Here is a 279,057-nt window from a genome sequence, read left to right as displayed (position 1 = left end):
CACATCGGTTCGAATTGACTTCATCTCCTTTTTTATTTTTTACTTTTTTTTAATTTAATATATTGATTTATTAATAATTATTAACCAGTGATTGTAAAAAGATTTTTACAACAAATAATTATTCAATAATAATAAAAAATATGAAAAAAAAATCATAAGTTATTAGCGAAATAAAATGTTATTTGCCTTTAAAAAAGTGTATATGTAATTTAATAGGCATTATTACATATGTGTATATGTAACAGAGTTGGTGAAACATCTGATTATTTAATATTAATTGAAAATTATAATTTAGAATCGTATTATTTTTGGAAAGAAAGATTAACGATTGTAAATGAAAAAGAAAGTGTAACTTAAGTGGTACAAGAGTTATTTGGTCTGCATGTGACGATCTTCACGGCAGTGACCACAGGCCAATTTCTGTAGTTTTTGGTGTTGACCGCAAAGTAAATAAAAGGCCACGGAGATGGATTGTTGAAAAGGCAGATTGGAAAAGTTACCATAAAGCCTTTCCATCACAGTATGAAGATAGTGCAGACGCTCTTGACGAACTTACCTCTTTTACGTCCCTCATACTTGACAATGCTAATAGTTGTATCTCACAAGCATCGGGAAACCCAAGACGTCTTTCTGTTCCTTGGTGGAGTGCTGATGGCCAAAATGCTATTAGCAATCGACGACAAGCACTGCGCAAATTTAACCGCAGGTCTACAAATGAACATCTAGATTTGTACGTAGGGCTAGAGAGGTATGCCGTCGGGTATTCTTAGACGCTAGGAAGAAGTCATGGAGCAAATATGTGGACACCATTTCACGCACTACTCTCACGTCTACTGTGTGGAAAAAGATCCGTACATTCTGCGGATCACCAAAACAATCCATTCTCGGACTCATTCATGAAGGAGAACTTATATCACCTTCTACAGTGGCAAGTATTTTGGCCGATTGTTTCCGTTCGGTGTCGCACCTCATCATACATTAATGAATTTCAGACGTACAAACTGCAGATGGTGATTCGGTCGGTGAATTAAACGCTCCATCTTCATTCAATGAGTTGTCACACGCACTTAAAAACTCACGTGACACTTCCTTGCACCTGACAAAATTCGTCTCAGTATGCTCTCACACCTTCCTAATTCGGCGCTACAGCACCTATTGTGTATTTACAATAGTCTATTCTCTTTACAAGTTTTCCCTTCAGTCTTTCGGTCTGGTCAGAAGCCTTTGTCGTACCAGTACTTAAACCTGTTAAAGACAAAACAACCCTTCAAACTGCCGACCTATTTCTTTGACAAGCATTTCATGTAAAGTGATGGAAAGAATGGTGAACCGCAGACTCATATGGTACTTAAAGAGACATGACCTTCTATGTCTAGAACAATGCGCTTCCGCCAAGGACGTTCTTCCATTGACCATTTAGTGTCACTAGAAACAGCTATTCAAAACGCTCTCCTATTCCGCCAACGTCTCATCGCTCCCTTCTTTGATATCAAGAAGGCTTACAACACGGCCTGGCGACGTAATATTCTTAACACCCTTAAAGAATGGGGAGCAAGTGCTGTATGATTGCATTTATCAGGGGTTTCTTAATGACCGAACTTTCCGTGTTCGTGTTGAAGATTCCTTATCGGGTAGCGTCACCTTGGAGAAGGGATTGCCTCAAGGAAGTGTATTAAGTGTCACCTTGTATTATTGTTTTCTTTCCACCTTATTGTTTTCTATAGCCATCAACAGTATTACTGAATGTGTGCAACCACCTGTTTCATGTTCATTATGTGTTGATGATTTTGCCATATATATTACGACCCGTTCAACAGCCACAGCAGAGACTACTACAGAACACAATATCCACCTTGAAGCTTGGTCCAAGGTTACCAGCTTCACATTTTCACATGACAAAACAAAATGTGTAGTTTTTCTCGCTTGCGGGACCCTTTTATACCGCAAATATTTCTGAATGAAAAGCAAATTGCTATCTCCCGTAATATTAAGTTTTTAGGTTTGTTTTTTGACAGCCGTCTTACGTGGGTTAATCATATCAAATAATTAAAAACGAAATGTTCCCAATTGCTAGGATGCTGCGAGTTGTTAGCAACACTAATTGGGAAGCCAATAGATCATGTATGTTGCGTTTTTATTATTCCTTAGTTCCTTCTCGCTTAGATTATGATTGTATCGCCTACTGTTCAGCGCGTAATACTTCGCTGAAGATGTTAAATGCTGTACATCATGCTTTTCTCCGTCTTCCTACAGGTGCTTTTACATCAAGCCCTGTCATAAGCATACTTGAATGCGGTGAACCATCACTTTGGGATAGACGTGACCAACTTCTAGCATCTTACTTTGCCGTTTTAAAGGGCAACCGAATCACCCGGCTTTTACCGCAGTTCTTGCGAATCCTAATTTACAAAGATATGAAGACCATCCATGTTTCACTGCACCTATGGGTGTACGTAACCGGCGGTTACTAACTTTTAAATAGCTTTTAAACGTAGACATACCTCCTATTTTTCCAACGTATCCCTTTTCATATCCTCCGCGGAGAATCGAATTTATAAAATTTATTTTTGATCTTACAATATACAAGAAACAATCAACACCACCTATCGTCTTTCAGCAAAGTTTTCAATATATTCTCTGAAATAAACCCAGACGCAATAGTACACACAGATGGATCTAAACAGAATGATACCGTTGGATGCGCATTTATTCTTAATAGCATCTCTATGTTTAGTCTATCTAATATTACAAGTATATTACTGCAGAAACTGTACGCCATCAACAATGCTTTGAGTATCAATAACTACAAATACCGACATATCCTTATTTGTAGCGAATCGTGTAGTGCACTCCAAGCTTTAGCAGATTTTTACCCTAGACATCCTTTGGTCACTGAAATCTATAACGCAATCGCTGAGTTGAACCATCGTAACACAAATGAGTTTCTGCTGAATCGCTAGCCACCTAGGAATTGTAGGCAATGAACGCGCAGATTCCGTTGCCAAAGACGCAAATAGTCAACCTTCTTTCACCAGTCATGTTACTACTTGCGATTTTATGAAATTGTGTAAAACACGCTCTTCGAGCAAAGTGGCAAGGTGACTGGACTACCACAGTAGATAATAAACTCCGATACATTAAAAACACTGTGTTGCCATGGGACTCGTCTTTCAGAAAATTCCATCAATCAATAGGAAGTAGTCCTTTGTCGATTGCGGTTATGCCATACCAGTTACACACGGATATCTAATGTCCAAAGTAAATGCACCAATTTGTGTACGAGTACAGTCAAACGGCAATTGCCGTTTGACTGTGCGTCACATCCTTGTGGATTGCATTTGTTACGCGGCCTTGCGTCGTAAATTTGAATTTCCCGGAAACATTCGTCAAATCCTGGGCAATGATAAAACACTTTGTTTTTATTTTTTAGAACTATTATATTTTACATCCTTTTAATAGTGTTATGTGTCTCTTTTTACTGTTATGTGTTCATTTAACATTTTTATTTTCTTCTGTAATTCGAGAAGGAGCCTTTTATACTCCTCTCGGAGTTCGTTCAATTTATTCTATTTTTATTTTAGTTTTATATATATATATTGTTTGATATTTTATTTGTGTTATTATTAGTTGTTAAGTTTTAGCTTTTTAATAATTTTGTTTTTAACCTAGGTTTAATTTTTTATGTTAATTTTTTAGTCTTCCCGTTATCCGGCGGTCTTACCGGCGAAGTTCTAACGAAAACTTCTTGAAATAGCACACAGAGAAGTAATGTCAAATAAACCATTTTAAATCTCTGTATCGCTTTTCTAAACTGGAAAATACAATAAAATTTCGCTTTTTTATTGGCAAAAATACTTATTGAAAATTATATTGCAATTCTGAAAATACAAAAAAGCTTTAAAAAATGTTTTATACCGTTTTAAGGACGTTGTTTATTAAAAAATTGTACATTTATGTAAAACAGCAGAATGAGATTATACACAAGAATATTTACTATAAGGCTGTGCTCGATTTAACTAATATTTAGTATTACATCTGTTACCATTTGACCAGTGTTTAGACAAATATCCATTTTTCTACAGAACAATGTTTTTACGGAAACGATTCATTTTGTATATTTCAATAGAACTGTGCTCCATGAATTATTCTTACTTTTTGTTGAGAAGACCATATTTAAATATTTATTTGTTATATTCTCTCAGTTTGTTTATGTGTGTTAGTGTGATAGTATTTATATAAGTTCATCTGCACAATAATTATATAAAGCATCTGAGCACAAAAAGGCCTTAAAAACCCATTACATGTGTATGTTTTATTTTCATTTTAGCCGTGTGTTCCAAAAAAAAATAAATTAAATCAAAATAAATAATGCAAAATATTTTGCATTTATGCAAAAACACATGGATGACATAACCTGCTTTAATGAAACTTTATGATTGAAGTTAAACTGTACGATTCATACAGCTTAAGAAATCAAAATCATAGCTACGTCTGTTATTAGGTTAGGATCCTTAAGACAAAAAGTAGAATTTTTACATGTACTTACTAAGGAAACATTTTATTGAATAAAAAGTAATAGAGCACAGGGCATAAGAAGTGTTTTTCGATAAAATTTAGAAAGCTCAGTTGAAAGCACAAAGTTGGGATGGATTGATGACCGGCGACTGGCTTCTTGGTACCTACGGCGTCCTGTTGGAGTATACTACTTCTCCACTATTATTAGCAATGCCAACACTACTTCAAACATCCCTGGTAGAACTACTGCGCATCTGTGTATTTACGCTTTCTAAACTTTGACGAGTAACAATAGAGCAATTACTCGCGCAGGATACATTATACGAAAAATTAAACCCTTCCTCTTTTTGTAAAACTTCTTTTAATTTATTTGTTTAGGATGCATTATAATAAAACATTTAAGCTATAAAATTAAAAGCAAATATGACTACACAACTTTTATAACAAATTTTTTGAAGTGTTTAACTATGTTCATTCCTCTTTTTACCTTCTCTCTCACTATTTCTCATGGAAATGAGAATCAAATTTATCCCATAAACATTACAGAATCATTATATTTAATTTTCCTCTGTAATAAAAAGAGGCCTTGACCCTTGTACTACCTCTGTATACGTCCATCGTTATGTTATTTCATAACACGTTTTTATAAGTAAACTGATAATAAACAACACCGATTAAATTACGAGTAGTTCATAAGGAATGATCAAACGCTGTCTTGGTAGCCTAGCAACCGTTTGTTTGCTAGGCTGGTTTGTAGCAACCTGTTTGTCTGACTAGTGGAAATATTAATGTAACTGGTTACGGGAGTGTTGTTACGCGTATTATTTGTTAATTCTCAGTATAGCTTATCTGTTTTTCTTTTTTTATTATTTTATGATTTTGCCGAAAAGAAATAAAATATATCAGTTGTTAATCTATAGATTAATTAAATTTTGAAAATGAGAAACAAATTACTACTTCAATTGCTGTTCGTTTTCATTACGAATGTAATTTAAATGGCCGAAATTCACATTATTGGTCAAATAATTGGTGCCAGCAAATTTAACAACAAAAGCCTATTTTGCAAGTGGGGGATTCATGCAGGTTAGTTGGTTTTATATTTTTACATTCTAAAATTTAATTACTCTTTCTGTTGTCTATTCATATTGCAGTCTTCTGAAAAAATAATATAATGCTTAAATGCATATTTTTAAATTTTATATACAAAGTACATCTTGGGTTGTTTGATATAACGATTGATTAAAATTGTCATGTATTTTTGACTGATTTATATGAATTATTATCTATGAAAGGTATGATATTACATACATATGGAATTGGAGTTTATTAAGAATTATTTATTTAAAAACTTTTTTATCATCAGTTAACTTTCCATTCACTATTGCATCTTTTCATTCTTTATTATTTTGCTTTACTCATATAAGAATCAGCCTACATACTACACCCTCTATCTTCTAACAAAGGCTAAGAAAATATTTAATAAACAGAAACTGTTATTGCGTTGTAAGATGAGATTAAATCTGAAAAAGTGTCTTATGAATAAAATATGTTTAGAGTGTAGTTTTATATGAATCTGAAATTTGGACACTAATAAAAAAAGAAAAGAAGTCTGGAGGCATTTAAAATGTGAGCATAGATAGGATTGGAGAAAATTAAATGGATAGAGTGAAAAATGGAATAATGAGGATTGTGAGCAAGAGTACAAGATTGTTTAGAAGAATTCAGGGTAGGAAAGTTAACTGGCTTGGACATATCATGAGCAGAAAAGAATTGATTAAAACAATGATAGAAGGAATAGTATAAGGTATGAAAGATACAGACCAGAGAAAAATAAAACTTAAAGTAAAAACCAAATAATCTAAAAAGAAATGGGAGCTATCAGGATCTTAAAATGAGACAAATCCTAGCTCTAAAATCTTAAAACTAATCAAGTGAGATAAGGTTAAAGGGAATGTTAAAGTATTTTCTTTTAAAAATTACTTGCCTCTTTTTTTACGTAGATGTTTAAATTTTGTTAAAAATTAGCCTTCCAAAAAGGGTAAAGAAACCATTAATCATTACTTCACAAATATATATATATATATATATATATATATATATATATACTCAGTAGGGTGCAAATTAATTCAAACAGATATTTAATAAAAAGTAACCTTACTAAAAAAAATCATATCTGTACAATTTATGAATATCTAGTAATTAATATGTCCTTCTTTATTCATAATCACTTCACATAGATGATTTGGCATTGATTCAAGTGAACTATACATTTTTTTGATTTTTTTATCATGAAACCATACCAATATTATTGCTTTAATGAGGTCAATTTCAGTGGTACAATTCCAATTCGTTTTTGACAGTCGTTTTTTGCCTATTACCCAAAAATTTTCAATTGGGTTTAAGTTTGGATAGTTGCCTGGAGTATTTTAATATTTTGTTCTTCAAAAGACTTTTCCACTCTTTTGGCAGTATGGGATGGTGCCAACCTTGTTGGAACACTCTGTTGCCTTGTGGGAATTTGTTTTGAAGTTTTGTAACTACCATTTCTTTCAGAATCTTGATATATCAATCACTTTTCAACATACTATTCTCTGGAAGTAACCTTTTCTCATTTTTTAATGATCAAGCTCCTCCATTTTATAATCCTTGACAATTTTTTTACGGAAATGTAAACATTACCTCTTTGTTTTATTTAGGTGGTGGATGGAAACTAGTTGCAGGTTTGAAGGAAGGTCAGACACAAGTTGATGATCCAGTTTATAATGATATAACATATTGGAGTCATCCGATTGATGTGCACTTTTCAACAAAGTGTGTACAAGGCAAGTGTACAAGCAAAATATTGGCTTAAAAGTAGTATGTTCTTCAAATACTTATGAACAATAATCAATGAGTAAAAAGTTTTATTAAATTTCTAGGTTCTACCATTGGTAAATATTTATTTAAGTGACTAGTGTTTATAAATATAAGCAAAATCTCAGAGAAAATAGTTCACAAACAAACAAATTACTGTGAATACACTGTGATTTTCAGAAAAATAAAACTATGTACTACACCAAGAACACAATCACCAAAGAAGAGCAATCTCCCTTTAATATATAAACTGAACAATTGTGTCTGTACAGTGTTATACAATGGCCTAATTGGATTAGCTTCAAGCAGAGAGGTAATGAACAATTAAAAGCTTTCCATAGCAACATAGAATAATATTTGCTACCACTTCACAGATACAAATCACAAATCCACAAACACTGACAAAAACTTCAATCTTCTTCACCTGCCCAAAAAAGTACCATTTGTTAATGTACTCGAACATTATGAAGTATGTATGCACACAAAGACATAGAATATGCTAAATGAACTGACTTAATTCAACTCTAGCAAATCTTTCAATTACAAAAAAAAAAAAAAAAAAAACAGTAACTGAGCTGTGCCTTTCACAATTTTCAGAGTGTCCTCTCAAGTCTCAAGTTATGACTTTCAAAATGGAATTTTCAGTTAAGGGAATAACCAGAAATTAGAGCTGTATCACTAAATATTTGGAATCTCATAAGTCACTTAAAAGTCTTTAAAAATAAATAATTAGTTGCTATTTAATAGATAGAACTCTTTCTTACAAGAACCTTTTAGCAACATCTTTTTCAGTGGAGAACAGGACTACCATCAACTCAATTGCTTTGAGAGTCTTTTTGAAGGAAGAGCTCCATTAATTTGAAGGTAAATCATTTATAACTAATATGTATTATCCCATTTCTACATGTTGTTCAATGAACTGGGAAGTCACAATTTCAGTTAAAGAAGTCTTTACTAATCTGAGAAATACAAGTAAGAAGTAATGTTATTATGATGAAGTTTTCAGTTGTACAGTTTCTACAAGTTTGGTCTTCTGCAGCCTTCTAAATAATATTTATTGACTGTTAAATTTAAGACAATATGTAAATCTTGGTGAAGTAAACCTCCACATTAATCAAGATGTCTGTACTCAAAACATACAAATATAAATATGTATTACTAAAAATTTTTTTCTGAATTTATTGTTTCTTTGAAACTATACCTGTATGTCCTGTGTAAAATTTTGTGTAATCGTGTCGGTTTAGTTCATCCATCTTTATGAAGTTCTTTTTTTTATTGATATTATTCTGTACAAGAACCTTTTTTCTTGCTGTATTATATCAAAATTTTTTAAAGATGAGCTACTATTTTTTTTAACATAGTTTATCTGTGTTATAAAAATATTTTTTTTGGCTTTATTTTGATTTATTTAATTTTTGTAGAAGTGAGTTAATTAGTGTACTTTTAGTTTACTAGTGAGTATGAGTATGAGTTTGTGTGTACTAAGTATCTTGTAGCAATGAGTTTTTAGGTTTACATTCATACATATCATCCTCATTTATCCTCTGAAGTAATACCTTATGGTGGTTCTGTTCCTTATGGTGGTACTGTAGGCTAAACAGAAAACAGCGAGTTTTTAGGTGACTTGGATATATTTTGTAGTCTTATGAATCAATGTTATATGATATGTAGTGATTGTAGACATTCTAATTTGGTGAAAAGTGATGGTGTAATCAATATGTCTGAGCAACTACAACAGTATATTTTGTGGTATATTTTTGTTTAAATTATGTCTATCAAGTAATTAAGTTGGAGAAGAGACTTTAGGCTGAGAGTAACAGTTTACAGAAAACCTTGGATAATGAAAAGTGTACTGAAAATTAAAATTTTGGATAAGAATCTAAACAATAGAGAATAGAGAAAATCCATTGACATATAGGCAATAGAGAATCCAGAAAAACAAAGAACCATCTTTTGAGTTGTGAGGTTACAGGAGAAAACTGGGAGGTTTGATGGAGTAAATAAGACAGCTTTACAATGAGTTGTTGATGAGAGAAGTTTGTCAGAATCTTATTAAAAGAAAAACAAGGCTGGTGGGCCATACATTAAGTCTTCAAGGTTAGTGTTTGTGGTTGTAGAAAAGAATAAAGGAAGCCAAAGATTAGAATATATAAAATAAATAATTGTTCATGGATGTAGGATGTAAGTGATATACTGACTATTCCTGAGACTGTGCTATCAAATGAATTACAAACTTGTATTTGTAACTACTTAATGGATTGCTTAATTAATCTAGTGATGTAATTGATGTTGTAAAGCTTTCAGATTATAGCTATGGCATTAGTGTAGACATTTTTGTAAATTCTATCTACATGATCTAAACAGAGATGAATGCATTATTTTACTAAAAAAAATTACTAATTATTATTATTTATTTCAGGGTGGCCAAAACTGCATGTGCAGGTTTATCATTATGATAAGTATGGAAGAAGTGAATTGTATGGATATGGATTTTGTTACATTCCTACGACTCCTGGTACTCATGTAATCGAATGCTGTACTTGGCGACCAATTGGTAACTAACTTAGTACTTTTTTATTTTAACCTCGGATTTTTTACCTAAATTTTTCATGCTTAGAAATTGATATTTAATATTAGATTAATCATTTATAAAAAAAAAAATGTTTCTAAAGTTCAGACATTAGTGGTAAGTTCATTATGGTGGATTGTTAGTGCATCTGCTTTTCATCATGAAGTATTGGTTTTATATCCCTGTCAGCCTTTCAAATATATCTTTTGGATTGTTATTATAAAACAGTATGTCATACAACTGCATTTTCAAATATATGTTGCATGCTTTCACAATATATAAAAAATTATGATTTCATATTTGCTTGATGCTGGAATGAAAAGTAAAGAAGGAAAATTCAAATTTAGATATCCAGCCTTTCATTTCCCTAGGTTGATTTCTTGATATTTATATCGTATACTTTACTAAAGTACATAGATTTTTTCTTTTAATTCTGATTTTTCTGTTGATTTTTATTCTATCCCAACATTGCTGATAAATTTTTTTTTGGGTTGTAACAGTCCTGGCAGATTGTTTTGACACACTGGTATCCATATAGTGTCAAGTGGTTGATTTTTTTATGATTAGTGAAACATTTTTTCCTTTGCTTTGAAAAATACAGATTTATATTCAAATCATGTACTAATTTTGTATATCTTATCACACGATGAACAAAATATAGTTCCAGGCTTATTTAAAATTTTAATAAAAAGAAAATTCACATCCAGGTATCTATTCTATTAAATTTAAAACATGATTATCTGGTTAGTGTAATCTCATCTGACATTTCTACTATGAAAAGTAATTTCTTTAAATTCTATTCTGCAGTTTTTTATTAAGATTTTTGATTTTTTGAAAATATATTTGTTTAGGTTTTGTCTGCTTGGATAGTCATAAGATCAAATTTTGTGTATCATGTAACTATTTTATTAGTTATCATGTTTTGCGTTTGTTGAAAACATGTTTCACTTCCTGTAAACAAATAAATATTCTCATAATATTTTAATGTATTTTATAATGAATATTTTTATGTAAAAAAGAGTTAAGTAATGAACTATAAATTTAAGTACTATCCATGTTTAAATTCTTGTTTCCTGAAATCTTTTATTAAAATTTCTTTCCAGAGAAAAGATTTATTTTATAGTAATTAATTTCCCACCACTTATTGAAGTTATAACCTACAGCAGGCTGATCCTACATCTGCTTTATTTTATAGTTTAGTTGTGTAAATTTATAGAAATAAAACTTTTGAGTGAAAGCAAAGTGACAGTATACAATTTGATAGACCATAATGTCATAGACCTGGACACTGGCAGTACCTATGTGAATGACTTAAATTCCTCTAAAACTTAATTCTGTACTTAAAATAAAAATAACAATATGTCAGATATTTAATCATTTTTATTTATTTTCAGGTCGTTGGAGAGATGAGTTTTTTCAGTATTTCATGGGTGGTGGACCTCAGTTAAAAATACCTGATTTAATATATTCTGGAAGTGATCGTTACAGGTTACAAACTATAGCAATGGGTGTTGTTCATATTGAAGTTGGTATCATATTGCGTAACTTTAAAAAATATGGAATTGAGATTTAAAAAGTCTAATTTTTAATTGCTTGATATTATTTATTATCTGGTTTAATTGAACTGTATAATAAATAGTGGGTGTATATATTATATTGTGCCTTTTAAAAGTGACACATTAAAGCACATTTTTATTTTCAAGTATGCAAAGTGAAATATTTTTTGTTGGCTTAAGTAATAATATGTTTAGTATCAGTACTTTTCTAGTTCTATTCTTATCACACTTTTTTGTTTCAAGTATTGAAGCTGATGTATTTACTGAAGTGACCACTCCAACTGTATACACAAATAATGCGACTTCAGTTGATACTGTTCCATTCAATGTGACAAGTAGTATTGATAGTAATCATTTTACTGATGATTGTGATAATCGTGATGGTGTCTGTGACAGCAGTAGACCGATTGATGCCACTGGCAATAATGGTGTCAATGGCACTTCATCTAAAGCTGTAACATCAACTAGTAATGATTCTTCCCCTTCTTCTATTATTGAAAGGACTACTAGTGCAGTAACTAACAAATTAAAAACTACAAATGCTCCGGATGTCATAAATGCTACTGGCACAATATTTACTAACACCACAACTAAAACCACCACCACTACTACTGAATTAGAAACTAAATATACTGCTCATGTTGAATATTGTGAATGTGATATTATGGTAAGTAAAAATGTAATTGATTAGTGTTACTATTTTTTTGATTTCAGATTTTAAATATTTTTGATAAACTAATTTTTTCATAAGTTGTTTATTTTTCTTTGTTGAGTCTTTCCTTTGCCATTTTTTACAAGACACAAAATAATAGTTATTTTTTTTAAGAGCAGTTGTTAAAGAGTAGCACGTATGTGTAAAACAAAGTTGAATGAGTTAGAGGGCGGCTATGTCACAGAAACATTATTTTGAGATACTGAATGTTTTATTAAATTTGATAAAAAGCTTTGAAAAAATTGATTTACTTATGTAAATTCTTTGCTCCACTTCACCACCTTGTTATTAATTACTTCTTTTTATGAAGTAAAGGAAGTATTGTGATCACGAAAAGTTTCGGTTTTCAGATTTCAACAGAAATATCCATTTTTACTATTTCTGAATCCATTTTTATTAGTTTCAACACGACATCTGTATGACAAACATATGTATCTCGCATAACTCAAAAACAATTAGCTGTAGGATGTTGAAATTTTGGATTTAGGACTGTTGTAACATCTAGTTGTGCACCTCCCCTTTTGATTGCAATGGCCTGGACCAAAAGTGTTCAGAAAAGTCCAAAATCCAAACAAATTTGGATTTTTTACTTTTTCTTAACTGCAGTAATAAGCTCTCATTGAGAGCTTTTCAATGATATAAAGTGGTACTTATTTTTATTGGTTCCAGAGTTATAGCCAATTTAAATTTTAATTAATGAAAAAATACTTGGATCTTATAAGGAGAACCATTGGTTCGAACCTAACTTCATCTTTTTTTTTTAACTTTTTATTTAATTTATTTTTTCTAACTTTTTTTTAATTTTTTAATTTGAATATATTAATTTATTGATAATTATTAACCTGTGATTGTAAAAGAATTTTTGCAATAAATAATTCAATACAATAAAAAAAAAGAAAAAATCAAAATCAAAGTTATTAGGGAATTAAAATTTTATGTACTTTTAAAAATGTGTATATGTAATTTAATAGGCATTGTTGTTATATATGTGTATATATAGTAGATTTGGTGAGACATCTGATTGTTTAATATTAATCAAAAATTATAATTTAGAATCATATTATTTTTGGATTTTTTAGTTTAATTTTATTTAATTATTCTGAAATTCTGTTTAATTTTATCTACATTAAAGTTAACTACAGAGTGACTGAAAAATAGACCCTCACAAGAAGAACATATACAGTGAGGCACACATGCCCAATTTTTAATAAATTACAAAAAATTCTTATCTTTTAGTTCATTACTTACGTGATATTGTCAGACAATATTCTCATTAATACGGAGTTGATCATCATTTCATTTATTTGTTTTTTGTTGTCAATCATTTAATCACTCTTTGGTTTGATATAATTCTTCTGTTCTTAATTTGTGTTCACGTTCTCTAGCTTTCAAATTTTCTCTCTCTTTATATTCATCATCCTCTCTTAATCTTTTTATTCTTTCTTTGGTTTTAACATTTTCTTTCTCTTTATATTTATCATCTTCTCTTAATTTTTTTATTCTTCCCTTGTTCTTAACATTTTCTTTCTCTTCATATTCATCTTCTTTTTTTTTGAGATATATTTCTTTGTTATCTTTCTTTTTCATTTTTGATTATTCACCAAGTAATCCAATAATAAACACTGAATATTTTATATCATAAGGTCAAAATTAACATTTCTGACCAGTATACAGGAGTTCACTAAATGGAGTAGTTAAATTATTATTAACTTTTATTTATATGACACACCAAAAATCTGAAACTCTTGTTAATGAGCAACTCACGAAGATACAAATAATACTGATCTAGTAATACTAGTAATAAAGGTACTTTTACTCTTTCCTAATACATGTAAGAATATTGGATTAATAATTGTATAAATATTTTATGTTAATAAAAACTGATTAAAAAATGTTAATGGTCCCATTTCAAAATTTTCAAAGGTAAATTTATCAAAATTATCAAACTTATTTATTCTATAGAAGATGTTGTTGGACACATATACACCAAATTTTATTAAATATTTCAATCCATTCTTAAGATATACATTTTTATTGAAAAAAAATAAAATGGCGGACATAGGGAAAATCCTATGACAGAGCTTTTTTCCACATTTAATTTTTTTATTTAATTTGACGTCCTGAATTAGTCCCTTATGTTTGACCAATACCTTCTGAGACACTCTCTCTGCGTGTGTGTGTGTTTGTGCGCACGCATATGCATGTATGTATGTATATATGTGTATATAGATACAGAAAGAGGATAATGGAATTCAATAGAATTCCATTATTCTTTAGAAACTGTTTTTTTCCTGCTTAGATTTTGCTGCCTTTATTCTACATCTGGACTAATTTTTTATAGAATGTTTATTTCCTCTTGACTGTTCTGTCAGTTGCTACATTATTTTACAACTTTGACACTTTTATACTTAAATGTTCCACTGCGTTTTTTTTTTGTTCAGTAAAATTATCTTATAATTGACCAATTATTTTTGTATTGTTTTTCAGAAAGATGAGTGTGATATAAATTGTTGTTGTGATGAGGATTGTTCTTCACAAGATAAGCAGATGTTCTCTTACTGTTCTTCAGCTTTGTTGGCAGATTCTTTGGCATTATCGATTGATTTTAGGCATTGTTATACATCCCATTTTTTATATGATAATAATACTAAGCTGTTAAAAGTTGTTAAACAGAATTCACACAATCTGTTTTGCATTGCAATTGATAATCTTGAACCTGGATTAGTTTATAAAACTCTTCCGGTGAGTTACTAATAATTTAAGTTACTGATCTGTCTGAATGAATATATTTTTGAAGTTATAATTAGTTTCTTGTTGTGATAGGATAACTTTATGCATGTGTTGACTAATGTACTATAAATTAAATTCTTAATTTGGAAATTAAGAAGCAGTGGTGGCGGTAGTATGTCTGATCTAACTATGGAATGATGTAGGTATAGAAATGGAGCAAATGCTTACAGGTAAGATAGAAAATAATTATTGTAAATTAACTCATTATAAAACAGTTGTAACTGACTAGCCTGATATTTTTTTAAAGTATCTTTAGCATTCCAGAATTTGAGAATAATTGCCTAAAGAATGTCTTTGCTGTAAACCAATATATATTACATAAATATACTTGTATTACAAGGGTAATACTGAAAGTATTTGTTGTGGAATATGAAAGTTTAACGACTTTTTATTTTATTTGTACATATTTTTGGACATGTCCTACACTTCAGTCTAAACCTAGTTAGAAAATACTCATTATAACTATCCACAGCCAGTTTATTAAAAAATGTAGTTACTGTTTCTTTCATCTCTTCATTACTCATCCTAAGGAGGTATTCAATTTAGTTGAAATTGGAATAAGAAGAGGTCAAATCCAGACTATGGGGTGGTTAACTGAAAATTTCCCATTTAAAACATTCATTAAGTCATGTTTGTTTGTTTTGTTGATTGGTAAGCATATGTGGAATCCATTTTGCACAAAATTTACTTACTTAAGATAAACATTTCGGGTGAAAATTTCATGGATTATTTTGTGAGAAATATGTCAAAATTTTTCATGGATATCATCTAGTGTCCGATGCCAATTTGCCTGAAAATTCAATAACATACAGAGTAAATCTTCCATGACAACTGGATGCCCAGTTTATTTATTACCATGGACATTTTAACTTTCTCAGTGAGTTTTTGACCCCCATTATCACAACGCTGATTCATTCATAACATTGCATAAATCTCCTTAACGATTGATAAATTTCATATGGTTGTTTTTTTTAAGAAATTGAATAATAAATTTCTTTCCACAACTGTGGAATTTTTAATTTTTGTTTTTAATTTAAAAGTGCTATAGAAACCACAAAAAGGCTTCTAAATTTATGAAACTTGCATGGAGTGTGCAAAACAAATTTCTGAGGCTAGTTTATCTGGAATTGGTTAGGATCATAAACCTGGACATCTCGATTCCCCCCTGAGGGGAGAAGATCCCGCCTTGTAGCACGTCTGGTCGCTATACCACCCCCTCTGTTCCTAGCCAAGTGTGGCTTAATTGGATGTCATCTTCTTGCCTTCAAACTGATCATAACCCACAGTGCTCAGTCCGGCCTCGTGAGATGCCGCTGATGCAGATGCCCCGAGGGACATCTACATCAGTAATTCCTCCCTAGTAAATTTTGTCTTCAAAGAAGACATCAGACACCTGACACCTAATACTACCACATAGCCCTCAGAAACTAAGCTAAAAGCCTGCACACGGAAGATTGATGACCCCGCACCTGTCACCACTTTAAACTATAAGTACCCAGTACATACAATGCAACAAGTATGCCACGACAGCATATCAAAACCACCAGCAAATTCAGTCTAAATCACTGCAACGACATATTGTTAATTAAGTGATTGGAGTGCAGCCAGCATAAACTAAGTCCCAGAGGACCACAGGTCTGGTCCGTTCGGGAGCTGAGTATAACTTCTAGTCTCCCACTTCAGCTCCATCTTTGAGGACTGCTCGGATTAGCACTAGGTTGATTGCAAACAACATTTAAACTTATTACCCACTTAATAACATAAACCTGGACAGTAGTTATGCAGAAAAAGGTGTACTGGACTGCTTTTCATTCAAAAATCCTAATGTTTTGGAATTAAATAGGATTACCAAGCTCAACAGCTAATTCAGTGCCTCCTTTTATCAAAACAAATCATTTAATTTAAATGAGATATAAATACAACAAATTATTTCTAAATGTTTATGTAATGTGGGAACTTCGTAACCATTTTTAATAAGCTTGTTTAAAGAAGATTTTCTTAACTATTTGGTTAAATAGAACTTCTGGTTCTAAACCAAAAAATCATTTTTGGATTTAAAAATCTAAAAATATTATTCTGTTTCATTTCTTTTGAATTTAATTAAAAGTTTTGTTTGTAAAACAGCAATAAAAGCTGTTTGTTTTGCAAACAATCTCATCTGAGAAATAGTTTGTTGTTCTGGGAAAATTCACTGTCCTAAAGCCCTAAAAACAGTTTTATAATTCAAAGGCAAATTATACTGGACAAGAGTTTTCTCCACACTACCAAATGCTTTTTGGAGAGAAACTAAAACTATCCTACTGGACTCTTCCACCCTTATATGTTCAACGTAGTGGTGTGTATCTATGGAAATTAGGAGAGATATCAGAGATATGATACTGCCTTCTCATAGTTACAGTACATAATAAATGAGAAACAAGTGTTAAATCCTAAACACACCTTCTTGAGAAAGGCCTTAAGTACATCGGCTCTATGCTACATATTCAATTTGTTATTTGTAGTGAGAAAATGTTAGATGTCATTCAAATATTAAAGTTAAATTAAAATCTGTTATATATTATAATAACTACTTTACTATAAAAAAATTATTATTCTGTGAAAGAATGTTATAGTGAGTAATTCGTTCTTTTCTTTTGCTTTTGCTTTTGTAGTTTTATATATATGTGGATTTTACGCTAACTTGTAAATAAATCTATATTTGTAATAGAAATATGATTTAGTGAATATTTATGTAATTTTGATTTGATAATCTTCCAATATAGAATATCTGTAATAAATAGCAATAAAATTTTGTAATATAAGGTAAGGAATTTTAGGAATAAAAATATTTTCCTTTAGTTACTGTTATTAAAATTTTAATTGTTTGTGGGTGACAAAGCATGAATTATGGCTAAACTCTCTCATTAGCTTATAATCAAATGTACTGTTATGATTTATTTAAGATTGTAAATTAAGTAATTTATTAAATTAATTATTAGTGTTAAATTATTATTAATTATTAAATTAGTGGAATTCAGGTCCAAGGTAATAAGTGACCCAGGTAGGAGAGAAACTAATAAAAGAATTAATTAACAAATAACAAAAATAAAGAAAAAAAATTAATTAAAAATTCTGGTATAATTTTGTTGCCAATAGTTTTATTCATTATCATAATAGAAATGTGATGTGCTTTTGAAAAGCAAATGATTTTTCTTTTGTTATAATGTGCTTTTGGATTGGTCTGACTGGTTTTAGTTTTGTAACTAATGATTTATGTGTACAATGTGGTGAAAAATAAAAAAAATTATAAACAATGATTGGAAATTATGTTAAAAATTTTTATGTTAATTTGTTAATAAAATGATTGATGACTTCTGCATGAGAGTGGTAGTGTCTGTTTTCATCTGCAAGGCTCTAGGTTCTAATTATGATCAGGCTTGGCTTTTTAATTTTCAAAGCTTTAAAAGATGCAGTTTTTTTAATAGTTATAAAAAAGGAATACCTAAACTTAGCTTCAGCCTATATTAAGAGTATAAATTAAGAAAAAAAATTGTAGTTCATTCAAGTTACAAAAAAAAAATTTAATTTTTTTTACAAAAATAGGTAAATATTGAATTTATTTTTTCTATCATTTCAGTTGGTGAAGTCGGTCAAAGATTTTAATAAAATGTTGAAAAGGTTTAGAAAGGGAGTGTTCAGTTGGCCGGAATCACAACACATTGCTGAGAATGCAAAAATATCTACTTCACAAATAGCATTTAATTTAACTGAGTATAAAGCTGATGATTATATATGGATGTTTATGGAGAACACAACTTTCATTAAACCACTGTGTATGTATAGTAAAATATTTTATTCATTGTAATGTTAAATTAATTTGTGATCAACAAATTTCAAGAATATGCCTATAAAAATACATTGCTTATTTTCATCTACCATTTACAGTGGCCCCTTAATGTAGCGATAACTGCTCCTTGCTTGTCTCCCACTGATGAAATTTTTACAGGATGGAGTTTTTACAGTGCCAAAATGTCATACCCTTCAGTTTGCTTCATCTTAGCGAGAAGAAAGAAGTCACAGGACATTAAATTTGACAGTTTCAGGGGCATGGAAATGACAGTCACATTGTTCCAGTGAAAATGTGTTTTGTAAGCTGTGTCCTGTTACTTAATTGTACTCCCACAGTTTAGGTTGTTCATAACAAATTAAATAGAACTCTGTTTGGTAGCCTAATCCTGGAAGATTATGGGCTCTTCATTATGAAGAGTGGTCTCTAATCTCTGGATTGTAACTGTTGATCCAACACTGGTTGCTACTTTTGAATTTCAGTGTGAACTTTGGATTATCCTGTGCTTGTTTTCTAGTTCACTTTCTGACAGGTTTTGACATTGTGCTGTTTAAAGCAAACATGAAGATTGCATGTGCTGTTCAAAATGATACATTGGCTGGCTGGATCATTCTAAAGGTCTCTGTTATGGATTTCCAGAGTTTGGTGCAGAATTCAAAACTCTCTGCTGATCTTATAATCTATAATGAAATTTTTGTTGTATCTCTACTTATAATCAGAAAAATAAGCATTAATACAGATCCCAACATATACATGGAACTCTGCATGAAGCTCATTGCTCACCTCAGCTGTATACTAAGCCGTGCTGAGTATATTTTTTTTAAAGGACTAATTTCAGAATTATTACATAATCATTATATTTAATCAATAGGACTAAGTATGTTCATGTTCAGGGAACATTTTAAACTTTCTGTAGTCACATCCTTTAGTTGTTTTCCACATGCTCAACTTCAGGTGTAGGTTCTTCCTTCATGTTGATAATTCTTCCAAAAATGAGAAATTATTTGTTTATATGGAACAAAAATAAAATTTTTCTAACGTTACTACATTCATACTAGGAAAATAAACTATCAGTCCTTTTGTACTTTAACCATAACCCAAAAAGATTCCCTTTGTACTTTTAAGATCAAGCTTCTTTCTTTTCTCTTTTGGTATATGCATCCACACTTCTGCACCAAACAGTGGTTTTATTATTTTTTTTTTATCAAAACTGCTTATTATTTCAGAATTCATAAGGTGTTTTACCTTTTACTGTTCTTTTTCCAATTCTGTTAACCAGATACACAGCTGTATTTAAACAATTTACATTTTGTTTATTTGCCTCTGATAATTTCTTTTGATGAAACCAACAGTCTTTAAATATATGGCCCTTCTTATGACAGAATGACACACAATATTTTTATTTTTGATAGAACTTGAATAATTCTTGCACTGATTCTTTTTATGTCCAACCTTTCCACAAGAAAAATATTTGAGACTAAATTTATTTACATATTTAGAAGTTAACACCACAGCATCTTCACTAAATTTCAAACACTGTTCTTCAATCAATAATCTGCAGTTAAATTGCTTAGAGTTTGTTGATTTTCATCCACCAATTCCCAAGTAAACACAAATGTTTATACTAATGTGGCAACATAATTATTTTTGTAATAATCATGTTTTCAGATATTTCTTCCTTTTACCGCTTAATAGCAGCAGTTAAATTTTGAATTTTTAGTTGAAAGTCCATAAAACTGTTTTCAAACTTCAAATTAAAAATTTGTTGCTATAATAAATGAATACTTGAATACTCACTCTTATTGATGCTCATATATTGTTTTCAGTTTGGTTCGCATTTCATTTGCAGTCTTGCACATTAAAACATGTGACAAAGGCCCAAATTCCATGTATGTTACTAACACGTCCTGTAAGCTTGCATCATAAATTTCATACTCTTTTAATTTCGCAGATTTTGAAGCATCTGGTTTCTGTATGTCTATTGGTAATGTCGAAGAGATCTTTATCTATCACTACTACTTTCATCTGGAATTTCCAAACGTTCCAGTTATTTTCACTTAACTTCATAAACTGTTGTGATTCCATATTTATACATGTGGTTGCAAATCGACAAAATTTTCATGACCACCATACCTCCGTTCAGTTATTTTTCTGGGTTCATAACCTTTACAGAGTACTTTAAATAAATTCACACATTGAAGACAGCAGTTTACTTCTTAAATGTAATTTTAATCACTGAAACAAGAACTTATAGCTCTAACAAGAATTATTATTTACTGCATATATTTTTTTCATTAATTTTTTTTTAATTGTTACTATCAATATTCGCTCACTGTCAATCGACAAAAAACATCTCAATTGTATTACATTTTTATCAGTGAAATGTAATATTGTTGAAGATTAAGATTTACCAAATAAAATTTTAATTAATGAAAACAGTTGTTATAAACATAGGGATTACTGAAAATTTCTTTTAACTGAATACATATAAATTATGATTATTTTTTTGGTAGACTGTCTGTTAAATGAAGAACAATAAACTCTTTAAAATATCACATTCTGTGATTGAGAAATGATTTTACTAACAAAAAAAGCAGACTGACTGGAAAAGAAAAGTGTTTTCAGTTGTATATTTAATAAAAATGACATTTTAAGTTGTCCAAATAAGTAACAAGTCCTCTTTTGAAAAATTTCTCTCATAAAAATCACCAAACAATTACAGTGATTACACTAATCAAGATTTTTATTAAAACATTATTTGCTCCATTATTTTCCTTTATCAAATTATATTAAATGTAACTTTAATTTTAGATTTGTTAGAAAATGTATTTTAATTTTACTCATTTTTGATTCTTTTATTAAAACTTAGAATAATCAAAATTGTTTCTGTATGTATTTATACATTTAAGAAATAGTTATTATGTTGTGTTGTGAAACCCTTAGAAAACTGGAATTTCCTTATGAAAAAATCTTTTGTCAGTAACTTGCTGCCCTGATGGGGAGTCTTACTCTTTTAAGACCTTGGCATCCCTAGCCTATAAAACTTTCTTCCCATTACACACGAAGCTGCAGAACCCTTACACCATACACATACACCACAAACAGTACATAAATTACAATATATATTCTTACACAACAACACAATATCTTATACAGTTTCTTCTTACACTTACACTCAGTAGTCTTGCAACACCTTACATAATACTACCATAACCCAAGTGGAAACTATCATGCCAATGGGTGGATGACTGTACGTAGTGAGTCTCAAACGGTGCCCTTTGAGCACCAGGATAAACTCAGTTGTATGCAGCCCTAGCTCCAGTACGTGCACACTCTGCTAGAGTGGTCCATTAAATCGCTGTTACTCATGGGACCAAATGTCAATCCCAAATAGCAATTTTTTGCTGGTTGTTGGTCCACTTGAAAAATTCAACAAACCAGGGAGTTTGAAAAGGCTTCAATCGATGTTGTCAGCCAAAGATGTGTCAGGAGATAAAGGTAATATAACAGGGGGGGGTTCTAAAATTTCCAGAGTATGGTTTCTTATAGTGAAGTATAAAGAGGAAGGTAAATGCTTCTCTAAGGTTTCTCCATTGCTAATAAACAAGAGTTGCAGCTCTCCAAAGTCTATTAAAAAGATTAAGAGTGGTGCCCTGCTGATTGAGGTTGTTGATGATGAACAGAGTCGGAAGCTCCTAGTCCTAAGGTACATAGGGAAGGACAAAGTAATAATGGAGCCACTTTGTACCCTAAATTTCAATTTCAGTAAGGGAGTGATTTTTTGCCATGACTTGGCAAGTTTAAAAAATCAGAAATATTAGAACTAACACTGCAATCAATCACTTCTGCATATAGGATAATGAGGAAGGAGAATAGTGTAGTTGTACCAACATCCTCACTTATTCTAACCTTTTCTACACTGTCTGTTTCTGAACGAATAAAGATTGGCTATCTCTCTGTCTACGTGCGACCATATGTGCCAAACCCAAGAAACTGTTTTCAGTGTCAGGGGTTTGGTCACAACAAATTTGATTGCACAAAGGAAAAAATGTGTGCACATTGCAGCCGTACAGGATGTAATGATAACACATGCCTTGAGATTAAAAATGTATTAATTATAAAGGTCTACACTTGGAAAAGTCTCAGGAATGTCCTGTTTATAAGGAGGAAAAGGCCTATGCCGAAGATTTGTGCTGAGCAGAACGTGTCTTTTCTTGTGGGTCGTTGGGAATACAGAAAATCCTTCCACTTAAGGAATCCTGTACAGTCCAGTGTTATTTTGTCCAGGCTCTTTCTAACAATATGCAAAAAGAGAGAGAGTGTGCATTATGCAAAAAATTGACCAGATTGATGCAGATTTTGCCATACCAGGTAAAAGACCTCACTTCTACTATTGCAGCATTGGTACAGGCAAGAAGAAGAATATTTTTGGTGGAAAGACTAACAGTGGTTTACTGGAAACCAATCCTGAAGGAAATCATATTAGCCACGTGTACTTCACTAGCGAAAAACATCCCTGCAATCTCACTGAAGATATTAGTGCCATTTAAAATGAATATCTGCAACTTATACCTTCCCCCAAATTCCGATAACAGTGAGGATGATCTGTCCAATCTGTTTTCATAGATTTCTTTGCCCTGCCTAATAATTGGCAATTTCAAAGCCTATCACTTTTTGTGGGACTCATCATCATGTTCTTCCAGAGGCAGTGTAGTTGATCACAATGGTGTATAGTTGACAGCTGAGAACTTGGAACTCTGCATTTTGAATGATGGGTTGTATATGTTTATATTGTCTTCAGGTACATCTTTGTGCATAGATCTGTCCTATGTTCAACATCCCTACTCCCATGTCTTAACTGGTGCATTTCCAAAAACCTCTTTGGAAGCAATCACAGTCTGGTTGTTATCTCAATCTGTAATAGTGATTTGCCTCAGAGTCAGCCATGCAAATGGATGGTTGGGAATGCATACTGGATCTGAGACAAAGATTCCTTTAGCCAGTACGACAAGAATGGTAGTGTGATTTACTAACTTTACAAGTTTGCACACTTGATACTCAATAATTCAAATAAAGGCTCTTGGCGGCCTTCCCTAGTGAATTATTGCTTTAGTCTTGGTCAATATAAAAAAAATGACATGAATCCGGTTATCTTACTAGAAAAATTTTTTTAATATTGTAAATAGCATGAATGCTGATGCTGTAGTTTATATTGAACATGATAATTCTGTTGATTATGCTTTTGTGGTTGGCAATCGAACATATGTGTTTGTCCTTCCCAGCATTGCCAGTGTTTTCGTCGCGGAGCTGTATGCTGTTAAAAAGGCCTTAAATATACTTATCTGTTCAGATTCCATGATTGTCTTGCAGGTGATTAATGAAATGTGTAACCCAGGCACCCTGTTGTCTGTGATATACAGTCTGTTATTTCTGATATGAACAGCATAACAAATGTGAGCTTTCAGGCAATTTTGCCATTGCCATTAATTGTACGGCAAAAAAGCTTGCTTGCAGTCTCCTTTCACTAATACCATCTTGTCTGTCTTCTGAAGAGGGTGGGTGGTTCTTGATGAGTGGCAGAGTGAATGGAATGTTACCATCAAAAATAAATTTTGTCCAGTTAAGGACACTGTGTCACCACGGAGCTCTTCATGCAGGAATAACCATTGAAAGGAGGTTATCATCCTTGTGAACTGTGTCTGTTATGTAGCATTGTGTCAGAAGTTTAAACTAGGGGTAAACATCCAAAATACCTAAGGCAACAATGTATCGATGTTATCAAATGTCTTACGATTTCTTAAGGCCTTGCATCTTGATTCTAACATTTAATGATAATTTTGCTCTTTTTAAGTTACATTTTTAATGTTATATTTCATTGTAGTTTTACATCACTTTTAGGATATGTCTTAGGTGTTTTCCATCTATGCTGTGTTTTTATATTACTATTTTTTTAGTTTTTAAGTTAACTTTTAATACTTGTTTATTATATAAATATCATATTTGGGTGCTGAAGATAATAGTTTATTGTGTGCCAGGAAAAAAGAAGGAAAAAAAGAAAAATAACTTTTCCCCCAGTCTCCATAGGAATTTGAGCAGGACGTAGTTACAATCTACAAAGTGCCATAAAGTATTTCTTTGGGTGGAGTTATTTATCTTGTTTCATTGCCTGTCTTCAGGTAAATCATCTCTTTCTCAGCGATATGTTTTTCCGTAACCCTTGATATAATATTATATTACATTAATTAGTCTGTTAATTCTTGTTTAACGCACTTTCCTTCTTGGTAGTGTTCTGTGAGTTTTAGCCAGTGATATTGTATGGAACGTATACTAAGTATACTACTGACGTATTGCTATTATGAAGGCTAGTCACCTGGGCCAGTTCAAGGTGACTGACCTTTTGACAAGCTATTCTGTACTCTGAATGAGTGTCATCACATTAGTAGCCTTTTTTGTTGTTTCTTTGCTTCCTTAAAATTAACAAGAAAATTGAAAATCCCACAGCATGGAAAAATGAGATCTTATTAGAATATTGTTGGTTTGTTTTTTTATTATGTGAAATTAAGTTTCAAAGCAATTTCTGATGATATTATGAATGAACAACGCAGTGCAACGATGATGTCTGAAATTTAATCTGAGAAGGAAGAACATCGTGATCCGTGATGATGAAAAAATGAAAGCAATTAAATATTTCTGCACGTTTCTTACTAAATAATCAATGAAATTGTTACTGTTCATAGTCCACTGTGAACAGACATAGTCTTTCTCCATGACAAAAAAAAATTATTCTTTGGATATTTTAGATTGGAAAATTTGACTGGCCACCCCATTGCTCAGATTTAATCCGCTAGTGATTTCTACCTTTGAAGATGAAGTGGAAAGTTAAGTTTAAATTGGTTTCTGCAAAGTATGCTTTGCGAGTGATGAAGAGCTGCAGGAAGAATTAGTTTTCTACATTTACAAAGTGTATATTAATGAAAATATTTTATTTTTTATTTTTATTGAATGCTTATTTAGAAATGAATATATTTTATTTTAATTTCAGTTTTACCTGCATCATCATCTTCTATTTTATTTGTTTGTAATGAAGAACGTCCTGTATTATATTTAAAAAACTCTGCTCACAGTTGTTTAAGAAGAATACCTAAGAGTAAAACTGAATGTGAGAAAACATTAAAATATCTTGATATGTATCATTTTTATAAGGATTACAAGGTATTATCTGCTCCACAGTCATTAAATTCATCATTTCCTGATGTAAGATTCTTATTCTGATTACTTATCTTGATTTTTTTAATATTTTATTTTGTTATTTTAATGTAATAAAGTTTATAAAATTAAAATGGTTAGTTTAATTGACCATAGTTATAGTAGCATTAGAATCTAAAGGAAATTTTACATCCTGTTGATAATATATATATATATATATATATATATATATATATATATTTATATTAATCCGATCAACTCAAAAACAGAATAATAATTATTACATAAGTTATTATTCTGTACTTGGGTTCATTAGATTAATATAATTTGTATAGTCCAGAGGAATATCATTCTCGAAAGGATTGATTTAAAAAAAATAATATACATATATATTATAAACCAAATTCATCCACCCAAGTACAGAAATATACATTAAATAAGATAACACTTACTTATTTCATATTTTTCAAAAATGTTTTTGTGGAAACCCACATCTTCAGTTGTACTTATTATTAAAATCGTACTTTAAACTTTTTGTATCAAATTACATTCCACATTTAATACACTAAATTCAACTGAAGATGTGGGTTTCCATGAAAACATTTTTCTAAATTATGAAATAAGGTAAGTGTCATCTTATTTAATGTATATTTCTGTACTTGGGTGGATCATTTTGGTTTATAATTTGTATATTAGTACAGAGGAATATGGGTACTGACTTTCGAAAAAAAAAAATAAATATATTTATATATTTTTTCTAAAATCAATCCTTTCAAGACCAATATCACCTCTGTACTAATAATTGTATAATGTAAATCAACTTGATCCACCCAGGTACAGAATCAAGAAATATCTTACACTATTTTGTTATTACTCAACAAAAGTACTTTCATGGGGTCCGCATCATCAATATAAAAACTTTTTGTATAATTACATATTAAACATAAAAATATTATAAGATTAAAATTAAAAATTTAAAAGTTAAAAAATAAAAGATTAAAATACAAAACATATGCACAAGGCATATGGAATCAGATGGGTATCTCTTAAATAAATATAAATAAAACAATAAATTTTCTAGATGTCAGTATTGAAATTAACAAAAGTAATCAAATTATAGCTTTGGTGTACGGAAAACCTACAGCCAATAAAATAAAAATTCATAGAAAATCAAATCATCCCTGGTCTCAAAGAATATATACAAATATGATTAATAGGGCCACCCTTTACACACAAAATAATAAAGAAAAGTTATACACAGAAAAAAAAACTATAAAACAAATTGCAATTATAAATGGTGTTGTTAATTGATAACATATATAAAAAAAAAGTATCGAACCCTAATAGTACAATAACTTTAAAACCAATACATAATACACAAAAGGTTGATAACATTTACTTAAAATATTCATATACCAGTAGTATTGTTGAAAATATAACCAAAGTTTATGACAAGGATAAATTTAAACCTGCATACAAAATTAACAACCACATAATAAAATATTTAAAAAACAATAATAATATTTATTTATACAATTTATGTGATGTTTATTAGATAAAATGTAATGATTGTGAGGATATCTTTGTAGCTAAAACCGATAGATAATTTAAAGCCAGATTTTATGAACATTTTAGGCATTATAAAAACAAAAAATTGGGCTTTTCTAATGTTGCAGATCGTCTTATAACAATAAACATTCTATCTCTGATGTTAATACCAATTTAGAAATTAGAAAAGGCAATATATATAAAAATTAATATATTTTAGAAAAATATTATATATATAAATATAAGCAAAGATTTAACTTGATCAACCTACAGACGGATTTTGAGGTAGATCTGCTTATAAAAGCTGCAATAGATAGCAACACTTTCATAGATATTATATAGAATTTTCATTTACTTAAATAGTATCAGTATTGTATTTGCTGGTCAATGTTACCCAATTGACTCCATATACCTTGCATATGTCTTCGTATTTTAATCTTTTATTCTTTAACTTTTTAATCTTTTAATTTTTTTAATTTCAATCTTTTAATATTTTTATGTTTAATATGTAATTATACAAAAGTTTTTATACACAACTAATGATGTGGGATCCTGCGATAGTTCTTGTAGAAAAACAACAAAATAAGGTAACATTATTTCTTAATTTTGTACTTGGGTGAATCAAGTTGATTTACATTCTGTATATATATATATATATATATATATATGCACATGTGCACACACACATACACACCACTAAATAAATAAATAAAACATTAATTTAATGTTACAGATTTTATTTACAATCTAAAATATATTAAATAAATCAATAAATAATTAAAGAAGTTTTTTTACAACAGAGTAGTATTTATAACAAGTCTACAATGGTTGTGTTTTTTTTTTTAGTTTTTGATAATTGATTCTTATGTATTTTTTAGTGATGAATCTGAAAATAACCTGCATTTTTTCCCTCACATCAGAATTTTTTGCAAATTTCAAAATTTGTAAAAAGTTGAAAAATTGTGAACAATAAAATAGATATAAAACTTTTTTTATAGTAAATTAATATAATCACTTTTTTTTTTACTTAAACTATGCATTTGTATAGCTAAATGGTAGAGTGATCTGAAGAGAATGACAGAGGAGTCATTGACCCCTTAATTTCTAAGGAAAATTGCCACAAAATAAGCCTAATTTCTATTATACTGTATTTTAAAATTAATTTATTTTTATTAATTAAATTAATTTTTATGAGGAATGTCATACCTTTGAAAACTACTCTCCTTCTTCACAAAGTATGTAAAATACTTAAAATTTTATTCCATGTGTTGAAGTTTCTACCTCCTTTCCATTTCTTTTCTGTCCTGATGAAATCTCTCAACCATCTGTTCGCTAACGGGACCTGATTTTCAGAAAAATAGTCCATGTGTGAATTTAGGAAATGAACCTTCAAGCTCATGGAACAGCCTAAATTTTTGTACTTCTGCAGCATGTTCTCAACAATTGATTTGAAATTCGGATCCTTCTTATTGCCCAGAAACTTAATTACTATATCTTTAAAAGCTTCCAGGTTTCTTTTTCTGCAGCTTCCATTTGTTTCTCTAATGTCAGTAAAGACAACATCCTCTTTTAGTTTGGTGGTTGATAATACTGGAAATTTGTCACAGATATATTTAAAACATTTAGCTTCCAGGTTTCTTTTTCTGCAGCTTCCATTTGTTTCTCTAATGTCAGTAAAGACAACATCCTCTTTTAGTTTGGTGGTTGATAATACTGGAAATTTGTCACAGATATATTTAAAATATTTACCTTCTTTTGGTAAGGTTTTGACAAATTGCTTCATCAAGCCTAACTTGATATGCAGAGATGGAAGGAGAACTTTATTCAGATCTACGAAAGCTTTATGGAGCACATTTTTGGTTCCAGATTCTAATGAAGCTTTTTTGGCTAATCTTTCCTTATCCAGCGATTTTCTCTGTTTCTGCTATTCCATTCACACAAAAAACAAGGAAACTTTGTGTATCCTCCGTGCTGCCCAACAGGATTAAGAGTGGCGGGGGTGGTATGGCAACAAGAACATCACCAGGCGGGTGTCTTCCCCTAAGGGATTGGGATGTATCCTCCTTGTTGTCCTAGGAGCATATCCCGTTAAAAGCCCAACAGGGCTAAGAACGAGGGTGGTTGTGGCAACCTTACAAGGTGGGTGTCTTCGCCTATGGGGTTAGGATATCCTAGGAGCATCGATATTATTTTGAGATTGCTGCACATAACCCACTTACAATTGTCATATTTAATTTTATCAAGAATGAATTCCAGATTATTGTAACGTTCTTTTAAATGGACAGAATGTCCAACGGGTATGTATTGGATACATATTCCCATTGTGAAGAAGGATAACTTTGAGGCTTCTTTTGGACAAATTTATGAACACTTTTCGAACAGTACTTTTATATGGAATTTAAACCAAGTTAAAAGTCCATGTATATCAGTGCAGAAGACTAATTCTCCTTCCAAAAAATATGAAGAAAATCCCTTTTCTCTGTACCTGAACCAGGAAAATGAGGTATCAGCAGCTAGCAAGTTCTTCTTTTTAAGCCTCGAACCAAGCAATTCTGAATTTTCTTAGGTCTTGAACCAAGTCTTTTAGTTCGACTGTGAATAAAGCTCTGATGCACAGCTATCTGCGAGTTCATACTTCTCGAAGTTATCTTCATTTCAATCACGTGTGGAGCAATCTATTTCAGGTGAATTTTCTGGTGGAATTGGCATTGGTACATCTGGACCATGAGGAACTGGGCGTAAAGTGACATATTTGGAAGGACGATCCTTTTTTTATTCTTCAAACTGAAACTATGAACACCAGCCTAACAAAAGTAAATAATTATTGGTGTGATTTTGTGGCTCTTGACACTATTGAAATCTAAATCTGAATGCTTCTTGTTCACCCTTTGACCAGTATCTAAGACCTTCAACACATGTGTAGCAAATGTGGTGGAGTGCTCAAGTTTTGTCTTGATCTCCTATTTTCACTCAATACGTGAGGTACAGTTTTTGTTAAAACTTGTTATATTTCTTTTTTGCCTTTCCACCATTAACTCACTACAGATGTAATAAAAAGAATCTGCAGAATTTTTGCAGCCTTTTTGAAAACAGAAAGTTTGTGTTATGGCCTGAAAATATATTTTCCACTGACAAAAAAGGTTTGATCATGAAGGATGGAAAAAACTAAATTTATGCATGCTGATGGTTGAAACAGCACTGATAGTAGTTGCACTGTGCATGAGTGGTAAGTATAGCTGCCAATAAACATGTTACATCTGGTTAAGTCTTGTAAAAAACCTGTTGGCCAAGCTCTCCCACTGTCCCATCATCTTCAATATCCCCCCCTTTCCATCCTCTTCAGTCCACTCAATTTTTAAGCTATAAGAATGCATAGTATAACCCAAAAAAGTTAATACGTTATACAAATTTATCATTAAAAAAAATTCTATCTATTTGATTGTATCACATTTTTGCAAATATGTTATATATTATATATTCAACTTTTTACAAATTTTAAAATTTACGGTTTGTGAGAAATTCTGATGTGATGGGAAAAATGAAAGTTATTTTTGGATTCAGCACCATACAGGGATGAATTATCAAAAATTAAAAAATATTCCACAACCCAAATTTTACAAGCTTGTGTAATTGATGAAAATTTCCACCATCTGCTGCTAGATAAGCTTTTACACTCTTTAATTAGATTTGTAGATATCTTTTGTAATGTAGCTCCTACAATTTTTACAGTTTCATTCTTCATGATTAATCTTCAGTGGTATGAGAAGGTAATATATATTTATATATATTAATTAATATATACAGTACAAACTTGCCATAGAAAAATATCTGATGATTAAAATATGGATACTTGAGGAGGAGACTACTGCTTTTCAAAATGAATTTTTTCAGAAATATTAGGTTTCAGCTGCTGTATGTGCTGCAATAGTTTCTTGTAGGTAGCAATATTTTATACCCTAAAAGGGTAGTAAATTAAATTATATCTTGTTAAAAATGATAAATTAAATATATAATTCTTCTGTGAAATAGTATGTATAACCAATTTTTGTCTGCATAAAGAGGTATTTGTTAAAACATAATATACATGTTGATTGACTGCTCTAAATTAAGCTTCACTATTCTTTAATTTAGTAACACAGTTGGAACCATGCATCCTTATTGAAATTAAAATTATACAAAAATATATTTGTACATTTTACATTTTTATTAACAGTTGAAACTGGTTGCAATAACTGTTTGAAACCATAGTAGTAAAGTCATTTAGATTTATTTTATTAAATTCTTTAAAAATACTAATTTTGTAAGATCATAATGCTAAGCATAATTTTATAATATTTTAGCATAATTGTGCAGCTCTTAATGTGATACGAGGAGTTCAAACCTGAAAAAAGTGACTTCAGCAATTTGCTTTAAATACAATCAACAGCTTGATGAACTGAATGTACACTACTTCCTAATCATTTGCTCAAGTGATTGAGAAACACTTTAAATTTTATTTATTCAGCTCATAAATTTCAAGAAATATATTGAAAGAAATTATTTTATCTGTATAAGAATTCATTTGCAGATAATGTTCCAAAGTAAAAACTTGTTCTTGTCTGTATAGAAAACCCATTTTACATTTCTATATTCCTAACAATTTTAGAAACAAGTATGGCTGATTAACTAAAGGAACACATGAAAAGTGAAGAAAAATTCATTTTTCTTATATATTCCCCCTGCAAAGAGATACATCTTCAAAATCTAGGTTGTATGACTTTTGATCTGTGTTTATATCTATCTGGTCAGGTTATGTGTATGTTCACACTTGTATGATGTGTTTGTTGTGTATGAGTGTGCAATGTGCATTGCAATACTAGCATTCTATTGATTGATATTTGCAGTCTGCTACAGATATCTATGAATAAATAAAAAAATTAATTTATCAACAAGCAGTTCTTTCAAAATGTGCATAATTGATTTAAATAATATTAAATTTTGTTCATGAAATGTAATAACATTTGTTCATAAACAATACGAAATATGACCCAACCATGATCAGTGATTCTAATACTGTCAAAATGAAATTGATAAATATTAAACAGTCACAACACTTAAAGTTTTGATTCCTCTTAACGTTTTGAGAAACTAAAACGTAAATCTTCCAAAGAATCTAATGCTGAATTGTTCAGACTAATCATAAAACACCAATTTATACTAATCAAAATACCATGTTTATTTTATACATACTTGACCAAAAACAATGGCTCTATTTGACTTATTGTAAAACAACATATTTATCCCAATCGCAGCACTAATTGTGTTTATTACAACAAGATAAATTTCAGCCAACCACAATTTCCCAATTTTTAACAAATCAGAAGAGTGACCAACTAGGATGCCCTAAATTTAAACCAAATGCAAGACATAATTCTTCAAATAAATATTAACAGTATATTCACACCAATAACTATTTAATAGTTTAGACAACAGCAAATTATTTGATAAAGTTATCAAGATTTTAGTATGCTCATAGTTCAACATTGTAAAACCTTTCACAATTTCAGTTATTTTGTGAGATCTAATTTAATATATGAAATGCTGTAACTACGAATTTAGTATTTATAAATTACAAACAATAAAATAATATAGATGAGGTTATAAGTTAATGTTTCAGCAGAGCTTGATTTCTGTTTATGAAGAAAAACAGTTTCTTTTAATTATTAATATTTTTTTATTGGGATGATGCTTTAAGTTGAAGTAATTACGCACTGGATCACGCACTGGTAAATGTTCTACTGTAATTGACTTTGAAGGGGAATAGTTAATTAATTATAAAATTGTTTGATATCACTTCAAAAAAAAAGGTTCTTCTGAATGTATACTTTTTTTAATGTTCTAGCTGTTTTTTTACAGCTACGTGTATACAATTCTTCGATGTAATATGTAATTTCTCAAAAAAAACTTTTTTATTAATTTTAATATTCTATTATAGTGCAATGTTGTGCATTTATTAAGTTATACAGTTTCTTCAGTTACAGGAAGGTATGTTCTAAAACAATTTCTTTTTAGTGGCATAAGGAATTTTTCATATCAACAAAGTTTGAGAAAGATTTCACTAAAAGAAATTAATTTTGAAATATTATGAATGAAAACTTAATAAGAGACCGATGTTCTACCTATATTAATCTGCATACATTTCATTAGTACAGATGTTTTAAATAGGATGCAAACCTAAATTTAATAATATCCCTTAAATATTTTTTTCACGCTGTAAGATGTGAAAGTTATAAAAATATTCAGATCCCATATATTACTTTCTTAATAGATGTTCAAAGCTATTTCCTCTAACCTATGCAGGTTTTTACCTGCTTTATGATATTTATAGCCACTTTTCAAAATGTTTGTTCACTAATGTCTGTAATCTGATTTTTAATATTAGCTTCATTATACATATGAGGATTATTCTGAAAATTTACATTTTCTAAATACCCACAGATAATGTGATTTATGGAGATCTTGATGACTTTTGGGATCAAGCAATCATTTCATTAGGAGTATGACAGGTAACACTAAGGGACCAAATTACACGTTTTTTTGACAGAAGGAACAAAATATGTGAACAAATAGAATTTATCATGCTGAATTCAAATATGTAAATAGATTTTCTCCATTACCCACCATTTTTCTGTGATTCCTAGGTAAACATTTAAGAGAAATGTAAAACTTTGCATGCGTGCAGGCCACTATTCATCTTACCTAAAATGTGATTCTTGTATTTCATTGATGCTGGTACCTGTTTTCCATAACCAGTATTTGCTGGTGGAAGTGTTTCCTGTGCTTGTCACTGATTATGCCGAGATTATCCAGAAAGAAATCCAGATGTGAATCCAAGAAATAAATTTTTAGAGACAGATTACACCCCATATGTTTGTATGATTGTAACAATTCTCCCGCAATGTCTCTGTAGTTGAGGGAATTTATGATTTCGCATAAAATGTTTTTCACAACAGTTTTAAATGACCTCCATGCTAACTTTTCAACATGGCTTAACAGTTCTTCAAAATGTCATTAATCAGAGTTCTTATTTGGGTACCAACAAAAATTGTTTCTTGATTTTAATGTAACTAACACGAGAAAATGTTTCTTACAAACAATGAAATCCAGCACCGTTTTTATCCATCAATATAACATAGTTTTAAAAAAGCCCTAATTTTATATGGAGTTGAGGTAGAAGAATTACTTCTAAAGTAACTAGTGGGGGATGCGCAAAATCTTTCTGTCCAGGCATAACTGCTTCATACTTTTGCCATTCCTTCCTGGCATAATGATTTGTCTTGTCCCTGCTGTCCCATTCACACAAAAAAAAAAGCAATAAAATATAGTGTAACTTGAGTTGTAAACATATCAATAAGACAGTAACTTTTAAATCACAACATATATACTACTTGTTGAAATGTATTTTTCTAAAAGGATTTTTATATTGTCATATCTTTCTTTCATGTTGGCATTTGTTGTCATTGTGCAAAAGGATAGCCTTTAAATTAGTTTTCAAAGAATCAATGAACAGTGTCATTCTGTAGAAGAAGTGAACCAATGATAATGCATATATCATTTAAAGCATTATTCCATATACATAAGTTATCCCTTAAAAAATACATACATTTCTGCAAAAGCAATACTTCAAAAATGTTATCTCAACTGTGGGTAATGGAGAATTTTGATTGCATTTTTGAATTCATCATAAAAAGTTACATTAGGATTGTATGTGTTATGTGGCATTGTGTTGCAAATTAAAACTAGGGGCTGACAAGTGAAATATGTTAGGGAACAATGCAATGATGTTGTCGACTATCTTGTGATTTATAAAGGTCGAGCATTGTGATTCAAGATTTTAAATTCTGGTGTTAATTGCCAGTAATTTTTACAACCAATAAAAAATTTTTGCATTTACTAATGTGGTTGAATGTCTGTTTCTTTTTTATTAGGATTGTCTGGATGAATCATGTTTGACATTAATTTCATCAGTTTGTCTGGATGATGACTTTCAAGTTTGTTACGAAAATGTTATTTTAAGACCTTTATTCACTACTGATGTAAATATTTGTATGAATGTTGTCAATAGAGTTCAGTATGTATTTACTCACAATGGAACTCAAGGGATTATGCAAGTTAACATTAACTTTCAGTTAACAAATGTAACATTCTTTCATAACCAGAAATTTTATAGACAGCATTCTGAAGTGAAATTTTATCGATCTGCATATAATGGTAGTAGACAGCCTGCACCGTTCATTAGAAGCGGGAGACCTGGTTATGTTCCTGGTAGGCCAATAATATCTGGTAAAAAAGTGATTGGCAATGATGTTGATTTAGATCAACATATTTTACTGAGTGATGAACAGAAACTTTGGCTGACAATACCTATAGCAGGATTGCATTCTGGGGGTCATTGTGATGAAAATAAACGTCTTAATGTATTCTTTCTTCAAAACATGAAATCTGAATGCTTTTTACAGGTTTCATCGAGTTGTGAATCTGCTGAAAACAAGGTTAGTGAAAGATTGATTATAAAATGTTTTTCTATTGTTTTTAATTATTACTATGATTACTGCTTCTGAATGCAAAGGAATTTGGTCTTTGCACTTCCAACAGTTATTTGTATTTTTGTTCTGCTCTCATCTTAATAATTGGTCCACTAACTTTATATCAATTTAGTAAGGTTACATAACAATTAATAACTAAAGTTAGAGTACAGTAATTGAAATATAACCTGTTTGAGAATTAGCTGTTTCTTAACTGTAAATTAATTGTGTAATTTATTTTACTATTGTTTTTTTTTTAAAAAAATGAATTTAATTTATTTAAAATTACTTCATGTTCGTTAATTATAACTGGTTCATGTATAACCAAAATATCATCCATGCATCTGACTCATAATAAAATTTTATGTACGTAATTTATGCCATAGACTATTCTACTTTCAAATTCCTATAGATAAATTTCTGACAGCAGAAAGGGAAAACTTTTTTCCATGGGATTTCCCTATCTACTGTAGTGCTAGAAATAATCTATTCTGTAAGTAGAATAATCTATGGCATAAACCACATATATAAAATTTTATTATGGGTCCGATATATGGATAATAATTTGATTATATATGAACCAGTTATGTATAAAAAACATGAAGTAATTTTAAATAAATTAAATTCATTTTATTAAACGTAAATATTGAAATAAATGAAATCATTATAAATAAGAATTCTAATCATCCTTGGTCCCAAAAAATTAATATTTTTACATGATAAATAGAGCAATAAAATAAAATAAATAGTATAAATATATAATAGTATAAAAAATAATAGTATAAAAAAAATAGTATAATAGTTATAATAGTATAAATGAAATAAATAGTATAAAAAATATAGCTTTAAAAGATGGATACCATACGTCATTGATTGATAATATATATAAAAATTATAATTCAGAATTTTTGATTAACACAAACTTCAATACTCATAAATAAAAATAAAAATAGTGAACATATTTATATAAAATACTATTATACAAATAAAATTATAGACAACTTAATTGACTCATATAATGATAAAAAATATAAACCTGATAATAATATAATAAAACATTTAAAATATTATAATAAAAAGATAAAAAATAAATATGATTCTTCCAGTATTTATAAAATAAAATGCAACAATTGCGAAAAGATATATATTGGAAAAACAAATACGTCCTTTAAAAATAGATTTAATGAACATTTTAGATCATTTAAAAATAGAAAAATAGTTTTCTCAAATGTAGCTGACCATTTTATAAATAATCTAAAAAATAAATATTGAACATGAAAATAGTAATAAAAATCAGAAATTTTAAACATAAATTCAGCCTTATAAATCTGTAAACAGATTGGGTACATTTATTACAATTATTTAAGTTGACATTCAATGATAAGATATTGATAAATTAATAGTTATTGCAATACTTTTTCATTCTCTCGACTGAACAAATAATTGTAAATTTTTAAAATGTTTTTAAATTTTATTAGGAAAATTTCTACAAGATAAAATGTAAAAAGCTAAAATTAAAGTGTAAATATAAACAAATCAATAATTTATAAAAAAAAATATCACTGAAGATAGGCTTAGGCCCGATAATGTTTTGATGAACATAAAAAAGTAAAGGTAAGAGTTTTTTCTAATTCTGTGTTTTGCAGAAGCTGAAAAAATATTATATATAGTTATTTAATGTATAAAGGAAAAAGAAAAAATGGACCATAAAAAATTTAATTTAAATAAATTAATAACTGACTATATCTATATGATAAAATTATCTAAAAAACATATGGTTTACATATTTCGGCCTTTTTCTCCTCTTTAGTCTTATTCTTCCTTGTATAATTAAATTAATTAATTCTAGTTGCTACAATATGGAACCTACTAAATTAATTGTTCTAGTAAGGGTTTATCAGGTTTCCTGTTTACAACAACGATTTTCTTTTCACGCTCTATCAGTGCAGTTAGTATGCTGCATTCTTAAGACTTAAGAAAAAAAAAAAAACAATGAAAGAGTCAAAAAATGAATCTCCCCTTTAAGTTAACAGAAATCTCTATCATATAACACTAAACTAAAACATTAAGCCCTATATGCAGCCGATTGCCTGTAAACATTTTCAGATAAAGAAATTTTCACAGTGGAAAAAAGTTGTAAGAAACATTTATGGTTCAAACTTTAAAAATGGAATCCACAAACTCAAAAGCGAAAATGAAATTTAGAGAAACATAGATAAAATCTACAAGATAGTAAGAAAAAGGTTACAGTTTTATGGCCACTTGTACAGAATGGATCCACAAAGATTTACAAAAAAAATCATTGATAAATTTAATGCAGTGAAAACTAAACTTGCGTGATTCTCAGAAGTTGATAAGACAATAAAAAATTAAACATAAACAAAAACACAGTACAAGATCGAGATCAATTTAGGAAACTTATAAAAAACTGTAGACTCTCAGCGAAAGCCAAAAGACCAGGCATAAAATGACTGAAGAAGAAAACTTTGTTCTCACAAAGCAGAATGAGAGAATACTGGAAGAAAAAAAAGAGTAATTCTGTTTGACTGTGTGTGTGGTCCCTAGAGGCCTACTTGAAAAAAATAAATAAAAGGCACAAGTGTTATATTTAAATATATATATTTATATTCTTTTTTTTTTGTTTAAATAATAAAAAATATTGCAACTTAGGGTGTTTTTAACTAAATTTTATGAACCTTTAGGTAGAGAATCTAAATGCAAGGTTGAATTTATAATTTTTTTTAACAATTAAAATTCATTGCAGAACAGCTTTAAAAGTATTTAACTTTTTGAAATAAAAGTATGTGATAAATACATAAATAAGAAGGTAAAATGCTAATAATAATAATACTGTTCAACTTTAAATTTACCTAGTAACGGTTCAATTTTAAGCTCTATGCAAATGGTAGGAAAGTTCAACAACAATGTTGTAAGTTTGTAGGTTATTCTTAAATCGGAAAGTATTTAGTGATTATTAGTAATATCTAGTATATCTAACCTATTAGTTATCTCTTTATAAGCATAATAGGAAATTAATTAAATTTTTTTTACTAGTCTCAAATATGAATATTATTATCATTTTTAGTTTCTGTGATTTTTAATTATTTGACTTTTTATATTTTTTTCAGACTCGTGAAATTTTGTTGGGAGAGAATGCTGTAAATGTTACAGACATGCAACAAACGAATATTTATGTGTCTGCTTACGGTGACCCAAACACAACAGATATTAGCAACTGGGTTCCAGTGCTGGCAGAAACAAGTACTGACCACACACGTCATTCAAGGACTGATAAATGTAAAAATGTATATACAGATATGAACATCAAAATACTTTATACGTATTCTGGACCTATAAACAGACCACAAGCTAAAATTATTGGTGTATTTATGAATTTTAGTTTTAGTGATAACAGTATTCACACTGAAGTACTTTTCAGAACATTAAAAATAACAAGCGCCGTTTCCTTTATTGATGTTACAAGACCTGATGATGCAATAATTAGATTTGCTGATCCTCCAGTGTATGAGATAAAGCTTCCTGCTGATTTTTTTTACCCATTTTTATCACGGTCTGTGAATAATTTGCCACCTTCATTAATAATGATCATATTTATTTTTTTCATTTCTGCTCCTTTACAATTATATTTTTAGTGGTGTCCTGTTGCATAATTTCCCTGAATAATTGCCTCTATAATTCTGCTTATTTGAATGTTGGTTAATTAGACTGATGGTAAAAAGAATGTAAATAAAAAAGTTGTGTTAATTAAACTACAATTCATTTTTTGTGTCAACTGTAAAACGATTTCTCTTTTTGGTTCATCAGTCACTTGACTGATTTGATGCAGTTCTCTATTAGTTAAATCCTGAGCTAATGTTTCAATTGTATCTGACTTATCCTTCCTAATACATACCATTGATGAACTAATGTATACAAAAAGAAAACAATTAATTAATTGTGTTTTGGTCATCACCAAACATTTGACTGATTTTATGCAGTTCACTATTAACTGAATTCTGAGCAAATGTTTTAATTGTATCTGGTTTGTACTGTCCTTCCTAATAAATACCATCGATAAACTAATGTTTACAAAAAGTAAAGAATTGTTGTTTTGTTAGGTTTTTTGTTTATTTGAATTACACTTTAAAAATTAGATTCTTAACCAATATTTTAAATATTACATTATTATTATTATTATTATACAGTAGTACCCTACAGCGATCTGTATTATTTATATAGATTTTATCATTATAATATTTTATTTTAGCAATAAGATATGTGTTATAATTCCTCTCCCAACATAACTACTTTGTTTAAAAGTATGTGTATGTTCAGTTATTTAATTATTTATTAATTTCTTATTTGAATAAAATATTTCCTTTAATTTTTTTTTTTACTTTAATTTGTTTTAACATTTTTCATATGCCCAAAACTTCTTGTAACATTATTATTTAAGATTTAAAATTACTACTAATTTTTACACTATTTAACATCTACCTAAATAATTACCTTTTAACATCATTATTGTATGGATATTTTTTCTAATGAACTTTTAGTACACACATAAGCTTCACTTTTATTGACTGCAGAAATTTTAACATTAAGGATTAAAGATTTTTCTATGTGATGCAATATAAATAAAATACGACTGCTTATATCTGACTTCTTTAGATACCATCAAATATATATATAAAATTATACCAAATTTATTTATATTGCACCAATAAATTTATATCCATTTTATCTATATTGCATGACAGAAAAAAAAATGTTTAGACGACATTGTTTTTTTGACAGCTATCAAAAATTAGTTACAATAAATTCTGAATGGCATGAATTTAATGCTAGGATAGATAGAAATTGCTAGAAGTTTAAAGAAAGATAAGAGGAAAACAAAGAATGATGTGTGATAAATTTTCTCATTTAGGTTGTAAAATTACAGAGGTTGGAGGAAGTAATGTAGATTATCAAAAGGAGCCTGACAAAAGCAAAGAGAGCAAGACGTCTGCTAGTAATCTAATCATTAAAAAGAAAGAAATTCTTGAATGTGTTTGTGTAGATCGTAGGGTTTTATAATATTGAAAAGTTGGAAAAATAGAAAGAAGAAGAATAGTCATGTTTCAAATGCATGTTGAAGGAATGTGTTGAAAATTAGGTGGATCGATCAAATTTTAAATGATGAGGTCTTAAAGTGAAGAAAAAAGTTTTATACCAGGATATTCTAGACATGAAAGTGGGTTAGTGGAACATTATTAAGACAACCACATTTATTAATTTGGTATTGGAGGGACTTATAGGAGGCAATAACTGTAGGCCCTGTAAAAACTAAAATTTATAAAACATAAAATTTAGGACCATAAATTATCATTAGGTTCCAAATTATCCCCATTTAGGCCCTTGTAAATAAATACAGAACCTTGTTAATTTACATGTAGGGCCTTCTCCTTTCCTTTCTATCTTCACTAACTCTCTGCCATGTTACTCCTCTATAGTACTTTCTCATTTCATTATCACTGCTATCTGGTCTTTCTCTTCTATGGATATCTTCTCTAGGCATTTGTTATCTTTGGAATGTACATTGTGTTCCACTCGTATCCACTTTCTTTCCAGAATTACATCTCCTGTATCTTCAAACTTGTACTCGTTCTTATTCTTTTCTCAACGTTCTTCTCTCCATTCCCCTTATTCTTTTAATTCACCTATCACTGTTTTTCTTAAGTATGCTTAGGTAAGCATTACACAAACATTCAGTTCTGATTTAAAGAGTTTTTGTATCTGCTATATGTTTCACAGCTTTGCCTATCTTTCAGCTGATTTTCTTAACATCCCATCTTCTTTAATAATTAATTGCCCAAAATACACAGTTCTTTACTCCCTCTATTCTCTCATTTCTTGCTACCATCATTTATTTTCATTAATTCTGTGTTACTTGAATCAACTTCTAAATCTAGATTTCCTGTCTCTCTTACTAGATTACTCAACATAGATCTAACTTTCTCTAATATAGTATGGGATTAGTGACTGTAGGAAGATACTATCAGATACCTGGACAAGAAATTTCATTTTATACCTAGCTACCTTTAGGATATATGAGGCAAGGTTCAAGTAAGAACTGATTGGTAACAAACCGAGAACAGTAGAAAAAATGAAAAATTTATCAGTGGTTTCAAATACATACATATTTACTTTATTTTTCTACTTAATCACTATTTTATTCCAAACACTTTTGATATTGTGAAACAAACTTCATCAAACCCACTGCATAAAATTATTCCACCACCTGGGATTTTAGACTTTTGCACAAAAATTTTCAACTCTTAACTTTCCTCAAAGAGTTTGAGACGCAAGACAGTTGTCGGAGGTAGTTTTTTGCAAGGTCAGGACTGTAAGGTGGATGATAAAAAATCTCTCATCTGAATTTTTGAATTGTTACTGTTGTACATGCGGCTGTGTGCATATGTCCCTTATCATGAAGAAGAAGAATTTCTGGTCTCAGCATTCCCCATTATTGGTTTTGAATGTGATGATGCAGATTAGAAAGCGTTTCACAATAGACTTGTGATGTGATGGATGTTCCAGGTTCCATGAAATCAATCAACAGCACATCCTTTTGGTCCCAGAATAGAGTTGCTATGATTTTCCTTCGAGACTGGCCTTGTTTTAATTTTTTCAGTTTAGTGGCAGAATGGCGCCACTGCATTTATTGTTGTTTCGCCAGAGCATTTACATTTTGTCATCAGTGATGATATGAGAAAAAAAATGTGTCTCTTCGTGGTAAAGCGGTTGAGAAAAGCACATGCAATTATCATTCTGTGATATATGTGAGCACTTGCCAACATTTTCAGCACCCATCAACCACATAGTTTACAACCTAGAGTTTCAGTCATCAACAATATTTACATTGAAACTTTTGGAAATTCTAGAGAAAGATTGCCAACTGTAAAGCAATGACTTTCTCTCACTCTTGCATTCACATGTTCAGTGAGATAGTCAGTCCGACACTAGGCCTACCATTTTTTTTCATTGTGAACATTTGAACGGCCTTCCTTAAACTCGCAACACCATTGCCTCACTTTTCTTTCACTCATTGAGGTAGGCACATATGTTTCACATGATTAATGGCAAATCTCAGCAATATTATATATATCCTCTTGTGTTCAAAATATATCACTGATTGAATTTCAAAACTGGTGGGATTTGTTATTACCACATTCATTTAACATACTATTTTGCAAAGGCTAACAACAATGAACTGACAGCATTGTGGTGGTTACATGCCAAACAGACCACTTAAAGCTACTGTGCATGTGTGAACCAATCAGTGATTGCTACATCTTTGGGGGGGGGGCAGAACTCAGGCCACGCTGGAACTTAGAGGTCAAGGGGAAAACTGGCCACTCACAAGCGGCGAGTAAGTGTGGCGAGAGCTGCATTGTCGGACCGTGTTGGAGTTCCTTGATGCGGTTGCTTCGTTCAACCGACATCAGTAGTTTACCTAAGGGAAAAGACTCCTACCACGCTGCTGTAGGAAGCTAACAGAGATATCTGTTAGACTCCAAGTGTTTTAATGGTGGACAGGTACTTGCTGGCATTCAGCGGATAACCATGATGAAGCGGACTGTGGGCCGACTAAAGAGATAGGTCATCTTCTAAGGAGAAGTCCTGAGTCCACCATCTAGCTACTCTCTCTCGACCTGTGCCTCTGGGAATCAACTGATCAGCGGCTTCAACTACTACAGAAGAAACATTCTCTGCCAGGTCATCTAACGGGAGTTCCTCCAGTCTTCGAGCAAAAACTCGAAGCCTGGCCGCACGACAACATTTTGAAGCATCTCTGTACGTCAAGGTACTCCTTGACGCGGCAGGATGCGAAGTCTAGAAAGACTCTACCCTCAGACAAAACTTCTGGGAGAGACCAGTGCCTAACTTAAAAACTCCATGATACCATGGGGTATCACCCTTCCCTGTCATGAAGACAAGCCTACATTCCTTCTTGAACGCAGCCTCGTCCAAGTCTGTGTTCTGTTCCCTAACCAGGAAACAGTTCCCTAACCATTCACCTGATCTGGCTTCCAGTGACTATCATTTCTTTCTTAACTTAAAAAAAGGCTTGGAGGGAAGATTTTTGACCAATAATGAAGTTATTGCTGCCATAGGTGGTTATTTTAAGGAGTTGGATAAATCAACATACCAAACTGGCATAAGCACTCTTGTTGAACACTGAGCTAAGTGTAAGACCTTAATGGTGACTATGTTGCAAAATAAATCGAAATATACCCAGAAAAATATTGTTTTTTTAGCCAGGCTCACAACAATTCACCCACCCTCATATGTATCAACATCAATGAATGTGTTCATATATTTCAGTGTTTCATATACACTATATATATATATATATTATATATATATTTCAGTGTTTACATTTAACTCTAAAATCATTATAACCATTTCAGGGGTTATCAGGGAAAAAAATTTTAACCTGAGTTTATCTCAAAAATTATGAACGCCATTTTTTTTTTATATGTGTTTATGTTTGCATTATTTATTTAAAAAATAATAGAAATGTATGTTGTTCTGAAGAATGCCATATCACTGAAAGTCACAGAGAAATAAATAAAATAAAAATGATGAGAAACTGCACTTCTGAATAGGGTTTAAAATAAAATTATACTTATAAATACATTTTCGTGGCAAAAGATAAAATTTACAACATTATGGAAATGCAAATGCACATACTTCACTTCAGTTATTTAATTTTTAAGTTCCATGGTGTTTTTTCTTCATTGTACTGTGCATATCAGTAAATAGTAGATTTTTAAAAATCTAGTATTGTAATCACATATTGTAAAAATAAAGTATTGTAATCACGAAAAAATTTGGTTTTCAGATTTCAATGGAAATATTCATTTTGACCATCTCTGAATCCATTTTTACTAGTTTCAGCATGACATCTGTGTGCACGTACATACATATTTATTTTGCATAACTCAAAAACGATTAGGCGTAAATTTTGAAAATTTGGATTTAGGACTGTTGTAACATCTAGTTGTGCACCTCCCCTTTTGATTGCAATTGACAGTACCAAAGTGTCCGAAAAAGCCCAAAATGCAAAAAATTTGAATTTTGGACTTTTTCTTAACTACAGTAATAAGCCTTCCTAGAGAGCTTTTCAACTATATATCAAAGTGGTACTTATTTTCATTGGTTCTAGAGTTATAGCCTAATAAAATTTTAATTAACAAAATATTAACAAAATATTCTCACATTGGTGAGAATCTGACTTCATTTCCTTTTTTTTTTTAATTTAAATAAATTGATTTATTAATTACTAACCTGTGATTATAAAAAAATGTGGTGAGAATCTGACTTCATATACTTTTTTTTTAATTAAAATAAATTGATTTATTAATAATTACTAACCTGTGATTGTAAAAAAATGACAATCAATAAATAATAATTTAATAATAAAAAAAAAAAAAATGAAATAAAAATATATGTAATTTAATAGGCATACAAGTTAATGTGGTGTCCACATCAGAATTTTTATTTCCCTGATACAATATTAATTTAAACACAGGTCAGGTCAGCAATAATGAAGAGCTAGTGATCAATAATGAAGAGCTAGTGATACAAGAATTATAAAACTTCTGTTAACAATAGTGTGTATCTCCAAAATTATTTTGATAAAGAGAATGAAAATGTGATAACTTAGATTTTATATTAAATTTCACTTTTTTTTATAAATTATTTTTTCAGGGAATTAAACTTTTTTTTTTTTACTAGTACTCATGAAAAAAATGAAAGATAATGTAAATTGCAACAAAAAATAAAACAAATAGTAATAAAATCAATTTATTATAAATTAAAAATTAGTTTTCGAATTTGTAAAATGCTTCTCCTTTATAAAATTAGTCTTCTGACATTCATAATTTTTGCAGTGCTTTTCAAATATATGTGTAATTGCCTACAAGCCATATTACAAGATGATGATGTTTTTCAAAATTACTCACATAGCTGAGGATTGTAAATGTGTTGAAGTTAAAACTAATGGTTAAACTTGTCATCGCAAAATCAGCTGATTTTCGACAGTTCTAAGGTTTGAGTGCTTGGAAAGGCAGTTGGGTGGGGTGGGTTTTCACTTAACCACACATTTCAGGAGTGGTTGGCCTAAGTTTGTTCAAGACTACACATTTATTGGTATATTTACAATTACAAGACTGTGCACAAATGCCTTGGCATCTCTGCAGAGTACTGTTGACATCATAAATAAATAAATAAATAAATAAATAAATAAATAAATAAATAAATAAATAAATAAATAAAAGATTAGAATGATTAGAATTGTACAGAAAGCTCTTCAACCTTAGCAAATACTTAAATTTGGTTACTTATTATCAGAAATACCACTGATTATTTACCTTCATTATCAGAAATACTACCTTCAATGTCCTTTTAGAAGGTCATTTTAAAAACTTTTGTTTAATTAAACCTTCCATGTATGATCTTTGAAAATAGATTTAATTTGAATATAGACTTTTTTAAACAATGCTGACAATAAAAAATAATTTACATATATTTTATAAAATATAGTCAAATATGACAGCTTAAAATATAACAAACCAGATGATTTGTGTTAAACATAAATTAAGTGTATATAATGATGTAATCCCATGATAAAAGTGTCTAAACAGGTTTTAGTGATTACTTGCTGTTAAAAAATAGAAAAAAAATGTTACAAAACTCTTACTAGCCTGATTTCATTGTTTATTGTATATCTATTGTCTATTACATATATTTAACATGTATTTTTTTTTAACAAAATTCTAAATTAATAACAGATTCTGATAATCGTAGTGTCTAACCTTTTTTGATACAATTATCATTTTGTTTTTATTTTATATATATTTCAGTTTTATTTGTATTAACAGAAATTTTTATTTTTTGAGCAGAAAAATTGTGATATCTGTGAGACTCTTATCATATGGTTTACAATTTCATTGTAATTTTTTTTAATATAAAAAAAGTTTAAATTGATTAATCTTCAGACAGAGTTTGACAATGATTTTCTTATCAAAACTGCTGTGGAAGCAAATTTTAAGTAGATTTCTTAAAATATTAGTATAGTACTGTATGTGGTGGCTAACCAAAGCATATTTATGGATTTAAAAATTATATATATTATTATATTTAAAAAGTATATATTATTAAGAATGTTTAATTTTTATTTTAATTGTTGAATACATATATTATACTACATATGGAATAATTTTAATTTCTTGATGGATTGAGGTTTGATTAATTTGAGGTTTTTTAATTTGAGGGTAACCTTCAAAAGTCTTTTGATTACAAATAAGTATTGAAATCAGATAAGAAACATTATTGGATTCTGTACTGTAGTGGATAGTTGAATTTTACTTTTATTTAATATAATTAGTACAGAGAGAGATATGGCAGCAATAAAGAAAACACACACACACATGCACACACATTTTTACATTAACAAAATGTTGCCACAGATATAGAAGAGGACTTTTGTTCACTTACCCTTTAGTCATTTAAATCTATAATAGCCAATGAGAGCAAGCCTCTTTAGTTACATTTTCTTTTAGTTCAGGTAGTCTTTAATTTATTTCCTGCTAGCAATTCTTTGAATAGACTAATGAGTATAATTATATTTATTGACCTATAATTATATTTATTGACCTATTTTTTCAATTTTTTAATAATTTATTAAGCTGTTACAACTACATCTTTAATCACACTTAGTCAACCGTTAATTAATATAATTAAAATATAATTAAAACAAAGTGCAAGAGACATTGTTCAACCATCATCAAATCGCCGTAATTGAGTTAGCACCATCTGAAAAAAGTGTATAAAACATACATTAACTAACAGTAGATTACATTTAAACACAAAAATATTATTAAAATACACAGTTAATAAGGCTTAATACACGGTTAATAAGTGCTACGGATATATTAAGGAAATGCAAGTAAAAAAAAATAACATATCAGATAAATAAATTCAGAGAAATAGTACACAACACAGAAATTCTTGTGGTAGAAGAGAATTGCCCACAAATTGCCCACACAGTGAAATAAGTTGCAAACCATATTTACAGCATAAATAGTTGGAAGCTTGAACCACCATGAAAGATATATTAAAAAAATGACTAGTTTTAGAAATTTAAAGCATTTTACTAAAATAAAAAGGATGAAATAAAATTTACATATAAAATTTACATAAATAGATTTTATGTAAATAGATTTTTATTTTACAACTCATTAAGTGCTTTTAACAATGCATATTAAAAAATTATTTCCTTTTTACACCTTTATCTCTGTAATGTAGCTGACATAAGAAAGGTTGTGTTACAAAAAAAAGTTGGCAATATCTCAAGAAATTGTGAGAGGTTGGCATTAAATTGTGAAATCATGTCTTCAACTTATCAGTACTTGTAATTTGAAAATATTGTTTTCTTGTTGTGCATTTTCCAAAGCTGCAATACCATATTACTGTGTCAGTAATGTAGAGAAATATGTAACTTATAGATAAGTGAATACAATTATGTAATTTTTAAACATGCATTACGTACTTGCTACACATAAATATTTATTTACATATACTCTATACAAACTGGATATGCAAAAATCAAGATTTTTTTAGAATAAACTATTTTATCTCTAATAAATCATTGATATTATATAGAGATGGGAAAAAGTGATTAGAGATTGTACAGTTATTGTGAAATGTAACTGTATCATACCTGAGTTATTGATGGAGGAGTTAGCCGTGTCATTATGAGTCTGTTGATCAGGAGATTCATTTATATTTTTGGTGTTTGAGTTCAGTCGAGTGGGCACTTCATCCAGATGCTGTTCTCTATCTTGTTCAACAGCCCAATTATCAGCCTGAGAAAATTTAACTCATAATTAACATCTACCAGCACATCATCAATCATGATTTATTACAATGTAACATTTTATTTTATTATAGACAATTATTAAATTAGTTTTAGATGCTTAATTTTTGATTGAGGAATATTATTTTCATTGCTTTTTATTTTAAGATAATAAATGTCAATTATTTAGAATATGGTAAGGTAATTCTGTCTAACGTAATTACCAATTACTAAAACAAATTATTGTGTATTTGTGAAAGTGATTCAGACTAAATAATAGTGTTTATATTATTTTTTGCCTTAAGTGGTTACTAAAACAAATTATTGTGTATTTGTGAAAGTGATTCAGACTAAATAATAGTGTTTATATTATTTTTTGCCTTAAGTGGTTGAGTTTGGTTTTAGTAAATCACAAGAATAATCTGAACAGTATGTGCACCTTAGTTTTCTATATTATTATTTTTAGTAATATTATACACTGTGAAAGTTAGAAAAAAGCTGGCACAAAAATATTTATCAAGTTTAAACAGAATTTACACTTCCAAGATTAAATTGATATAAATACACAATTCTTCCAATTAATTTTTCTGTAATTTAAAAAAAACTCTACTGTAAAAAAAAAAATATTAGGTAAAAAAATTACAACATAAGTAAATTCAATTTTAGTTATTAGATGTTTACATGATTATAAATGGCACACAAACATAAACACACAGCACAGTGGTTTAGAAAAATTAGCTGATTTATAGGTAAAAAATAAATATTTTACAAGGGTGGATAAAATAAAAGTGAGAATTTCCATTTTGAACAAAACGAGCTGTTACTTCAAGATGTGTCAGGTGGGATGTCAGGAGTGGGCATAGTGGCCAGCCATCCTTGTAAGATCCTGTCAATAGATCGTAATCGTAAGTAATGTCTGAGAAAGTGAACTTCTTTCTGTTACATATTCCATTATCAGATTTCTCATTCATAAGGGCATAAAACACTTCATAATATTCTGTGGAAACACTTTCAAGGCCATGTAATTTAGCATGGCATAAGAAATTCATGCAGGGCAATGAAGCTTACAAATGAAAAGAATAAGAATATTTGTCACTCCATTGACATTCCATGGTTTTTGAAATTATTATTTCAATAGTTAATATTTATAAATTATTATTTCCATGGTAATAACGCCAATTTATATAAGAAGTGGTCCTTTTCTATGAAAAAATAAGGCCTCATACAGCAGCTGTCACAAGCAAAATTGAAGGAAATGAGATGAACACAATTCAATGTCCTCCATATTAATCTGTCCTCCAGATTAATCACCATCCAATTTTCATCTCTTTGGACCAATCAAAGAAGTTCTGGGAGACCAACAATGGGGTGGTACATCAAAAAGGAAAAATCTACTGGGAAAAAGCATTTCAAATGAAGAAACGATATAGAAAAATGATGTAAACTTGTTTTCGCTTTTAGTGCAAATAAAGAATTTTTAAATGAAAAGTCGTGTTTATATATTTGATCCACCCTTATACTGAAAATGGGTTTTATTTTTTGAGAGTAACAAATGGTGAACAACATTATGTATTATTTACGTATGCAATTTTTTAAGAGCCCAGTATGATGATTTCTTGACTTATTACTAAACTTTCCTTTATGTATATGTAGCCAGGAAAGTAAAAATGTTACAGAAAACATTTTTTTCTTAAAAAAATGAAAAAATAAAAAAGATTATACATAACTTCAGAAATAATCAATAAAAAGTAAATAATATAAATACGTTTTTCTTTATGGAATTATTTAAGAATTAGACTTAGAATAAATATTTTTATTTCTGCCTTTCATTTTCTTTTGAAATGTTTCTATATTCAAAATACTTTAATTTACTTTAAATAAAATGGGTTTAAATAAAATGTGTACATTTGTGTCTTGAAATTAATAAAATGTAGTCATTTCATGAAAGACAATAATTAGCACATAAAATAATCATGGTACATAGGTGCACAATTGACTTTAGTGCAGGGAAAGAAGAAAGTAAGATTAAACATTCAGTAATTAATACAAATATAAAAGAGTAATATTCTGGAAAATGAAGATGTGGAAATGAGAGTCCATTATCAGAGGCTGAACCACAATTTATAATTCCTGTAAATTAACAAAGCTGAGTAACTGAATGTAATTTCATTAAATGATGTTGGCATTCAATGGGTAAAAATCACAGCAGATAATTTTACTTAAGTAAATGAAAATCAATTGTGGAATGTGATAAATAAAATACACATACATCACATATTGCATCAAAGGTGGCTGTTGAAGCAGTATTGTTGCCAATATTATTTTTCTTATGTAAGTGATTATCAATGCTGTTGCCACAAATGACATCAAAAGCTGCTCCAGTCATCAAAACATTTTCTTCACTACCACAACAAACACCAGCATTTTCCACATGATTAAGTTCCTGAAAAAAATTTATAAATTAATTTATGTGAGAAAGGGATCTGTGAAGATCTAAATAACTTACATGAAGATTTTTAATAATCAATAAATAACAAATGCCAGATGAAAAAATGTCTAGCCTGTAATACAATGATATTAACACAGAATACTCAATGCAAGAAGTATGACAATTTTGATTCTGGAATGAACTTTTAAATATAGTGTATTTTGAACTGGGCTTTAGTAGCTATTGTTGTCCTAAAAACACTCTTTTGTAAATTATACTGCTTAAATGATGCTCTCATTTATAGAAGCAGATGTGGAACTTTTTTTCTGGAAGTCTTGCGTTCTTTTATTATTATGGTGGATATTAGCAATTTTTCAATAAATAATGGTTAAAACATAATTTCAATAAATAATGACAAAATGAAAGCACAGTCTTTCATTTTGGAACAGTGAGAAATTCCTACGGCTATTCACTAAAAAAATTTCTTAGTGAGAAATCATAACTATTCACTAACTCGGGTGAATAGCCATTATGACTTGTTACAGTAAAATATTTCTTGGCTGAGATTACCTCATGATGAGTGTACTATGGCTAGGAGCATAATCATTATAGTCTACTTGTCTAGTCTTTTCCTCTGAACAGAATATCACTTATTTCATCAACCACATTTATTTATCTGTCAGACCATAAATTTCACACCCTATTCACATTTGCATCTATCATTTTGGGTTTGGTCGTCCACTTCTGAGTCGTCACTCATATCTCATCTATCTTTGAATTTTTTATGCCACCAAATGGTTATGGCTTTTTTAAAGTAACCACATATGCTATTTGGAAAATGATGATTTTCATGAAAAACGTTTTGTTTATACTCTACCCTAAATGTCAATCACTCACATTTTCATAGTCATAGTTCAAATGCGCTTATTATTGTTTTTGCAACAGAACACTAACAAATGGTTCTGCCAACTTGATATTTATGCAAGTATTTGGTAAAAATGGAAAAATACAATGGCTCATGTGATTCCAACCAAATCATTAGATGGGTTATTCTACATGTTCATTTGAGTAATAAAATTATTACAATCATATCAGGTGATATCAAGTTGTTCAAATAAACTGACTTCTGTTAATGACTGATGAATTCTTCATGACAAGAGGTATTAACATCCTTGCCTTTTGTTCTGGGATCAAATTCCAGTCAGGTTTCACTTGCTACAAAATTTTCATCCCCACCAAAAAAATGACATTAATTGCAATTTGACAATTAAAGAAAAATAAAAATAAGCTGAAAACGAAGTGAGATTTTTAGTTTTTCCACATTAAGGTTAATAATCCACAGCCGCAAGCAGCTACGATTTTATCCGCTGCAGTTTACAGTATGTAAGCCACAACAACACTCATGAGCAATAAACTTAGCATACATGACAGCAATAATTAAATTTGGATTCTAAATTATTTTTGTCTAATAAAATTTTTCTGATGATTAAACATGTCCTTTCTCCAACCTACCAGCTATAAAGCTCTCAAAAAGAAAAAAAAATTAATACAATTTTAATAAAATTTAAAATCTTAAATTATTTCACACCTAACTGTTCATACAATATGTGTTTAAAAACTGAGTTTCTTATAATGGTAATGAATAAACTCAGAACTCTTTATATATAGTGAAAGGAAACAGTAGTTTATTTAAGTTATATATTAAGCTATATATTTATAAATAATATATTTATTATGGAAGAGTGGTAGTGTTCTCTACCTTTCATATGTTTAAATAACAATTAAGTCTTGGCATTTTTGAACGGTACAGAATTCATTTCATAAACAAAAAGAAAAAAGCAATGTCTGAATTGATGCATAAGCCTGTTGACACCATTTGAGTAAATAAATAATGCTCATATAACCTCAGATGTGCATTTACAAACATAATTTAATTTGGAATTCGAGATAAAAGAATTATTAATATTTTTCTGCCTAATAAAGTATATATTTTACTGATCTGATTAAGCCATATCCATAAAGTTTTATTAAAAGAAAAAAAATCTTTTGTATTTATATATATATATATAAAAATGGTCACAATCATTACATTTTATTTTATAAATTCCACATGAATTATATATATAATTATATATATATATATATGAGTGTGATCGTTACTTTTTAAATATCTTATTATAAGACTGTTTGTCTTATAAGAGTTGTGGTATTATTAATTTTTGAAATTTGTTTTTTGTATATTATCAATTAAAGAATCATTATAACCATTATGTTTACCAATTTGTTTTATAACATCTATTTCTATTGTGTGTAATTAATTGCTCTATTAACCATATGTACTAATTTTGTGTGACCACGGATGATTTAAATTTCTATGTAATGTGGTTTTATTGGTTGTGGGTTTCCTACATACTGATATTAAAAATTGTTTATTTTTGTTAATTTTGACACACATCTAGAAAATTTATTTCTCTATTTATGTCAATTTCAAAAGTAAATTTCAAACTATTATAAGAATTAATTTTATTCAAAATTATTAAATATTCATTGTGCATCAGAATGTATATAAATAATTTCAAATCCACTCAGTAATATAACACTGACTGACCAGGTTACAAGGTATTTTTAAATTTAATTTTAATTTAATTCTTAATTGACGTCACATTTATACATATGTACTTATTTTGTTTAATTGACTTCATATTTTGTATATATGATAGTAATTTTAATCTTTTAATTTTTATTTTAAAAAAAATTTGTTATATTTGATATGTAATTTTCTATAATTTATATACAACCGATGATGTGGGATCCTGCAAAAGTGCTAATGAAATAAAGAAAAAAAAAGGTAAGTGTCATTTCATTTACTTGGGTTGTTCAAATTGGTTTTTGATTATAAAAAAATACAATATATAAATATATATGTAGGCATAAATGCTTCAATGCATTATATACAGTTCATGAATAAAGCTTTTTCTAAATGGTGAACAACCAAAGCGAAGAGTGTTATTTATCACTTGTGAAACACAGCAATAGAATGATGAACTGTTTTGAGATATGAGAAACATAAATAAAATTTCAATGAAAGACTGTAAAGAAAGAAAAAAAACAAAACAGATTTTAAAAATGTAGTACTCAAAACAATACTGGTCTGCACAATACAATAGCTGGTCTGCTAGTAATAATATACATATTGTAAAGCGTCACCTTTATAGTAAACTGACATCAAAACCCATCTCATAGAAAATGACTGGTCATCAGGCAAAATTAGAAAAAAAATGTTTAGTTAAGAAAAAAGATTACATATGTAATAATATATAGTAGGTACTAGGTACAAAAAATAGCCCTGTACACTAGTACAGGGCTATTTTTTGTAAAAATGCAAAGTAACAGAAAATAAATTGAAACTGGTTAAAGTTTAATGATCTCAATAATTTGAAAAGTTTCCAATTTCATCATCCAATACAAGATGAATCAAATTTAAACAGTAATTTTACCATTTTATGCAGCAAGCAGTTCCGAACTGTATGGTGGTGTGGGGGGGGGTTAATGTTCAATCTGATAGAGAGGGGGAACCAGCTTGGTTAGTTCCACCATTCTGTTCTGTCGTCAGTACAGCCATGAATGAGCAAGAGGTTCTGTCGCCTGTTGCACAACTTATAATCAAAGTTTTTAACTAATGAACGCGTTAAACATGTGGAAATTTTAACATGTTTAAAAGTATAATTTGGGGACGCGCTACACTGTTCCAGAACTGAGTGTACGTGGGCCAGATAATTTAAGGGTGGGTGAGAAGAAAGTGTAGAAAATGAAAGTTATGATTGATGCCTAAGGTCAAGTCGCACAGCTGACAACATCTGTGCCTTTGAAAGCTTATCAAAGGTGACTGCCAATTCACTGTTGAAGAAATTGCATCAGAAGTTGGTATCAGCTACAGGAGTGCTCAATCTATTATCACTGATCATCTTGGCTTTAGAAAACTTAAGTGCTCAATGGGTTCTGAGGTTGTTAACTGAAAATCAAAAACAGGTCAGGTTGGAGAACTGTGAGAGACTTCTATATAGATTTTGGCAAGAAGGAGATAATTTTTTGAGGCATATCATAATATGTGATGAGACATGGGTTTATCATTGCACTCTGGAATCAAAAATGGCAAGTAAGGAGTGGCGAAGGAAGGATGAGGGCTGCCCAGTGAAGGCCAAAACCCGTCTGTCAGTCAGAAAAACTTTGCAAAATTTTTTTTTGACTAAAGGGGAACTTTAATCATCAATTTTCTCCACAATCCATGAATGGTAAATGCGGCTTACTAAGCTGCCAGCTGCTACAGTCAACAAAAGCCGCCTACCAAAACAGAAGATGGAGTATGCTCATTAGAGATATCATCCTTCTCCATGACAATGCCAGGCCGCACACCACAATTTGACAAGAGAGAGATTGGAAAAAATGCATTGGGAAACCATTGACCACCCTCCCTACAACCCAGATTTGTCCCTCTGTGATTATTTTTTGTTTGTGCCCTTGAAATGCTTGGAACAGAACAATTAAAAAAAAATAAAGCTGTTGAGTAGCATGCGTGAAAATGGTTGACAACTTATTCTCAAACTTTTTATGAAATATTCAAGCTTCCAAATCATTGGCAAAAGTGTGTAGATTGTGCAGGAGACTATAGATAAATGATGAAGGTATGAATTGTGTATGTAATTAATCAATAAATTTATTAAAAAAAAATTACTGTTTATATTTGATTTACCCTCGTACAATGCCAATTCTATATCCTAATTTAAACTGACGATACCATGCCACATAACATAATTCTAATTAAAATAAATAAACTAATAAATAAATATCAATGAAATCTAATATTTATTACTTAAAATTAATAAAATTATATTCCATACCTGATTTATATGTTGGCTACTGAAATTAATTTCAAAAATGGAATGTAATCTTTTTTGTAATATGTAGGTTTACTTTTTAAAACAATTCACTGAACACAGTTAAAATCACTGCAAAATACTCCAGTTCCAGTTACAATCTATTTCAGACAGCTATAAAAATGTATACCATACAGTATCTATAAAAGCAAAATATTGTAAATCAATGAGGATATAGTGGTCTACCGAATAAATCATAACCACTACAAATTAGTTAAATGTACTCTATTCTGAAGAATTGAGTTCCCCTATTGCAAACTAATGTTAACTGGATAGGCTGTTTCAGGTTTTCCATTTGAATGTCAATAAAATAAGCATTACATTTGGAAGACCTGTTAGATACATATAATATTTTAATTCTCATTTCAAATATGTATTTTTAAAATTATTTTTATAAGGCCTTACATAGAAGTTGCATCCTAATGTAACAAAAATTATGCTGGATGTGGCTAACAATTTGAGCCAAGATTATTTAGTTATAATATTTATAGTTATTAATAATAATAAGTTTCTCTAACCATAGTTCTATTAGGAGTGGCAATTACTCAAATATAAATCATATTTTTTTATTCAAATGACACCAAAAAATAATATTTGCCTGCTCCAAAAAAGTGCTGCTCCCCCCAAAATGTGCCCCAGGAAAAAGCCAAGTGGGTACTCAAATTGTGCGAAATTGAGCCCAGAACCAGAATTCAAGACCCTCTTTGGGATAAAATATACCTGACAGCCAGGGATGGACAAAAACCCTTTTAAGGGTTTTTGAAAACCTTGTTTTCAACAGGGAAATTCATGTAATATAAATAACAAAAATGTATTACTGATATAACTCTGCTAATTACGAGAACATCTTTTTTTTTCATTTAAAATCTTTACCACTTGGAGCATTAATCAATTTAACAACTAATTAGATTAATGAATCTTGTTAATATTAATATCATAACTGTAATGGTTAAAGATTATCTAACACAGGATTACATTTACCAAAAAAAAAAATAAAAATATTCTTAATAACTCACAAGCACTCAAAGAAAAATAACAAAAGATAGTATACCCTGTTTATATCATCTGCAGCAGATCTGGTAGTCGATTGCTCATTCTCAGTAATGTTATTGGTGCTATTAGTCATCATTGGCAGACTGACTATGCAACTGGTAGTTACTACAGTAGCAGTAACGGTGGCAGAATGTCTACTTGATTGATCGGCTTCAGCTAATTCAGCATCAGACACTACTGCAGTATCACTCTGTCAAAAGCACGCACAGATTATTATTTTAATATACCCAATAAATTATTTACTCCATCAAATACCAAAGGGCATGCATCAAAACAAGAATAAACAAATTTTTATTTGTAATATTGAATAATAAAAGGGAGAATATTATATTAGAAAATGTATTCATTATGGATGTAAGGAATTTGTACAATATTAATACTTTGTTCAATAATCAGTAAAACTATAAAAAGTATTGTGATAATGCAACACACTAGTAAAAATGATTATTGTATTATTTATCTGGTGCAAAAGATATTTTTTAAAACATGTTAAAATCTTACTTAATTTTAATATTTGTAAATGTAATAATAAATTAGATTACTTTTTAATAAAAAGCTAATTAAATATTTGTTAGTCTCATTAACATCATAATCCTTACCTTCATCCATCTACTAGACTGAGTTGCTAAACCTTTTTTTATGAAAAATCATCTACTAGACTGAGATCATAAACCTTTTTTTTCCCCTACACCCCTGGGTTGGACATACAATTAAGTAAAGCTCAGTCCAGGGGAGCATCCTTTAACTGTAAGGGGGGCCTTCCCACCTACCAGCAATAAGTCCGGCATGGTAGATCTATGCCGTGGCATATTCTGCCATAGCATTCCTGCTACAATACGTACAGCAGGGAGAATCGCGCCTGCCCACTCTATGTAAATAATATTCAAAGGCACCATGGCCTGTAAACATATGGGATAATTGCAAATTCACCTCACTATGGCCATGTTTGATCCACGCCTCTAGATCTGATATGAGACATTTATTCCACAACGATCTGTCACCTGTTGCCCATCTTTCACCCCAAATATTGAGCGTCCTACATTTCGCATCTGATGTATCCATGCCTCCATACCTATTACTCCTTTCCTCAATCTGTAAATCTATCAGGGTAAATCTATCACGCATGCTGACTCGTAAGAGACAGTTATGCAACCTGCAATTATGCTCAACAGCGTGCATCTGCATGTATTTTATTTAGATTGCGTTTCACTCTCACAGCAGGGCCCAAAACTGGGGAGGCATACAGCATTGCAGACATTACTATCAACATTATTAGTCTTTGTTTAGAAGCGCAAGGAGCTGTAAGTGACGTCATCAGTATTTTAAGAGCTTAGTGGTCTTCTCTGCCTTGTCACAGCATTCAACCACATGCTGGCTAAATTTGCATGCTCTATCAATCTTTACCCCTAGCTACTTTACACTTGCTTTGTTCTGGAGTGGCTGGTCTCCCACTCTTAGATCGATGTGACCTATCTTTCTTCTGCCGGTTAATGTTGTAAACTCAAATTTTTTTGATGATCTAGTCCATGTTCATTCAGCCACATACTTATACTAACAAAAGCTGCATTGCCATGCATCTCCAAGTCGCCCTCCATCTTACTGCTGACCAAGACGGTCAAATCATCAGCATAGGTCACTGTTTCAGCTTCGTCTGGTAGATGGAGGCTAAGCACTCCATCACATACTAAGAGCCAAAGAAGCAGGCCCAAGACTGATGCTTGTGGTACCCCCCAAATATCTGGAATTGCAGGCTCTTGTTTTGTACGTCTGCAGTTATCCAATGATCCTTCAAGTATTCCCCAATCTGCCTACATAGAGCTATCATAAGGGCCATTTTATTGAATTCCAGGTTAAGGATCTGAACGCGTTCTTGACACCCAAAAATATAAACATTGGCATAGAGCTCGTTCTCCATGTACTTCTGCCCAGTTTACCACTATGGCAATGGCTTGAACTGCTGACCATCTGCACCAAAGTTTGAATTGATTTGCATGGATGCTGACGTCCACTTTGAACTCCTCCAGTAAGAGGAGACGTGTGTCTTTCCAGAACCTTGGAAAGACCTTGTTCTCTGGACCGTAATTTGCAATATCAATCATTTCCCAAGGCACCAGTTTGACCAATTCCTTTAGCAAAGATGCAGGGATACCATCTGGTCCTTTCGATCCTTTAGATTAAGAATCACCATGACCTCATTTGCAGAGAAGCGTTTCCTCTCGCATTCAACTACTAAATCATCTCCCACATGTTCTCTTGGGAAGAGCCTGGCAATATGCTCCATCGCCTGGTTACCTGTGAGGATGGGTAAAAGTCTCTCAAACCATTTTGTTGCAATCTGATAGGCTCGTTCCCACAAATCCTCATCCAACTCTCCACACAAATCTTGCCACTTACTTTCCTTGGCTCGTTTTATTTTGTAATTTAATGTTCTTCTGTTTGTAATATACTCATGAGCTGCAGCATCATAGGCATCACCGCCTATTCTTCTGAGTCGTTTACTGAAATTCTCAAGTTCTTGCCTCATGTGCTTGATTGTGTCCAACCATCAATATGCAGGCTGAAACCTCCTGTCACCAATTGGTATTTGCGCTATTTCTTGCGAGGTCTTGCAGGACTTCAGGTGTCAGCTGTCTCCCGTCCCGTAACCTTGACATGTTTGTCACTACAGTCAAAAACTGCCACTGCGTCAGTCTTTGAGGTTTAAATTGATCGATTGACCGAAAGGAGCGATTGATTATCTGGAGGAGCATGGCACGGTGATTGCTGGCTGTCTCACCTTCCAGGACCATCCAGTTACAGTGATTATAGTCAGTTTCAGTGATTTTAGTTCCATCTGTTGTCCAATATTGTCAGGTCTAATATGGATGAATGGCCCGGCCCCTTGCTTCAAAGGTCAGCGTTGAGTCGTTCAAGCAGTACAGCCCAGCTGTCTGCATCAGGTCCGCAACTATCTCACGTCACCGATTTGTAGATGAGTTGCTTGCTACAACTGTCTTGCAGTTTAGATCACCTGTAAGTATGATCTTTTTTCATGTTCTATTGATTTCATCTTGCAAACGTCCTATGTATCTCTCATAAACATACACATCACAGTTTGGACTAATATACGCCCTTATTACAATAGCTTCTGCCAACTCCACAGCTATTATCTCTGTCCTTGATGGGGCAGTTGCCACCCAAATCTGCCGCTAACATTGTGTATGGCAACATCCCCTGACTCGTCTGCACACTAGTCATTACTTGCCGCTATATATATATTTGGCTCAGTTGTTATTAATATATTTGCACTGATATTTCTCGCCAGCTCTCCCACTAAGTTGTGAGAGAGGGAACTATGATTGATGTTTGAGAGCATAACCTTAATTGCTTTTATTTTGTTTGCACGTCGAACCTCCGGTGCGATGGTATGTGCTTCTACAGTTCCAGCATTTCATATGGTTCCTGCATTCTTGTACCTTATGTCCGGGTTCTCTGCAATTATAACTTAATTCAGTCCTGTTGGGCCCCTGACACTCAACACTTCTATGGCGAGCCCCAACATTTATAACATCTGCTTGTTTCTTCTCTAATGTAGGCCTGACAATGGACCCACCCAACTCTGATGCGTTCATTAACCAGTCTGAGTGCCACCTGATGTGAAGTAATAACTGTAACATTACATGTATCGCTATATGCCGACCTAACTGACAATATTCTGAATTCTTCGTTCTTGCCTATAACATCAACTATCGCATCACACACCTCCTTTTCTGTAGTATCAACAGCAATGTCTTTTATATGGACTACAGCCTGCCTATCACCTCATGTTCTCTTGCCGACTTGTAAACTCGCTGCTCGATCCCTTTAAGTGTAGCAGTAAATTGTTCCGTACTTTATTTGCCCTTAATTTTAACTTGTAATTCATCTCCTCTGCTCTGCCTTATAGAGAGCACTTCACCTGCCTCTTCTCCTTGACCAACGTCTTCATCGTACGCAGCAAGTCTGAGTTTATCTTACCCTGGGCGTGCATTACTACAGTGCGGCTGTCTTCGAATGGAGGGGTCGACATCTTAGCTGAAGCTGACCACGATTTGGAGCGTTCAGGTTCTGGGAGAACCACTGATACCGTCTTGGCATTTTTTCTGAAAAGGTAAGTCAGAATCTTTTTGACCACTGCTCCAAGCAGGCCTTCTAGGAGGATAAATATCAGAGATGTCGACTTCCCCAGTACTCGCCTCACTGCCTTCAATATGATTGCTGCAGTTTCTCAATTACCACTTGTTGAATCGTAATATATGCTATATCTGCTTCTCTGTTCAGATTCAGCTTCTTCCCCCAGAGAGAGATTCCTCTAAAGACATCACCAGGTTTATAACTCGTGACAGCCAGCTACTCTGTTCCTGATCTTCAGGTGTGAAAAATGTCTATAAAATTACATGTCCCCATTTTCAACAGACAGCGTTTTCACCTCTCTAACTCTATTTATGAACTTCGGCGGCCATCTTCGCAGGAGCTGGTCCAGTAGGTCAGTAACTGATAAGTCACTCCTAAGAAACTCGTCATTTTCCGATATCTTCTGTGGGTCTGTCTGCCTTGATTGAGTGACTGGCATAAGGTTCTTCTGTATATGCCCCTGTGGAGGCATTTGTTCACACAAAATCATCAAATCTGTGCCGGCAAAGCAACTTCCTTATTCAGGAGTTTTATTTCACGCTTAGTACTCCTTTCTATGTAACTACTTAAATCACTGGAAAGCTCTAGTTTAGTAACAAGGGTGAGCAAATTGATAGCTCCTTCTTCTTTGTCTGACGATGCAACTTGGGCACGTTCAGCCACTTGCATGGTCCTTCAAGAGGTCGATGGTGCAGCAATTGCACCTGGGTTTTCAGCTTCCATCCGCAACGATGATGTTGAGCCATGAACTGATGAACTACTCCTATCTGGTGACCTCTCTAGCCTACTGGACGCCTTAAAAGGGTTTCTGTCCATCCCTGGCTGTCAGGTATATTCTATCCCAAAGAGGGTCTTGAATTCTGGTTCTGGGCTCAATTTCGCACAATTTGAGTACCCACTCTGCTTTTTCCTGGGGCACTTTATGGGAGGAGCAGCACTTTTTTGGAGCAGGTAAAATGTATTACACCAAATCTGAGGTCGATTTCTGGAAGGTGAAGGTTGGTCAGAAAGGTACAGAATGGTGTGAAATATGAAGAAAAGTGATTTTTTTGAATTTTTTCAGGGTGGGTATTTTTGGTGTTGGGGGTTTTTGGAGTCAGAGAGTGTAGGGCTATATGATCGGTGAAGATCCGAAAGGGTTCAGGTGGATTAGGTATGGTTCAGGAGTTATTTACGGATAAATAAAGATTCCCCCTTATAATGAGCCTCAGGATAGAAAAATTATCACTGGTATAGAAAGTATTACAAGTCCTTGTTTACTTAAGTATAGTCACAGCCTTGCTAAGTTGTGTTTAAAGACTTAGAAAATACTCACTCAACTGGTCTACATGTTAAGCATTGTCTTATATGGAGAAATAACACTGTCACTAAAAACAGTACAATCCGTCAACCAAAAAACTCGAAACTTTAAAGACTTATCTGGTAACCTAATGTCAACAATTCCTCACTATGTATCAGTTAAAAAATTCACCATAAAACCAATCCAAAAAGCTATTAAATGCAGAGCTAGATACAATACGACCTCTCAGTATGAGCATTCACACTCTACTAGATCATAAACCTACTCTTAACTCTTCCTCACCACCTATTCCTCTCAAAAACTTTATTTTAATCTGTTCTTTATTTCAGGTATTTTTTTTTTACAAAATCTATCCAAATATCTTTCCTGGTCTTCCTCTAGATTTTAACATTTAAACAAAAAATTTCTTCAGCAAATATCACTTGGCATTCTCTGTAAGTCCCCAAACCAACTTTATCTACATTTCAATTCTGTCCTATAGTGCACAATCTAATAGGTCTTTTCTTATTGTAGAATTTTTTACTTGAAATCTTAATCTTTCCTACCATGTCTCTTAAAAACTTCATTTTCTTTTTCTGTCAACCAAGATTCTAAACCATTTTTTAGAACACACATGGAAACTCATGAAAGTTGTCTGTTTATATTTCATTTGTACTTATACCACACTAAATTTTAACAATGATAAAATCCTCCTGCCATCTGAATGCAATTATTCATTTTCTCACTTGTATATCTCAGATAATTTACAATATAAATATAGATAGCTTTTAATAATTTCTAAAGCTTCTGCTTGCATTTGTAGACTGCCTCTTCTATTTCAATAATTTCTTGTCACCATTAATATTTTACTTTTCTCTGTGGTTATTTCTATTTTTTATACTCAAACAGTAAAGCAATTTTTAACTGTTTCCTCCTCTTTTCCTAATATAATATTCTAATCTTACCTGGTGAATAACATCAATAACAATTGAATAATAACAATTTTATTCTTTGTGGATAACAATGGTGTTGTTTCTTGGCTTTCTATTTTTCTCTTCATCTTCTTACTAGTCTTTATTCACAGGAGTGACAAATAATCATAAGTTACAACCATTGTCCAGTTTACACTACATTATTATTTCCATTTTAATACTCATTTATTTTTGATGTTAAAAAATATAACATTTAGAACTAATAAAAACCACATAAAGCTGTTTTAACAAATTCATGATAAGTCATTATTGTACAAGACTATATTATATACAAGTACAATACAAAACAGAAGATAATAAAAAATAACATAATATATATAAATTAAAAGATTAAGTCATACCGTGCATACCCCAGAATGTACATTGAATTTATACTGCAAAGGTCATTCAATAATTAAACAAGACTAATCACTGTCGGAAAATATTATTTATTCAATGACAATAAAACTAATGCTACTTTTCAACATAAATCTCTAGTTACATTAAGGCACTTGTCCTACCTTTCTGTGGACATTTTTATTCCAATAGTAAAGTTACACAAAACACTGCTCACCTTAGTGTCTGGGCTATTCTTGTACTATATTCTTGACCTGGTCATTGTTGCTAAAATTATTGCAATATAAAAATTCTTTGAAAGGACCAAACAAAATAAATCTGATGGTGTGAGATTGTGAATTTAAAATGTTATCAAGCCTGCATCAGCATACTCTTATAGAAAATTATACCTGAATTTAATTCTTTAGGAAATGTAATCTAAAATGTACCATTTGGGACAATATTCTACCTGGCAAATGACCCAAGCAGTTGACAATAATCAGGAAAGAAACAAGAGTAAGTATAAAAATAAGAAATAATTTTTATTTTTCAACCATTTCATTGGTCCTATTAGTGACAGTGTACCTATAATGGAATGTACTTTTTAGAATCAGTAGTCTTAAGCAAAAACTTACATTTAAATTTTATGTAAAATAAACAACACATTAGAGATAAAGTTCCAAAAGCAATATGCACTTGGCAATAATAAACTTTACATATTTAGGTGACGGCTTTTAAATATTTTCATATTTACACAAAATAAACCAGGCATTCTGCATAGTTAAATACTTAATTAAAAAAATTATGTATAACACTAATGTTAATTTGATAATATACAAATAATTCCTCATTATATTTAGACTAGATAAAAATAAAAATAGCCTATTATCTACCGTAGAAAAGAGATGCAAATATTATTATTAATTGATGCATGCATAAATTTTTTCTAGATATATTCAGTAGATTTATTTACTTACTTTTCCACAAACTTCATTAATTAAAAAAATATATATATATAATTACATTAAACATGCAAAACTACACCTCAAAACATATCAAAATGAACTTGAATAAAGTAAATAAACAAAAAAGGCATGCTGAGATGGTTGATAATTACAAACACTGATTATATAGTGATTTTCAGACATAAGAAATGATTTCTTTTAAACAAAACTACTGTATGAGTGTAAAAAGGAAATTAGAGAATATTGTACACAATATGGAAATAAGCACTGGGCAGAAAAAACAGATTTTAAAAACTAAATAAGCCATTGACAAATCTTGTAACTAAATATGGCAAGTGTTAGGTTACTGCTATGGTTAAGAGTATTAATGTTACAACTGTGACTTTTACAATCAGTACTGTTAAAAACTTGTTATTAATAAAAACATAGCTTTTGTCTATGTTTACCAATAATTAGACAATATAAATACCTTTGGACACCTAACAATTTGATTAGTGACCAAATGCTGTTCAGCTGCATTCTTTGAAGTTTGATGGTCATGCAATCGATCAATTCCTCCTACTGCCCCCTCCTCTTCAGCAGTTTCAGTCTCCACTTCATCTTCATTCTCTACTCCCTCACCCTTTAAACAAAACCAAATTTAGAATTGCTCATTGTTGCTGAACTTGGTGCCACATAAAATCTCTTTGAAAGGAACAAATAAAATAAATATGAGACTGAGAATTTAAAATGTTATTAAGCCTGCACACATTAATGTTAAAATGTTATCAAGCCAGCAATTAGCACATCCTGAGTCCATCAGGAAAGACATCCAGCTTGTGACGATACCAGTCACTACACCACTCCCTAGCCCTGACAGACTTTACTGGAGGTCATTTTTTAGACCCTCTAAACATAACACAGCACAGTCATCAGTTTGGCTTCTGTCAGGATTCCACTGATGTAAATTCCTTGGCAGACATTTCAATCAGTGTATTTACACAACTTACTATCACCATTGAATGGCCTCCAACCATGACAACCTATCATAACTAAAACCCTCAACTATCAAATTAGATTCATGGAAGCATGATCATCTCTGCTTCTTCCTCTAACATCAAGGTTTCACACAAAAACTCTTCCTATACCTAACTTCAATTAGACTGTGCACTCAGATTATTGACTGAGTCTTTAAACACCAAAAATACTATCCCCATACCAACAAAACAAGTGTTGATCGCAACAATGACAATTTTGTACTATAATTCAATTAACTCACGTCCTCATGATTTACTTAAAAATCAAGAAAAAAATTCACAAATTTAATAAGCCTCTAATGAAAACATATCCTATCTCTGCTCTGGTTCACTTTTGGAAGCAAGGTCAGTGCCTACACCCTCCCATACCACCGCACCATCAAAGAGTTCTCCACACATCCATTTCTCATCCTAACAGTGAATATCTCAGCTAACTGGGGCTTGATGCCAAAACGCATATCTTGGTGAAGTAAGCATCCAGGCAGGCCCCTAGCCACACTTTAACCCACCGGGTTGGTCTAGTGGTTAACGCGTCTTCACAAATCAGCTGATTTGGAAGTCGAGAGTTACAGCATTCAAATCCTAGTAAAGCCAGTTATTTTTACACGGATTTGAATACTAGATCGTGGATACCGGTGTTCTTTGGTGGTTGGGTTTCAATTAACCACACATCTCAGGAATGGTCGAACTGAGCATGTACAAGACTACACTTCATTTACACTCATACATATCCTCTGAAGAATTATCTAAACGGTAGTTACCGGAGGCTAAACAGGAAAAAGAAGGCCCCTAGCCACACGGGTTACTATTCTATTTACACATCTATAACAGCATCAGACCTTCTCAGCAATCCTCTGTAAGACTAAGAATCTAAGGAAGCCAGCAACATGTTACATTCACTTTTGTTTTTCCAGTTAACTTGCAGATCAAAACCAGAATTGATCCTTGCAATCTCTCTAACAACTTTGGTATGTTCAGTTTTGTAGTTGGGACAGACATATAAGACATGGCACACATCATCAATGACCCTACACTTCAGATATAAGCCTGAATTAATCAAATCAAATCAAATCTGACCAAATCTCGAAAGCACCATGTCCAGAAAGAAACTGTAATATGCTGATTGGGGGAAATCCAACTAACTACCTAAATACTTCTCACATCCAAAAGTGCAATGTGTGTGTCAGATGATTCATCCACCTGACCTATCATAAATGGAAACCTTGCTTGTCTATTTTTTTATGTGCTCAAAGACAAGTTGACCACCTTCTTGGCATCATAATGTAATTGACATTCATTTGCAAGGATATCTATCAATGGATTTAATAACAGAAATAACAAGGGCTGCCTTTCACAGGCTAAAGACAACAATCACTGACAACAGTAGGAGACACTGGGCTCTTAACAAACTATTCCTATAACAATTATACTTCATTCAATGAGCCCAGATATGTGCAAAAAAGAGCATTATAGCTTCACACACACCCTAATATAAACACATTCTGAAATTAAGTCTGCAATTGGGGTAAACTGCTCTCTGAACACCGAAGAAAGCAGAACAAGTCTTTTTTGCCAGCATATTGAAAGTGCTCCTTGAATTGAGATTCTCATCAAGGACAACACCTAGATACTTCTGCAGCAGGACATACCTAATTCGATGACCTGCCACTGATACACAAGGTTGTCACGTAACAGCTAGTCTGTCCTTCAGCAACATCTCATTACTACCACTGGGCTAAACACAATCTTATGTTGCAAATCCCACAACTGTAGTATCTTGCAAGCCTGGGCTGCCCTGAATTCAATCTCATTCCTTGAATCTCCTTTAACCAACAAAAGCCCATCATCCATATACGTGATGATGGGAGATCGATTGGATAACTTCAACCACATCAAAGAATTGAATTCAGCAAATTGGTCCTAAAACACTACGCTGCGTAAACATTTAGACAGCATTTTTCCTACTTCTGAGACTCTGTCTTGATTGCTGAAATAACTATATAAAACATTTAGCTCATTCTGTTTATGATCATGCTTCTGCAGCTGAAACAGGGCAGAGGAACACCACAAATTATTAAAAGCTCTGATATGTCCAAAAAGATAGCTAAGACATACTCAGACTTACTAAAAGAAACAATATTCATAACCTTAAGAAAGCATCTACTGGCCCTGCCTGGGCAAAACCCGTACAGATCATCTATCAAGAACTTCCTAGAATACAATCTATCAGTATTACGAAGTGCCTTTTTCTTTCTTCTAGCAAACGAGGAAGTAGCCAGCAAAGAGCACCCTATTAAAAATTCTAATCAAAGTACCAACACATTTTCCAACAGAATGGACAAGGAGCTCCATCGAAACCCGGGGCTTTATTTCTACCAAAACTCCAAATTACCTGACATATCTCTGCTTCTGCAATTTCTACAGATAAACATCAGAGTGAAAAGCAGAAAGCTTCCTCTCAGACTCACAGATGATATGAGGTTTCACTACGCACATCATCTGCCAATAAATCATCCAATAGAAAATTTAAAATCTCAGTTTTATAAGAAACCTTACCCCCTTACAATTATTTGTATTGTTTATCCTTATTATGTTCTACAGTATAAAGTGAAAGTTATTAACATAAAAAATCAGTTTATAACAGAACAATGAGTGTTAAACAAGGTATTACAAAAGAGCTTCATAAACAAGCTCTTAGAAATTTTCTGACCAGATCTGTCACGCTAAAAGGTATAGATGATCTACATCAAGCCAACCTGGTAGAGATGATACAATTTTCTAGGGTAAATAGATGATATAAATATATTCTTACACTTACAAATTGTTTTTTTCTAAATATGCTTTCACTTTCCCATTAAGGAGCAAAAAACAGGTAACATAAAGTCCTTGAACCTATATTTAAAAAATACATGAAAAATTTTCAAACAAATGATAGTAGTGAGTGGTTTAATTCAAAAATGAAAGCTTTACTTTTAAAGTATGATATCAATCATTATTCGACATATTACAATAAAAGGCTTCAATAGTCGAGCTTTTCAACAGAACTCTCAAGTCTAAAATGTGGTGTAAATTTACAGAATAGGGTAATTATCAATGGGTGTATTAGATGAAATTATAATATAATCTTGAATGTGCTGGAGTTTCTCTCCAGTGCGTTCAAGGGAGTGGATGCGATGTATCAGAGACCAAATGCCGATATGATGATATTTGAAGATCAAAAGTTATATATGTTTAACCTTTATATGCAACAGATAGCTGGAGGGTATCCTAGGAATGTATGTTCGAACTTCAACTTCGCTCAACCTTGTAAGATCAACAGGTCTGTAAATATATTATATATTAGAAAAACATATCTCTTCTACAATGAAGATTACTGACTGTAAAACAAGATAACAAATCAGAGATTGCATTGATAGAATGTGCAGGAAAATGTGAAAATGACGGTATGAATTATGGTGAAAATTTGGCACCTATTTAGAGTAGTCGAATGACTTTGCCGTTAAGAAAACTTTCAAATTAGTAAAAAAATTCACATCCGTCCAACACGTGCGCAAAAAGGTGACCTTGATTTTTTGCAGGAAATTCCCCTGATGACATCATAGGTCAGAGTCATGTCCCATGTTGTCATGGGATGAAAGGTCAAAGTTTGCCCGGCTTGCCCATTTTTATACTACTTACAGAATGACGTTGTAATGCTTTTCTCAAACCTTTAACCATGAGGGAGACAAATTCTTTTTCCCATATCACTGGTGAAAACATGAATTTCAAACATCAATGCTGAGGTGAAACAACAATCTATGCACTGGTGTCATTCTGGTTCATCTGAACCAAAAACAATCAAACAAGCTGTCTCAAAAGAAAATCATAGGAAATGAATTCTGGGACCTAAAGGGTGTGATTTGGATTGATTTCATAAAACCTGGAACATCCATCACAAGTCTATTGTGAAACACTTTCTAAATTGTGCTATTCAAAACCAGCGATGAGGAATGCTGAGAGCAGAAATTGTTCTTCTTCACAATAATGCATGACTATACACAGCTGAATGTACAGCAGGTACAATTCAAAAATTCAGATGGCAAATTTTTTATCATCCTCCTGAAAGTCCTGATCTCATACCCAGTGACTACCATCTCTTCCTACACCCCAAAAACTGGCTTGCATCTCATCCCCTATTCAAAGAAAGTGAAGAGTTGAAAATCTCAGTGAAAAAGTGGTTACAATCCCCAGAGACAGAATTCTATGCAGTAGGTTTGAAGAAGCTTGCTTCATGATATCATAAGTGTTTAGAATGAAATGATGATTAAGTAGAAAAAAAAGTAGATATTAAGTATTTAAAATTATTAATAAATTTTTAATTTTTTAACTGTTCTCATTTTGTTACTGATCAGCCCTTACTTTAGAATTGTGCCTCATAATAACCATAATAAATTAATATATGAACAAATGTTATCTAAAAATTCAACATGAATAGTATATAAAAGATTTATTTTTTCTATATAAATACCCTATGTTTATTATAATTTTTTGTTAATTTTTGGAATTCCCACACCAAAAATTCAGCTCATCTTTGCAAATGATCTCATAAACTCCTAATATATCAAAATTTAACCAATTAATTCTTCTTTTTAAACTATCCAACCTACCAGTCTTGTTTAAATTTCCATATTACAGATAATAAATGTTACACAATCTTGTATGAGTTCTCATCTGGTGAACTGGTTGAAAGTCTCCAAAATATTTTGTGTCAAGAAGAAAAATAAAACCATTTTCTTTTAAATTACAGATGTATTTTGCATTTCTCTGAGTTTGCAGTACTCAAAACCTAGCACAAGCAGTAGTAAATTCACTTATGTTCCTGTTTTTTCAGTCATATGAACCATTAACCATTTAGAAAAAAAATCATTTTAATCAATAACCAATGAAAGGCTTGCTGCTCCCTTTCAAAATCCATCCTTCAATTTGAACTCCACATACATCTACCCATTATGGAAGCACCTACAGTATATCTATCTGCTTTTCAGAGGCATGCACGCATCCTCACCTACAACAAAGCTTTATGATTCCTTAGGAAAGAAAAATTCAGTAAGCTGAGTAATAGTCACAACAGCTATCATAATAGAGGATCAGTCTCTTGTTTTATTAATTCCATCAGAAGAACCTTTTGATGATTAATATTAATAATATTTAGAATCTATGTACTAAGCGAATCAATTATGGATATCAATAACTATTCAATAAGTAATACTTACAGGTGGTGCACCATTAACAGATGTTGTAAGCCTTAGAAATGTAAGTTCACTAATTAAGACATCAGCTACAACAGTAACAAGCTCGTCGCACACATCACGCATTCTTAAAAAAAGCAAACAACATAAAATAAAATAATCAACATTTAAAAAAAAATAAATGAATAATAGAAGATTGTACTTTCACTGCCTACTACTACAATCATGTGTTTTAATGTGTAATTTGTATAGCATTGTAGAGTAAATTTGTTTATTCTATATTTTATATTCATCATAACTTACAATGATGTACTAATAATATTACATCTGATAATAACAACTAATTCCCAAAAACTTCATATAATACAAATAAACAATAACTGGTAAAGGTAGATTTTAATTAAAATAATTATAAAAGTTCTGAATCTACAACAGTATATAGGTCAATGATATAAGGAATGGGAAATTTCGGAATGCTCACACCTCACTTTCTTCAATAAACCTGTTTACTAGATGTTTACTATTCTTGAAAATGGGTACATCAATATTAGAAATGATTCATGACTCTTGTCAGATTGCCTGGAACTTGTGATAATATAGTACCTAACAGAGAAAAACTAAATTAAATAATATTAAAAGGAGAAAATATTTTGAGTAATACGAGGGTTATTTTTTTCAAGGTCTGATCGGTCGCGAAATACAAACCCGCGCAAAAATCGGATGAACCTTTGCACATATGTGTTGCGCAGCGTCTCTAGTATGGCCTTCAATCACATCGTGTCACTTTATTTAGTTCTGAACACGCAAACACATGTCTACAACAATAGCATCTCCCGCCAAGTGTGAAGTGTGTGCGGTAATTCGATTTCTTCAGGCTGAGGGGTGTAATGCAGCTGAAATTCATCGACGAATAAGTAATGTGGACGGTGAAACTTCAATGAGAGACAGCAAAGTGCGACAATGGTGCAGGAACTTTAAAGCAGGATATACTGATGTTCATGATGCAGGCGGTCAGGGAAGGAAGTGAGTGTCAACCGATGATCTCGTTGAGCGAGTGGATGAGGCAATTCGAGAAAACAGTCTGCTCACAATTTCTGTATTGAGTGATTCGTTTCCTGAAATTTCAGGGTCAGCTCTCTACACCACTGTGAGTGAGAGACTTCAGTACCGCAAACTGTGTGTGAGATGGGTGCTTCCCTAACGTTTCTCCAGTGCTACCACAATGAAGAAGATTTTTTGAACAAAATTGTCGAGACATGGGTCCATTTCGGAACTGAAGAAACAAAAGAACAATCCAAACAGTGGATGCATTCTCATTCTCCCAGTAAACCAAAAAAGTTCAAGCGAACCTTCTCAGAAAGTGTATGGCTACTGTGTTCTGGGACCGGAATGGAGTTCTCTTGGTGGAATTCATGGAACTTGGCACGACCATCACTGCAGCCTCATACTGCATGACTCTTCAACGTCTACAAAGGACAATTCAGAATAAGCAGAAAAGAATGTTGTCATCAGGCATTGTCTTTCTCCATGACAATGCTCGGCCACACACTGCAGTTGTAACAAAGAAGCTCCTGCAGTGTTTTCGTTGGGAAGTGTTTGATCACCCACCATACAGCCCGGACTTGGCTCCATCCGATTTTCACCTCTTTGCTCACATGAAATGCTGGCTAGGAGGACCATTTTGGCACAGACATCGAGCTGCAGACCAGCGTAGAAACATGGCTGAAAACACAGGCGGCTCTGTTCTATGACAAGGATATTGGTACCACGCTACGACAAATTTCTAAATTGGAATGGCGACTATGTAGAGAAATAGCGTAACTATGTAAGTACTTGTTACAAATAAAAAATTCTTTGCTCATAATTAACATATTTTTTATCTAGTTATAAAATAAACAAATATAAATATTTAAATATGATAGGGGCGACAAAAGTTATTTGAATTTGCTAAAATTTTTTTCAAAAAAAAAATATTTTAATAAAAGTTGTTGCTATACTGAATATGATTCAGTTTTATCATTGCAGAAGGCAGGAACAGTTATTCATTAATAACCATACAAATGTTGTCATTGCAGATAGTGTGCAAATTAAAGTCTGTGCAGTGAATAGTTTTCTGTGGGCAAGGAGGTGTAACTCTACAAAAGTTCAACACCAGAGTGCGAGATATTTTTATGGCAGGCATACACAAAATGGTGAGAGTTGTTAAAAATTGGATACATCAATATCAAAGACAATTAATAGCAAGAAATGTAAAATATAAGATCTTATATAAAGCAGAAGAAGTTTCTTCTACTTAAATATTTGAAAGTTAGGAATTCACAAAAACTTTTTCTGAGATCCAGCTGAACTGGTTTGTATATCAATGTTATTTTCAGATTAAAAGAATGATTAAATTATGAAACTACCATAATTATAAATGAATACCTGAAATGTATTTTTATTCTATCAGATAAATCTTTTTTCCTAACTTAAAAGCATATTTTAACATTTTTTTCAGTTCAATCTATATTCATGATTCAGCTGATATTACTTGAGAATATTGGAAAAACTAAGATACATTAAGGATATAATTAATTTTTGTTTAATTTTTATTTACAAAAACACAATTTGAAAAATACACAGTCATTATTATAAAAATTGAAGAATTTAAAGAAAAATGAAATTAAAGATTTAATTATTTTTAATACAGTTTTAAAAAATTAAATACATGTGTTGCACTATTTGGTAAAATAATATATATATAAAATTAATTAACCAACAATTCTTTAAGGGTAAGCCCTTTTAGGAAAATTTTCATAAATTTATTGAAAATAAAACTAATGTAAAATTTATTATACACTGTTTTATTATCTTCCCTAAAAAATGATACTATAAAAAAAAAATATATATATAATTCTAGTTCTAAAAGACAGATAAAAAACAAATAAAAATTAATTTTAATTTTCATAATTCTTATTATTTTATTATCAAAATCAATGTTTTCAATCTGTGACCATAATTATTTTGATTATCAGGCCCACCTTTCAAATTTACAATTATTTCTTTAAAAAATTTGGTGTTATAAACAGGCAAAAAATTGCCAACTTTTTGCCTAGAATAGACAAATTTAATTTGTATACAATAGTAAAATATATTAGTTAATTAATTATTGTGGTAGATACTGAAGGCTTGAACTGCAAAACAAAATTTGTTTAATAGTTTGATAACTATTGCATTTTCTGGTATGGTGGTCAAACTGAGATCTAATTCCATTTGTTGGATCATTTTATAATAAAGCACTTGATTTTGGGTAAAAATTGTAAACCTCTCTACGTGGAAATCTAAATAAATAATCTTATATTTTTACAAATTTGAATATGAATATTGCCTTGTAGAAAGTTTTACTATTGTAAGCATTCTCGGTTCATCTTCTCCAAAAGTTATTTCATTGTGAAATGAGTTTTTAAGGAATTTGTAAATTGTGAATTCAATGAAAGAAGAATTAATTTTATGAGTCAAAATAGATCCATGTGTTGTGTACACTACTTTTATATAATTCTTTTATTAATTTTAACACACCATCTTTGTTTATTAAATAAAAAAATTATTCAAGACCAGATTTTATTTTTGAGAATGGAGCCTGCATACTTAACTATAAATCACTGAGAACTGTGATGATCTTTAAAAGATCTTCATAATCTTGGGGACTTTTTTTTTACCACATATCTCAGAGTTCCAACTGTATTGACTGTGCCCTTGAACTGGGAGTAAATATGTTATTTTGATTCTTTTGTGATTTTTAACCAACTGCAGAATGAAGACATTAATAAATTCAAATTTTTCCATCATCTGCACCACTCAAAAATAAACTATATTTTTAAACTAGAATAAAACAATTTTTCTTTAAAAAAAAATATCAACTAACACTGAATATATAGCATTGTTCTTCTTTTAATTTATATTCAACAGCAAAACAAATTACTTAAATAGTTATAGTGGTAAATACTAAAGGCTTGGAATTACAAAATTAAATTTTTTTCACTACCTGTTATATTTTCTGTTATTATGGTCAAACTGAGATTTGAATCTATTAGTTGAATCATTTTTTAATAAAACATTTGACCTTGGGCAAAGATTATAAACATCTGAATGTGGAAATCTGAATGAATAATCTTATTTCTTTTACAAATTTGAAATATGAATATTGTTTCATTCTTAGTTTACTTCTGTGTTAATACTCAGTAAAAGGTTTGAATAATTTAACGCAATTAACTCCACCAAATAATTAAAGAACTGATTTATTTAACAATGTAGCTGTATACGGTATAGTTCATAGGTGATTTTTTTCTTAATTCCACAATATGATCTATTTTATGTGGATGGTTTCTCACCTTTCAGCAAATCCGTACTTTTAGTAATTTTTATAAATTATTTGAAATCTTTTACCAATTTTACATAAATCACTCAGGAAATTTCCACTTCAATTACAATACTTTACATCCATGCACTTTTAACACGTATAATCGCTACAAGCTTCAAAATGCAACATATCTTTCATTATCAAACATTTAGACAACTATTTTTTTTTCTAATTCCACAAAATAGATTAAAACCTTCATTTTTATTTCCTATCCATTACAATGAACTCCAAATAATTAAAGAACTGATTTATTTAACAATGTAGCTGTATACGGTATAGTTCATAGGTGATTTTTTTCTTAATTCCACAATATGATCTATTTTATGTGGATGGTTTCCATTCACAATCTAGTTTACAACACTTTTTTTATTATTAATTTCAGCCAAGAATACATATACCTCATCATTTACAACAAACATACAACTGTCATAACCTCTTACAGTGTCACTGCATCTTGATGGGTTGAATAAAAATTTTAATTATGAAAGAATCTTTAATACTTTAGTCTCCTTTTATTATCTAATTCCTCAATTACTAAGCAACATGTTCAAGAAGTAAATCTTTTTTCAAGTTGGATGACAAAAACTTTTACTTGTTTTTTGTGAATAATCAACAGAAATCAGTTAAGGTGAAAAAGGAAAATTATATTGATTGCTTAAAAAAAAAAAAATCATAAAAATAAAATAAGACTAATTGTTAAAACCTGTTATGACTCCCAACTATTAAATAAGTCTTTATTGATGTAGAAATTACTGCTGATGATATCTAGGAAATTGAATAAATCTTGTATCCATGCATATGTATTAAAAATATAATTATGTAGCTTAGCATATTGCATCCTAGCAGCAAAATATAATTATTTTAAAATTAATTTTCTCATTTGCTGTTTTATTCATTAGCTACATTATTCAACACTTTTGCAAAGATTTTGGTTTCTTCAGAACATGTTTTTAATAAAAGAAAAAATATAATTAAAAGATTAAACTATAGAAATATTTGTTCAATAATACTGAGTTAATTAATTCATTTTTTTAATAAATGTGCATATTACCTTTGTACATAATATCATTATGATACAAAATATTATTTATTACCTGTTCTTAATTTATTATTTATTTAATATTTTAATTGAACATTAATTTATAATTACAACAGAGGCAGCATAAAATGTAATAATGTTCCCTCATTTCAAAGAGGTCTGCCTTATAAGTTCTGATTAATATCAACGAAAATGAAAGCGTAAATTTGTAGTAAGGTTTATGAGAACCAATAATAATTAATCATGCTATACAAACAGAAAAAATAAGATTCCAAACTTAACTTAAGAACAAAAACATATAAAAATAGCACTGAAGCTTAAATCCTTACATTTGTAGTACAGAAAACAAAAATTATAATGTTCAATTAGTACAAAAAGTACATCCCAACCCTGTACGGGAAGACACCCACCTTGTGATGCTTCTGGTTGCCACCCCCAACCACATTCTAGCCCTGATGGCCTTTAACGGGAAAGTGAAACAGTAAATATGAATTTCAGTCTTCATAATATATCATATAAAAATATCAAGTAAATTTTGTTTATCCAGATTTGATGGCTGATAAAAAAATAAATATCTACAGAAACCATCACATTGCTGGATTATAGTCTGCCTCACTTGCTTCTTGTAGTTATAGATTGTCTCCAGAGGTCAAAATAAACAAACTACAGAAAAGAAAAAAAAATACTCTAAAAAGACTTTTGTATGTGTTAATTATTTATTACACACAAAAAATGATTAATTAAAATATTAACACAGACAACTATTGTACAAGAATAAGTTCATACATAAACTGTCTGTACAATGTACATAAAAAATTTTTCTACTCATTTGGAACAAAATCATTGCTTTAAATAACAAAGCATAAACAGGTATTATTACTTTTTGGATGATATTAACACATGTTAGTCATTCTAAGTAACAGTAAAGAAAGGCTACAAAATAAAACTTAAGAGAAGATGACATACCTGTATCCTTGGAATTTAAAAAGGGCATCTTCAAGAAGTCCATCTAACTGACCAGTATTATGTGGTGATGGAACAAGCTGCAGAACAAGATTTCGGACTGATTCCAATAAACTGGGTGAACAAATTTCAGTCAGATGTAATTTTAAGAAAGGTAACATGTCCACAAGAATACTTCGTACCTCCCAGTCCAATTTTCGACAATTCTGTAACAAATTCACTCTAATCATATAGAAAGAAAATTTAGCAACAAATCTGAAAGTATATATATATATATATATATATATATATATAATTTTTTTTTTGTTTTCTGATAGAATGTCATTAGATTTCTGGTCTTCCAATACAATTTTCCATCAGACATGTTTCTATAATCAATCAGTTCTTTACATTCTCTGAAATGTCTCCAATTTATAACAGAATTACTTCTACAGATAACACACATAGAAGATGCAAGGATTTTTATCCTGAAAAGATATATAATATACATATGTATACATGAGGTCTATTTAAAAGAAAACCAAACTTTTTCTAAAAAGGATTTTACTGAATATTTGGAGCATTTTCAATTTTTCTCCTTCCTATAGTCCATACTTTTCATTGTGTTTTCTTTTACATAGAAACAGTTCTGGAAAGCACTTTTCAAAATATTTTCTGAATATTCAGCAAATTTTCTTTTATGGATTCTATTTTCTCAACTGTTATCATTTTAATGGCAATTTTAATAATAAAAAAGTTAGCAGGGGCTAGCTTGGGGAGGGAGTACCTGAGTAAATTTTATATAAAACTTTCTATTCTCAGCAAAACAAACTAAAATTTACTTAATTACAAATATTACACTCAAGATCAGACAGTTAAACTAGGCAGGATTAAATCAGCTCCCAAAAAAAGTTCATAAAAGAGATAGATAGGTCTTCCAGGACATAAAAAAAGTCATGAGCGTTCAATGTTGCCACACAATCATTAAACAGAACACAAAATTTAAAAATTGAAAAAGCAAAGGATAAAAAAAGATTTCAAATTCTAATGAAAGAGCAGAATGATGAAAATGAAGAGATAGATAAGAATACGATTTTTAAAACTATGAAAAATCACATAAAAGAACTTAATAATTATGTTGAAAAATGTACTAATGGCCCACAAGTACTGAACTACTTGGATGGTTTTCAATTTACAGAAAAAAGGCTGATGTAAATTAAGCAGTAACAAGAGGTGACCTCTTGTGATGCGTTATATTTTAAAAGATGTTATAATCCCATTTATAGAAAAATATTTTATTTAAATGAACTACTGAATTACTTATAAAGGCAATGGAGAAAGTAATGATGAATATTATATACAACAGTGTTGTATATAATCAATGTTTCAATTTAAATGCCAAAATGAAAAATTCATAAAAAGACTTTACTAACAGAATATTAATGATTAACAGAAATAAAATACGTAGTAATATAAGCATTCTTAATTTATAAAATGAAGAAATATATCACTAATAAAACAAAACATTTCTTATTATAACTGCAATAATCTGAGTATTTTTATTAATCTAAGAGTCCACATTAATTAAGATTAACAAGACTATAATGTTATTTGAATATATTTTGTTATAAAACAATAAATTTGGAAGATGTATGCTAATGGTAAAAGCAGGATTTTAACAGTTAAAAATAGGTCATCATGAGGCTCTTATTTATGCTTTATTTATTATTCACAGTATTATTTTCTTACAATGCAAATTCTGACATAAACGATTCTAAAATAATAATTCTGCCATAATCAAAAAATATAGAGTGAGCAACTTAAAACCAAACTGAGACAGCTTGAGTTATTTATGTGTCAACTTCAATGCTACTACTGTCACTGCTACTACTAGTGTCACTATTGATTGTGTATATTACTACTCCAGTCTATTGTTGTCAGTTGTAAACTGTTCATGCTTTTGTGCAGTATAATTTTGTTCTTTCCAGCTTTGTTTTTCTAAAATGCCTTATTTGTTAAAGGAAAGGGTTGCCTGCTATAGTGAAAGGTTATGTGTGTTCTGGAGCCTTTCAAGAAATGTGTCAAATATTCATGGAAAAATTCCAAATTCCAGTTTTCCAGCTAAGAGTAGAATACATGAGTTGGTTAAAAAATGGCGTACAACAGTCGGTTTCAAACACAAAACAAAAATATATGATCTTCTTTTAGGACTCCAAAAGCCATAGCCAAAATTAAAAAAAGAATTTCCACTGGTAAAAAAAAATTATATGTACATTGTCATAAGGAATTGGTGTAAAATACACAATTTGCCATAAGATTCTTCACGATTTAAACTTTCAACCATATTGACTAAGAACTTAAGAAAACAGATAAACAAAAAGTCTTGATTACTGTAACTGGCTTCTCAAAAACATTGCTGATGGGTAGGTAGACTCAATGGAGAATTTCATTTCACCTAAATGGGTGGTATGTATCGGATGACTGAAAATCCTCACCAGATGTTTGAGTAACCACTTCACAATGAGTAAATTGGGTGTTTGGTGCACTGTTTATGGTAATCGTATAGTTGGGCCAATATTCTTTGACTCATCAATACAGAAGTGTGTACAATTTTAAAAGAGTTCTACGTTCAGTTAACAAATCAAGAAAAGGAATAGTGAAGTAATCTGCTTTTTCAAATGAGATGAAGTAACATATCACACATCAAATGATTCACTAGCATACATTCGTGCTACTTTTACACAGAATAATCTGTCAATAGAGAACAGTGGCCTCTGCGTTCTCCAGATTTGTCTAGTTGCTATTTTTCTCTTGGGGACTACTTGAAGCATAGAGTTTATAAATCAAATCTCCACACTATCAAAGAGATGCAGGTGAACATTCAACAAAAAATCAATAGCACTGACAAAAACATTTTGTATCAAGAAATTCTCAATATGATCCATTAGCAAAAAAAAAATCAACAAAAATGCATCAATGTACAGGGCACTTATTTTGAAGATCATTTGTAAAAATATGATAAATAAGTAAACTTTTCCTAAACTAAATACAAATTTTTATTTAATTTCATTTTCATTTCATTTATAAAATGTTACACATCGCAACTGTGTTAAGTTTGTAGTGGTCCAATTTTAAGTTGCTTGCCCAGTATAACTCCAAAGTGAAATGAAAATATGCACTACGATTTGTGTCTTAAAACAATTTTTCTTTGATATTCTTTGAGATTTTTAAGTATAATATTAAAGTCATTATACAGCTGGTATTCAAGTGTTATCTGTATAATTAACTCAAGTTAATAATTAATTATATATAATTGATTTTTTATTTATCAGTTAATTAATTAAATTAAATTGTTTGATTTAAATGAATGTAAGCTGGAGAAGTTTATTAGATCAAACATTTTCTTAATCTAACAATTAATTTTCTTAATTTATTAACAGGTTTAAATTTAAAAATAAGAGGGTCAGTCGAATATAAACTGGAGTTTGTCTTCACAGCTTGCATACAACATGAGTGGGTTGGCGCGGCAGAGTGATATTGATGATAAAGATGTGGGAATGGTGATGATACTTCAGCTGGCTCAGCATTTGTGTCTATGGTCAGTAGTGTCATAAAAGAACAAGAGGTTTTATCATCAATTGTACAATAAATTATCGTGATGTTTCTCACAAATGAGGGCACCATTAAAAGGTCTATGTGAGGTGGGTTCCAAGAATTTTGACAAAGCAGAAACAGGCCCAATAAGCAAATTTCCAATAGGAAATTTGCCAAAGTCTCCAGAACCAATTTTGACAAGAAGCAAATAAGTTTTTGTGTTGAACAGTAATGTGTGATGAGGCATAGATACATCACTACATTCTTGAGTTGGAATTGGTGAGTAAAGAGTGGCATAAGAATGGAGAGTCTCACCCTGTAAAAGTAAAAATGCCTTCATCAGCTGGAAAAATCTTCGCAACCTGGCTGAAAAGGCATACTGTTGGTCTATCTTTCCATGAACATCACACTGAGAATGCTGTGTACCATTTCAGCTCTTGGACAAAGTGAAAGCTGCCTATAGAAACAAAAGGCACTGTCAGCTAATCAGAGATGTAATTTTTCTCCATGACAATATAAGGTATCACACAGCTGTTAGCACTCTGGATAAAATTTACTGGAAAACCTTAAACCTCATAAAGTCTAGATTTATCCCCTTCAATTTCGTTTTTTGGGCCACTGAAGAAGCCCAAAAAACACGCACATCAATTGCAGACTGACACTGAACTCCTAGGGATTGACACATGCTCAAACATTTTATGAAAAAGATATCCACAAGCTCCCCACACATTCAGAAAAATATGTAGAACTTCAGGAAGACTACATTAGAAAAGCAATACATATGTTTTGTATTTTTATTATGAATTAATAAATGTTTAAAGTTCTGTGCTTGTAAAATTTCTGTTTCATCAGAAGCTCTGTATTTTTTAAGTCTTGTTTTAAATTCAATTGCATAGGCATATTAAAGAAAAATGAATTAAGTAATTTGATAACCTGCTTTGGATTGGTAACAATAATGTTTTAATGTTTAACTGAAAGTATGTGTCCGTCTTATTAGAAACAGAACCGAGATTTAACAACTTTCTAAGCAGTTTTTGTTTTATTACTGGATTTTGGAATCAGTTCAATTTTTATAAAGAATATTCAGTTTTCGCACTTATTTTTGCAAATTTTATTTTAAAAAAGAGGGTCATAAGAAAATATACTCAAAAGGGATTTAATTGCTTTCACAGGACAATACTCCTGTAGCACATTATCTGTGTGTTATAACTAAATAAATCTCCTAATCTTTGTGAAATCACAAAGATTAATGTAAAAGTCATAAAGATTAATCACAAAGATAAGTAATGTTCATTTACATTTCATATATATATATTTTTTAAATGTAAATGTTTATAAAATTTTCTCTTACATAAAGTAAAAAAAATACAAGGAGGTAGGAGATGTATTTATTGACATCTTTATGATATTGGAGGATTACAATATTAAGATAATAGCTTAAGGAAATTTTAATATAGATAAAAATACAATCATATTTACAGAATTTCTTAATATTCTAAGTATGTTCATCGTTAAATTAAATTAAAATTTCTTTCAGATGAAATATAATTGGAAATTATGTTAAGACAGAGTGCAGAGAGTGTGAAGAACTCACGTTATTGAATAAAAACATTCTGTTTGTCTAATTTTTAACACAGAATTCAAAATGATAGTTCTTTTTCTAGATATTAAAACAAATGATCCAAAATTTACTCAAAACTGAGAAGTAGTTTTTTAATTATTCTGTGAAGAAAACTGGAGACTTATTTATCTGTTTTGCATAGGTAATACAATACAATAAATTAAAATAAAACACAAACAATTAAATCCATATAGAAATTATAATTTTTTTTTAAACTAGCAGAATAACATACCACAGGTAAAACAGTGGATGGAGTGGTGTCTTTAGTGCATCGCCAAGTTATGTTACGAGGTTGTTGCCTGTAGTATCTTCCATCATCGATATCATTTTCATACTCTGTATAATTATCCCTACTTCCACCAACTGTAGAAAGTGACTTTGGTAAACCATTTTCCATTTGTTGCTCTTCCTGTGTGTTTTTTTAAATAAAGAAACAAATAATCAATATGGTGAACAATTGGGCAATTAATAAAAAACAAATCAGCATTCTGAATTGAAACTTCATTAATATATCAGCAATCATGAAATATTATAATTAATACAAATACAAAAGTTTAAATGTAGTTGTATATAACATTTTAAAATTTTAAAATCCTTATCCTCCATGAGCACATTCTGAAATTATCTATTACACTAAATCAGTTCTGCCAAATTAAACATCTTTCTGAAATTCCGTTCATTGATTAATTACCTGAAACTTATTTTTATATTTATGTACATATTTTTTCAATAGGCTATTTCTTTAGCACTATTATTGATTTCAATTATTTTAATATTATCATATTTTCTACATATGCAATACATATTTCATAATTTGTTATTTACAATTAGATGTTCCACTACAATTGAAACATGTTATTGCCTATCTTGTAGCAACCTTAGTGCTCAAAAAAATTATTTTTAAATAATGAAGTAGGCGAAACTATATAAAGCCTGCTTTATTATATTTATCAGAATTAGATCTGTTGTTATAAATTATTATGTTAAATATCTTGTCAGTTTAAAAGCAATCTTATTATTCGTTAAAATGGTTTTTTTTTTTTTTAATGTATAAGTTAAAGAAATATAAAAACAATTTTTTTATTTTATTTAATGTTGCAAATTTATTATATTATGTCATGTTTAAATCTACTTTTATATATTTATTTATGGCCCTTAAATTATAATCAATTTTTTCCTCTGTATTTTTAAAAACAGAATTCTTCATTTAATTCAGCATTATCATCTTAATAGCTTAGAGTTCGAAATTGATTTATCAATGTTAAATCATACAGTTAGGACTGTATACCTCATGTTTGTGTTAATTTGGGTTAAATTGTAATGCAGGCCGACAGGCACTGTTGATTGGATGATGAATTAAATTGTGTAATAATCATAGAATTGGTGATTTTGGAATTATATTATGTATTCATGGTTTGTAATGAAACAATCTATTTCAGATTTTATTTATTGTTTATTTATTTAATATATGTGATGTGGTCTATGAAACCATGCCATAAGTTAGCATGTGTTATTTTGCAGTAGAGCAAAAATTGACAAGCAATGTCAAAAAAACTGATTTTTTGGTTTTTTTGGTCATCTGTTGAATGAATTCAATAACTAAACTTTCAACTAAATTCAAATGTTGCCAACAGCTTTTAAAATACCTAAAACGGATCTTGAAATACACACTGTGAATTTTAGAAACCATGCCAAAAGTCAGTAATATTAACACTCCATTGCGAATTATGGCTAGGTTTCTTCTGAGCTTGTTGCAATGAAAGTATTGTAATATTTTTTATGTTAATCCATTTTTATGAGACTTATGAAATTATTTTTAAATAAAAAATACTAATCACAAGTTTCAGTCAATTAATTTGCACAAATTTTACTACTATTTTCGTAAAGTTGGTAATGACAGCCAGATGTCTCCATTTCTTGTTTACATTGTGAATAGTAATGTTCATGATTTTCTAAACAATCTTTTATAATAACTTGTGTGGTTTTGTTATCCATTTTGTTTCACTTCATTCATAACAGTTCTTTTTTACTTTGTATTATTGGTAATTTATTATTTATTTCTTTGGGTTCAGTAAATGAACTGCCAATGAAATTGGAATTTCTAGAAAGTTCTGGAATTCTTGATGTAAGAATAATGTAATTTCTTCAGTACTTCCTATGATTCTTGTTTATTTAAAAATGTTAAAATGATTCTGTTTATTTTTTTTAGAATGTATAACACAATTCTACAAAAAATTCTGAAAATTTTAGTATAATATTCTCATGGAAACATTCTTTCCTTCCTCGGCTATAGTATTTTACTTCTCAAAAACTTTGAATGCATTTTCCTGAAAAACAACATTTCACAAAAAAAGGTTTGAAAAATCAATTAAAAATTCAATATTTATGATAGAAGATTGATTTTAGTGTCAAAATTTTCAGAATTTTGTGTTCTATTAGAAACGGTGAAAACAAAAAAAAAAGACTTTTCCTACTTATGGCCAGGTTTCATAGATACATATTTTGTTTAAGTTTGTTGTGAGTCTACTGGGAAACCAGTGGGACACTCGATAGTGTTGGCTTTATCCCACCATATCATGGGCTTGTTGTGTGGGGCATAAAAACACGTGATCTTGGTTTGAGATGACAAGCCTCCAATCTGATCTCCATTACAGTGGGGTGAATTCAGAATGCCCTCTGTTGAGTACAGTGAGCATGCTGGCGTAGAAGTGGGCCTCATGCGGTGGGCAAATGCATGGTGTTAACATTACAACAGATGGAAGCTGCTGGTCGCTGCACGCGACCAGCAGTACTGTATGGACAGTGGTGTTGTGATGAGAGCCATCCTATACAAATGGTGTTGGCAGGTAAAGGCTTATGCCAGGTGTGGTGGTTTGCAGCCAGCAATGTTGTGTTGTCCTTCTCTCCCCAGCTGCAGTTCACATTTGTAACCTGGTCGGAGCAGGCACTGCTGCGTTTGTGTTTGTAGTAATGAGCGGGGTAGTGCCCAACAGATGGCAAGCCCGGCACACGGCAGGGGCAGCAGCACTATTTTGGGTGTGAGCCCAATAGCAGAAGTGTGCATATGATGTACCTTTCTGGATAAAATTGAGTTAGTCACCCCATCTCTCACAGGCAGATGGGGTGGTCTCCTTCAGTTTTGTGACCTGTGAACTACAGTATGCTAGTGGGTCTGTGATGTCGGGGGCCTGCCGATTCACAATAGCTTTTTGTGGTGGTTGGTTATGGCCCTGTGCATATTTTGAAAAATGGTATTTCTGCAAAGGCCAGTGTTACTGGCAGTCATGGTTGTTTAATTGTTTATAATTGATTTGTTTGTGTAAGCAAAGATTTATTTGAATTTAATTGTTAATTAATAATATTTTGTGTTTGGACAAGAGCCAATGATGAGTAGTAGGGAGGGAAACAGTGACGCTCCAAAGAAATGGTAGTTATGTAAAGAGACTGTTTCTCAGAAAGATATGCAGTTAAGAGCAGCAATTGAGGCCTTGCAATAGCAACAATGTTTTTGATGAGGATATTGTTAGCGTGACTATTGAAGAAAGTTGTAACCAAGGAAAAATTAACCAGTGTGAAAGAAAGGGAGATGTCTCCTTCAAAGGCAATCTCCTTTGAAGGAGACATCACAAGATCTAATCGGTCCTTGAACAAGTCTTGGGAAACAACCAATTCAGTTAAAAAAGTCTGTGATGGGTGCTGGTGTGGTTAGCGCAAGTAAACAGTTAAAAAAATCATCTCATGAACGGGAGTTGGTTAAAAAGAAGTTGTCTCCATCAAAAGAATCAGGTGCACCTGAAGTAAATGTCTCGATTCAGATTCTCTTATGAACGATGCAAGTGTCAGTTCTTAGGAATTTGGCAAAGGATTTGTCTTTTTCTAATTTAGTTCCAGTTTTGACAATGAGGAATTTGAGGAATTCATATGTAATAAGAAGAACGTTATGGAGAAAAGTGCTGGATTTATACAGCCCTGCTTGTGGAAGCTAATGTATTTACATGTGCTCACAGTTAAGAAGACGGATAGATTACAGGGTTTTGTAGAGAGGTTAATGGTCAGAATGGGCGAGCAGAATACTCAGTCTGTATTGCAGCCACCGGGTAAAAGACTAGTTTCTGAAATAGTGAAGCGGTCTGATTTGAATAAGAATGGTTCTAAGCTGAAGATTGTTTTAACAGATAAAACTGAGGAAATTATACCATCAGTGTTTAAAATGGTCCATTGAGCTCAATGCTCAATGCACCAGCTCAATGGTAAGAACAAGGGCTTAAAAATCATGAGTACTGAAGAAAACTCCAAAGGAATTCGTATCTTAGCTATTGATAGTGAAACAGAACTTAAGGTTAAGATATTGATGGACTCAAAAAGTTTACAGTTAAATGGTTGTTCCATGAAGTTAAAACTGAATATATATCTGAGTATGTATGATATACTTGGAGAACTGCATGCAAAAGAGTTTATTGATGCATTGATGTCTCAGAATACTTTGTATTCTGTGGAAGAATTCAAGGAATTATTCAAGGTTATATTTAAAGCAGGTAAAAGGGACAGCTGTTTTTTACAAATGTGACAGATGGGCTGGGAGGTGTAGGCTAACAGGCCTTGATTGGTTAACACTAGATAATATGGTTGAACACATGCTGAGAGGCAGGGAGCAATGAACAGAGATGTCTACATTGGTCTCAGGCATCCTACGGATCAAGTAGCTGGAGGCTGCGAAATGGTGCTCGGACTGACTGCCCTTCTTGAAGGAATTGGCGCCATCCCATCCCCCAGATTGGATTCAGGGTGTGCTAGATTTAGGATATAAGTTATTTTCACTTCACGCTGGATTGCTTTGTTTCATATATGTTACCTTTATATTATTTTATACTATGTCTTATATTATGTTTATTTTGCTATTTGTCTTCATATGGATCTTCCTCATGAGTGTTGTATGGAGCTGATTTTTGCTACTGGTTTGAATATGACTACTGCTCTAGTGACATTAAACCAAAATGTGACACTAAACCTTATTGAAAAGGCTTACGCTAGGCATGATATCCTAGCAATCTGTAGGGGGTGACCTTTTTCTGTTTATTTCGCCCAATGTCATTAGTTTTTATCACTGTTCATGTATTTTAGTTGTAAGAAGATACCTGTTTCCTTTTCTCTTTTTTGCTACCGTTATATTTGATTATTGTGTTTAGCCATGTGCTATAGATGAAGATTAACCTTTAATTATATAGATTTCTGTCAGGTACACCTTTGTCTCGTATTGAGACTTTACTCTGTCCTATGATGTATACTCTACTCTGACTCCTTTGTTGTTTATTTATTGTCTTGGTTTTATATGTTTATCCTTATTATAATTGTGTTTTTTAATCACAAGTTTTGCTTTCCTGATATTTTTCATCTAAAGGTGCAACCTATAAGCACTTTTCATAAGAGTCTTTAGGGGGGCTACTGTATGCCTCATAGGCGAGGCTGGTGCTGGTGCTTTTTATTGTGATAAATAAAAAGAAAAAAATTGGGAGCTGGCTAAAATAATGTAGTCAGTCACGTCAAAGCGCAGAACCATGCAGGGCCAGGGAGATAGACTTTTTGCTGAAGACAACTTGGCTCAGTCACACGCAACTAGCTCGGGACGCTCTGATGATACATTAAGGACCCTTGAGGTTTGAGGGGTGGGCGCATGAGGGTCAGGGGGTACGCATGGGAGCATACTTGGACCCCGACTAGGAGTAGTGATGGGGAGGGTAGCCCTCCTGGGAAGAGGCATCACAGCAGAAGGGGAGGTAGTGTTGCTTCAATGAAACAAAGGGACCCTATTGAGAAGGTCCAATGGGTGGACAATGCTAAAGGGTGGTGGCTGGACATCGCCGCATCACATAAGATCAACTGAGGCAACATCTTCTAGGCAGTTACCGGTTGGCCTCAGGTGGATAAAAAAAAGGGGGCGGCTGTAATGTTCACTTCGTACTCGAGTGAGACAAACGATTGAGAGCTGCTTTTATAGAAAAAGTTGAAGAAGAGCCATTATTTCAGATGTTGAGGTATTAGAAATGTGACGAAGAACTGCAAACAGCAGGAACTTTGTTCATATTGTGGTAAAGAGTAACATTATACGAAAGTCTATCCCATTAATGAATCTTTGGAATAGAGCTAAACACTATTCCAAAGATTTGAGTTCCAGAAGTGTTTTGAGAACTGGAAAAAGCACTGGCATAATTCTAATGGAGACTATTTTGAAGGGGATAAGATAAATGCAGACCAATAAATAAAATACTTTCCAAAAAACAAAAATTCTCATTATTTTTTGAACACACCTCGTATTTATTTAAGTATAATAAAGTTTGTATGTGAGGCGTACGGTTGCAGTTACATTTTAGATATTGCATGACAGGATGAATGAAAGGCCAATGAGATGATGAGTAAAGCTGAAAAAGACAACTGCATTGGTATCTGTGTACCAATTCAAGACAACACCTGAAGAAGCTGGAGGCTATGCCAAGGATGGCTGAGGGAGGACATCTAGTCTGGCATTGCTGTAACACAAAAAAGTCAAAGGGGATTTTGAGGACTGCAGGTAAAGGCTTGGACCTAGGAACTGTAGGAGGAGTGAACTACAGGAATAGCCCAAGGTGGGTTAATTTTAACAAAAATAAAAATTAAGTTCTATTAACCATACTATCCCAAGTTGTTGCTACACTTTGATGTATAGGTGATGTAGGAGCAGCATTAATTACTATTATAGCTATGAGAGCCATTCAGAAAGTTTTTGGCCTGACAAAGAAAACAAAATTTGTCAGAAATTTTCTTTTCACTTTCAATGTAATCACCTTGCAATTTGATAAATTTAGACCAATTACTTTAGAATGTTTTAGTACCATCAGTATAATACAATTTATCAAACTCTGCAAAATCATTGTCTAAGTTTTGACCTCATTATTTAAGGTGAATCTTCATCCTGTGATCCTTTTTTTCAGGTTTAGAAAGGGAAAGTAATTGCTGGAAGCCAAATTTGATGAATACTGAGCATGTGGAAGCACTTCAAAGTGCACGTCATGGAGTTTTGCAGCAATAACCTGAGATGTGTGTGCTGGCACATATCATCGTGAACGAGCACCTTTTTTTTGTCCAGATATATATGCTTAGCCTGAATAGCACCCTTCAAACAGTCCAGTAATGAAGCAAAATAATTCTTCATAAGTCCTGCCTTTTACCAGGTTGTCTACAAGTACCACACAACGAGAATCCAGAAAACCATAATTATGGCTTTTCCTGAACATGGAATTGTTTTCACTTTTTCTGGTGCATTTCCATCTGTTACAAACCCATTGTCTGTACTGCGTTCAGTCTCTGGTAATGGTGAATCCATGTTACTCAGCGGAATTGCATTTAAATAAATCTAAATATTCTTGAGGTGCGTTTAGTTGAATGTAGTTTTGGTAGACTGTTAACAAATCCAGCACCTATCAAGTGGAAAGCTTTTTCATATACTAAACAATAAATAAAATGTAGTGCACTTGGTTTATTGAGATGTTTGGGACAATAGTAAACTTGCATACTTTCCAGTTTATGATCATTTAATATAACATGGTGAATTTTTGTAACTTCATAGGTTGCAGTTTTTGGACATCCTAAGCAGTCATAATCTTTAATGAACATATGATTATGTTTAAATTCAGCAGCCCACATTTTTAGCATCACAAACAAAGGGATGAATTATTTAAAGTGGAAAATTTTGTATGTCAATGAGGTTGAACCTTTTAAAACAAAGTACTTTATAATAGCTTGATTTTCAATTTTATCCACTTTTCACAAAATGGCATTAACTTGTTTGCTTTACTTGATTGCCAAAAACAAGTAAGTAAATGTCACAGTCAATTGGTCACACTTTGGAGGTTTATTTTTCAGCTTTATTATTATTTTTTTACTGAGCATTAGATTTTTAATAAATAATGTCTGATACTGTCTAAAGATAAACTTCTAATTACTTATATCCGTTAATTTACAGGAGGTTCTATGGAATGCAGTAATCATATTTCTCAGGATGCTCAATAAATGTTTTTTACAACTGCCCAAAAAGGAGTCTAATGTATTTAGGGTATATGCATGTATGTTTGTTCCACCATAGCAGCTCAACAGCTGAAGCGATTTAGATGTATGACCCCCCCCCCCCATGTTGGAATCCTTACGTTACCGGGAATGTCATAAGCTACATAACTATGTTTAAATATATATATATATATATATATATTGATACATATGTTTAAACAGATTAAAAAAAAATTATATATAAAATTTTCACCCATACACTCTTTAAGTATCCTGTATTAAAGAGTGATGTTTCTATTTTTGGCAGTCATGTTTTTTAATTTTTAATATTTCTCTTGTTTATTGATTTTTTTTAAAAGGAAAATGTACTTGGTTGATTGTTTAACAGGTAACAAAGTGGTATTTTTAATAAAATGTATAAATTATATGTACACATATACGTGCAAAATCCTCTTTTAAAGCAGTTTCATTTGGTACTCCACTTAATAATTTTCAATCAATTTTGATTGATAAATGTTTTTCTGGATTTTCACCAGGAAAATCTTTTTCATACACATATATATTAACTTGTACAACTGAAATGGATTATCCAATTTCAAGGAAATGAGTTTTGGAATTAACCAAAACATTTTACACATATATACATGAAGAGATGAACATCAATCAAAATTCCCAAACATATCATTGGGATATGGCTATGGAAGGCTAGCTGTTTAAGAACATTTAATGTCTTTTTTCTCTCTATTAATCTTAACATGAATTCATACATGAATAGCAACACCACATTTTCATTAAATCTATGGAAAGAGGTTACTACTAAGACCTTAACGCTAAGCTTCATCTATTTCATAAAATAAGTACGTTCTTAGTTATGGGATCTGAACAAGGCTGGATAATAAATAAGACTGGTAATAAATATAGATCATATTTAAAATACAGTTACACTATAATTATTTTCTTATAAAATAAACTCACATTATGGCAGGGCAAAGGCAATGATGAAGAAGTTGAAATCGGCGTAGCATTAGCAGTTGATTTAGAAGCAAGATTATGGATGGTGAGTAGGGCTGCTTGTCTGTCAGGGTCAGAGTTAATCTGCTTTAGATCTTTAAATAACTGAAGTAAATAACTAGGACGCTGTTCGTTGACAGATATCAACGCAGCAACTTCTGAATACATAGATTCTTCCAGTGATTCTAGAAGGTCACTATAACAGAATTATGAAGAGAAAAATTATACAGAATAAATAAAATGTAACAAAAATTAAAAAAAAAAAAATTATTACTTTCATGTGGTAAATATGGCAAGCATACTCCCCAGCTAAAAGCTGTACAACCATATATTATAATCATTACCACAATAATGGAAAACTTTACACATATTTTTTATTCTCTTTAAGAGCACTGACATCTTCAGAAATGGAGCGGGATAATTTCAGAATAAAAATTATATCATTGCAGTAATCACTAACTCATCAAAAATGAATTCATTTTTAAAAAATTTTTTAGCATCATTGAAGAATAGAAAACATTTTTTTTTTGTCTTCAGTCATTTGACTGGTTTGATGCAGCTCTCCAAGATTCCCTATCTAGTGCTAGTCGTTTCATTTCAGTATACCCTCTACATCCTACATCCCTAACAATTTGTTTTACATATTCCAAACGTGGCCTGCCTACACAATTTTTTCCTTCTACCTGTCCTTCCAATATTAAAGCGACTATTCCAGGATGCCTTAGTATGTGGCCCATAAGTCTGTCTCTTCTTTTAACTATATTTTTCCAAATGCTTCTTTCTTCATCTATTTGTCGCAATACCTCTTCATTTGTCACTTTATCCACCCATCTGATTTTTAACATTCTCCTGTAGCACCACATTTCAAAATCTTCTAATCTTTTCTTCTCAGATACTCTGATTGTCCAAGTTTCACTTCCATATAAAGCGACACTCCAAACATACACTTTCAAAAATCTTTTCCTGACATTTAAATTAATTTTTGATGTAAACAAACTATATTCTTACTGAAGGCTCGTTTAGCTTGTGCTATTCGGCATTTTATATCGCTCCTGCTTCGTCCATCTTTAGTAATTCTACTTCCCAAATAACAAAATTCTTCTACCTCCATAATCTTTTCTCCTCCTATTTTCACATTCAATGGTCCATCTTTGTTATTTCTACTACATTTCATTACTTTTGTTTTGTTCTTGTTTATTTTATGCGATAGTTCTTGCATAGGACTTCATCTATGCCGTTCATTGTTTCTTCTAAATCCTTTTTACTCTCGGCTAGAATACATAGTAAATAGTAATTTATTAGTTAAGAATCAATAAGAATCTTGGAGCGTTTATTGCCTCTGCCTTTAGTACTTCTTATTATCTGGCATTCACTTATATAATAGATAATTTATGCATTTTATATAATAGCAAACATGCTAAGCAACTATAACTAGTATTGTTGTACAAAGAAACATTTAGCAGAATGATCAAGCAAGTTAAAAATTGTTGGAACAATATAAAGCAGCACAAGGGACTCATTTTTAAATTGCATTCTAATACATGATGAAGCCAGGTTTTTATTCCTTACATCATACACAAACAGAAGTCCATTTTGACTATGTAGTTAAGAGTGTGTTTCCTGTCTTGAACAATGGACATGTCTGATTCTGTATCACTTAAAAATTGATAAAACACTAAATAATGATTAAACTGTACTCTTCTAGTAAAATAAAATAGCTCATGGTAGAAGTTTACAAACTGATTTCACAAGAGATGGCCTTATGATTTTCTTTCATCAGTAATTTAAGAAGGTAACTTGAATACAATAAGGTATACATATTATTTTACTCTATCAGCTTGCCAAAATTAATCCATTTTTGATGCAGAATGTAAAGCAAAAAGTAGACTTTATTGTACTTATATTCACTATCCACTATTTTTTTTTAGATATAACCTAAATTTAATTATTTTTTCCTTTACATTATTTGTTATTATATTTTCTTAAACCGCATCCCAGAAACAAGTGTGATTATACATTGTAGTGAAAAATAGGTACTCTTATAATTTTAAAATATCATAAAGCTAAAACTACTTGGTACCAAAAGTGATAATAGAACCATATTTCAATTGTAATACATGTTTTATCATATATATTATAAATATATTCCTTAATAGACTTTATTTGTTTCTAATATCAAGTTCATAAGTAAATTTTAGAAGACTAATCATATTTGGTGAAATATAAACAACTAAAATTTTCTGCTTTCATGAAAATTGTAAATAATGTATCAAGAGTAAAATGGGCACAATTAATTTTAAGATCTTATACATATCATTTATTAACACAGTAAATCAATAGTTAACTTGTTCTCTATTGTTTTTAATTATTTTTTATAATAAAACTCATTCTAAAGAAGCATTGATCTCTGAAAAAGTGCTAGATACACTGAAAAAAAGAAAGGTGGAAGTGGTTATAATAAATTAATTAAAAATTAATAAATAGAGAGAATATTTTTAGTATAGGCCGTATGCTCTTTCCATTCTAACCCTTCTCACCCCAAAGAATAGCTTTATTTTTTCAAGACCTATTTTTAGTTACCTATACATGAAAAACCAATATTATGTATATGGTAAATGTAGTAAGTATATCACCACAAATTCTAAGGGACGTATTCCATGATCTTCATGAACTTTGGGCTTAAATTCAAATTGTGTTGAGCACTGTATATTATTGTCTTCCAAGTACCCAACAATCCAAGTACAAATTGCTTTTGATTACCAAAATGTTACAGAAAATAAAAAAAATATCAATTTGAAAATAATCTGACAAGTATTAGGACAATTTTTTTTATCAGTACAGTTCCCCCAAATTTTTTGGGGAAAGTAAAGACATAAATGATAAATTATTTTATATAATGGAACACTGAAATAGATATCAAATCAATTTTCCAACCAGAACAAGAATATTTAGGCATTGGCATTATTTAAGTATGTTGAACATTTTTAATTTTAATTTTACAACAAAGATCTGAAAATATTAATGGAAACAAAATCAAATCACAGATAATAACCTTTAAGTGTATAAATAAAATAAAGCAGTGGTTGAAGCCATCTGTAACTTAGCTGGGAAGAAAGGGAACTCCAGCAGTTCCCTTTAGGAAGATTAATGAAATTGTCAAGTTAGCTCAATCTTTTTACCACATTTCATACTGACTTTAAATCATTCCTGGAATTTTTGGTTAATTTTTCATTGGCTAACTTTTTTTACCAGTTTAATCATTCTTTTTATGTATTTTATTGCATTCATTTTAATACTCTAAGCAGGGATCTATAGTATACTTATTCTATAACACTTTTTTTTAATTATATATTCAATAAAAGCAGGGTAAAAGGCCATTCAATTAATAAAAACTGTATTAGAAACTAACAAAAATGTTTAACTAGAAACTATATGTGTAATTTTTGTTTTATGTTTATGAAGTTAATTCTCAAAGAACAAAAAACAGAACTACTGTTAAGACTAAAAATCAATTTTACTGATATCAAAAAGAGATTTTAAGTTAATGATTTTGTTTTGCCACATACATATTGAAGATGAGGCTATAATACGAGGGTGGGGTGAAAAGTTCTGGGCCTGGATAAAATACAACATTTTTCAACATTTTGATTTATTTTTCAACAACGTAACCATTAAGATCTATGCAATTAGCCCAGTGTTTCACAAGAGCACTTATGCCAGTTCAGAAGTCAATTTATCCAACTCCTTAAAATAACTATCTATAGCAGCAATAACTTAATCTCTTTCCTGAGAGCCATTTTTTTGGGTTAGGCAAAAAATTCCTCTGGAATGCACTGAAAGAACTAGATACAATCACTTGAAATATTTTTTTGGCACTGTTTTTGGTCACGCGTAAACAAATGCAGCACTCATTTAGCGCATAGCTTATACAAATGTTCGTGCAAAATATTGCATTACACGTTCTACTGACATGCATACATACTCTTACTCTGCTAACTTATTCATTGTCGCTAGTCGATCTGCCAAAACAATTTTATGCACTTCTATCATTTCTGACATAGTTACTTCAGAAGGGCATCCAATGTGTGGTTCATCGCTAGTGCATGTTAGACCCATTTTAAACTCTGCAACCTAGCATTTAACTGTTGTATTTGAAGGAGAAGACTCTCCCAGTGACACATCAAACTCTTCTTTAATTTCCTTTGCACTTAAGCATTCAGAGAAAACAATTTAACTACTGCACAAATTTCAATTTTTCAAAAAACACCTAATTCTTCACTCTCAAGAACTGTAAATACTGAACTCAGTGATGCAGTGATTTGAGACTCTTATAGTAAACTAATGAAGAATGGAATCACGCAACACCAATGAGAAATTAAGTGCACTAACACCATCTCTATATGAGGCTCAGAACTTTCCATCCCACCCTCATAGAGATTAAGTCATTAAAATTAAATTGGAAGCTTAAAGAGGTTAAATAATTTTTCTGTAGCAAAACATGTTTATATATTAATTCATCTACAAGTGTGTAAAACTGAATAATAATTAAAAAATAGATTCCACCTCGTATTTATACAGAGATAACTGAACAAAGAAATAATTTCCATATAATGGATTTTCAAAAACAACAGTTTACAATGAATCTTTTGAGATCCTACCTTAACTTAAATTCAAAACTTGTTTCTAAAAGATGAATAATACACCTTGATTAGAAACAATCAAGTTTTTGGCTAAAAAATTCTGCTGAAGGAATCTGCTAGAACACAGTTGTTAAAAAAAGAAATACAGAGATTAAACCAATGTTTAATAATTAGTAAAACAACTAACTATATATATACACAGAGTAATTCAGGAGGATAGGGCAATACTTTGACAACTCATTCTAGAGGCTAAAAATAAGAAAAAAGTTCATATAAACATACGTCTGAAAACGCTTCGTTAGCGAGTTATACAGGGTGAAAGATATTGCCCGAGTTTCAGTTCCTCCGGGTAAATTAAGGCTTTCTGAAATTCTGGGAAGGTCAATTAAGGAGCAAATTTAATTGTTTCTTATGGTTTTTGAGCTGGGAAATCGAAAAAAAATAGGTCCCAGAACTGTATCTCTCTTATTTTCTAAGATATCCCATGTAAAACGCCAAAAAACACATTTTTTAAGTTTGACGTACAATAAGATTGTTAAATTGGCAATAAATCATACATTTTTTAAACATAAATTGTAGAGAATTTAATTATAAGAAGATTGATGTACATAATGTCAACAGAAAACAAATAAAATTTTAAACATGTTGACTTTTATTACCAACAAAAGAGATTAATTTTTAACAGATTGAAAAAACTTTTTCGTTATGTACAGTAAAAAATAACTGGAGAAAGAAAGAATACTTACTGTTTATTTATGATAATGATAAAATGCTGATTACAAGTAGTATTTCATGCGGTTTGATAACTTTCAAAAAGCCACCGTTGTGTTCAATGCACTTTTCAATGCGTTGTACTAGATTTTGTGTTGCCAGTCTAATGGTATCTTTGCGTTCCTTGATTATAGCTGCAGCGTTGAGAATGCGAGCAATCAGTTCATCGCGTGTATCTACTTTTTGCTTGTTAACCTCATTTTTCAACCATCCCCACAAACAGTAATCCAATGGAGTGAGGTCTGGGGATCTCGGTGGCCAATTAACCGGCCCTCCACCTCCTATCCATTTACCAACAAGCTTTTCATCAAGACATTGGCTTACTTCATTGGTGAAATGAGTAGGAGCTCCATCAAGTTGGTAATACATTTCAATTCATTTTGCTAAGGGGATATTTTCCAGCAAAATAATAAATTCATTACGTAAAAATTCCAGATAATTTCTCCCTGTGACACGATGTTGTAGTATGAAAGGATCAATTAATTGGTCATCTATGATACCACACGAAACATTCACTGAAAATCGTAGCTGGAAATTTTTTTCCACTGTAGTATGTAGGTTTTCTTCAGACCACCGATGCGCATTCTGTGTGTTGTTTATTCCGTTATGAGTGAAAGTAGCTTCATCCAAAAATAGTATAAATGGAATTAAATGTTGAATCCTATTAACCCATTGACAAATTTGCAGCTGGCTGACGTAGTTACCAGGCTGGAGATGTTGCACTTTCTGAATATGAAAAGGATGCAATCCATTATTATTTAATGTCCTCCATACTCTACTTTGTGAAATATTGGGCCGTGTTGCAATTAATCATGTACTCATTTCCAGACTACATTGAACGATCTGCAGAATGTTTCTCCTTCATCAGCATGATTTGTTTGTCGTTCAGATGAAATATGAGCACTGGGAAGTGTACCATTCTCACGAAGATTATTAAAAATTCTAATAAATACTTTACGATTTGGTAGAACACGACCAGGATACCTATGTCGATATTCCATAACCATAATATTATATATTCCATAATATAATATCCGTAGATGAAAATCATGTCAGCATATTCGGCATTAGTGAAGACACGCAGCATTTTTCAAAACAAAACTAAACAGAATTTCACTCTTTTAACAGACTTGATATTTATGCACTGCAAAATGAATACAAAATATACTTCTTAACAGTTTTCTGAAATTTTTACAATAAGAATACGACATAATACTGCAAACACGATTGATCAGCGAAAGGTTTATTTAACACATTACCACAATTAACTGACAGCAAGTAGTAGTATTTAAACAAATTGCGATTAAAAAAATCAGTGTTGCCAACTTGTTTTCCGTAAGTCTAAAATTATTGTACCTACTAGACACATCTGTTTTCTTCTTTGTAACATTTTCTTCTAAGTTTTTGTCGGTTTTGTTGTTAATAAGTCGACATGTTTAAAATTTTATTTGTTTTCTGCTGACATTATTTACATTAATCTTCTTATAATTAAATTCTCTACAATTTATGTCTGAAAAATGTATGATTTATTGCCAATTTAACAACGTTATTGTACGTCAAACTTAAAAAAATGTGTTTTTTGACCTTATTTTTGGCGTTTTACATGGAATATCTTAGAAACTATGAGAGATACAGTTCTGGGACCAATTTTTTTCGATTTTCCAGCTCAAAAACCATAAGAAATAATTAAATTTGCCTCTTCCCAGAATTTCAGAAAGCCTTAGTTTACCCGGAGGTAAAGCCTTTCACCCTGTATAACTCGTTAACTAAGCGTTTTCAGACCTGTGTTTATATGAACTTTTTTCTTATTTTTAGCCTCTGGAATGAGTTGTCAAAGTATTTCCCCATCCTCCTGAATCACTCTGTATATATATATATATATATATAAGATCTAACATTTCCTACTCGGCAGAGGTACAAAGAATAGAAAGAAGAATTCTAAGAACGTGCATAAATAAAAGACGACTTGCTGATGGGGGAGAATTGAGACTCATACCAAACCAAAATGTAGAACCAGCTCTAGACTGCTTTAGAAAGAAGTTGTTTTATATATATATAGAGTTGATAAAATTTCCTGCAGCCTCAAAATTATAGTTGAACCCTTCAAAATATTTAAATACATCATGCAACAGCAAAGCCTACTAGGAAAACTCTATTACAATCAAGTTGTATGACTTAGGATGCATCTACGTTACATTAACATCAGATTTAAACACCAAAGTGGTAGAGTACTTAAAATATAAAATGAAGAAAAGGGCTGAGGTGTTTCATATGTTTTCTGTCAATCTTATTCTGCAGCTAAATCTTTTGATTGCTATAAATAATCTTACCAAGATAACCAAGACATAAATAAAAATATATTCTTCTTAATGAAAAGTGTGAATCTGTACCAAAATATTAATTTTCATTATAAAATTAGTAATGATAAACTTATCTTGATAAAAGTTTTAATAAAACTGTTTATATTGTTGATATCTTTCGTCAAAAATTGCCCAGTTATTTACACCCAACTTATCATTACCACATAGGGTTAATTGTAATTAATCTAATGTAAGAAGTGGAGAGTGTAAAATTGCAATGGAATATTGCAATACAGGAGGCGGATAAGTGAAGATGAGGAAATGTAGTAAACATATTAGGATTAAACAATTTGTATTAGATAAATAGAAATGTAGTATCACATCAAACTAACATAATTAATGAGGAAGAAAAATAATACATAGTAAAAAGGTTAACTACAAAAGAGAAAAACGAGATATTTTTAAAATAAAAAAAAACCTAAACAAACATCAATTACAAGTATATTAACTTATCTTACTTTGATTCAGTTTTGATGGATGGAGAACTGCATTTATTGTTGTTGCCAGTAGCTGTTGTTCCACCAGCATTCATTAGCAGTCTTCTCTTGCAATTTGAGTTTCTAGGCAAATGTTCTTCATTAAAAACTGTTCCAGCCATAGTTAATTGTTGCTGCTGCCTATTGTTGATTGTATTTTGTTCAATTAAACCACTCCCATTGTAATTCCAAGATCTACTGTTGTTATTATTATTATTTTGACTACTGTTATTATTATTATTGTTATTATTATTATTAATGCTGCTGATAGCAGTAGTATTGATCGCATTATTACTCTGCTCATGTAAGCGTACGCTTCCACCACACTGCTGCTGCTGCTGCTGTTGCTGCTGTGGTTCTTTCAATCTACAGGATTTTTTATATGCACCTTGTACAAACAGGAAAAATATATCAATTATTCTTTATAAGTTATAGTAGCTTAAAATAAATTTATGATCACACTAACACCAAAAAACCTTTTAAGCAAATGCATGGGATAACATAACACAATTAATAAATATTCATAATTTTTCAAACGATTGAAGATAGGATTGTATTCCAATTCTTCTAGATCACAGATCCTTTTGAAATTTGAGAGCAGGAGGAGTCTACTGTGAGCATTACTTGTTAGCATCATTCTTGCGACACAATTCCTTTTCTCTGAAAAGACTGGTCCTAGCATTTTAAAGCTAACATTCAGAATGGTCAAGCAGGAGGCATATGATAGCATTTCTTGTTTAGGTTGTTTATATGCTCTCTGCATGGCAAGATATACAGGGTTTGCTGATGTCAGACAGCTGCATATCAATCATTCATGCAAGCTTTGTTCGGGTTGTTAAGGAAGAGCAGGAATCTGATCTTTAAAAGTTCTATTTCTTGCTTCAACTTATCAATGCATGAGATATGCAACTTTTTTGTTTCTTCTTTGCTAGTTTTCTTTTTCTCGTTTGATATTGTCATCTAATTCACAAAGAGTTTAAACTATAAAAGCTTTCTAACAAATTTCAAAATTTCTCATACATATATGAGATGTGCTTGTATGTTAATATATTATTAGATCTGTAAGATGTATTAGTAAGAAATATTAATTTCTTTGAAAGATTGTTTATAGATTATAATTCTTCAACTTTTTAAATTACTCTGGCAAAAATTTTTTAATTTTTAAAATGTTATCCATTTTTTACCCCAGAATATAATTCACTAACTAATTCTTAGGTGGATAAAGAAGCTTTTAAAAGGGTTTAATTTTAACTAATGTTTGTAGTATCCTTTAATTTATTCACAAAGTTTATTACTCCCAAGGAATCTATGAATTACCTTTATAATAAGCAGCAAGGATTATTGTCTTATTGAAGAGAGGTATAAACATTTTAAAGTAAGAAACTTATGTAATAAATAAGAAATTCATGTAAACAATATCATATACTTGCTTTGGAAACCAGTTTACTTTTAAATAAAAAAAAATGCATATATATATATATATATATATATATATATATATATATATAAGAAAATAATATATTTTTTGTAATCAAAACATTCAATTATTATATGCAACTGTTTCTTCTCTGGTAAGTTTATTAAATAATTTATAACTTCCACAAATAAAAAATTATCTTTCAAAACAATTACATACCACTAAAATCTGATTTATCTATAGTCTGATATATGTAAAAATAAATATGAATAATTAAATATTTATTTTCACAGTACAATATTTTAAATATTGACTTTTTTTTATGGAAAATATTTTTTTTGAGAAGAAAATTTTTAACAAAAAATACAGTAATGTTCTTAATAAACCTCTATTTTATTTCTAATGCTTGTATAATTTGCTATCCTTATATAATTACTTAATTACAGATTTTAATTCTAAAATCAGCTTCATTGTTCCTTTGCCAGTCCTTCACAAAACACTATACATCACAACCAAAAACAATTAATTCATATTCATTATGCTAATATGTAAAAAGGTTTTGATCATTCATTGTTTATTAATCAAACATTGAGAATTTAGTGACAACATACTATAAAAAGAAAAAAGTAATTTCACTTATTGGTATTATTTAAAATGACTGGTATGTTATAATCCTAACCTTCAGTTAACACTCACAATCCCACAAGATAAATTTTTAGTAGGGGGGGGGGGTCAATTCTATCCCCCAGTTATGCTTTTAAAAATGTATTTAAATATAAATAAAACATATCTTAAATAATCACGTAGATCCAAAATAAAATTTAAATCAATTAAATTAACTTTTTTTTCACTTCGAGCACTTTTTCAATAAGTGCTCATGATATAAACCTTAAAAAAAATCCACAACTTTTGATTTTGTAATAAATTTAAAAACAAAGTTCTTTGAACCCTGAGAAAATGTCATGTTTAACTTTTACAAAATCTCTCCCAAAAATCTAGAGAAGGGAATCACTCTAAAATAATGACCTAAGTGAACAGAGTTTAGGGTCTATACTCTTTGTATAGTTGCATAAAATTAATAGCTTTTAGGAAACAATATCATTTGCTCCTTTATTAAATAAAAATAAAAACTCTTGGTTTTTACTTTTATGTTTACACTTTTTCTTTCTACATTTAATGTTTAAGGTATTAGAAACATCATTTTTATGCTTATTATCTTCACTAGACGCAGTCAAGCTATTTGGCAAAAAAAAATCCTATTTGTCTATTTGGCAATCTAAGGGATTAAATCTCCTCTATGTGTAATAAAATGTACTCAAATAAACTTTTAAGTCTTCATTTACAACTTTCAATTTCTATAATTTTCTACAAATGATTCTTCTATACTTCCTTCAAGATTCTACAAGTTACCTTTAAACTCATTAGCAACTGAAAATGAGATTTTATAAAAAAATATATATTCATAATAGGGATCAATCCATTATAGGTATAACTAGTCTTTTTTAATTTTTTTTTGCACTCAAATATGCACATTTCTAATGATGACTCCATGCCCCACTAATATTTTTACAAAATACATTCAGAGAGAAATTTCCAAGATTGATCACGCATATTCTATACATACACTTAATTGACTTAAAAATAAAAATAGACTTAAAATAAAAATTAATGAAGGAATTACATTAATTTTAATTTTTAATATGTTCAATAGCAAACTAAACTTTTTTTTTTTTTGTAAAACCTAGGAACAAGTTTTGGTAATATTTTAGTTTTAATTTAAAACTACAATATTGTGTACATAAATATTCCTTTCTCTTAACCTTGCCAGCAATATTTCCATTTTACTAGTCAAATTTGGACTAAGATGCATTTTTGTTATGATAAGATTTATCTATCATCAAAATTGAATTTCCATCAAAATTTTTGATCAACTTTCCTTTTAATCCACTGTTCATGATTTTCTGGATTCATTTCATTGTGATAGTCCCCCGTTTTCTTTCTGATTTAAAACCAAAAGGATATTTTCACATCTTCCTCACTACCAATGTGGAGTATTATTATTATTAGCCTTGATCCTTTAAAAATGTTCTTCTTGTAACCACTGACACATTTAAAAGTCCACCTAGTACTTTTCAAATATATAAATGAATATAGGACTCATCACAAAAAATATTGTAGCCCTTTCTTCCTCTATCTTGAATTCTGTCCAAATATGTGATTTGTTTAAAAGAATGTATCATTCTTTTTGATCAATATTTTCTTATTACCTTGGTTTTCCTACATTTGAATCCTATGCTCCTTAAAATTTTGGGCAGTATATTATGGTTCAAATGAAGTTATAATTTTGGATGGTCTAGCTTCAAAACTCTTAATACACTTCTCAAAGTAGGCTGTCTGTGATGTGTTAATGAAAACTAATATAATTTTTTTTAATGCAGAATTTTGAAATTATCAATGTTTACTTTTTTGTTTATTCTTTGATGAATTTTGCCTAGCACATTTAATTTTCTTGCAATTGTTTCTTCTTCCTCCTTCAATAATTTCCTTAATGTGTGAACAGATACACCACAATAATTTACCATTCAATCTTGCATTTCCAAATGTAACTTTCAAGATTTTCATTCGTTATGTTTTTAAGTACATTCAAAATGATGCAATTAATTTAATTGGCTTCTAAACACCACTCCTTGCCTAACAAGGGTATCTATTTCAGTTGAGGCATTTGAATTAGTATTAAAAAAAAAACTTTGTTGTATACTGAAAAAAAAAGTTCAATAAAAGTGCAATAGACACAACATAGTCTAACGATGCAAAGTGATTGAAAATTGAATGCTCTTCCACCCCGTAAAAGTTCATTCCCCCAGCCATCCTACATATTCCCTTCTAAAATCGCTAACCAACACCAAAACATACCCAGAGACAAGCAAAAACAAATGTTAATAAACTACTAGTGATCTAGTGATAAATGATAAGTCTAATGATAAAACTAGTTCTAATGAACTACAGTGCATCAATCAACTAAGCTTACGAAACTACTGTTTTTATCATTATCGTACATACAATATAATTTTTTTTATTTTTGAAATTACTATTAGTGATTTGGAAGAATAACATGGAAAAATCAATTTAAATTCCCATATGAAGAATATACAAGAATATACATTTATCTAAGAATACTACAATGATAATGGCAAAGAAGCTGTTCAAGAATACTGTTGGAAACTTCCAAACTGAACTATTCAAAACAAAACAGATTTTTATAAATACTCATAGATAACTGAGAGAAAGAAGGTCATTATAGAAAATTTAAAACAGGAAAAAATAGTAGTCATGAAGAGATGTACATCCAAGTCCTTGATTAAGTGTATAATGACTGATTAACTAATATGATGATGATATATGATGATTAAGTATATGATGATAACTTGATGAATATGAGCATGTGGAGAACATTACTTTGATAATGTTCTCATCTTCACCGTTTACAATATCTGTAAGAATATGGGTGAATCATAGAATCAATTACTCCCAATGGAGTAGCATTAGCCATGCAAATACTCTTCACTGACAAACTAACACAACACTTACATGTAATGGTATTAATAATTCAAGAAACAATCATATATGAAATGATGGCAATCCTCATACAACTTTTGAATCAAATAGATTTAAATTTTGAATTTATTTACATGGAAAAACAGAAAATATTAGTGTATTTACACAAATACAACAATGATGAAAACTTTGATTAAGAATCATGTTTGCTGTCCAAGAAATTAAACAGCCTAATTATGCTGGAGAAGGCAGTTGCATTCATAAATTGTCACCATGAAATGTACATGACACTGGAGGTGAATATCTGGACAGTGATAAAATTACATAATTTTATCTCTGTGTAAATTGAATTAATAATTCAATAATAATAATTTTATTATTAATAAAATTAAATAATGATATAATTCTGTTATAAAATTAATAAGAGAGTAGGCCTAATATTTTCAATTTATCACCTGTAAGGAAAGATTTTCAGAATTTTATTGTTCTTAGTTTTTCAATAAAAATGATTTTAATTAATTTTATTAACTTTAATTATATCGATTTTCTCAGAGTTAAATTCTCTAACATTCTGACTCATTTGATTACTGGCAAATTAACAATGTAAATTTAGAGCAAACCTAAAACTGTATATTTTTTGACTCCAATTCTTTTTTTGCATATTTAAACAATTTTTTTGTAACTGCTGGAAATACAGTTACACTCATTTTTTTATTTTTTCATATAAGACTACATACAAAACAACAAATTTTTGTTCAATAATTTGGGTTGTGTTATAGAGTTTTAGCAGTATTTGCCTTAACAGCAGAAATCTGGGTGAAATTTTTATGCTAGTTATAACAAAACAAAGCGTTTTTCTTTTCAGATCTATGAGGGTTATTTTTTTTCAAGGTCCGATCGGTCACAAAATTAAAACTACAGTGAAAATAACAAATTATTTACTTTTAACAAGTAAATAGTTACGCTATTTCTCTACATAGTCGCCACTCTGATTTAGACATTTGTCATAGAGTGGTACCAACTTTCCAATACCCTCGTCATAGAGCAGAGCCGCCTGTGTTTCAGCCATGTTTCTACACTGGTCTGCAGCTCAATGTCTGTGCCAAAATGTTGTCCTCCTAGCCAGTGTTTCATGTGAACAAAGAGGTGAAAATCGGATGGAACCAAGTACAGGCTGAATGGTGGGTGATCAAACACTTCCCAACGAAAACGCTGTAGGAGTTTCTTTGTTACAGCTGCAGTGTGCAGCCGAACATTGTTATGGAGAAAGACAATGCCTGATGACAACATTCCTCTCCGCTTATTCTGAATTGCTCTTCGTAGACGTTGAAGAGTCACGCAGTATGTATGAGGCTGCAGTGATGGTTGTGCCACATTCCTTGAATTCCACCAAGAGAACTCCACTCCGGTCCCAGAACACAGTAGCCATACACTTTCTGTTGAAGAAGGTTCGCTTGAACTTCTTTGGTTTACTGGAAGAATGAGAATGCATCCACTGTTTGGATTGTTCTTTTGTTTCTTCAGTTTCTAAATGGACCCATGTCTCGTCCCCTGTGACAATTTTATTCAAAAAATCTTCTCCTTCATTGTGGTAGCACTGGAGAAACGTTAGGGAAGCGTCCATTCTCATTGTTTTGTGATGGTCGGACAGCATCTTGGGAACCCATCTTGCACACAGTTTGCGGTACTGAAGTCTCTCACTCACAATGGTGTAAAGAGCTGACCTTGAAATTTCTGGAAACGAATCACTCAAAACAGAAATTGTGAACCGACGATTTTCTCAAATTGCCTCATCCACTCGCTCAACAAGATCATCGGTTGACACTCGCTTCCTTCCCTGACCGCCTGCATCATGAACATCTGTATATCCTGCTTTAAAGTTCCTGCACCATTGTCGCACTTTGCTGTCTCTCATTGAAGTTTCACCATCCACATTACTTATTCGTCGATGAATTTCAGCTGCATTACACCCCTCAGCCTGAAGAAATTGAATTACCACACACACTTCACATTTGGCAGGAGATGCTATTGTTGTAGACATGTTTACGTGCTAGCTACGTGTTCAGAACAAAACGAAGTGACGCAGCGTGATTGAAGGCTGTACTAGAGACACTGCGCAAAGGTTCATCCAATTTTTGCGTGGGTTTTTATTTTGCAACCCTTGAAAAAAAATAACCCTCATATATATAGAAACTCTTTTCATTATTCTGATAACAGGAAACACCAATAAAGTATGGAAGAGTGTTCAGAAACTTCCTGACACATTCTGTGTGCATGGCCACACTCACACAAGTGAGTGAGTGAGTGAGTGTGTGTGTGTGTGTGTGTGTGTGTGTGTGTGTGTGTGTGTAAAAATATACATATATAGCAGATGGTTGAAATAATAATTACCTTTGGATGAATCAGATTTAACAGAAGAAGAACAGTTATCATGACTCAATTTACGACTAACTGCAGCCAATTGCCGGGGTCTTTGCTGATCGGTTAATGGTGGCAATGTTGAAGAGGACAGCAGCCGGTTATTGTTCAATGAAGTCGAGGATAAAAATGATTGCGGATGATCCTGGTAGGTGTTCAATTTTTCCTTATGATTTGCCCTAAGTAAAGAAAGAAATTAATTTATGAAATCTTAATAATAGCATATTTAAAAAACACTGATTCTCTTTTAATATATTCTACAACACAGCAGTCAGCATGCTTCACACTCATGGATTCAATTTCTTGAATGAGTTTGGCATTTTATAATTTTATTTATCTATCATCAATAAAAATATATTTAAATACACTTATAACCTAAATACATTATTTACCAATACCAATCAATTTCAATGACAAAAGGAATTCATCAATTCAATATTTTTTTTCAATAAATTACAAAATATATTTTAATTCTTTCTATCTTTTACATTATTTAAATAGTTTTGTATTAATCTAGAAACTCCTCCCCATCAAATATTATGAGGGAATTGTGAAAATAATTAAATCATAATCACAATAACATTGAAGTAATCACCTTATAGGATAAAAAGGGTGTTATTAACACCTCCTGCTTGCATAAATAGAATAAAGAAGCTATTTACACAATTCCTTATGTTTTTACCCTTATTCTTTTATCTTTATTTAATGCTCAAAATTTTACATGCATAAAAGTTTTATAACTCCTCCTATTGAGTATATGTATATAATAAGAATACAAAATGAATATCAGAAAGGGATGCATAATTTATTGCTCTATATTATTACTTCCAGCTTCCCTTTCTTAGGGTTATGACATATGTAAAGTAACAAGGGTTTAAAAATGGATGCAACCCAAAGATTAAGATGGTAGAAGACACATATAGGTAAATTTTATTTCTCTCAACATGTCAGTAGGTAACATTGTACTCTAGGTTAACAGCTTGGAACAATTGAAATGTCCTTCTTATTCACTAGTGCTATACCAGTATAAATCCATCTCTATTGTTTTAACTATGTCGTTTTCCAAGGAAGAACATGTGTTTATTATTGATACTTATTGTGCATATTAATCTTATAAACAAGTGAAAGATGATTTTTGGATAAAATTTCCCAATTCTTCAGTTCTTAATAAGTCAACAATATCACGTTTGATTAATAAAGTTCGTGAGACTATCAGTACATGATTGGAAAAGCACAGGTCGACCATCATTAACAGTAGAAGTTCTGGAGGATGTGAAAGAACTTTGACTCTCTCACCCAGCTCAAAAAATTATCTTCACAGGCAGGGCTTTCATTAACTACAGCTTTCAGGACTACTAAAAAATTACAATTGCATGCTTATTACATCAGTATCATTCAAGAACTGAAAGAAATACACCACGGAAAATGTTTACAGTAATGTTTGTCATTGGTTTCGTATTTTTATTGATAATGGTATTGAAATTTTGGATGTTTATTTCAGCAACAAGGCGTGGTTTCACTTGGATGGCTACATTAACAGCCAAAGCTGCTGAGTATGGAGTGCTGAAAATCCTCATGTGTTTCATGAACAACCATTACAAGCACGTAAAATTGATGTTTGGTGTACGATTTCCCAGCATAATGTAATAGAGCATTTATTTTTGACAAATCTGTAGATACTGTGATTTATCGCAACATAATCGAACAGTTTATTGCCATGTTAGACTTACATGAATTAGAATGTTGGTTCCAACAGGATAATGCAACGTGTCATACTGCTAATGAAACGTGGATATGTAACGAGAATGTTTTGGCCATTGTTTGATATCAAAAGGGTTGTGGCCTCCAAGATCCCCATATCTTACACCAGCGGCAGACTTTTACTTTGGGAGTATTTAAAAAGTGTAGTTTTTAAAAACAACCCTCATATACTTGATGAATTGAAGGCTAACACTGAAAATGAGATTTCAAACATTACTGAGCAAACATTACGAAAAGTGGCTGCAAATGTTATGAAACGTGTACAAACCTGCATCAAGATCACAGGAAATCATTTTGATAATCTATAATAAAGTTATTAAAGGTAATTTGACTACTGTTGTATACGTATTTTATTAACATTAATATTTTTATAATAAATTCATGTCATCAAACAGCAGGATTGCGTCCTTTTTTAAATACCCAATGCTTGAAGAATAAATCACAATTGCTTTCTTTGGGATGTTCAATAAACGTCCACTCCATGCGGTGAACATATTTTAAAGCATACATAAGGGGAAAAAGAAAAAAAGTATTAAACATTCAGGTTAATTTTTTATTTCTTTAAAATTTAAATTCATGAGCTACTCTTCAACATAATCTCTAACTTTAGGCATTTTCCACTGTTATTTTCTATTACAACTGGCCTATTAATGAAAGTTTCTGTGATAAAAGAAATTTTATCTACATATACACACATACAAATGTTATCCTGAATTAAACTATTTTCAAATCAATTGATTTAATGAAAAAATAAAACCAAATTTAAGCCCCAATAAACAACTGCCCTGCCAAGTACCAGAAAGTGCCAAACATCATGGTGCCACAAATGCAATCAATGCAACTGATTCAAACTAATATGACACTTCCGAAGGAAAAAGATGAGAGAAAGTGGATGATCAATCTACCACAAGAGTACTGCCTGTGATCAGAGCAGTTTAAATCTTACTCAGGACCTAACCTTCTTAAGGTTAAAAAGAAGTTCTGACCTTAACTATTATTAAAGTTCAGGGTTAACTGAAAAACAAAAAACTACTCTTTTTCTGTTAACGAGGTTCACACTAACAAAAGTGACTTAAATACACCTCATATTAAATAGGGTTAATTATTTTTACAATATTCAAAAACAACATTTAAAAACTTATTAAATAAAGTACAAATAGGTTGCATAAATGTTACATATATAAATACATTTATATCAAAACTATACACTATATATGTCAGATATAATGGTAATGGTATAATGGTAAGCAAGGTAATCCACTGAAAACAAAAAAGAATTGTTCCAGCATTTGCCTACGATTTCGAGAAAATCTTAGCAAAACTTGGTCAGAGTAATATTATAAAGTACAAAATTAATGAATAAAAAAATAGAAGTGGTTTACTGTATATTAAAGTATTACCATGTGCATATAATACTATGAAATAATAGTGATGCAAGTATATGAAGGAAAAATATTTTCAGTGCAGAACATAATTTTAGTCATTAATTAATTGATAAATATCTGAGAACATGTTTTAATACACATTAAACAAGTTCACAGAAAGTTCAGATTTACCTAATTTAAAGTAATACTTTATTAAAAATTCAACACAGCAATGCTTTTTCAGACAAAAAATTAACTTAAATTAATCTATCAGATGTTTACATCATTAGATAATTTATTAAAAACAGAAACTGAACATAATAAGATCCCTTCTCATAGGCTGAAGTATAACAATTTGTAATACAAAAATGATAGTGTAGTAAATAAAAAAATATGTAAATAAATAATCTTAATTTCAACATTGAATGATTTCAATGATTGTACATTGTGATAATTTTTTCCAGTACTGTTATATTTTAACATTAAAAACACTATTTTAAAAATAATTCAATGTTATAAACTTTAATATGACTATTAAAAAACAATTATTTAATGTAAACCCAACTTTCAGTATTACAATTTTAATGGGAGTACTGTAGTGTAATAAATATTATATTGAGACAATATGGTTTGATATTTTTGCAAGAACAATAATTTGGTCAGTTACATAAAATTATTTCAAATTACTCCCAAATAATTTAAGCCATAAACAACAAAAATATCAATATTATTATTCATAGAATTAGTATTAGTAAGATGTGTCCATATGAGAGGGAAAGTGGAAAATCTTTTATCTATATTTAGTTACATCGTTACAACCTATCTGATGAATAAATTTGTGAACTGCTGACACTCAATTTCCAATCATATTCATAATTCTTATATCATGTAAGTAAATTATCTTCTGATGTAAATGCACTGGTATCTGTAAAAAGGGTAACAATGAATGGTTCTGAATGTGTAAGTATTGAGAAAAGCAAGAGGCCAAATATATTTCCTTGGATGGTCCACTATCACATTCTGAAGTAAGGGCATACTGTATATTTTCTACTGGTTCTATTGTCAAAAGGTGATATTTCAATTGGCTGATTACAGTTGGTTAGGTATAACTTTACCCAGCTTAAGCTGCGCCTCTGACTTCACAATTACTAAGTTTTATCATCAGCAAGAAACTAGTCCAAACACAAAGAGCTGCAAAAGGATAGTAACAGATTGTTATCTAATGATATAACTTTAATCAATACTCACAAGTTATGCATCATCATATCATCGAGAGTCATATTAGACTGACTCTGTTGCTGAGATTGCTGTTGCTGTGAGTGCTGAAGCGTGCTACTGCTACAAGTGACACCAGCAGTACTGGTTGCATTTCCTCCCCCAGTCCGCACTTGTGTTTCTCTGGCAAGTCTGCTGCTGTTACTACCTCCACTAGCTCCTCTGTAACGGTCTATACCTGTTGATATACTAGTGTCACCAGTAAAAGTTCCTGAACTATCTCTTCCTTCATTGCACTTGCTGCGTGCTGATAACAAATTCTGTCTCGAGTAACTGTAAAAATTATATTAAAAAAATAATAGAATTAAACAGTAGATCAGCCCTAAAAATGAGTTGAATTTGTATTATATTTTACAAAAACTATACATTTCTAAATTTTATAAAAATATTCAGGCTCAAATAAGACTAATGTTCAATATATATATTACATTTAATTGGTTTAATGCACATCTCCATTATTTCATTTTGACTTCAAATCAGTGTGTAATTATACAAGCCTGCGACGGTTGTGCTTTTTAGTTTTTGATAATTGATTCTTATGTATTTTTTAGCCCTGAATCTGAAAATAACCTTTATTTTTTCCATCATGTCAGGTTTGCAAATTTTAAATTTCAAAATTCACAAATATGTTGAAAAATTGTGAAACAATAAAATGTTTTTTTTTTTTTGTAATAAATTAATATAATATATTTACTTTTTTGGCTAATACTATGCATTCTTATAGCTAAACAGTTGAGTGGTCTGAAGAGGTGGGTGGGGGGGTCATTGATCCCCTAATTTCTAATGAAAATTGTCACAAAATAAGCTTAATTTCTATTATAATGCATTTTTAAATTAACTTACTTTTATTATCTAATTAATTTTTATGAGATATGTCATGTCTTTGGAAACCACTCCCCCTCTTCACCCACCATTAATGACGAAGTAAGTAAAATACTTACAATTTTATTCCATGTGTTGAAGTTTCTTTGAATAGCTTATATTCTGCTTCGTGCTTTTCCTTCTATGTTCTCTATAGAGTTCATCTCTGTGTAACATCCAGCAACAGACTGCCATGATTGTAGAAGTCCATTTTACACAGACTACTCAATGATCTTTTGCGTGATGATAGCGAAGCTGGAGAGACTGCATACCATCTGCGACTTCAGCATGAGGTTGTTCTGTGGAGACTGCTGAGGCCACAGTGCATTGTGCTATCTGTAGTCTTGGTAGAGATAAGATGCCTGGCTTTGATGGACTGACAGCTGAGTTCCTTGTTCACTCAGTTGGCGTTAACGTGAGAATTATCACACATGTATTTAATAAATTATTGATTGGTAGGTCATCAGGTCGACCCCTGATGTTGCTACCAGTTTTCAGCAAGGTCTTTGAGAAGGGGTTGTATCTTTATACAAATGAGAGGTTGGTCTCGTGTAGGTTGCTGATGGAAAACCAGTATGGGTTTCACCTCGAAAAAGGCACTGAGGATGCCATACTTCATGTGATGAGTGTGGCGTCGGCTAGTGAAGCGAAGTATGTCTTGGGGATCTTCCTAGACATTTCCAATCTGTGGTTCATTTAACAATCTGTGGTGGCCCTCTGCCATTTCCTAATTACAGAGGTGAGGATAAACTGAAAATGAACTGCAGGTATGAAAAGTTATTTTAGTCTTTGAGATGTGTTGCTCTGTGAGGGCAGCCATGAAGAAGGGAAGACACTAAGGGTTGTCCCCAAGGCAGTGTGTGTGGGTCCTCTTTAGTGGGTGGTGGATTTTGACTCTGCGACTGAGGCTGCCCAGTGGGTGTCTTGTTGTGGCCTACGTGGATGACGGGTTCCTGCTGGTCAAAAGATGCTCATGGAGGGAGGTTGAGCTCAGGGACAGTTGTGCATGCAAGGTGCTTGATCTGTGGGCTCATCAACACAAGATGACTTTTAACCTGGAGAAGACCACGATGATGCTCCTCAGAGGCCATTTGGCAAAGAGTCAGCAAGTTCGAGTATTTATGTCAGGCCATAGAATGAAGTACACTCATGTTCAGAAGTACCTCGGCATGTATTTTGATAAGAAATTTCAATTCAAGGGGCACCTTTAATATGTTGCAGAAAAGGCCTGTAGGCCTGTAGTGCTTTTTAGGATCCGACATGTGTCAATCCAGATGGGGGTCTCAATTTTATGACCCTAAGCATCCTGTTCAAGGGTGTGTCTTCACCAATGTGAGAGTTAAATAGTGTCCATGTTCATGCCCACTATTTTAAATACTGTAATCCATAAAATTACTTGTAAATAGAACACTCTGGTTCACTTGTTCAATTGGTTATTTAATATTACTTTGTTTATTTTACACATTTAGTTATATTATATTTTATTCTTTTTACATTGTGTCATATTATATTATTAATGATATGAGATGAATATGTATGTCTGTAGTTATGAATGTGATTTCTGAATGTGAAATGAACAATACAATATGTTAAAATTAATATAAATCTTTGACAGCAGCTGTATTAAGCTACCTAGATATATATTTATCAATAAGAAAACGAAGCAGAACAAAATACATCATAAGAAATGTAATAAATAACATATGGGACCAAACAGTGTGTGTGAAGCAATTATGTTTTATGCTGCACCAGTTTGGGCAGATAGGATGAAATTCTATAGTTACAGAGATATATTATTGATGGCCCAACAACTATTACTTTTGATGGTATCGGGTAGTTATCAGATGGTTTCATAGGAAGTGGTCTTGGTGATTGCAAGAGTGAAATCGGTTGATATTCCAGCTCTTGAGAGACAGGGACGGTATGTTGCTAGGAAGTTGGACAAGTTGATTTCCGGAAAGATGCAGCATGGTTATATATGGCAGGCTAGATAGGATGAGACTACTGATGAGCGATATACTCATGACCTCTTCCAGACATTAGAAGCTTGTGGGCACCTCATGGGTTTCCCCTAACAAGTACGTAACTCAATTTCTTACAGGTCATATGTCCTTTAGGGGTAGACTGGCTGGGTTCAACCTGGTAGATTCGGGTCTGTGCCCGTAGTGTAGGGTGCAGGATGTTGCCTTCCATGTTTGTATTAGTGCGCCAAATATGATCTGGAGTGTACCGCAGTACTTTGTCGACTGGATGTCACTGGAGCAACACTTGACATTAGTCAAAACTAGAAGGATCGGGCTGAATGGTCAGTTGTTAGAGAATTTCTGCACTATCTGGCTAGGAAACAGATTGCAGAGGGAATCTAGGGTGCTGCTTAGTCTTGCTCCTGCGTCCTTTTTTTTGTTATGGATATATATATTATGAATATAATTTTCTTGTTTAAGTGTTTTTGTTTTGTTGGTGTTATATCATTTTGGTTGTTTTGCTGTTAGTTTTATTTTTTTCTGGTTTGTCTCACATGTGAACTCATTTCACCTTTCGGGTGAGTGGGTGATTCAGTTCCTTTGATGACTATAGTTTAATATAGTTTTCAGTCTTGCTTGAGACTAGAGATATGTTTTGTTATTTTTAGTAATAGTTATACCAATGGGAATGTTGCTTGTGGCATTCGCATTGGTGGCATCCCGCGTCCTGGCAACTGAGAGGTATATGCCAAGAATTAAAAGATGATCTCTGGTAAGGCCCATCAGGGCTAGGAATGGAGTGGGTATTGGAGGGTGTCTTCCCCTAGAGAATCAAGAGTAGTCCATTTTCCTTGATACCTTCTTTCTATTTCTTTCATGTCCTGATGAAATCTCTCACCCATCTCTTTGATTATGGCATCCAGATTTTCAGGAAAATAGTCCACATGTGAATTTAAAAAGTGAACCTTCAAGCTCATGGAACAGACTAAATTTTTGTACCTCTGCAGCATGTTCTCAATGACTGATTTGAAGTTCAGATCCTTCTTATTACCCAGAAACTTGATTTCTACGTCTTTAAAGGCTCTAAGGTTTATTTTTCTGCAATTTCCATTTATTTATCAAAATTACCATCTTTGAGAAGTTTTCTTATGTCAGGACCAGTAAAGACACCCTCTTTTGGTTTGGCTTGTCACAGATGGATTTAAAACATTTACCTTCTTTTGATAAGACTTTGATAAGATTGCTTCATCATGCCTAACTTGATCTGCAGAGGTGGCAGGAGAACTTTATTTGGATCTATAAGAGCTTTTCAGAGCACATTTTTGTTTCCATTATAATGAAGTTTTGGCCAATCTTTCCTTATCCAATGATTTTTTCTGTCTCTGCTAACCCATTCACACAAAAAACAAGGAAACTTTGTGTATCCTTCCTGCTGTCCTAGGAGCACTGATATTATTTTGAGACTACTGCACATAATCCACTTATGATTGTCATATTTAATTTTATAGAATTCCAAATTATTATAACCCTCTTTTAAATGGACAGAATGTCCGAGGGGTATTGATGGATATGTATTCACATTGTGAAGGACAACTTTGAGGATTCTTTTGGATGAATCTACAATCTCCAATTGGTATTCATACACAATGTTAAATTTAATCAAAAGTCCACATATATCAGTGCAGAAGACTAATTCTCCTTCTTCTGAAAAATATGGAAGAAAATCCTTTTCTCCATTTCCTCCATACCTTAACCAGGAAAATCAGCTGCTAGCAGGTTCTTCTCTTTAAGCCTCGAAATAAGTAATTCTGAATTTTCTTTGGTCTCAAAGTTTGGATTTAAGTCTCAAACCAAATCGATTAGTTCAGACTGAGAATAATGCTTTGGTACACAGCTATCTCCAGGTTCATACTCCTTGATGTTATCTTCATTTAAATCACTTGTGGAATCATCTGTTTCAGGTACATTTTCTGGTGGAATTGGCAGCAACACATCTGGACCATGAGGAATCTGGTGTAAAGCGGATGGCATATTTGGATAGATGATTCTTTTTTATTTTTCAAACTGAAACTGTGAACACTAGTTGAACAAAAGTAACAATCATTGGTGTGATTTCATGGCTCTCACCACACCATAAAAATATGAATGCTTCTTGATCACTTATTTTCACTTTGAAATACAAGAGGTACATTTGTTGAATGAAACTTGTTATATTTCTTTTTTGCCTTTCCACCATTAATTCACCACAATGTAAGAAAAAGAAAATCTGCAGAATTTTTACAGCCTCTTGAAAGCCATTTTGAGAACAGAAAGTTTGCTTTATGGCCTGAAAATATATATTCCACCAATAAAAAATGCATTTGATCACAGAAGACAGAAAAAACTGGATTTAAGCTTGCTGATGGTTGAAACAGCACTGATAGTAGTTGCAGGTGCATGAGTGGCACGGATAACTGCCAATAAACATCTTACATCTTGTTAAGTCTTGTCACAACCTGTCAGCCAAGCTGTCAAGACTCCATGCATTTACTGACCAATGAGAGCCAACTCTCCCACTGTCTCATCATCTTCAACCCAACCTCTGCCCTCCTACTGCTCAAATGTTCAGCTATAAGAATGCATAGTATAAGCCAAAAAAGTGAATATACTATATATTAATTTATTACACAAAAATAATTTTATGTCTATTTTATAGTATCACATAATCACAATTTTTCAACTTTACAAATTTTTAAATTTGTGATTTGCAAAAAATCCTGATGTGATGGAAAAAATGAATTTTATTTTCAGATTCAATACTAAAAAATACTTAGGAATCAATTAACACAAGTTAAAAAAACATTCCACAACCCAAATTTTACAGGCTTGTGTAATTGATGAAAAATATCTTTTTTAAAGCAGGTGTAGTTTCATGCATGATTTTGAAATTGCTAAAGGCTACTAATAACAGTCATTTAAGAAAACAAGCAAATATATGATACTAGTCAAGAAACATAAGAAACCAGAAAAAAATTAACAAAAAATACTAATATATCTGTTTTGATAATGGGATTATTAAATATAATTGACTGAGCAAAGCAAGAACCTACTTTAACTTGGCATTTCATGCCAATTGACCAAGTTAATTGAAATGCTCCTGGTTTGTGTGTTATGTTACAGTTATGAACTAACATGTTTTTCAGTTTTTCAAGGGAAAATCTCCATTGCCAAGCCCCCAATAGTTATATTTCCAGTCTGCTCTTGAAATTTACAAATCATTTCCAGTTCATCTTCAACAGCTACATATTGCATATTTACTATCTACATTTTACTCTATCTTTAAGCTTAAAGTCTGTCTCTATGATCATTCTACTATGGTGAGTATCATCCCTATCTCAGTATTAAGTATTTACTTAACCTTAAGTTTGTGTTTTGTTTCAAAACAAAAAAATATATATTCCACTTGCATTTTTTTTTCTTTAATGTAACCAAAAATATTGGGATATAATGAAAATACAGTTTATTTGAAAAGTTGCTGGGCACTTGAATTATGGAAGTGTAATGATGAAACTTTCTTAATTATTACTTTTTATTTTTATTCCATTGTTCTACAGGAAACAGATGTTACAATAACCAGAATAGTATATAAAAGGTGTTAAACATTTCAATTTGTTTTCAAACACTTTAACCAGCTGATGCACTGGAATTCTCATATATATGCTGTTATTGCAGTTTTTCGTTCATCAATCATCTGTGATTTGTTGTGATACACTGTGTGTCGAGGATACCTATGCAATTTTGGTCTAATAAAACGTTTAAACCATTGACCATAATTTAGTCTTTTGGCATGATCTGTAGGTTTCAGTTCTTGAACACAAATTACTTTGCAGGGGAAAAATTTCAGCTCTTATATGTGGTAGCAAGTCAATATCTTGCTGCTGTGCTAACTTACACACTGACTTTTATGGACTTTCAGTCACAGCATCTGAAATATAAAGCAGCTTCTGTTCATTTTGTTTAGGGGGTCTTCAATAAAGTCTGTTGCCTAAACTTTCTTGATAAAGAGTTTGAACTGCACTGCGATGAGGAACAGGAGTTTTTCAAAACTTTTCAGAAAACTTGTGCTAAATTTAATCTCAGTATACTGGTCACCTTCACTAAAGGACATGTTCAGCAATAAAATAGTATTCCTTTACCGAAAAAACCATTATGTTTCTCACAACTATTGATGCCTATAAATGAAATGAAGCACATTCAATCACAACTCAACAACTGACATCTTGGTTTATTACTGAACATGCCTGACGAACCCGTAGGAAAACCTACCTAATGCCAAAAGAAATGAATGCACCACATAATTCTAAAGCATACTGCACAGCTATTTTCTGAATGCAGTATACTTCTTCCACAGTCTTCAGTAAGTGATGTCCAATATTCCCGGAAACATTGGTTATGATCGTGTTAATATAGCAAGACAAATTTTTCACAGGATAATCTTCTACAATCAATTGTAACTGACAATTCTATTTTGTACTTTTAATTCTCACTTTAATTCAAATTGTAGAGCTCAATTTGTTACATTCTTTTCAAATGGAGTCTACTGTTCACAAAACTACCAGAGTATGTTTCAGAGGATTTTGGTTACAAACTTTCTATTTTCTACATCAAAAGTGTGGCGTGAAGTTTTGACCCTAAGTTTTAACACATTTATAAAGGTTATTCCACAAAAATATAAGTAAAAAGTAGATAATATCTATATGTACCTGTAGAAAAATTTTACCTATTTCAAATTAAAATACAGTAACTTTAGTGTTGTCGTGTTTTTCTTCAATGATAAATACTATCATTCAAATCCTACTATAAGTGGAAGTGAGTCTTATTATAGTCTGGAAGTCTTTATGGTAACTGTAGGTATGCAAATTTTATATAGTTAAGACCAAATTCTATATAGTTAAGAAAAATGCATCCCACATCATTAAGAAAGATATAGAGGTTTTATATTATAACTAAGGATGCATTACTAAAAGTCATTAATAACTGCATTAAAGATCATTAAAGATGCAAAAATTAATTGTAATTGATGGGTGGCAGACACAATAAAACTTGATAACATTTAAACTATAGTAACATGACTAGGGCTTTTAAAAGCAGTAGAAAAGAGGTGCAATAAAGATTTTTTCTCTTATTAATAATATACTTCTTATTCCATTAAAAGATTTTATATTAAAGAAGGTTTAAGAAAATAATTATCACCTGCGAAAATTATCCCAATAATTGTTAGCACGATTTCCAGGTGGTACTTGATTGTTAAGTGTGCCAGTGGGGGAAGGTACAAATGATCCAATAGGACTAGAATGCTGAAAAGGCTGGAATTCAAGGTTTAAATTGTTACTGTACAGTGGATAAAAATAATGAGGTGGCGGTGGAGGGGGAGGAGGAGGAGGAGGAGGAAGCAATGAAATCAAAGCAGGCTGTGTTGCTGTTGGTGGTGATGTACTAATCAATCGGTTTCTGTGTTGAGAAGCATATCGACCAAGGTTTGAGTGAGAATTATTATGATGATCTCCTGCTGCAGCTGTGTCATTGTTATCTATTGAATTTGCTCCACCTCCAGAATGACGTGACTGAGTCTGACTCTGCTGCTGCTGCTGCTGCTGCAACTAATCAAAGAGACCAAATATATATATATGTATAAAAAACACAGAAAATTACAGTAGTTTAATAAAAAGAAGGTTCATGGACTTTTTATCATCTTATAAAATAACTTTTTGTTCAAATTATTTTTTTATAATGTTGTATACAGACTGAAGCCTGCATGAAATTCATTTTTTTAAATTTTTTTTGGTTACTGGAAACAATACAGTTTTTATTTACTGGTCTAAAAGACTGAACCTGTGTTTTTTGTTAAATTTTGAATAACCATAACATCACATGATCACATAATAATTAAGAAGAAGCGACTTAAAACTATTCCAACTCATTTTGAATCTTTTGCATATTTACACACTAGGTCAGAAGTTTTTGCCATGTAAAAGGTGGGGTCTATTTCCACTACACATATTGGGTTACATGAGCCATACTAGTTCTCACTGTGTGTTACATATTAATTATAATAATATAATATACATTTGAAATGTACACTAGTCAATTTAATTATATAAATTGTGTTAATTTTAACACATTACATTTTAAGTACAATTTAAGTCTTCTATAGACTTAAATTTGATACTTCCTTTATTTACAAACATATGTAAAATGTGCAGTGCTTTCATACTAAATTATCTCATTTACTGAATGCATTGTCACATACCTTCAATTTCTTCTACCATTGTGAAAGTTATTAGAACCACAGATCACCTTTCTCTGTGTAGTTAACTACTTTAAAGGGTTAAAAGGATTTATTCAAAAATTGATTTTGTTAGTTACTTTTAACTATAAACATTTTTAACTAAATGAGTTATCAGATGTACCGAAATGAAATGGTATTTAATAACATACTTCCATCATGCTTGTAGAATAATGTATGTTATATAAAAGAAGAGTGAATTTTTCATAAACTTTCAAATGCGTAAATATTTTCTTAAAGAATAATACAAATTCTTAAAAAGTAGTTTCAAATAAAATTATTTGTTTCCAATATAGTAAGAAAATTAACAATACATATTTTACTAAGCATGGGAAAATAATACCAAAAAAAACAAACTTTGTGTCACTTCTTCTGAAGCAAACTAACCCTTCTAATAGTTTGAAAATACAAATGTATTATAAAAATATGTTTATGAAATTACAGTTAATTTTCCTATTGATGACAATCGCATAGGAAAAAAACATAACAATGATTTGCAAAAAATTATATTTAGGTAAGGTTGACAACAGCTTAATGAAAATAATTCTACCAGTCCAAGGGAAATCCATAAAGATAACTTTATGGATTGGCTCTAAATTTGCCTCTTACATTACAATAACCACTCACTTCAAAGTTGTTAAATATTGGTCATTAGAATGCATGAAAAGTATGTACATCCGTAAAGATAATGTTACTCTTATGACAAGGCTGTTCAAGGGGTAGAGTTACAAAATCAATAAAAAACTGGAATATAGGCTCATTGGATTAAATAACAGATGTATTGAATTAGTGGAAATAATAATAAATGCAGTCAGTATGGAGTAAATACTGTCTGATTCATGAATTACTGGTTGTCTGATATACTGACTGTCATAAGAATATTATTAGAAAGAATCATCAAACAGGGTAAATAATTTTAATTTTAAATATGCTCCAAAATGTGAATTAGATTCCATGATTCTCTCTGACCAAGACTTGTTACTTTCAGGAAAATGCTAGGGAAGTTGATTTCATTATCTGAATATCTAATGAACACAAAAACATTTTTAGGACTCAAAGCATCCTTTTACTAATAATAACTAAGAGCTTTAACACCCATTTTTCAACAGTTGGAAACACTGTTTGTTTTTTATGTTCACCATCAGAGTAACTCACACTAGATGGTTCAAACCCCATGCAAACAAAAAATAAATAAATAAATCAACAAACAAGAATAAATTCAAATAAATAAAGAATAAAATTTTGTAACTGAAAACCTGAACACACAGGCAAAAAAATATTACTTTTTACATATAAGTTTGTCACAATTACTGTAGGTTTTCTTCAAACAAACTGAGGTTATTTCTAAATGACTCTGGGCCCAGAAATTCCTTAACAACCTAAATTCATCCAAGTAAGATAATTGGTTAAAGATGAAGTAAAGGATATATGTTTTATATTTTATCTTATCTTATGAAATAGGTTTTTAATATTAATTTGTCAAGATAAATTTTATCACTGTTCAAAAGTATGTGAACTGGCAACTATGTTTGAATTTGTCTTCAAATAAAACATCCAAAAATTCCTTTATGGCCAACAGAATTACTATTGTTTATCCACATTTAAAGCTAGATAGTTACAATCCAATCAGTGAATAATCTTTTTACTGCTAATAAAGAATTTTTAAGTCTCTTTAAATAAATGCATGTGTTAATGAATATGTCAAACTTACAGCATGGAGAGTCTCTCTGAGAGATGTCAGTTCACACTGTTGATTCCATATCAACTGAAAGCATTGGTTTAATGATCCAAACATTAGCTGATGTTGCTGAGTACCTAGGAAATTATTTAAACCGGTTGCTGGATTACCTGAAATACAAAAAAAAAATGTTACTAAAATTTTAAAGAAATAAATACTGAAACTGCCAGAAACACACATACATGGAAATTTACAATGAACCCAAGAAGCTAATATGCAATGATATCCAAAGATTACCTTGAAACTGAACAATCAAGCAATATTTCATTTCTAACAATTTCTTTTTGTAAGTGAATTAAAGAGTTATTTCTAGTTTTCAGTGTATGGATAACGTTATTAAAAGTGTTCATTGTTAAGTTTTGGAGGCAGGGTGGAACTGAAGGTCATTAAAATTAGAAGATTGTATTTGAAATGCATGTAAATGCATAAAATTGTATGATTTTCATTTAAGTTGCCCAAAAAAATTCAAGTGGGAAGTGTTTTTACTAGATTATAATGCATACTAATAATTATATTGTATCTAATTTTCTATCATTCTGGTGTTAATATAAGCTATATTTTCAATGCAAAAATTGACTATTAAAAAATAAAATTAATTATTTTTTAAAAAAGAAAAAATATACTGCATATGATCATGCAGCTTAGATACACAATTGTATTAAAAAAAAACAAAAAAAACTAACGCATACCAGGAAAAAAGAGAATCAGAATAAAATCTTACATATCAAGCTAAAAGTTGTTTGTTTCTATGCTTCTCGCATCATGTGAGAACCAATCGACCAATTACTTTCAAATTTGCAGGATACATTCATGTTATCCAACGGAAGGTTTTAAGTCATAACCCCCTTGGGGGTAAAGTTGTCAATTACAGATATTCATTAAAGAAGAAAAGGATTAATAATTAAAAATTAAATTAATTTCTATCAACATGGCAACAGAAATAAGTTCTGAAGTTTTCCTCGTCAAAGGTCAGTGTACTTTAGTTACTACTATTCTGTCTTTTGTAATTTAGTTTCTTTTTCAAGTTTCTATAAAGCTTGAATACTTTAACTTTTATTTATCAGGATTATTTTTACAACCATGAGAGTAATGAACACTGAGGAGGGTCCTAGTTAGATGATCAGGCGAGCAAAGTGATCCCCAACCGGCCAGTAAATACTAAATTAAATGAAAACTATAAATAAAAGTTATTATTAAAGATTTTCTTGGCATCTGCAGTGTTTTAACGGCTTTCAAAAAGACTGAACCCACTGTACATTGAAAAATTTGAATTGATCTATCCACCTAACAATATTGACACTTTTCAACAGAATGCTACGTTTCTTTAGAATATATATATATATATATATATATATTATATACGTACAATTACCTACCTTTTATATTTACCTACCTATTATATACATAAAAGTGATAATCACAGTGTTCAACGTCTATAATATACAGGTCAAGATTTGTTGCTAGTGGACTACAAATATCTTTTGTTAGAGTATGAGTTAAAACCAGTTCAAAAACTAAATAAATCAGAAGTTCTGCAAACAGCACTCTTGTTTGTTCACTTTGTACTGAATTCAAAAACTGATCTATATAACAATTTTAAATTAATAAGGTGAAAATTAATAAAATAAGAAAAATAATTTTTATCATAATTGATTGTGGAAATTGTGGTCAAGTGCCAAAAATAATCTTACTGCAATAATATCATAAGCATTGTTTTCAGAGGTTCTACATACAAATCTGCAGTATTTAAATACAATTTTTTTCAAATAATTTTTCTGTTTTGTACACTATTAATTCTGATATTCAAACTCTGCTAAGAAATCTATGGTTAAATAATACATATATTTCTTGTAAATTCTTAACTGATTGGTATTTTCGTGCATCATACAAAACATAAATAAAGATAACCCTTCAATTTTTCTTAAATCAATTGAAACATTAATTTATTAACAAAATATATTTCAGACATTACATAGTAACTAACAATAAATAATTATTTATTTATTTTTTTTTTAAATATTTTCTTTACTTTTTTCTATTTATGGAATATTGGTCCTGCAAAGTAAAAAACATGCTGGAAAGAGGGAGAATAATGCATTAAGAAAATTGCAAAAATTTGGTTAGATTTTAAAAAAATAAAGTGGAAAAAAGATTTGGCTGTAAGGAAGAAACAGAAAGAATTTATGGCAGAAAAAGATAACCTAGGATTTCAAAACTAACAAATGCACACTTAACACAAATTATGCATATACTGAACTACCCACATTTCATTGAGACTGTGCTTAAACCAAATTATATTAAAATATATTAAAAAAAAAAAAAATAATCAGACTTGTAATGTAATCAGTTGATGCCATATTTATTTTCCTATTACAGATTTAAATGTTTTAAGAAAAAAACGTATCCAATATGAAAACATAAATAAAACAACCCATTCAATTAGATAATCAATTATATTTAACTCTAAATAATTTTAAAAACATGAAAAAACTCTAGTCTACATGGGAAATATCAATCTCTATAATAAAATTAAAAGAAAAAAAAATGTACATAAAAACAATAGATAAAAACCACTAAGTGTACTGCAATAAAAAATGGATCTGAATGTTACATTGTAACAACAAAAGCATTCATAATAACTTGCTCTACATCTACAGAATTGATTGAAAAAAGTATCAAAGATCATAGATGTGCAGTAATAATAAATAGTAGTAAGGTTTCATCCTGGTCATAGATCTGCAGATATATCACAAAATGTCTTGTTAAAAGTGAGAGGGGAATCAGATACATAAATAATAAAAAGTCAATAGGCTGGGATGAAGTAAAACAATAATAACAGTCTGTAAAAAAATAAGTAGCTGTCTACTAATCCAATAATTATGGATAATCATAAATCATTATTTGAAGAAGGCTATTTTCCTGTTACATAAAAATATGCTAAAGCCAGAAGTTATTTAAATAGGGGTCTAGGGAGGGCATGAAAACTACTGATCCATATCAATACTAAAATAATTTAAATATTAACTTCAAAAATACTTAGAAAAACATAAAATCATTCTTGAAAATTAGTAACATTTTATGTGCTTAATAAGTAATGTTTCCGAATGTAAATACATAATTTCAAAAATCCTTTGAAAATATCTTTTCTCTAAAATTCCTTCTTATCTAAAAGATCAGCATTCATTATTTTGGTTAAATATAATTCTATCATACATTAAATCTCAATAAAAAATACCTACCCATGAGTGGAGCCTGTAAAGGTGGCATCCACAAGTGTGGATGTGGTGCTGCTGCAACCATAAGACCTGGATTACATTTATCGCTCATAGACTGACACATCTGATTTAGCTGTGCCTGCAACTGTTAAAATAAAATTTAAATAATATAAAAAATTAATCTGGTCACCCCACAGATTCAAATATAAATAAATAAGACTGTACCTGAAGCCACATAAAACCGTTAATTATACCAATCCCTCAATTTAGTTCTACTGTGGACTGATTATCCCCTCCATTTAATTTCCCCTTTTTTAATCCTTGATAATTTATCAGGATGCAGAACTTAACGATTATGTTATCACACATGTATTCCTAAATTTCTGTATTTATTCCTATATTACTGTATTCCTAAACGGTTAAAAAAACTCACTGGCCTGTAGTCTGGCTTATGAAAGAAGGCAATTGAACTTTAATATAATTTAACGTAAAAACTTTATGTGCCAATTTGAATAATTCATCAATTATGGCATATATTCTCAACCATGTGGTCTCATTCATTGGGCCCTTTTGTTTTTATTTTATATTAAGAATTCATTCCCAAAAAAAATTTTTGGTAGAAAATAAATTTGCTTATTTGCAGATTATACTAATGTAAGAATATCTGTGTAATAGTAGAATGAATTAAAAAATCTTACTTTATTCTACTTGCTCCTATTACCTAATTTTTACACGACCGCAGTTTTATAACAGAAAATCATCATTATCTTCTGAGAAATTCCATCTGATATTGGCATTAGTAACAATAATGTATACATATTTTTAACAGATAATCTGGGCCACACAAATTTTGTGGCCACAAAATTTGTGCCAATGCTGCTTTAGCTTGGACAGAAAGAGATTAGTTTTGACTTTACACAGAGCATGACACAATAGTGATCCTAATTTCCTTAAGACCGGCGATTAGTCTTGGGTGTACAGGAATAAACCAGAAACCAAAATTCAGTTACTGCAGTGGAATACACTATCAACCCCAAGGTCAAAGAAAGGATGACACATGAGAAGCAAGTGAAAGGGAAGGGATGCTTTTTTTTTACTACCATGGAGTTATGCATCATATACAATATACATCAAAAGGCCTGTCAACAAACTATCTGGATGTTTAGTGTTATCTCTGGGATGCAGTATGGTTAAAGAGACCAGACAAATGAGAATCATAAAAGTGGCAGTAGCAACTCAATAATGCATTCTTCATTTGTCACATCCAATCCAGGATTTCTTGGTCAAGCACAGAATTCCTCAAGTCCTTAGGCTCCTTAATCACCAGACATAGCACCTTGTGAATTATAATTGTTCCCAAAGTTAAAGATGATGCTGAAAGATTCCTGATTTTGCTACAGAGAGGATGTAATTAAAAACTGGGACAGCTGGTAGCTATTAAAAAAGATGACTACAAAAAATGTTTATGGCAGTGGAAGAACTACAGAGTTAAGTATGTGCTGCCACAAGAGGACTACTTTGAAGGAGACTAAATTGGAAGTCACTAGGTGAGCTATTTTTTTCATGGCCTATTGTCACATACTTTTTAAGCAGTCTTTGTACATGACCTATCAATCGACATGTTTGCCTCCCTCTTTCAAAAGACTCTTGTCACGTCTCTCATGTTGAATTCTTAATATGATATCACATTTCAACTCCTTTTCCTTCCTTATCAAGTAGCTATTACTTTCTTGTCTGCCTTTCTTATTGTCCATGTTTCCCTACCATAAAGTTATACTCCACACGAAGATCTTTAAGATCTAAAATCTTTCTAATTCTCAGATCAATGTTACACACTAGCATACTCTTTTCTGTAAAAGTTCCTCTTATGTTTGCCCGCCACTTTTGATCTTTACTTACTTCATATATCCTTTATAGTTTTACTCACTAAATAACTTAATTTTGTAACTTACAGTATAGTATGTTCATCATCAAAATATTTAACTCCTCTTTATCCTTACTTAGTTGAGTGTTATTTCTTTCAAACTCCTAGTAAAAAAAACCATCAATTCAGAACTTCATCTGACTCGTATGTGTTTTTTATCAAAAGAATAATGCCATCTTACCATTTTTTCCTTAGATAGCTTAAATCTGTCTTTCAGTATTGATTCTACTTACATCTACTGAAAAGTGATAGGGACAGGTAAAATGCCTGACTCATGCCTTTTTCAATGAGAACTCACCTTCATCTTCTACTTTTACAACCATTACTGGAATTTAGTACTGACTGTATACAAGTCTTTATTTCAGCCTAACATTTCTTAAAATGTTAAACATTTTGTTACATTATAGATTATCAAATCACAAGTCCTACAAATGTCATGTAGATATAAATAACTTTATTCTTCTTAAACCTGCGATAATGATGGATAGAATGGCAACTCTTGTACCCATGTTATTTTTGAACTGAACTGGCTATCATTTAACCACTCAATATTACATGAAAATAAGTAAGTATCGTAAGTATATTCCATATATAAGATTTTAAACAGATAGTGCAGTATTTTTACACTTACTTAGGTAACAATTATATTTTTTTTAAAACCAAGATTCATCTACAGCCTCATAAACCCTATATACTATTCTATAATAAAACGTCATTCTGGACCTGTCGAAACTGCAAATAACATTAATAAACCAGTCACTTCATGTCAGTATACCCCTACATCCTACATCCCTAACAATTTGTTTTACATATTCCAAACATTGCCTAGATGCACAATTTTTTCCTTCTACCTGGACCTCCAATATCAAAGCGACTATTCCAGGGTGCCTTAGGATGTGGACAATAAGTCTGTCTCTTCTTTTAACTATATTTTTCCAAATGCTTCTTTCTTCATAATTTTCCGCAGTACCTTTTCATTTGTCACTTTATCCACCTATCTTATTTTTACCATTCTCCTATAGCACCACATTTCAAAAGCTTCTAATCTTTTCTTCTCAGGTACTGCAATCGTCCAAGTTTCACTTCCATATAAAGCGACACTCCAAATATATACTTTCAAAAATCTTTTCCTGACATTTAAATTAATTTTTGATGTAAACAAATTATATTTCTGACTGAAAGCTAGTTTCGCCTGTGCTATTCGGCATTTTATATCGCTCCTGCTTTGTCCATCTTTAGTAATTCTACTTCCCAAGTAACAAAATTCTTCTACCTCCATAATCTTTTGTCTTCCTATTTTCAAATTCAGTGGTCCATCTTCATTATTTCTAATACATTTCATAACTTTCATTTTGCTCTTGTTTATTTTCATGTGGTAGTTCTTGTGTAGGACTTCATCCATGCCGTTCATTGTTTCTTCTAAATCTTTTTTACTCTCGGTTAGAATTACTGTCATCAGCAAATCGTAGCATCTTTATCTTTTCACCTTGCACTATTACTCCAGATCTATATTGTTCTTTAACATCATTAACTGTTAGTTCTACGTAAAGATTAAAAAGTAACGGGGGTAGGCAACATCCTTGTCAGACTCCCTTTTTTACTACGGCTTCTTTCTCATACTCTTCGATTATTACTATTGCAGTTTGGTTCCTGTAAATGTTAGCAATTGTTTTTCTATCTCTATATTTGAACCTTAATTTTTTTTAAATTCCGAATATTTTATTCCTGTCTAGATTATCAAATGCCTTTTCAAAGTCTATAAACGCCATGTTGGTTTGCTTTTCTTTAATCTTCCTTTTACTTTAATATGAGCGCTAAAATTACTTCTCTTGTCTCTATTTTTTTCCTGAAACCAAATTGGTTTTCTCCTAATATTTCTTTCACTCTCCTTTCAATTCTTCTGTACAGATTGGTTTTCTTCTAATATTTCTTTCACTCTCCTTTCAATTCTTCTGTACAGAATTCTAGTTAAGATTTTTTATGCACGAGTAGTTAAACTAATTGTTCTTTATTCTTCACATTTATCTGCCCCTGCTTTCTTTGATATCATGTCATTAAACTCTTTTTGAAGCCTAAAGGAACTTCCCCTTTTTTGTAAATATTACACACCAGTTTGTATAATCTATTTATCATTTCCTCACCTGCACTGTGCAGTAATTCTGCAGGTATTCCATTTATGCCAGGAGCCTTTCTGCCATTCAAATCTTTTAATGCTCTATTAAATTCAGATCTCAGTATTGTATCTCCCTTTTCATCCTCTTCAACTTCCTCTTCCTCCTCTATAACACCAGTTTCTAATTCATTTCCTCTATATAACTCTTCAATATATTCCACCCACCTATCGACCTTTTCTTTCGTATTATAAATTGGTGTACCATCTTTATTTTAAAACATTATTAGATTTTAACTTATGTACCACAAAATTCTCCTTAACTTTCCTGTATACTGCGTCTATTTTACCAATGATCATTTATCTTTCTACTTCTGGACACTTTTTTTTAATCTACTCTTCTTTCGCTAATTTGGACTTCTTGTTTATATTACTTCTTAATTGTCGAAAGTTCCTTTTACCTTCTTCATCACTAGCATTCTTATGCTTTCTACGTTCATCCATCAGTTGCAATATATCCTCTGATATCCAAGGTTTTCTACAAGTTCCATGTATATATTCTTCTATTATGATTTTAAAACTGCGTGTGGCAATTACTAAATTATACTTCGTGGAGAACTCAATATGTCGGCCCCTCTTCCATTCCTTTTTCCTAGCCTGTGTTCAACCACAGTATTTCCTTTGCCTTTTCCAATGCTTACATTCAACACATTCTACCTCATTATCATCATGGGCGGGCACTTGTTGGCATATAGACATTAAAATCATTGTTGGCTTAGATTTTGATTTTATCCTTACTATAATTATTCTATCGCTAAGATTTTTGAAATACTCTACTCTCTTTCATATCTTCTTGTTCATTACGAAACCTACTCCTGCCTGCCCTTTACTTGATGCTGGGTTAATTATTCTAAAATCAACTGACCAAAAGTCGTTTTCCTCTTCCTACCAAACCTCACTAATTCCTACACCGTCTACATTTAACCTATCCATTTTCCTCTTTAAATTTTCTAACCTACTAATCTTTTTAGACATCTAACATTCCACGCTCTGACTCGTAGAATGAAAGAGCTGCTGCCTTCTATCAGGAATTACTGTTTAGTCTGGCTCTCAACAGATACCTTTCCAATAAGGTTGCACCTTCGGTCCAGCTACTTTGTATCACTGAGTACTCAAGCACCCTCACCATTGGCAAGATTTCATGATTCATAGAGGGAGATAAAAACACTTAAGACAATCATAAGGATAACAGTACTCTTATTTTAAATTTGAGTAATGATTCAGTAAAACAATCAAATTTTTTTAAAAATTATCAGTAAATTATAAAAAAACAAAAATTATAACAATTTTTACCTGAGATATCTGATGTATAACCCAGTTTGTGTTATTATCCATTGAGTGATTTAAATTATGTGAATTTAAAGGACTGAATGAATCATCATGCCTGCTGCCGCTACAAACACTTCTAGTACCATCTTGTACCTTCATACAACAACAAGCAGCAGGTGTCCATAATCCACAAGGAGGAGCAGTTGCAGGAGGAGCAGGAGGTGCAGCACCAAGCATACCTCTAATATTAACAGGGTGAGCTGGTAGAGAAGATCCACTTCCTGTAAATGAGAAATGAGCTATATATCCTTCAATGAGATGAGATTGATGTGCATAGGTAAATATGTATATTAATGATAAATTATTTCGGAACACCAATCTTGATTTTTAATTATAATTTACAACTTACAATCATGTAAAATTAAAGATTCCTATGTGAGTCATCTAACTAGAATTACTCTTTTTTTCAATGTGTTCCAATTTGTTTTTTTCTTCACATAATCTTACAGTGTAGCAGTCAAACGGTCCATATTCATATCCTGTTACAATGCTTACTATTTTTTTTTTTTTTCTACTACCAACTGTATACTTTTCAGAAACCCATTCTTATATAAAAATATATATTTTTCAAAGTGTGAGGAATCTAAGAAATGATGATTAGAAAGCATGAATATAGCTTCTGGATGCATAAAAACAATTACAAATTTAATCTTTATTTAAGTCATCTGAGAGAAAATAGTTGGCAATGTAAGAAAGATCCACGATCAAATTTCATTGATTAAAATATCTGTAACAGTTTTCCCAAACAGTTAGTATCGAATACACAAAAGGATAATGAAATAAGATTTTAGTTAAAAACAATTCAAACTGCATAAATGAAGGTAAGGTGAAACTGGAGCAAGAGAAACAGAATAATTTGTGATGTGAAGATAAATTTAAGACAAACCAGTGTACATTCTGATTTTTGCCATTTAGTGGAGATAAAAAAAATGAAGTGTATAAAATATTAGGATAAAAGAATGGAAAAAGCGAGATTATTGATTGTTGATTTCTGGGGAAGAGAATGAAACCCAGAATCAATTTAAATGTATAGAATCAGATAGTGAAGAATGAAAAGATTAGAGCTGGAACAGATAATAAAATAAATAATGAAGTGTTGGAAGTGATATGAAAATTTTGATTATTCAGGGAGTGTTTCAGATCAGCACAGGCAGTTAAACACGAAAGAAAATTGTACAAGAGTGTTAAAATGGTTACTGGAATGGAAAATCTATGGAAGAAAATAGATGTAACTGGTTTGGCCATGTGAATATGGTCACTGCCAAATCCAGTTACTTTAATGATGGCAAAGACAATATAAATAAATATATGTCAAATAACAACAAAATAACCAAGAAATACAATAACAGAACCTAAAAAACCAATACCAAAGTCAACTTTCACAGGATCCCACATCATCAGCTGGTACAAAATTCCAAAATTACTCTCAAACAAGAACAAAAAATAAATAAAATTTTTATTTGAGGTTATTTGGCACAATGATCAGTATTTTGATGAATTATTTGAATTTTCACAAGTACATATATATATATATATATATATGTCTATTTTTTTCCTAAGTACTTTCTAAGCACTTATGAAAACAATGGAAAGGTGAAGCTGTATGGTCTAAGGGAATATTTTTTCTATTTCTTTTTTTTGTAATTTATGATGGCTCCTCTTGGGACCAGAGACCAGAGAAATAAAAGAGGAACTAACTTTCAGAGTTTTGAACAAAGTAGAAAAGTGCAAACAACCTTTATAAAAATCATAAAGAAAAAGAAACACATAGTTGAGACCTAAAGATACAGCAAAGTATCAAATAAATTATATAAAGGTAAGCAAAGATTTTTGAACTAAATTGCCAACTGTAATACAAACCAGAAGCAGACCCTGATTCTAACCACAAGTAAGCAATGATTGCCTTTCAAAGTGTAGACTGAAGTTTACAAAATTAAAGGAAAGATGAGATCAGAGATGGGATACAGATATGCTAAAACAGAATTAAAATCCTAATAGTTGGCAGAGTTCAAGAAGGTGCAACAAGAGAAGAGTCAACATAAGGGCATGGATAGAGTTAAAAAGAAAAATAATTAAAATGGGGAGAAAGATTTTAAATTTACAAAAGCTGATGGATGGATGAAAATATAAAATAGACAGAAAAAAAAGGATGAAATTTCTTGCATGGCAAAGAAATTGGAAAATAGCAAAGGAAGACGTATAGTAATAATGAAAAACATGATTATTATTGGAAATGTAGCTTCAGAGAAATGAAGCCAAAATGTTTTAGTAGCAAAGATGCAAATAGAAGACCTTTATTACAGATAAAAGAAAGACTTAATAAATAGCAGGAATATATAAGATATAAAAGAAGGAAACTTACCTGATGATGGTATTTAAAAGAAACTGAATTCAAACTATGATCTGAATTTGATTATAGTATAAAAATATTAATTTTGTATTATACAAATTTGATCTCAATATGATATTCACAATCTGAACCCTGAAAGACTTCAAGAATAAAGTACTATAGATAGATGAAATATCATCTCAATTAATATGCAGTCTAAAAATATATGCTTTAATTATTAACATTCAAAATTTATAACATTTGAGAAATTTCCACAGCTTTTAAAAAGAGTAGAATTGTTACTATTTAAAGAAAGCAGGAACAAATAAATTTGAGTAGTATCACATCAGTTTATCATCTAATACATAAAAAAAATACTGAAAAAAATGGTGTAAAATTTACGAAGTTTAAATACAAGTATGATAACTGGCGATCCTCACAAACGGAAGAGAAAACAGTCAGTAGCGGGCTCAACTGTCAATCAAGTGCTAAAGATTAATTTTTACAACTACAACAACTTAAATTGGTTTGTTACTTTTTTAACCTGCTCCTTTTTCATTGGATAAATGTTTATCATTTTAAAGTTTTATAATTTAATACAATCGTCTAAATATTACATCAAGAGTAAAAAGTTATTAATAAAAGAAAAACATCCAAACTAACCAATTAGTTACAGATAGAAACAGGCATACTGTCTTGCCTGTAGTTTGTCTTCAGTTTGAGACCGTTTTAACAAAATTAATCTCTGCCCAGAACAAGTGTTCATTTTCATCTACACTAATAAAATTATTAAAAAGTTAAATAAATGATTAAAGATAAATACAATAATACAAAGTATCTGTTCAACATACCAGTAGAATGTTTTCTCCAAACATTGCGAGGCATTTGGATTGATGCAGTAGAGTTCAGTGTTCCAGTATTGCCATTTGATGTATCCATTACTTCTCTACAACACATCAAACCATTATCTCATTTATTACATATAGTGAAACATTGTGTATAAATTTAATTAGGGTAGAAATATCAGTTCTATGACAAATGAAGAACCTTTCAATGTAAAAGAGGTTGAATATTAAGGATACCAGACTACCTTTTACTCCTTTTAGATATATTTATTTTGAATATCTAATTGACTACAATCTTGAGAAGTGATTTTTTTTAAATTATGTCAAGATTCTTCATAACTTAAATGCTACATTTCAACTACACACCATAGTTCCTCCAGAATCTAAAAATAAAAATTGCTGACTTTCACTGACCATCTTGTGAATTTTCTAAACTCAGAATAATTCAGTCAATTAACATACATGTAGGTAAGAAATACTTATTGTTTTCAGTACTTCTACAACTTCCAATAATCACTTTACTTACAACTTTAATTATTTCATTAACTAAAAATTAAATTATACAAAAGTTTTTTAAAATCATACATTTATAGTATAAATACTATACTAAGAATAAACTCAGAAATAGCGTATAATGAGGGATATGTTATAAATAAATTAACAAAATGTATAAATGAAGAAGCAACAAAAAATTATCATACAATATAAAGTATTCATAGTAATATAATGTATAACTAATAATAATATATATTCATTATAGAATTCTAGGCTCTATGAGTATTTTATTACGGTAATGTAAGTGAATATCAAGATCTATTTCATAACAATAAAAGCAAATAGTATATTTTATGTTACAAGGCATTTTTAAGGTGATAAGTGAAATGTACTTCATGAATTAAACAAATTTCAATAATTAACAATTTTAACTGCTTAATATATATGTTTTTAATTTTTAAAAGTGCTTCTAAAATTTCAGGAAGATTTATTAAAGATGATGAGGGACAATTCAAAAACTATTACTACATAATAGGAAAATCCCCCAACTAAGGAAAAAAAATTTAAATAATAGTAAAAAAAAATATTTCTTTTGTACATATTCTTTTCTAATTATTTCCTACACAAAGACAAAAATGATTATTCTCACCGTGACATAGTCATATATCTTGGTTGACCACAACTAGATGATGGTAATGATTGATCTTTACAAACATTACCAGAGGAAGCAGTACCAACTGCAGTACTGCCAAAACTAACTCCACTTCCTAAATTGCCACCAACAGATGTCAATGAAGTTGTCTTCTCGATTAATGTACCTGGATCATTGTCTTCATCTGATCTTCCACCATCGTCACTAAAAAAATTTCAAATAAGAAATAAAAAATTGTCTGACCCACACAAAACATTCAGTCTGTCATTAAATTTATATAAAATGTTTAACTCTATAATCTAATCAATTATATTGCTTTCAACAAAAGTTGGTATCAGTTACCACAATGGCACATAATAAAAAAATTATATATATACTAAATAAATCTAGAAAATAACAAGCTTTAGAAAAGTCATGAATCATTCTTATGATTGTACTGATGAACTAAATTTAAACGGTGTTAAATCTTTAGAGCTAGGATGGACTGTATTGATTGTGGAGTGAAATCAAACGAAACCATATTCTTCTAGGACAGTTGAATTTATTTTGTACAATACTAAATAACACTAGTCACATTAGACCAAGAAATACATGACTGCGCCAGATGGGATTCTTTACTCGAATGAATGTATAAAACTGACTCACAGGCCAGCTCTAATAGAAACTAGAGCGCAGCACTAGCTGGCTCAAACTAGGAACAGAACAAACAGAGAGCATCATTTTTCATTACATATGAAGTAAATGTTTATGTTATAAAAATTAAAATAATATTTATAAAAACACATTTTATAATTTTACCTAGAATAATCAGGTGAGCCTCTCCAAGTGGTGGATGTGGCTGATAACTCCTGATATCCATAACTGGAAGCACCATATCCTGCAACAGCTTAATAGATAAATTTAAACTTATAATTTTTACACCAGAATAATAACAGTAATATAAAATATTTTTTGAAAGGTGGTGTTTTATATATATATATATATATATATATATATATTAACTTAGTAAATCAATTTTTTCTTTATTGTTGTCCATATGTTCCTCTGTATTAACTGGATTGAAGAAAATTAAAATTTAGCTACCCACCACCACATTTATTCTTTTATTTTATTTAATATATGAATACAGTATATAACATAAATAATTCATAAGAACAAAAATGACAAGAACACTAACCAATATATCATAAATCAAAAATTACAAATGTTAACTGAAAATATCACAAATTTTTACAACTACTGTACATGCTGGAATTCCAACAAAGCAATTTCTAACAATGGCAAAGATAATCACAATTTTTTTTTTAATATAAAATCTAAAAAAAAAGAAAATCACCTTGCTGCTGTTGTGAATGTGTATCTGTATTAATACACGACATCGGGTCATCTTTCTTCATCCATTCCTCAAGCTCTTGAGTTTTTGCACACAACTTAGTCTAAACAATAAAAATCACAGAAGTTAGTTACACATCAGAAATCAATGTTAAAAACAAAAGGTCATCCAAGAAAGTATCATTAGAATGCAATTAAAACAAGATTAATATCACTGAAAATTATACAAACAGATTTATTCATATCAATGAAAAAAAATATGTATATAAAAAAATTAAATTTGTACTCTTCAAACAGTTTTTTTAAGAGTTCTATCTTCAGAAAAAATTAAAAAAAGAAGACTAAGAGGTTCAGGATTCCTGACCTTTAATAAAAGTCCCTAAGCTGTCTAGCTTCCTAGAATTAAAAAAAAAATACAGATGTATAAACTTTTATCTTTAAAAATATGGTGTCTATCTTAAACAAAAAATAAAAATCATATGTCAGAGGCTAACTCCCTGCCTCCCAACAGCTTTTCTCCCCTTAGTCTCTTTATAAATTCAAACTATCAGAAAAAAAAATTAAAAGAACATTGTGAACTTGGTTCAAATCTCATTGCCTTGCTTTTCAAACTAAATTCTATCTTCAATATTCAGTAATTGAAATATTATGCTGTCCATAGATTCAGTTCCCTTACCCTTGAAGAGCTTCAACCTTAAATAACCATAATTTAAATACTGTAATGGTTAAACAGTTCTTTTCCAAAAAAATGTTCTGAATGTTTTTTTCTTGTGAAAAATTGTTATGGAAATATTTTTAATTTACTACATGTAAATTCTGCGACTAAGTATTTGCAAAATAATTTAGTTTGGTTTATCTATAAATTTTGCCACATTATGCAGATCTACCTTCAAAAATTTGTTCAAATGTTTTGAATAAATCCTCATAACTTCACTGCATGCATATATGCAACATTTGTACACCACATATATACCTACTTTATAAGATAGAGATAATATTTACCACATTGTTTTTATTATGTTTGGCTGCAATAGGAGGAATAGGCTGCTGAACTTGTCTTGATTGCTGAGGTTGCTGCCGCTGTTGTTGTGGTGGCTGCTGCTGTGGCTGTGACTGTATGGCACCTGCCACAGGTTGATATAAATTCTGCAGATTAACTTCGCTTCTAAATAAACAGGAAAACATGTTTATTACCATTAACACAAATTAAAAATTAATTATAAAATAGAAATTTATAAAACCCATAGTAAAAATTTAAACTAGAGGTATAGTCAGGTTGAGTAATAGTGTTTGGGGAGATACTCATAAATTACATTACCATAAAATTATAGTTTTTAGATCCAACATGATATTTTAAGAGCCCTCTCTACAGTTCTTACTTAAAATCTACTTTGAGAATAAAATTTAAAAAGAAAAAATAGGGAGCCAAAAATCCACAAAAATTTAAGATTTCCACCATTTTTTTAATTTTTATTATGATCTAATTTTTCATGTAAGTTTATAACATAAATTTTAATTTCTAAATGAACATTTGAAACTATAAGATTATTTTACGATTATCACACCTTTTCATTCAAAAGTATCAAATTTTAAATATCAAAGATATTAAAAAGAGAGAACTTAAATATTTTAATATTAAAATTCAGTTTTTCAGAGCATACTCAAGATTATAAATCCAAAATAAAAATTAAATATGTTACCTAATTTTTGCATATGAAAATCAAACAAAGGAAAGAATTATTAAATAAAATTTTTTTACTGGAAAATGTAGCTATGTAGCTACATTTTACTAATTTAGTTATACATAACAAATTTCCTATAAAATTGTGTAAACAGTTTGTTTTATTAATTTTTAAGAATAAAATTGGAATAATTTACAAATTTCTACCAAAGAGTTTATGCGGGAATATTTAGAGCACCTGCATGTTATTTTATTAACATTTTTATAAACCCTCTCCCTCCCTCTTTTTGCTTAATTAAATATACAAAGTTCCTATGAAGAAAGAAAAACTTAAAAATACAATAAAACATGAATTACCATCCAATTTTGTAATCTTAATAAAATAAACAGCCCACAAATACCCAGAAAATATTTTTTCAAATTAGACAATAAATAAATCATGCCAAACATATTATATTAAAGAAAAATAAATAAAAGAAAAGGAATCTTCCTAAAAACATATTTCTGATGAAAAAACCACAACTGCCTAAACATGAATAAAAATAAATAGCCATATACATTATTAAGTCACAAACTTGTCATCGCAAATCACTTGTTTAACAACTAATTTTTGAAGTTGAAGCTCTGACGTTCAAATCCAAGTAAAAATTGGTAACTTTTATAGAGATTTGAATATTAGACAGTGGATATTGGTGGTTGGGATTCAATTCTCAGACCTATGCGACCTGAGACAGCACAAGACTATACATTGCATTACATATACTATACATTAAATATATATTACATTTACATGTAATATATCATCCTCATATCACTGGGGCATGGGTAGGGGATTGCTTACTGTTCACTGGTTGAACAGACTGTAACATATATATTAGGAATATAATAATAATAAAAATAATATTATATTAAATCAGGTGAAATTTAAGCAATATAGATATTTTTAAATAGCATTATAAGTAATAAGTTTTATAATCAAAATTATAGGACCCATTTTTTTTTATAAAATTCTCTAATGGAAAAATTTCCTTCTGAGAAATTTTAAGAAAGGATATCTTTAAACATTTTTAAGCAAGCTTTTTTCAATTGAGCCCAATGGTTTAGACAAGGACCTGAAAACTGATGCAGTTCTGAAGGATGGCCCACCTAATTGCACATACAAAATTTAAATGGAATAATTTCTGGTTTTTACTAGTAACACACGCATGCACATTTGTGCATACACACAGTGCGTTTGGAAAGTCACTCCTTTAGAGTTATTGGTGCATTCTGTTCTTTCACCATTAGGTTGGTTGCCCAGTTGGTTCGTTGGACATTGCTCAGTAATAAACCAAAACGTCAGTTGATTTGTAATTGAGAACATGCTTCATTTCATTTATCAGAATCAATAGTTGTGAGAGACATAATGGTTCTTTTGGTAGAGGGACACATTTTTCTCGTTTACACATCTTTCATAAAGTTAATACATATACTGATTTAGTGAAACAATTTTCTGAAAAGTTTCCGTATACTTCTGTTCCTCACCATAATGCACTTCGAACTCTTTATCAAAAAGTTTTGAGCAACAGGCTTTGTTGAAGACCCTCTAAACTTAATGAACATAAGCTGCTTGATATTTCAGTTGCTATGGCCAAAATTTCATGAAAGTCAATGCGTAAGTTAGTACAGCAGCAAGATATTAGATTTCCTATCACACATAAAACTGTAAGAACAGAATTGAAAATTTTCCCTTACAAAGTAATGTGTGTTCAACAACTGAAACCTACAGATCATGCCAAAAGACTAAATTATTGTCAATAATTTAAACATTTTATTTGATCAAAATCCCGTACGTATCCTTGACATTATGTTTTTTTACAGATGAAGCATGGTTTCATCTAGGAGGGTATATCAATTCACAAACTATACAATTGTGGTCAACTAACCCCCACGAACACGAACAATCTTTACAAGTGAAAACTGGAGTCTGAATCAGTGTGAATAGAATACGCATTGTGAGTCCAATCTTTTTTGAACATGGAGTAATAGTGATTATTATTGTGCAGTTATCAGAAGGGAAAATCAATTATGATTGGTTTAAACAAGATGACGCCACATTGCACACAGCTAAGAGATCAATGACTTTTTTATGAGAAGCTTGTAGTCGGCACAATCATCTAATCTGACTCCCCGAGATTTCTTTTTACGGGAGACAGTGAAACAAGCAGTGTATATAACAGATCATGCATGACTGACGAAATAAAAACTGCAAAAAGGCATACATACAAGACATTCCAGTACAACAGCTGGTTAAAGAGTTTGAAAACAGAACGAAATGTTTGCAGAGTTGTATTGATGTTGGGAGATAATTTTCAATACTTTTTATAAACTATTCAAGTTATTTTAATATTCGACTAAAAAATAATGAAATAAGCATACAAAATAATAATTAAGTAAGTTTTGTCACTACAATTCTATAATTCCAGTACACAGCAACTTTCTGAACACACACACACATTACTATATCATAATTTGTACACTTTGAAATTTAGAGTTTTTATTTAAGAAATTAAAAATACATAGTGAAAAATACATAAAAATTTCACTACTAGAATTAACATAATTTTATTAATTTTTTAAACCGATTTTTTTAGAATTATTTTTTGTTAACATTTTAGATCATAAATACAATAGCTTTTAATATAATTATGTAGTATTAGGAAAAGGTTGAGTAAATTTCATTTTTTCATCCTTCTTATATGTCTGCCTTTATGTCGTCCTTCTTATGTTATGTTATGTCTACAGCTGCACTGTGAACTTAACATGATCCATACTAATGGGTCCCACCAGGTTGGTCTAGTGGTGAATGGGTCTACAAAAATCAGCTGATTTTGAAGTCAAGAGTTCTAACACTCAAATCCTAGTAAAGGCAGTTACTTTTATACGGATTTGAATACCAGATCGTGGATACCGGTGTTCTTTGGTAGTTGGGTTTCAATTAATCACACATCTCAGAAATGGTTGACCAGAGACTGTACAAGACTACACTTCACTTACACTACATCCTACATCCTATGAAGTAGAACCTGGTGGTAATTCCTGGAGGCTAAACAGGAAAAAGGAAGGAAGGCTGATAGCTAAACAAAATTCAACTCGGAGAAGTGGCACATATTGAATAAAACAACAAATATACATTTTTATAATGCTCAAGAAACATTCCAAACTACATTTTGAGGATTTTTAAATTTATCTTTTCAGATCTGTTCACATCTCGATGTGAACACAACTTAACACATCTCGATGTTCAATAAAATAATACCAAATGTTCTGTCATAAAAATTGTTCACTAAATTTATGGCATCACTTATGAAACAATCTTTATAATATGTGTATGATAAAACCACTACAACTAAAGAACACAGCAAGTCATACCAAGAGCTGAACTCATATTTAAGAAAATTTCATCACATTGAATTACTCATTACTTGAGTCATATCTGGCTTTAATTGTATAAATATTTTTTTTTAAATTTCACAAAAAATATATAAATAAAAATAATAAAGGATTAATTTTATAATCAAAGACAGAATTAAAAAATAATCATCTACAAATAATCAAAAAATAAATTATCTACCAAAATACAAAACAAAAAAAAATGTTATGTGATGGGTTGTTTCGGAATACATATTCAGATTCAGCATATAAAATACTATGTAGAACATCTACTCCCTTTAAAGACCAAATTTTATACTGACCAGTGATAATCGATGGATGAGGCCTTGATGAAAATCCATCAAAAAGAAAATGAACACTAAATATTTTTTTTTAAATTTCACAAAAAATATATAAATAAAAATAATAAAGGATTAATTTTATAATCAAAGACAGAATTAAAAAATAATCTCACATTTATAAGTTTAATAATGATGAACTATTACAGTCTAATTGATCATTTAAAAGTAAACTATGATAATTGTAAAATATTTTTTTTTGTTTTGTATTTTGGTAGATAATTTATTTTTTGATTATTTGTAGATGATTATTTTTTAATTCTGTCTTTGATTATAAAATTAATCCTTTATTATTTTTATTTATATATTTTTTGTGAAATTTAAAAAAAAATATTTATACAATTATCATAAAAAGAAATTGATGAATCAGAAAAAAATCAACCAAACACAAAAATAAATTAAAATTATATAAATAAAAATAATATTTCTAGAATAAAATACAGAAAAAAAGGAAATCCACATAAGCACACTAAAGAAACAAAAAATATTACCTTGGATAAGAAGACTACTTAACCATACCACCTATAAAATAAATATCTTGATTACCAAAAACACACAGAAAAGTAATATGTTAACCTTTTTTTTTTTAAATATGTAAATATGTTTTCAAAGAAACATATTTTGTTTTCTTTTTCTTTTAGTTACAATGGATTTTCATCAAGTAAGGGCTTACAATGGATTTTCATCAAGTAAGGGCTTCATCCATCAATTATTTGATAAAAATATTTGCAGTTGCCTATGGTATTTCAAATTAATTTTGCAATCAAATATTACTACAAATAACATTTATTTAATGGATGTAGTGTTTAGTGAACATGAAATTCAACTTTTAGAGAAAGGTTTTAGTTATAACTTAGTCAGACAAATATAAGAATATATAAATTTTAAGCTTAGAATATGAACTTATTTTGAAATTAAAGTTAATAAGGATATTTTGTTTCAAGAAATAATTAACAAAAAACAATGTTTTTCTACAAAAATTAAAAATTGTAAAAATGATAATTATAATGTTTACCAAAGAGTAAACATTAGATTACCAAAGAGCAGAAACTTAGATTTATTCAATTCAATAAAAAAAATAAGGCATTGGAGAATGATAATAGTTTTTACATATGCAGATAAAAGGAAAAACCTCTACTTCATTGCTTTGGAAAAATCTCAAAAACTCTGAATTTTTGATCCTAACAAATATGATATTAAGGTGAATCTTACAATTAAATTTCAAACAGTCTCAAAGAATTATTAAGAATTGTTCTATTTTCAGGGAAAGTGATGGTTTCACATTAACAGTAATGAATCCACAGCTATCCAAATTGTATTCTCTTATTAAATTACAAAAAGAAAATCACTCAATTAGACCAGCAGTTTCATATGTTAATGTTCCTGCTGATAAATTTTCTAGGAAGATTATTAATATTATCCAATATCATTGTAAATTTCAAACAAAATTTAACATTAAAAACTCAGCTGTGCTAGTTGAAAATATTAAGTTTTTATATATTCCAGAAATCCTAGTCTACTTTCATTTAATGTAAAAGATTTATTTCCTAGTATTCCACCACAAGAGGTTATCAATATTGTTAACAAGTTTCTGATTATCCAGAAAACTAATAAAATTACTAGAAATAAGATATTTGCATTGAACATTTGTTTTAATCAAAATTATTTTAATAGTAAGATTTACACTCTAAAGAGGGTCTAATTAATATTGGTAACCAACTTAACCATTAGGTGCTGAAATTTTTATAAATGACTTTATAACAAAATTTATGCTCATCCTTTCTTTAAATAGTTCAAATTTAGGTATAGATACATGGATGATATTTTTGGTTGGTTTACGGGCAGCTTGAAACAACTAGGAATATTCTTGAATTTTATTAACAAATAACACAAAAGTATATATTTTACTTTGGAAGTGGAACAAAATAATTCTATCGTCTTTTTAGATTTAAATATTACTAAAATTAATAACAAATTGGATTTTATCATACATCACAAACCCTCACATACTGATACTGTCATTCACAGTACATCATTATCTGTCTGCATGTAAATTAAACGCTTTTAACAATTACATTTATAGATTATTAGATATTCCAATATCAGATGATAATTTTGAGAACGAACTTAATATTATTATGAATATCTGTGAATAATGATGACCAAGTAAGTTTAATTAATCAAGTACTTCAGAATTTTATATGTAAATCTGAAAGTTTATTTGTTTGTATGTTCTTGCATCACATGAAAACCAACTGACTGATTGCTTCCAAATTTGCAGGATACATTCATGTTATCCCAGGGAAGGTTTTAAGCCACAGACTGAAGCTCTAGTCTCCTTGGGAGGTGAAATTGTCAATTAAAGATATTCATTAAAGAAGAAAAAAATTAAACTATACAAAACTACAGTTACTAGTTTTTCCTTCTTTAAGCAATTCATTCCAACAAAAGTAAACAAAATTTCAAAACAAAAGAAATTTCACACATTCACTTATATAATATAGTTTACTTATTAATAAAAAATTCTAATTTACTTTTAAATGATCAATTAGACTGTAATAGTTCATCATTATTAAACTTATAAATGTGAGATGGGCTTCGTATCTTATCGTCAATATTGCCCTCCTCTTTTTCTGACTTGACCAATAATATTTGCTGTTAAGTTTATACATTACTGATACATGTGTAAACTTCCTATTGCTGCTCTTTATCTTTGTGTATCTTATCTCTTTTGGTTTTATACATTTACTTTTTTCTTTGTATCATATTTTTAAGCTTTTGTATTCTGTCTGTAACATCTGAAGAAGTTACTGTGTACTGAAACAGCTGTCACTTTCTGATTCTCAATTTGTTCACAATCTTATTTAGATATGGATCAATGGTTCAAATGAAAGATTGTTGAAATGAAAGGCAGACAACAATTAGAAAAAAATCTAATGTTTTCAAAAATTTAGAAGTGCAGATAAACAGTTTCTTCACAAAAAAATTATGCATCTTATTTACAAATAGGATCTTCCATTCAGAATAAAGATGGTGAACACAGACAACAGTGTGTTCTTGATTGCAAAGTGTTATCAAATGAATCTATGACACCATCACAATTGAGACACTATCTTGAAACAAAACATAACAATAGTTAATAAAGCAATAGAATATTTTCAAAACAAAAAAATGTAACTTCATGGTTTTCACAGAAATGTTGACTTTGTGTGTGGAATAAAATTCTTGTCTCTTACAAAGTCGCCCTTTTGACTGCCAGAAATAAGCAACCCCATACAAGGGGCAAGATTTAATTTTGCATGCAACAAAAGCAATAGCAAAGAGTTTTTATTGAAAAACATGCCAACAAGCATTTGTAATATAGTTATCTGTAAATACAATAAATAGAAGAATCAATGAGATGGCCCAAAATGTGAAAAATATTTTGCTAGAATGGTTATGTAATAGTGAATATTTTGTGTTACAGTTGGATGAAGTCATGATATTTTGAATAATGCTAATATGGTAGCTTTTGCACAAAACTAATACAAAAATAAATTTGTGAAGACTTGTTTAGTGAATTTGTGTTTCCTAATACACCTCTTTTCAATGTTGTCAATGACTTCATAACTATAAAGTTCCAGGAAAAATATGTAGGTATACACAAACATAGTGCTAGGGCATTGTCAGGAATATCCAGAAAGTGGCACCTCTTGAGAAATGGCCAAATTGTTGTGAACATTGCAAAGTACTATGTGCTCTACAAAATGAAAACTGTTCTCGACGAGGTAGTAAAAATTGCCAATTTTATTAAGGTCCATCTTCTTAAAAGCCGGTTGTTGTCTGCTCTTTGTAATGAAATAGGAAGTGATCATGAACACTTTTTAAAGCATTCAGAAATGCACTGGCTGTGTTGGGGTAAATTGTTTTGAGTTTTGTGATGAAATAAGGTTGATTCTAATAAATTCTAAATTTGAATTAACACAATTTAAATGATTTCACAACATTGCTTTTTAGGACATTGTTTAACATCTTAAATACTCATAACTCAAGCCTTCAAGGTACAACTGTCACTGTGTTTTTAGTGCAAAATGAGATAGAAGCAACAAACAAGAAGTTAAATCTGTAGTAACCATTTGAAGAAAGGTAAATATGTTTCCTTTCATACCTTGAGGTAGTGATTTCATTGAACAACCCCTTTCCAGTGATGTTGCTGAGAGTATGATTTAATATATGAGGTCACTGGCGTCTCAACTACATCTGTACTTTCCGATTTGTCCTGACAAAAAATGATTGGATGTTTCTAGACTTGGAATAAGAACTTCCTTTCGTAAAAAGACATAAGGACAATTAGAACATTCAAAATAATATTATCAAGCAAACACCCAAAGCAATACCATACACGATCTTCAGGTTATATCTTAATCCAACATATATACATCACTGCAATTATATCCAGCTGCTGTCAAAGAACCACAATTCTCTGCTTTGCTACAGGACTAGATCCAAAGACACCAGCAGAAAGTAAGTTTTTTAAATGAAAAATCCTAAGAATGATTTATCTAATAAAGAAGTAAATAAATGAAGATCCATAATCTAATTAAAATCTCATCATACCTTATATAACTCATATTGTTTAATTATGTCCAATCTACACCCTAACTTCTGTTATAAAAAAATGTAAGAAATCTAAAAATTTGTAAGTATCTCAAAAATTTGAGTTCTTTTAAATATTTAATTCATGTCTCACATGTGTTCACTGAAATAATAAATATTTTACACTATCAATACATAATAATACATTACACATCACATAACAATTATTTAAAATATACATATAAACATGTGAAATACTGTTGAGAATTATACATGAAGATACTAAATATAAAAAAAAATAACTACAAAATAAATCAAAATTCATAAGGTATTGGCAAAATTATTTGAGAATATATTTATGTGTATGTTGAACAAAGATGGAGAAAACACTATTTTTTCAATTTAAAAAAAAGTATTATTTAAATAATCTTCCACAATTAATATTGTTTCTGCCAAAGAAATCTTTTAATTCCATTTTAAATAAATTGATGAGATGATTTTTTAAAATGGTTCAGGAATTTATTAAAAATTGTAATTAAAACATAATAAAGCTTTTCCTCATAAGCCAAAATATTACACTGAGAAAAAAAACCAGTTCTGTTACCTTGTTAATCTATATTTTTATTTACATTATTTAATACATTTTCTAAAAATCTGGGAAACAGCCGAGTCATAAACAATTTTTTTCTAAAATCATAGTGAAAGTCTGTCAGTACATTATGCTTTTCAAGAAATGTTTAAAGTATAATTTTCATAATTTTTTCAAATACTTTAGAAAACATGGACAATAATGAAACTGCCCATAATTTTGAAAATTAAAGATTTTAAAGTGTTATTTATGGATGGTAACGAGATTCCTAATGACTCAAAATTATTTATGATTATCATTGATTCTTAAAAAAGAAAAGCAATCACATGCTGTTTCAGCAGTTGAAAATATGAACCCATTGCCCATTTAAAAAGGACTTTATGAATTTTGAAGCAAACACTAGGCAAAAGACATGGGTGTCACAAGGATGTAAAATTGTTAACATATAACATGATGGTTTAAGTAAATTCTTAATAATCTTGCTTATCACTATTGAAAATAATAAAGCTTAATACACAGCCCTGAGGACATGTTTCTCTAACATAAACCTCACAGGACTCGCACATAGACATTTTTTTAAGGAAGTTCCATTTTGGACCTTCCTTAACAAGCTTTGTACTTTGTAAAACTAACATATTGCCATACACACTCAATTTTTTCAATGTCCCAACCAAACCAAAAAGTTAATTTTGTTGATTTCTAGTTGTTGGAAATTGGTTGTTCATTTTTATAAGTGAAGTATAGCAGAGGTTAGGTCCTGTGCAAAACAATTAATCAATCTAGCCCACTTAGAAGCAGTTCTCTTTCTCTTCCCTCCCCTTCATTTATTTATCATTACTTGATGACTGCCATGGAAGTTACGTCACCTTCTGTCCTAGTTCTATCTATGGGATCCTGTCAGCCACTTCTTTATAAAAGCTCTATGGGTTAACCCTCTTTTTTGAACCTGTGGAATTTTCCAAGCACTCTTTTATTTTGTAGTTAGCAGTTACACAAAAAACATAACTAGCAGCTTATTAAAGCTTGGATTACCTAGTAATCCAAGGCCTCCTGTTTTTTTTTATTGGTCAAGTCAGACCAATATTTCTTAAACTTTTAGAAATTAATTTCTTAAAACGATTTTTACAATAAAAAATTATAATACCATATTTTTTAAACCTTCAAATAAATTTACACTAATACAAGGTCTGTTCAGAAAATATCTGAACATATTTAACTGCAGGCCAACAGAGATATTTAGTGACATGCAGTTGGCAGCATTGTGTTCTGCATAAACCCCTTGTAACCAGATGTTCTTGGATTGTTGTTTAGATTTTGAGTTTTTATTTGAGTGCAACATGTTTAAGTGTTAACAGCAATTTTTTTTGTGAGTAACAATACAATGTAATTTTATATACATATATATAAAATTTAATCATTTAATCAAAATGGTATACCTCATAACAAAAGTAATGAATAACCAGCATGTATTCAAAAAAATTCAAATAACTCCATTTTTTTTACAGACATAAAAGGTAAGTTTCATGTATTCGAGCTAACTCAAGGTAATTGTATAATGGGTTATGTATAAAAAGTAATAAATTAACGATTTTAATTAGAAAAGTTGAGATGAATAACAGAAAACTAAAAACAACAGTTAACAGTAACTAAAGCTACCTGTTTGACTGATGTACAGCTGCATCTCTGTGAGTGGAATTACTATTGGAGTTAGGTTGTAACAAAGACACTAATGATGATGTTGATGATGATGATGATGAAGTGTTACCTTGATGCGAGTGCAACTGATGTGGTTCGTCTCTATTACACAAATACGTAAGAGTTACAATTATCTTCCATAAAATGGTCCAAATATGAAAACTTAAGGAAAACCAGCCCATGCTGGATGCATAATTATTGGACTTATGTATTACAAGTCCGACCAATATTTCTTAAACTTTTAGAAATTAATTTCTTAAAACGATTTTTACAATGAGTTATATTACCATATTTTTTAAACCTTCAAATAAATTTACACTAATACAAGGTCTGTTCAGAAAATATCTGAACATATTTAACTGCAGGCCAACAGAGATATTTAGTGACAAGCAGTTGGCAGCATTGTGTTCTGCATAATCCCCTTTGTAACCAGATATTCTTGGATTGTTGATATCTTGTTTTGATTTTGAGTTTTTATTTGAGTGCAACGTATTTAAGTGTTAACAGCAATTTTTTTTGCGAGCAACAATACAATGTAAAATTTTGTGGGGAACTGGAGAAAATTTTCAAAGAAACATTTCAACTTTTCAAACAAGCTTACAGAGATGATGCTCTGGGTCATATGCAATGTTACAAATGGTTTTCACGATTCAGAAGTGGTCGTCATTCAACTGAAGATGACCCTTGACTAGGACAGCCTTCGATTTCAACTGATGACACCCATGTTCAGAAAATCAACAATCTGGTGCATGCAAATCACCAACTGACAGTCACAGAACTTGCAGAAGAGATTAACATCTCGATTAGTTCATTTCATGACATTTTGACTGAAAAATTGAGCATGCATTGAGTTGCAGTAAAGTTTGTTCATTGTTTGATGACTGAACAGCAGGAAAAACATCAAGTGAATGTTTGTCATCACCTTCTTAAACAAGCCAATGATGATGAAACATTCATGCAAAGGATTACAACAGGAGACAAAAGCTGGGTTTACCCATGCTGGGGATCTCCATGCCCCAAGAAAGCATGTGTCTCGATCCAATGTCAAAATTATGCTCTCTGTTTTCTTGATTTTTAGTGGAATTGTGCATTTTGAATTCTTGCCTCATGATGAAACAGTGAACTGTACGTATTATCAAGATATTACAATCGTTACATAAACAAATTTGCAAAAAGAGACCAGAGTTGTGGTGAGACAACTCATGGTTTCCTTCACCACAACAATGTGCCCCCACACACTCAGCTTTGAAAATTCATAGTTTTGTGCCGAAAATCAGATAACTGCCCTCCTTCAGCCTCCCTACTTGCAATTTTTTCTTATTTCAGTAATTAAAATCTGTGATGAAAGGACACAATTTTCGAGACTATTGATGACATTAAAGCAAACTCATGCACCTTAAAGACCATTTCAAATGAAGCTTTAAAGGACTGCTTCGCGAAGTAGAATCACTGCTGGGAAAAGTGTGTGAATAGGGAAGGGGAGTATAATTTGAAGGAGACAAGGACCAATAATCAGTAAAATAATAAAAATTAAAAAAATGAAGTTTGGTTATTTTCTGAACAAACCTCATATATTGAAAAATAATTACCTCTTAAATATTTAATAACTGTTTAACCCGTTTCAATCAATTAGCACAGAGAGAAGTATCAGTTTTTGGCTACATCTCTTAATAAATTTGACTGTATTGCTTTACAAAATGTATTTTTAAATGTGCTGTCTTTTTGATAAACATATGTTGGACATCAAATGAATACTGTTCCTGAAATATACATATTCTTTTTCAAAAATATTTATTTTATTTAGCAAAGTTTGATTTTTTGTTACTCCAATAAAGAGCTGCATTTTATAATAATGTAATGATTTTTTGACAGGTCTATAAGTAAAGTTGTTTTATTACATTCATATATATATATATACACACACACACACATACATACACGGTGTCTCATGAAGAAACAACTTCGTCCAGGAAGTTATTTCAGGATATGTTCTATTAGTGAAAATAAGAAAAATGTTCATACTATAGACATACAGGCCTAGAAATGCCTTGTTATAATTAGCAAAAGATTTGAGCTGATTTCTGTTCTAGAAGTAAAATTGATAGGCTACAATGAAATTCTTGGGTTACAAATTAAAGTGCAAAATTAGTGATTTTAATTAGTTAACTTTATCTGCAATTTTTTTTTAATGGTCCTAGAACTGTATCTTCAGTAGTTTTCAAGAAAACTATTGAGTAAAACACAAAAAATATGAGTAAAAAAAAAAAAAATACTTTTTTAACAAATAAAACTACTTAACAAGATTTGTAGAGAATTTAATTCTGAGGAAACCAATGCATGTAAAATTCACTGTCATACATAAAAGAAATTTAGACCTTAAACATACCATGTCTGATAGTAAAATATTGTCGATATTAAAAAACCAAACCAATGAATGATCTTTTAAATTATTGAAAACTCTGGTAGAATTTTTTTTTTAATTAAAAGAGTTAACAATTAAATAAGGTACCATTTTAATGGCAATATTAAGTTAAAAAATTAGCGAACAATCTTAGTTGATTGCAAGATCACCTAACCAACACTGGACCTGTGGGGTAACATGAAATCTTTAATGTATGAACAATAAGTTAATGAATTAAGCATGTGAAACTAACCAGATATAATACAGAGAACACCCAAGAAATTTTATACAACCCAAGTACATTTATATAAAAGATACATGATAAAAATGTTTTTATATACATGATTAGCGGAGAATTATGTATGCAGTGACTATCAATATTTTGAATAATTCTTAGCTATATGTCTTTAATGTATTGTTTTAATTATTTACTTTGAGTAATTATTTTTTTACATTCTTTTTTTTTCAATATAAAAAAGATCTTTGAGTCAGTCAAAATTAAAAAATGTTTCTGCTATGTTTTGTTAAACAAGTAAAAATTGCTAAATCCTTTATCTGCTGTTACTTGATTGAATATTTATAATTTTCTCTGAATTAGACTCTATTAATTTAATATACAAAATTTTATAAATTTACTGCAAATTTAACAAAGAAAGTTACACCAGACCTGAAAAGTGTGCTTTTTATTAAATTTTTGGGCTTGACAACAGTTCTCTCAAAAACTGAAAGATATATTTTAACTGAAAGACATATATATTTTTTCATGTGATGTCAACAAACATATACAACCATTAATTTTTTGTAATAATTTGGGTAAATAAGAATTTCAATAGTTTCACTTTGCAACAGAAGCAGGAATTATGACAAAATTTTTTGCTATTTATAACTAAAAAGCAAAGTTTCAAAACATCTATTTACATGAACTTCTTTATTTAAAATTATTTATTATTTTATTTTTATGCAGTACATATCCTAAATAACTGTTGTTGTTCTTCATGAGACAACTTGTGTGTTAAATAAAAATAAATGTACAAAATAACAATAATAAAACTTTGATATAATCAAATACATTAATAATAGAATATAACATAATCTAAGCAAAAATTCAACTATGAATTTTATATCAATTCCAGTTTTTTATAGCTCCAATAATATTCATTCAAATTTTATTTCTGTCAATCATACGTTCATTTATATACATGAAACTTTTAAAAATAAGAAATATTTATATTATAGTTCATGCAGCAAGTACATAATATGTGGCAAAACATTTGTTTTTATATTTTGATTAACCTGTTTCAGTATGTAAACACAAGAACATTTATAAACACACTGTAAATGTTCCAAAGTTTTTAAATGAAAACTGCAGCATAGGCACATATTTTACTTATATAAACTGATTAAAATGCTTCTGAAAACCTGTAGCACTCACTCTTTTTGCCATTTTACATTTTTTTATTTATAACACTTCATAATACACAACCATTAAGAATGAGCAATTAATTAAAAGAATTAATTACTTAGCATTAATTTAAAATACTAAAACTTTAAAATAATAGCAAAATAAATATACTTTCTCAGATATGTTTAATTAAAAACTATTTGCTTCACATTTGATAAATCATGCAACTAGTCTAACCTATTATTTAATTTAAAAATCACTATTTATTTATAATTAAAAAATGTCATATTAAAATTTAAATAAATCATTGTAAAAGTGGTTGAATTAGTGAATAGCTGCATAAATGCTTTGAACCAATTTCATTTTCAGATCCAAAACTGCCATACTACATTATAAAAGTTTTTTAGCTAATACATTATCACCAATGAAATTTAGAGATGTTTTGATCACACTGTTATAAATTGCTGATATTTAAGTGGTAATGTCTATTGTTTCTTTGATAATCATTGCAACTGTAATTATTGATTTTCTACTACTACTTTTTATTTAATTTCATTTTTTACGATGCTCATGTTCAGTTTGTTTAAATATGTTTAGTATAATTTTTATTCATTGCATGTACTTTATTTTTACATTAGCAACAGAGTTTATTATCTTAATTTTATATATAAACTTTTTATTATAAATTACAAGAATACTGACTGCATGTTTGATCTAAAATTTTATTTTATGGGTACTTATGAAGTAAAAAATTATTCTTTTACCATTTATTGTAAAATTCTCCTACTTAGTTGAAGTAGTGTATATAATGCACTGTTTCACAACAAAAAATGGATGCATTACTTTGTACTGCTTTGCACTATCTATCCCAGTTTTTCTTATGAATCTATTCCATGTACAAGATCTGAACTAAATAAGGCACCATTCAAAGTTTCTTTGTTTTAAAGTAATGATGTCCACTATGCAGTCAGGCCCTGTGGTTATGAACAGAGTTCTGCAAGTATCACTTGTTGAACTGTATATCACCTGCAATTTTGTGGGCTTGGTTATGCCGATATTAAACCATACATTTGGCTCAAAAAGAAAGTTAACAGAAACCATTTCATGCTGCACTTCCCCTCATCAAGCTTAGAATGGCTGTTACTTTTGATAATGATCATGTCTTTTTTATGAGCAACTTCTGACTCAAGTTGGATCATCTATAATCATTATATTTTTGGCTTTCATCATGCATAACAAAGAATATTATATTTAATAGTTGTTATAATACATGTAATAATAATACAAGCCAATTTACTCACACTAAAATACTTGTATAATAATGTCTGACAATAAGCGAAGATTTAGGAGCACCCTTTGCTCATCACACAAAATGGGTGCAATAAAAATGAAAAAAAACCAGTACCTAATATCTTAGATCAGATGCTAAAGCATTTATTCTTAAAGTGGGCGATAACGCTCTCTTGTGGGTGCTGGAGGCCTTCAAGGGGGATGGTAAAAGGCCCACAAAAAATTGGAGACGTTCAGGCCAGTCAAGGAAGGTGATGGCCGATTTAAAAAAGTTTGGGCGAAAAAGTTTGAGAATTAATGTGTTAAAGCTATAACTGCTTTGCATAAAACTATTAAACTAATAATGATTATGTTAAAATTTATGGTTACTATAAGATAACACATTTTGTACATATTTTTAGCACTAACAAGAAATTTTCAAAATGATTGAAAAAGAATTTTTTTCTTTACAATTAAACTAGATAAAATTCCAATTCTTCATATGAGTAACAAATGAATTTTTCAGCTCTTTTTTATTTTTATTGCCCTTTTGAAACACACAGACACACACACACACACACACATTTAGTTGCTTCACATCAGTATTTAATTTTTATCAAGTCAATCTGAAATTTTATCAGTGAACAGAATATATGAATAGGTATTTATTCTTTCACATGATGCTTTTGTTAAATGTTTCCAATATTTATGACTATGAACTGGAAATATGAAACATTATCCAGTTTTGATACTTGTAAAAATGGTTTGAAATCTTGAATTAAGGTGTCAGAATTTTTTAGTTAGCATCTGTATCAAATTTTAAACTTTTAAAATTTAATAAATAATTTTTAATTAGTTAGAAGCTTAAAAAAGGTTGGTAGGCTAGAGAATTTAAAAAGGGAAATGGATAGGGTAAACGTGGATATAGTAGGAATTAGTGAGGTTCGGTGGGAAGAGGAAGGCGACTTTTGGTCGGGTGACTTTAGAGTAATTAACTCAGCGTCAAATAATGGGCAGGCAGGAGTAGGTTTCGTGATGAACAAGAAAATAGGGAGGAGAGTGGAGTATTTCAAGACGCATAGCGATAGAGTCATTGTAATAAGGATAAATTCAAAACCTAAACCGACAACGATTGTTAACGTCTATATGCCTACAAGCGCCCATGATGATGATGAGGTAGAATGTGTATACGAAGAGATTGATGAAGCAATTAAACACGTAAAAGGAGATGAAAATTTAATAATAGTTGGAGATTGGAATGCAAGCATTGGAAAAGGCAAGGAAGGAAATATAGTGGGTGAATACGGGCTGGGCAAAAGGAATGAAAGAGGGGACCGACTTATAGAGTTTTGCACGAAGTATAATTTAGTAATTGCCAACACCCAATTTAAAAATCATAATAGAAGAATATACACTTGGAAAAAGCCAGGCGATACTGCAAGGTATCAGATAGATTATATCATGGTTAAGCAAAGATTTAGAAATCAACTCGTGGACTGCAAAACTTACCCTGGAGCAGACATTGATAGCGACCATAATTTGGTGATAATGAAATGTAGATTGGGGTTTAAAAACCTGAAGAAAAGGTGTCAGATGAATCGGTGGAATTTAGAGAAGCTTGAGGAAGAGGAGGTAAAGAAGATTTTTGAGGAGGACATCGCTAGAGGTCTGAGTAAAAAAGATAAGATAGAAAATGTAGAAGAAGAATGGGAGAATGTTAAAAAGGAAATTCTTAAATCAGCAGAAGCGAACTTAGGCGGAATAAAGAGAACTGGTAGAAAACCTTGGGTTTCAGACGATATATTGCAGCTGATGGATGAACGTAGAAAATATAAGAATGCTAGTGATGAAGAAAGTAAAAGGAACTATCGGCAATTAAGAAATGCTATAAACAGGAAGTGCAAACTGGCGAAAGAAGAGTGGATTAAAGAAAAGTGTTCAGAAGTGGAAAGAGAAATGAACATTGGTAAAATAGACGGAGCATACAGGAAAGTTAAGGAAAATTTTGGGGTACATAAATTAAAATCTAATAATGTGTTAAACAAAGATGGTACACCTATATATAATACGAAAGGTAAAGTCGATAGATGGGTGGAATATATTGAAGAGTTATACGGAGGAAATGAATTAGAAAATGGTTTTATAGAGGAAGAAGAGGAAGTTGAGGAGGATGAAATGGGAGAAACAATACTGAGATCTGAATTTAAGAGAGCATTAAAAGATTTAAATGGCAGAAAGGCTCCTGGAATAGACGGAATACCTGTAGAATTACTGCGCAGTGCAGGGGAGGAGGCGATTGATAGATTATACAAACTGGTGTGTAATATTTATGAAAAAGGGGAATTTCCGTCAGACTTCAAAAAAAGTGTTATAGTAATGATACCAAAGAAATCAGGGGCAGATAAGTGTGAAGAATACAGAACAATTAGTTTAACTAGTCATGCATCAAAAATCTTAACTATAATTCTATACAGAAGAATTGAGAGGAGAGTGGAGGAAGTGTTAGGAGAAGACCAATTTGGTTTCAGGAAAAGTATAGGGACAAGGGAGGCAATTTTAGGCCTCAGATTAATAGTAGAAGGAAGATTAAAGAAAAACAAACCAACATACTTGGCGTTTATAGACCTAGAAAAGGCATTCGATAACGTAGACTGGAATAAAATGTTCAGCATTTTAAAAAAATTAGGGTTCAAATACAGAGATAGAAGAACAATTGCTAACATGTACAGGAACCAAACAGCAACAGTAGCAATTGAAGAACATAAGAAAGAAGCCATAATAAGAAAGGGAGTCCGACAAGGATGTTCTCTATCTCCGTTACTTTTTAATCTTTACATGGAACTAGCAGTTAATGATGTTAAAGAACAATTTAGATTAGGAGTAATAGTACAAGGTGAAAAGATAAAGATGCTACGATTTGCTGATGATATAGTAATTCTAGCCGAGAATAAAAAGGATTTAGAAGAAACAATGAACGGCATAGATGAAGTCCTACGCAAGAACTATCGCATGAAAATAAACAAGAACAAAACAAAAGTAATGAAATGTAGTAGAAATAACAAAGATGGACCACTGAATGTGAAAATAGGAGGAGAAAAGATCATGGAGGTAGAAGAATTTTGTTATTTGGGAAGTAGAATTACTAAAGATGGACGAAGCAGGAGCGATATAAAATGCCGAATAGCACAAGCTAAACGAGCCTTCAGTAAGAAATATAAGTTGTTTACATCAAAAATTAATTTAAATGTCAGGAAAAGATTTTTGAAAGTGTATGTTTGGAGTGTCGCTTTATATGGAAGTGAAACTTGGACAATCAGAGTATCTGAGAAGAAAAGGTTAGAAGCTTTTGAAATGTGGTGCTATAGGAGAATGTTAAAAATCAGATGGGTGGATAAAGTGACAAATGAGGAGGTATTGCGGCAAATAGATGAAGAAAGAAGCATTTGGAAAAATATAGTTAAAAGAAGAGACAGACTTATAGGCCACATACTAAGGCATCCTGGAATAGTCGCTTTAATTTTGGAAGGACAGGTAGAAGGGAAAAATTGTGTAGGCAGGCCACGTTTGGAATATGTAAAACAAATTGTTAGGGATGTAGGATGTAGAGGGTATACTGAAATGAAACGACTAGCACTAGATAGGGAATCTTGGAGAGCTGCATCAAACCAGTCAAATGACTGAAGACAAAAAAAAAAAAAAAAAAAAAAAAAAATTTAATCCTTCCTCAATATAAATGATTATTATCATGAATCCTCTATGTTTAATGCACTTATGGCAGGTATATATTTTACTTATGTAAGCATTATTACTTACCATTATTCTAACTACTCTTTCTGTTTAAAAATTACACTGTATAGTTTATCTACATGCGTTTCAAACCATCTGAACTTTCATCTATTTCACAACTGCATTTTAAGACTCTAAGAAAAGAAAGAAATCTATTTCAGTTCAATGAGAAGGGATCTTATGTTCCCTTGAATGAGTAAAGATGAATGATAACTCATTCATCTTTTGTTCGCTACATGAGAGAAGCTTACAGTTCACTAAAGACTAGCCAAACCTGGTTTTACTTTTTCACACACTACCTCAATAAGAATCATTTTTAGGATTTTAAAATCTAAATAATTTAAATGTTCCTCCAAAAATAAAATTAATACACTTGCTGATTAATGAAAGAACATTTGGACTTTCTACTAAGTGATTAACAAAGACCCTTTTTACGGGGAATAAAAAGGAAAACCTAATTTTTTTTCAGTTTATTAAAGTTACTTTCAAAAATAAATTTTAGTTTTTATTACAACTGGATAAAAAAATTTTTAAGGGGATGAAATGCACTCCAATTCTGCTTCATGCTTTTCAGGGTTGTTCATATGGAAAACCTGAGATATTTGATAGAATATTAATTTTATTATCTATGATCAATTTCAAGCTTCTATCAAAACAGGTACAGAAGAGATAAGGAGGTCAGGAAATAAAACTACGCAATTTAACTCTTTTAGGTTTGTTTCTAAGGAAAATTCCCAAACTTGGAGTAAATATTAGCTTGAGGTTAGTGGAGTAATTATATATGACATCAGTATCATTTTAACTGAAGCGATGTATACTGTATGGAAAATTGGTCTTCAGATCTTTACACACGTTAGGAAAAAAAGATGAAATACACTTTTTTGAAAAGAGCTTTGATGTACATGAACACCCACATCAGTTTTCAAGTTTCCAGTTCTGATCTCTGCATATCTTTTTTAACCATTATTTAATAATGTGATTATTATTTAAAATAACTCTCTCGTACTGAAGACCCCTTTGGAATAACTTGTGTGTTTATATAATTTTGAAAAAGTTTTATCATGTTAATTATGGAGTAGAATATTAAGTATCCACACATAATTTTTAGCACCTCAAGAAATTTTAATAAAATTTATTTTTAAAATCTTAAGATTTTTTTGCAGTTATATATAGGCTACAATTTTATAATATTTTACTTTTCTAGCTACTTAGAAAAAGGGAGAACTAATAAAAAGTAAGTAATGTAAGGGTTTCCTTGTTTGTTAGTTTAAATCCCTTTTCATCCCCTTAGGAAAAGTGGGGCAAAACCTTCAAAATAAAGTACACTATAGGAAAAACCTTCACTATATCAAGATTCAAGCTCTTCCAATCTCAGAACCTTTTTCAATCCTCCTCTTACTTAATTTATTCCCTTATGAATTGATAAACTAATGATGATAATAACTATGTTGAATTTCAGCTTTCTAGTTATATAAAAAAAAGAAGAGAATCAGCAATTTCTCCATTCATGCAAATATAATTATTTACACTTATTTCTTAAAATACTGAAGTGAAAAAAGTGTTTATATAATTATTAAAAAGTTTTATCATGTTAATTATGGAGTGGAATATTAAGTATCTACACATAACTTTTAGCACCTCAAGAAATATTAATAAAATTATTTTTAAAATCTCAAGATTTTTTCCATTTATATTATCGGCTACAATTTTAGAATTATTGGTTGAACAGACTTCATATTAAACCAATGTTAGATTTCTTATTAAACCAATAGATTAGAAAGTTTACAAAAATTCAAAATCACTCTAAAAGAAATCCTAAATGGTTTTAATATGAGAGTTAAAATTTCAAAACTGGATTTCCCAAAATATTTTTCTTTAATTTTGAAAAATTAGACTTTTTATAAAACTACACAAATCATTCTTGAACTTTTTCAGTAATCCATCAACATGAATTGTTACGATTGCTTATAAGTGGTTTGGCAAAGTGTATTACTTCAAGCCTAATCTGTCACCAGTTTCATCATTCTACAGCAGATATTTATTGAATTACAGCTGTTCAAGTACATGTAAAAAATGTTTTGGGCATTAAGATGGGTGATATTTATGAGGTAATATTTATATTTATGACAGCTGACTCATAAATAAAAAATGTTTATGAAGGTCAGTGTGTGTTGTTGTAAATGGCTAAGGAGAACTGAGGATAGTTGTGTCAATCAACAGATAATCATCCACATCTGGTGCCTTAACATCATGTAAATAATCTTCACACTTCATATAATCATGAAATCATGCATTCCAAGTTAGTGGATAGTTCAGAATTAGCAGAAGATTGCAACAAATTAATAGGATCTTGTCATATCTTATGAAGAAAAAAAATTAAAAAATACAAAAATACCTTCAAACTTTGCATATATGTTTGAATGCTAGCTCACTCACCAGCCTTGATTTCCAGCCAAAACTAAGACAACTATGCTTCCTCAGAAACCCAATTACCTGACCAGGATTCACCAGACCTTGCTTATTCTTTAAACTAAAATCCCCTTTAAAAGGATGATGATTTGGGATAAAAAAAAAATTGCAAATAAACAAATGCTATACTGAAAAATGCCTACCAAGACTGCTTCCAGGGGTGACAAATTGAAATCAGAGCATCGCCTATGAAGGAAATACATTAAAGATAGGCTTCACTCTGAGTAGGATGTTACAAAAATTTATAAATATTCCAAAACTTTATAACTAGACCTCACTTTTAATTCAAAAGATGTAATAAATATATTTTATACATTTTTGCTTATCATCTACAAGAAACTAAACACAACTAATAAAACTTATTATTAAACTTGATCCATCAAGTACAGAATAAAATAAAATTACGTAGGATGACATTTACCTTATATCATTACACATAATCATAATCATTATAATCACATAATACATAATCACATAATTACATAATACATTGTACATAAAGAGTACTTTCACAATTTTTCACATTTACAGTTGATACAATCTTTTTATTATTCACGTAAAGTTACATATTATAAATACAACCAATAACAAAATAAATTCTTGATAAATACAATAAAACAGAATTTGCTAAAACTTTAGATATAAACTTTAAAATCAAAATTAAAAGTTAAAATTCCATACATAAAAATATGTCGTCAAATAATAAAAATATTAATTAAAAGTTAACAAAAATGAATTTGACAGTAATATAATATTAGCTACCTAAATCACACACACACAAATTCATTCTTTTTAACACATTTATCATTTTAACTTTTAATTAATATTTTTATCATTTGACGACATATTTTTATGAATGGAATTTGTAACTTTAACTTTCAATTTTTTTTTAAATTTTATATCTAAAGTTTTAGCAAATTCTGTTTTATTGTATTTATCAAGAATTGATTTTGTTAATGGTGTGTATGTAATTTTACATGAACAATAATAAGATTATATCAACTGAAGATAGGAGAAAACCATGAAAGTACTCTTGTGAATATACAATGATATAAGGTTAAGTGTCATCCTACCTAATTTAATTTTATTCTGTACTTGGTGGATCAAATTATTTATTTATATTTGTATAATAGTACAGAGCAACGAGTCTATATGTATGTATGTATGTATGTATAATAAGATAAAGAATTAAAAATAACACAATAACAAAAATTCAACATTAAATTAATGTTGAATTCATTAAAAAATGTTTAAAAAAGTTATCTCCTTACTTAAAAATCAAAGTAAATAATACAATTATAAAGGAAGTGTTTTATATATATAAAAAAAGACTTTTTAACCTGTAATTGATGACTTGTACAAAAAAAATATAGACTTTAAAAAACTATACAGAATTATACAGAATACATGTGTAAATTAGTAACAACTATAGTTTCCAAACTTTAAAATAAACAAACAACATTATTTTTGCATAGTATTAACTATAACAGTTTATTTCCCTTTTATTAAAAAAATAATAATAATCTGATGTGGACACCACATGACTTCCTTGTACACCTATTAAATTAAATTATATATACACATTTTTAAAAGTACATAAAATGTTATTTCACTAATAACTTCTGATTTTTCTTCATATTTTCTTTTTATTATTACTGAATTATTATTTATTGTAAAAGTTTTTTTTTTTTACAATCAGAGGTTAAGAATTATATTATTAATAAATCAAAATATTTAAATTAAAAAAAGGAAGAAAATGTTGCGAACAAAAAAAATAAAAACATTAAGAGATGATAAATATAAAGAGGAAGAAAATGTTACACCAAGGAAAAAATAAAACTATTAAGAGGATGAAGAATATAAAATAAGAGAAAATTTGAAAACTAGAGAATGTATACATAAATTAGGATCAGAAGAGTTATATCAAACCAAAGAGCGATAGTGACTGGCAACAAATAACAACTAAATGAAATAATGATAAACTCCATCTTAAGGAAAATACTGACCAACAAAATCAGAGGATTAATAAACTAAAAATAAGAATTTTTTGCAATTTATTAAAGATCAGGCATGTATGCCTCAGTATATATGTTGTTCTTGTGAGGGTCTATTTTTCAGTCACTCTGTAGTTAACTTCAATGTAGATAAAATTAAACAGAAATTCCAGAATAATTAAATAAAATTGAACAGAACTTTAACTAGAATATCCAAAAATAATACAATTCTAAATTATAATTTTCAATTAATATTAAATAATCAGATATTTCACCAAATCTATTATACACACGTGTGTATACGCGCATGCACACATGTAATAATGCCAATTAAATTACATATGCACATTTTTAAAAGTACATAAAATTTATTTCACTAATAACTTCTGATTTTTTTTTCATATTTTTTTGTTGTTTCATTGTTATTATTGAATATTATTTATAAAAACATTTTTTTTACAATCACATGTTAATAATTAAATAATAATATACATAAACATAAATTTTGATAAAAATAACACTTCAAAATTTAATTTACAATTAAACTAATACATTTATAGAAAGAAATAAAAAAAATAAAAAATAAATTTTTATTCAATAGACCCATTACAAAAGCAGATAATATTCCTATTATTAAAATATACAAAACTTAATATGTGCAAGTAAATAAATTTAAAAAAAAAGAATTAATAAACTATAATTTGACCTCATAAATTAAAATTCTGAACTAAAGCCATTAAATAACTGCAAAGATAAAGTAGAAAATATACTCCACGAGATCAAAAAGTTAGTAGAAAATTTAAAAGATATACAATTAGGAAATACAACTATTTTATTTTGTGCAACATAAAAGAAATTTAACAAGGAAATATAAAACTTGTACAAAAATTACTTGACTATAACAGTATAAACCAATAAATCATCATTAATCAAGCAATAACACTACATTGTTCAAATCAAAATTATTTTACATTTCATGATACATTGTTTATGGAAAGAAAGGTCCAATGGGTTCTTCTTAGTGTAGTAATCAGAAGACGTATGTAGTGATTTTTAATATTACACACATTATTTTTAAATGCATACTAAATAAAAATGTTGGATCAGATGTAGTGATGAAATTTTAGTATTTATAATATACAGATAATTTGTAAACGTAATAAAATAATCAACTGAACAATTTTTTCAAAATACACAAAACACACAAGAAACAGAAAACAATAAATCTACAAATCTTTTTAATATTAATAATATTAAAATTTTATACATAAAATTATAAATATAATTTTCCATAAAATTAAAAAAAGTATTTTTTCCATAAAATCATAAGCTAAAACTGTTAGCAGGAAACCATTATTAACAATAATAAGAATTAGTGAAAGATCAATATATCAATATTATCAAAATATTTTCTAATTTTTATAGTATGATTAATAATTTAAAGTCTTAGACTATATTGTGTGTTACATACATCAATATGTATCAATGTTGCACAATGGCATTCCAAGCCCACCAAAATGCAGAATTCAGTTCTATGACTAACCTCTTCATGGTATTTATCACAGGGACTGATTATATAGTGAATACTATTACTCCCACAGAATGCCTCTTACATCTCATACATCCACCCACAAGATTAGTTGCGACATAAAGCAAGTTGATAAAATAAAAATTTGATGATAAAAATGGATTAATTAAAAAAAAAATATATATGTAGTATATACTAAGTGTATATATATATATATATATATATATCTTTTAGCATAAAAGATATAAATTTACTTAATCCAACAACCATATTTACGAGATAACCACTGTCATTTTTTTTTTAATGTTCTAATAAGTTACCAAATTATCAGATAACAGAATTAAAAAATAAAATAAATAAAAATAAGTATAACAGTACAGATGTTTATAAAATAAACAGTGATAACAAAATGCCAGCCTCCATGACGAGAGAGATAACATCTTTCATCTGAAAGATCCCACTTTTGAATCCCAGTTAGATATAGCATTTTTTATATACCTCAATTTCCCCTTTCTATTTTTCTATATATACACAAACTTGAGCTTATATGATAAAAATTAAGCACCAAGAAAAAGGAGTAAAATATTTTACGTCCACAAGACCAGCAAAAAACATGTTTTCTACTGATATGTTGGAGCATTTTGTTTGATAAATAAAAATTCAATTGTGCGATAATATTAAATATTACACTATTCTTAAAATACAAAATATAGTATCCTTTACAGACATCTGATACAATGACATATCAGATATAGTGACCAAAACTTGTGTCGGTTGGTTTGGTATACTGTTAATTCATAAATGCTGTATGCATATTGTTTATAATTACACCGGTTACAGAGACAAATCGGTTATTATGACTTACTTTTTCTACTTCAATGCAACATTTTATTGCTTATAATGACGGATGGAAGTAACGTAGTATAACAACATTGTAGCTACAGAAATATTTCTGTAAAGAAAGTATCTTTGGTTAAAATGAGTCATCTTTTCCTTTTTATCTGCAAAGTAGTATTAGTTCTTGTTTTTCTTATCTTCTTCCTGTACCAGATTATTGTAAATTGAAGCACCCGTATTCAGTTATTAATCTTTTGCTGTGAGCATATCATATCATGTGGGTACAGTATTTTACTTTACATATCCTCTGTAATTCATTTAATAATAATTTAATTATGACTTCGTGAAAAACATTTGCAATAGAGGACATTATCTGGTGATTAGAGAATGGTGAAACTAATAAAGACATTGCCCAAAAATTAGGCATAGGACATTAGACAATATCGATGTGGCAGAACTGTGAAAAAATTAAGAAAAGTTTTGAAACAAATTCTATGAAATCAAAAAAATTATGGCCTTGTCAACATAATGATGCAGACCAAGTGCTGTTAAAATGGTTTAAATACCAGAGGGCTAGTGATATCCCTATTAGCAGCCCTATACTGCAAACTAAGGTGAAAGATTTTTCTGAAAAATTGGGTAAGCCATGTGAAATAATTTCAGCTTGGATACAATGGTTCCATCAGTATCAAGATATTGTGTAAGGGAGAATAACCGGCGAGGCCGCAGCAGCTCCAACCGGTGTGTCAGAAAAATGGCTAGAAACTATTTGGCCAAAATTAAAGAGCGCTATTCAGGTGAAAAAATCTGTATGCTGATAAATCCGGTCTTTTTTTAAACTGACGGCAAAAAGAACCCTTCAGTTTAAAGGCGAAATGTGTTTGGGGGAAACTTATCAAAAGAAAGACTAACAATACTAACTGCTACAAATATGACTGGAACTGACAAAAAAATTCTGGTTATAGGCTGTCTGACTTATCCACACATTGAAAATCTTCTGTGTATAAAGTTAGTGTCTTACTACCAAAAACAAAAGCAACCTTAACGTCCCTAGATCAAGGCATGAAAAGTCAGCATGATTAAGTTACTACAAAACACACCTAATTTTACAAATGATACAGGATTTAGATCAAAAAATGGAAACACAAAATAATTATTCTGGATGCTATAATTACATTAGAAAGATCATGGAATGAGGTTTCTCCGCTGACTGTAAAAAAATAGCTTTCGACATGCAGGATTTTTACCACAGGCTGGCGAAGTTACTGACATCAAATGCAAAGAAGAATCTTTAGTGGAATAGAGCAATAGTCTGCAAAACCAATCGTTGGCAAATGCATTGCTTGAAGATTATCAAGAGGTTGACAAAGATTTAAAAACACATGAAACTGTAACATATGATGTAGTGGCTTCAGTACTAGTGAAATAGATGGGGACATAGGTAATGACAATGAAGATAACAATAGCAACAACGATGAAGATATCAACCTGCCAAATCTTACAGAAGTTTTAGCAGCAATGAAAACCATTTGCCAGTTTCTCAGTTTTACAGAAATTATTAATTAAGAAACAAAGAGTGTTTCTTTTGATTTAGAAAAGAACCTTCATAAACTGTATTACAACACGAAATGTTCAAAACAAAGCAAAATAACAGACTTTTTGCAGAAAAAGTAATTTTTACAATTTTTTTCCATCTTATTTTACTCTACCGTATTTGTATTTATTATTATTGCATACTTCTGTTTCTTTTATATTATTCTATTACAGAAATAAATTATTATTATTTTTAAACATTATTATTTTAATGTATTACAATACCCGTGTAGATGGCATATTAAAGTAGTACCACAAAAAAGCTACCTAAACATCAGTTACTGTGACTATCGGTTATAATGAATTAAAATCATCGGCCCCTTGGAGGTCACTATAAACAATATTTACTGTACATCAATATAAAAATTAATAATAAAGATTCACGTCATACTCTGGAAAACTTACACAAAATAATCAGCAATGAGAATACAATAAGTTAGTCATAGATGAATAAATTATGGCACAACAAAAAAAAAAATAACAAATAACAGAAATTCAACAACTGGATCAGATAAAGTACACATCTAAGCAGTAAGTTGGGTTTTTGTTAAAAATAATTTTAGCAAAAAACAAACTTTTTAAGTCGTAATAAAACCAACGTCAAAGACAGCACTAAGTATTTAAAAATTAAACACCTTCCAATTCCTATTTCTTTATTTTTGATGCAGTTTTTTAAATTAGTTTATTTTTTTTTTTAAAGTAGTTTACTTCCATTCACAGGACTTCACATTATTTACTAGCTGGCATTTAAGTAATATTGATAGGAGGAGAATTACACACTGCAGAAAAACTAATAAAATCAGTCTTCTACATGAGAAGAAACACAAAATCACTTTGTAAAAAAAAAATCATAAGGAAGGGGAAGTTCTAGATCATCTACACCTGCTCTTTTTCCAACTGGATGATTTTTTCTTTAAATTTTAATTTCTGATGATTTCAAGACTATAAGGCGTTTATCAAAGTTTTCTAGATGTTAAGTATAAAAATAATCATAAAAAATACAAATGAAAATAAAAAGAGGACAATCATCAAATTTTAATTTAATAGTACTAAAGTTTTATTTACTTTTTTAACACTTATTACAACCTACAAGAGCTTCTGAGAACAACAAAATATTAACTTAAAAACATCAACATAATCTTTCATTACTAACAAACATTATCTTTTTTTAGAAATTCTGTCAACTTTCCTATATAAATTTTCATTACACATTTTCCACACAATATGAATAACCAAACAGATAGTATGCTTTTGGCAAAAAGACGTTATGATCAGTATAACAAAAAATTATAACAATAGTTATTTGTAAAATTAAGCAATAATTGTTTAAAGGAAAGTTCATTTACTTACTAATTTTCAAAATAAAACCACAGTTACGTGTAAACTGTCTTATAATACTTTAAAACACAAAAATACTTTCATTCAAATTTTTCAGCAAATAGAAACCCTAAAACTAATGAAAATACATGTTGTTTTTTTTTTCATTTTATATATGTCACAGACTTTGACATACATCTTAGGAAGAGTGGAAGGCCTGTTTACCTGATAAGTACCTCAGCCACTAGTTTGAGCATTTGTGCAAATCCAGATAGGAAAGTACAATCCCACAGTTGCCTAAACCCAAATGAAGAATTATTTTTAAAAGATGAAGCGGATGAATTGCCATCAGTACTGAAGGTGTCAGCATACCATCACAGATGGAATCAGATTGTTAGTTGACACATTTACTGAGGCAATTATTAGAGAAAAAAGAAATAAAAAATAAGGAATGACCGACTCTAACCAAGTTAGTAAACAGTTTTGCCCAGGAGTTTTCACAAATTTAAGTGGAAATTAGTAAAATCTAGACTTAGAACTTTGTCCATATTAAAAATAGACAAATAGTAAATACAGAATTTTTGGTAAACTGCATCAATAAAAATCCTTGAATTTCTAAATTTAAAGTGGTGATAAAAATAATTGTTAAATATACAAATTACATTACAGAACTAAACACTGAACTGCTTTGATAGTAATGAATCTAAAAAAATAATACCAAACAATGAACAGATTCATATAAGCTGCTGTTAAAAGTTGCTTCCCATAACGCTCAACTGTTTTTCAATTTTATAAATATACCCTATGAAATGATTTTCTTATAGTGTAACTTTTCCCACGATTATTCATGAAATTTATTATCATTTTAATAAAGATCTGGAGTAAAATTAAAAACAATGTGCACTTACAAGTCCAAATTGTCATCTCCTGATAAAGGCCCATTTGATGAACTAAGCAGTAATAATATTTTCTGTGGAACTGGTTTACCTGCTTCTCTAAATTCTTCCACTAAATTAAGAAGCTCTTGTAAATGGTGTAACCTGGCCTTAGCTTCATGCAACTTCCTAAAAACAATGAAGACAAATTTTTACAAAGATACAATAGATAAAAAAAGAAATTAGTATGTAAAATTGAAAAATACACCATTATATGATAGGTTATCCAGAAAGTAAGTTCCAAGTAGCTATTAAAAAGATCAAGAACAAACTCATAAAACCCACATTGTGGTGGCAGTGTGTCGAGTTTTGCTATGAATCAACACAACGTCCTGGGTAAGCAAGCCACATTGCCTATTCTGGATTACACGATGCAATTATTTTGGCTTTTCACAACAGACATCACTATTTAGACACATGATTTTGCAGGTGGAAAACATTAGCTTACATTTTGTCTTTCTGGGTGACAGAGGGTATCACCATTTCACAAATTATCATTTCATATCAGGCATTACTTGTGATGCCCATGTCTCATCCCTAATGATATATGGCTGAAGAAGTTGATGCCTGTTCTCTGTGCAGAGTCAAAAATTCAAATGCGCTATTCAACCATTTCATTTTGTGATTTTCCATAAACATCTTAGGCAACCAGCATGCACACAATTTTTAACAATTCAATTTCTCAGACATTTTATGTAAAAGCAAATGTGAAATTACTGGAAAATGCATGAAAAAGGGTACTTGGTGAATTATCTGTTCTCTTTAATCTTGTCATCAATTGTATGCATCAAATCACATCCCACTCATCTCCATAACAGGGAATCACTCACTGCATTTTCTCCATTAACGCGGCAAATCTGATGGTGAATTTCAACCGATTTAATAATCTTTGCAGTCAAGAAAAAGATCACAGATAAGATAAATATTATTATCTCATATATTTAATATTTATAATATTATAATTAATATTGTAATTTCACACACAGTGGGTTTCTCAATTTTCTTAAACGTTATAATACACACTAAGAAGTGAACAGACACACTACTGAATAAGAATGGCATAGGCTTAGAACACACGTGCAGAATCATAATCGAAGCACTGCAGCAGTAATATTTAGAAATGGAACTACTTTCTGGATATATCTCATATCATACTCACCAATAATGAGAAGAGACAAATATTAGTATTAAAGTAAACATACATAAAAGATTCTGTTACAAAAGTAACTGATCTTATTTTCTTCCAAAACTACAGCCTCCCATTAAAGATACACTATACATTTGGGGAAATTTATTAACAGTGATTGAGAAAATTCATTGCTTTACTAATGATAAGGAGCCAAAATCAAATATTCTTTTATAATTTTAAATTTATTAAAATATTTTTACGAATGTTTTCTAATACAATAACATTAATTTTAATAGTAAAAATCGAAACTGTACTACAGTTGAAGAGCTTGTCCATGTACAAGGTCAATAAACCTAAGTTCAATAGAATTACTAAAACAATATACACAATACAGGTAATTTTTGTATTTGCTATGGTAAGTTAGTCAAACCTAATCTGTATTTAGAAATCTACCTGGCTTAAACTTGTCATTTCATTTAATAATTTAGCACGTCTATTTTACGATTAAATTTTCTGAAGACATTTTTTAAATTTAATTGCGAGTAGTTTTACAAAGTAAATTCTAGTGAGTAAAATTAGCTAGTCAGTATAGACAGTTCTATAAATAAGAAATCATATGATGAGGGATATGAAATTAAGGGATACAATGTCTTTAATTTATGTAATATATTTCTTTAATATCAAATATTTTATTATAAATGTATTCAACTATATCTGATCTTTATCTATGGCAAATTTTGATCTTGAAGCTGAACCAGAAAGTGCTTTATGTAGATTTAAAATTTGTACTGTACAAGGAAAAAAGACAAACTTTTAAAAAGCTAAAATATAAGCCAAGAAAAACAAAATTCAGATGACAAAATAGGTATGAATGTAATTAAATTTAATGGATAGTAAATGGGGCAGGAACTAAGCAAAATAAAGAATTAAGTAGGATTTTTCAGGGTATACATTCAGTTTCAGCAATTAAGCAGAGAAAACACCAATATGTTATTTTTGGTTTAAATCAACCTCCATTAGGTATCTATGATATCTATACAAATAATTTATCTATGATTTTATAAGAAAAAACTCATAAATACAAATATATTTTTCTTTTGGATGACTTTAATGTTGATATTAATCCAAAGGAACGTACCCAAACTCTGGAGTTATAATAAAAATCTTTAACCTATTTACAGCAAATGAAATCATAAAAATGATTAAAACTTCCCGATCAATCAGTGAAAAACTAATATACCTGTACCTGAAAATAATAAAGCTGAACAACCATCAATTTACTACTTAAGTATTTCTAATATTCCAATGAAATTGAAATAATAGATTATATTTATAATAACAGATTATTCTAATAAGTTGGAATAACACATTGCCTGCTTTGAGGCAATGTATTAAAAAAAATGTATTAATTTATCTATGTTTTTAAATAGGTATGGGGATATAAGACAAGCAATTAAAACAATGCACTAACAATGATTTAGTATGCAACTGTTGAGCAGTAATATTTGATGATACACCAGCACTATTACTATCCGATGCAACAGAGGTAGCACGGCTTGCCATTGCCATATTAACAGCAGACTGCTGCTGATGACCATGGGATATGACCTGTGTTCTGTTGTCTTGTTTAATCTTTGAGTGAATTATTTCTTCTCCTTTGTCATCTTCATCCTCCTCTTCAAAGCTTCCAAATTCCTTTCAACAAATAAAATAATAAGAAACAGAGAAAACCATTTCAGCCAGTGTTTTATGTATGCACAACACAACTTCTAATAACCCATATAAGATAACAAATACAAAAAAAGCTGATCAGAAATAACATTCTACTCAAGAAAAATGTACTAACTTTAGTTGAATAGGTCTACAGTAATGACACACTTTGGAGTGAGATTTCACAATTCATTCATTCAATTGAATAAATATAAATATATTTATATATATATAATATATAAATTGAATAAAATAAAATCAAGTAAAATTTGAATTAAATTTCAATTTAATTTATTTTTTAATTGAAATAAAAATAAAATAAAATTAATTTATTCAATCTGTTTTCTAATCTAATGTTTCATTCATTCAATAACATCTGTATACCTCAGTAAACTAAGCTAATTTTGAACTTGGAAGATGATCATCCCAAAAACTTTTTAAATTCATAGGGAGAGCCAATGAAATGCAGAAGGTATTGTAAATTGTTCAATTTTAATATGAATTTGATACTATAAACTATTTTATATTTTCCTACTTAAGAATCTATTTTAATTATTTTGTATTTATAATTAGTATTACTGAACTATATTTTATCTTACGATAATCAATTTATTAAACAATAAGGAAACTTTTTTTTGTAATGATTATATGAAAATGTTTCTGTTTGCTGCTATGTTCACTGTTATACCTAAGTCTGAAAACAATGTGGATCCTTCTCACCAGCTGCACAAATCTGCTGCCACCCATATTTCTTGTATCATCAAATGTCAAGGCATAAAACAAATTATAAGTCATTTTGTTACTGTACTGAATATTATCAGTACAAGTATAATATTATGTACTGAATCTTATAAAATCTACCTAAAAATACGTATATCCATTTAATGCTATATTTAAAGTACAGTACTAAATTTTCCTACGATGTAAAATAGAATATGTATACTGTACAGTACTATACATACTGTATAAGTATACTTTATTTCGCTATGTTACAAATTACCTGCATAAACAAAAAAAAAAATCAGTCATGTCAGAGTTGTAACTGATAAATTCGCATTTAACACTACATAAATGTTTACATTTTCAGTAACTGAATTTTTGACTTCTTTCATATCTGCTCACTATGTTACCATGATCCAAATTATTTACAAACTTATGAAATTTTTTAAGTGAATTACGGTACTCAGTTTTAATAAAATAGGTCATTGTAATAAACAGCGAGAATACTATTGGCAGCTGATGAACAGATATTTGTTTACTTAATTATTTCCAAGAATGATGATAGTCCTTGACCTTGAATAACTTTGACTCAACCATGAGAGATTTCTTTTCTTGGATTTAAATAAAATTTAAAGTTGAGCTGCTATTAATAAGAAAGTAAAAACCAAAATTTAAAAATAAATTACAAAAATTTCTGTTGAAATGTTATCCTAATCATGGAAAATTTTACTATGAGAAAGCATGATGTTACTATGTCTGCTCAGAGATGATCATTTGCAATTCCATCAAAATATACAAATTTTAGTCTACATAACTCATAAATTGCACATATTTTTCTTTCAAATATCATGAATGAATTTATTTTATAATATTTCATTTTAAAATTTGTTTATTTCTCTGTAACCGTACATATTATAAAGTCTAACTGCAACTTTTACTTTCCTGATGATGAAAATCATGATTAATATGCCCTATTTACAACATGCATACATTCTTTTACAGTACTTGTTAATTTCAGGAAGAAATAGAAAGCCATAAGTGATTTCCAAGTAAGTAAAAGGAGTATTCATATAATAATCACAAAAGCTATCAGATAACATAGCGGGCGACATAAAATATGAATAAACTGATAAAATAAGTACATAATTTAAATTTACCTGTGAATTATTATGCAGATTAGCAGCATTAATTGATGATGATGAACTTGAAGTGAGATGTGATGCTGTAATGTTTGATAAAGCAGTATGCATTCTATTCAATTGCTCCTTCAAGGCAGCCAATTCAGAAATTTTATCTTCAATATTTTCATTTTCAACAGGACCACTACAGTTCTCTAAATGTTAAAAAAAAGTTTAGTAAAGTAAAAATCCTGAGACTTATTAAGTACATACACTATATCATTAGCAACAACGACTGTGGTCAATATATCTGGTGTCACCAATATATAAACTACTACACACAAACCTTCTTTGATGAAACAAATAGAAAAACTTGTAAAAATATAAATAAATAAAACCAACTTTAAAAAACTGCACTAAAAGATAAAGAATAATTTTTCAATTCTTATTCAACATTTACTTCAATCAGCATCAAATAAAAACAAATCACAATTTTTTATTAAAAACAATACCAATTTTGTAACAATTATTAAGAGCAGAGAAAAAAAAATCAAAATTTAGACAGGATCAGAAAGTGTATTTTTAATTTTTAGTGGAGTTTTTTGAAGTCTGTTTTGTTGTAGCTTATTTTGCAATGTTAATTTTGATTTCATTTAAAATCTAGATACAGCTAAGAAAATTCCACCCAAATGAAAAAGAAACCAAGATACAAAAAAGTATCAAAAATCATTCAAATCATCAGTGCATTTAATTTCATTTTTCATTGAGAAAGTCCTCATTTAAAGTTTTTTTGGAAAACTTACAACAGGCTCATCAAATAAACAGAGTATTTCCTCTACAAAATAACAAAAGAATCATTGAAATCAGGCTGTTGAAGAACAAGGCTAGAATGTAAAAAAATGACAACCTCCTTCCTTTACTTATTGAAGAATCCTTTATTCAAATTGATTAAAAATTACCTCAACTAATTTACCTCCTTAAAAGAGAAGTAAAAATCAAGTAATAAAAAATAATACAGTAGATTCCATATACCACTGGTTAATTGGAACAGCCGGTTTTTAGGGACAGTTCTTTACAACAAAAACGAAATAAGATTTTACACAGATAAGTATTTCATTTATTTGGTTGATAACACCACTTATTTGGGCCAATATCTGATGTATATTTCTAATTAAAAACAAATATGGCCAGTGGTGAACAACAAACTTTGTGGTTCTGAGAATTATGTGGCTAGATAATGGTGCGAGATAGAGGCAGTATACATTTTAACAGATAAACTGCAGTAATGATGCTATTTCCATTAATCATAACAAATAATAAATAATTAATCAAATGATAATCATAATAACAAACATAATTAATCGTAACAAAGGAGTTTGTCATAGTACATGACATCACCTGTGATGTGATCGATGTTTAACAAATCCATTCTAAATTACGGTTTCTAAGAATTTCAGTGAGTCATGCCCATCTCAAACGACTAGCTCCTTTGCAATTTATGGTTTGCCACTTGTCTTTCATATAGTGTACATTGAACTTTATATTTCCATGCTTCTCTTTAGTTTTTTTTTTATTTCACAAGTGTGAATAATTTAATTTTACCAACAAAGAGTGTACGATAACTCTCATTTTTGTTACTGTCCAGCTGTTTTGTTATCTGAAGTTATAGTTTTTGATTTTTTATTTCCAGTTGTATCACAAATTTTGCTGACATTTTTATGCATAGGCCTGTATCAATGTTTTTAAACTGTGTCAATTTTTGTTGTTAATCTCCTGTTAACAGTTAATTAGAATGTGAATTAAAATTTTGTGTAAGATATGACATTGGGTGAACGAATAAAGCTTCTTGACAAAATAAAAATGTATCTACCTAACCTAAGCCAGCATATACTATAACTGGTGTACTGAAAAGTACGATAGCTCGTATTGTACTCTAAGAAGATAAAATACACCAAGAATGGATTTAAAAAAATCATGGAACATCTCAGAAAATTCACCACTCCAACTTTGCAAGGTGTTAGTGTCAATGGTCTAAAGCTTAAAGACGAGGCACAAGTTTTTGCTAAAAAGTTTAATTATAACAAATTTAAAGCAGTGGAAGGCTTGTTATCTTGTTGGAAAATGAGAAATCAGATAAAATATAGGAAGCTCATGGTAAAAAACTGATTGCTGATACAGAAAATGCTGCTTCATAGAAATCTATCAAACTCCCTGAAATTCTTCAGAATTTTTCTGCCATTGTCATTTACAACACCGATTAAATGGGACTGTATTATCGTGCTACACCGGATTGGTCCTTGTGCTACAAACATGAAGTGTTGTCTGGATTCAAAAATCTACGGACAACGTTACTGTGCTTTGTTGTGCTAATATGTTGGGAAGTGACAAATGAAAACTCATAATTGGGAAGGCTGCCAAGCCTTGTTGTTTTAAATGGCCTAGAATGAACAGTTTGCTGGTACATTACATTTCTAATAAAAACGCTTAGATGACAAATGCAATCGTTTCAGAATGACTTAGCAATCAGGATGTTGAGTTGCAGAAAAAATTTGCAGAAAGAAACACTATACTTCTAATTGACAATTGTGCTGCTCATCTGCGACCAAACTGTTTAAAAAAACATTACTATTGAATTTTTACTGTTAAATACAACAAGCCTCATCCAACAATTAGACATAGGAATTATAAAAAATATGAAGTCTATTTACCGATGTAAGTTGGTGAACCACATTCTTCTTCTAGAAATAGAGGAAAATTTACTGAATTTGAGCTCTACAGCTACAAAAGTAAGTGCAAGAGTCAACTTGTTGCAAGCAATTCAGTTCATAACCAACAGCTGGGGGAGAAGTAAAACAACAATAAAAAATTGTTTTGCCTAATGTGGTTTTTCTAATCCAGAAGAAGAGCCAGAAAATATGCAGGGACATGACAGTAACATGTCACTGCAACAAGTTGAAAATTATCAAGAATTCATGTAAATTGACAAAAATAATGAATGCATACAAATAAAGAAATATGACATCGCTGTTATAGAAAAATTCCAGCCCACATGGAGCACAATGGATAAAACCAATGATGTTGAAAATGAACCAGAAATACAAGTTGTAATTCAAGATGAAAAAAATTTATTGTGGACCTCAATGGTATTTTATGCAGGATGGAAGCGAAGGCAGTCCCTCAATTGGAGTAGAAAATCTGTACAAATTTTGATGACTGTAAATCATTAAAACGAAAATGACAGTACAGGTTGAACAAATTGTTTCAAAGAGAACAATCAGGTAAGACTTTTATGCTGTGTATACATGGCAATCTATTTTATTTAAACATTGGACACAAAAAACATTTAATTTTATTTTGAGATCTGAAGGCACTAAAAAATAATGATCAATCATTTCCTTTCAGTTAGTTTCGTTACTACATGCAGCCTACTTAAACAGTACAATACATATTTTTAACAGTAAGCTACATGAAGAGGTATTTTGAACTACATTAACCAATTTAGAATTTGGTTTTCACATTAAATTTTTGCGACTGCATTATACCATACCTCGTGTGTATGTTGGTAGAACTTGCATATAGAATGTGTATGGGTATTATGTTTAATGCAATAGAGTACATATAAGCTACAATTTACGAAGTTGTTTATTAGGGCCAGCTGTTTAAGTGGGCCAAAATGCTCCAGTCCTGTTGTGTCCCAATAAACCGGAGTCAACTGCATTGCAAATTAAAATAAATACTTTTTCTAATTTGCATAAAAATGTTTGTGACAGATGGACAACCAGTGATAAGAGATATACGTATTGGCCTATGCGACAGACATAGTGCACCAACTCATATTTTGTACTGTAGGAGCCTAATCTTCAGATCAGATATGTCATCCACAACTTACTGTTTTGTAACTGATTTACAAATTCTTGCTACATCCTTCATTTAAAAAGTGATCAGAGCTTTTTCAAAATTTGATTCCTCACACGAAAAATCTGAACATTTATTTTTTTTTTAGGCTAAAACACGATAAATATTGATCAAAGATTTTCTCAAACTACTGCTCCATTTGTATAAAATGAAACAATGTATATAACATTGTTTCACAAATGAAAGGGGTACATTAATTTGTTGCTTCATACTGGCTGTCATGTTTATCTTATAGCTATGATGTATGTAAACCAACTTAGGTAAAAGTAGCACTAATGAGAACTGTTTTCTCTAAGAATAATGACATCCAATCCCTGCAGGAACAGAGTGAAGGTTTGCTAGTATAGCTGAATTTTATCTATACTTTGGTAGGCTAATTGTGCTGATATGCAACCATTTATTTTTTGGTTTAGTGAATAAAACAGGAACCATATCACTCCGCACTTTCCCTAGTAAGCTATCACTGTTTTTAGGATGGCTATGTCAATTAAAAGTGATTTGTAATTCATGTCAAGTCAACTACAACAATTATGATTATGGCACTTAACAACTTATAAATTTTCAAATAACTTTTTCTGTAAAGTATTTACAAAACACACTGTTCATAAGATTGGTCTGACAATCTACTCCTGAAAAATATAAAAAAAGTAAATTAATGCTTAAAAAAATTTTATTCATTCCGATCTAAATAAAATGTTATTTTATTTAACAGTGTAACAGAATAGTGTTTTACAAAGATTTTTGACTTTCCTTTTATTTCCTGCAGCACCAACAAAAATATACAACAAATTGCAGAAATTTCTTAACACACTGCAGAAATTCAGTGTGTTAGTGCTGAATTTCAATGCTGCACGGAAATGTACTTTTTGCAATATGATAATGTACTTTTAGTGCACACAAAACATGTCTTCCTTCTTATTTTTTCTGACAAAAAACACAAAAGTTTTTGATGGTGATGTTTGAGAAATATCATCTCCAATTTTAGTGGCCATAGCAAGAACATTTTCAGTATTATGCTCATGATATTTTTACATCTCTTGAAAGGGTGTTTTTGTCAGCTGGATACTGATATTTCTCCTTGGCATCAGTTTCTTCTTATTTTTAATTGACTGATGAAGATCTATCAATATGAATTAATCAGTACTATTTATTATGACACAGAATATACAGGGAGGCCATCTCTTAGTTTTTCTTGAGCAAGACATAGGGGGGGGATTTTTCATTAAACGTACCAACAGCACTTTTTGAGTCATTATAAAACTCAATTATATCTGGTTTACCACTCCCATAATACTATTTTTACATATAGTCAATAACAAAAAAAAAATTTTTTGTTGGCTTTGTTTGATATGGAACCATTACTTCATATTATCATAGCAGAACATTGAGATCTCAGCTTCTTATACATTTTCATTTCAGCTAGAATTTCAGGTTTATTTTTGTTTTAATGTTCTGACAATAGTTAGTTTAAATCAGAGTTTCTTAACCTTTTAAGTGAGCCGCACCCCATTGAAAAATACATTTTGATTTTTAGGTTTAGAAAAACACGTTTTTTAGTGAAATTTATTGTTTATTTTTTTTTTAAATGTAAATTTTTTATAACCATATTATTTTTCTTAATGACTAGACAAAAAACAATTGGTTGATGTCATTGAAAATTCAAATACATACTTTTCAAATATCGCAAAAATAATATATGTATATTGTTAGAGGCTTCTCCCGCACCCCCAAAAATACCTTCCCACAACCCCAGTTAAGAACCACTGGTTTAAATGAATCAAGCAGAGTAGTGGTTTGTGGGATTGAAGTAAACTAATTATCATATTATATATTAATACTGCTTCAATGGATCACTCATGACAGTTTTATAACAAAAAAACTAACACTATTCAGAATATATTCACTATTCCTATGAAATATAATTAAAAATATTAAAACTACAGGCATATATGTTTACTATCTCGGTCAGTAAAGTAAATTTTACTTCACTATGATGGCCAGAGATCATGTGTTTTCTATGGTGAAGTGGTAGCATCTCAGCCTTTCATTCGGAGGTCCCAGGTTCGAATCCCTGTCGGACATGGTATTTGTCATATGGTTCAAAATTTCATTTTCATATCCCATAGGCAAGCTTAAAGCTTATGTAGTGAAATCATAAAGCAAAAAAAAGTCAATCACTCTGCTGCTCTTAAAATCTGTTGGCAGCACATAATGACACTTCTGTTTTGTTTTACCAAACTAAAATTGAACATATTTTTAAATACAAATCATACTTTTTGAATGATTTAAATTTAAATGTATAAAAAGAAATTCAAAGAAGGCTTTGAAAAAATGACCTTTGCCATCATACAACTACAATACAAAATTCCAGTTGATTTCCTAGTTCTATATACCAATTTTGATGCATATGTCTGGATTAAATACTCCATTTTTAAAGAACAAAAACCAAAATAAAATTTATTTATTTTCTAAATGTTTCACATTAAACCTTAAATATAGTGTGTAAACAACTTTCCTAAGAACCAAACAGAACCATCAATTTTTAATAATAAATTTTTTAATAATTTCATATTTTTAGCCTAGTAATAATGAATGGTATAAATTTATTTGCAAAGATCTGCTAGTAATAAATTAATTATGACTGACAAGACTATTAGAAAAGCTGAAAAATTAAAGTTTGTGAATGTTCATTCCACAAATTCTGAATTTTCAAATACTGAACAAAGTTTGGAAGCTTTGGCAGTCAACAGTCAGCACAGGAATTATGTGAACAGCATTATTCTTCTAGTAGAATATACACTGCTGCATTCTAAAGTTTCCACTAAAGCATTATTTGCACTAACAGCTTAAGCAGAAGATTTTCAAACATATCCCTATAATACAGGATTATCATCAAATGATCTCTTAATGTTATACCTATTCTAAGATTCAAGTTTAGATAGCTACTCAGAGCTTTAAAATAAATAACCTCATGGATGAACTTAATACTGGCTGCATACCTCAGTGACGTGGCAAAGAATCCTTCAATGAGGGCCTGCAGGAGGTGATATTGTGTGAAGAAAACACATAGATAACTATAGAGATGAGATAACATGTAGGTAATTCATGTGTATAATAAAATATTTCACCCAGTTTTTTAGAAATGTCATGAAAATAAACAAAAATTGCAGCAAGATTGTGAGTTATACATTTTTAAAGTAGAAAAAAACATTCAAATATATAGGGTATTATATAAAATAATAGAGTTACAAATAAATAAAAGCAAACTTACTTTTAGAATCTATCTCCCTATTGCACATGCATAGGTGTCAATAAGAAAGTATGTACACATATACGAGGGTGAATCAAATGTAAACAGTAATTTTTTTTTAAATAAATTTATTGATTAATAATTCATACCTTCATCATTTTTCTATATAATCTCCTGCATGATCTACACACTTTTGCCAACAATTTGGAAGCTTGAATATTCCTTGTTCATAAAAATTTTAAGGATGAGTTGTCAACAAATTGTGCATGCGCTCCTCGACATCTTCATTGTTTTCGAATCGTTCCCCTCCAAGTGATTCTTTCAAGAGCACAAACAAAAAATAGGCACAGGGGACAAATCTAGACTGGGATGGTGGTCGAGGGTTTCACAGTGCATTTTTTCCAATTTATCTCTTGTCAAAATCATGGTGAGCAGCAGGGCATTGTCAGGGAGAAGTATGACATCTCTGATTAGCATACCCCGTCTTTTGTTGAAACAAACGACAAAACAAAAACAAAACAAACAAGAAGCAACAAAACAATATGAAGGCACATATTAGTGTATATAGTAAGGCAGCTTTAGTTGACTGTAACAGCTTGCAATAGTAAGCTAAATTCACTATTTGTTGACTGAGGAGAAAATCAATGCATAAAAAAATGAATGTCAAAAAAAATCGTTGCAAGAACTTTTCCGGCTGACAGACGGGTTTTGGCCTTCACTGGGGAGCCTTTATCCTTCCTTTCCCACTCCTTAGTCACCATTTTTGACTCCAAAGTGTAATGAAGTACCCATGTCTAATCACACGTGATAATGTGCCTCAAAAAATTGTTCCCTTCTTGCAGAAATCAATTCAGAAGTCTCTCACAGATCTCGAACGTGACCTGTTTTTGATTTTTGGTCAACAACCTCGGAACCCATGAAGCACTAATTTTTCTTGCCAAGATGATCAGTGATAATGGATTGAGCACTGTAGCTGATACCCACTTCTGATGAAATTTCTTCAACAATAAACCTGCAATTACCTTCAATAAGCTCTCAAATTACAAGGATGTTGTCAGCTGTGAGACTTGATCTTGGGTGTCGATCATAACTTTTACTTTCTACACTTTCTTGCCTGACCTTAAATTGTCTGACCCACATATACACTCAGTTCTGGGACAGTGCAGCATCCCCAAACTGTAACTTTAAACGAGTTAAATTTCTTGCAGGTTTAATGCCTTCATTAGTTAAAAACATTATGATTATATGTTGTGCAACAGATGACAGAACCTCTCTTGCTTACTCATGGCTGTACTGACAATAGAACAGAGCAGAGGAACTAACCAAGCTGGGTTTCCCCTCTCTAACACACCGAACATTAACCTGCTCACTCTGCAATTCAGCTCAGAACTGCTTGCTGCGTAAAATAGCAAAATTACCGTTTAAATTTGATTCACCCTCATACAAATCCAAATTTCAATTAAATAACAGTCAAATCCTTTGTAAAATAAAAAACTCACCTACACCAGAGGCAGCAATAACTGGATTCGACACAGTCAAATTTGATGCACCATTATTAAACTGTGCTACCATCTGATCTATTTTCTTTTTCTTAGTCTGTAATTCTTCCAACTTATTTTGTAATTGAATTACTTCACCTACAGCAGAATCACCACTAGCACCATCACAACCAATCACTTGAGCCAACTGATACAACAGAAGTAAAATAGCTGATTACAAAAACAAGTTAAAAGAAAAAAGTCTGAACCTGACAACTTATACATTTTTCTTTACTTCAATAAATTAACTATCAATTGTGGCTTAACTGTATCATTTTGATTTTAATTTTTAACAACAATCATCCAATTACTTTCAAATCCATGATCATTTGTTGAAAGTATGAATTAAGAGTATGCATCCAGATAACTTTGTCCTAATATATTATTACATTTTTTCACATAATTTTTCTTTCAGTTTTCCTTTATTTATACATACAGGCAATCTTTTAAACTTTAAAAAATTAAGTTTAGTAAATCTTTTGATCAGTTAGTTGTGTCTTTAATTATAAAAACTGTACAGACCACAAATAATGATTTTTATATGCAACTAGGTTATTTATTTTTGTTGATTAAGTTATGTCCATTAGTTCAACAAAAACTAATATAAGTAAAAGGTAATACTATAATTATTTAATATAATAGCATCTCACTGAACTGATTAGATTTAGATTTCTAGAGATTTTTGCAAGCTTTATGTCAGCCATTTTTCTAGCTTTTTGTGCAATGGCAAGTAGATTCAACGCATTACTGATCTTCAATAAAGAAATGCAAGAACTAGGAAGTGCAAGCATAGTACTATAGACAGAGTCAGAACAGAGATTAACTTCTTAACTGCTACCTAAAAAAGAATTGATGAAAGAAACGGATGGAGGATGGTAGAGGAAGGGAATGAGGAATGCCTCTGATTAAGATAGTTTAACATCTTAGAATCTCGTAATCTGATGTAAAAACATTTTATGTATGGGGGTCTTTATTTTTCCCCCCATATGCAAATATTATTATCGAAACTATCCCATCAATTTGAATCTTATTTCATAGCAGCAGATGAGCACATACTTCACACTTACAACGTTTCCAATCAGATAAAGCAAACATACCTGACACTTGCTAGAAAAATTTGGTGGCAAATACTCATTACACTTGAGGTATTTTCTCCAAAGAGATGATATTCCCTTTCAGCCGAATACTGTTCTACAATTCTGTTCTAAGCAGTAGCCTCATCAGCAACAACCCATCTGCCATTTTTTGCTTAAAGTGAGCACCATTTAACACTCATTGCAATATTCTCACTGTTCATGCAAAACATGATTCCCTTCAAAACATAACTTCTTTTTGTTAGTTTTTGTTCTGCTTGTTCTTCTGTGTTAATTATAAAATAAATTGAATAAATCCATTTTCCTAGATTTTTCCCTAAATCTGCATTGAAAATACAGAGCTCACCATCGTACAATCAAATTCAGCAGACAATTTCTTCAACTAAGAAATTAACTGAATTAATAGTTCATAAACAGAATTAGGCATTATAAGGTAATAATATTAATTGTAATAATATTAACAAGATAAAGCTACAGAAGAGTGATTATAACATTCCTTAAAAACTAACCTTAATTCAGTGTAACATAAACTGATAAGTCAAAGTTAAATTAAGTTAGTTTCGATTTACAAAATATTTGAATAATATAACTTATTATTTGTTAAGAAATAACATTTTAGATTCTTTAAATTAATCATGAAAAGGATGGAATGATTCTTTTTATGTCTGTTGTGATACAGAGTTCATGTAAGTAATAAATATTGCAGCTGTGAACAAATTTTCATCAGAGATTTCACCCAGTTTGGCCTACAGCAGCATGAAATGAAGACCACTTCATTTCATGAAAAATTTTTTGGTCATGAAGTGATTTGCATTTCAAACTTTACATTTTGTAAAAAAAAATAAATATGATTCAAGCACATCCTGGGTAAAAAGCTTACGGAAAATAATATAAAAGGTTCCTTTTTAATTTCAATAACATTTTCAATACCTTCAACATCTTTTTGAAATTGCCACTTACAGCAGTATAAAAATATATAAGCTGCTATCACCATACCTCATTACGAGCTTCATAAAAGTTCTGTAAACACTGTAAACGCTCTTCCATGTTGTTACAACTCTGAACAGCAGAAACACCATCACTTCTTGTCTCTTGAGCAGCCAGCAAGGCACCCTGTGTAAAATCAAATAATTGTCAACAAAAATCAAAACCAAAATTCTTAAGATAAAAAAATATTTATACAATTTGCCCAGTACAATTTTACAACATAAATTGTAAAAAACCTTGTTTACCCATTATTTACAATTTTACCCAGTACCTATCTAAGAATTTTTATTTTCATTGCATGATTTATTTCATGGATGCTTATGATATAAAGATTATTCTTAACAGCTACTTGTAAGAGCTTTTATGTATAATTTTCATTATTAACAAATTTAGTTTTAGGTGTATTTATTTTTACTAATTGCACTGCACTACGGTTACTTATTTTTATAAATATAAACAACAATTATTAATTCATTTGTTTCCTTTTTTAAGCAACTACAGGCTAACCACCCAAATTCATCCAAGCATGAAAGATAAATTTTGTAGCATGTTTTTTTACAACTTTATCATAATACTTATAATAATCAGATTTTATATACTATTATTATAACAAATATATCACGAGTGATACATAGTTATAGTAAACTACACTATATAAACTGAACTATTCAAGTTTCCTCTATATATGATAACTTATAACTTGAAAGGGAACCTCACTTAAAATTCAAAAATACGAGGTGTGTGAGAAAAATGAAATTGGTAACACTGCGAGCAATCTGGCAACGCTGTGTCTACCGGTCTGTGCTAGACCGGTTTATTCATCCCTTCCACATGCTCAGTACAAGTTTCAACTCCGTTCAGCCAACACATTATTTTTGACAGCGCCATCAATGAAGATGTGTTTTTGTTGTGTGTTATGAAAATGGAGCATCGGAATTTAGTGCAACATTGTGCAATCAAGTTTTGTGTTAAACTTGGGGAATCCACAAGTGTGACCTTTGAAAAGTTGAAACAGGCCTATGGGAAACATTGCTTATCAAGAGCACAAGTTTTCTGCTGGCACAAATCATTTTTGGAAGGCCGAGAACACATTGAAGATCAATCTCGCTTACGGAGACCTTCAACTTCAAAATCTGACGAAAACGTTGAGCGTGTGAGGGTTCTTGTGAGATCAGACCATCGTTTAACAATAAGGATGATGAGTGAACAGTTAAATTTAAACACTTTTACTGTACATCAAATTTTGACAGACGATTTGGACATGTGAAAGGTTTGTGTGAAATTGGTGACAAGAAACCTTACAGAAGGACAATCGAAGAAATGTGTGCGTTGATCTTCTTGAAAGGATTGACAATGACCAAGAATTCTTCAATCGTGTGATCACAGGTGATGAATACTGGATATTTGAGTACGATCCTGAAACAAAGCGGCAAAGCGAAGAGTGGCACACTCCGTCATCTTCTCAACCGAAAAAATGTCGAATGAGCAAATCAAAGATCAAAATCATGCTGATTTGTTTTTTTGATAGTAGGGGTATCGTGCATACAGAATTTGTTCCTCCAGGACAAACTGTCAACCACGTGTTTTACAAAAGTGTCCTTGAAAGGCTCAGGAAAAGAGAGATTTGCATGAGACCAGACATTGCAGACAAGTGGATGCTTCATCATGATAATGCCTCGTGTCACACGGCCATTTCCATCGCAGAATTTTTGACCTCAAAACGCATTCCTACGGTTCCTCAACCCCCCCCCCCCCTTTCACCTGATTTGAGTTGTTGTGACTTTTTCCTTTTCCCGAAATTGAAACATGTCTTAAAAGGATGTCATTTTGGAACTCTGGAGAACATTCAAAAGACTGTGACCGACCAGTTGAAGCTTTCCAGCGCTGCTACCAGGAGTGGAAACAATGACTCCGCCAGTGTATAGCTGCCCAACGGAAATATTATGAAGGGGATAATATTGTGTTTGAAAAATATAAAAACTTTGGTAAGTAAAAAGTCAGTCTCATTACTTTTCTCACACACCTCAAAAATATAAATTATGTTGAATATTATTTCCTTTAATTCTTATCCTCTTGAAGGTTTTTACTAGAATACATTCATAGCAAATAAATCACAAAAAACTCCCTGCAAAATATGAATGGACAATAATTTGAAATTTCAAAAAAGTATCTTTGAGAGCTGTTTTTACAGATCCATTTGCTTTATCACCCTTAAAAATTTATTAAAATGTATCCTCAGCTAATAAATCTTAAAAAATGGAAGAGTGGAAACACATTCAAAATAAAAAGAAACCTTCTGAGGAAAATTGCTTCAAGTTTAATTTTTAACCACTTAAGTCTTTTATTAAAATGGATAATGAGCATGTAAATTAAAGCAAAAAAGAAATTAGTGGCATTTCAGCCTTTCATTCGGAGGTCATGGGTTTGAATCCCAGTCAGCAGGCATCATATTTTTTATACGCTACAAAATTCCTTTGGACAAAATTATCAAAGCAGTCAATGTTCGTAATCTCATTAAAGAAAAAGAAATGGGTTTAATTTTTTTCATATTTTTAAGCCTATCCTGAGTAAGTAAATACTTTTTCTTTCTTTTTTTTGTAAAGAGGGAATAACTCATCAGTGAATATTTCAAATTAGGAAATAGCAGACATTGTTAAAATCTCAATCAAATAAATTGCTATGTCTAGTTAAGTTCACCCATCAACTTTGTTAAAACGGTTATGTGTCTCTGCTCAACAAAAACATAGAAACAAATCAAGATAATTTACAAAATTTAAAATAAAAAAACCCATTGAGGGAAAAGACATTTTGCATCATAGCAATTTACCAACAAAAGCTTAATTAAATACTAGCGGACCCGACAGTCATTGTCCTGATGTGGCATTGTTCTGTAATAAATGAACAACACATAAATATGAGTAACTTATTTAAGTTATAGAATGGAATGGAATGCAAAGTTGGCGCAGGAGTTTTACAAATTCTCCCTACAAATCGCAGACCTGGACAAATGTCCCTTGCTGCTGGATGATTCTATCGGGCGTGTTTTTAAAGGTTTATTTTTATTATTTTTTAATGACGGGTCTAATTTCTCAAGTTTTGTGTTACTTTATATTTTTAATTTTTAAGGACGGATTTAATGACATTCCAATCCGTTTTTACCAGCGCTTACTTAAGTTAAAATTAGCAAGAATGTGGACGAAATTTCATTAATATGACTATTAGTATGAATAATAATCATACTCAATACTAATAGTACTAATCATACTCAATCAATACTAATCATAATCAGTATGTGATTGTTGCATTATTGTAATGGATTTATTGATTAATTATGGGTAGTATGGTTAATATTTATTTTCATTTAATATTGATATGTCTGATGAAAATTGAATTAAAAAATCGAAATGCCGTAAAATTAATAATTAGTGTAATTAATAAATTTTTATCCACATTACTGCTAATTTTCACTTAAGATCATTCTAAAAAAGTACCTCCTACATTTTTTTTAATTTAATAATTTTGAAGTTTCATAACCATGTGATAGCTTAATTAATCAATTAATAAAACAAAGCACTGTAAAAAAAAGCAACGTAGTTAAAATTTTAGTAGAAAATTTTATCATTTTTCTTATTCTTCATTTATTTTCTCATTCTTTATTTTAACATCTATTTTACCAAATTTTAGATAATTGTAAATTAAAAACAATTTAGAAGTTTTTTTGTAAAATTAATCAGCTACAAAAATTATAACTTCAATTTTTTAAATATGCATTAAATTTTTTATTATAAGTAAATTATTATAAGTAATTTATACTTCAATTTTATAAATGTTATAATTTATTTTATAAACTAACATTTTTATTTTCAAAGAGCCGTTCAATACTCTTCATAAGTTGCATAGAATCAAATGAGAACTGACAATTTAAATTTGTAGGTTAAGTTGATTGTTATTGAATGCACGTGTATATATCATTAAAAACTAATGAAAAAACATATAAAATACTTACTTCAATACTGCACCTTACAAATTTGCACAATGTATATTTATTAATTACACTTTATCACGTTATTTCAATAAATAATAATATAATACAATATTCTCAATAAGCACGCAATTCTAGCAGACTCGGCAACGCTTTGCTCTTGCTAGATTTGAGTATACATACAGATTAAATGAACACAATTGAAAGTTTCATAAAATCTTAAAAAACTGAACATTAGGAACTTCACAAAATTTAACCTTTCACTTTATAAAAGTCAGAATGTAAATAAATCCAAATGGCAAAACAACAGCACTACCTATTGGGATTTAATTCACACTACACTCTAATCACAGTATTCGGCGGAAAATAATTTTTTAACGAAAAGGATTGTGGCTGCAAAATCACTGCAATTAATACTGAACGTTAAGAAACTTACAGAACATTACGGAACTTCATAAAATTCAACCTTTCACTTTATAAAAGTCAGAATGTAAATAAACCCAATTGTCAGAACAGCACTACATATCGGATTTAATTCAAACTACTCTCTAAACACAGAAGTCCGTTAAAAATACGAATTTTAATGTAATAACAACATTAAGCTACAAAGCAAGTAACTGATATGCGAAAAAGCAGCGATATAAAAAAATTTCCTAGAATCCAATTGCAGCACCAACTACCGGGTCTGACTAATATGCCAAAAATTAAAAAAAATTCTAAAACGCAATCGCAGCCCTGCCTACCGGATCCAATTGTGAACCTTAACCACCCCAAGATCAACAACTAGTTATAAATAAAAAATTAATTAAAAAACATTTTCCAGCGGACCAAATTGTGAATCTAAACCATTCTCGAATCCCCTTGAACACACACAAAAAATTTCATCAAAATCGGTCCAGCCGTTTAGGAGTTGACATACACACGCACACAAAAAATATATATATGAAGATATACACAGATGTACATAGATATTGATAAATACAAAAATGATACCAATTACCACCATTAATACATATTTTAAGTTAATTGTTTTAAATTCAAAATAATTAAAAATGAGTAATTAAATTAATTTTTGTTTGTTAAGTAAGTTAGGATATTGCAGTTTGGTATGGATTCCTTACACAAAAAAAGAAGATAAAGAAAGTTCAAAACTAGTTAAAAAGTTTAATATAAGCTAGCTATTACAGAGATTTTTTTACTATAAAAAAACTTTGTTAAAGAAAAATAGCACAAGAGTTAATTATAAAAAAAATTATATTCATACATATTCTGTAAAGTAGGTGATTTCTTGTAAAAAGAACAACGTACTGAGCTAACTAAAATTATAATAATTTTTTTAAATGGGTATTTTTTTATTTTTGCATTATTTGCTTGAAAGATTTTCTACAATTTCTTTATTTAGGTTTTGGTAACCCTTAGTTCTGGCCATGACAAATTATTGAGCTTCTACTGAATTTTTTTTCTACTTTTAAACATAGAATTAACATCCAATTCTGCCTAAAGAAACTTAGTTAATTTCGCACAACCCTCAGCCTCTAATCAAAACAAACCAGAAGTCATGCATGAGATGCAAGAACAAGAGTGTACGTTCAATTTTTTTATTCTTAAAAAAAAGAAAATTTTCTTTTTATGAAATCTTTCATACCTGTGCTGCACGTGCTTCTTTTAATTGTTCTTGGGCTTTTTGCTTAAGTGCCAATAATGCAGCCTGTTGTTCTCTCAGTTCCATTAACTGTAAAAAAAGTAAATGCAATTACATCCGAACTGAACTTCCATTAAACAATAAATAAATCGATCAATAATGATTATGTGTCTTGGAAAAGTTTCTCAAAAAATATTTAATCCTGAATATTTTTTTCTATTAACAGAATAAATTTTTTTGTACAATGTCTTGAGCCAGTGGGGAGAAACCATCTGAGGACAGCAGTAATTCATTCATTACTGATTGAATACGCAAACTGATTAACAGTCAAGATAAAAATAATTAATAATTATTAATCTCAATGCTATTAATTAATATTAACTATAAACTAAGATTCATTTATAAGTTTTTACTAATTTTATTAATATTAATATATATTGTTATTAATAATGTAAATTTTTCTGAAACAAATTCTAGTCATTTTGACTATTACATTATTACTTTTCATGTAATTAAAATGAATATTCAAAGATTAGGGGGCTGTTTACAAAATTAAATAACATAAATATAACTACTCTATATCTGTCAAGCTCCAGGGCAGAGTGGTACTCTCCCTTCTAGGAAGGTTATGGTTTAAATCTATGACTTGACTTTTTTCCCCAATACAAAAATTATTTCTCATTACTCCCATTAGCAACAACAACAGAGATCAGAATTTTTAATGCTAATAATTGTAACAAATGTTAATAAATGTAATATTATAATATAATATAATGTAATGTAATAGCTATAATGTTAATAAATGTAATTTTAATCTTAATGTAACAATAGGTTTAACATCAATAAAGAAGCTTTTAATAGTCAAAATAATTCATTTTTACAATATTTTTACTTAATCATATAATAGTCAAACTAGGACAGTACTTCTATATTTTCTTTACCTGAAAAGTTTTTATACCTATTTAATAAAAATCACAACTGTTTGGAAGTTTGTCATAAACAACAGATTGAAAATACATTATCCTACATCCATAGTCATGCAAAATAAATCTTTACTAACTGATAAGGTCATTTGGAAGACTAAAGGTATAGCCAAATAAGCATATCAATCACTCTATATTTCTTTCTCTCTAAACCTGAATTTGATTTAAGAAATCCTTAAATAAAAGTTCATAAATTCTTCTTTTTTTTAAATTATGAATTTGATTCGTCTCTTTTGAGTGACCACAAACAAAGACAGGTATATGGCTAGAGTAAATTTCACAACTTACTTTTCTTTGTGACTCCTCAACTTTTATTTTTAATTCATTTCTCCTTGCCGTTGTATCACTAGACTTTGGAACAGATCCCGCCTAAAAAAAGGAATTGAAATTAAAAAAAAACAACTAAAGAAAAAAATTTTTTTGTATACATTTACAAAAATATATTTTATATATATATTTACTATTCATTTCACCAATAAATGTAATTAATAGCACAGCATAAATGTAATTTTTTTAGTACTGTATAGTAATACTCTTTTTCCATCTTCCTTTTAGAATAGTAGACAACTTGCCACAAATATTTTTTGATTATGTTAAATTTTAGTAATAACTAAAATTAAATATAGGAAAAAAAACACCAAATAAAGAACTGATCAAAATTAATAAAAATAAGAAAAATTCAAACATTTATCATAAGAATTCAGATAACAATTATTGCCTCACAACATTCAGCCAATAAACGGACACTAGTTGCTTACAGGTAAACATTTACTGGAAAAAAAAAAATTAGCAATGTGTTGAAATAAGAATGTTTTACTATATTTAACCTAATCAAATCTCAAAGCTTTTAATATTGTTTGGGAGATGATTATATAATTTTTAATCCTATAAAATGATCTTTTGCAAAAAGATGTAGTCTTGTGAGTAGAGTATTGTAGAATAATTTCCTTATTTTACGTGGGATATGACAGTTGTTCATTGAATAGAAAAAAATATGATATTACAAATAAAAACATTTAAATAAATATAATAATGGAAGATCTACTTTTTATATTTAGAGAATTAGTTTACAAGACTGTTCATACTTTGATTTTCCAATGACTTAAAACTTGAAAACTGCATTTTAAAACTGTTTTATTATGTTAAGTTTTCTCAAAATATAATCCCATAATTCAGAATAAAAAAATAGAGAAATAATTTGGAAAACCCACCAAAATACTTACTGGACTTAATAAACTTAATGAATGATAATCACTTAAAAAAGTATCAAAGAGATTCAGTTTCCTGTTAATGGGGTTATGCAAAAATCAACAGCAAAACTCAAGGTCATTCAGCATGAGTTCATTTGCTTTGTACCATTCATATACAATCTTCTGATATCTTCAATTTTTAAAGAAATTAAAATTTTTAAATACCTTTGCAAAGATAAAGTATCATCCATATACATAAATGTTGTACATTAAATATAAAATTGTTACAATAATTTAAAAAAAAAAACAATACTTTCAAAATTTACTATAACATCATTATAAACAAAGTCAACTTATAGAAAAACAAACAAAAAAATATAATAAAATTGTTATTTATTGATTGTTTTTTATAAAATCTTGAACAAATGAATTTTTGAAAATTTTGCTGTTCATGGCTTAAAATTCTTGAATGACACAGGGATTTAAGCACAAAAACATCTACAGATGTATGTTTTATAACATATTCTGCCACTATTAAATAGGCAAGTAAACTTTAATGTCTCATCCATCAGTCTCTCATATCAGAGACAATGACATACCATTTAAAAAGAAAACTGACAAATATAATTTCAGATTGATAAATTTGACTACAAAATCCTTACCTACATATACAAGATGATTCAGTCATCTAATAAATATATCTAGAAAGATTTTTGGCGTTAAAATGACTACTGAATCATTAAAATAAATTATTTCCCATCCTGAATGAAATACTTAAATATAGTTTTATAAGGGTAGAGAACAGTTTTTTCTCATTACATAAAAATGCAAGTAGAGGTAGTGACTACATTTTTCCTACACAGATGCATTATACATAAAAAAAATCACTACATTCCACAAATATTTTAAGAATATCTTTCTAATTCTTAAATCTTTATCCAAATACTAGCAAATTTCTTTTTTAATATGAATATAGTGCCAAAAACCACTTTTGATCCTGCCTTATTTCATCCATCCTTTGTAATTTTTCTACCTAAAACCAAAATCTTGTATTTTCTGTACTATGATTTCTATCTTAATATTTAATCCCTAATTATCACAATTTCAGTCATATCTCTACCAATGTTCAATGTTATTTATTTTCAAATTCAATTTTCTCCTAACAATAAATCCATCCCATTCAATATTTCTTTCAACTCATATTCAGTGTCTGCCTTAAAAAATGCAATCAGCAAATCTTCAATATCTTTGATGCTTCTTCAATATATTAGTTTTAAAGCAACAGGACAGACTATACTTATGTCTTACTTCTTTGTGAGTCAGAGTTTGTCTTTCTTCATATCTAATCTCATAAGTGCAACCTGGTTCTTATATAGTTTGTAAATAACTCTTCTTTTCCTACATTTCAGACAGATTTTTCTATCAAAACCAAACATAAAATACAACATGTCATAAATCATAAAATCCCTGCTATAAGTTATCCAATATTAGATTTTATACATTACACATAATTACACATCTAATTACACATAATTATGTTGAAATGTATATTATATTTCCTATGTAATGCCTATAAAAGTTCTGGCACTTCACATCTTTTGTTGACTAAGTTTATAAAGAATTTCAAGAATCTCATTTCATGTGTAACACTTCATATAATTCAGATTAAGCAATCCAAACATCTGCAATTAAGGATTTCCTACTAGAATTCATTCACAAGAAAAATATTCATATATTTCAGCCATTGTTTCACAAACTTTAAAAATAATGATTGTTGGATGACTATCAAGCATAATCCACATATATTCAGTTAAGTTCTTATGCGTTTCACTAAACAGATAATTTTCAGAGATGCAAAGAAGTAACTTGATTTGAAGAATCCCATAAATAATGTTCAGTAGCTCTGAGAGTTCATGGCTCTTAATGTAGTGTGGGCTCTTAATGGCCTAATAATAATTACAAATTATGAATAGTTAATATTGTTAAATTTGGGTTTTTTTTAATACTGGCGCCTCAAAATACATGAAAACATATAAACAAAATCAGACTTCAGTGAATGTAACCAACCTTGGTCCAGATTAATGAATCTCCATGATATTTACATGGAGATGTAAATAAATAAATATATACTCAAATTTATTGTAATACAGTGTGGGTGTATAGCAACATAAAAAAATTTCTGCCTGAGAGATGAAAACAATACTAATACATGTCAATACCAAACTGTTAATAACAAATATTATTTAGCTATAAGTTAGTGGATATAATAAATTTTAACTAAATACAATCATAGTCACACACTGGATGCAAAAATTTTCAAAACAAAAAAAATTCCTAAAAGGAATCAAACTAGGTAGAAATCTCTCCACTTACATAATCAGAAAATCTAACTCATCAAATGACATAATTAATTTATAACATGATAGTTACAAATTATAGTTACTTACATTATAGTTATAAAAGCCATACATTATAGTTTTGTTGCTATTCCCTAAACAGATTAAAACTAGATGATCAAAGGATTAATCATGTAAATGGTAATTAGTATTGCCGTATTAACAGTACAGCAATAGTGTCATTTACATGATTTTGTAAGAGTAAAATTAAAAAAAAATTCAAAATTAATTTTCTCCGTTTTTTTAGTATCTCTAGACAGAAGTACCAAAGCATCATTAATGCCAACTGATGCCAGGGTAAAACAGCAGGACCAACCACTACAGATGGTCAAAAAGATTATTGATAACGTTTTGCAGTAAGGTTTTTAAAAATATTTTATTATACAATTTGGTTTAGTTTGTCATAACAAGTTAAAATGTTAAATTAATATCAATCACAGATAAGAACACAACTATAATAATAAGTTTATTATGCAGCCACTGAATGAGAAACAGTCTCCTGACTAACATACAAAAATTAGACAAGATTACACACAGCCATTACAAAAATATTTAATTATACAATTCAACTAGGCCTTTCATTACAAACATTTAAATTTTAAATTAAACTAAATACTTCTAATTGACTACAGTAAATCAGTATTTATTCAGGTTAGTCATTCTGCTTTAGACCTACCTAATCTCTCCAAAATAAAACTACAGACATAACCCTCAAAAAAACACATCACACAAAATACAAAATCGAATATTATTATTGATATCATTAAAAAAACAATAAAAACTTAACTGGTTTTTTTATAATGAAAAAACTGTTAATAACAAAAATCAAATCCAGTCTTTAAATACACGATGACATCACATTATCATGCAATCATCTGTACACAAATACCTGCCTCATTCTGATTATTGCTAATATCATCTTCATCGTTTTCTAAAGGTTGTAGTTTATTAAATGTATTTAAAATTCTGCTCAATTTCACTTCGCTGTCTCTGAGACCTTCCAGCATGTCTGACAATCTTAACCATGATTCCATGTGTTGCTATGTATGGTAGTACAATTTATATTAACATATATACTAATAGTATGCTAATAGTATTAAAACAGTGTATTAAAAATTTATAATAAAATAAATATATAAAAATGTATTCTTGCTGTTACTGAAATATGTTTATTATTATTGTAAATAAAGTGGACATGAAACAATGACTTAAACTATTTCTAATCCTACACCTTAAGAATTCTGAAGGGAAATTTTCCTCTGATATTTTTCACTCTTTGATTGACATCCCTGACACCCAGTACGAGTGAAAAATATCAAGGCTATCTTTTTCATTTTGCAACAATTTCAGAACTGATTGTAATAAATGAGATATTTTGATTGTAATAAATTTCCAGTGGTTTCTAATTAATGTTTTTTTTTTTAACTAGTTGTTTTACTAACATATCAACTTTTTGAACAGTCCTATTAAAAACATCTATGCATATATTTGTAAGAACATACAATAGGATGAACTGCAAAAAAAAAAATTAATTACTGTAATTAAACATAAGACTAAGAAGACTTACATGCAAAAAATTACTAAACTATCAGAACTACTGTTAAAAAATGTTCCTACTCAAAAGTTGATTAAAATTGTGTAGCACATTTAAGTCTATGATTCAGAAAACAAAGAAAACTTATAAAAATATATAGGTATAATATTTCCTAAAATAACTCTTAAACAATTAAATCTACTACTTGCTGCTTGTTTAACTCCATAATGTCTATAAATCTCAAATTTAAGCAACTCAAAATCTTTCAAAATATCACAAATAATTGAGTGACTACTACCAACTCTGTGACTGTTTACAAGATAGATCTGATGTTTTTTTAGAACAGCTGGAGACTGTAAACTCATATCCATGCAAAGAGCAATACATAAAAAAAAGATTAATTAATATTCTATTTATCTTCTTATTACTGCTGTAATCTAAGGAAAGATAATCAAACTATAACCACTGAATTAAAGTAAGTCTGCTGCAGCAATTTAGTACTAGGCTAAGTACTAGTAGAGGCTAGAGGCTAGTGTACTATAGATCATTGTTGGGCACCAAATGTGTTAATACACAATCATAAGCTGTCTGCAGCAGTGTCATCTCTATTAATTTTACCAGCTGTTCCAAACATTTACAAATGTATAAAATATATGAAGCACCATCATATTTCAAGAAAAGCATACTGATACTATATCAAACAAAAAGAGGCTGTTAATTATGAAATAATACATTATTATTTTAATATTTCATACATCATAAATATAAATCAGTATAGTTTGCAAACAAATAGAATAATGTGAAATTTTTACAGGTACCTGCAATTTTCTATATTGAATCTGTTAAATGACAACTGAATACAAAAGCTGACAGTATTTTATTGTTACTGTATCTTTCAAGTTTATAATGTTTAATTTTTTATAATTTATAAATTAGGCTTTATGATAGTTTTCAAGCAAATGGAACGTGCAGTGCAAGGTATGTTAAATGAGGTATGAGGTTAAGTTCAGTTTCAGAAAAAGCAAGGTAAAGTTGTAATGAATATTTTAACTGAAAATCAGAAAAGAAGACGAATTTATCAGAGAATCAGAGAAGCTGCTTACAGATGATTAAAGTTGCACCTTACCTTAATGATAAACATAGACTTGAAATTTCATTTTTTTATAACATCCATTCAAAATTTGGTAACAGATATGCAATACAAGGAACTCCAGAAAGTTTCCTCAGCAATGAAGAAGTAGTAAAAATGATATGAGACGAAACAGATTTACAGGATATTCTTGAAAAGAAGAAAATTAGGTTAGTGGGCCATGTATTAAGACATTCATACTTGTTAAGTAGTAAGAGAATGTTGTACAAAAGGTAAAGGTACACTACAGAGGAACAAAACTTAGAGGAAGAAGTAAAGCAAATTTTGTATTAGAACAGAGGTAACTGAGGATGTAAGATGTTATTATGCTACGATGAGAAAGTGTGGGCCTTTTCATAAATACAGTTAAAATAAGGATTAATGCGTTATTTTTTTAAAGGAAAAACTTAACTAGATCTAACATGTTTTACTTTATATCTTCAGCTTTGTTCAATATGGTTCATTAATGGGATTACCAAATTCAAATACAATTGAATAAAATGTGAAATACTGTAAACCCAGGGACAAACAGTAATCCCTAAGAAAAATAAGCATTAAAAATAATTGACGAAGAAGACAAAATCAGCACCATACGCACAAAAAGTTATGGACATACCATTTTGTTAAGACACAAATGATAATTTTAAGAGATTATATGAAAAAAGAGAGAAAATAATTGCACACAAATTTACTGCAATCATAGAGTATGAAATCAAGTAAAATTAAGGTCACTTCTGGCAAATCAAGAATAGTAAAGAAACAATTTTTTCACTAAAACAGTGTTTCTAAATCTGGGGGTCCCAATGATATGAAAGGGAGGTTGTGAAATTAGCCTATAAGTTTATATGTAAACAATAATGAAATCATTTTATGAGAAAAGAAATAATTTATTATAGACATTTTACTTATAAGTACACATGTAAAGAAAATAAATTAATGAGATGGTTGCGTTTGATTTTCATTTACAAATTTCTCAAGTATATCTATGTTAGACACAAACAAAAGCAAATTGTTTTCAAGTGATAAAAGATGATTCATATGTTTAGTTTTTAGCGCAAACATAGATGATAACCCCTTTTCATAGAGATAAGACTAAACTTTTACTTTGTGTTTTTTACTTACTTTTCATTTATTTATAAATTTTACATGGTCTAAATGAGAAAATATTTCTGGAAACACTGAAATGATGCCTGTGTTGCAGATCTTGGTAACTGTTTTATATAAACAGTATAAAGACTTTAACTGCATATTTTACTTATATGTTCCTTTTCATTTGCCTTACTTTTCAAACTACACTTACATAAGACTATTTAAAAATATTTTAATATAAAATTATTAATGTTAACCACTAAGTAAGGTTAAGATGTAAGCTAATGTACTGACCGGAGTTCCAGCAGCATGAAGTCTTTCCATTACACTTGATGTTTGGCCAATGTAATCCCTGATTTGCTGCAGCCGCGAAGCAACTTGTGCCTGTTCAGATATGTTATTGCTTTTCTGCTGCTTTCTTACAACATTATTACTACTGCTGCATCCATCCTGATCCCACCTCACACTACACTGACCGGTCTACAACGAAAAGCACCAACAGATAAGACCATTTTTTATTCAAAGTATTTTCTCAAATATCCTACACCATTTTACATTTTTCCTCCTACGTCTAACAGAATGATTAATGTCACCAGCCTTTAAAAATGCTAATAGCATGAAGAAATGTAAACAGCATTTTTTAACTTCAGTAATCTACAGGAACCAATTAATTAAGCATGAATTAAACCACTGGCATTTTATCATAATCTCAATTTAATAATATTTAAGAAATTTAAACAAGAATAAAGATTCTGATGTGCCATCAGAATAAATGTGCTGTCAAAGAGTAAAAACAAATAGGCTGTACTCATTAGTAAATAACATTTATGAGACTAGAAACATAACTTCAAGATTTCAATTATAAAACTGAAGAACTAAGGAAGAGATAAATGTGAGAAGTGCAGCACTTAAGTTCATATTTAAAAATTGCTATTAAAATAGTTTGTACAAAAATAGAATGAGAAGTTGAACATACATAAAATTACGATCATATACCAGAAAAAGTTTGGGAATGAAAGAACAAATTTAGGCTGTTAGTTCAGAAAGTAAGTTAAAGGAACATATAAATAAAACTTGTACAAATGGAAATTACACTAGAATAAATAAATTATTGAATTTATTACAAATAAAATTACCCACTAAGTTAAAAGTTAGTAACCCCAGACACAGATAAGTTCTGACATATGGAAATTCATGCAAGTGGAAATTTTAGTTTTGCAACTGGTAATAATTAATCGATACTATTGAACTGTTGTTCAGTTAACCCTTTGTACTCAAAAGCAATTTTGCTAAAGTGTCTGCACAGCTCCAGTGGCCTGTACTGCATCCACTCATCATTTCAATGGTAGCTCCAATTAAAATGATATAGTAACTTCTCGCGCAACTCCCCAGTCATGCAATGCTGGTCAAGGTTATTTTCCTCCAACACTCCGGTGGCCTACTATGCAGGCCTCTGACCTTTGCATTTTATTTCTTTTGTACTAAATTATATATGTATTCATAACATGACCCAATATATTTGGCCAGTTTAGAAATAACGCAGTTATAAATCTTATGTGCTATATTGTAAACAAAATTTTTATTACATTAGAAATGTCGCGTAGTGTGAACGACTATTTTCGCCTTCAAGAGATTAGTTAGGAAAAACATTGTTTAATAAATTACATGTTTACTGACATTAATCATGTTTTTTTTCTTATACTACAAAAATTTCTCTTTCATTGATAATAGACATGTTGTTCGCTATTTTGACATTCTTAATTTATGAGTAATCAACATTTGAATAATACAAGACATAAGTTAAGATTAACATCTTTTAATAAATTATATGTTTACTGATCTTAGTTATGTTTTTATTTTCTTGTAGTAAATAAAATTCTCTTTTATTTGATAATAAACATTATGGTTCGGCATGTTGACATTCCCAACTTAAGAGTAATCAAATATGAATAATTAATATACTTTGGTAAATCTGCATTGGTGTTTTCTTTTATTAAAAAAAGTTATTAAAAATGTGTTTTACTATTATTAGAGGTAGAGTATGTATATCTCCCAGCAAGTAAAATTTTGTTTGTATATTTTTAAATTTGATTTTTTTACTTGTATACCTGATTTTATTATTAATATTTTGAAAATAATAATTTAAATTTGTTAAACCACCTACAAAATTAAAAAGTTCCAAATATCTATGTAAAATTAAACAATTGTATATTTGTTCTAAATTTATATTACTTGTGTGTATATTATTAAACTTGATTTTTTATTTGTATGCCTGATTTTGTTATTCATATTTTGAAAATAATAATTTTGTTACACTACCTAGAACATTAAAAAGTTCATTTGTAATAAGTACATTTCAATTTTTCATTCCAAAACCTGTTTTAGGCAGCTGCCATTAATCATTTTTATTTCAGTAATATATATAAAACACCTGTAGTACAATTTCTTCTTTTTAAAATAGAAATATCAAATTAAAAGATTAACATTTTTAAAATTACGCAATTAAAATATGATTAAATGACATGAAGTTTAAATTAGGCACTTATCACCTGTTGTGTTATGTGTTGCAAATATAAATAAGAGTTGTACGGCTTAATTACTTTAATTAAATAAAGAGCGGGAGAGAATTTTAATACTTGCATGCAATGCTTGACACGGGAGCTGACAAGACGATAAACGATCAATAATATCAGAGCCTAGTATCAGAACGCCGCAGTCTGCAATGCTGGACTCAGGCATGCTAAAACTTAATTTTTATTATGTACTGGTGGAAAAATATTAAGGATATTGGCACAGTCCATGAAGAATTCCATGTGAAATTTTCCAATTCTGTACTACTGGCCTGTCATCATTTGTGTAAGGTGAAAGTAAAACTTGAAAATACTAGAGGCATTGGAGGTGCTCCATGATCAGGCAGATCTAGAGCTAGCTGCACTTAAGAAAATAACTTTTAAAAATATTGATTCCATAAATGTTAACCAGAAAACTTCCATTATGTTGGAGATACCCAGAACATGTTACAATTCATTCCAAAGAGATTAAAGTTTGTTTTATTGGTCAAGATTAGTTCATGCACTTTGTGAAAAATTTTTTGGTAGAAATTAATAAGTTATTATTAATTGTTAAGGAAATTGCCACTTTCCTAGCGCAGCAATGAGGTCTGGTGAAGGAGCTTCACACTGAATGGTCTAATTAACAGTTATAATTGTGTTTATTGATTTGATGAAATCCTCAATGGTAAGGAATCACAAAGAAGATAATGTTGGGACCATATTTCTTCAATGAAAATATAACAGGCATATAGATAGCATCTTGAGATGCTATTCCTGAGATGTTAAATGACCTTTTCATTAATATTGGACAGCCCTATGTTTGGCTAGCCAATGTCAAACATTAACAGGAGGAGCACCTTCTCAATATACTCTTCAAGTTGGCCTACCATGAAGAGGTAGACCTAACTTTCTTGAAAAGGTTGAAATGGAGGAATAACTGAATAGTCACCATAATCATATGATTTGATATCATACAAATTTTTGTTCTGGGAAATCATCAAAGTCATGATATTTTCTTCAAATCCAATGACCCGATTCAATTAAACTGTAAACTGAAAGCTCAATTAATTGATTTTATTAATTGGGACAGAACCTTAGAAAATTCAATGATTGAATGTTGGTATGAATCCATAATGCCAACACTTTGAACACTTCTTCTAATGTGTATTAAATACATCTTTTTTTTTGTCTTCAGTCATTTGACTGGTTTGATGCAGCTCTCCAAGATTCCCTATCTAGTGCTAGTCGTTTCATTTCAGTATACCCTCTACATCCCACATCCCCAACAATTTGTTTTACATACTCCAAACGTGGCCTGCCTACACAATTTTTCCCTTCTACCTGTCCTTCCAATATTAAAGCGACTATTCCAGGATGCCTTAGTATGTGGCCTATAAGTCTGTCTCTTCTTTTAACTATATTCTTCCAAATGCTTCTTTCTTCATCTATTTGCCGCAATACCTCTTCATTTGTCACTTTATCCACCCATCTGATTTTTAACATTCTCCTATAGCACCACATTTCAAAAGCTTCTAATCTTTTCTTCTCAGATACTCCGATTGTCCAAGTTTCACTTCCATATAAAGCGACACTCCAAACATACACTTTCAAAAATCTTTTCCTGACATTTAAATTAATTTTTGATGTAAACAAATTATATTTCTTACTGAAGGCTCGTTTAGCTTGTGCTATTCGGCATTTTATATCGCTCCTGCTTCGTCCATCTTTAGTAATTTTACTTCCCAAATAACAAAATTCTTCTACCTCCATAATCTTTTCTCCTCCTATTTTCACATTCAGTGGTCCATCTTTGTTATTTCTACTACATTTCATTACTTTTGTTTTGTTCTTGTTTATTTTCATGCGATAGTTCTTGCGTAGGACTTCATCTATGCCGTTCATTGTTTCTTCTAAATCCTTTTTACTCTCGGCTAGAATTACTATATCATCAGCAAATCGTAGCATCTTTATCTTTTCACCTTGTACTGTTACTCCGAATCTAAATTGTTCTTTAACATCATTAACTGCTAGTTCCATGTAAAGATTAAAAAGTAACGGAGATAGGGAACATCCTTGTCGGACTCCCTTTCTTATTAGGGCTTCTTTCTTATGTTCTTCAATTGTTATTGTTGCTGTTTGGTTCCTGTACATGTTAGCAATTGTTCTTCTATCTCTGTATTTGAACCCTAATTTTTTTAAAATGCTGAACATTTTATTCCAATCTACGTTATCGAAAGCCTTTTCTAGGTCTATAAACGCCAAGTATGTTGGTTTGTTTTTCTTTAATCTTCCTTCTACTATTAATCTGAGGCCTAAAATTGCTTCCCTTGTCCCTATACTTTTCCTGAAACCAAATTGGTCTTCTCCTAACACTTCTTCCACTCTCCTCTCAATTCTTCTGTATAAAATTCTAGTTAAGATTTTTGATGCATGACTAGTTAAACTAATTGTTCTGTATTCTTCACATTTATCTGCCCCTGCTTTCTTTGGTATCATAACTATAACACTTTTTTTGAAGTCTGACGGAAATTCCCCTTTTTCATAAATATTACACACCAGTTTGTATAATCTATCAATCGCTTCCTCACCTGCACTGCGCAGTAATTCTACAGGTATTCCGTCTATTCCAGGAGCCTTTCTGCCATTTAAATCTTTTAATGCTCTCTTAAATTCAGATCTCAGTATTGTTTCTCCCATTTCATCCTCCTCAACTTCCTCTTCTTCCTCTATAACACCATTTTCTAATTCATTTCCTCCGTATAACTCTTCAATATATTCCACCCATCTATCGACTTTACCTTTCGTATTATATATTGGTGTACCATCTTTGTTTAACACATTATTAGATTTTAATTTATGTACCCCAAAATTTTCCTTAACTTTCCTGTATGCTCCGTCAATTTTACCAATGTTCATTTCTCTTTCCACTTCTGAACACTTTTCTTTAATCCACTCTTCTTTCGCCAGTTTGCATTTCCTATTTATAGCATTTCTTAATTGCCGATAGTTCCTTTTACTTTCTTCATCATTAGCATTCTTATATTTTCTACGTTCATCCATCAGCTGCAATATATCGTCTGAAACCCAAGGTTTTCTACCAGTTCTCTTTATTCCGCCTAAGTTTGCTTCAGCTGATTTAAGAATTTCCTTTTTAACATTCTCCCATTCTTCTTCTACATTTTCTACCATATCTTTTTTACTCAGACCTCTTGCGATGTCCTCCTCAAAAATCTTCTTTACCTCCTCTTCCTCAAGCTTCTCTAAATTCCACCGATTCATCTGACAACTTTTCTTCAGGTTTTTAAACCCCAATCTACATTTCATTATCACCAAATTATGGTCGCTATCAATGTCTGCTCCAGGGTAAGTTTTGCAGTCAACGAGTTGATTTCTAAATCTTTGCTTAACCATGATATAATCTATCTGATACCTTCCAGTATCGCCTGGCTTTTTCCAAGTGTATATTCTTCTATTATGATTTTTAAATTGGGTGTTGGCAATTACTAAATTATACTTCGTGCAAAACTCTATAAGTCGGTCCCCTCTTTCATTCCTTTTGCCCAGCCCGTATTCACCCACTATATTTCCTTCCTTGCCTTTTCCAATGCTTGCATTCCAATCTCCAACTATTATTAAATTTTCATCTCCCTTTACGTGTTTAATTGCTTCATCAATCTCTTCGTATACCCACTCTACCTCATCATCATCATGGGCGCTTGTAGGCATATAAACGTTAACAATCGTTGTCGGTTTAGGTTTTGATTTTATCCTTATTTCAATGATTCTATCGCTATGCGTTTTGAAATACTCCACTCTCCTCCCTATCTTCTTGTTCATCACGAAACCTACTCCTGCCTGCCCATTATTTGACGCTGAGTTAATTACTCTAAAATCACCCGACCAAAAGTCGCCTTCCTCTTCCCACCGAACCTCACTAATTCCTACTATATCCACATTCACCCTATCCATTTCCCTTTTTAAATTTTCTAGCCTACCAACCTTTTTTAAGCTTCTAACATTCCACGCTCCGACTCGTAGAATGTTATTTTTTAATTTTCTGGTGACCCCTTCCTTAGTAGTCCCCACCCGGAGATCCGAACGGGGGACTATTTTACCTCCGGAATATTTTACCAAGGAAGGCGCCTCCATTGTTGCTATGTGAAAATGCAGAGAGCCACATTTTCTTGGAAAAAAAGCAGCTGTAGTTTTCCATTGCTTTCAGCTGCGCAGTACTCAGAGGACTGAGTGATGTTGATACGGCCGTTTAAGTCATTGTGACTCACGCCCCTAACAACTACTGAAAGAGCTGCTGCCCTCTTTCAGGAATCATTCCTTAGTCTGGCTCTCAACAGATACCTCTCCAATATGGTTGCACCTTCGGTCCAGCTACTCTGTATCCCTGAGCACTCAAGCCCCCTCACCAACGGCAAGGTCTCATGATTCATAGAGGAGGTAAATACATCAATCAAACAATTTTTATTCATTTTTTTTTTTGCATCAAATGTTTTCTTACTAGTAATTCGGAAAACTAAATTTTTAGCCCACCTTATAGTATTAGATGATAAATGTTTATTAACTACTAATCTTTTGATAATTGTTCCACAAAAAAAGATTAATTAACTATCAAATAAAATTATACAATATATCTTATCAAATTAATAAACATTTAATACATATTTTTATATAAAAAATATACTTCAATTTATCTAGTCCTGTTTCATGTGTTTACTAGACCAATCAATTTAATCTTACCTTTTGGAACTCTGTTACTCATAAAAAAAAATCTTTTCGGTACTTACGTATTAACGCCACCGCAGCTACAGCTTTATTTAAAAACAAAGTAGTCAATCGGATTTTGGTGGAAAACGAACCAATATAGAGTTTAACATTGATTCAAAACAGTCTCTTTATTAATTTTAATAAATGGTTATTTATATTTATTTATTTTATAAATACAATTTAACCAAACTTAACCTACGCTCGCTTCACTCGCTAACCTTGACTAATTCAGAGGAGTGTTTTGATTATTTAAATAATAAATAACTGTAATAGTTACTGAATTTATTAAATAAATACTCAAAAAATTACAGTGTTAATTAGTCAAGGTTAGCAAGCGAAGCAAGCGTAGGTTAAGTTTGGTTAAATTATATTTATAAAATAAATAAATATAAATAACCATTTATTAAAATTAATAAAGAGACTGTTCATTTTCCACCGAAATCTGATTGACTACTTTGTTTTTAAATAAAGCTGTAGCTGCGGTGGCATAAATACATAAGTACCATCTTTTCTTCACTGCAACAAACATATGTTTGAAAACAACATAGTTAATTAACATCTTCACTAACAATTACAAACAACCACAGCTTTTTTTACAATTATAATTAGTCATCCAGATGTTGATGATTAAATAGTAATTCTGATTTACTCATCCTGGAGATATTTTAACAAAGGAAGTTTATAAAAATATAGAGTCAAAATATTTTTATAAACTTTTTCCCGAAAAGTTTCAAAATATTTTGGGGTTAAATATATTTCATCCTTTTATCTGATAAAAATAAATTAATAAATAAATAAAAAAAGGTTAAATTGAGAATATCAGCTTCCTTAGCGAATATCACTTCAGATTGACTAATGAAGGTTAATATTATGTATTTAATGCAACATTGTTTCACTAGGCCTATCAGTTTTTACTGATATACTATGTTGCACTCATTGGTACACTCATGAAGTATATACATATTGTTACATGATGTTTGAAAACACACATAGTAAAAGATGATAAAACTAAAGATGCTTTCTGCCTACAGAATCAATCTTTTCATTTTGAGATATTACATAATTTATTTGTTACAATATGTTTAAATACTGAATTACAATATTATGTTTTACATCAAATAATGCTGAGAGTACATATCAGACAATACTATAATACTTGTAGGGCACTCGAAGAGTCTACACAAATCATTATCCACTACTGACACAATAAAATGACACTGAGCATTTTACACATTGTACACAAAACTACACAGTAAATACTGTACAACAGTAACATGGACATCCAAACCTGATCAGAGTATACATACTTAATACAACATATAAAAGGCATTAAAAACTTTAAAACCATGACACAGAAAGATTAAACTGAATGTAAAATACAATAAAGTAAATAATAATTAAAGAACTGACAATTATAATAATTATACTTACATCATCATTATCACTGGTGTGATGTGAATTATGTATAGATGATGGCAAATCTGAGGGATACAGTCCCCTATTCCCTACCCCATCGATCACAGCATCTCCGCCACTTCCACTGCTACTTGACACATTCATATCTCCTGCACCACCACCACTACCACCAGCACCACCTAAAAAAAGATGATAAATAAAATGAGTAAACTTTATCATTACATAACACCAAGCATAAAAATATAAAAGAAAATGCTGTATAACAAAGGGGAAAATTCTGGCAAAAGTTATCAAGGATTACGGGAAAACATGAAAAATTAGAAAAGAGAAAGCTATATAAAATTAATAAACAAAGATATAAGAGGTAATAAATCATATTAATACAAATAATACATATTAATAAACAACATACAGTTATAAAAAAAATTATAAATTAAATTTATATTTAATATAAGTTGCTTTTTGAATAACTGAACATATAAATCACAAGTAAATCAATCTAGCCTAATTTGCTTTCAATCATTTTATTTCAGCTTTGCCAAGTAAACTCATTTTGAGTGCTTTGGAAAACTGAAGATTTATTATAAGAGTTAAATTAGAATTTGACTACAATGATTAAACTTACTAGTCATTTTCTTGAAGGATACAACAGAAGCAGCAGTAACCTCAACCCAGTTCTACAAGCACATGGTAAAAAAATTAGAGAATGTAGTCACAGTTAGTGAACTTTTAAAACAAATAGCATTGTTGGAAGATGTATTTTTTTTTTATACCTGTGTCTAATATTTTAACAATTAATGTTGTAAATATGTGAAATATGGTTCTTTAATTTATTAAGTTCAAAGTTGAAACTTAAAAAGATATGATCATAATTAAAGTGAAATGTAAGTATAATGTTGCAGGTAAACTAAATCATGACTGAGAAACATTTTTATTACAAAAAAAAAAAAAAAATCACAGTCAAAATCCATGTATTAGGCAAAATATGTTGTAATATATTACAGAATGATGTAGCAAAATGAAATGAATAGCTTTATATTACATGTTGTGCTACTATTCTATAGTTATGAAATGAATATGGTTGTATAAACCTATACACTGAAGAAACTAAATACAAGTATGAACAAATTTTTAACTATCAAATATTTTTGTAAAAATTCGAACGTGTTAGAAAAATCTGGAGCCAGTTCATGCAATAAAACTGAGTGTGATGATAACAGAAACTAGCGCACATGTTTACAGCTACAAAAATATTATTTTACAGAAAATTTTAAATTTCAGTATCTACAATAACATAAAACAAGTTTCTTCAAAAAATATAATTTAATCAAAAAACACTTGGGCTGAATCAAATTTTTACACCATAATATTTTCAGTACTCGGTACAGCAATCTTAATCATGTTAAAAAAGGTTCTTGCACATGTAGTAACTTAAAAAGATAAAATTTATTACTTTTAAGAACTTCTTTTAAGAACTTTTATGAACTAAAAACTACCATCCTCAATGGCATCTTCCTAAGACAATAAATGGGGTTCAGAAATGTCTCTTATATCTAATGAAACACTACAATACACTATATTTAATGATTTTTTTTTCAATGGTGGCAAATTTTTAGCTCCCTGAGCTACAATCAGTTAAATTACTAATTTCTTTAAATAATTTTACTGTTTTATACACAGCTAATTTAGTTATTATTTACACTCTGCTAAGAAACTGTAGTTAAATAATAAATCATATATCTCCTGTAAAGAATGTACTCAATCACCACAGACATATACGATAACAAGGCTGTTATTTCAGTTTTGACTTAAGAAATTACTTAACATAAAGATTTGATTAAATTAAAAAAGAAACATAAAGCTAAATAAGATTTGACTGCACTAAAAGAATAAAATTTGATCTACTGTGAGAAAATTGATTCATCTCCATGCAAAATAATTTTGAAAATTTTCAGTTTTAATGAATACCTATAACAAATAGCTAATTTACTATTTAAATTCACAATTCTTTTTCAAATATATCAGAACTATTTGGAAAGTAACTTCCAATTTGTTATTATAAAAGCACCAGTTGATAAAAAAATGATTTATTATAAATAACTACATCTTTTAGCTATTTTTTTTTACATAACTGCTGTCCAAATTAAGACAACTGTCATATTTGTAAACAAGTTTTCGAATACTCTTGTCATAAAACTCTACTGTCTGTGAATTAAACCAGGTAGTAACACAGTTTTTCAACCCCTCACAATACAGAGGACCAAAAATTAATTTCCGAATAGCCCTAAACTGAAATGACAGTGAAACTTAATGCAAGATGTTATTATTTTTGGCCATACAAAACAAATGAAGCAGCATGCTGAGTTCAAGCCCTGTTTTTCATCATGACAACGCTTGTCCAAATACTGCAGTACACACTCAACGCCAAATCGACAGTTTCACATGGGATTTGTTTAACCATCTTCCACATAGCCCTGATTTGGATCCTAGTGATTATCACCTTTTCTCGAAAATGAAGAAATGATTAGTGATTAGAAGTTATGGTATTACTACCATTAGAAGTTATTAGTGATTAAATGGTGTTACTACCTGGCCTTATTTGCAGGTGGCTGAGTTTTATGAAGAGCATATTCAAACACTTGTTTACAGATATGACAAAAGCCTTATTTGGATGCCAATTATGTAGAAAAGTAGCTAAAAGATGAAGCTATAAAATGGATATACATAATAATTTTTTTTTTTTTATCAATTTGTGTGTTTTTAATAATGAATCAGAAGTTAATTTCTGAATATCCCACATATAATAGCAGATTAAAAGCATTGTTCAATAATGTTGAAAAATATCTATAATTGTATATTATTTACTGAGTTTATGAATAAAATACTGAATGATTTTAATTACATACCAGTTGTTTCACAAAATAAACTGTTTTAAGTATGTTACTAAATGCAATCTGAAGGTGAAATAGCATAAAAGTTTTTACAGCATGTCTTTCCCGTATCTGTATTCTTACACTAGTTTTACACTTTTGAAATTTTGATTGCTGATACCTCAAAAAAAAAACAGATTTTTTTTTGAGGATAACTACTTGAGGTATTTTGAGGATACTGAAAAACTGGTTTCACCATCAATTACTCATCACATGTTATGAAAATCCTACATTAAAGTCTTACAATTTAAAAAATTCAAGTTAGATTAAAATGAGTGACAGAAATTATGATGTTTCAGTAAAGTGAATAGTTACACATTTGCATCTGTTTTTAACATCTATTCACAATTAATTTTTGTAAAATATAACTCTTTCCAAACTTTAGATATTCTGTAAAAGAAAGCTGTTTACTCTTCTCTTAATCAACACTCAGTTTTAAATTACATCATCTGGACTATAATTTTTTTATAATATTATTTATATTGCAATTTCAATTTTAATGAACTAAAATCAATTTCAATTTCAATTTCAATTTTGTCAACTAAAATATTTTAATTCTAACTATGATAAATTTGTTGATTTTATTTCATTAAATTACACTGTTGATCCTAAAATGTTTATTCTAACCCAGATTTATGGTATAAATTACAAAATATGCAGCTTTTTAAGTTTAATTAAAATTATTTAGAAACTCATTAACAGCAACAGTACTGTTATTGTTTAAGGAAATATTTTAACTTAATTTTAAATAAACTGAATCCATCTTAAAATTAAGCAATAACATAACTTTTTTTCTTTTTCCTAATTTTATATTCTTTAAGGCCAAAGTATTGTAATATGTAGGGAAAAAGCAGTTCTATTAAGTACTATTAGATATGGATTTTTTAAATTTATTTGATTTATATTTGCTGGCCTCCTCTATGAATCATGAGACCTTGCCGTTGGTGAGGGGGCTTGAGTGCTCAGGGATGCAGAGTAGCTGGACCGAAGGTGCAACCATATCGGAGATGTATCTGTCAAGAGCCAGACTAAGGAATGATTCCTGAAAGAGGGCAGCAGCTCTTTCAGTAGTTGTTAGGGGCGTGAGTCACAATGACTTAAACGGTCATATCAACATCACTCAGTCCTCTGAGTACTGCGCAGCTGAAAGCAATGGAAAACTACAGCTGCTTTTTTTTCCAAGAAAATGTGGCTCTCTGCATTCTCATATAGCAATGATGGAGGCGCCTTCCTTGGTAAAATATTCCGGAGGTAAACTAGTCCCCCGTTCGGATCTCCGGGTGGGGACTACTAAGGAAGGGGTCACCAGAAAATTAAAAAATAACATTCTACGAGTCGGAGTGTGGAATGTTAGAAGCTTAAAAAAGGTTGGTGGGCTAGAAAATTTAAAAAGGGAAATGGATAAGATAAATGTGGATGTAGTAGGAATTAGTGAGGTTCGGTGGGAAGAGGAAGGCGACTTTTGGTCAGGTGATTTTAGAGTAATTAACTCAGCTTCAAATAATGGGCAGGCAGGAGTAGGCTTCATAATGAACAAGAAGATAGGGAAGAGAGTAGAGTATTTCAAAACGCATAGCGATAGAATCATTTTAATAAGGATAAAATCAAAACCTAAACTGACAACGATTGTTAACGTCTATATGCCTACAAGCGCCCATGATGATGATGAGGTAGAGTGTGTATACGAAGAGATTGATGAAGCAATTAAACATGTAAAAGGAGATGAAAATTTAATAATAGTTGGAGATTGGAATGCAAGCATTGGAAAAGGCAAGGAAGGAAATATAGTGGGTGAATACGGGCTGGGCAAAAGGAATGAAAGAGGGGACCGACTTATAGAGTTTTGCATGAAGTATAATTTAGTAATTGCCAACACCCAATTTAAAAATCATAATAGAAGAATATACACTTGGAAAAAGCCAGGGGATACTGCAAGGTATCAGATAGATTATATCATGGTTAAACAAAGATTTAGAAATCAACTCGTTGACTGCAAAACTTACCCTGGAGCAGACATTGATAGCGACCATAATTTGGTGATAATGAAATGTAGATTGGGGTTTAAAAACCTGAAAAAAAGGTGTCAGATGAATCGGTGGAATTTAGAGAAGCTTGAGGAAGAGGAGGTAAAGAAGATTTTTGAGGAGGACATCGCAAGAGGTCTGGGTAAAAAAGATAAGGTAGAAAATGTAGAAGAAGAATGGGAGAATGTTAAAAAGGAAATTCTTAAATCAGCAGAAGCAAACTTAGGCGGAATAAAGAGAACTGGTAGAAAACCTTGGGTTTCAGACGATATATTGCAGCTGATGGATGAAGTAGAAAATATAAGAATGCTAGTGATGAAGAAAGTAAAAGGAACTATCGGCAATTAAGAAATGCTATAAACAGGAAGTGCAAACTGGCGAAAGAAGAGTGGGTTAAAGAAAAGTGTTCAGATGTGGAAAGAGAAATGAACATTGGTAAAATAGACAGGCATACAGGAAAGTTAAGGAAAATTTTGGGGTACATAAATTAAAATCTAATAATGTGTTAAACAAAGATGGTACACCTATATATAATACGAATGGTAAAGTCGATAGATGGGTGGAATATATTGAAGAGTTATATGGAGGAAATGAATTAGAAAATGGCTTTATAGAGGAAGAAGAGGAAGTTGAGGAGGATGAAATGGGAGAAACAATACTGAGATCTGAATTTAAGAGAGCATTAAAAGATTTAAATGGCAGAAAGGCTCCTGGAATAGACGGAATACCTGTAGAATTACTGCGCAGTTTAGGTGAGGAAGCGATTGATAGATTATACAAACTGGTGTGTAATATTTATGAAAAAGAGGAATTTCCGTCAGACTTCAAAAAAAGTGTTATAGTCATGATACCAAAGAAAGCAGGGGCAGATAAATGTGAAGAATACAGAACAATTAGTTTAATTAGTCATGCATCAAAAATCTTAACTAGAATTCTATACAGAAGAATTGAGAGGAGAGTGGAAGAAGTGTTAGAAGACCAATTTGGTTTCAGGAAAAGTATAGGGACAAGGGAAGCAATTTTAGGCCTCAGATTAATAGTAGAAGGAAGATTAAAGAAAAACAAACCAACATACTTGGCGTTTATAGACCTAGAAAAGGCATTCGATAACGTAGACTGGAATAAAATGTTCAGCATTTAAAAAAAAATAGGGTTCAAATACAGAGATAGAAGAACAATTGCTAACATGAACAGGAACCAAACAGCAACAGTAACAATTGAAGAACATAAGAAAGAAGCCGTAATAAGAAAGGGAGTCTGACAAGGATGTTCCCTATCTCCGTTACTTTTTAATCTTTACATGGAACTAGCAGTTAATGATGTTAAAGAACAATTTAGATTTGGAGTAACAGTACAAGGTGAAAAGATAAAGATGCTACGATTTGCTGATGATATAGTAATTCTAGCCGAGAGTAAAAAGGATTTAGAAGAAACAATGAACGGCATAGATGAAGTCCTACGCAAGAACTATCACATGAAAATAAACAAGAAGAAAACAAAAGTAATGAAATGTAGTAGAAATAACAAAGATGGACCACTGAATGTGAAAATAGGAGGAGAAAAGATTATGGAGGTAGAAGAATTTTGCTATTTGGGAAGTAGAATTACTAATGATGGACGAAGCAGGAGCGATATAAAATGCCGAATAGCACAAGCTAAACGAGCCTTCAGTAAGAAATATAATTTGTTTACATCAACAATTAATTTAAATGTCAGGAAAAGATTTTTGAAAGTGTATGTTTGGAGTGTCGCTTTATATGGAAGTGAAACTTGGACGATCGGAGTATCTGAGAAGAAAAGATTAGAAGCTTTTGAAATGTGGTGCTATAGGAGAATGTTAAAAATCAGATGGGTGAATAAAGTGACAAATGAAGAGGTATTGCGGCAAATAAATGAAGTAAGAAGCATTTGGAAAAATATAGTTAAAAGAAGAGACAGACTTATAGGCCACATACTAAGGCATCCTGGAATAGTCGCTTTAATATTGGAAGGACAGGTAGAAGGGAAAAATTGTGTAGGCAGGCCACGTTTGGAATATGTAAAACAAATTGTTAGGGATGTAGGATGTAGAGGGTATACTGAAATGAAACGACTAGCACTAGATAGGGAATCTTGGAGAGCTGCATCAAACCAGTCAAATGACTGAAGACAAAAAAAAAAAAAAAAAAAATTTGCTGGAGCTATACAATGGTCAAGATTGTCCTGAAAGCTTGTCTAACTTTTTAAAATAACACTAATTACATTTTAGATATGATATATAGTGGCATAAGAAAAATATTTAATAATGATGACAAGCTTAGCAAATTTTTGTTTTAGTTTTTTCAAAATGAAAAAAAATTGTTTGCTCTAATTGTAAAGAGAATTGATTTGAACATACAAAGAGAATCTATTGTCTAGCAGATACCCAAAAATTCTACATACTTATATTCTACAATAGGTAAACCAGCATTGTCTCTGATAATAATGTCCATATAATCAGCAATCCACTAAGTATCTATCTGGTTTCAACTATATATTAAAGCTACAATCCTCCAATGAATATTTGTGTTAACTACCAAGGCTGAATTTTTTAATATTAAGTAATTATTTTCGGAATTACAACTAACATTATAATCTGCAAAGAAAGTAAAAAGCAATGGGCTGAGATTTTGAGAAAGATAATTTATTATCATATGTTCATTAAAGTACATAAATAAATAAAAAAATTAGGAAGGGGCTATGGGGAACTAACTTAAACATACAGCAGTAATATAACATAGTGCTTCATACTATAGTAAAACTGAGCCACATCACTGAATGCTATTAAACAACTGCCCACTGCTCCTTAAACAATGGTTACAACTCTTCTTAGTTAAAGCCATCACTCAAATAATTTAGTTATGTCAACTATGATAAATCATTTGCCAATATGAAAACATCTTTAATGAATCCAAATCATAAGATGCCAAAATGTTTATTCATATAACCAACTGGTGTTTTGCCAGGTAATAACAAACAATAAATGAAACAAAGAAATATTCAAGTAAATTTGCATAACAGCACAACAGGAAGTAGTTTGGGACTTTCTCAGAACCAGCTGGCATATTTCTGGCCAAGAACCAGCAAAAAAACTAGTATAAATGTATAAATGATACAGAATAATTTAAATATTAATACCACTATTTGTTTATCATATGCTACAAGATTTCAAACACACTGTCAATTACAAAAAAAAGAAAATGAAAAATAGAAGAAAAAGGTTCAAATATAACTAAACTTTTGTACAATATAAATATCAATATATAAAACCTTATAGTGATATACTTAAATTCTTTAATAAAGAATGATCAAGAAGACTGACTTTTCTTTACAAAGCCCACACTATTTTGCAGTGAGAAAATTTTGGAAAAAAATTTGAAATTTTGAAAATTTTGATTTTGAGAGTACAATACACTATGTATGTCTGATTAACACGTACACCTATACACAAGCATCAACTTTCAACTCACTAATCATTGTGACTCACTGCATAAGAGCATATGACAAATACACCACTACATAGGCAACATTGAGGTTATGTTGTCTATTGTCAACCTTAAATTGAGCATAACTCAAGAACGACTCAACCAATATTCATCAAATTTTCTCATTTTCAACCCCCACTCCCACCATACGACCGAATAAAATACTGTTCTTTTCTTTGAAAAGTCTGTAAAAAACAAATAGTCAAGCATGTACTAGTGGGCAGGAAGTCTCTTTACACTGTAATAAATCTAGTGCTGATGTTGTTCATTGCTGCTGAAAAGATGCGGAGGATAAACTGCAGTGGTGGGGATTATCTAGTGTGTTCATTCATGATGGGATGACCTAAGTCGTAGTCTAGCATGGAACAATGGCGAATACGAGTACATTCACTGTTTAAAAGCATTTATTAGCTTGTGTGTGGGTCTACAAACATAGATACACTGGCAAAACATTGGAGAACATTATGAATGACTTCTTTGTGCGTTTTGGGAAATCTTCACCATCATGCAAATGTTACTGATATGGGAGAAGAAGGCTTTTACAATGGGACGTATTCTTGATGTCCACCCACTCGAGCTGAAATGTGTGCTACTGTGGAGGCATTGATTTAACAATCACCAATTAAGTTCAATGTATAAATGTTCTGCAGAATTAGGCATTCCAAGATTAGCAATGTGAGACCATATGCAGAAGGACTTGAAAGTAAAATGTTTTTGTCCAGCCACAGTTAATGAGTTGAGTGATAATAATCTTGATCAACTTGTTTACGCATGTCAGTTATTACTTGAATGCTTTCAGAGAGCAAACAGTAAAAAGAATGTTATGTTCTCAAACTAGTTGCAATTTATCGAACTTTTCATAACCGAAATGGTTTTTTCTGGGCAAAAGATAATTCTCACTTTTTTGAGGAAATCAAACACCATCTGACTCATGTTATGATTTGGAGTGGGATGACAACTGAACATCTTCTTGGTCTTTATTTTTTTCAATGGCACAGTTAATCAACACAGTTATCTGAGAATGATTGACAATTGGTTGCATCCAAAATTAATGGCAAAAGGGATTGCTGACATCACTACATTTAAGTAAGACGGTGCTTCAGTGCATTTTGTTTTGAATGTCTGCAGATGCCTTAATGAAAATTTTCCAAATCGCTGGATCGGACGTGGGTCAGAAGAGTTACCAGCTTCATTACTTTCGCCAGAAAGAAGCTCTGACCTTACCATACCTGACAATGCACTCTGGGGTTTTGTAAAAGAAGAGATCTGAAAACACAGATACGTCAACTTCAAACAGCTCCAAGATTCTGTTTGGTCAGCATTTAAAATGATCACCCATGATATGCTGTTGCGGATGAACAACCAGATATGGAAGCACATACAGCTGTGCTTTGAACATGGTGGAACTCACACAGACATTTTAGATCCATAGAAGGTAAGCTGCACATATCCTAATAATTTCGTAACTAGCGTAAAGGGATTTTCCATTCACCACACAGAATGTTACAATTATGCTGAAGCTAAAATAAAAAGGAATTGGAGTAAAGAATCAAAAAATACATGACTGATGACTCAAAAGAATCTTTGTCCTGATTTCTTATTTCTACTCCATACAATTTTAATCAGTTTTATTTTAATTATCTTGTAATACCATAACAAACATCATATTTATCTTTCCTTATTGTCACACTATTTCTTGCTGTATTTGCTCTTAGATTATTACCCTTTTGTTTTAAGTTATGTAATATACCATTTATAATTAAACTTCTTACACTGCACAATCTCACTCAAAATTACGATTTTCATACATTTTGATGATACCAGTCAATTCAGTGCATACCAGTCAATTAGACTGGATGACTATCTCTGGAATATTTTATCCAAGAGTACATAATAAAAGTGATTATAATCAGAAAATATGCTTTTTTCCATTTATTTCAATAGTTTGATATTAGAAATCTTGCCCATTGATGTTCAGCCTGCCAATTAACAATTAATTGTTGATATGAACTACTGAAACGACTTTTGCTTTCTTTCAGGAACAATTATGATCTGTCCATAGATACTCAATGATTAATCTACCTGCTTATCAGAGGCACAAAAATTTATTCACTTAAGACAATTTTTAATGATTCAAAGAGAGATTTGGTATTCAGCGAGTGTCTGCTATGGAATATCATTACCAGAATACGTGTGTTTTTTTAGTTTCTTCTTTTATAAGAATAAAAATGATTTTTTTACAATATGGACAAACATGTTGGCAATTTAATAAAGATTAATTTTGAAACTGAATATTTGTTTATTTTATTCAATTTAATTGCTTGCATTTCTTTTAATGTTTTCCTATTGATTTTTCAATGAAGGGAAACTAGTTTCTGTATATTTTCTGAACTGTAGGTCATCAGAATGTCTGCTGATTACTGATCTAGACAACAAAAAACATTTAGTGTGTTTACATATATAATATAAACACTTTTTAATTTTTATATGGCTTTCAGAGGCCTAAATATATAGTTGGCAGACAGATCAACAAATACAATTCTCACAAAAAATGAAAAGAATTGTAGCATAAGTTAAAATAAAATGAGGTCAAATAAAAATCTTGTTACAAAAATTACTTGACAAATACAACAAAATTTGTGATTAAAAGCATTGGTGGTTTATGGTTTTTGATCTGTATACTTGAAAATAAGGTATGGGTCTCGGAATTATACATCCAAATATTTTCCTTCAAAATTTTCATGATAACAAAACTTTTAAGTTGAAAATACAACTTCTTATGTTTGGTGTAAATTTACTTTGTTAAACTGCCAATGAATGAATAAAACATCTGAATTACATTTGAAGTGAATTAAATTCTAGAAATATTCAAATAAAAAAATCAACTGAAAAACAAATAAAGTTCAATAAATTCCTGTTTTACAGAAAATAAATTTATTAAAATGTAAAATATGAATGTTATAATTTAAAAAAAGGCAAAAATATTTTTTATAGGAGAAAAATACAAAAAACACTATCAAAATTAACTATCAAAACAAAATTAACTATCCAAAAAAATAACATATTACAAACTTAAAATTAAATAACTCTTCAAAATGTTCTGTCACTGTTTACACACTCCCCAACTGACCTAAGAATTCCTTGGGCGGCTCTCTGTATTATATCACGATTATTTCATATAGCTTCTGAGGTGTTGTAAATTCATATCACTAACTCTCTCTTTATTAATTTGTTTGCTATACTAAAGATAATATATGTATGTAGCAGTGAATCTAGTCGTATTAGGACCCTGGAAATAACTAGTTGTTTCCCACACTATACCCTGACCCCGTAATTTAGATAAGTATACCTGAATTCAAATAGTTTCTAAACTCTTTACAAAAATATGAAGATACACCATTGTGTTTAAAAATCATTTGCTATTTGTCTGGTAGCAGAACTTCTAAATACAGTGGTAAGTTATTTTTAAATAAATTATTATACATGTATCCTGTATGTTGTTTATAAAAGAATTAAATGGGCTACTTATTTCAGTAATAATAACTAATTAGGCAATAATAATTTCACTAATTAGGTAATAATAACATACCAAATATGAGCTTTGAAACTTGTTTTTTACAGCGCAATATAGATTTTTACAACTTCAATTCCACCATGCAACCAAAAGTAATACCATATTTTTCTTCGAAAAATCAGTAAAAATAAGAAACAGCTCTAGCTATGGCTAAACTTTTGTTCAACATAAATCTAATTCATAAGCCTTAAGAAGTAATGTAACCTTAAATTCTTGAATTTAAATAATAAAGCATCCTTAAACTGTGTGGTATGACTGAAAATGTGAATGAAGGCAAGAGTACTGCCTATTACCAACATTCTTTATGTTATAAGATATAAGAAGAAAAAACTACCTAAGGTTTGCTGATGAAATAGGCATTTTACAAGATGAACCATTATTCATTTTGTAATTCACAAGGAGACAGGATATTTTACAGATTACTTCAAAATTAAAGATACAATGGAATATGGCACAAGAATGAATATTAGAAATACTAAAAGCAATCTAGGTAGGAGACAATATGGCAATGAGTGTCTACTCAAAAAAATTTGAAACTGAACCAGTAAAACATACTTGTTAAATTCATAGGTATTATGTTAACAGAAAACTAAAACTTAATACAAAATAAAACAAGAATGGCACTAGCCAAGGAGGTATTTAAAGAAACAGGTATTATGTTGAGTGATGGAATTATACTCGAAGAACCGCCTTGTGAAGGGTTATATTTGAAATACACTTCTGTATAGATGTGAAAATGGACAATTAAAGTGGAAAAAGAAAGGCTGGAGGCAATCATTGAAGGATATGAAGGAAATTGGAGAAAAGTAAATGAGCAGAAAAAGTGAAAAATTAACAAATGAGAGTGGAAAGAGAATAGTGGTTTATTCAGAATATGAAAACAAATTGACTGACACATCATGAGAGAAGTATTGATTAAAATGGAGTATGATCAATAAAATGTGAAAAGAATGGTGGAAAAAATTAAAAATTATACATAGTAAAATGAAAATAGAGCAATTAAGATCACAATAGTGAGGATAGGTAAAGGAAAATAAAGATAAATATGGTTTAAGGAAATCTGCTTCAGAGTAGATGCCTTAAACCTTAAATTGATGATACGGTAGTTAATAAGTGTATTTTAAATATAAATAATTATTAAATATTATAATTATTAATATAAAAATAGGGAAAGGTGAAATTTCTTCCCACATTTTAAAATAAGCTATATGAAAAGACAATCTTATAAATTTAATTAATCAATCTTTTACTAATTTTCCAGTTTTCCTAACAGTTCATTGTCATACTAATGAAAGTTTTTACAATTTATTAAGATTTAGATAGCTTGATCTATAAATAGTTTGTAAATCTTTTAACAATATTTCATAAAGTATTTGAGAAATTATACAAATAGGCCAGATTTTCTAGAATAACATCATTTATTGACAAACCTTCAGCATGATCTTAGGAAAATGTTTTACTTTAATATAGAAAATAATCTAAATAATAAAATAACAGACTTACTACCTTTTTCTCTATTTGGGATCAGGGTAAAGAATTTAAATATGTTCCACATGCTCTTAAAAAATTTATGTAGTCTTTTGTCTCTTTTTAATGTTTAACTTAACATTTATTAATTTATTAATGTTCTTTATGTTATATCAGCTACTGGTTGCTATGCACTTTATTAAATTTGTTATCTAACTAAACACTATCACCTACATGGTTCAAGACTCTAATTATCATACTACAATAGTTTTATTTTTTGGTGGTGGATGTGGTATGACATAAACTAGAACAATAAGACTGTCTTACAGAAATAATGTATGAAACTTAAATTATTCAAAAGTTTATCATTTAAATTGGCTAAAACAATATATTCACTACCTATTTACAGCAGAAAAAATTCTTTCTAAAGAAGCAGGTAAAGATTTTTCTTGAATTAATTTTAACAACATAATAATATTATTAATCTATTTTAAGAGAAATTTTTTGAACTATCTATTATTAAAATAAAAGGTAGGCTTACCAGATGGATCATAAGTCACTGATGATGTAGACATATTGCTTTCTTTTCTAATTCTGGTATGAGTTTGTGGTGTCAAATCAGATACGGACTGCCAATCCAAAGAAGTCTAAAACAAAAATTTAAGATTGATAAAAACTACACTAGCTACTAGCTATACACAGTAGTTCATACTTGTTCATATTTATTGCACACATTCAAGTACAGATAGATGTGAAAGCTGAGGTTACTCCCATATAGTACAACATATTCTTTACAAGGCAGTATCTCCTAATGCAAAGTTTTTCAGTTTCCTTACAAAACTTTCACTAAATCTATTCCCAATCAGAGCTGGAATACTAAAATCATCAGTAATCCATCCATAATTATATGAAAATTACTCTTGTGAAATCTTTGCTCTAACTCAGCAGACAACTTCCTAGAATATTTACAGATGATATACTCCCCTGATTGTTGCTAACAATTCATGCTTAGAGCAACATCCAATGACAGTAATAAATAGTAAAAATGTGATTCAGAAAATGATAATAAAAATTATGATAAAACATTCTAAATGACACATTACATTATGTCATCTAATCAGTCCATAAATATGAATATATTTATTTACAGAGCTTTCAAATATAAAACTTTCAAAATAATAGCATAGTAGCACTGTCACAATTACTAGAGTCTTATCTGAATAAAAATTGAAATGTAAACTGTTTATTTTAATAGCAGAAATATAAACATAAAATTCAATAAAAAATAAAATAAAATAAAAACTGTGTTTACTTGCATAATTTACACGATTATGTAATTAACATACCCTAAATTTTAACTGATTTTAATAGGAAAAAAATAAATGAATTTTTTACTATTCTATGTTTACTAGTTTTAATGTAAATTTAAAGGTTTAAATAGGAAATAATTACTGACAAATAAAATAAAATTAGACTTGTTGGATTTTTCCAATTTATAAATGTGTAGTCATGTGACTAGCTGTATGAGTACCACATTTTAAAATACTCTTATTATTATTATTATTTCCAGTGGCAGCATTTTAAGAGCTATTACAAATTCAAATAACCAAATTATTGAATAAATATGAATTTAATTACCTCTGAGTAGTATTATTTCTAAGTACAATAACTCTACAATAGTGTTTAAAGACCACCAAGAAAATGGCAATGGATGCAGCTAGAAGAGAATAATTAGTAATGAAGATAATGTTATTGGTGGAAATCAAATAGGATGCTTCCTTAGTGCCAATAGTGACCATAAACAGACTTTACAGGATCAAAAGTTTGAAAATATCCGAAGTTAGAAAAAGAACTTGAAAAGCACATTCAAGAATCATAAAATCACTGTTATAGTGTCATTCAAAAAATGCTTGTTAGCTTCAAAAATAGTCATATCTCTAATATTTTCATATGCTTTAAATTACAAAATAGATAAGATTTATGAAATGAAGATGATAATGTTCATCTTGTAAATGAATATCACTATGAAAGACTACAGAAAGATAATATAGACAAGCAAACTAATCTTTCAGAATTACATAACACAAATTTAATTAGATAAATCTTGTGATTTACCACAAATTAGGAATGTTGACTTAATACCTGTTTTCTACATGCTACAAAATACAATACACAAGATCTTAAAAGATAAAAAAATAAAACCGTAATTTCAAAATACATTGGAAAAAATTGTTTGGCTGACGAATGAAAATAAATTTAAAGCAGGACACTGAGAATAAATCATCCAATCTCAAATACTTACCATCTTACTCGCTGAGGTTACATGATTAAAATTTTTATATGGTAAAAACACAAGTATGTTAAATGAAATAAATTTGAAATTTCAACTCATTACTAAGATAATCAGTGTACAGGACTGAATTTTTACTAAAATGGTAAATTTTAGTATCAAATCAATGTTATCAATTTAAAATCGTTTGTTTTATATTAAAATGATTAAGTATATAAATAGTTTTGAAAATCCAATTACTGTTTTATACAATGTACACATTTGTAGAATATTTGTGTAGAACTATTGGATAAAATCCTTCTAAAATTTAAACACTTGAGTTCTTAAATGGAATTTAGTTAAAAAGGTGTAAATTGGCATAATAAATGCAAAATTAGTGTTACTGCCCATAACAGTAACATCACTTTGAACAAAAATTTATCTCCTGTACTAGAGTAATTGCATTGCTGTTTATTTCCTTCAGCAAAACAACAGAAAAATTAAAAATATTCATCAATTTACCTTAAAGTACAATTGAAACCATTCATAAATAATTTAAAAATAAAATAGCACTCTTAAAACTGTGAACAGGCACTTACTACTTATTACAATGACATCCAATTTCATTACTTTAATTAAATATCAATATTCAGTAACATGCCAAATGAGACAAGTATTACTCAACACAGTTGTATCTTGATTTTCGCACTATTAATGAATAATTGGATACAGTAGAGACAAACGCAGGGACCTATAAAAAATGCCTACATGGAATACCTTCATCTACAACCATACAACTTTGTAGCACTGAAATAGCACAGCTTTATACAAAATAGTGGAACAAGTAAATGATGATGTTGAGATCTATTTTTGGATGCTTGTAACACACTGCACATTTTTACTCCATCCACCACTCCTAAACATCAATGTTAACCTTAATATAAACAGGTTAAATATAAATACAATCCCTCCTCCTTATATCTCATACACACGCGTGCACGCACATGCACACACAAAGTATGCACTGAGCTACTAACTAAAATACAAAGCAGGTCATTTGTAACTGATCAAATTACAATAAAATGATTCATTATTAATAAATGAACAACGTAAAAACTTGAAAAGAATACACTTCAAATTTTAAAACAAATTTCCAAACATTAGAAATAAATGTACAAGTTTTTCTCTCTCATCATTAAACATTAAACATGTCATTTTTAAGATAGATTTAAAATTAATTTTACAAATATATTTAATAAAAGCAAAATAACATAAAACAAAATCTTGCAACTCCTACTAGTTGCCATGGCAACCGTGTCAGAATGACTGACATTCTGACCAATACTGTGCACCAACCTAAACATTCACAATTTTCCATCATCCATCAGCTGAATAAATAATTTATTTGCATGCCGAGCCAGAATGGGGTCAATAGAAAGACCCAGGCAACAACCTGGAAAGTTGTTGAAAGACTTGAAACCTGGAAAGTGGAAAGACTTGAGGCAAATGAGCTCAGCCACCTCACTACAGCCAACTGTTCCAGTCAGGCTCCCAATTTCACCTCCTGAATGGTAAGCCAAAACAGTTCTTTAAAGAATCTATCAAGTTTTAGACTCCCGTGCTGACTCAACACCATTGTTTTAAGGTCAAGCAGCTTAATAAACAAACAGACCACACAGTTTTTTTCAGAGCCAACCTATAAAATACCTCATGTGCTACTTATGAATCCCTGCCTCAGCGACCATAATTCAACTTATTAAACAATCAGGGCCAATCATATTCAAGATTCACTTGTCTCTTTACATCTCTTGTTACTATCTGGTAAGGGTACTTAAACCGCATTAATTTACTAAGGAGGTAAAAATTGTCTACTTTTATATTTTTCAAATCTTATTACTTTATTTACTAATAGCCCACCACACTGGGTCTAATGATTAACTCATCGTAAAATCAATGTTTTTTTGAAGTCGAGGGTTCTGAGGTTCAAATCCTAGTAAACATTAGTTGCTTTTATATGGATTTGAATACTAAACAGTGGATACAAAGTGTAGTTTGGGGTTAGGATTCCATTAAACACCCATTAAACACACGTCTCAGAAATGGTTGGCCTGAGTATGCACAAGATTACATTTCATACATAACATCCTCTTTTCATTGGGCTAAGGGGAGGTGCTTATTGTTCACTACTTGAACAGATTGCAATGTACACATTAGGAAAGAAATAAAAATTTAAAAAAATTTACTTATATACTTTCATAAATAAATTAGCCTATAGTTATAATTCAGTTTACATTTATTATAAGTTATTTAAATTATTTATCTGAAATAAAAAATGTTAATGCATTAACCACTAATGTTGGTTGGAAAACAACACATATGTGTTGCTCTATTTTAGAAATTTATTGTGATGGTTATCTATATAAGAAAACCCTACATCATATTTAATTACAAAAAGACAAATTTAATACAACATCCTACAAATTTAATTAGAAAAATCTATGATACGTTAGTAGGAAATGTTTTGAAGGCTCTTTAAATATAGAGAAATTGAAATTAATATAAAACACCATACAAAGAATCATAATAAATATTTTAACATAACTACCAAAACATAAATGTTGTTTATTACAGAACAAATAAGTAATAATTATGAATCTAGGATTTTTTTATTCTATACTTTCTGAATAAAATGTACTTTGTTCATAAATAATCACTCCTTCTGAATGCATTTTGCAGCGAAATAAATGTGTAATACAGTCATTATATTTATAGTCCATTAGAGACTTTACTAAATAACTTAAAATGGAGTGATTTAAATAATAAACCTGTGTTTTCCCATATTCTTCTTAATAAATATAAAATAAAGAATAAGTTCTAATTGTCCATATATCATATAAAGAGTGGCCAAGTGTTGGAAAAACTTAACACATTCAGGATATCAAACTAAACAAACGTTTTCATGTAGAAAAATATCCTATCTTGCTTCCATTTTTCTCTGTCTGCCATTTTATGTTTATATTTTTCAATAAAAGTTTATATCTAACAAACAGAATGAGATATTTTAATAAAATTTGGTGTAAATATATTCAACAAAATCTTCTACAAAATAAGTATGTTAAAAAATTTTACCTTTGCAAATTCCAAAATGACAATCATTCAAATTTTTTAATTATTAATCGTTTTATAAACCTAAGTTAAATTTAATTATGTTTTCTTAGATAAATAAGCCTTTTATTGAGGGCAAAATGACACCTAATTTTTCAAATCAGCTGATAAACAGCTGAAATATAATATAAAATTGTAAAAAAGCAAAGTAAGTAATGCACTCAGTCAAAATTTTGTTCACAGTTTTCATGTATAATTTTTTTGATAAATTCATTTTCAAGTCAAACTGCACATTACATTCATTATTATTAATTTTTGAGGAAATCTACTGAGAAAATTTTGAATTATTTATTATTATACTGAACCTTTTTTTTTTTTAATAATAATTAAAAGTTTACCAAAATGAATAGCACACATGTAAAATAAATTTGATTCTTATTTTTTTATTAACATTAACTACATGCTGTCCTACAATACTTTGTATTATTATTATTAATAAGGATTATTTTAATCTTTATTTATACTATATAATGTTGAGAGAAAAAGGACTTTGCACAAACTAGCGACATTATTTCATGTTAACACATGCTTTGTTATATAATGACCAGCTGAAAAAAACTACTCATTAAATTATACGAGAACACTTTTCTTAAATTAGACCAGGAGAAATTTTTAAAAATAATTTTATATGAATACATCACCTCAGGCAGTAAGTAATAATATAATTATAATAAGAAACTTGGGTTGCAATAAATATACTGTAGAATATATAACTTATAACATGTTTTATTGACAACTGAATTATACAAGAATTAAATACTTAAAAAATTTGAAAAGACAAATTTTATTACTCGCATAATATCTGATTATCCCATTTACATTTTTTATTCCATTTATTTTCCACTATGTCAATTACTGTTGTAGACATTTTTTATTAGTTTGAATGTCATTAATAATATATAATGACAATACAGTAAAATCAGTCTAAAGCGGACCCTCTCTAAAACGGACAACTGTTGAAACTGATTTTTTTCTGATCTCTTACAATGTCATACTTCACTGTATACAAAATGACCTATGTAAGATGGAACATCTGCATTACGTAAACGGACTACATGAAAAGGCTGTTTTAAAAAATTGCCCCAGTGTAAAACATAAAGTTTTTATTAAACATAACTATGTACTGTATTTTGTCAACGGATATTTGCACAAGCAACATCCTGTTCTTTCTTTACCATCATTTTATATCGCACAATACCAGCAAGTATGTTACAAATTTGACCTTTAGCTGTGATTTATTACCGATGACTCACACCCGATACCAAAGTATACACTGTATGCTGATTTCCAGCGGATTAGTTAAAACTTTCTTTTCATTAGTCACAACCTTTCTGTTTTTGTGAAAACTACCCACGCTCAGTTGTTAGTCAGTACGATTCTGACCATGCATGCATAATGCATGAAGCAGAAACAGGCCTGATAATAATATTGTAACTGGTAGGCCCTACAATAGTTGAATTTTGTTTTTTGTTCTACCATTCATAAATAATTTCAGTTCTTTTTATTAAAAAAATACTGTTTCAAGTTTTGCATCTACTTGCATTAGTTTTGTATCTAGTGTCTTTATTTATTTATCTTATTTACTTTACTTCAATATGTCAAAAACTAAAATGCTATTGGTAAGTGGAAAAGTACCTGAAGCTCATGAAAAAGAAAAATTATCAGTAAAGCAACTGGTCAATAAATTTAAATCTGGTAAACACAAATTTATAACATTTTAAAACATAAAGATGAAATTATGAGTGCTTGGATGGCAAGAAGTTCTGGACTAGTAAAGAGGAAGAAAATTATGGGAAATGAAAAAATAAACAGTGCAGTATGGGAGTGCTTTTTTGCATTCAGAGCTAAGGGAATTGCAATTTCGTGACCAATCATTCAAAATGAAACTCTTGATGTAGACTCTAATCTATTAGAGTCTACAGCCGGCTATTCTAATAGCTGGCTTGAAAAATTAAATTTTGACATAACATTACTTGGAATAAAGTGTGTGGTGAAGCTTCAGAAGTAAATAAGCAAACTATTGATGATCAGAAGCAAAAAATCGCTACAGTTATTCTAGGGTATAATGTCAGACATTTTTAATAGAGATGAATCTTGGTTGTTCTTCAGGATGATTCCAATGAAAACATTGGCTGAACGTGGTGACAAATGCATTGGAGGGAAAATGCCTAAAGAAAGCTTAACAGTTTCCATCTGTAGAAACATGGCTGGGGAAACAGAGAAACCAATAACTATTGGAAAATCGCCGAAACCTCACTGTTTTAAAAATTTAAATAGGAATTTACTTCCAGTGGTTTGGAAGTCCAATAAAAAATCCTGGATGACTAGCACTATATCTGAAAATGAAAAATCAAAATAGAAATGTGCTCCTTTTTTTGGATAATGCAACTTGCTATCTGCACATAAGTCTATCTAATATAAATATAGTTTGGCTTCTGGCAGACACTAAATCAGTCACACAGCCTAATTTTTCAAATCATGTCATGATTTAAAAAATCAGGTGATGATTTTTCAATCATCACCTGATGATGATGATTGGTTTATCAGGGCATCATTTACACTTTTAAATGCTTCTACAGAAAATTTGTCCTCCAACCACTGGCATCAAAAATTGACAGCGTTTCAAACGTTTCTGAACTGATGAAGAAAGTTAACATTTTATATGCAGTATACTGGATAGCTCCTGCATGTTAAAAAAATATTCACCCTGAGATTGTAATGAAATGCTTTGCAATAGCAGGTTTTCCAGCAACTACAAATTTTGAAGAAACAGCAGTACTTTGTAGACGAGGGCAAATTAATGTTGAAATTGATAATATAATAACATTTGACAATGAACCTTCAATGGAAGAAGGAATCAGAGAAGCAACAGACTTAAATCACGACGTAATTAATGATAATGAAGACAAAGAAGAGGACGCACCAGCTGTACACATAGAAGAAGGATGTAGTATGTCTAGTGGGACCGTGAGAGATAATGGTTAAAAAATCTTTGGAGGATCTATCAACCGTAGATAATCTTAAAGAATTTGCAGCAATTAAGAACTGTCCAAAACTTATAGAAGTGATCAAAGACCTCAAAGATGTAGTCCAATAAAACTGAATATATCAGTGAAATGAAACAATCTACACTAGATATGTGGATTAAAAAAAAAAATAGGTTAGTTAAATTTTTTTTTTTTCATTCATTTTTGTCATTTTTTCATTATTTGTCAAGTTATGTTATACATTTTTGCATAGGTAGTTTTTTGGACAGGTGTTATTTTAGGGTTTAGGTCTTTTAAATTTTTTTTGATTAACTGATTATGTAATCAACAATGTTTACTAGCTCATAAAGTATTCTACTGAACTTTGAACTACTTTATAAAGTACTCTGTTGAACTTTTATAATAATGATTATTTATTAATTCATTGAACTGTAATACTCAGAAAATAACTGAATAACTTATAGATTGTTAAAAATTCATTAAATTTCTAAATTTATGTAAAGAATAAAACAATGCAAGATGAAGAATAGGGTGGCTGAATACATATTAGAAGGGAGTAGTACGTTTAGTATATGCTGTTATTCACATGTTTTTTCAAACCTGCCAAAACAGGAAAAATTCTTAGGCTAATAGTACTCCATTTTAAATAGTTTTTACTGTATAATAATTTTTATAACTTTAATGATGTAAAAAAAAAAAACAAAGAATAAATAAAATAGAATCATAATAGTGGCAATACATAAAATTAAAATAAACTATCAATAGTAAATACTGACAGACAGAACTTTTTAAGAATAACAAACTTTTTTTTAATTTTCATAGATAAACAGAAATCTACAAATCCCGTTAAAACTGTGCTATGACTCAGGATTTTAATCAGGTTATTTTCTGACTACATTTTCAATACTTTAATTACGGATCACTCCATTTGAAGTGTCCCAAAAAAACAAAAGCTGGTTGCTGGACCAATTAAAAAAAATTGAAAATTACCCACTTGTTTCCTACATGTCTCAGGACCTTAAAACAATTCCTTGTTTTAATTTTTTATTTAAGCAGTTTACCTGTGGCAGGCATTTTTGTTATGGTGCACACGCCTATTTTTGTAATTGTAAGTGTTTACCTTAAAAATCAAAATTAAAAAACTATTGGTCGTACGAGGATGAACAAAAAGCAATTTAACCATATTTTCTCAAGGTAAAAGATTAGTCCAGCGGTTTAATTACTTATCTCTCTTCTTTCTATGAGAAAATTACCAATGAAGTTGAACATGAAAAATGGTGAAATATCTCTTCTGGTATTTTTTCTCAAGAGGCAGGGATGGCATACACAGTTAGAATTATTTTTTTTATATATAGGTATATATTAATAGTTTTACCATAAATAATATTAATGGTGATATTCTTACCCCTAAATCTTCAGGAATTTTTGAAAACTAATTTTTTTTAAAATTCAAATTTTGGCTTCAAATAATTCTTATGGGGCTGGTAAAAAAAAATCACAAATTTGCACAACTTACAGTGTTTTTGTAGATGTTTATGGCAAATAAAAAAGTTTCTTGTGTATCATACTAATAAGAAAGTCATACCTCTCAAAAATCATGAAAAACCTGTTAAAAGCAATACAATTTTGACTCACTAAATAAGTGCTCTTAGGGGGTTTCTTGTCTTCTTTGCACTTTACATTTTTTTTATTTAGCCCCTATGTTGTTGAAGTTGATGTTTTCAATATTTTTAAAATAGTTGTTTTTTTAAAATTATTAATGACAGGTCATATTTTAATTATAATTTAACCAATAACCAGTAACCTAATACAATTTTGATTCAAAAATGCTTGTAACACTTACCCAAACTGAGATTTCAATGAGCAGCCTACACCTTTTTTCAAGAGTTAATTTTTATTTATATACTGGTTTATTTTTGTAAACACTATCGAAGAAAAAATAAATTGTGGCAAAATTTTAATTATTCTTAAATGAATTTTTCAAAAAATTTTCAGATACCTATCTATTTTAAATTTTAATGCCGATGGCCTTTGATGAGTGCTTCATTTTTTCAATCTTGATGGAAGTAATACACTGAAAATACTACAAGCAGCATCCAATTGTTCAACTTTGTGATGTGACGCAATGAGGCTCTCATTGCCCCACATCATATTGTGATGAGGGCTCTTGAGGTTCGCATTCATACAGTTCTTTGTTCAGCTGAGAAAAAATACTTTTGAAACAACAGTTTAAAAATTTTTCAGGAAAAAAATTTAAATTTGGGAAAATGTGTTCTTTGTCTTAAGTTTTTCTTAACTGTTTTTGTATGAGTTCTCAAAGGTTCATGACAGAACTGTCCATACAGGTGACTGACTTTTGACAAAAACATTTTTTCATGATATTTACGAACACTAGTGACATCTAAATTAACACGTAAAAAAAATAAGTTGTTGATTACATCACTAAATTCACAAATTAATAAGTTCACAATTAATGAGTTCTTTTGGCACTGTACCAAGCACTGTTTTATGAGACTCTTCTTTAACATACATTCTTATGGAACATTGTTCTTCCATTATTTTATGTGAAATTAGTTGAAATTAATGTAAAAATTTAACTGATTTTAAAATTTGCAAATATAATATTAAGTAAAACTTATTTATTTAATAAACATTCCACACAGGATGAAATTTGAGACACCCATAAAGATATGATTTGAGTCAGTGACTAATGTGAACTGACCAGTCTGTAATTGCAGAGCTAAATGATGCAACAAGCATAAATGAGCATGTTGCAACATGAATTTTCCAGACAACTGAAAATGATTTCAAGCAACTGTTACAACATGAACACTGCAGTTGAATGGTACAAACAAACCTATTTCAACTATAGTAATAAGTATAAAAATATTAAAGTGCCAAGAAGACAAGAAACCCTCTTGGAGCACTTATTTCGTGAGTCAAAATTGTATCGTTTTTAATAGATTTTTCATGATTTTTGAAAGATTATAACCTTTTTATTAGTACAAGGGTAAATCAAATAAAAACAGTATTTTTGTTCCTGAACGTCTACGGTTGGTAGGACTGGACTTATACTTCTGGTATGCTTGGGTGGGGTCATTAGGAGTGAGGAGTTGAAACGTTTGGTGGTCTGTCAAAGGCTTACATCAAGGTTTATGAAAGAAAATTATGCATTTTTGAGTTGGATCATCACCTGCGACAATCCACTGATTTTTTGCATGAGCAACACACAATCAAGGCAGCTTACTACTGTGAACTGCTGAACGAGGTAAGGACTGCATATCATTGCAAAAGACGAGACCTACCGATTCAAGAGGTCATCCTGCTCCAAGACAACGCCAAGCCCCATACTGCAACTCTAACAGTCTCAAAACTAGAATAAATGCACTGGACTCAACTTGATCATCCCCCCTCCAGCTCAGATCTATCGCCCTGTGATTTTCATTTGTTTGGACCACTTAAAGAAGCTCTAGAAGAGCAATGATTTGAAGATGATGAGGACATAGAGGGATTCGTGCGCAATTGGCTCCTGACGCAACCAGCTTCATTCTATGATATTGGGACCTTACTTCTTACTGGGAAAAATGTATTTCTAAAGCAGGAAACTATGTAGAAAAATAAATTATATTTGTCTTCTATTTTTCAATAAATAATTTAAAAAAAAATAAAATCCCGTTTATATTTTATTTACCCTCGTACAATACACAAGAAACTTTTATATTTGCCATAAACATCTATAAAAACACTGCAAGTTGTGCAAATTTGAAATTTTTATCACCAGCTCCATTACCTGAAGCCAAAATTTGAATTTAAAAAATAAATTTTTTTCAAAAATTCATAAAAATTTATTCATTTATTTTGGTGATAAAAATATATCACCATTAATATTATTTATGGTAAAACTACTAACACATACCTACATATAGAAAAATAATTCAAACTGTGTATGCCATCCCTGCCTCTTGAAAAAAATTACCAAAAGTGAAATTTCACAGTTCTTTTTGTTCAACTTTAATGATAATTTTCTCATAGAAAGAAGAGAGATAAGTTAAATAAACCACTGAACTTACCTTACGATTAAATTGCTTTTTGTTTCATCCTTCCAGGACCAATAGTTTTTTAGTTATGATTTTTTCCGTAAACCCTTACAATCACAAAAATAGGTGTGTGCACCGTAACAAAAAGGCTACCACAACTACAGGTTAAATAAAAAATAAAAAAAAAATAGTTTTTAAGGTCCTGAGACATGTAGGAAACAAGGGGATAAATTTTAATTTCTTTTGAACTACTACTGGGTCACTTCAAATGGATTGACCCTTACCGATTAATTATAGAAGATCAATAATTATTTTTAGGTCTTCAAAGAATACAAATAGGACTAACGAGGCAGTCATTAATATATCACAAAACATTCAAAAAGAACTAGTTACATTAGCTTTTGCTGTTTGGTACCTCTCAACCAAGTTAAAATTAAGCCTCCACCTCCATCAACCATTTGATTTAATATTAAGCAAGGAAATAAAATAAACAAGAAGTACAAAACCGAAATGAAAAATGTTTGATAAAGAGACTTACATGAAAAAAATAAAAATATGATTACTGTAATTGTACATGTAGCAGGCAGAAAAATAAAGCTTTGATGAAATTAATGACAGGAAAAACAGTCATTAAAAAAGAAAAGAAGAAATAGCAAACAGGACTATATAAGGAAATATAAAAGAGAAAAAAATTTGTGGTGATATTATAGGAGACCATATTCTTAAATTAGGTGATCAACTCCAGAATTAACAAAAATAAGACACCATAGATAGATTATACACTGTAAGAAAAATCTTGAATTTGGAGAAGCTCAGCTGAAAAAAAAACCACAATTATGAAACTGATTTTAGAAAAAAATGTTAATTTTTACCATAACAAAGAAAGAAGGAGCAGAAAAGTGTAAAAATATCACACCATCAGTTTAACATCTCAAACGACAAAAATATTCACTATGATAGTTTACATGTGAATAAAAAGTATGGTGGAAAATGCACTTTGAAGAAAAGTAGTTTGGTTTGAGAAAGAGCATAAGTAAAAACGAACCACTGTGGCACACTGACTAATCTTAGAAAGCAAAAGGCTTAAGAAAAATAAAACCTGGTACGGCATTTATAGATCTTAGAGAAGTATCTTAATAATGTAAAACAAAATAAAATTGTATAAAAAATAGAACTGAAATAAAGGAAAGTAACAGTTACAGTGCATCATATGAATATATTGACTGTATAAGCCAGCCAATTGCTGGAATACATATTTATTCCACTCTTTTACATAATATTCTTATTTTTCTTCAGTAACCATGAAATATGTGTATGATATTTTTAATAATAAATGAAAATAAATAAAAACCTTTACAGAAAAATGAATTAATTTTTTTTTTTCAGAAATTTTATCAAACAAATAAATATTTTTTTCTGATTAGTAATAAATAATAAATTGAACAGATAATGTTAAGAATTGGCAGATATGCTACTCCATGGATAAAAAATGAACTGCTCCAGCATTTTCTTGGTTGCACCAAGGGAAACTATAGTAAAATCTTGGAACAGCAGCATCACAAAATTCAAAATTAATTATAAAATTAAAAATAGATGTAATCTTAGTTCAGATTAATTATTTAAAATATAATAAATGCATTAATCAATGTTAAGATAACACATGAAAATACTAAATTAAAAAAATAGCTACAAAGTAAATCGCAATTCAGAAGGCATTAATGAAAATTATTTCAGCTCACATTTAAACATATTGACTGGAGTTACAAAAAATTCAGTTTTTTTTTTTTTAGAAATTCATTCTTATAGATAGGTTCTTATAGATGAAAATCTTTCAATTGTATTTTAAATACGTTGATTGGAAGATTTTTTTTAAATGCAGTAATTTATTAAAAATGACAACTGAAGCAAGGTCCTTTCTCATAAGTCAGAATATTATATTTAGTTACACAACAATAATTCAGATTTATAGTTTGACAGAGGTGGACAGTTTTTTTTTTTTAAGAATAAGTGACTAATCTTTTTCCCAAAGATTAAATATTCATAAACATGAATACATGGATAAGTTAACATTTTTAGTTTTCTAAATAACTACATGATTCACACTCACAGGTGCCAAACAACGATCCGGCAGCACATATTTGTATTTTGAAAACTCATTCTGACACTTTCTGGGTAGTCCAAGAGATGATATACTCCAGAAGCATGATACAAAAAAGCAAAATAAATATTTAATAATGTTGACATGCTTAGAGTTCTATTAAAAATATAAGCAAAATAGGGTTTGGTTTTATAACAAATCTATTCCATAATCCCAAGAGAATTTGTTATCTAATTAAACACCCAAAAACTATACGCAACAGAAATACTACTGTTATCATTAATGAGAAATCTCTCCTGATTAGCAATGTTATCTACCTGAGAAGCACAACACAATGATTTTATCATACATATAACTCCATATTAAAATATAATTTTCAAATCTTTTTAAATAATTATCCTCAGATATAGATATAGGGCGCCATCTGTGGAGAGAGCAACAATCAACGGTCCAAGATTTTGAGGCAGGTAATTAATAAACAATAAGAAAAGCAAAGGACCAAGGGCACTTTCTGTTTAACTTGAATGTTAGCATTCTTGATCCAGTAGTGAGGACCTATGTTGTATGTATAAGTATAAGTATATGTATAAGTAAATTGTTATCAAAAAATGAAATTTCAACTTTTTTCTTATGGGTAGTAACAACCTATTCTGCATCATTTTTTCCAAATACCCCAGAAAATAAGACAACAATGAAATTTGCCTAGAATTTTGCAAATTAAGTCTCAAAAAAGATTTAGGAAGAAATAAAAACATTTATAAATATGAATAACAATAACAAACTTTTCTTAAGGTAGCTAAAAAATACTCTGTGTTTTAAAAGGTTTGTTAATACAATTTTTAACCAAACCAGATTACACAACTGTTTTCTTATGATTCAATGCAATACTTTCAGCTTACAAGAAATGACTTTTATTATGCTCCTCTTGGTATTTTTAACAAATTACCAAATAATTTAAAAAACATTTTGACCAATTTATTTAAAATAAATTTTTTTTTTTCTTTTAACCAAACAATATTACCGTCAATGAATTTTTAAATAATAGTAATAATAAATCTTTTAAAAAAAAGGCCTTGAATTTTCTGCATCCTGTTCGATGTGTCATAATGTGCTCAAATATTATTTCCAATAGCATCTAAACTGTGAATTATTTTGCAATTGTTTTTTTGTATTTAATATCTTCAAGAAATTTACCGTCATTTCATGTGTTCATATCTTAAATATAATTAATACTTTTAATCACTTCATTATAATTTATTTTTGTTTAATCTTATAATTAACTAAACTCGTTCCTGATCTACATAATGTATTATTCAGTCAGAGTAAAAAAGTATTTATTTATTGGAAACTATTTAAGACCTGAACCGTTAATAGATGAAATGACAGAAAACTTTATTACATGTGTAGTCTGTGATAGTGACAGTGAAAGATAACTGCTAATCACAAAAAGCAGATGAAGTAAGACAGATTAAAAGCAGACTGACAAGCAAAGGTAGCTTTCATGCAGAAGTCTGCTATAAAAAAATATTAAGTTAAAAATTGCCTGTAGATGAAAAATGCCCAGAGTGAAGAATAGCAATACCATAGAGTTCATACTTGTATAAATTGTAGAATTTTATGGCAGTGAAACAGTAACAGAAAAAGCAAAAATTAGATGAACAGAGGCCTTTGAAATATTATGTTATACTAGTAACTGAAAGTTGGTAGGTCTACAAGGTATAAAATGAAAAACATTTAAAACAAACAAGAAAGGAAAAAAATATGCAGCACAATCATTTCAAGAGACAAATTAGGTCAACTGATCATGCATTAAGACCTCCAGGTTTAGCTCATCCCATAATAGATAAACGTATAGAGAGCAGCAGAGGAACAGCACCAAATTTGTAATGTAACTGATGACTCCAATAAAAGTCATAAATCAAGGAATTATTAGAAGGCAACAGAAAATATAGAAATGTAATTTTAATAAAAATACTAGTTTATGGAGTTTTGAATAAATAATTTTTAACAATTATTTCTGTAACTGAAGTACACAACCATTAGAAGAAGAATGAAAATTTTGATAAATAATTAGGGAACAGTACACAAAATGATTAATACCTCATTGTATTAATTTTTCATAAATTTTACAAATTTCAGCAATTTAGTAATAAATTAGCAGATATTTAAGCAGAATTAAAAGTTAATTTAAAAATTTAATTTTAAGTAAAAAGAGAATTAATTAAACAAGTTCATTTCTAATTCAACTTAAAATTAAATCTATTATGTTCATAACCCACATATTACAAAAGTTGTACCTAATGCATTTTGACCATGTGCTAATTTTATGTAACATCCATTTATAACTTGTTTTATCCTGTTATGTAGTAATAGTTCTTAAATAAAACCTACAAAAAAAATATTTCACAGATTTTAATTATATTTCCTGCACAACTGTTGTATTCACTCAGCTTGTAATGTTCCCTGAAAATAGGGACAACTATAGATAAATGGTTTTATTGATTTTTTTTGTACATGGAATGTTATTATCTAAAAATTAAATTAACACATGACAACTGTGCTATTTAAAAAAATAATGTAGTATTTCAAATAGAGGGGAGTAATAATAATGTTTTTTTTTAGTGGTCATAATAGGTATACAGTACCTACTATGATATATTCTTGGTGATGTCAGTATTATCAACTGGTAAACTGAACAACCAAATCTTACTTCCTGACAATTTCTGGATTCTCATGTTTAAATACCAAACCTATTTCTATCAATAAAAGCCATATGACAACAGGTAGAATTTTTTATAAATGAAAAGTTATTTAAAGATACATTTAAAAATATTTTTAAAAATCTATTCATCTTTAAAGTTTTAACTTTTGAAGTAAAGATTTAAAACTATTACTAACATCTTAGTCACCTTTCTTAATCTGGTGGTGATTTGTAAAACAAGGGATTTTTTTTAATGTGTTTTAAAGCTTGTTGTTTTGTTTTTATTCAAAATATGAGAATGTTTCCACAAATCATTGTTTCCACAAAGGCAGGTTACCCAACTATTGAAAAAAATAAAAATAATGCATAAAAACAGCATAAAGGAACTGTTAATGAGTCTGAGCTTAGGAAAGAATGCATTTTTTTTAACTCTTATTTTAAAAATAATTTTCTTCAATTATCATGGAAAAATACTTTAATATCAGAATAACATACATAAGGTACATACACAACATACATAAGGTTTCATACATAACACCATAATATGTAGCCTGACAGCATAACAACACACTACACACAAAGTAATGTTGATGAAAACAGGAAAATGGTTTCAAATTATCAATATTTTTAAAAATCCACTTAATTGAAAATGTTCACCTTTTATTTAAGTCACTTAAGAAAAAATGTTTTATAATATTGGACAACATTTTCACATTTTCCTAATACTTTTGTCAAATTAACTTTTCATAAGTGCTAATTTTGTAAGTGCACACAAATGTTCATAAATTTAATTTATACTAAAACTTCTTACATTCACCATACCAAATCAAAAAATAAATTTACAATATTATTTACCTACATTTAATCCATATTTATTATACTAATCTACTACATTTTGAAATAGTTTAAATCTTATTTTTAAGTAAGAAATATATATATTTAATCTACTTTTAAAGTAGCTTATAGTATATGTTTTATACATAAGTTGCTTTATGAATTTAACTTTAATTAAAAACTATATAAATAACTATTTTAAACAAATATGTGTAATATTAATATTCTTTTACAGTAAAAACCTAGTAATTCTAAAAAATACATATGCATATGTATCCATACACACATGTGCATGCACACATTTTTGTAAAATGTATCCGGGTTGTATTAGTTAAATGTTAATACTATATAACCACACAAATTACACAACTAGAACTCACATTCACAAATCTGTTTATAGATTTCAGTGTTACTCCATTTTAACCATTTAAACTCGGAATTTCAAAAAATCATTTCTTAGTGCGGACTACCGTAAGAGAAAGTGTATACAAATTTTCATCAATTTATCTTCAGTAGTTTTTGTTGCGCCCAACAAAAAAATAACATATTATGTCATAACATGTTATGTCATTCATAACATGTTGATTATGAATGACTCACAACATGTTATGATATATATATATATTTTTAATACTTTAATTTATAGTCATATCAACGATTAAAGTCATTAACTACTTATTAGTGTAATGTAACTGTACCGGTAGATGTGTAGTTTTGAAAAACTCAGGTTTCAACAAAAAATATCTGAATCGTAATACATCTCTAAAATCCTTGAAAATAAGGGTAAAAAATAACATTAAACAGTAAAAAATAAAACAGTTAATAAAAAATGAATAAATAAACCAAAGCATAATTAATTTGGATAATAAAACTAATACATCCTAAAAATATAAGGAAATATGTATAACTGTACATTACCAACAATTCCACAACATTGTAAAATTTACTGAAATGCAAATACTAATGATTTGTGATAAGGAAATTACTAATTGCCTGATAACAATAAAAAACAGATAACTAAAGGATAACAAGTCCAGACATAACTTTATAAATTTAAATTATTAGTTTAAAAACATAGATAAAATATATTACATGCACTAATTTACTTTTTCTTATTAGTATTAAACATACACAAATACAATTTTTCAGAAACACACCTCCAGTTATTCAGAAAATGGATGTGATTTTTAAAATTTTAGCAAGCATAAACATTTTTTTGTAGAACAGATTATATAAATAATATCAGAAACTATGCAACAAATAAGGTGATGAATAAAATAATGCATGCATAAAATTTATATGTATAAATACAGAAATTTGTTGACAATAATGCAAGCATAAAAAAAAAGAAACAATAAATTATTAAAACTGGCAGCACGCTAATGAAATTTTCCCAGCTAATTTAATTATAAAAATACAGTATACTATTAATGTAGTACAAGTTTAAATATATATTGCATACAATAATATTGAATTATTATTCTAGATTACTGTATTGATTGTAACATATATATATTTTATATTTATATATATTCTATAAGTAAATACTTTGTGATCTACATAGATTAGTTTATTTTATATTATATATTTTGTAATATATTAAATTACATATATTTATTTATGTTATAATATATTTAACTAGCAGATCCCGCAATGCTTCACTATAGATTAAATGAACAAAATTGAAAGTTTGATAAAACATTAAAAAAATGAACATTACAGAACTTCACAAAATTAACCTTTCACTTTATCCTTTTCTCCCTTCTTCTCTTTTTCTCTTTCCCCTATTTCCCTTTTTCCTATTTCTCTTTTCTGAAATTTCTCTTTTTCTTTTTTTCCTGAGAATAAATCAGTAAAGTAGTTCTTTAGTCTATAGTGGACACACATACAACCATTGCCTTTTATATATATATATATATATATAGAAGAAAGTCTGTTTGTATATCTGTTTGTTTGTATCGAAAATATCTCGACAATGGCGCCACCTAGCGGGTATAGTTTTTGCAAAAATTGTTCTTTTCATGTAACTAATGTATATTCTGAATTTGAACCAAATCTGTCCATAAATACAATTTTTCTAAATATCTCAACCCCAGCACCATCTAGCGGATCCATTTTTCACAAAAATATTTCTTTTCATATTATATATTCTGAAAATGAGCCAAATCGGATCATAAATGCAGTTTTTCCAAATATCTCAACCCCAGTGCCATCTAGTGGGTCCATTTTTTGCCGAGGTATTTCTTTCCATGTAACACATATTCTGAATATGAGCCAAATCAGACCATAAATACAATTTTTTCAAAATATCTCGACCCCCAGCACCACCTAGCAGGACCAAAATAATTCGGAAACCTTTGCGGGTGTGCAAACAATTCACCAAAGTTTCATTGCAATCACATGAATCGTATAGGAACGCATACAGGACAAAGAAACATTCACATATGTATTATATATATATATATATAAATATCTATTTATCTATATGTATTATATATATATATATATATATATATAAATATCTATTTATCTAAATCCTATATATATATATATATATATATATATATATATATAAGATTAGGAATTAATGTAGTAAGTCAACTACCACTGTAGTTAGTTTTTAAATGGCACCATTGAAACGCTGTATTGAAATATGAGAATAAATAAAATTATAAATATAGTCTAACAAAACTTAAATTACGCTTGCTTCGTTCACTAGTCAAGGTTAGCAAGCAAAGTGAGCATAGGTTAAGTTTGGTTAGATTATAATTTTATTTTATTTTCTTATTTCAATATAGCGTTTCAGTGACACCATCTAAAAACTAACTAACTACAGCGGTAGATCACCATACTACCATACTACATTAATACCTTTAATTATATATATATATATATATATATATATATATATATACACATGAGGGTCATTCACATATAAATCAGAATTTGTTAACAGAGCTTTACTGATATAAGATAAAATTAAAGAAAAATTAACATATTTTTCTACACAGTTCCTTCAACAGAAATCATTTTCTCCATTAGATAGGTAACTTCATGATCCCCTCATCAAAAAACAAGATGGCTGGCTGCCCCAACAATTAATGTGCACAATGCTCAACTGTGTCTTTCAATCTTCAAATCTTTCCTCTCCTAAAGCTTCTTTAAGCAAACCAAACACATGGAAATCACACGGTGACAAATCTAGACTGTATGGGGGTGTTCAACAGATGTCCAATGAATTTTATTGAGTTTTCCTCGAGTCTGAGCTGCTGTATGTAACTGTCATGGAGAAGGAGTTTATTGCAAATCGGTTGCTGCTGTTGTTTGTTGCGATAAGCAGCCCTGACGTTATCCAACGACTGGCATTAGTATGCTTCATTTACAGTCCTTCATTCGTGCAGAAAATCAATCAGCAGCACACCTTTTGGGTCCCAAAATACAGTTGTCAGAACCTTTTCAGCTGAGAAGTATTTCTTGGCTCTAATTGATGCTCTTGCCTCACTTTTTCTTCACTCCATACTTGTTCTCTTGTTTTCCAGGGTGTAGTGGTGGACTCACACTTGGTCACAGATCACAATACGGTCCAAAAACACCTCTCCTTCTTCCTCAAAGTGATTCAAAAGCTATTGACAGATGTCTTACTGGACATTTCCCTGTGCCTCACTGAGATGTGGAACCCAGCACTCAACAATTATGCTCACCTCTGATACAATGTCAACGATGGTTATGCAGCAGTCACTTTCCACAAGGTCACAAACAGCCTGAATGTTGTAATCATTGATGCTGGTCTGCTGATGACATTTGTAACTATCATTCTCCACTGCATCACAAACACTTCAAAATTTTTTGGTCTAATCAAACAACTGAGTTTTTCACAGAGCAGCTTCTCTGAATTGTGCCTGTACTAGAGTCAAAATTTCATAAGATTTGTCACTGTCATTAGTAAGAAATTGAATTATAATTCATTTCACAATGAACAATGGTATCTCCTGTCATATATCTGCTAATGATGTGGGAAGGTGACCTATGGGCGTGCTGGTCAGTTGCTCCTCTTCACACATACCCAACTAACTACCTGCAGCACCCACCTGCTTTTCGTCAGTCCATGCAGCAAAATTCCAGTTTATATTTGAATGACCCTCATATATATATATATATATATATATATATATACTATACGTAAATGTTTTTTAATGATCTATATATTAATTTATAAGGGTTATTTTTTTTCAAGGTCCAATTGGTCACGAAATTAAAACCACAGTGAAAATAAAAAATTTTTTATTTGTAACAAGTACTTACATAGTTATGCTATATCTCTACACAGTCGCCACTCCAATTTAGACATTTGTCATAGCGTGGTACCAACTTTCCAATACCCTTGTCATAGAATGGAGCCGCCTGTGTTTTCAGCCATGTTTTTACGGTGGTCTGCAGCTCGATGTCTGTGCCAAAATGTTGTTCTCCTAGCCAGCGTTTAATGTGAGCAAAGAGGTGAAAATCGGATGGAGCCAAGTCCGGGCTGTATGGTGGGTAATCAAACACTTCCCAATGAAAACGCTGCTAGAGCTTCTTTGTTACAGCTGCAGTGTGCGGCCGAGTATTGTCATGGAGAAAGACAATGCCTGATGACAACATTCCTCTCCGCTTATTCTGAATTGTCCTTCGTAGACGCTGAAGAGTCATGCAGTATGAGGCTGCAGTAATGGTCGTGCCACGTTCCATGAAATCCACCAAGAGAACTCCATTCCGGACCCAGAACACAGTAGCCATACACTTTCTGTTGGAGAAGGTTCGCTTGAACTTCTTTGGTTTACTGGGAGAATGAGAATGCATCCACTGTTTGGATTGTTCTTTTGTTTCTTCAGTTTCGAAATGGACCCATGTCTCGTCCCCTGTGACAATTTTGTTCAAAAAATCTTCTCCTTCATTGTGGTAGCGCTGGAGAAACGTTAGGGAGGTGTCCATTCTCATTGTTTTGTGATGGTCGGACAGCATCTTGGGAACCCACCGGGTTGGTCTAGTGGTGAACGCGTCTTCCCAAATCAGCTGATTTGGAAGTTGAGAGTTCCAGCATTCGAGTCCTAGTAAAGCCAGATATTTTTACACGGATTTGAATACTAGATCATGGATACTGGTGTTCTTTGGTGGTTGGGTTTCAATTAACCACACATCTCAGAAATGGTCAAACTGAGAATGTACAAGACTACACTCATTACATATCATCCTCATTCATCCTCTGAAAAATTATCTTAACGGTAGTTACCGGAGGCTAAACAGGAAAAGAGAGAGCATCTTGGGAACCAATCACACACACAGTTTGCGGTACTGAAGTCTCTCACTCACAATGGTGTAGAGAACTGACCTTGAAATTTCAGGAAACGAATCACTCAATACAAAAATTGTGAACCAACGATTTTCTCGAATTGCCTCATCCACTCGCTCAACGAGTAATTGGTTAACACTCGCTTCCTTCCCTGACCGCCTGCATCATGAACATCTGCACATCCTGCTTTAAAGTTCCTGCACCATTGTCGCACTTTGCTGTCACTCATTGAAGTTTCGCCACACACATTACTTATTCGTCGATGAATTTCAGCTGCATTACACCCCTCAGCCTGAAGAAATCGAATTATCGCACACACTTCACACTTGGCGGGAGATGCCATTGTTGTAGACATGTTTACGTGCTAGCTGCATGTTCAGAACTAAACGAAGTGAAGCGGCATGATTGAAGGCCATTCTAGAGACGCTGCGCAACACATATGCGCAAAGGTTCATCCATTTTTTGCACGGGTTTTTATTTCGCGACTGATCGGACCTTGAAAAAAATAACCCTCGTATATTAAAAAGTATGCCCTCATAATCATACCACTTGCAACATGTGTAATATTCTGCACAGAATAAAACAAAACATAACCAACAAATCTTTAGAAAATTGTACACAATCAGAATTAATTAATGATTTGCCACCAGAGTACCAAATTTTTTAACTTCATATACTGATATCATAAAAATGTATGGGCAGTATATAACTGAATACACTGTGGAGGTGGCAAACAGTAGCATATACTCATTTCTGTGCCACTAACATATGCTGCAAACTATCAATTTTTCACAAATAAAAACATTAAATTAATACAACTCACATAAAACACTTAAAACCTGATAATATAATGTAAAGAAATTAATATCAAGTGGCAGTAGAAATATCAAAGTAGAGAAAGGAATGGAAAAGAAAGTAATACTTTACATGTTTTTTAATTAAATATGTTTGTAGTATAAAAACATATGTTTTAGTCACTGTTAGAGGAATGTATTTTATAGTATAACCTATTCTGAAAGTACATACAAGAGTAAGAGTTTAAAATACAGAATGAGCATAATGTTTCCTTGATTATACATATTTGATAAAAGAAAACTACAAGGAATACAAACATATTTATTTTTACCATAACTTAAGCTAATTTTTAAAATTTTATGTCAATGTTTATTGTGGTTACAATTGAATAAGTTGCTAAAATCAAAATGATATCAGTGAAGGAGAAAGCCTGGCTATCATGGACAGATTATCATGGAACAAAATCACTCGCCTAAGTGCAGTGGAAATTCAGAAATGATAATAAATTTTGCAGGAATTCAAGGATGACTTCCACCAAATGGATGTTAAAACTATGTGTGGAATTCAAAGTTTCTAGAGACTGACCATGTTAGTAACCTTAACAGAAGTGGCAGACATTGTGCAAGTGATGAAACTGTTAATCAACAAACCCAACAAACTTTGTGTTTCTAAAAGTTTAGTAATTAAGATTTTAAACAGTTAAAATTGTATGCATATAAAGTGTGAACTGTGCAAGCCTTTCACCCGAATGACAATCATCAATGAGCTTCTTCTGCTATAGACATTCTGTGTTGAATTCAAGGCAACAATTGTCTTAAGTGTAAATATTTTAGATGAGGCAGCATTTCTGCTCAGGTATTGTTAATAGCCTCAATGTCCATATGTAGGTCCTGAGAACCTGCATGTTGTTTTATAAAATCTACAGTCCTAAAGTGAATGTTTGGTGTGTTCTAAAGCATAAGAAGATTATTGGACTTTTTTTGTTAATAAGCCCAACATTTTCCGCAAATATAAACCTAGACATGCTGGAATAAACATATTAAATCTCAGTTAGAAGATATTCAGCGATGGATAATTTTCCAACAAGGTGCTGGATATTGGGGTTTAGATATTCATTGATATTAGATGTAAAATTTCAAAAAAGAGGTAGATTGGGAGAGATTGTCCAACGTCCTGGCCATCACAATCACACAATCATCAGATTCCACTCTCCTTTAAGTTCTTTTTATGGGAAGTGTGGTTGTAAGGACAAAGTTTATTCAACACCACTTCCAGATATTCCAAATTTCACGACAAGAATAACAGAACCTTTTGCAACAATAATCAAAGTCATGCTGGAGAGCATGAATTGAGAGAAACTGACTCTCTGTGGAACAAAACGAGCTCATGTTGAAGTATATTAATGGATTGCAAAAATGCTTCTTAAGTCGAAACACATTTTGAAAAAGAATTTTATATCCCATGCAGTTTTCTCGTAATAAATTACTGTAATAAGGGAAAGCTCATTCTGTACATTTACCCCTTACCGTTAGAATTTTGGTTGCAATAAATCATACAGAACAACACAAACTTTATTCAATTCATTATAATTTTATTATTGTTACAGTTTGTAACAGCAATTAGACTGCTATTGTGTGGTAAATTTATCAGTAGCTTTAGAAAACCATCTTTAAGTCATAACAATCACGGTACTGGGTAATACAACTTGGTTTAATGTTGTATTTCATGTGATATAACAACAAAATTTTATTTTTTTTACAAAACAATAATTTTTTAAAACAATGTTTTTTTTTTCTTAACATAATGATAGCGTAAAATTATGTCATATAAAAATTAATACTCATATAAATATATAGTACATAATTATACAATTTTAAAAATATTGTTTTTAGTTTTACAACTACAATTGTAAAATTAAATAATGAAAAATTTTATGCAGCTGAAAAAGAAAATATTATTTTTCATAGTAATAGTGAAAGAGGCAGTGAACAAAATTTATAGGCAAACCACACTAATGATTCTGCTAATTCATGGAGTAAAGTAAAATTTTTAAGATCTGATTATCATTATGTCATAATAAAATTAATTAAAATAAATATATAATTAGAAACCACAAATAATTAACTACAACTAAACATATCTCATTTTTAAAGAATTAATACTTTATTTCATCAGATGCATTTATTAATTTGGTTTATTTATTAAAACTGAAAAATTTTAAGTAGAATAAAAATTAAAAACTTTAAGTAATATAAGTGTGGGAAAAATTAAATAAATAATTCTACATAGCTTCTCAAAACAAACTTTTTTGAGAATCAGTTTTGTAAATTTTCAGGTAACTAACTATATTAAAAACTGCATTTTCAGTTGTTATTCACAAAGCAGTTGCAAACTTAACAATTGCAAAGTTCAATAATTAGACTGAACATTTCTCTCTAACAATGGCTGTAAAGAATAGGAACTGAAAGGATTATACATAAATACTATTTTCTTCTTTATGAAGAAGAAAAAACTAAGTCATTTTGGAATTAGGATACATTGTAAAGACTTCATTTATAACTGTTATTTAGAATTTTATTTAAATAAGTCCAGTATCACTTTGTATAAAATGAAGTGCTTTCAATTTTATTTAATCAAAACATAATTTGACGACCAATTGTTACAGAGATAATAGTAATTAAAAAATTGAAATAGATATTTAGAAACTTTGGAAAAGGCAAGACTTCATAATTTAAAACAGAATAATATATTAAAACATGTTCAACAAATTTCAATGAAATATTTCAATTTGTTCATAAATACAGACTTCTTAATAAATGTTGTGCATGGAAATAGAAAAGTATACAAGAATAGCAAATAAGTAAAGAATACGCTGTACTGAAATTCAAAATTAATTCTTTTACTAATAATTACCTTGCTCATCAAATAAAGATTACAAATATATATTAGAAATATTGATATTAATAAAATCCCACTAGAGATATTAATAAAATCCCACTATTTCATACTGGTTTGTTTTACAGGGAATTTCACTTTAATTTTAATGCCACATATTATTTTACTTTTGTTATGAGAATTATATGATAAAAATAAATAATATTTTTTGCATTATACAAAACTTCTGAAAAATTTGTATCCAAATTTCAAATTAATTTTGGAAGTTAATAAAAAAAATTAAACTTCAGTATTCCTGCAGTAATCTATGTATCTATTTTTGTATTTAAATTGCTTCTTTTTAATACAATGCAACCTGAACAAAACTTCATAAAGGAAAAGTTGATCTCTGTCAAGATCAATGTCTATTTATACTGTACTTAAATGGATTTTAACTAACAATCTGTTTACGCTGTTTGCGTAAAGTCGTTTTATTCCAATGAATTCAAAGCTAGGGTTGGGTCATGTTGTTATGACAGGCATGGCATATTCACTTCACTAATAGTGAAGTGAATAAAAACCAGTATTTACTTTTACTTGCAATTATACAAGTGTTTATTTGTAGTTCTGTGAATAAACAACGGTAAACCAAATACTTGACAAGTATTCTCTTTACTTGTAAAATAGGGAAGTGAATAACCTTTACTTATCAAGTGTTTACTTGTAACTACACCCAATTACTGATTCCGGTCAGACTTTACTTAAAACGAGTGAATAAAATCCTAAGTTCGGAAGAGTATTCAAGTATTTACTGGTAGAATTTCAAGGTAGCTATTTAGTAACCTTATCCAACTTTCATTTAATTTTTTATACTTGGTATGGCTGCCTTTGTCAACATTCGTCAACCAAAAATTTACAAAGAAAGGCGAGTATTGAGTCCAAGAAGATATGAAGAACTAATTCGTTTTATAAAAGAATCAGTTGAATTTTTGACGAACGCTTTTTTGGAAGAAAGTAATGAAAAGCGAGGCGGTGCTCTGTCATCGCAACAGAAGATGGAAGTATTTTTGCGGTACTTATCAGACCCTGGATTTCAAAACGGTGTCAGTGAAGACTTCGGGATTCACTGTTCTACAGTATGTAAAACTTTCGATTACGTTCTGAATAAAATAAACGAAAAGACATCTGAGTGGATTCACTTTCCACAGAATGCTCATGAGTTAAATGAAGCCAAGAGAAAATGTTGTTCTCGCTTTAAAATGCCGAGCGTAATAGGTGCTGTGGATTGCACGCACTTAGAAATAAATAAACCAGCACGCTACGGAGACTGTTACGTAACTGTAAGAAGTATCCCAGCATCAACGTTCAGGTAACATGTGATTCCACTGAAAAAATCACTAGCGTTGATGCTTCTTGGCCGGGTAGCACCCATGACAGTCGCATTTGGAAACGGAGCAGTGTTTGCCAAACCATGGCTAAATTTAATGGTACGGTATGCCTTTTGGGAGACAGTGGGTACAGAATTGCCCCATGGTTAATAACACCTTTTAAACCAGCAGGAAACAGGCAGGAAGAAGTGTTCAATAAACAACATTCTAAAGAAAGAGTTGTTATTGAATGCATTTTAGGTCAACTTAAGAAACGGTTCCCGATATTGGCGAATCTTGTTCGTGTAAAATTGGGGAAAATTCCGAAAGTATTTGTGGCTTGTTCTGTTTTACACAATGTTGCGAAACATTTAAATGACGAATATTGTGAGTTAAAAGCAAATATCAATTATGAAAGAGAAGAGGATGAAAATGAAGAACCAGCAGAACTTGAAGAGGATGGAATTCGTCTCAGAGGGCAAGCAAGAAGAAATGAAATCATGGCTTTGTTGTTGGAAAATTGATTTCGAATAAACTCCTTATCATTTTACCATTTTTTAATATTTATCATTTATTATTAACTTTAATAAAATTTATTATTATTATTATTATAAATTTGTTACCCTTTTCCTTACCTCATTTTGTAGATAAAAAAATGTAATAAGTATAAATAACAGGAGAAAAATAAATAAAGAGAAAAATCAGTACAAGAGAAAAAACAAAATTAATCATTTATACTGGATGTTTCTATTTTATACTGGTGTGTGTGTGTGTGTGCATGTGTTCACGCGAATGAATGAGCATGTGTTAGCACACATACGCACGCAGCCCCCACAAGTATAAATGAATTTTTAATTTTTTTTTTTTGGAAGTGATAGGTTTTTATTTTATTTTATTAAGGCTTACAAATACAAAATTAAATACATACTTTTTTTTTTACAGAAATACAAAATAAGGATTACTTCAACAATATGTATTGGCTGAGATCAAAATCTCTGTTCTCTTCATTAACTTCGCACCGTTCTTTTGAAGATGATTGCAGCTGACGTAATTTTATTTCCTCTCTTCATCTGCATTCTTGCAAGTTTCAGCTGCTCATTGAGAACGAGTCGTTGAAGATCAGTGGTTGATAGATCGGCTGTTTCATCAGTGTTCCAATGTTGTCTCTTTTTTTACGCTTTTCAGGCTGTCCTGATTTTGAATGATTTTTGTCTGATAACTTGTTAGCAATTTCGTTAGTAGGCTGAATTGGTGTATCTTCTTGAATCCTATTTTCAATTCCTACATTGGTTGCTCCCGGTATCTGATGCAATACAGGATTTTCATGAATTTCAAGTAACTCAAGGAGGTTTTATTCCCATTTTAGTAATTTCACTGCTCTATTCCCACTTTTATTTTTGTCAGTTTTCTTTTTAAGATCTGTTTTCAAGTTATTTAATTTTTTTTTTAGTTTTTCTACTGTAATTGACTTCCCCGCACTTTTCTGATATTCCTTCTGAATAGTGTTCCATGCTTTTTCTTTGGCAGCAATTCTTTTAGAACTCATAGACCAGTCTAAAACAACGGTGTTGTCTTTAAGAATATTTACCAAATAAATTCTGCTACTTTCTGACGCAGATGGTTCTACTGGTTCTTGTACTTCGAAATTAGTCTCTTCACTAGACATGATGATGTTTGCTAAAAGACTAGCATGCAAACAGTGCTGGATTGATTAACCTTTTCAGATCATAGCCATTGAACTAGCTATGTACGGTGTCAGTTTTAAAACGCTGTTACGAAATCATTTTATATGGCATCTAAGTCGCTTATTTTGTTTATACGATGTAAAATGTTTTATTTAGACTAGAAAGAATATGACCATTTTTTTCTCAGAAATGTATAGCTTATCTTACTAGCAACAACATATCGATGTATTAAAACACATAATAAATTATGATATACGGCACACAAAAAAAAGAAGGAATTTGTGGTCATAAATACATCACTTTACTTGAGGTCTATAAATATCTTTTCTGACAAATGATATCGGTAAACATGTAACACATAACGATTCGTAATGAATAACAGTTTACAGTAAAAATGGTTTTTTGTCAATATGAATAGCCTTTTGAGTGGTGGGAATTTTTATAAAACGTAGTTTTCTGAATCTACGTTCACTTATACTAACATATGTTATTAATCTGTGATTTATGACACGGGTTTTTCATCATATTTTGCCCAATTTTCAACCGATTTGCTTGAAAGTATTATTTTTTAAATCAGCAAACTATGCTTCATAACAGAAAGAAAAAAAAAATTTTGCTAATAAAAAGCGCGGTAGAAATGCGCAAAATAATTCTGCAATTAAATTATCGTAATTTTTGAGGCAATCAGATACCAACATATTTTCGCGGATACCAATCAACCGCGGATCATTGTGATGGGAAAAGATTAAAACAAAAGAAACGTTTGATGTATTGACAAACGTGTCTGAACATGATGATGTACAGGATATGAATCATATAAGTGTTTACTTGATAAGTAAAGAGAATACTGGATAAGTAAAAGCAAAATGGAAAAACTACTGGCAAATACTTGGACAACTACAAATGTTACAAGTGTTTACTTTACTTGACCAGTATTTACTTTAAAGTAAAAAGTATAGTTTATTCACTTCACTATATGTTTCGTTTTGGGCTTGTCTTATGTGTATCTGTTTGTTTATATTTCTTCGGTTTATTCGAGACCTGGCGTCAGCCAGACAGGCGATTTCTGTCATCTTTAGTGACCATGTGTTTTCATTTCTCGCAAATTTATTGCTGCTCTCATTTGCTTCATTCCCATACTAACACTTAGCCACTACTCTTGTTGTTAACACACACACACACACACACACTCTTCTGTCCATTGCTTTGTTCGCTTCCCCTACTTCTCACCACGCCAGTTTTTTCATTCTAGTCCTGACTTTCACGCTGTGCGGATCCTGGTCCTCCCGCCTTGGAGGATCAGGCTTCGACGTTCTCTTTCGCTCGTTTAATGTTAATACTTTCTTCGTCTTCATACTTTTATAAACGTTGCGGTATTTCTCCGTCAAAATATTCTCTAGTTCTACTCGTCAGTTTTTCGTGATTTCACAGTTTTCTATGTTCGTCCAGGCTCGTTTCCTTGTTAAGTTATTCTTCAAATTCACTTTATTACGTCTCTGTGGAAAGTGCTTCAATTACTACAAACTGCCAATTATATCGACGCCGAATCTTCCCTAGATGCTGCTTACTTTTTCATCGATGCAGAATCTCTCCAAACTCGTTGCTACATTTTTGAGATGCCACGTCCTGCTCAATCTCTAACCACGTTCTCACCTCCGTATTCCTGATACACCACTGCGGACTACGCCCAGGATTACTGTATGTATTCATTCATCTTCATTCACGAGTTCGTCTCTTGCTAATATTTGTGTGCTACAGGCAAGTTCAATTTTCATTATTTATTACGTTAAACAGTTATTTTATCATTAAAACTTGTGGAACATTCAGTTCATCGTATCTTATGCATTTTCAATTTCAAGTTTAGTTTAAAAACCATTTATTCACTTAAGTACAGTCACGACAGGTGATTTATATAAGATTGTGTCATCGTTCAGCTGCAACTTATTTTTACGTGCTTAATTAATTTCAATTTGTTGTTATTGTAATTAACTATCATTTAAATTCTTGTAACTTGTTAATCGCCGAGATTAATTCTTTTCTATTCATGAACTGTATTTATAATACTTTTCTTAAATACACCTAAAGCAAATTTCTCCTGATGTGCTGTTATGTTTTAGGACTTTGTAATTTATATTGTTCAAGAAAGCTTACTAGTAAAGGAACTCTATTTTTATGTTTATTAATTTCAATTGGATTATTGTAATTAACTCCTTTTGTACTATAATATTATTGTGGCCTTTTCCTACGTTAAACTAGAATTACATTTTTATATTATTTAATGCTAAGTTTGTTGTTCATAAATCAGGAAAGGCCAGTGCCAATTAAGATTTATTGTAATTTAATTTTTTAAGTTAATGGCATTTGTTCGTTGCTAATTTTTCAATATTACAGCATTTGTCAGCAATGCAATAGTTTTCCTGACATACTATGTTCATTGATGTTTTGTTTTTTTAAATATATAATTTGTAAATCTCATGTAATATTATTATTACTGATATACTGATTTCAGCTGATATCCTTATGTATCATTAAGTTATGTTAGTTTCATAATTTCTTTTTAGTTTTTAAGGTTATGATTTTAACATAAGTTCAGTTGTTTTTCTTTCTCATTAAAGTCCAATTTTTTTTGGCAAATACGAGCTGTGTCTTTTGTTAACTTTACCCAACACAATCAGTTATTGACTGACAAACAATTCATTTGTATTTGTATATTTCAGATTTTAGGAAAGTCATGGACATATTGCATTTTAACTTTCATTTAAAAGTTATTCTGGCATGACTAAAATATTATTTGAACAAATGTCAATTTTTTTTGTACTATTATCAATATTAATCTATCTTTATGTGGAATGTTTAAAATTAATGATATAGTCAGATTTTTTTTATACAACAAACTCATATTTGTACAAAAAAATCATCATGTGTTTCATTATACAGCCTATTGAAGAAATATGCCTGTCCCAAATTTTGACCAAGAAATATAGTCACCTATATTTGACCATGTTCATATGATACCATGTTCATGGTATATTTATACCATGTTCATTTGAAAAAATCATCCAGGTGAATACTTCAACATGCTTTTTAATTTTTATAATTTTGTGCATTCATATGCATGAATATTAACCAATACATGTCATAATAACTATGACTGCATTTCCTTCTATTTTCCAGATTAGTCTGAAGCAACATTAAAAATTGTCCAGTATTTACTATAAGTGAAATGAAGCATTTATTCAATATTTATGTATTTACAGATGCAAGACAGCTTTTTCATATAATTTATAGTAAAGTCTATGCAGTACTATAAATATAATCAATACTCCAAAAACAGAAAAATTTTAATCTTTATTCACATGTAACTAAGTATTTTCTAAAACATTAGACCAGTACAAGTAAATAATTTTTTATTCACTTCACCCATTGAATTAAATAAAAAATGTTAGCCTGTAAATGGAACAGTTGCATCACACATAAATTTAAAGTTTATTATACAATGGTTACTGTATAATATATAATACATTTATATACGTAAGATATATTATACACACACACATATATAATATATTGCAATAGTACAATGCATAATATATAATGTATGTATGTATGTATATATATATATATATATCATGCTTCCTACTTACATATACCTCAGAAGTTCAAGTTTTGAAAAAAGTAACAGTTAAATATAATACATAAAACTACATGCCAATATAATGACAACAAAATGGAATTTGGAGTTTGTCAACATTCCAAAATGGAATACTTTGTACATCGTATGTTTAAAGAAGTATCACAAAATAAAAATTGTTTTATTACAAAAAAGTAATTTTGAATTATTGTATTTTTTCCATAAAAAACGTTTTTGTTGCTTAAATGAATTTTTTTCTATTCTGTAATATGTAACATATTTATATACTAATTTTCAGTAATTCACTTTTTTTTTATAAGGCTATTTTTTTTTCAATTTCTTTGAATATTCTATAAATAATGAACTTAAAGAAACAATTTTAGTTATTAAAGACTAATACAATTTAAGCTAGGAAGTCCATGGCAGCGGATGAAGAAAAGAAAATACTTTACATCTGGTAAATATTTTCTATGTAAATCATCAAGATATACAATTACCTCAAAATAATATTCAAACACAATTACTCTTTGACAGAAAATAACAAAGGTTCCTACTGATAAACCCATTAAAACAAAACAAGTAAAACAATGAGTACATGATAGAAAAGGATGACCCTGCTTTTAAAATTAACCAACATTTATAAACTTGTTTTATATACACCAAGCTACCACATTTTCACTCACACCAGAACTAATTTTTAAGCTTATATAAATGCATACAGTAATACAGATAAGAAAAAAAATCATGGTTGTATAAACTGTTTCAATTCTTACCATACTTATTTCATTATTATAAAATTTCAACAATATAACAATGTACATCAAAAATAAAGGAATATAAATCATCCATTGCAAATAAACAACACATTAAAGTAAATAAAAAATTTAATTTAGCTTAACTTATAAACACTTTTAAAAATCATGAAGAAAAACACTCATCTGTTAGAAAGATATAAACTTTCTTCATTTAAATTAAAAAATTTGTAAAAAAGGTTCACACATAAAAACAAAAATGAACAACACTATAATAATGAACCTTTCTGAATGATACATCTACACAACAAAGGCTATCATAGCTTGCTTTTAGTATCCATAGTTAAGTAAACTAGAAACATGCAATATCATCAATTTGCAGCCATGGCAAGTAGTAAGGATCCTTATCAACCACAGAACTGTGAACATAGCAATGCAATGAACATGTCAACAGGGAGGAGTACTCTTAAAAGATAGAAACAGGATCTCAACAGTAATTGATAAAATGTACTACCTCAGAATTTCCTCGCCAAGCTTCATCCAGAATTACTTTTCTTCAAAGTTTTTACAAATGATATATAACTTGAATTCAGATTCAGGTGGCATTTTTTACAATTCATACTTTCTAAAGAACATTTAAAATTTAGTTCTAAAATATTTTAAATAGCTGGATAAATACTAAAGAATAAGCACATTAATCATAATATTAAGTGTTACTGACCAGATTGTTATTCATGTTCATAAAACCACAATCACGTCTGAGAAGAGAAGGTAAGCTGGACTGGCTACTATTGGCACACACTCCAGGGACACCAAACGGCTGACTCATAACTGTACAATGATCATGCATTGCAGCAGTAGAATCGCTCATAGCATCATTGTGATTGTGACATTTCATTTTTGGTACAGTTCCTGTACGACGACTCCCACCAGATCCACCATTTATACCCGGTGACATCTTAAAACTTGTTCACTACAACCTAAGCAAAAATACACCAATTATTATACTTCATAATAGAATCATTTATAATCAAAAATTTTTATTCATCCAGTCAACTCAATTTCCGTTGTCAATCATATGTCATAATATGATGTTGTATAAGTCACATCATAATGTTGTATCACTCAATAACATATATTTTAAAACAGAAATAATGAAAACATTAAAACAGAATGTTTGAGAAGATGGTTAATAGATACTAGCTCAGGCACTGAAATGCACATGATTTGAATGGGAGAGAAGAAAAAAAGAGAGGGAATAAGTAGTTTTTATACTGATAAGATACTTTTCATACTTTTTTTACAAGGATTGTCTGAAAAGTTTTGAGCCTCAACATGAAGATGGCAGCACTCAACAACAAAAGTTAGGGAATGTATTCGCGCATGCGTTGAAAGGTACTCATAAAAATTTCAGCCATTTTGAACACTCAGTTGTTATTTGATAATTATTTGAGTAAGTCATTGTTAGTGTTCTTGTGAAAATGGAAAAAAGTGAATATCGTGCCATGATTAAATATTTGCATTTCAAAGTCAATACGCCTACGCAAATTAAAACCAAGTTGGACGTTGTTTACAGTGACTCTGTCCCATCATTTGCTACCGTGAAAAGATGGCCAGCTGAATTTAAACATGGTCATACCACCTTGGTTGATGATGAGTGTTCAAGATGGCCAAAAACAGCAACCACCACTAATATCATTGAAAAAGTTCACCAAATGGTATTGGATGACCGACGAATCAAGGTGAATATCATTAAGGTTATGGGCATATCAAAAGAACGTGTTTGTCATATATTAACTGAAGAATTGGATATGCATAAGCTGTCTGTGCATTGCGTGCCCTGTTTATGCTCACTCTGGACCATAAACACATTCAAATGAGCATTTACAAGGTCCTATTGGGGCAGTTCGATTCTTGAATCGAATTGAATTATTAATTGAATCTTTGAATTATCGATTCTTTGAATCGATTCATAACTGTAGATCAAACGTGGATCCATCACTATACTCCTGAGACAAAACAACAGTCAAAACAGTGGATTGCAAAAGGTGAACCTGCTTTGAAAAAGGCGAGGACAGAAATTGCAAAATAATGTCCACAATTGAAGAAGATAGTGCTTTTCCATCAGGACAATGCATCTGCTCACACTTCAACAGTCACCATGGCTAAAATTCACCAACTGCACTTTGAATTGGTTGACCAGTCACCATATTCACAAGATCTGGCCCCAAGTGACTTTTTCTTGTTTCCTAACCTTAAAGTTTCGCTTGGAGGAAAGAGATTTTTCATCAGATGAGGAGGTTATCGCATTTGTAAAAGCCTATTTTGCAAAAAAGTGTGCCAGATACCATTTAGAAAGGTTAGAGGTTAGAACATCGCTGGAAAAAGTGTATTGACTTGAAAGGAGACTGTTGAAAAATAAAACTATATTTGACAGAAAAATTACATCTTTCTATGCTAAGCTTTTCAGACAACCCTCATAGATAGAGGTTGCATGTTTCAGACAACAAAATTTTTAGATTTAAGTGTTGTTATATAGTTCTGTGGATATTGGCAACCTTGGAGTTGGATACTGGTTGCTTGGATGGCATCGACTTTCTTGTTCAAGTTGCTGAGATCTTTTCACTTTTATTACATTAAGTCACAAATGTCAACTTTTTAGAATAGAATACAGAAAAAATTTAATACCAAATGCATATATAATGACTCAAAACTGCATATACAATGAACTTTAAAGCATATATATATATATATATATACATATATTAAATCACTATTACTGGTCACTAAACTATTATCTGAAGTACATTAAACAAAATTTCATGATCCTTTTCTATAATTATAAGTGCCCAATTATTACACCAAAAAAGATGTTTGATCAAATAACCATTTGTCATGGAATAATGGAATAATTCCCAGACACACAGAATTAATTTATCATCAAGTGTTATGATCTTCATAAATAAGTTTACAGATAGATCAATCAGTTTCTCACATTCAAGACAAATGCCTTCTCTTTCTTTATTCATGTAACTAGTTCATGAATAACTAAGGTACTTAGCTAAATAAGTACATTTAGTTAATTTTCAACCAAAATACCTTTAGTTGAAAATTAAAAATAGTATTTATTTACAATCCATAAGCAATATTAATTTGAAAAATATTTTTTTTTGTCTTCAGTCTATTGACTGGTTTGATGCAGCTCTCCAAGATTCCCTATCTAGTGCTAGTCGTTTCATTTCAGCATACCCCCTACATCCTACATCCCTAACAATTTGTTTTACATATTCCAATTACACAATTTTTTCCTTCTACCTGTCCTTCCAATATTAAAGCGACTATTCCAGAATGCCTTAGTATGTGGCCCATAAGTCTGTCTCTTCTTTTAGCTATATTTTTCCAAATGCTTCTTTCTTCATCTATTTGCCGGAACACCTCTTCATTTGTCACTTTATCCTCCCATCTAAATTTTAACAAATTGCCTATAGCACCACATTTCAAAAGCTTCTAATCTTTTCTTCTCAGATACTAAGACTGTCCAAGCTTCACTTCCATATAAAGTGACACTCCAAACATATACTTTCAAAAATTTTTTCCTGACATTTAAATTAATTTTTGATATAAACAAATTATATTTCTGACAGAAGACTCGTTTCGCTTGTGCTATTCGGCATTTTATATCACTCATGCTTCGTCCATCTTTAGTAATTCTACTTCCCTAATAACAAAATTCTTCTACCTCCATAATCTTTTCTCCAACAATTTTCACATTCAGTGGTCCATCTTTGTTATTTCTACTACATTTCATTACTTTTGTTTTGTACTTGTTTATTTTCATGCGATAGTTCTTGCGTAGGACTTCATCTATGCCATTCATTGTTTCTTCTAAATACTTTTTACTCTCGGCTAGAATTACTATATCATCAGCAAATCATAGCATCTTCTTTATCTTTTCGCCTTGTATGGTTACTCCGAATCTAAATTGTTCTTTAACATCATTAACTACTAGTTCCATGTAAAGAATAAAAAGTAACGGGGATAGGAAACATCCTTGTCAGACTCCCTTTCTTATTACGGCTTCTTTCTTATGTTCTTCAATTATTACTGTTGTTGTTTGGTTCTTGTACATGTTAGCAATTGTTCTTCTATCTCTGTATTTGAACCCCAATTTTTTTTAAATGCTGAACATTTTATTCCAGTCTACGTTATCGAATGCCTTTTCTAGGTCTATAAACGCCAAGTATGTTGGTTTGTTTTTCTTTAATCTTCCTTCTACTATTAATCTGAGGCCTAAAATTGCTTCCCTTGTCCCTATACTTTTCCTGAAACCAAATTGGTCTTCTCCTAACACTTCCTCCACTCTCCTCTCAATTCTTCTGTATAGAATTCTAGTTAAGATTTTTGATGCATGACTAGTTAAACTAATTGTTCTGTATTCTTCATATTTATCTGCTCCTGCTTTCTTTGGTATCATTACTATAACACTTTTTTTGAAGTCTGACGGAAATTCCCCTTTTTCATAAATATTACACACCAGTTTGTATAATCTATCAATCGCTTCCTCACCTGCACTGCGCAGTAATTCTACAGGTATTTCGGCTATTCCAGAAGCCTTTCTGCCATTTAAATCTTTTAATGCTCTCTTAAATTCAGATCTCAGTATTGTTTCTCCCATTTCATCCTCCTCAACTTCCTCTTCTTCCTCTATAACACCATTTTCTAATTCATTTCCTCCGTATAACTCTTCAATATATTCCACCCATCTATCGACTTTACCTTTCGTATTATATATTGGTGTACCATCTTTGTTTAACACCTTATTAGATTTTAATTTATGTACGGCAAAATTTTTCTTAACTTTCCTGTATGCTCCGTCTATTTTACCAATGTTCATTTCTCTTTCTACTTCTGGACACTTTTCTTAATCCACTCTTCTTTCGCTAGTTTGCACTTCCTGTTTATAGCATTTCTTAATTGTCGATAGTTCCTTTTACTTTCTTCATCACTAGCATTCTTATACTTTCTACGTTCATCCATCAGCTGCAATATATTGTCTGAAACCCAAGGTTTTCTACCAGTTCTCCTTGTTTCGCCTAAGTTCGCTTCTGTTGATTAAATAATTTCCTTTTTAACATTCACCCATTCTTCTTCTACATTTTCTACCTTATCTTTTTTACTCAGACCTCTTGCAATATCCTCCTCAAAAATATTCTTTACCTCCTCTTCCTCAAGCTTCTCTAAATTCCACCGATTCATCTGACACCTTTTCTTCAGGTTTTTAAACCCCAATCTACATTTCATTATCACCAAATTATGGTCGCTATCAATGTCTGCTCCAGGGTAAGTTTTGCAGTCAACGAGTTGATTTCTAAATCTTTGCTTAACCATGATATAATCTACCTGATACCTTGCAGTATCGTCTGGCTTTTTCCAAGTGTATATTCTTTTATTATTATTTTTAAATTGGGTGTTGGCAATTACTAAATTATACTTTGTGCGAAACTCTATAAGTCGGTCCCCTCTTTCATTCCTTTTGCCCAGCCCGTATTCACCTACTATATTTCCTTCCTTGCATTCCAATCTCCAACTATTATTAAAGTTTCATCTCCTTTTACGTGTTTAATTGCTTCATCAATCTCTTCATATACACATTCTACCTCATCATCATCATGGGCGCTTGTAGGCATATAGACGTTAACAATAGTTGTCGGTTTAGGTTTTGATTTTACCCTTATTACTAGAATTCTATCGCTATGCGTTTTGAAATATTCTACTCTCTTCCCTATCTTCTTGTTCATTATGAAACCTACTCCTGCCTCCCCATTATTTGAAGCTGAGTTTATTATTTTAAAATCACCTGACCAAAAGTCGCCTTCCTCTTCCCACCGAACCTCACTAATTCCTACTACATCTACATTTATACTATCCATTTCTCTTTTTAAATTTTCCAGCCTACCAACCTTTTTTAAACTTCTAACATTCTACGCTCCGACTCGTAGAATGTTATTTTTTAATTTTCTGGTGACCCCCTCCTTAGTAGTCCCCACCCGGAGATCCGAACGAGGGACTAGTTTACCTCCGGAATATTTTACCAAGGAAGGCGCCTCCATCATTGCTATATGAAAATGCAGAGAGCCACATTTTCTTGGAAAAAAAGCAGCTGTAGTTTTCCATTGCTTTCAGCTGCGCAGTACTCAGAGGACTGAGTGATGTTGATATGGCCGTTTAAGTCGTCCTGACTCACGCCCCTCACAACTACTGAAAGAGCTGCTGCCCTCTTTCAGGAATCATTCCTTAGTCTGGCTCTCAACAGATACCTCTCCGATATGGTTGCACCTTCGGTCCAGCTACTCTGTATCACTGAGCACTCAAGCCCCCTCACCAACAGCAAGGTCTCATGATTCATAGAGGAGGCCATATATTTAAAAATATATGATTAAAAAAAAAGGAAATACAAGGCAATATAATGGAGTTACAGTCAAAGGCTTCATAGACGGGTGAGCCAGTATCACAGTGCTGGGACATAAATAATTTGTTTGTTTCCCTTTTATTTTGCACTCTGCATACAAAAAAATTGTCAAGAAATACCAAATTATATAATTAAAATTAACATTTTGTGCAAAATATACTTGCATTTATTTTATCGAAACAATACTACTCTGTTAATGAAACAAAAAGGAAAACACAATTTATCCGCATCCCATATAACAAACACATAAATATAAGCTCATGATAGTTTTCAATATCAGCTTTTGAAATGTGAATAATAATTATAATAACAATATATTTTTTGTAATAATGTTTTATATTCAATGTATTTAAAAAATATTATTTCATGTGTTTATATTTAAATAATTTATGGATTTCACTTCTATTTTTATATTATAATTTGTTTTTGTGTTTATAATTTATAAATATTGTAAATATTTATAAATATTGTAGATATTATCTACATCAGCAGTCACCAACCCATGGTCCATGGTGGACCGTGCTGGATCACTGGTAATGAGAAAATTTTGGTGGTCTGCAGAATAATTTGGACATTATTTTCATTTTTATGTTTTATTAAAAATAAAACAAAAATATATTGTATACTATTTTTCACTCACTAAATTCATCTTACATACTCAAAACACCATAAAAATCCATGTTCCTCATCAAAAGACATGATGATTTCACTACAAAATGGTTATTTCTAAAAAAGAAATCTTTAAAACTTCAGGAAATTAAAATTATACAATCAAAGAGATTAGAAAACAACAAATATTTAATTCTAGTCCACACATTATGAACAGGTGATTTTTAAGTGGAAGCAAACTATACTAGTACTGATGATTCTCCCAAATTTTAGCATCATGGCATAGGCTTCCTCTATTAAATATTTTGGAATTAATGAAAATTTACATTTATTTAATTTGAAAATTACAAAGTTATAATTGTGTTACAAAATAATTACATTTTTAACATTATACATCGTGAGCAACTTGTGACAAAAAATACAACCCCAGAACTACCCGAATGTTATTAAAATTATAAATGAATTTCAATACAAAGCACTCAATACTCGAATATTTGAAGCACTTTGCAAAGAATAAGTTCTCAGTATACACACCTTCTTCTTCATGCTGAAGTGGGATGGCTATGGAGAGGCAAAATACTAAGACAGCTATTCACCCTACACAACAAATTATTTTTCCAGCAGCAAGATAATCCAAAATTTCTAGAACTCTCTTTTGATGGTGAGTTGGTAGCCAAGCTTGCATAACTGACAGATATTTTTTTGTTGTTAAATGAACTAAACAATCCTTGCAAGGACATGTTCACACTACAAGGTTAACTACTACAAAATGTAAAGAAAATATTACAGTGGCAAATCCAGTTGGCTGAAGAAAATCTGCAAATTTTTTCAAATCTTGATGAATATATAAGAAAGGATGTCAAGTAGCATGTGATAATCATTGACAACAGCAGTTACAATCACTCACAGAATCTTTTGGTCATAATATGTGATGTTATGTGGGTAACAGATCCATTTACAGCAAACATTGAAGGCAGCAATTTAATCGTTGATGAAAAACAGACTCATCAAATGACAATTTCAAAGTAAATTCCAGTCACCTTACTTTTGGGTCTCCATAAAAGTGAATACCCATGGCTGAGTGAAGAAGCAATGAAAATTTTAATTCAAATTTCAGCAACATATATGCGCGAAAAAAACATTTTCATTTGTCACAGCAATTAAAAAATATAGTGTCTTGGCTAAAAATAAATACAGTTCTTTGTCTTGCAGTAACATCATTGCAGCCAAAAATCCATAAGCTTTTTTCAAACAAGCAGGAACAAGTATCACACTAAAAATGTATAATACTTAAATAAGCTTCAATAACTTTGTAATAATTATTCTAACTTTAATAATCTTGTTACAATTAAACAACCTTTATAGATTTTGTTATGATTAAATAAGCATTTATAATTCTGTTATATTAAATAGGTGCATTTCATATTAATAAAATTTTCTTGAATCATTATTTAACAAACATATTTATCGTTTTAAAAAATGTCATATTAGTGGCCGCGGGATTTAAAATTATAAATATAGTGATTACTATAGTATTTCATACTATTCATAGTGATTGCTGATCTACATAATCTATTTTTACATTCCAATTAGAATAAAAATTTATTTATGTGATTTTATTACTATTGAAAAAATTAAAATCACTCCCCAGAGATTTCCAGAGGAAGCAGCATGAAAAGTTGGAGCAATCGACTGCTAGAAGAAGCCTGTAAGAGATGGAAAGAAGATACAGGATACAGATAGATAAGGAATGTAAATGACACTTCAGCAAGTAGATAAGTTAAAAAATGTTAAAAAGAGATAAAAATGAAGAGAATGGATATAATTTAGTTAAATGAAGTGTGATGGAAGAGAAATGGTGAAATTAGTAGAAAAGGTATTATAATGTATTATTCAGGAAATAAAACAAGACAATTTTAGTAATAATGGGACAATTGCAGTCAGGACAGTAATGAACCCAAGAGATTAGCTTTTACTACAGGTGTACTTACCAATAACTTAATAAAAATATGATGCAGTGAAGTAATGAATGAAGAGTTAAAAAAATTATGGAAAAGGAAGGTAAATATTGAGTTGAGGATTGGAAAGGGGGATTGGAATGCTGCAGTAAGGGAAGGGCAGGAAAAACAAGTAGTGGAAATCATGGATGGATTCGGGTATGGAATGAAAGAAGGAGAACAAGTTATTGATTTCTGTAATGAAAATAAAATATTCACAGCAAATATTTAGTTTAAAAACATAAAAGAAGACTATAAACATATAAATCACCAGGAGAAAACAGATATCAAATTTACTATATAATTTAAATCTTTTTAAATATAAAAAGATTTAGAAATGTGATTAAAAAGCTTCATGGACTACCAGAAGCTGATATTCCAATCATACCTCTCTGGTAGCAGAATAAAAGTGGTATTGAAGAAATCTAAAACAGTATAAAAAAAGAGAATCTGGTAAAAATAACAACTGACAAAGTATAATGGTGAGGTTAGCTCAAACACTGAAGAGAAGAAACACAAAAAACATAAGTGCAAATGAATCTTGGATGAACATACATCAAAAATGCTAAAAAAACAATAAGCTTCATCAAGAGAAGAATGATGAAGCCATTGGTTTCCAGAGAAATGAAAGACCAAGGAAAATGGCAGGAAAATGAAAGAACTACAAGGATGAGAAAGGTAAGCAGATATATAGAAATAGAATATAGTATTGAGAAAACAACACTAAAAATAAGGGAGAGGTAGCTTGCAGATAAATGCTTAGATACAGAAAATTAAAAAAAAAAAAATGACAGTAAGAACCATAAAAAAATAAATCAAAACAAGGGATAAATAGAGAAGAATACAGGCACTAATGAAATTGCACAGTGTTATACAAAAGTGTAGTGATGAAAATGTAATCTGCAATGATGGGATGTGGCCATAAAGATTTTTCTTAATATAGTCATGATTCTATTCCCAAAAATCATAGGGCAGTAAAGTGTTCAGATTAGGCAACAGAACAATAAATGTAATTTTCTAAGAAACAAAGATTCTTCTGAGAATTCTAGAAAAAAGACTATGTAAAAAATGGAACAAATAATAACTGAAGATCAATATGGATCCAGAAAGGGTATTCAGAAATGATAATAAAGAACACAATTATATTAATAAGAACAACTGGTGAGAGGTGTCCAAAAAGAGTACAAGGAATGCGTGTATGTTTTATAGATATATACATGGTTTAATAAAAAAATACCTGTAACGTTTAAATTTCCCAGACAGCATAAGTCCAATAGTAACAATTTTTTTTTTGGCACATTTGTCCCAAACGTATGTTTACATTGGCAGCCATATTGGATGCTTAGTTTATTGTTGGACTATCTAAACGCTTACATGTATTTTGGTATATATGATTGGCAATTCTTAAATTGTGGGAAAATGGAACAAAGAATTTGCAGTAAATTTTTCTTTAAAAATGGAATAAAGTGCAACACCACATCGAAAATATTGAATGTTGCTTTTGGTAATTCTTCTATGATTAAAACAAGCATTCAGAAGTGGTACAAACATTTTCAAGAGGGCCTTGAAGATGATGAGCAACCTGAAGATCCAAGCACAACAACAGCAAAAATATGAAGAAAATGATTATGGAAAATCACTGAATCACTATCACAGAGTTAATAAGTATTACTACCTGAAATTCTATGCCATTTTCAAGAAGCAAATGATTTGTGGCAAAACAATTCTCGATAATTGCTCTACGATAATGCACACCTACTCACACTTCACTGCTTGTTCATGAATTTTTGGCCAAAAATAACATTTTTGTGATACTTCAGCCTCCACACTCACCAGACATGGCCCCCTGTGACTTATCCTACTCCCCAAGCTGAAAAGAGCCATGAAAGAAGATGTTTTGTCAACACTGAAGAGAAAAAGTTAAAATTGCTAGAGGAGCTAAACACCATACCAGAAATTGCATTCCAGAGATGCTTTAAAAATTGGGGAAAGCACTGACACAAATGTATTATATCTGAAAAATAATTTGAAGGTGACAAAATCAGTATTGATGGACGAATGAATAAAGATTCTTTGAGACAAACTAAAATTCCACTTATTTTTTTATCAAACTTTGTAAAAAGCACTCAACAGTTTCAAATGAGATAAACTAATGAAAATACCAAAAAGTTCAAGAATAACTTGGAATGATAAAAGATTAACTAAAGAATCAGCATTTGAAATGTGAACATGGAGACTGAAAAGAATTAAATGAATAAAGTGAAAAATGAAGAGGGTAATGTGGAAAGTAAACAAGAGGTAATGTACAGGGCTACACTTCATTTACATTCATACATATAATCCTTTTTTATCCTCTGAAATAATACCCTATGGTGGTTCTGGAGGCTAAACAGAAAAAGAGAGACATAAGCTTAATCAGAACAACTTGAAATGGGAAAGGATATATGATGAAGAATGATTAAAACAGTGTTAAAAAGCTCCAAAAAGAGCAAAAGCTTACTTTAATACATGAGCAGATATCCATTTGATAATTATATGAATATAAATTATGAAAAATATTTTAAAATTAACTATTTAATTAAATTACGTTGAAAAATAATTAACTGACAAAAAAATGATTCTATACGTTATCAATTCAGTAATTTTCTTCTGAATATGTATGAGTACATAAGAGGTGGGGCAGAAAAATAATGATCATTGCGATCATTGGGGCTCCTGTTTCACAACATCTATCCAGCACCTCAGCAACAGTTTCAACTTTGTGTGGTTGAAACTAGACCCTAGACAGTATGATAAGTGAAGTTGTGTTTTTGCAATGTGTTACAGCAAAATTTGGAGCAATGGTGTATCATCAATTTTTTTTTTAAACTTGAAGAATCCACAAGTTTGACCTATGTAGAGTTGCAATGTATCTTTGGGGAACATTACTTATCAAGAACACAAGTTTTTTGATGGCACAAAGCATTTTTGGGGGGCTAGGAAACAGTGGAAGCTGAACCTCACTCAGGGAGGCCTTCGACATCAAAAAGTGAGAAAAATGTGGAAACAGTGAGGGCTCCTGTGAAGTCAGACATCAACTAACTGAGACTGGTGAGTAGTGTGTTAAACTAAATAATTTTACCCTTAATCAGATTTTGACTCAATATTTGGGCATCAGAAAGGTATGTGCCAAATTGGTACTAAAAAACCTTTCCACTGACCAGAAAGGCAAACGGAAGAATGTGTGCTTTGACCATCTTGACAGAATCAAAAATGAACCAGGTTTCTTCAGCAGAGTAATCACTGATGATGAATCATGGATTTTCGAGTACAATACAGAAACAAAGTGTCCAGTCGTACACTACACTTCTCCTCAATCAAAGAAAGCTCGAATCGGCAAAGCAAGTCCACTAGTGGGATTGCTCACACAGAATTTGTGCCAAAGAGCAAACTGTTAGCAAAATTCTTTACCAAAGAATTCCTCCTTGAAAGGCTCAGAAAAACACTTGTGATGCTCCACCATGACAACCCTATCATACAGCTGTCTCTATCAACCAGTTTTTGAAAGAAAAAAAAGGATTCCAGTGGTTCTGCAGACCTCTACTTGCCTGAATTAGTCCATCTGACTTTTTGTTACCCACTATCAAAACCCACTTGAAAGGACATCAGTACTGTTGCAAGAATCCAAAGGAACAAACCCAAGGTACTAACGGCAATTCAGGCCTTTTCTGCTAGGTGGCAGGATTTGTGTTTTAGTAGGGACTAATGTAAATATGCCTAAATGTAGGCTGGTATGACATCATTGTTGCATATTGCCAGCAAAACTGCAACTTGGCTGGGGTAGATTATTGTCAGAGCAATAACAATTCAGTATTCAACTGATTACAATGTTATTGCTTTCTTCAATTTAATTTTTTTTTTTACAAATTAGTATTTTTAATTTTATTTAATACATGAATGAAGTATTCAACTCACATGAATGATTTCTGAAGAATGGATTTTGTAAATAAATTAATTATGGAATGGTGATGGCAGTAATGATACGCCATGCTGCTATTATATTATTCCATCCCATACAAAGATATGTTACTACTCCCAACAAAATGCAAATGCTGCCGCTTAACGGAAAAAATCTGGCAATTCTAGATGACATCTTCCAACAAGAATGAAAACAACGCCTCCACCAACGTACAGCTGTCCAAGGGAATTACTTTGAAGATGATAATAACATTGATGTAGAAAAATAAAATAAAATTTTTGGAAAAAAGGGTCAGTTTCATTTTTTTGCTAGACCACATAAGAGGGGTACAACCTGACTAAAACATCACACACAATGTAACATCTACCCTATACAAACCTACAAAACTTAATGTAACACCTTTATAAAAAAAAAGATTTTACCACCCTTTACTTCTGCAAACAAACAGCCTAAATACCAAGTCAGACAGGGAAGTTGTGCAGAAATATTTCTATAATTACAAAAAAAAATAGTTTAAAAACAGTACCTACCACCTAATAAAAATATCAATGAAAGAAAACTCCCAAAAGAGATCTACAGTAATTTTTTTTTTTTACAATACTACAGACCATAATGGACACCTAAATGAGTAGTGCATGGAAAAAGGTACATGAAAACTGCAAATAAATTTACATACATAAATAATAATATAATTAATACCCAAGAAAACAAAAATACATTAAAAATAATGTTTATAAGACCAAGAAAACCTAACCAAATCGTAGAGAGTAACTTATGACAATAACAAACTAAAACAGGTTTGATTATTTTTGTATATATATTAATTTTATTTTTGGTACTTATGTTCCACTGCATGTTTTCTGATCTAGCATTATATAAATTGATACACAATGTCAAAGGGCAATATGATGCCTAGCAATCCAGCAATTTTAATGTAAAAGTAATAAATCTACATCACCAAATTCTTTTTACATTATGTTCAATAATAACTGCAAAGCATGCAGACGTAAAATTTGTGATTTAAGAAAACCATACAAATTCAGTTTTGTACATAATGTTATTATTGAATATTTTTTCTGTTTAGCCCCCACGAATCATCGTTAGATATTACTTCGGAGAATGAATGAGGATGATATATATGAGTGCAAGTGAAATGTAGTCTTGTACAGTCTCGGGTCAACCATTTCTGAGATATGTGGTTAATTGAAACCCAACCACCAAACATCAGTATCCAAACCCATATAAAATTAACTGCCTTTACTAGGATTTGAACGTTGGAACTCTCAACTTTAAAATCAGCTGATTTGCAAAGATGTGTTCACCACTCGACCAACCTGACGGGTCATTATTGAATATTAAATTTGCAAAATGTAACAAAATAATACTCAGTGTCAATTACAAAACATAAATTTAAGAAAAATCAGCCAAATTATTTTCAATAAATAAAAGTTTGAAGAAAAATTTTATTAATCAGTAACAATGCAATCATATCATCTCGCCTGATAGTCAAACAATAAATTAATATGAACTGGATATATTGTTCTACTACAACTTTCAGCATAGTATAAAACACCTGAGCGATACTGAAAACTCCTTAATATGTTACATTATACAATCTTTTACAAGTAAAATGAAAGTTAATAGTTATAAATTTAAGGAGCCACAAAACAAATCCATTTTTTTAATTCTAAATTACATCAAACATTTCCTTTCCAAACAATTTTTAACTGCAGATCTCACATTTCAAAAAATCTTATTTTCTCAAAAATGCTTTTTTCACATAAATACTTATAATCTGAACAATATAAATATTACTAATTGATTAAAGGTACTAAGCGTTTCTAAAATTAGATACTATTAAAGAAAAAGAATTCTGTCAAAAATCTATAAATAGATGCGTGCATGAATAAACAGTTTTCTTGATTAAGAACTTCAAAACGTTATCTTAAAACTTTAAATAAATTTCTGCTCTTTTTCTTTACTTGAAACGATCTTTCAATATCGCAAAATTTATTTACCAATAAAAAATTTTCACTTCAACAGATTCTTTTAATGTCACTCATATAACAGCTATATTAATGGTTTAGTTATGTAATTTAAAAAAATATCCTTCAAAAACCCTAAAAGTTTATTTATTTTGGCGAACTTACCCAAAATTAAAAAATATAAACTACAACTGGTAGTATAGGAATAAATTACACTTTTGTAACTATTTTAAATATTTAATATCACAACACATCATATTAGTTAGTAAGAATCGAAAACATAGATACTTTACATCATATTTTCACTACAACCTTAACACTAGTTGCCTTACGGTGACAACAAAACTAGAGTTAACATGTCATCTGACAGCTTCTAGCTAACCAACGCCACTGCTTTGTTTATTTCGTCACTTGTTGATAACTTTTCAAACATATGTCTGTATATATTTAGAATTTGTAAATAATAATAAATTGGTTGATCTTTAATATAAGTTGTTCGAATTTTTTATGAATAGTAGAGTTTTAACTTGATGCAAATATACATATATTTTTTTTTAGTATTTTTCTTAAATTAATACTACATATATCGGATTATTAATCTTCGATAAACTTTTTACTTTAGATTACTATTTTTCTTCTAAATCATAATAATCATTGCCACTTCGAAGATTTCTTTAATCTTTCGTTTTTTATTTCTTTTTTAAAAAATATAATTTTGCAATGATATGATTGGTAATCAATATCTCGTCCAATAATAGATAGAAATATTTAGTTAATTTGGACGACAAATTTTAATATATTCTGTTAGACATGAAATAGACACTTTGTAATGTAGTAGTTTAAAATTAAATTTTATTCTACATTTAGCTATTAATTGATAATTTAATTTGCTACTAAGCTTGTATGTGGAATTTCGACGATATCTTTGTTATCATAAATTATTAGCATTCTTTTCCGAAAATCGTTTAAATTAAAACGAAAACAGAAGGTACCGGTCAGGCATATCATTTCATACATTACAAGAAGTGTACGTTGCAAACTGTTCATGTAGTGAACAATAAGCAACCCCCCATGGCCTTATGAGATGAATATCACATGAAAGTGAGGTGTAGTTTCGTGCAGACCCAAACCGACCATTCCTGAGATTTATGGTTAATTTAACCCCCAATCACCAAAGTGTACCGGTATCCACCTGACTAGAATTCAAATCCGTATAAAATAAAGTAACTAAACTTTTACCAGGATCTGAACCTCAGAAGCTTAAACATAAAAAAAATCCTGTGATTTTTTTTAGTCTGATTCACGTTGTCTTGAAACAATCAATTTCTTCTAAAGTCGTAGCTATGGTATTCTAGCAACCGACGTGTCAATGCAAAGTCGCCCAAGTTTACTTTTTCTTTATTTGACAAGATAATTTTGATCTATAATTCTTCTTTTGTATAATTTAATATAAAATAAAAATCGCCTATAAAACATTGGGACACTTTCTAAAAAGTCGGAACGAGTTTTGCAAAATATTAAATTAGGCTGTCGCATCATTGTTCGACGCCCATGAACACGCATCACGGTACGTTTAGTAAATAAAGAATTTTCACCAACCCGTTTTTTTATGTTCAAGAATGTGCTACCGGTACCTTTCTCAAAACAAAAAGTAATTTATTACTTAAGCAAATAACAATATATTTACATCTACCAAACTAGATTATAACTATTTTCATGTGATTTGGCAGAATATGTCAGCATTTTAGGAAAGGTTTTAAAATCCTTCTATTGCCAATTTTTAAAAATCGTCAAGCAACTTATTTAAAAAGATTTTTTCACACCCAATAAATCACTTATCAATGATTTTTTAAATAATACTGTTTAATTAAACTGGGGGGGGGAAAAATCTACAAAAAGAGTCAATTATCAATTAGTAATCTTATAGTAAGAGAATCTACAAGAACAAAAAGTCTATGGCAGGTTAAACCTGTTAAAAAGTGGATAGGTTCTGTATATATTTTTTTAAAGAAACTGGTATAATGCAAGTAACATTGTAAAGTGGATTAAAAATACACAACTTTCATTCAACTAAAACGTTTTATTCAGATGCACTATAAAGAAGTATTCATGTAAAAATATCCTAACATCTTATATTTACACATACACACACAAATATATATATATATATATATATATATATATATATATATTCTGTTTATATAATAAAAGAGAAACACAGCAGGTGAAAAGTTATAATATTGTATTAACATTTTTTATTGATTGCAAAATATGTGTTACATGTGGATCCTAAAAACCTTTGCATTAAACAAAATAAACTATAAGAAGACGAGCTCTAAAATTATATCATCTTATTTGATGTAAACACAAAGCTTGGCATATTACTGCAATGACTTAGATAGATACTGTGTACCTCTGAAGTTATTAATCATTGATAACAAAAAATTCTATCTGGAAGAAGCAGAAAAAGTACAAAACAGGGATAATGAAAGAAGTGCTAATAATGAACTAATAATTAGAAAAGGTTAATATATATACAGAGTGAGCCAAATTTTGCAACTTATTTCTTTACTTCTAGAGCTGGTTCAAATGGAAACTTGCAATGTTCTGGAGAATTTTTGTGTAATTAATCTACCCTTTTTATGATAATAATGAAATTTTGGTCTTTTTGGGGGTGATAGTGTGGTGTTGCAATTAAGGATTTTTAAATAGCAACACCCATCATTTGGCTCTTCAAATAAAAGCTGTGATCAAATAAGAAGACTTGTAAAAAACAACTCTTAGAATATCCCATTCAATTATAGTATAGTAGAGAGCCAACTACAGATTTTCTTGATTTTTCAAGCAATCAGAATCAAATATTTATTAATTTAGAAGCATGGTAGAGTGGATGTTTTATTTTTAATTTGCAATAATAAAGATTGAGGAAAGATTAATTGTAAGGCTATTTTTAAAAATATCTGTAACCATGTATACCTGACCCATTGGCCTCCACAGGGAAGTCAGTCTTTTTTTTTTTTTTTTTAAACCCCCTCCTGGCAACTGGTTCAGCAATTAAGCATACGCAGTCACCAGAGGGCGTCGTGGCAGCAGTCTCTGCCCCCCTATCTACTCCTCAACAGGAGTTTCCCTCCGGGGTCCTCCCAGCATCATTAGGACACATGGACCGCCGCTTCTGGCAGTCCATGCCCCTTCCGCTGAGAGGCTACCCTCCCCAGGGAAGTCAGTCTGAACTTTATTTCAAGAACCTATATTAAAGTAAATTATGTTTTGCTTACCTACAGATTTGGTCAATGGAAGGAATACATAAATGGATGAAAAGAGGAGAAAATTATCTGATTAAGTGTTGAAGAAAGAAAAAAATAAATATTTCATCAAAATATTTATTTGCAGTTTCTTCAGAATAAATATTTTGATGAAATATTTATTTCTGAAGAAACTGCATGTTGCAATCTGAATTTCATAGGGCTCTGAAAAAACTAAACAAATATTAAGCAGTAGGAATTGATGATATAGCATCACAAAATTTGTAAGAGTATGCAGAACTGGAAAAGTCGGCAATCAGCAAACTATGTAGAACATATATATATATATATATATATACATATATCATATATCATATATATATATATATATATGTTTACAATAATAAACATGACCTAACCAAAAAGTGAAATGAAAATGGAGAAAAACTAAGCACGAAAAAATTACATTTCAGTTCAGTTAGATTTGTAATAAAGAATACTTTTAAAAAATACCTCAAATTTTGTTAGACAATGTTTTTTTCTTCCATTTTATGAATCATGGGACTCGAATATGTCACTTAAAAATTCATCAAAAATGTCATCAAAAATTAAATTAATTTTTGATGTAAAAAAAATTATATTTCTGACTGAAGGCTCATTTCGCCTGTGCTATTTGGCATTTTATATCGCTCCTACTTCGTCCATCTTTAGTAATTTTACTTCCAAAATAACAAAATTCTTCTACCTCTATAATCTTTTCTCCTCCTACTTTCACGTTTAGTGGTCCATCTTTGTTATTTCTACTACATTTCATTACTTTCGTTTTGTTCTTGTTTATTTTCATGCGGTAGTTCTTGCATAGGACTTCATGCTGTTCATTGTTTCTTCTAAATCTTTTTTACTCTCAGCTAGAATTACTATATCATCAACAAATCGTAGCATCTTTATCTTTTCACCTTGTACTGTTACTCCGGATCTAAATTGTTCTTTAACATCATTAACTACTAGTTCTATGTAAAGATTAAAAAGTAAAAGGAATAGATAACATCTTTGTCGGACTACCTTTCTTATTACAGCTTCTTTCTTATGTTCTTCAATTATTACTGTTGCCGTTTGGTTCCTATAAATGCTAGCAATTGTTCTTCTATCTTTGTATCTGAACCCTAATTTTTTTTAAAATGCTGAACATTTTATTCCAGTCTACATTATCGAATGTCTTTTCTAGGACTATAAATGCCAAGTATGTTGATTTGTTTTTTTTTAACCTTCCTTCTGCTATTAATCTGAGGCCTGAAATTGCGTCCCTTGTCCCTATACTTTTCCTGAAACCAAGTTGGTCTTCTCCTAACACTTCTTCCACTCACCTCTCAATTCTTCTATATAGAATTCTAGTTAAGATTTTTGATGCATGACTAGTTAAACTAATTGTTCTGTATTCTTCACATTTATCTACCTCTGCTTTCTTTGATATCATTAAAACACTTTTTTGAAGTCTGACGGAACTTCCCCTTTTTTAATAAATATTACACACCGGTTTGTATAATCTATCAATCGCTTCCTCACCTGCACTGCGCAGTAATTCTACAGGTATTCCGTCTATTCCAGGAGCCTTTCTGCCATTCAAATCTTTTAATGCTCTCTTAAATTCAGATCTCAGTATTGTTTCTCCCCTTTCATCCTCTTTGACTTCCTCTTCTTCCTCTATAACACCATTTTCTAATTCATTTCCTCCGTATAACTCTTCAATATATTCCACCCATCTATCGACTTTACCTTTCGTATTATATATTGGTGTACCATCTTTGTTTAACACATTATTAGATTTTAATTTATGTACCCAAAAATTTTCCTTAACTTTCCTGTATGCTCCGTCTATTTTACCAATGTTCATTTCTCTTTCTACTTCTGGACACTTTTCTTTAATCCACTCTTCTTTCGCTAGTTTGCACTTCCTGTTTATAGTATTTTTTAATTGTCGATAGTTCCTTTTACTTTCTTTATTACTAGCATTCTTATATTTTCTATGTTCATCCATCAGCTGCAATATATCGTCTGAAATCCAAGGTTTTCTACCAGTTCTCTTTGTTCTGCCTAAGTTCGCTTCTGCTGATTTAAGAATTTCCTTTTTAACATTCTCCCATTCTTCTTCTACATTTTCTACCTTATGTTTTTTACTCAGACCTCTTGCGATGTCCTCCTCAAAAATCTTCTTTACCTCCTCTTCCTCAAGCTTCTCTAAATTCCACCGATTCATCCGACACCTTTGCTTCTGGTTTTTAAATCCCAATCAACATTTCATTATCATTAAATTATGGTCATTATCAATGATTGCTCCAGGGTAAGTTTTGTAGTCAACGAGTTGATTTCTAAATCTTTCCTTAACCATGATGTAATTTATCTGATACCTTACAGTATCGCCTGGCTTTTTCCATCTGTATATTCTTTTATTATGATTTTTAAACTGGTTGGTGGCAATTACTAAATTATACTTCGTGCAAAACTCTACAAGTCAGTCCCCTCTTTCATTCCTTTTGCTCAGCCCGTATTCACCCCCTATATTTTCTTCCTTCCCTTTTCCAATGATTGCAATCCTATCTCCAACTATAATTAAATTTTCATCTCCTTTTATGTGTTTAATTGCTTTGCCAGTTTCTTTGTACACACACTCTACCTGAACATCATCATGGGCGCTTGTAGGCATATGGATGTTAAGAATTGTTGTCGATTTAGATTTTGATTTTGTCCTTACTACAATGATTCAATCGCTATGCATTTTCAAATACTCTTCTCTTTTTCCTATCTTCTTGTTCATTACGAAACCTACTCATGCCTCCCATTATTTGAAGCTGAGTTAAGTATTCTAAAATCACCTGACCAAAAGTAGTTTTCCTCTTCCCATCAAACCCCCCTAATTCCTACTACATCTACATTTATCCTATCCGTTTCCCACTTTAAATTTTCTAACCTACCAATCTTTTTTAGACTTCTAACATTCCACGCTCAGACTCGTAGAATGTTATTTTTTAATTTTCTGGTGACCCCTTTCTTAGTAGACCCCACCCGGAGATCCAAACAGGGGACTAGTTTACTTCCGGAATATTTTACCAAGGAAGGCGCCTCCATCATTGCTACATTGTAGAGAGCTATATTTTCTTACAACAAAGCAGCTGTAGTTTTCCATTGCTTTCAGCTGCGTAATACTCAGAGGACTGAGTGATGATATGGCCGTTTAAGTTGTCCTGACCTACGCCCTTAACAACTACTGAAAGAGCTGCTGCCCTCTTTCAGGAATCATTCCTTAGTCTGGCTCTCAACTGATACCTGTCCTATATGGTTGCACCTTCAGTCCAGCTACTTTATCACTGAGCACTCAAGCCCCCTCACTATCAGTAAGGTCTCATGATTCATAGAGGGAGAATAGAAAGTAGGCTAATAAAAAAAAATATATTCGATAGGGAAGTATAGATATATAATAAATATATTTCAGAAGTTATAGAAATTTGTTATTTAGGTAGTAAAACCACAACGGGTGATTGAAGTTGGACAGAAATCAAAATAACTATATGAAATAACCACTCTGCTACAGAGATCAGTTATTTGATATAAAATCTGAACTGTACGACATAATGGTAGTGTCTTCTGGAGTTTCTGGGTTCAAATCCAGGTCAGGTTTTTTTATATGCCATAAAATCTCCATTTAACATTCCTGTATACAAGCTTTGCAAGCTGGTGAATTCAACCAAAAAAATCATCTTGTTCGACTTGGTTCTTTAATTAGATAAGAATCTTTTCACCAATAAAAATATCTCCCCTCCTTTTGTCATCCCCTCTGTGTTTAAGCATGCGTGCACCTAAAACTAACAAAGTATTCTGCCTAGAATCCAATGTAATATTTTGTAGGCATATCTGTTTAAATAAGTATAACTGCATAAAATACTTTTGACTGTAAGCCAGGGCAAGAACCATCTGTTTAAAAACCATACATCTCCCACTGAATAACTTTGACCAGTCATCTCTAGAAGGTGACAGACTGGTCAAGCTCACTTTTAACATCATTTGAGTATGTCTGTTATACTAGTAAATTACAAGAATAATATCAGTACATCATACACATTATTTATTTGCTTATTGATTCATTAATTTTATTAAAAGAGGTAAATAAACAAATCCTTTTTTATAATGAATGATGAAAAATGCCATACCTCTGATAATAATAAATTACAGGACCATCTAATCAGAAGCCATTATACTGACCGCTACGATGAGTGCCTAGTTAGTTTTATGCAAGTTATAGATGTTTAATGTCATAAAAAAAGTTCACTGAATTTTTTATTCTTTATTTTCAATTTTTTATTTTTTTTGTCTTTTATATTTTGTAAGTATGCAATATGAGATGATGTTTAATAAGATCACATGACAAATATTTCTTTTTGAAACTTTGTTAATGTATATATTTTTATCTTGTAATATTATTAAGTAAATATTGTACAAATTAATAAGGTAATTCATCATTAAGCTCTTGTTTTTATTATCAGAATTATATATTATAAATAAAAACTGAAATTTCCATATATTTATTTTAATTTAATGAACCAGAAAAGTAAAAAATAACATTCTACGAGTCGGAGCGTGGAATGTTAGAAGCTTAAAAAAGGTTGGTAGGCTAGAGAATTTAAAAAGGGAAATGGATAGGGTAAACGTGGATATAGTAGGAATTAGTGAGGTTCGGTGGGAAGAGGAAGGCGACTTTTGGTCGGGTGACTTTAGAGTAATTAACTCAGCGTCAAATAATGGGCCGGCAGGAGTAGGTTTCGTGATGAACAAGAAGATACGGAGGAGAGTGGAGTATTTCAAGACGCATAGCGATAGAGTCATTGTAATAAGGATAAAATCAAAACCTAAACCGACAACGATTGTTACGTCTATATGCCTTCAAGCGCCCATGATGATGATGAGGTAGGATGTGTATACGAAGAGATTGATGAAGCAATTAAACTGGTAAAAGGAGATGAAAATTTAATAATAGTTGGAGATTGGAATGCAAGCATTGGAAAAGGCAAGGAAGGAAATATACTGGGTGAATACGGGCTGGGCAAAAGGAATGAAAGAAGGGACCGACTTATAGAGTTTTGCACGAAGTATAATTTAGTAATTGCCAACACCCAATTTAAAAATCATAATAGAAGAATATACACTTGGAAAAAGCCAGGCGATACTGCAAGGTATCAGATAGATTATATCATGGTTAAGCAAAGATTTAGAAATCAACTCGTGGACTGCAAAACTTACCCTGGAGCAATCATTGATAATGACCATAATTTGGTGATAATGAAATGTAGATTGGGTTTAAAAACCTGAAGAAAAGGTGTCAGATGAATCGGTGGAATTTAGAGAAGCTTGAGGAAAAGGAGGTAAAGAAGATTTTTGAGGAGGACATCGCAAGAGGTCTGAGTAAAAAACATAAGGTAGAAAATGTAGAAGAAGAATGGGAGAATGTTAAAAAGGAAATTCGTAAAT

At 30.3% G+C, this 279,057-nt stretch overlaps 3 protein-coding genes across 9 annotated transcripts; 2 read left to right on the top strand and 1 right to left on the bottom strand.

Moving 5' to 3' along the window:
* Window positions 1-5,280: 5,280 nt before the first annotated feature.
* On the top strand, window positions 5,281-11,605 carry LOC142319128 (B9 domain-containing protein 2-like). Its single transcript, XM_075356068.1, has 4 exons — window positions 5,281-5,598; window positions 7,212-7,337; window positions 9,788-9,922; window positions 11,332-11,605. Exons 1-4 carry the CDS (start codon window positions 5,511-5,513, stop codon window positions 11,508-11,510), a joined length of 528 nt encoding a protein of 175 aa, XP_075212183.1. The 5' UTR covers window positions 5,281-5,510; the 3' UTR covers window positions 11,511-11,605.
* Window positions 11,606-11,618: 13 nt separating this feature from the next.
* Window positions 11,619-40,452, top strand: LOC142319127 (tectonic-1-like). 2 transcript variants are annotated; one of them, XM_075356067.1, is made up of 6 exons: window positions 11,619-12,160; window positions 14,693-14,947; window positions 18,612-18,807; window positions 25,864-26,075; window positions 36,074-36,106; window positions 39,268-40,452. In XM_075356067.1, exons 1-6 carry the CDS (start codon window positions 11,642-11,644, stop codon window positions 39,790-39,792), a joined length of 1,740 nt encoding a protein of 579 aa, XP_075212182.1. In that variant the 5' UTR covers window positions 11,619-11,641; the 3' UTR covers window positions 39,793-40,452. The 2 variants fall into 2 exon arrangements, with proteins under 2 accessions (XP_075212182.1, XP_075212181.1); XM_075356066.1 differs by having other exon boundaries at window positions 35,543-36,106.
* A 7,084-nt stretch (window positions 40,453-47,536) lies between these two features.
* On the bottom strand, window positions 47,537-270,631 carry LOC142319125 (uncharacterized). Of its 6 annotated transcripts, none has more exons than XM_075356059.1 (35): window positions 270,461-270,631; window positions 255,999-256,257; window positions 221,298-221,403; window positions 207,274-207,437; window positions 198,806-198,991; window positions 195,653-195,799; window positions 191,462-191,542; window positions 190,194-190,280; window positions 184,576-184,692; window positions 182,447-182,633; window positions 173,822-173,997; window positions 171,706-171,929; window positions 169,079-169,234; window positions 149,536-149,676; window positions 138,267-138,429; window positions 137,269-137,368; window positions 136,731-136,818; window positions 135,930-136,136; window positions 134,792-134,886; window positions 131,576-131,832; window positions 126,213-126,333; window positions 122,947-123,083; window positions 120,143-120,549; window positions 112,059-112,358; window positions 107,659-107,864; window positions 100,278-100,683; window positions 92,013-92,244; window positions 83,233-83,409; window positions 77,810-78,012; window positions 71,430-71,532; window positions 65,631-65,783; window positions 57,457-57,648; window positions 51,313-51,486; window positions 48,909-49,053; window positions 47,537-48,001 (listed from the first exon to the last, which is right to left on the bottom strand). In XM_075356059.1, the coding sequence occupies exons 2-35, from the start codon at window positions 256,233-256,235 to the stop codon at window positions 47,973-47,975; spliced, it is 5,904 nt and encodes a 1,967-aa protein (XP_075212174.1). In that variant the 5' UTR covers window positions 256,236-256,257; window positions 270,461-270,631; the 3' UTR covers window positions 47,537-47,972. The 6 variants fall into 6 exon arrangements, with proteins under 6 accessions (XP_075212174.1, XP_075212175.1, XP_075212177.1 ...); XM_075356060.1 differs by having other exon boundaries at window positions 136,731-136,809; XM_075356062.1 differs by lacking the exon at window positions 195,653-195,799.
* Between the last annotated feature and the right edge of the window lie 8,426 nt (window positions 270,632-279,057).

The sequence above is a fragment of the Lycorma delicatula genome, chromosome 2 (assembly GCF_047948215.1).
Source record: "Lycorma delicatula isolate Av1 chromosome 2, ASM4794821v1, whole genome shotgun sequence".
NCBI classification, from domain to species: domain Eukaryota; kingdom Metazoa; phylum Arthropoda; class Insecta; order Hemiptera; family Fulgoridae; genus Lycorma; species Lycorma delicatula.
This window is presented reverse-complemented; position numbering and strand designations above follow the sequence as displayed.

What these genes read in the sequence shown, in the direction of transcription:
- LOC142319128 (XM_075356068.1), top strand. Translation starts at nt 5,511, where the DNA reads ATGGCCGAAATTCACATTATTGGTCAAATAATTGGTGCCAGCAAATTT. An exon ending in CAAGTGGGGGATTCATGCAG is followed by an intron (nt 5,599 to 7,211) that starts GTTAGTTGGTTT and finishes TGTTTTATTTAG; the next exon opens with GTGGTGGATGGAAACTAGTT. An exon ending in TTCAACAAAGTGTGTACAAG is followed by an intron (nt 7,338 to 9,787) that starts GCAAGTGTACAA and finishes TATTTATTTCAG; the next exon opens with GGTGGCCAAAACTGCATGTG.
- LOC142319127 (XM_075356066.1), top strand. Translation starts at nt 11,642, where the DNA reads ATGCAAAGTGAAATATTTTTTGTTGGCTTAAGTAATAATATGTTTAGT. An exon ending in TAGTTTATAAAACTCTTCCG is followed by an intron (nt 14,948 to 18,611) that starts GTGAGTTACTAA and finishes CTATCATTTCAG; the next exon opens with TTGGTGAAGTCGGTCAAAGA. An exon ending in TAAATTCATCATTTCCTGAT is followed by an intron (nt 26,076 to 35,542) that starts GTAAGATTCTTA and finishes CTTTTTTATTAG; the next exon opens with GATTGTCTGGATGAATCATG.
- LOC142319125 (XM_075356059.1), bottom strand. Translation starts at nt 256,235, where the DNA reads ATGTCACCGGGTATAAATGGTGGATCTGGTGGGAGTCGTCGTACAGGA. An exon ending in TTAGCAATAATCAGAATGAG is followed by an intron (nt 191,543 to 195,652) that starts GCAGGTATTTGT and finishes TCCTTTTTTTAG; the next exon opens with GCGGGATCTGTTCCAAAGTC. An exon ending in TCAGAGAGACTCTCCATGCT is followed by an intron (nt 120,550 to 122,946) that starts GTAAGTTTGACA and finishes CTCTTTGATTAG; the next exon opens with TTGCAGCAGCAGCAGCAGCA.